Genomic DNA, 269,613 nt, shown 5'->3' with positions numbered 1-269,613 from the left:
ATACTTGAATACAGATTGTTATAGCCTCACAAGTTTGATTTCTAGCTCTTATTGCATTTTGGATTGTCAGAGTGCAATTCATAATGCAACATAAGCACAAGTTGCATTCTTACCACGTTCACAAAGCAGCAGAATACGGTTGTCAGTGCTGTATTTGAGTCCTTAATACGGTTACATTCACACGCAGTACAGTATTTATGGGAGTGACAACCGCATTCTATAACCAAACTCACACCCGTAAATTTTCAGGACTCACAACCGCATTTTCAGAAATTCCGCACTGTGTGAACAGAACAGGACTGGAACAACTAGTTGTCTGTCACGTCATACGGTGCGAGAGAGCCGCTCTTCTAAGGTGTTTTGTAGGGCTGCACGATTATGACAAAAATCATAATTGTTGATTATTCCCTTGAAATTGTAATTGCGATTATTAATTACGATTATCACAATTTACATTGAATGATGTTATGAATAGCTTTATACCATTGTTTGAAACAATAATCATGTTTTGCTTGGCCTGCTCAAAGTCGCACTGGATTTTCTCTTTAGCGTAAGTTTGAGAGGTCCATCTATCATTCTTTTCCATGTTTGTAGAGTTAGTTCGTAGAGTAAATATATAGGCTGTGGCGTTGTCACGATACAGGGACTTCTAACTACGCTACGATACCTTGAAAAGTACCGATATTCGATACCATTTTCGATACCACGGGCTAAACAATGAAAAAAAAAACAATGTATATACTGTCATATAGATATTTTTAATATTATTTCTTTTCTTTCTTTTTTTTTTTTTTTTTTTTTTTGTCCGTCTATTAAAAGTCTAGGCAATCAAAAATTTCTTCTGAAGAGATCACTTTATATGATAAAGCTTTTTAGTTTTTTTCATATATAAATGTTGATCAGTTACCATTACAATTATCTCACAAATATTTGCTAACTCAATGTATTTGATTTTACAATGGGGTAATTTTGTTGCAATATCTTACACAGCACAAGGAAGCTTGATTTCAAATGGAAAATTGAATTTAAAAAAGGACAAGTAAACAGTAATAAAATAAGAACAAATGAACAAATTACTAACAATAGCACAAATAAATACAATAGAATAAAGATAGAAATTAAATAGACTGCTTTCTTTTTTTTCAGTTAGGACTAACAGTAGTAATCAGGTAAGATTACTGAACTGAATAAAGAAACAAAGTAATGACGTAAAATAACATTGGATAATCTTCATTGTAAAAATGAAATACAGTTTAATCAATTAAAGATACAGAAGTTAATCAGTCAAGAGCAGTAAGTGATTTTCTCTTTGTCTTTTGTTGTTTTATTAACATTAACAACATAGAGAGCGGCACATTTATTCAGCTACTGTCCATTTAAGACATGACGAACGCACGGACACATTCTTCCTGAACTGTTTTACGTTAATACTCACCAAGATGGGCATTGTGACATTGTGTATTTGACCATTAATAAGTCGTGAAAGAGAGCTTATGTTAGCACTTGTATGTCAAAGGCGGCTTTATTATGCGTCTGCACTTCGTGTGAGCGCAAAATCTGCGGGAATGGACAGAATTATGCGCAGTCCCGCGCCTAAATTCAGACCCGGTCACACCAACACTATTAAACCAGAGAGCATGAGCCGACTGAATGAGAGGAGGCGCGTGCGTCTCAACTCGCTGTCAGAGAGGAGAGCAAGAACGCGCAGCTGGCATCAGTGTATGGATACTGCAGGAAGGAGTACTGGTATCGTTTCATATATTTCAGTGTCGATACATATCGAAATATCGATATTTTTGACAACACTAGGCTGTGTGCACCGCTTTTTAAAAATGGCGGGTGCTGGCGTTTCGCATGCTTTCGACATATCAGCGTACACCTACCTCACTGGTAGCTCTGTGCTTTTGTGCTGGGTTAGACCTTTTATACTCTGAAGTAGTCCTGATTCGCCTCTCGCAACGTAACATGCTCTAAACACACCTCTTAAACACGCAGAATAATGTAAGTGGATATTTTTCCTTGTAATCGCGCCTTTGAACGATTACGACATCGTGGCATCCGTAATCGCGATTAGAAATTCGATTAATTGTGCAGCCCTAGTGTTTTGTGTGTGTGGTTTCGCTTTCGGTAACTTACTGCGACAGAGATATGAGCTGTGCGTCATCTGAAGGTGTTAGATCCAATCACTGTTCTCCACCGGAGCGGCACCCGTCAGTTTTGTGTTTTTTTTCCCAAATTCAAATGCCATATCATGCGCGAGACGTCGCAGAGGACGTGACACACGAGTGCAACGGTTAAAGACTCCGGCTAGCGTGTTTACGCTGCTGTTGGTTAATGAAGTTTGAATGGATAAATTCGCGGATCAATTGGTCTTTTGTCATGTCGAAAGATGGACGTCGCCATCTTTAATATTACATTGGTCACTGTCGTTATGGTTACTAGTAAGAGAATACGGGCTTAACCCTCGCTGCACGTTCATACAGATATTGCGTTCCATACGCTACTGTAAGTTGCTGTGTGAAAGGGACATTTCGAGACTCACACCTGTAAGTAAATACGGTTGTCAATCCCAAAAACTGACAGTGTGAACGTAGCCTTAAGTTCTTAGTTTTGCCACAAGAGATGGTAGACATTCTTCTACCATCAGTTTTCTTTGTCTTGTCAACATGCTTGTATCTAGTAACCTGAGAAATGTCTTAATGATTGCATAATAATTTCATGTTTAATGGGTTATTTAATTTTTTTTAAAGTAAAAGTATTTTTACAAGCTGTTTAATTCATAAAATATAATTAAATAATTAAAATTGGAACCCCTAAAAGGCTCTATATATTAAGCGCCTGACAGAACCCTTTAAGATTCTATATAGGACCTTTTCTTCTAAGAATATTAATCTGAATTTGAAATTATATTCATGCAGTTTGATTTAAGCTGCTTTTAGAAGTCATTGATGCAGACAGACACAGATCTCTGATCCGCAGGTTGACGACGTAATGTGCTTTTTTTAAAACTATGAAATCACAGGTGCTAATTGAAATAGAGCAGTAAAAGACAGTGTTTCATACATGCAGTCAGCCAGGAATGATGTGTAAAATGAAGTCATAGCACTTCGTGCAAAGTGAAAGTTAACTGCAAAAGACTGAAATCCAGTTCACTCTGTCCCTCAATATGGCTCTCGTTCTGGAAGTTTTTCACTTATTGAAGACTGTTTATAAGAATTTATTGAGACTGTTTAATTAGTTGAGAAACTTTTACAAAGCACATTTTCTCTAAAATGTCCCTTTATCACACAATATAAAGGACTGTTTGGCTTTATTGTTCCGCTTTTCTTGCTCTGAGACAAAATAACTATCGACTTATCACAGCTGCATTGCATTTGTCTCTTTTCCTTTAAAAGATAATTTCATTTTCTGCTTTATGCAAACTCAATAAAACAATACTTTGTATTTTGGACAAAATGATTTTGCTTTAAGTGGATAAATAGGAATTGATTCATAAAAATGCAGCTCAAATTTGAAATTGGAAAAGAATAAAAACCAAAGCTGACTTCTGTCACAAGGAGTATGCAGAATAAATTACAGCGAATTGAGACAAAGTCTTTCACGAAACTTTCACAGAGAGAGTAAATCACGGACCACTATAAACAACAGCTGCAAGAAGCAAAACCAACAGAATATTTCTTCACAAAGAGTTAATAAACAGGTCACCATATTTTTTCCTGTGACATATGTAAGACAAATGTCAATATTTTTGATTGATTTAACAGCAAAATTCAGATCATGTGTAATGTCCGAAGAAAGCAGGCTGAGGCGCGGATCTAAACACAGGGGGTTTTTAATAAAGAAACTAACATACAAACAATAAGACAAGAAACAAAAGCGCAAAGGAAACTGAGACCATCACATTCAACAACTGACAGAGAACAAATGAAACACAAGGCCTATACAGGGGCAAACAAGGTAACTAGATACACCTGGGAAGACTAATCAACACGAAAAACTACAATGAACTACAAACACTAGGACAGGAAATACAACAAAAGTCCAGACAAGACATGGGGAATATGTGACATCATGTCATTACATCACATTAAAATCACATTTCAATCACTAATCACTCTAATTTAATTAAAATTATTCATCCTTATAACAAACATACAATTTACCTGTGGAGTCACATTGTATTGCTTTTATAAAAGGAAATATCATCTGATTACACTTTAGTTTTTATTAATGACACAAGATTGGCAAGATTCACCCATTTTTATCTGTCCCCCTGAATATTTAATTATACAAATATTTGCCTGGTATGTAATTAGTCTCACAGGGAGTCTGTGTACCATGTCTCATACAGAGTTCAACAGCACCTCCTAGTGTTAGACTCAGGAACGACACACAGCCCTTAAAGGGTTAGTTTACCCAAAAATGAAATTTCTGTCATTAATTGCTCTCATGTCGTTCCAAACCCGTAAGACCTTTGTTCATCTTCGGAACACAAATTAAGATATTTTTGATGAAATCCGAGAGGTTTTTGATCTCCCTATACACAGCAATGTCATTCCAAATTTCAAGGTCCAGAAGGTAGGAAAGACATTGTTAAAATAATCCATGTGACTACAGTAGTTCAACCTTAATGTTATGAAGTGACAAGAATACTTTTTGTGCGCGAAAAAAACAAAACAAAAATAACAACTTTATTCAACAATTTCTTCTTTTCCCTGTGATGTGGTAAACACAGTGCAGTAAATCAGTTGAAGTGGACTTCGCTGACAATAATCGCTCATTTGGAACGCCCTGTAAACATCATCAAAAAAAGTCAATGACGGGGTCGCGCAGATTTTGATATAACATAAATAGATATTTTAATTTACTTTAGAATTTAAAATATATAAAATACATATACAAAAACATGTAAAATACATGTACAAAACACACATTATGTATCTAATGTAATACAACCAAAACTTATGTTTATTATATACAGGGTCGGGTCTACATGGTGGCCAGGGGTGGCATCGGCCCCCAGTGAAATCCGGTTGGCCACCCCAGGTGCCCCCCTACCAACTAACTTGTGATTGGCTTGTTTTTATGCTAGTCAATTTCTAACGGTTTCTGCTGAAATTCACAATTCAAAGTTCGGTGGTGGTGCTCAAATCTGGTGACGGTCAGTCATGGACATCGGATGGAATTCATTATCATTATCAAACTTGGAAAGACACCAAAACAAAGTGCAAGAAGGTATCCTCTCTGTGTGGTTTAATATGTAAAATGTAAAGCTCAATCAGCCAGTCAAAAAAAAAAAAAAATTGCACAATAACTCCGACAGGTTGATTCGTTGTGTCTTGTATAATCATTGAGGGGTTTATTTTGCGATAAAACGTACAATACAAATGGCCAAGCAACAAGATGAGCAACAATATCAGAATAATCCTGTCAAATTGCATCCTAGAGTGTTGTTTACATTATTTTCAAGTTACTGCTTGTTTTAATGTAAAATAATGTAATTAACGTGACTGTCATGAACAGAAGAAGACAGACAAGGTGAGTACAAATTAAACAGTCTTTATTTCAGGAAGACAGGATAGAATCAGGATCGGCAGGTAGGTAACAGGTAAGTAGCTGGGTGAGTCTGTGTAGTCGTGCGACGAGACCAGACAAAGTAGTGAAGTGCACAGGGAGCTTTTGAAGGGTGTCTTGATGAGGGCGTGCAGGTGATTGTGAACGAGTGGGCAGATCTGGTGTTGATGGCTGGATTGATGGTGTGACTGAGTCCGTGACAGTAACAAAATATAGGCTAAAATAAAATAAAATATGAGCCTGCATTCATTCTGATAAAAACTCTGTCCTGTACAGTCCCCATTAAAGCGTAAAACCATATACCCTCATTCACTATTCCCTACACTAGATTAGTGATATATAGTCCACTTGACAGAGTGAATCCAAATATTCATGAACACCTGCTGTTAACAAGCAGAATCACTGAAGAAAAGATAAACAACAAGAACAGAAAAAAGAGAAACACAAGAACTACAACTGACTCGAGATAAAAGGCATTAAATCGCTCAAGCTCTCAGCAGAGGGCGATTAAACAAGTGCACAAACAGCATTAACAGCTTCATGTATTACCAATTAGTTTGACTTTATTTCTGTTATACGTCAAAAGAAGTTCTCATTCTCCCAGTTTCACAGACAAGGCTTAAGCCTTGTCCCAGACTAAAATGCATGTTTGAGCTGATTTAACGGAAAGGAACTTGCACTGACATATCTTAAAATATGTCACTGCCATAGTTTTGTCTCAAGATGCACAATAATGTTTTTTTTCTAAGGCACTTTTATAAAAGCTACTTAAATGTCACAGTTTAGCTACAACCCTGATCAAACACACTTGAATGTGTTCAGGATTACTAAAGCTACGTGAAGGAAGTTGGAGTTGAGTTGGGTTGGAGCAAAACTCTTCAGGACAGCAGCACTCAAGAACGAGTCACTCACTGATCTGTTAACGGCTATAATAGTACACATATGAGTCTCCATAAACTCCTGGCATCTGAGCCACTATTGACGCAGTGGTGTAATTTTATTTATGAAGGGAATGTGTCCAAATAAATTAATATACCAGTCTGTGCAAGTCATTTTACACCAGACTGCTTTGCACACGAGGGTCAGTAAAACACAAGATTTGCACAGTAGTTGATTCTCAAAGATGGATCGATACGAACTGTTTTTGATCCAATTTTATATATATTTCATGCTAATGTACTGTTAAATGTGGCTAAAATTACCATTTTTTTCTTACTGTATTCACAGAGACCAGAGCCATGTCATTATTTTCATTTTTAACCCGAAAATGCTTGCAGTCTGTATAATTCATAAACGCATCTTCATTCTTTTTGAGTATCTCCAACAGTGTGTAGCTTTAGCCATGTTAGCCATGCAGTAGTCATTCAGAATCAAATGTTAGCAAACATCCACAAAATACATGCCATACCTACAAGATCTGATATGCTACATCAAGAACAGTTTGTAATGATCGATTTTGAGAGTTATATTAGCTGTGTGAGCTTCTCCATAATTGTTTCTGCAGTGTATTGAAATCGCGAGCTTGGGGCGGGGGCACAGATTTCATTTGCATTTAAAGGTACACACACCGAATCAGCACATTTTTTTTTTCTTACCCAAAAATAGGCAGTTAAAACCTGGTATAATAAAAAATCCATGGGGTATTTTGAGCTGAAACTTCACAGACCTATTCTGGGGACACCTAAGACATCTTGTAAAAAGGAGCATTATAGGTCACCTTTAAGCTGTACTAACTGTCATGCCATATGAAAATAAATTCTGATTTGGTGAACTGTGTAAATGTGTTCTTATTCCATGGTCTGGGTCTCATCTGGTGAGCTTTCTTTTCCACGCGCAGCCGCTTAGTAAACCTGAGGTATGACAGAGCCTCAGCTGCTTCTCAACACTTTTACTTTGTCATGCCTATTCATACAATAGAATATGCAAATGTAACATTCATCGCCATAACTATTCATAAATACTCTAGGTTGTGTAATAATAACAAAATTTATGAATACATCATTTATGGTTGCTCTAATCGATCAAACCACAAGGAGCTTTTATCGTGTACCAAAAGTTGTTGTTCATCAGGGGGAAAAATGCAAGAAATTGACTGAAAAAAGCAAGAAAAAGTGATTTGTAATTCTGCAGTCTGCAGTCAGGAGGAGCCGAGTCGGATAATGCTTGTGTGTGCAGTGAACACTTTGTCAAAAATTAATACAACTTGCAAATGCAATCACTAACAAACAAAAGTAGTATGCCTCCATAGTTTTGTATGCTTTCATTTGTTTATTGAAGTAGAAGGATGTCCATGCCTAGTTGTATAAAGCACCTTAAGTGTAATTTTGCTTAGTATAACATATGTTTTGGAAAACTTCACCTTAAGTGTTACACAGAGCGAGCAGGTTCAATCTAAGTCTTCTAACGAGACATGATCGTCTGCTTTATATGATAAACATTTTAATTTAAGCATTTATTCACATAAACATTGATCAAATTACATACGTAGCATATCTGTATTAACAAATAACATGTCCACGACAACAGTAGAATTTTGTAACGGCAAAACCTGGGTCACTGTCGTGAAACCCTTAGCGGTTTCCCTTAGAGAACTGTTTAAGAGATTATATCAAAGACTTTATATGCAACACCCTTAAGTCATTCCCATAGGTAAGGGAAAATCACGCCTTCAGTCTCATACTGAAGGGAAAAACTTGAGGTGCTTTACGTAACCGGGTACAGAAGTTGCTTACAGTCTCGATGACAGGCAAATATTCTATTTCAGTACAAAAATCGCTCATCTTTATAACATAAGGATAACGTCCAACATATGTTGTGATTTTCTGTTTATACCTCTCTTGTAATAGTGCTAAACCAGTATATTAAGGACTTTCCTCCATCTCGTGCATTCTGCATTACTCATTTGCATTATGTTGTAACGACTGAGACAAATCAGACACAATTATTTGTCATATTTAACAAATAATCTTTAAAACTCACTCTGAGACCTGCAGGACCCTCCCCCACGGGCCAGTCTGTGCAAGGTTACCTCAGTTACCATGGACACAGATAAGGAATTTATTGCCCCAAAGTATGTTTCCACAGTGGAAAAGCAGAGGCAAAGAGACCCATAGCCCTCAAAACAGACTTTCCTGCATGAATTTATAGATGAACTGATCTATAAATGAACATGCATCCCAGGGCATTGTGTTTACGATTATGACTGTTTTGTGTAGTCCCTTTTGGATGATATTTGTTTTATGCATATTTTATGACAATAACAAATGGTTAATGTAAACTAACCTATACCATGTTTAGTGTCTATGGGTTCGTATCGTGAAAATTTAAATGCTTGTGTATATGAGATGGTGATACCTACGCAACATATTAGGATGACAAGAATCTTTAATAGTTTCTTCTTCAACAACCCAATCAGTTACATAGGCAAACGCCCTGCTAGAAACACAAAGGCTCATAAATTCCCCCACAAGAGAAAGTTCCCGCTCATAAGTTCCACTTTCCTCATTGGTCAGATCGACCCTGAGAGGTGTGGCTTCGCCCGGACTTTAAGAGCCCAACACCGCCCTCTCTCTCTCTCCTGCATCTTCGACTGCCCCAAGACAACTCCTGCTGGTGGCTTCTCAGGCCAGGCCAGCAGGCCTTGACCTGCCCCCACCATGTGCTTAACCCGGAGAGAAAGAACTCTTTCCTACTACAAGAGTCAAATTAACAGCTTAAGTTGTTTCATATTTCTTCATCCAAAGCAGAAGATATTGATTACGACTTCGGACCGAACCATCAAGGATTTCTCCTCAGCCTGCAGATCTGATGCTCCTCAACAGCTAAAGGCATTTTGCAAGTATCATACATTTGAACACTAAACAGCGATTTAGTATTAATTTGTGAACCCTTTGTTAGTGAAGGTGCTTTATTACTGAGAAAACTGATGGTCTTTTCCAGCTTGTTTGATTCTTTTCCCTAGCCCCATTTCCTTTTCCCACTTCCGGTTTCACTCATTTTACCCATGTATAGTACGTGTGACTTGTGTGTGTGTGTATGTGTTTTGTTAATTTAGTTATGTGTTACATGTGCACAATACATATTTGGTTCTGACTCACTGTCTGCAATAAATTGCCTCTTAAATGATTTAGATTTGCTACCAGCTCTAAGTGCTGTAAATGCTAAGAAAGAATTATTTTTCTATGGACATGAAAAATACCCTTCTCTTAGAATTAATTAATAATCAATACTGAGTGTTCACAGAATGGAACTGATTGAATGATTGTAATCTTAACGTAGCTAATCTGATTAACTTATTCAAATATTCATAATTAATCATCATAATAAATTGTTAATTATTAATATTTCCCCTTTGAGCTAATTCGCTACAACATCTATGGAATGTCCCCATAAAATATGGAAACCCAACATGTGAGTGTGTGTGTGACAATGAGATTTGTGAACACAGAGCAGGATAGAGTACAAGGGAAAACAGGGAAACAGTCAATGACTGTATAACATCATCAGAAGAAGAGAGACAGATGGCATCAAATACAGCATTTTACATTACAGTATGTATGTATGCCATGTGATACTGTAAACAGATTACCATGGTAGAGACTGCCACATTACTATAATTCACATTGGTATAGTGATAACATTTACTGCACTGGCAGCAAACTCTTATAGCACAAAACTCATAGCCATTTCATAACTTCATCTCACCTTTTGATAACACACTGAATAGATACTATTACAAAAATTATGGATTTTATGCCAATTATGCAATTAAGGTAATGTAAGTGTATTTTCTAATGTGACATCTGTAGCCTGTGTAACTGTATTAATTCAGGAAAAAGGGTGATTTGAAACATGTATCTTGCATTGTTTGCTATTGAATTAAATAATTGTTAAAAGTACTAAACTGAAAGAAGATCATTGCCTACTGTTGTGTTTCGGTGATTAAACCAAATGTTCTTATTACATATCACAATGATCTTGTGTTTTGAAACAGTGATTATGTAGAATGAAAATATGTACAACTAGAATGAGAGCATGAGATCAGGTATTAAAAGAATGACTATCTGTGTTACAAGTGTGATAGTTTGGATTTTTGTACTAAGAGTTTTGATGTACACCTTACATGTGAAAATAGTACCAAAGTGAATAAAAAAACCACAGGATTGGACCAAATTACCAACATTCAGTTGCATCATTTTGCTAATGCAACTTGGATATGGCACTGTAACATATCTTGTTACAGTAACATATCTTGTTACAGTGGAGACAAACAAAGATGTCCATGTTACTTTCGTACTTAGCAAATCAAGAGAAGCACCACTGAACTATGTAACAATTCCACGTCTTGAATTGACAGCTGCTGTACTTGCTGTTCAAGTGGACAAAATGTTGAGGGCAGAGATATAGTTTCCATTGGTGGACTCAGTGTTTTGGACAGATAGTACATCTGTGTTAAAATACATAATGAGGACAAACGCTTTCTGACCTTTGTGGCCAACAGGATCTCTGCTATAAGAGAAATTACAAGACCGAGTGTGATCGAGTGAAGAATGGATCAGTGGACCAGATTATCTGTGGAAAGCACAAGAAGAATGGCCAGCATAAATAGTTGATTCTACTCTTAAAGTCGATGATCCTGAGGTACATGAGTGTAAACATCACTGTTGTAAATGAAGTGTCAAGTGCAACAAATGCCACTTAGACTGATTACACACTTCTCAGACTGGACTATGCTGAAAGTTGCTGTTGCCTGCTTTTTAAAGTTAAAGAAATTCCGATTCAACAGAGTCAAACGCGGAAAGAAATCAAAGCCTCTTTAGATTCTTTGGGTGTATTGCCATCATCCAAGAAGATGGAAAAGGAGCTTCAAAAGCTAACATTCTCAACAATTACACAGAACTTAACTTTGGAGGATCTGACTGAAGCTGAAACAGCTATTGGATCCTGTCTTTCAAGATGGTTTTTTAAGAGTTGAAGGATGACTGAGGAATGCCTCTATGCCTGAGGAAAAGAAGCATCCTACCATTCTTTCTAAGGATCGGCACATTGTCACACTCATCTTTTGGCATAGTCATCAACAATTAGGTCACAGTGGAAGAAATTATATGCTTTCCAAGCTAAGAAAAAGATATTGGATCATTAAAGGTAATGATCCAGGAAGATCATATCTAGCTGTGCCCATTGTAGACATCTTGGAGTTAAGGTGGGTGAGCAGAAGATGGCAGACTTGCCGAAAGAGCGACTCATTCCCGATAATCCTCCATTTACAAATGTAGGAGTGGATTATTTTGGTCCTATAGAGGTCAAAAGAGGATGTTCCATTATGAAACGTTGTGGAGTCATCTTTACTTGCATGATAAGTAGAGCAGTTAATCTGGAAGTTGCTTATTCCTTGGACACTGATGCATGCATTAACGTTCTACGCAGATTTATTTGCAGATGAGGACAAGTTGTTCACATAAGATCAGACAATGTTACCACCTTTTTTGGAGCAGAAAGAGTTAAAAGGAACACTCAGTTCATGGAATAAAAGCAAGATTCAAAAGTTTCAGTCCTCCAGGAGGCTCACATTATGAACGGAGTGTGGGAGCGTGTGATCAGAATGGTCAAGAAAATTTTGAGTTCCATCTTACATCAGCAAACTTCGGATTATGAAGGATTTCATACCATGCTATGTGAAATTAAGGCCATTCTAAATTATCATCCAATAACAAAGCTGTCAGATGATCCTAATGACCTAGCGCGACTTACTCCAAATCACCTTCTTCAAATGAAAGGCAAACCAGTTCTACCACCTGGACTGTTTGACCAATCAGAATTATACAGCAAGAGGAGATGGAAACAGGTCCAATATATGTGTGACTTATTCTGGAAAAGGTGGACAAGTGAATACTTGCCTTTGCTTCAAAAGCGACAGAAATGGAACAAGGAAAAGAGGAGCTTTGTTCCTGGTGACTTTGTTGTCATTGTGGACTCTACAGCCCCACATGGATCCTGGTTGATGGGACGAGTCTTGGAAGATTTTCCTGACAAAAATGGACTTGTACGTCCTGTGCGAGTACAAACTAAAACCAACATACTTGAGAGACCTGTGACAAAGCTTTGTCTATTGCATGACAGCATGGAAATGTAAAGGACTGATTGCAAAGAATATGCTACTAACCAACAGAAGATAATACAGTGTTATACAGTGTTGCTTTGGACTTTAATGTCTCTTTGTATTAATATTGTACTGAATTGTAATGTCTACCTGTCATGTACAATTAGGGGCTGGGGTATAAGAGCTATTATGCTCTATTGAATGTATGTTGTAATTCCATTGTTGGAAACTGGGTGGAGTGTGAGTTTAATTAGTAGGTAGCCAGAGAGTAAGAGAAGTCAGGTGTAATGGAGGGAAGCACAACAATTTTTGTTGGGAAGCACAACAAATTCCGTGGTAGGACATGCAAACTTGTGGGATTACAATGTGTTTTAGCATCGGAACGATGATTTCAAAATGTCAACTGTGAGCTTTGTGATAAATAAATTTGATAAATGCAGTACTGGACTGGAAGCGTCTTGTTTGGATCTAACGCATCAAAACCAATCCTACAAGAACAACTGACGAGATGGTCATTTCAGATTGTCAAATCAGACAGGGTAGAAAGGAAATTGTTGAATAAAGTCATTATTTTTGTTTTGTTTTGTTTTTTCGCGCACAAAAAGTATTCTCGTCGCTTCATAACATTAAGGTTAAACTACTGTAGTCACTTGACTATTTTAATGATGTCTTTACTATCTTTCTGGTCCTTGAATGTGGTAATTCCGTTGCTTTCTATGGGAGATAAAAAAAAAAACTCTGATTTCATCAAAAATATCTTAAATTGTGTTCTGAAGATGAATGAAGGTCCTACGGGTTTGGAACAGCCGAGGCTCATCTGTATGGGCAGGTGGGGCAGAGCCCCACCAAATATTCATCCAAACATAGACCTCTATATACACTGAATTAATAATAAATTATGTGTTCAGCATTCTGCAACAAATATATTTTGGATTTTCTAGACTATTTTAAGTCATAAAGTGAGCAGGATATATTAAAATGTAGCACATTCGGCAGGCATGAATCATGATACTAAGCGGGGCAGCCAAGCCCAAAGCTCTCCCCAGGATCCAACCTCGCCCCTCGATCTCTTGTTCTGCAGTGAGGTCCATCTCCTCCCCAGCTCTACAGTGCCCCACAAATTTCCAATGTAAATCTGTGGTGAAAAATGGAACTGCAGCGCCCTCTCATAGAGAGCCATTTGGGCAGATTTTTGGCTGCCCCGTTTATTTCCACATGACGTTACCTCACGTAAATCTCACTCTGTACCAAAACGATATCAGTCCGCTTCAGATATGTGTCTGCATCAGGTCAGTAACTAATTGGTATGTCTGTTCTTCCTATTTGGAGTATTGATTACATTAATGAGAGCAGAGGTGTAAAGTACTTGAGTAAATGTAATTAGTTACTGTACTTAAGTATCTTTTTGGCTACTTGGTAGCTGTACTGAGTATCAAAGATATTGGCAACATTTACTCCTTACTTGACTACATTTTTGAGCAAGTAAATGTACTTTTTACTCCACTACATTTGTGATGAGTTATACAATTACAAATTACATTTTTCATGGCAGCTAACTTTTTCTGCAGCAGTTTGTTTCTACTATAAAGAAGCGATATCGCCATCTAAGGGCATTGAAGGTACTATATCTTGTGCATTTTGCCTTTATTCACCCAAAACTTGTCAACAAGGATACTTTACGTGAATGTGAGTGCATTAGCAGGTAGTTGCTGATTGCAGATGTTTGATTTATTAGATGAGGAAATGACTGCAGCTGGTGATGAGGCTCAAGCCAGCACATACAGTAGACTCTGACTATTTAATTTTACTTAACATTGTTTTATTTATCCGCTATATTGACAAGACCGTTTTGAAGGATATTGGTTTACTTATGGCCTTTCTGTGCACTTGAGCTCAACTGAGACTTGAGAGTTTGTAGACGTTTAAAAGGTTGTTGTGTCAACCTTGATTTATTGCAACGTTGAGGTGTTCATTTTTATTTTCATTTTAGAAAATAAATTTGATTTCTTATCTTACAAATCAATTGTTTCTTATTTTCACTGGCTTGTCTCTCAGGACTAGTGCATCTCTGAGCCTACATTCAGCTTGAGTAAAATACTTAAGTACTGTTAAAATCAGATACTTTAAGACTTTTACTCAAGTCGTATTGGAATTGGTTACTTGTAACTTGTAGTGGAGTCAGGTACTCTTTACACCTCTGAATGAGAGTATTATCCTTTAGTTTAAACGTGCTCATGTGAATAGCTTTTATACACAGTACTGTAGTTCTGTTGTGATTAGAACATTAGAATTGTGCCAAAAGTGTGTCTGATGTGTTCAGCAATTAGGATATAAAGCTTAGAAAATGTTTATCATAATCTAGCGCTAAGACCCAGAAACTGCCCTACATAAATTTACGGCCAGGAGCTGCTACTGGTTTGGAACAACATGAGGGTGAGTAGCCTACTTAATGACAGAAATTTCATTTTTGGGTGAACTAACCCTAAAATATTGTATAAGTGTATAGTGCGTCGACTTTATTGGAGTCAACGCGAATCGCGATCATCCCTTCCTCTTTACTATTAGTTACAGAATAAACATGAATGAACATCTGAAGGTATGTTGAAAGATGCAACTTACTGAAACATATCATATCTCGTGTAATCTCTCAATCAGTGTTTCAACAGCGGAAAGACGTCAATAAAACAGCTTGTAAGCAATATGTCACATAGCATTACATTTAGGCCTGCCTCAGAAAAGCCATTAAGCGTCCACAACTTGTTAACCTGTTAGTGATATTTTAATTATTTAATGTATGTTTTGAAAACAAGTTATGACAGCCACTGTGCAAATGATTATATTTCAACAACGAATTGGAGAAACATAATTTTATAATTAGATATAGAAGTTATTGCAAAAACTGCCCTATGTGCAGTGTAACCTTTCATTGAAGGAAAATAATTGAAGGTAGGGAGAAAATCACATTATGAAATAAATATTTTTCTCCAAAACACGTTGGCCACAATTATTGGCACCCCTAGAATCTTTTATGAGTAAAATATCTCTGTATATTCCTATTCATATTTAAAAATTTTTAGCACACCAGGGTGATCATGAACATGAAATTGTCCAGCCATGACTTCCTGTTCCACAGGAGTATAAACATGAGGAAACACAAAGGCCAAATTCCCGTAATCATTCATCACAATGAGTAAAACCAATGAATATAGTTCTGATGTGCAGCAAAAGATTGTTGAGCTTCACAAAATAGAAAGTGGCTGTAAGAAAATAGCTAAAGCATTGAAAATCCCAATTTCCACTATCAGGGCAATAATTAAGAAGTTCCAATCAACTAAAGATGTTACAAATCTGCCTGGAAGAGGACGTGTGTCTAAATCGTCCTAATGCGCGGTGAGGAGGAAAGTTTGAGTGGCCAAAGACTCTCCAAGGATCACAGCTGGAGAATTGCAGAGATTAGTTGAGTCTTGAGTCTCAGAAAGTCTACAAAAAATATCAAACAGCACCTACATCCCCACAAGTTGTTCAGGAGGGTTTCACGAAAAATCCTCTGCTCTCATCCAGAAACAATCTCCAGCATATTCAGTTGTCAGACAAGACTAGAACTTCAAATGGGACCGGCCTCTATGGTTAGATGAAACTAAAAAAAGAGCTTTTTGGCAGCAAACCCACCAGATGGGTTTGGTGCACACATGGATTAAAAAGTACCCCATGCCCACGGTTAAATATTCTGCTGGATCTTTAATGTTGTGGGCCTATTTTTCTGCTGGAGGTCCTGGACATCTTGTTCAGATACATGGTATCATGGATTCTATCAAATACCAACAGATAATCAAAACATGACCGCTTCTGCTAGAAATTCAAGTTCAAGTTTTTTATTTGTCAATACCACCATATGTGCAGACATATAGAGAAATCGAAATACCGCTTCTCTTCTCTCTCATCAAGTGTTTACATTTATCAATGCACTATAGAAAATTTGTATAAAAAATCCACAGTCAATGCAATATAAAACAGATGTTTGTACGAAGGTAGCAGCAGTGTACTTATACTAAACAGATATACAGTATCTCACAGAAGTGAGTAAACCCCTCACATTTTTTATTATATCTTTTCATGTGACAACACTGAAGAAATGACACTTTGCTACAATGTAAAGTAGTAAGTGTACAGCTTGTATAACTACCTAAAAATAACTTAACACACAGCCATTAATGTCTAAACCGCTGGCCACAAAACCCCCTAAGTAAAAATGTCCAAATTGGGCCCCATTAGCCATTTTCTCTCCCCAGTGTCATGTGACTCATTAGTGTTACAAGGTCTCAGGTGTGAATTGGGAGCAGGTGTGTTAAATTTGGTGTTATCGCTCTCACTCTCTCATACTGGTCACTGGAAGTTCAACATTGCACCTCATGGCAAAGAACTCTATGAGGATCTGAAAAAAAGAATTGTTGCTCTACATAAAGATGGCGTAGGCTATAAGAAGATTGCCAAGACCCTGAAACTGAGCTGCAGCATGGTGGCCAAGACCATACAGCGGTTTAACAGGACAGGTTCCACTTAGAACAGGCCTCACCATGGTCGACCAAAGAAGTTGAGTGCACATGCTCAGCGTCATATCCCGAGGTTATGTTTGGGAAATAGACGAATGAGTGCTGCCAGCATTGCTGTAGAGGTTGAAGGGGTGGGGGGTCAGCCTGTCAGTGCTCAGACCATACGCCGCACACTGCATCAAATTGGTCTGCATGGCTGTCGCCCCAGAAGGAAGCCTCTTCTAAAGATGATGCACAAGAAAGCCCGCAAACAGTTTGCTGAAGACAAGCAGACTAAGGACATGGATTAATCATGTGTGGCGGCAACCAGGTGAGGAGTACAAAGACAAGTATGTCTTGCCTACAGTCAAGCATGGTGGTGGGAGTGTCATGGTCTGGGGCTGCATGAGTGCTGCCGGCACTGGGGAGCTACAGTTCATTGAGGGAACCATGAATGCCAACATGTACTGTGACATACTGAAGCAGAGTATGATCCCCTCCCTTCGGAGACTGGGCCGCAGGGCAGTATTCCAACATGATAACGACCCCAAACACACCTCCAAGATGACCACTGCCTTGCTAAAGAATGTCTCCAGACCTAAACCCTATTGAGGATCTGTGGGGCATCCTCAAACGGAAGGTGGAGGAGCGCAAGGTCTCTAACATCCACCAGCTCCGTGATGTCGTCATTGAGGAGTGGAAGAGGACTCCAGTGGCAACCTGTGAAGCTCTGGTGAACACCATGCCCAAGAGGGTTAAGGCAGTGCTGGAAAATAATGGTGGCCACACAAAATATTGACACTTTGGGCCCAATTTGGACATTTTTACTTAGGGGTGTACTCACTTTTGTGGTCAGCGGTTTAGACAAATAATGGCTGTGTGTTGAGTTATTTTGAGGGGACAGCAAATTTACACTGTTATACAAGCTGTACACTCACTACTTTACATTGTAGCAAAGTGTCATTTCTTCAGTGTTGTCACATGAAAAGATATAATAAAATATTTACAAAAATGTGAGGGGTGTACTCACTTGTGTGAGATACTGTATATATATATAGACCAAGTAATAGATCTTGTAAAACTTCTGAATAAATATACATAAGTAAATGTAAACAGTGAACTTTGTTAATGTACAAATATACATCCAAATATATATAAACAATTTGTAAAGTGCAGATATACATCCAAAATATGTAAATATTTTGAATTCTGAGTATAAAGGCATTTGTAAGCTACAAGACAGATAGCAGCAGTATGACATCAGTGCAAAAGAGTATAAAGTCTGTAAGTGCAAAAGAGTATAAAGTGTCCTGTGTGAAATGAAAGAAATGTGGGGTGAACTGTAAATCTTTTAAAGTTCAGGAGTATGTGAAAGAGGGGGGAGGTAATGAACAGAATTCAGCTTCCTGACAGCCTGATGAACGAAGCTGTTTGAAAGCCTTGTGGAACGAGCCTGGAGGCTCCGATACCTTCTCCCTGAAGGCAGAAGGCTGAAGTGGAGGTTTAACGGATGTGAGCTATCAGCAGCAATGCTGATGGCTCTGCTAGTAAGGCAGGTGTGGAAAATGTTCATAAGGGAGGGCAGGGAAACACCGATGATCTTGCAGGCTGCATTCACTATGCGTTGCAAAGTCTTTCGACAGGATGCAGTGTTGCTTCCATACCACACTGTGATGCAGCTGGTGATGATGCTTTCAATGGAGCCCCGGTAAAAGGAGCACATGATTGGAGGTGGGACTCGTGCTTTCCTCAGTTACGGAGGAAGTAGAGGCGTGTCTGAGCCTTCTTGCCCAGCGATGTGGTGTTTGTCATCCAGGAGAGGTCCTCAGAGATATGCTCCCCTAGGAACTTGGTGCTGCTCACCCTCTCCACTACAGCACCGTTGATGGTTAGTGGGGGGTGCTGTGGGGGTCTTCTTCTGAAGTTGATGACAAGTTCTTTGGTCTTTCCCACATTGTTGTCATTACACCACCGGACCAGTCGGCTCACTTCACTCTTGTAGTTGGCCTCGTTGTTAGTGATGAGGCCCACTACCGTCGTATCGAACTTGATGATGTGGTTGGTACTGTGACTGGGAACACAATCATGGGTCAACAGGGTGAAAAGCAGCGGGCTGATAGGAAGTCCAGCACCCAGTTACAGAGAGGGGAGTTGAGTACCAAGTGTCTCAGTTTGTATATCAGCTGCTGTGGGATGATTGTGTTAAATGCTGAACTAAAATCCAAGAATAGCATTCGCACATAGGAGTCTCTGGAGTCAAGGTGTGTAAGGGCTGGATGAAGAGCAGCTGAGATGGCATCTTCCGTGGACCTGTTGGTTTTGTATGCAAACTGGAACGGGTCGTGGGAGGGAGGAAGAGTGGATTTTATGTACTGCATGACCAGTTGCTCGAAGCACTTCATAATGATGGGGGTCAGTGCAACAGGCCGGTAGTCATTATGGCTGGATGGGTGCGGCTTCTTTGGAACTGGAATTATTGTGGTGGCCTCGAAACACTTAGGGACGACTGTTTGAATCAGCGAGATGTTAAAAATGTCAGTATTGTGTAGTACATCCTTAAGTTCTTCAGCACAGTCCTTTAGAACCCGACCAGGTATGTTGTCTGGTCCGGCCACCTTGTGTGGTTTGATCCTTAGGAGGGTCTTTTTCACGCTGTCTGAGGTCAGACACACAGCCTGCTCGTGTGGGATCTTCTGTGCCTGTGTGTTATTATGGGTCTCGAATCGGCCAAAGAAATCATTGAGGCAGTTAATCAAAGATATGTCACTGTCACAGGTCCGTGGTAGGGCTTTATAGTTTTTAGAGTTTGGATGCCTTGCCAAAGGCTCTGTGTGTCTCTGGTGTTGCTGAAATGTCCAGATATTTTCTTGCTGTATTGTTGTTTTGCTTCCCTGATTCCACAGGACAAGTTGGCTCTTGCTGTTGCTATGCCTGCAGTGTTTCTGGCTCTAAAGGCTGTGTCCCGAGCCCTTAGAAGCTCGTGCATTTCTCCTGTCAGCCATGGTTTCTGGTTAGCCTGAATAGTGATGGTTTTCCTGTGTGTGACATCATCAATGCACATTGAGGTGTAAGCAGTAACAGCTTCAGTATATTCCTCTATGTCTGTATGGTTATTGTAAGTTGCTGCTTCTTGAAAGATCTCCCAGTTTGTTGTGTCAAAGCAATCTTTAAGGGCAGACTGGGCCCCCTCTGGCCACACACATACCTCCTTCTTAGTTGGTCTGGTGACTTTCACCTTCGGTCTGTACGCAGGTCTGAGCATGATGGTGATATGGTCAGAGACTCCAAGGTGGGGGAGGCTTTGTATGCTCCTTTGCTGTTTGTGTATACCAAGTCCAATGTATTGTTGCCCCTTGTGGGAAAGTCAATGTGCTGATAAAGTTCTGGTAGAAAAGACTTTAAATCTGCATGATTAAAGTCCCCAGCAGTGTTGAAAAATCCATCCGGGTGTGCCGTCTGTTGCTCGCTGATAGCCTGGTAAAGTTCACTGAGCGCCTCGGTTCGGTCGCTGTTGTTAGCGCTGGGGGGGATATAAACAGCGAAGAGTAAAATCGCTGTAAATTCCCTCGGTAGGTAGGGCCGGCACTTGATAATAATAAACTCTACCAGCGGAGAACAGTGTTTACAAACAACAGCAGAATTTTGGCACCAAGCATCGCTGATATAAACACAAACACCCCTGCCGCGAGTCTTACCACCCTCAGCACAGACTCGGTCAGCACGGTAGCATGTTAGGCCAGCTAGCTGGATAACGGAGTCCGGTAAGTTGTCATTTAACCATGTCTCCGTAAAGATGTAAACACAACATTTTCTCACCTCACGCTGTGGAGATCTTACAAGTTGTATGAACATCCAAAACAAACATCAAAACCAACACAAAAATGTGTCACTGAGTACAAAATGAAGCTTCTGCCATGGCCGTCCCAGTCCCCTGACCTGAACCCTAAAGAAAATGAGTGGAGTGAACTGAAGAGAAGAAGCACCAACATGGAGCTGGGAATCTGAAGGATCTGTAGAGATTCTGTATGATGGAATGGTCTCTGATCTCTTGTCAGGTGTTCTCCAAACTCATCAGGCATTATAGAAGAAGACTCAGAGCTGTTATCTTGGCAAAAGGAGGTTGCAAAAAGTATTGAATAAAAGGGCCGATAATTATTGCCAATAATTGTGACCAACGTGTTTTGGAGAAAAACATTTATTTCGTAATGTGATTTTCCCCCCACTTTTAATTCTTTTCCTTCAATGAAAGGTTAGATTTTTGCTAATTTTATGAACTAAAGATCAAAAGGATAAACAATGCATTTTTATTTTTACAGTCATCTTTGATCATATTTGCCAAGGGTGCCAATAATTCTGACCACAATTGTGTGTGTATATATATATATATATATATATATATATATATATATATGTATATGTATATATGTGTGTGTGTGTGTGTGTGTATATATATATATATATATCACATTTAAGCTTGTTTCAAAAATTTGGAATATCAACAAATACTATTTGTGTTAATATTTATATTATATTATACAGTAATATTATAATATTAATATATTTATATTATTAATATTATTTATATTATATTATAAATATTTGAAAATTATATATATAATAGTCAAAAAATGGTTTCATTTAATTTCTTTATCTTTATTTTCAGGTGAAATATGAGTCAGACATGTTCTTGACAGTTTTGTGAGATTCACTCATTCAGAACAAAACTAGCAGACTAATAATGATCTGTCAGACTCAATAACTCCATCTGACAGACTACAAATGGACCGTCCACCTCCGTCCGCTGCACTCGCCCCGCCAGTGACCAACTGACAGCGTTTCCCTCTCCAGGGAGTAAATATAATATTTAATTGAAGGTCTAGCAAGGCCACTTTAGGTAAAGTGATGCTTCCTCCACCAGACAGCACCACAATTAAAACAGAATTTTGAGGAAGATTTGATCACTGGATGTGCCAAAGTTTGTAAGTTTAGTACTATGAAATGTTTGAAATGCATTCAGACTTTTTGAAGCACTTGGTAGCAAGTAATTTATGAGCGGAGCTATATGCTTTATATTCTGACTTTTGTTTTCTGTCTTTGAAACATTATTATATATTGGATGGACAGAAAATCTGCACACATTTTCCATTATATTTCAGAATGCTGCACTATTATTTGAATTATTTTTCCCCATGCTGATATAATGTGCTGTAGCCTAAACATTTCAGATAAAACCCACCTCTAATTTCACATAAAAACAAAAAGAAACAGCAGTTGGTTGCTTTACATACCAGACGTTAATAATCTGCAGTGTGAACCAGACCTATATTCAAAAGTCAGACTGTGCGAGCATTTATTATTATCTTTTCTCATTGAGCTAGTGTTTCTTAAAAATCCCTCAATATGATGCTGTCCCTATAGCAAACACCACCAATATTGACTGCACTAAATAAATGTTCTTTATTGGCATTCATTCGTTCCATCAAGAACCTTTACACCCATGGAACATTTTCAGAGCACAAAAGATTATTCTTTTTTAAAAAAAAAAGAAAAAAAAGAAAAAAGAAATATTTTTAGAACTGTTCACTTTTTTGGTTGAAAGTAAAAAGGTTCTTCTATGGAATCACTGCAAAAACGTGCAAAAAACTTTAAGGGTACTACATAAAAAGATTATAAGGTCCACTGTCCACATGTCAGTGAAATTCACTTTCTATTTGAATCTCGTGGAACGCAGAAACAGGAGTCTGTTGTGAACGTCATCGGGCAGTTTGTTGTGAGTGAACTCAAGGACGATGCGCTGCTTTCCTTCTGCTTTAAATTTGCATGAATCACTCTCAGATCAAAGGAGCTGCGGGGAGCCAGTCACTCACTGATAAAGTGGATAGGGCGGGAGCGCGCGCGGACGCGAACCTGAAATATGATGGAATGTTTATTTCTGGGTCAGTGGGGGTGCTAATGAGAATGTATTCTAAGAACGAAAGCTCGAGAAAAACAGCGCGAGCGAATGCCTGAACAGCGACTCTTGATTGGTTCGATTTGACAGCCGCTCACCGGGTAAGGACATTGACAATGACACGCTTCCTGGCGACCGTGCGAGAGCTACACCTACCGAATATACAGCCAAAATAACAGAGAGAGAGAGAGAGAGAGAGCATTTGGCAATGTTTTATTTATGGGCTTGCTACCTGAGCTAGACTGAAAAAACTGTCGTATATTCACAGCAATGAAACACCAGAAATGTCAAGTTTACTGTCACTCTTCCCATTGCAGGCCAAGTGAGAGAAAAATAATCAAATACAACCTAAAAGTGCACTTCAATGTCTATCCAATGTGCATTTGTGGTTTACTTCGTATGTTAAAAGTACAGATAGGCTAATATAATATTAATGAAATGAAACGCCACTTAAGTGTATACTTTAATGTTTCTTACACTTGTACACTTTTTAAAAAATGCAGTGTAATTTGTAATAATGTAAAATCAAATGTTTTACTTTAAAGTACAATTTTTAATTTTTTGGGCTGTTTTAATGTTTTGTCATGCTTTAAAGTAGTGCACTTAGTGCTGACTAACATACTAAAGTACATGTAAAGTCCTTGATTATAATTAAACTGTATTATTATTAAATATTACATTTAAAGTTAATATATTTTAAATGTATTAAATTCAACTTTCATCATTACAAATCTGTAATTACAAATTTATTTGTGTATCAAGTACTCCTTTTAAAAGTATGCTAAAGAGTATGCTACTGTAATTCTGTCATCCATTAGTAATTGTGTGTAACGAGATGAACAGACCCGTGAAGGAAGGGTGAAGGTTAACCAATCGAAGATGTGTTTCTTTTGAAAACCACACAGTTGAGGTGATCCGTAAGAAAACACGCAACCCCATGAAATCAATGTGCTCCATAAACACAATCATCAGCAATGCAGTTATAGAGTGGAATACTACTGCATACTGCGCAGTATGTCTACTATTTAAAAAACACAGTATAAGAAACATTATACATTATGATTAACGTGTCAAATGCAGTGGTCTGGTCACATGACCTCATCACATAGTTTGTGTTAGTACTTAGCATTTTAAATCCAATTTTAGAAGGTCAAGCGGAGTGCATTGCATTGTGGGATACAGTACATGCTACATACTATTGCATATTATATGCTATTCCACATACAGTGATAATGTGGTTGGTATAGATGTGTGTGGTCAGAGGCAGTGTGCAGGAACCCATGTGTGCAGCGCTTCAGTCCATTTGCTCTTATTGAGTGAAGTGTTCCTCAAACACAGGCTGTCAGTCTCAAGCAGAGCGTGACTGCTGACGGCTGTGAAGGGTTGGATTCCGAAATCCACTGCCGCTTCAATGTATATCCTTTGAGTGATTTGTAATGAGTTATTAACAGGGCTTGACATTAACTTTTTTGCTCACCAGCCACTGTGGCTAGTGGTTTTTCAATTTTGCAAATCAAGACTACATTGTATATCAGCTGGTATGTACAGGTGGGAAAGGGGTGGGCAATATAAGCATAATATGAGAAATTGTATATGTTATTTTTATTAGGCTATATAAAAAGGAAGCAAAGAAAACAAAGAAGCAAATTACAAATAGTAAATTTTAAAAAATCTTTTTTCAGATACAGTAAGTTTATTTAACACGTATACATTTATTTAACATCTTTTGTTTTTTGATTAACATTAATGACAGACAGGTATTTAATTGAATTGTAATTTTATGATACGACAAGCTTGGCTATCTTTAATTTGGCTGTAGGCTGAAATTATATTCAACCCACCAAAGTGGCTACTGGGAGTGGCTGTCTTACCCGCCACAGCTGAAATCTACCCGCATTTGGCGGGTTGGAGGATGTTAATTATAAGCCCTGGTTATTAATCAATGTTTATCTTACAAACAAGGTGGCTAATGCCTACGTATTTTACGAGTTGCAAAATTCGTATGAATTCGTACAAATTACCTACCCCTAACCCCACCCCTAAACCTACCCGTCACTGGAGTTTAGACAAATCGTAGCCTATGAATTCATACGAATGACCTACCCCTAACCCCGCCCCTAAACCTACCCGTCACTGGGGTTTAGACAAATCGTAGCCTAGGAATTCGTACGAGTGAGGTCATACGAATTTGTACGAATTCGCCACCTCGTAAAATACATACGAATTGGTCGTGAGATAGCGTTGAAATATCAAATGATTTGAATGGCTTCTTCAAGCTTATGAGATTTACCTAGTTCATTTACTGGAATGTGCTCTCTCTCCATGTTTTTAAGAGAAGCATACAAACATTTAACAAATGTTAAAACATATATTTACTCTTCTAACTGACCAAGACAGCTGAGGTCAGTGGGGTCACCTCAGCCTGTCACCTACGTGACCACTTTTTAGTTAAAGCATTTACTTTACTTAGCATCTTCAATCACTAATGACGAATATTGTCTGTACCTCCTACTGTGAGAGAGAACATGTTATCAGTAGGTTTTTGGAAAAGGTATCCTGTGTAGAGCCAGAGCTCGACCAACTTTAACCTTGAAGAAGCTGTGTATCTGTGTATGTGTGCTGGTATTTTTTGTTACACATCAGTATTGGTGAGGTGAACAACTGGCACCCTGGGGGGATGGAATGACTTGTTTTCCCAGCAAGCTGGAGACTAGAAACACAGTTCTGAGACCTAGGAGGGTCACTTCGTGTCTAAACCAGGGTCTTGGCATCATCTGGATAATCAATGTAGATATGTCTATGTCGATCAGTCTATATGTGCAGATTTTCTAAGTTTATCTATTTCTTAACCAATCAGAATCATTCAACCTGAAGTAATGACATAGCTTAGTGACCTGTGTACAGTATAATTGCTGTGGTTTTGTGAATGTACAGCAGAGAGGCCTACAAACTCCTTGCTGAGTAATGAAGCTGACTTCTGCTGATGAAACTGTAAACTATTCTTCAGTAAAAAAAATTTAAATTGATTGCATCTCTTGACTACTGGTCTTTATTCATCATATCTGGTCTTTGGTTCTTTAACTGTAAAAATACTCTACAGCTGAGACACTTTCACATCTCACACACATTAACATTCAGATCACTCTCAATCACACACACAAAGGAGGGAATAGCGATTGATTATGTACGCACAAATTACATCAAATCATGTATTAATGATCCATTGGCTCTGGCTTCATCAAAGAGACATTTTCTTTCATCAGTCTGTTTTCAACCTTCAGCTAAACATGTCGGGAGTTTCTGATCTCACAAATGCCGTAACAAGTTTCATGAGTCACAAAACACTTTGAGTTTTCTGTGAAATGAGTGAATGCGCACTGATTCCTGAATGCTGGGATAGAACTCAAAAAAGTTAATGTACCCATGAATTATTTTGGATTAATATTTGTTTTCCTCACTGTTTTCCCCCGTTAACTCATCAAAATAAGTTTTTTTTATATATATATATATATATATATATATATATATATATATAAGTTATACAAGATTCAACTCATTTTTCTAAATCAGTTTAATGCAATTTAAGTTTAAATGACTTAAACATCCAAGTTGTACTTAAAAAATTTCTAAATATCCTAAGCAATTTCTTTATAATTTGTGTGATTGAGTTGATATAGTTGTGACAATTATAAGCATGAAAATAAATACATTTTTCATTCATTAATTTATTTAATAAACAGATAAATAATAGAGTTTGTGTGATGTTGGAAAAAGCACTTTCAGGATGAAGACCATTTTTGATGTTTGTTGATTTTATATATGTCTTCATAAATATATAGTGTATGAAGTACACTGAAGTAGGAACACAGCTGGGAAATCTTATATATATATTCTTTTAAAATTATCATCTTCCTTAAGTAGAATGTAGTATTAGTGTTTCTTTCATATTCTTTCAGGTACATATTTATATTTCTTGTATATTTTAAATTGAAGTTATGTATTTGAATCTACATGAAGTATTGAGTTGGTTTTAGGGGAATGATTGACAATATAATGTCATAATATTGATAAAATAAACAAAATAAAAGTGTTTCAAGGTGTGTGTGTGTGTGTGTGTGTGTGTGTGTGTGTGTGTGTGTGTGTGTGTGTGTGTGTGATTTATGGGGACACAAATTTGTATAATGACATGGGTATTACACTGGTATTACAACGTAAACAAGAAATTTCATGAGTCCTCATATTTAAAATAGCTTTAAAAACATACTAAACAATGTTTTATTAAAAATGTAAAAATGCAGAATGTTTTCTGTGATGGGTAGGTTTAGGGGTAGGGGTAGTGTAGGGGGATAGAATGTACAGTTTTGTACAGTATAAAAACCACTACGCCTATGGAATGTCCTCACTTTGATAGCTAAACAAACCTGTGTGTGTGTGTGTGTTACATAAAAAGACGTAGATGAATAACAGCATCAGTCTTCTGCAGCATCTGTGTGTGTTTAGTCGCTGCTGATAATATTTGTCTCCATCTGAGAAACTCAAATGGAGGAGAATTAGAGAAGAGGTGTGAACAGGAACTAAAGACAGATGTGTGATTAGAGGAGCGGCTGATGAGGTACACGCTGTCATATCTGTTTCCTCTTGTTATTAGAATGGGTCACCATGGTAACAAATGCAGAAGATTCCTCAATGGACATCAGGAGATCAATTTAGGGAAGGAGTGAATGAAGGAGGTGCACATGTTTATCTGGGTTTCTTCATATATGTCAACATGTATATGTCACACATTTTTCATTTGATGCCAGAATTTGTAGCAAGTCAGGAAACAAAAGATAAACATTTGTATCATAAAGTATTATATTAAATATGCAGAAACTGAAATGCAAATTTAGATTTTAGATTCTCAAATGAGCAGAATTTTGACACCAAAGTAACCCATTTCAGCTTATGTTTCTCTGTTGTAGAAATATTTAAAATCAGATTCGTGAAAGCAAATTATAATGAATAACTGACATTTCTTTTTCCAACACTCTGTAGATTTATTGCTTGCAAAGTTTCTAAAACTAATTAGATATACAGTATAATAGATACAGATTTTCCACAATGAACCAGAACACATTTGATGATTCAGTAAGATTGAGTCATTGTTTGCCAAAGAATAGTTCGTCCTCTCTTTGAATCTGTAGTGTGTTGTGAACAAAAGAGGGTACGGCGTTCAATATTAACCCAGTTGATCTGATCTGACAGTGAACTCAAAGTCTTCAGTTGTGAGATGATAACAGTGCTGATGAAGTTCTCTGAGAGACCAGCTTGACATGCTTATCTGCTTTAACACACACTTTAAAACCATCGTTTACAACCTCAGAACTCGGTCAAATCACTGATCATTCATCCGTTCAGCGGCCTTTCTTTAGGCAGAAGATTCATGTATTTAAGTGAACTTCAACAAAGCAAAAGAGATTATTGATTTCTCTCTCTCTCTCTCTCTCTCTCTCTCTCTCTCTCTCTCTCTCTCTCTCTCTCTCTCTCTATCTCTCTCTCAAAAAGAAGCTCAAGTGTAATTTGTTTCATATTTCTGGTCATAGGCTACATATTACTTCCATTTGTGCAGTTTTATTTATTTATTTACTTTACTTTTTTACTTTAGTATTTTCTTTTTTACTTTAGTAAATAGTAATATTTAAGAATAAATAAGTGTGATCTGATTTTGACTGCTCGTACACAAAAATATTGATCTTTAACAAAAGTTCAAGTAGAAGTTACAATAGAAGAAATATATAGCACTGGCGCCATCTTATGGTTAGTTGACATACTATACTAGAAATACAACATAACGCAACTTAACACCAATAACGCAAACTACTACAAAGTCAAACAAAGCGTCTATTAAATAATTTGTTTAGTTTTAAGTAGTGAATTTTATGCAAATCCAATTGTAAATTAGTTGCAGATCTCTGCACAGGTCGCGCTGGTCGCTTCCAGCCACCAGGTGGCGCAATGTGCCTGTATCAAACATTATGAGGCGTCTACAAATACGGCCTGATTGTTTTTACAGGTTTGTCTTTATTAAATAATATTAATAATAGTAAATCATAATACATTATATTTCCATAAATTATCGATGTATTTATTCAGAATTAGAGGTCTACAGAGATTCACATTAAAATCAGTTTTCTGTAATAGCCTTTCCGCGTTTATTTTACTTTATAAATTGTGGATCTTAGCAAGTGAAGAAGATGTGGGTTGATTTTGACTCAGGCGCGTGAGGGTCAGACTCGCGGGGTCTTATGTAAGAGGCGCGCGCGCGGTGGAGCGTCATTCGGCGGCGGCGCGAGATGAACTTGCAATAATGACTGGAGTGATTTTAACCTTATTTATCGTGTTAGTTAATGTCACATCATGATCATGATGTGTTTGTTTTGAGGTTAAGCTTCACTTTAATCATAATCTTCGACTCAGGAAGCAGAAGAGCTCGGAATATCGATCCGTGACCGATTATTGATCATCATGCCGCCCATCGAGAATGACGCGGGTCGCGAGCAGATCCGATTGAAAATCAAGGAGCTGATCGATTCCAATCAAGTGCTGGTGTTCAGTAAGAGCTTCTGTCCTTACTGCGTCAAGGTGAGTGAAGATCAGTCCTAATAAACTTACTTCATAGCTTCTCAAACTGCCCTGTCATGTAAAAAGGTTTGTGAGAAAAAAAAAAAAGATAAATATCGTATGTTTATTTAAATTAAGTCAGTCATTGGAAAGTCCCTATGATTATGTGCTTTAATTGTATGTCTGTGGTCTCAAAAATTTTTATTTTGGGATAGCTTTTTTGATTTTGATTATAATTTTCACTTTCACTAATTTTTTTTTCTTAAGATTATTTCTTAATTTTGTATGTGTTCTGTTTTATTCTGCTGTGTTTTGTCTTTGTTGTAAAGTCATTTGATAACGCAACTTTGACTAAGTTGTTATTATTATTCTGTTTACATGTTTCTTCTAAACTAGTTATAGTTTATGGGGAAATTTGCTCAAAAATATCTCGCAAATTCATATGGTAAGAAATGTCAATGTCAAGTTCATAGTGTTTTTAGGAATCACAGCATTTATAATGTACAGTGAGAAATATAGATAACTATTCGTTTTTGTTTTCTTATAGACATAAGTCCGTTTGAATAAAAAAAAATATATTTAAAGGTCTGAGCTCTAATAAGAAAGCATTCTTCAAGAAATGGAGCTCTTAAAGGGTTAAATCTATGCTCTGTCGCTTTAAGTTAACATTAAAAGGTGTCAAAAGTAATAAAATGGGTGGAAACTAACATTCACAATTAAATATTTTTAACAGAATGAACTACTTGTGGAACCACAATTAAACCTGCAGGTTGTGAATGATTAGGGTACAAAGTAGTTATAGATAAGTTGTTTTTTTATTTTATTTTTTTACCATTTTTACTCATAACATTTGTATTTTTGTACATAACATAAAAGTATTTCACTGATGACCTGAGATTTCATGTTGCTAAATGTTGTCAAGTTTGAATCGTGAGTCTTGTTGAACAACTAACACGTAGGCTTTTTGTAACTTCAGGTGAAGGAACTGTTTAAAGAGCTGAATGTCAAGTGTAATACCATAGAGCTGGACTTGATGGGTAAGAGAACAATCACTATGGATCATTTTGCATATCAGTAATCAAATGACTTTTATAATTCCTGAAAGGAAATGCATGGAGGAAGTGCCAGCCTGTGCCAGTTACTGCCTTTTCTATTCTTCTTCAGTCTATGAACTAATGGCAGATTATTACCATATGTACATCATGTCAGAGCTCATTGTCTGTCAAACATATTTTATTTAATTTTTAAGAAAGATGGGTCTTGAATATCTTTATTTTCTATTCTAAATTGTAATAACTCAAGTAGGGTTGCCCTTTAATATTCGACTAATTATTAGTCGACTAGAAGAGGCTTAGTCGACCAAAAGGTCGGTTGTATTAGTCGGTTAATCACAGAAAAAGAAGAAAAAAACTTGTGGTGAAGTCACAAAGCTTGTGAGGGACAGATCGTTAACGACGGGTCCATGTGGTAATTGCAGTGTGTCGGGCAGGTAATCCAAATATTCACCTATCGTCCATCGACTTCAAATATGGCTTATTTTATATACTTTTATTTGTGTAAACTCACAATAACAAGAAAAGTTGTGCCTTTGTAAAGTAAAGAAAACAAACAGGATGCGCTTTCTGCCGTCTCGGTCTCTGTGAACTGGAGCCTGTCATAAAAATGAATCGAAACTCAGTTTATAGGCTACTTGCCTCACAGACATAAGAAATATATCTATAGAAAGCTAGAAATGTCTACTTCTAGATGAACCAATTCAAATCGGAAATAAAAAAAACTGTCCACTTATGCAATCCTTATGAAAGTTGCCTTTCTCCACACGTTACTGCGGAGATGGCGAGGCAGCATTGTTAACTTCATCTTTGCAGCCAACACTAACTCAGAAAACACTAGTTTATTAATAAGTAATAAATGTCTCCTTGCTTTTTTTTTTTTTTTTTTTTCTGACACATTCATAATTATTACTTTTTCCCATGCTGTGCGGCAAGCTTTGTGTTGCTAGAGTGTAGAATAGGCTATATTATGCCTATACTGTATATATTAAACGCTCATTATGTTTTAGTATTCTCCTCAGTATATATTTAAGTAATTAAATGAATATAAATGTGCGACTAGTCGCTCATTTAAGCTATTAGTCAACTAATAGTCGTCTAGAAAAATAGTCTGGGGCAGCCCTAAATTATGGTTTTCGCCATCAAAATAACCAAAGAAGCTGGCGTGGCATTTAAAACAATGTTGTTTTTTTTAAACATGAAACTAAAAATTAAGAAAAAGTTACTACAAAAAGAACCGTGTTTATTTCACAATGTGTGAAATGCATTTCTGCACCCTACTCTGTATTTATTTGTTTATCAGGGCTATTCAACTTCAACAATTGGGCCAAATTAACAGTTTAAGTCAGAATATTTTTCAGTAATGGCTGCTGTCTGCAGATGCCAGTTCTGAGATTACAGTATACTCTTTGTTCACAATATATTTAAAACAATGTTTACTTTGTTTTGATAAACATGGAATTGCATAACATTTTTACCTGAAGTTCTTCCTGATATGCAAGATTACCGAATATTCATGTTTTCTGCATGCTGCGATTCTTTAATGTCCACGTTTAATGTTACAAAGTTTTACTACCTCGATGACTCGACCCATTGACAGATGTGCTTAAATACTTGTGCATGTGTTCTCTGAACATTGTGCTGATGCTGAACCTCTGAAGTTAATGTTTAAGTGTTCAGAGCAGTGTTGGCTGTGACAGATGACCTGCTGAGTCATTCCAACTGCAGTGTTACAAACTTCTCTTCCCTTTCTTGTTTCATTCACTTAACTGCACCCCACCATGTCTCATTGATATCTCATCATGAGAGTCTCATGCTTCCCTTTATCTCGCTGTACATGCACAGCTGTTCTTATGTTAGTAGCATCACCCTGATAATGGATTCTCTGCTGAATGGCTTTAAACCTGATTAGCTGCTGCTTTTTTCCCTCTGTGCGCTTGGAGCCAAACATTAGTTTCAGAAGCAGGCGTGCTGTGCCAGAATTGAACCCGATTAGATTATCAATCTTGGAGGGCCGCCCATGTGGTTTAGATGTGAAACATGAGTGGCGATATCCTGACTGATCACATCTGATGTGTTTTAGAGGATGGAACCAACTACCAGGACTTACTGCATGAGATGACCGGGCAGAAAACAGTCCCCAACGTCTTCATCAACAAGAAACACATCGGAGGCTGTGACAACACTATGAAGGTACTGATTCTTCTGTCTGATCTCTGCATGTGTACGACAGTGATTCTTACTTTGTGTTGCTGGCCAGGCTTTTGACTGTTTTCAGAATGTCTGCGTATTTTTTTTAATTAGTCCATGTAGACAAAAAGGAACATCTGATTGACATGTGAAGCGACCAACCATAGTTTGATTAGTTTGCTCTGAAACACTGCACAGATGCAGAAATATTTATGAATGTCTGTTCACCAATGGAATTAGTTTGTAGATATTAGGGACAGAATTTACCCCTTTTAATTTACGGACATAAAAATGACATTTCCTCAAATTTTATATTTAGTTTTTTCACTTTAAATATCTTTCAGATATTTATCTTTCAGGTGAACCTTACTAAGTTTATTGAATGATGAATACCCATGTGACCTACTAAATTAGCTAAAAAGTATAAATTCTTGCATACTGTTCCAACACTGTTCCAGTGCAGTGTATAGTATCAGAATCAGAATGCGCTTTATTCGCCAGGTGTGCACAAACACACAAGGAATTGGTTGTGGTTTTCTACAGGAGCTCTTGGTACACACATACATATGACATGAGAACAGAAAGAACATTTAAATAAGTAAACTAAGAAAATAATAATACTAATGTGGTATACATCTGGAACAGAAGATATACAGATTTGTATTATATATACAGCAGAATGAAATTATATATATTTATATATATATATATATATATATATATATATATATATATATATATATAAAAAAATAAATACACAACTAACTTTTATTCTCTCTCAAGTACTAAAAGTATGGAGTACGCTGGTTTTTTGCTTGACTTCTCTGTCATGGGTCAGGTGATGGTCATTAGTAATTGAGCTAGTGGACTTTCTGAAGCCTCACCCACACACACCCTTTCATTTTAGTTATAGAAAAAGATTAAAGAATAATTATAGTTAATTAAAAGGTAGTTGTTAAATTGTCCATTTCACATGTCTGCTAGAAGGTTTTTTTTTTTTTTTTTCTCTCCCCTCCATTTTAAATGACAAAATTGCTGTCATTGATTCAGGGCAGGACTTTAAGTTTCATTCTAAAATGTGTTGGTTTCACTCTGGAACAAACTTCTTAATCATCAAATTATGCAACCACTGTTATTATTAGGCTTGGAATTTCCATAGATCTCCCAATATTATTTATCAATATTATAACAATATCTAGCTGGCGATTTAAATAACAAGTAGTCAAGTATTTTTCCAACTAAATTGCTTCAAAAAATAAAATATAAAATTAGTGGAAAACAAAAACTGGGCTTATTTGCCACGGTCCGTTCCTGTGCGCGATTGTTCCCGGTGCCCCCCGCAGCGTTGGTCTGGTTTCACACTCAAATTGATTTGATCGAACCCTGGTGTGTTTGCGTTCATCTTGCGTCATCACAGATGTGCACGGCGCATGTTAGAAAACAACGCGGGTCAATAAATTGTTTTTTATTAATTTGGTGCTATTATGTGCAGCAGAGTAAATGACACTTGTTTACTGTATGTGCGCCACATGTAGACGGTTTTCCGTTGCTTGCAAGCAGCCTATTTTGAGGAGACTGCTGATTGCCATTAATTTCCTGCTCTGATTGCACTCGCAAAGTGCATATACACTGTAGGCTCACTCCTGCTCGAATCCAAGGTAAATCATCAACACTATTGTCTTTTACATGTTTTGTTGAAGTAAATATATTATAATAGGCGAAAAAGCATGCGCAGGTTACTTTACTTCCTGAACAAGTGTGTGCCCGAGCCGTGCCCCGTTTCGAACTAAACTGCCAGTGTGAAAGCCCTCTCAGACTCATCGGTGGCCTGTTGCACAAAGCCGGTTTCAGTTGCTACCCAGGTAAGTTCAAGATTAGTTTGCGCAAACTCTGGTTTTTCGGGCTTATGAAGGTGGTTTGGTTTTTAGCAGGGTTCATTGCTATGGTAACTTACGCTTCACGGCTAACCTGCTCCAGAGCAGGTTTTATTCTGAGTTGGAGATCGCAAACCCAAACTCGACCAATCAGCTGTGAGTAAAGTGACACGTATCTGATGCAATAAAGCCACTCCCCCTGTATCTCTCGCTCCAAATGAAATCAGTTTATAGTGAAAACATTTTAGAGACAAAATTGCTCAACATGTGCTGTTAATTATTCAGAATATTTATATTAAATAAATTAAAATTATGAATAATTCATGACATATTCATAGGCTTATTATGTTAATTGACAATATTAAACTTTGCTTTTAAATTAAAAAAATATATAATACATGCATAATATATAAAGTTTTTAAACAGATTAAGCTTACATGTATTCTTGAGTTCTTTGTGAAACTATATTAATAATTTGGTCTATATTTTCTTTCAGCTGCCTTCTCAAACATTCAATGCAGCAGTGTTTATTCCTGCTTTGTAAATGAGTTTAATTTCATATTTTTCATAATGATCTCTTAGTCTTTGGAAGAGACATGAATTGCGCGGCTCTCTCGCAAGAAGTGAATCAAACTGACGTTCTCCTTGTTCTGTGTGATTGGCCGTGTGCATGCGCTTTGCAAACTCTGGATTAAACCTGAGTTGACAGAGAAAGTTTATACCGAGCGTTGTGCAACAGTTGATCCTGATCTAAACCAGGTTGGATTTATCTGGATTTGTCAACTCCAAACCTACTCTGAAACTCAGTTTGTTCAACTAGCTTCATGCAACAGGCCACAAGTTACTTTTGCAGTTGTGATTTTCATTTAGAGTTTGTTCCCAATAGGCCTTTAGCCATCTGGATAGCTAACTTGGTAGCTATTAAATTCATTCTTAAAATTGAGAAAATTTTAGCATGTTGGAAGCATCCTTAAGTCCATTTGCTCTAATTGCATTGAAGCGCACCATTCTGTAACCAGGACACACACAAGCCATTTTGTGAAACTTTGTTTTGGAGAATTTTTTTTTTTTGAGGACTTTGATGGTTTTGTATAGGGCTGTGACTGTGGCTGTTTTATACCACTACGGTCAAGTTGACTGGCACAGCCCTAGTTTTGTACTATTAACTGTTGGTTATATGTTGGTTACCACATCAGAGGACTGCTCTTGGCATCTACATATGAAATGTCTGATCATCAGCGCCTGTTTCTATCACTAATGTATCTGTCTGTAGATCTGTCAGCTGTCTATAAAAGCCCTTTCACAATTGTGTAAAGCAGCTCTGTGGGAAAGACCTTTGGTAATAGAGCTAAATAATGCACAAGTGCCTCTTCACAATGGCTCTTATCAGCATCGTTTTTATGCTCCTAATGATTGGTTGGTTGTCTTGGTAACAGGCACACAAAGATGGCATCTTGCAGAAGCTGTTGGGTGAAGAGAGTGAGGTGTACGACTATGATCTCATCGTCATCGGTGGTGGTTCTGGCGGTCTGGCATGTTCAAAGGTGAGTTAAATTTCACAGGCAGAAAGATCCTTTATCTATGATGCTGTTTAAATACTGTATGTGTGTGTAGAGTAAATTCAGGTCAGTCGGGACTTTTTTTTTTTTTTTTTTTAATACATTGTTCAATATTCCTTCAGGGGCTTTTATGTAATTTAATGTGTATGTTCATATTTTATGGGTAAATGTTTCTTGCTTCTGAGAGCTGGCACTCTAAATTTCATTGTACTTGTACAATGACGATAATTTAAAAAAAAAAATATATATATATATATATATATATATATATATATATATATAATAATAAATAAATAAATAAATAAATAAATACATGTTTTGCACATGATTTTGATTTTAACACGTTCCCTTCCTGCCCAAACAGGAAGCAGCTGCCTTTGGCAAGAAGGTCATGGTTCTAGATTATGTTGTTCCCACACCAAAGGGCACAACCTGGGGTAAGACTCCTGGAATCAAACATGGAAGTTTATAATAAGAATCACTTATTATTGGATGATAATACAAGGTTTCTCTCCAGGTCTGGGTGGCACATGTGTGAATGTGGGCTGTATTCCTAAGAAACTGATGCATCAGACGGCCCTGCTGAGCACAGCCATGGAGGATGCACGCAAGTTTGGCTGGGAATTCAGTGATCAAGGTCAGTCATAACATTCCACATGGCTGGGAATATAAAGCTGTACATGGTGGTACATGATACGCTGGTTCTATGATCTGGATTGCAGATAAGAATTGCAAATGCATTGCAGATAGAAATTATTTTTAAAAAGTGCCTGTTTGATATTGTACGAAGAAACACAAGTTCTTCATGTATTAGTTTTCCATGAGTGGTTAAAGTTGTGATGCAATTTCGTGTTTTCTGCTCTGAAGACATTTCAGTTCCAAATTGATTTCCTCTTTAGTAGATTTCCGTTTTAGTAGATTATTCATTTTAAGTGACTGCAACCTTGTGAAATGGTTTGAAAGACTATTATGAGGGTCCAGTTATATCTTTAATGAAAGAATTGTAAATGGGTGATTTAACCCCAGAAAACTTCCTAATACACAGAGCAAGTGATAATTACAACATTCAATGTGTTGTAAAGTTTTTCTACTGTTTTTGCTCAAGCATGTCCCCTTTTGCTCTTGATTAGTTTTTTTTTTTGTTGTTGTTTTTCTGTTCTGGTTCACTTTCTCATCAAATATTGTCTTCTTATTAAAGTGACACACAACTGGGAGACGATGAGGACTGCAGTGAATAACTACATCGGTTCATTGAACTGGGGCTACAGAGTTTCCCTACGAGACAAAAACGTCAATTATGTCAACGCCTACGCTGAGTTTGTGGAGCCGCACAAGATCAAGGTAAGTGTGTTCAGATCCAGCTAGCCAATTGTGCTGAAGCTTTTACTGTATTCACTACAAAATGCATTGTAAATGCAAAGCCGTTTTCCTGGACTGAGCTAACAGTCACAGCTGAAGTGGACCAAAAAGAGAGCTGACTCCACTACAGGTCCAGGTGCAATGTGAATGCAAAGAGAACTGGATTCTTTTTCACTTAATTTACTTTTAGTGGACTGAAAGAAGAGGTTCTTTTAGAGAGAACTTGTGTAAAGGGTAATTCATTCCTACTTTTGACAGCAGATCATGAGGAAAATGTGCCCTAATGACATTGGCAAGCTGATGTTGCTGTGTTTGTTAAAGACTTTTCTTTTAGCTTTTAAATGCCAGTATTATGAGAGATGCTAAAAGCTGCATATAGCAGTTCAAATCACAGTTACAGTATGCCTAAAGCTTACCTCTTTTTTTTTTTTTTTTTTTTTTTTTTTTTGGAATCTTCTCAACAGGCCACAAACAAGCGTGGTAAAGAGACGTTTTACACCGCAGCTAGGTTTGTCCTGGCGACAGGAGAGCGGCCTCGTTACCTGGGTGTCCCAGGAGACAAAGAGTACTGCATAACCAGGTAAGCTGAGACTCTGAGCTCACAGCGGTAAACTTCCTCTGGAGAGCCAGTTAAATGCAGCTGGACCTCTGAGGGTCGTTACAGGAACTGTGCTGACTTATTTACAGGATTTATTGATTTTAAAGCTGATTCATTCTCGGTCACCAAGGGAAGGAAAGCTTCCACTAAATGGTGTCAAATAAGAGGAGGATTTCCTTCTGTAGCTCTGATATGAGTGGCAGAAATGTGGAAAATTATTATGTTGGTTCATGTTGCTGATTTTAAAAATGGCACAATGTACATGTAGGGGTCTATGATTTCTGTGGCACGGAAAACACAGATGGAATTGCAGAATTCAGTCATAAAAATGAAATTGTATAATGTGGAATGTCACAGAATTTGGCAAAGTTTGGAAGAATAAATCAAAAGTAGGACTGTGCACTTAATCAAATCGTGATATGTATAGTGTCTGTAAATATTAAACTGTAAAAAAAAAAAAAAAAAGACTTTAAATATGAAGTCTGTGTTGAATGCCTTTTCGTCAGCTACACATGCTCAAGTTTTTATGCTTGTGGTGTTTTCAGCATTGTTTGCCAAAAAAAGAGGACTAAATAATTAATGTTTTTTATGCCTTCAATTGATTACTAGAGTTTTTGATAATATTGTATAAAATCATAAATACTTCAATTAAAATGCAGATGTTTCTGAAAAACTAGATATTTCTGAAAAAATTAAACCTTTCATAGGCCCAGATTAATGTTTAAAAAAATAATTAAAAAATGTAATTAGTTAAGAGAGATATATATATATATATATATATATATATATATATATATATATATATGTATATGTGTACATATAAAAATACACACTCAATTGGTTACACATACTTTTTAATTTATTAATTTGATTAAATTAAAATAGAATTTGGATTTTTTTTTTTTTTTTTTTTTTTTTTTTTTTTTTTTAATAAATAAACCTTTTAATAAATTGCTATGAAATTCCAAGTTTCATGATTTCAATTAATTATGAACATGCTTTTTGATAACTAACATTTAATTTAACCATTAAATTGGAATCCAGAAAAATTAAAATGGGGGGAAAAAAAACTGAATCCAGAAAAATTAAAAAAAAAATGGAATTTGTAGTCAGTCCGGCATAGTGATGTTCACTTTCAAAATGGCAAGCCTTTAACCTGAATGCATGTGTGCTCTTTTATGACTCGAGGCTGTGATTTCTTAATAGTTCATTCATCTTTTATCTGAAGAGGAAGTGAACTGCAGGTGTTTGGCAAGACTCAAGCCTTTGTGGTTTTGACTTTATTGACTTTTCTCTTTGGCAGATTTCATGATGTTTAACTGTATTTATGAATTTTTGTCTACATTTCGGCAGAAAAGATGATCCATCTATGTTTTGTCCTAATCAGTTTTGTTCGTTCTTCACAGTGATGACCTGTTTTCATTGCCCTACTGTCCCGGGAAGACTCTTGTTGTCGGGGCGTCATATGTCGCTCTGGAGTGTGGGGGTTTTCTGGCCGGTTTGGGGCTGGACGTGACCGTCATGGTTCGCTCCATTCTGCTGCGAGGATTCGACCAGGACATGGCTAACCGTGCAGGAGATTACATGGAGATGCATGGGGTCAAATTCCTCAGGAAGTTTGTTCCGACCAAGGTTGGTGCATGTGTGCTGTTAAACATTACTGAAATCTGAAATGATGCATTATCTATCGCAGCTGTGATTATGTAATGCTCTTTATGAGTATAATAATCATGGCCTCTTTACACACATTATCATGGTGATAAAGCATCACAGTGATTCTTTTTTCCACAGATCGAGGAGCTGGAAGCTGGAACTCCGGGACGACTTAAAGTGACAGCCAAATCAACCGAGAGTGATGAAATCTATGAAGGGGAATACAACACTGTGAGTGTCTGAGCCTTTCTGTTGGCCAAAAACTGGAATTCCCTTCAGATATCTTTACAGCACATCTGTTTTTATCTTGTCTGCTATTTTTGGCGTGCTATTTATTTTAAGTGCAAACATTTTTCAAACATTTTATATTCTCTGCACTGAAATGAACATAGTCACTTTATTGTCAAATGTTAGTGGATCATGTCGGTAGTTAATGTGGTGAACTGCACCTGTAGACACCCATGACATCATTTGCTTAAAAGTGGTTGGGAAATATGAGCAGCTGGAAAAAGATTGTAGTTACAGAGGGTTTAAAAGCAAGTATTTTTGTTAAAGCATTTGCATCAGTTATTCAGTATAAACCTTAATTTGAGCTGTATAGTTGTCTAAGAGTGTGAGGCCTGAATACTGTTAAAGGTAAATGAACTTCTGGTTATGTGTTGATGTAATTCCTGTGGGTGGAGTTTGGTGCATGTAAACAATGCTTTGCCTCATTGTTAATATTTTGTTGTTTTGTAACCGAGGGCGGATTCAGTTGTTTCTGTAGTAATCAGCATTGTCACATTCCTTTCATGTTTGCTAATGTTGATGTGGAACTTCGTGTGTGTGTGTGTGTGTGTGTCTCTCTCTGTCTCTGTCTGTCTCTCTCAGGTGTTGATCGCAGTGGGTCGTGACGCCTGTACAGGAAAGATCGGTCTGGACAAAGTTGGAGTTAAAGTCAATGCCAAGTATGTCTCTTTCTTTTGAATAGCTTATTTTGGTCATCTGTCCTCGTAGTCCCTCCCCCAGCCCATAACAAAGTAATTGTTGTCACGGTAGCATTTGAGCGGGCGGGGCCAGAGTGAGTAGGGCAGGCTGGATCTGGAGTGTCATGGTGAATCAGCAGTATTTCCTCTGGGAACTTGGAAGTGTGTTCAGCGTCTGACCTCAGTGACATGGAGAGTGTTTACAGAACACACTGTGGCATGTAGATGGGCGGGATGAATTAAGCAAAGTATTTCCATTGAAAAGCATGGGAAAATGCATATTAATTCACATACAAACTGAAGTGTGTGTGGTTTGAGTCCATCTGAGAGATTAGATTAGTGCAGCACAGAGGTTTTAGATCCGTTCTCAAGCGGAGTCATATGATTCCATATGACCCACACACATATGAGAGTGATGCATAGCTCTTTTATGGTTCCTCTGTATGAGTGACTCACTGAGCACATACAGATTTACAACTCGTTTCATTTGAACTGCTCATTTCAGTTTTGTAATGTGCATTTTGTATTTCTAACAATTTTAAGGTCATTGTGCTTGTGCATTTGTTACATTTTATTGCTCAGTTCTGAATTTTCCTAAATTGCAAAAGGGAACTAATGATGTAATGTAGCTATGTTATTATGAAGCATTCACTGATGCTTTTTCTGTCCAGAGAGCAAATATCTCAAGGTTTTATTTACCCTTTAGGCAAACTGCTTTTTAGTTTGAGTTTTTTGACATTTAATAAAAATATCGATACAAGGATCTAAAGTTTTGTTAACACTTTAGTTTAGGGTTCAGTTCTCACTATTTACTCACTATCTAACTACTTAATAGTATACATATTACGAGGATATTGGCTGTTTATTAGTACTTTATAAAGCACACATTAATGCCTTATTCTGCATGACCATATTCTACATCCCTTTCCTACCAATACCTAAACTTAACAACTATCTTAACTAATAAGCAGTAATTAGTAAGAATTGGACCCTAAAGTGTGACCAAAGTTTGATACAGTTTGAGGAAAAATGATTGTAAAATATGATCATCTCATTGCAGTCATGCTACTCATGATAATGAGACTAACATTTCCACTAAAAGTAAACCGATGCAGATCAAGCATCAGAACCAAGTGTGAAATGGATTTTTAATGTGACTCCTTCATACTTCACTGTTACCCCTTTTCCACCAACATGATGCTAGTTCAGAGCCAGTGCTATTGCCGGTTCGGAGTTGGTTCGACTGACGAGCCTTCTAAGAACTGGTTTGCCTTTTCATGGGCTAGAGAGCCACCACAGAGCCAGGTCTTACGTCACTGTATATGTGTCATCTTTCACAGCAATGCTAGTATGGTAGCACAAAATACAAACAGACCAGGCTTGTTCGAGATGCATCCGCGCCGCGCAGACCATCTGGCGCATGACACCAAAGCACCGCGAGAGCGATCCAAAGGCACAAGGAGTCGTAAGCTCTACAAACGCTCTCGCGGCACTCCGATGTCACACGCCGATCAGTCCACGCAGCTCTGATGCATCTTGAACAAGCCTTCCATCAACAATGGCTGACGTTGGGTTACTATTGATCCTCATGGCTTTGCGAACTTACATTGGCATCCAAACACGGTGAATCCAACACGTTCATGCAGGTCGCCGTAATTTGTGTAGACTGAAATTGCAATCGAGCTGCTATTATCTTGATTAGCTGCTATTTCAAAAATGGAGGTCACAAGTTTCTGTTCAGCCACGGTAACCCTGCCCCCAGCCCCTGACGCAAGCGGTTCTTACTTCTAGACCAGCAATGTTTTGGTGCTACTTATGAACCACTTTTCCTGGTTCAGAGCTGGTGCTTTGGGTGTCGAAAGACAAAGAACTGATTTGAAAGTAAGCTCTGGCTCTGAACCAGCACTCAAACTGCCTTGGTGGAAAAGAGGTATGTGTGCAGTTCATGTACATACAGTACAGTCTTGAATTACAGTGAGCTTTAGTCCTCAAGACTGAGTCAATATGAACATTGGGTTATTTTCTCCATCCAGGAACGGGAAGATTCCAGTGAATGATGAGGAGCAGACCAACATTCCTCACATCTATGCCATTGGAGACATCTTGGAGGGGAAGTGGGAGCTCACGCCTGTGGCCATTCAGGCCGGGAAACTCCTGGCTCGCCGACTGTACGCTGGATCATCTTTGAAGGTCTGGCATAGTCATAACAATCTGTCATCTCCAGTAGATTTTCCAGGAAGACTAAAGTCTTCTTATAAAGAGAACTTAAGCTGTTTTCTGTGATGTAAACCTTTTAAAAATCCGGTGCCTTTTCCTCACTGTGTTGTGTGTTTGTCACAGTGCGATTACGTGAATGTTCCCACCACTGTCTTCACTCCTATGGAATACGGCAGCTGTGGTCACCCGGAGGAGAAGGCCGTGGAGATCTACGGACAGGAGAACATCGAGGTGTGTGTTCACGAGCAGACCTCAGACTGGAAATATGAATAATCTGTGCTGATGATGAGTGCGGTTTTAATGAGTGCTGGGGATTGCTGTAATGATGTGTGCATGTCTCTGCAGGTCTATCACAGTCTGTTCTGGCCTCTGGAGTTCACTGTTCCTGGCCGAGACAACAACAGGTGCTATGCCAAGATCATCTGCAATAAACTTGACAACGTAAGACATGCATAACAGTCAGCATCTTCTATAAATGATGGCTTTTTTCAAACTATGACTCCAAGTCAAGATTATACACTAGATTATACAATTATACACTTTTACAATAAGGTTTAATTTACCTTAGCTGACAATCTAACAATGAAGTGCTTTTACCAGTGTTATTGTTAACTAAAACTATTAGAAATAAAATTTTCAGTAATTGAAATAAATAAAATACAAAGATTAGATTAAAAACTTTAAACAAAATATACAAATGTTGCCTTGGAAACTAATTGAAATAAGGTCGAGTTGAAGTACTAAAATTATTAAAACTTTAAAAAAACATTAAAGATAAATAAAAAAAAAATGACAAAAGCACATAATAAAATAATTAAAACTAAATTTAAACTCAATATAAAAATAAATGCTAACTAAAAATATTAATAAATTCTGTCCTTATTAAACATTCAGCTAAATTTTTAGGTAATTGACTTATCACATTGCGACTTTATCTTTAATTCAGACTTTTTTTTTTTTCAGTCACAATTCTGAGTTTATCTCGCAATTGCAAGTTATAATTATAAAATCAAATTGTGAGAGAGAAACTTAATGGCAATAGCAAAGGAATAAAGTGAATTAAAGAGAACGCTATTATTATTATTATTTTTTTTTTTTTTTTTTTTTTTTTTTTTTTTTTTTATTCTGTGGTGGAAACAAGCTTCTATAATTAACACTGGCTTCTACAGCATTTTAATTTCAGTATTTCACTAATACATTTTTAAATCAAAAGTTTCATCTGTTAGCAATGTGAACAAACAATGAACAATGCAATATTAACTTACAATAACTAATGTGTGCATTCTCTGGAAAGAAGCCTTTTTACAGGCTTGTTTCCAACAAGCAGTGACCGATTTCTATTAAGAAATGTTTTTTGAATGAAATGCATTTGATTGCATTCTATCGGTAGTGTAAGAGACCCGATCCTGTAACTCCTGTGTGTGTGTGTGTGTGTGTGTGTGTGTGTGTGTGTGTGTGTGTGTGTGTGTGTGTGTGTGTGTGCAGGACCGTGTGATTGGCTTTCACTATCTGGGTCCTAATGCTGGAGAGGTCACACAGGGCTTCGGAGCTGCTATGAAGTGTGGGATTACCAAAGATCAGCTGGACAACACCATCGGGATACACCCCACCTGTGCCGAGGTGTGTTTCCTTTTACTCTACTATTTAAAGGGAACCTATTATCAAGACTTTATAAAAGGGCATGTTGTTTTTGGGATCTACTAGAACAGGTTTTCTTGTTTCAATGTTCAAAAAACACATTATTTTCCCCATATTTGAAATTGTTGCAAGCTCCTCTCTTCCCAGTCTGTCAGTAACACTGTTTAGTTCATGTCTCTATGAAGCCCCTCCCTCTGAAAAGCAAAATGTGCTCTGATTGGTCGTGTTGTGATTGGTCCAGCGCTTAAGGCTGATTTATACTTCTGCGTCGGACCTACGCCGGAGCCTCTGCGCCGTAGGCTATGCGTCTGTTTTCATTTATACTTCTGCGTCGTTGTCCGTGTCGATGTGCATGCAGACAACTAGGAGGCAGTCATGTTGAGGATTAAGGCAAAAGCCGAAGAAGCAGCTTGTCATGTACGTTGTCAGAGAAGCAGCAAATAGGTAACGACTTTTGTTGCAGTTTGACTGAATGTGTCCCCTGAAACAGAGCGTTTTTTCATTCATATGGAAGTTAAAAGTGCTCGCTCTTCTCCGATTGCTCTGCGGCAATTTTTTGACCTGAGGGAGGGGTTCTAGCAGACCAATCACAGCGCTTGCGTAGACTGTAGAATTGACACGTTGCTACATTTTTGAAGAGGTGCACGTCAGGCTACGTCGTACACTCGACGCAGAAGTATAAATCGGCCTTTAGAGCATGTTTTGGAAATGTCCCACCCTTTACCATAACCGCAAGTTTCTTCACACTTCTAACTTAACCCTGCCTCTTTTCTTTTTCTTTTTTCTTTTTTTTTTTTTTCCCATGCTCAAACAGTAACATTACACACTAAAGAAAGATGAACATGGGGAAAGAAACTTAATAGGACCCTTTAATGTTATTTCTCTTTTCATGTTCTTGGCACATGAGCATAACATGTCCTTCCCTTCATTTGTTTCCAGATATTCACCACGATGGAGGTCACCAAAAGCTCTGGCGGTGACATCACTCAGTCGGGCTGCTGAGGTTAAACCCTGCTCGTTTAATAGGCTGTCAGTACTAGTTTAAACTGCTAGTTTATTCTAGTGATTTATCCCTCTCCTCTCCGCTTAAACACACTCGAGTCTCTTTCTAGGAATCTGGAGGTAGAACATCATGATGTTTCACTGCTTACAGAAGGCTTTTGTGTCTCGTTCCCTTTCACCCTTTACAAACCATGTGGTCGTTTCCACGTGTGCTGGAAGGGTCTAGTGGGGGCGGAACAATAAGACATGACAGCTCTTCAGGGGCAGGGCTTCACTTGCAGTAGAGACCAATGATTGGGAGAGGAATGATGATTGACGGCCTGTTAGACAGCGGGGTTACTCTGCTCAAAATCATTGTCCAAGTCAGAAATGCACCAAATGCGTCTGTGATTTATCTTTTCTTTCATACATGCGCACTTGGTGCTCTGTGACGTTTTAGCCCATAACCCACATTCAGTGGTGGACTACGACTGATGTCTTTCTGCACTTGGACTTTAAATAGGTGAACACGTTAACATGCGCACTCTGGACTGGACTGATCTGTAGCATTCAGGCTCACAAGGTCTGCATACTTTTGTTTTATTTGGTTGTAGAAGACTATTTTTCTATATTTAATAGTGGGTTTGTCATCAGTTGCTCGTCAACATTCCACGTCAGGATTCTAGTAAGAGGGATTTTACTTCCCACTTATTTTCTAATTTAGCGGTCGAATAACTAAGAGATGTGATCGAAGCGCAAACCAAACGCAGCATGTAGATGCTTCCTTGTGAAAGTATTTAAAGTAACGGGTGTCACTAAGATGAAATGGCAAACTCATGGTTTGTGATGCCTGTTAAAGCACTTAGAAATATCAATAAAATGTGTATGTTCATATTTTTATAAATATATATATTTACATCACTGGATTCCATGTATCTGTATAGAGGTTTCATTCAAAAATAAATGCATGTCTATTTGTTTGCTGTTTATTTGCTTTCTGGATTATTTGATGTCCTTCAGTCTTAAGTTATTCACTCCCTTCTGCTTTCTAAGGATTGTTTAAGAGTCAAAGATCAATGTCAATATTTCCATAGTATTGCTCTTCTGCTCTGTTCATGATCTTTAATAAAACTATGTACACAACCTGAATTTCTCATAGGTCTGTTTACACTAATTTATCTAAAACGTGCATTAATATGCGTGCTATAATGAACATTCAAGAAGTTGTGCAATTTTTCAGTGTGGTTATGCATTCTACATTCAGTTTGATGTTTAAAGCAGAACGTACTAAGGTTATAGCTATAAAAGTATAATTGTACACTTATAACTATAACCATAGTACGTTCTGCTTGAAAGGGAGAGCAGTAAAATGCATATTTATTTATTGATTTTAAGCAAACACAATGGGCTCATACACATTTATTTTCACATCTATTAACCAGAATATCATAAAGACGTTTTGTTTTATTTCATGTTATTACATCAGCTCTTGCTTGTATATATTATTTCATCTACAGTGGTTTGTTTCCAGGGATTTTAATGAAAAATATCTAAAAGCAGCTTTGAGATTTTACTGGAATTAAAAGATTTTTTTATCTAGTAACATTTAATGTAAGTCAGCAAAAGAAGGATCTGTTTTTCATTTAAGGAAACAACAGCTATTGTCTTTGCTTTCCTTCTTGTTCACCAGTCTCTAATCTGGAGTCCATGAACATTTCTCAAGTTTCTTTCCTGGTAAATTACACTGCAGCTTTGATATTTTTAGATGATTGTATTAATGCAGAAACTTGTATCTGGGTTGAAAGACAACAGCTGATTGGCTGGAAACTCTTTATAAGCAGGAAATGTCTAAAGTTCCATTTCCTTTAACAGGAATCAGTTGTTACGTACAGGATCTGTTTAGGCCACATACGTGACAAGTACATGATGGTCACTTCCTAGTGTTCTCTTGATTCAGATTCAGAGAACTCGTCCTTTTGATGACAGTGTATGAATATTCACACATGCAGTGGCTTAAAACACTCATCCAATTCCTAGACAGCACACCTGTTCCTGTGAAGTGCAGACGTATTCATCTGAGACAATAAACACCAGACACCCGAGAAAAATTATAAAACACCTAATTTTCATGCGTTCCATTCAGTGAGTGAATAATCACAGGCCGACGGATCAAACGCATCTGAGCAGAGATGTGTGTGTGAATCTAAAGGAGAGTTGGTGTCTCATTCTCTTTGGTTTTATATAATGGTGCTCTAGTTAATTAAATCCAGCCTGCTGTGGACTGATATTTTAATGCAGGATGTTTCAGAAACAAGGGAGAGTTGGATCCAAACACAACAAAAGACTATTAACAAACATAAAAGTAAATCCAGGCACAAGGAGACAGGCAAAAACAGTAAATCCAGACACGGGGCAAGGCAGGCAAAAGAACACCAAACACTGAGAGGAACAGGTGAAGGTAATCAATCACTATAGCAACAATAAAAGAGTAACTATAGAAACAGAGTAAAACAGGAACTAAACACAGGACGTGAACAATGGGAACAGAAAACACACTTTAAAATAAAAGTACAAAAACAAGAAACGCAAACCAGGGAACAAGCGTAAGGATTTGAGTGAGTTTGACAAGGGCCAAACTGTGATGGCTGGACGACTGGGTCAGAGCATCTCCAAAACTGCAGCTTTTGTGGGGTGTTCCTGGTCTGCAGTGGTCAGTATCTATCAAAAGTGGTCCAAGGAATGAACAGTGGTGAACTAGTGACAGGGTCATGGGTGGCCAAGGCTCATTGATGCACGTGGGGAGTGAAGGCTGGCCCGTGTGGTCCGATCCAACAGACGAGCTACTATAGCTCAAATTGCTCAAGAAGTTCTGATAGAAAGGTGTTCGAATACATAGTGCATCACAGTTTGTTGTGTATAGGGCTGCATAGCTGCAGACCAGTCAGGGTGCCCATGCTGACCCCTGTCTACCACCGCAGTAAGCATCAGAACTGGACCATGGAGCAATGGAAGAAGGTGGCCTAATCTAATGAATAACGTTTTCTTTTACATCACGTGGATGGCCGGGTGCATGTGCGTCACTTATCTGAGGAACACATGGCACCAGGATGCACTATGGGAAGAAGGCAAGCCGGCGGAGGCAGTGTGATGCTTTGGGCAATGTTCTGCTGGGAAACCTTGGGTCCTGCCATTCATATGGATGTTACTTTGATATGTACCACCTACCTAAGCATTGTTGCAGACCATGTACACCCTTTCATGGAAACAGTATTTTCCTTGGTGGCTGTGGCCTCTTTCAGCAGGATAATGCGCCCTGCCACAAAGCAAAAATGGTTCAGGAATTGTTTGAGTAGCACAACAATGAGTTTGAGGTGTTGACTTTGCCTCCAAATTCCCCAGATCTCAATCCATTCGAGTATCCGTGGGATGGGCTGAACAAACAAGTTCAATCCATGGAGGCCCCACCTCGCAGTTTACAGGACTTAAAGGGTTAGTTCACCCAAAAATGAAAATAATGTAATTTATTACTCACCCTCATGCCGTTCCACACCCGTAAGACCTTCATTAATCTTCAGAATGCAAATTGAGATATTTTTGCTGACATCCGATGGCTCAGTGAGGCCTGCATTCACAGCAATGACATTTCCTCTCTCAAGATCCATAAATGTATTAAGAACATATTTAAATCAGTTCATGTGAGTACAGTGGTTCAATATTAGTATTATAAAGCAACGAGAATATTTTTGGTGCGCCAAAAAAACAAAATAACGACTTATATAGTGATGGCGATTTCAAAACACTGCTTCACGAAGCTTCGGAGCATTATGAATCAGCGTGTCGAATCAGCAGTTCGGAGCACCAAAGTCACGTGATTTCAGCAGTTTGGCAGTTTGACACGCGATCCGAATCATGACACGCTGATTCATAACGCTCCGAATCTTCCTGAAGCAGTGTTTTGAAATCGGCCATCACTATGTAAGTCGTTATTTTGTTTTTTTGGTGCACCAAAAATATTCTCGTCGCTTTATAATATTAATATTAAACCACTGTACTCACATGAACTAATTTAAATATGTTTTTAGTACATTAATGGATCTTGAGAGAGGAAATGTCATTGCTGGCTATGGAGGCCTCACTGAGCCATTGGATTTCAACAAAAATATCTTAATTTGTGTTCCGAAGATTAACGAAGGTCTTACGGGTGTGGAACGGGCAGGAGGGTGAGTAATAAATAACATTATTTTCATTTTTGGGTGAACTAACCCTTTAAAGGATCTGCTGCGAACATCTTGGTGCCAGATACCACAGCACACCTTCAGGAGTCTAGTGGAGTCCATGCCTCGACGGGTCAGGGCTGTTTTGGCAGCAAAAGGGGGGCCAACACAATATTAGGAAGCTGGTCATAATGTTATGCCTGATCTATATACATATATATATATAATGAATCAAGGACGTAGTAAAGGCATTTGATCTGGATTTGTTTGAACTTTAAGCTCTCCAGAATGAGAACAAACTTGGTTTAGTCACAGGACATATAAGTTATATAAGTTAGAATATTCAAAAAATATGTAAATTATAAATGTGAAATAGAAGCTTCTAGATTAGTGGTGTCTGACTTTTAGATGTTACTGTATGTGCTGTAGTTGTGCAATGAAAGTGATTAAACACTGAGTAATTCCTGACATCATGATTCTATTGTAAACGTGTTTCTGGGAAACCTCATAAACGGTGTGATCAATACATACACACTCACAGTGAGTTGGCACTTTAATTCTTTGATTTAAATAGTTGTAAACCTTACTATTAAGAGTTGCCATCCTGGTTTAATTATGGAGGGGGGGAGGGGGGATAAAAGAGAAAATTAAAATATAGGGTAAATTAGGATTTAAAAAAGACTTTTAACAAGCTGTTCGTAATTATGGTAGTAGCCTACTTTTAAAGGTTAATAACCATTTCGAGTATTTAACTATTTGTTAACTGTCAATTTAATTATATTTTCCATCATCGCATAAGTGATAAAGGGGTTGCTTTTACATAATCATTTTTTACTCTGTAAAATTCTTATAAATTAAGGACACTGTACATTGTGTTCATACCATACCAGGAGATGGATTACACATTAACTCATCTGAACATTTTTTAAACATTTCTCAAGCTCTAGAAAAAAAAAAAAAAAAAAAAAAAAAAATCCTCTTGAGCAAAACCAGGCGCTGAATGTCATTAAATAAAATCTCTGCAGGATTGAAAGACAGACGTGATGCACTAGAGCCGCCTGCTGGTCAACAGCGCTATTTACACATTATAATATATTTTTAAATAATTTATTTAATATTTTTTAAATAATTATTTTATTTAATTATTATGCAAGCTAGATGTCAGAAAATTTCTATATGTTCCACAATGGCCTACAATTAAATACCTTTTTTTTAAATGATGAGACGTTTATTAATTGCCGTTATCGCAGATGATAAAACTGCATCAGCCTTTCCTCTGGATTTTGTTCTAAAGTTAAACTGATTTCCGGTTAATGTCCCTTCTAGCGAATCAGTTCTAATATTCCGAGTCACATGACCTGTCTTGTGAGCAAAGCGGAAGAGAATGCGGCGGTGCAGTGGTGAGATGGCGGAGAATCTCACATGACAGAGTTATTAATTATCAAAGTTTAATGAAATGATCAGATTTAATTACTGTCAAGATGCCGCTGTTGACTCAGAATAAGCGAATAGAGCGCGTGAACTCAGTCGCAGAACTCTTCAGCAAATACCCGCATCTGAAGGTACAAAATAATATTCAAAAATAGTAATCCGATAGCCACTTTAATATTCTAAGTAATATAATACGGAAGTATGAATGCACAGACTGTAATACATAGACCCTCTTTCACTTTATATTTAAAAACTCGTGATGTACGAGATAAACAGGTAGAAAATAGAAATCATTCAAATAAAACCTTAAATATCAATGTATTTATTTTTAGTATGTATATATATATATATATATATATATATATATATATATATAATAAACAGGTTTCTTCTAATAATGCTCTTATTTTTTGCATGCAGTGTTCATCATGAACTCATTAATTAGCTCATATACAGACTACATGCAATGTCTGTATAATTTTATACATTTATTTTTCATATTTCAGTTATTGTAACTATTTAAATGAATTGTAAAAATGTATAATAATTTTTAAAAAAAACTAAAAATGTAAACTTGAATTCCTATATGCATCTTAATGTTAAAAACATTCATATCCATCGTTTTTTTTTTTTTTTTTTTTCATTGTTTAAATACAGTACATATAGTCATTTGACAGTAGAGGACGTCTATGTGGTTTTGACACATTGATGTGTCTGTCTCAGGAAAGTGCGAAGCAGTTTGTGTCCAGCAGTCCAGAGTCTGTGGACCCTAAACAGCTCCTGTACATCCAGCAGCGAGAGTTTGCATCCACCACACCAGCGGACAGTGAGTGTGTGCCGATGATCTGATGAGCTCCTGCCATGTGTCAATCAAATGGACACTGATGTTTCTCTTTCCTCAGATTCTGTCTCTATCCTGGGCTCCGATGATGCCACAACATGCCATTTAGTCGTGCTCCGACACACAGGTAACACAAAACCTTCATCAAATCAATATCTGATGCCATTTTACTGTACGTTTGTGTGTCTGATCCTGTATTTATTCTGTTCTGAAGGCAGTGGAGCGACTTGCCTTGCACACTGTGATGGTTCCAGCACATGGACTGAAGTTCCTCTCATAGTCAATGCTGTGACCTCTAAAAGTAACCCTGTTAAAGAGGGCAGGTGCTGTAGATCATCATGCATCACCAACTCCACTGGGTTTATCAAATATAAAGGACTTTAGGAGTGTCTGCATGATTTAATGTGGGTGTTTGTGTCTTCAGACTGGAGCTGCATCTTGCTGGGGGTTTTGATGACGACAGAAAGACCTCTCACTCACTCAGCCTTAGTATTCTGGGTACGTTGTGTACAAATGTGCAATGAAGACGAAACATTCACTGTGAGATCAAAATATGAGATGGAATGTTTTGCTTTACAGCTGCCTTTCAAAAACAGAAGGAAGACATTCACCTGGAGACGTGCTGCATCACAGGTCAGAGGAGCGTTTGTGTCATTTACTGTCAGGACATGCCAAATTCTGAAGTTTCTCTTATGCTGCCTTCACGTTCTTTCTGAATTATCTTTTCCCCCCTGAGTTTCCCAGGGGGAAAAATGCACATGAACGCCCTCTCATGTCGAAACTTGAATGCGATATGCTCATAATCACGACTTCAGAAGTGGGAATTATCAAATTTCCTATAGCACGTGAAGGTAGCATTAGTCAATTCACCTTAAAGGGGCTATATGTAGAATTCAGAAACCCTTGTTATTAACGACACCGTTGGCCATTAAGTGAACTGCAGCCAGCAACTTGCTGCTCGTGCTCACGTAACGTACAAGAGACTGAACGTGATTCAAGGTCCCGATATACTCATGGCGAAGTAAGAAAGTAAAAAACTTTTGCAGTGATATACTGTTAGCAAATATCCTGACGCCGCCCACGCTACTGAGAGCGACGTTTAGATGAATATGTAAATATATGCTGAGCACTTTCTTCTCAATAACAAAGTAAACACACAACAAAAATAACAGCGATGAGAAAACAGCAGTTAAGAAAGCATCTGATCATAGTGATGTGGATATATTTTCAGCAGCTCTGAGATTCATCGGCATCATGTCGACGGATGAGGTCATTAAAATTACATGATAGTTTGATTATAAAGTATATTTGAGATTATAGACTATATATATCTGACCATGTGAGCCTATAGTTTGCAGTAATCCCTTTTCTTTGCATGACACTTGAATAGCTCTTTCTGCATTATTGGCGTAAATGTCATATCCATGATGATATGACGTTTACGTTTTCCCGGCAAAAACTTCCCAAGTCCTTCACGTAAAAATCAGTCGACAGGCTTTCATAGACAACCTAGGAAATCATAGAAGGTCTCGTTTTTTTTAAGGTTCGTTAAAAGTTGTTCAAACATTGGCATTAAAATTTTAAAAACGATTAATACATGAAATTCTCACATGTAGCCCATTTAAAGGGATAGTTCACTCTTAAAATGTAAACCTGTGTAATTTTGTCCTTTCTGTTGACCACAACAGAAAAATTTTCGTATGATGAAAGCTCATAGTGACCACATTCAAAAAAAAAGCACTGGAAAATTTGTCACTACAATTTATGCACTATTTTCCAAATCATCTGAGGTCAAATTATGCTTTATGAGAGGAACAGACACAAATTTAAGTCATTATTCATGGAAAATTGTTCCTTTCTTCAGCAGCTTTGCTAATGTAAGATACTGCAAAAAAGATTTTTGCAGTAAAATATCCAAAAACCACTAAGCCGGTGTTATATATTTTGTTCACTTGAGTACTTACAATATCCCAAATGTTTCCAACTATTTGTAAATCGTGAGAAAATTGCAATTTTAACCAAGGCTCCGGGACGTGTGAGGAGTCGCCTGTCAATTGCGTCATACCCGCGTTAACCCTCGGTCTGCCTCGGTTTCCGGTTTTATTTTGTAGAAACCATGGAAACACCAAAGACGCTTTAATATATTACATGTTTTAATAGACAAGGGAACAACTGTTTGGTTACATTTATAGACAGAAAACTAATTGTTGTTATATAGCTCAACAAGTTTAGTCTTATTGTTTAAATCTGATTTTCTTGATTTTTTTGCGAGTACCATGCTTTTAAAATGCCTCAGAGAAAAACAGTATTTTGTGAAGTAGCTAACATAGCATAATCAGATGCAGCTTTATTTTTAGTAACAGTAATACAGCATTTTCTCCATCATACAATACGTTTTAAAATGAATTTCATGCGATTTATCAACATAAGCCATCCAGTATTTAATATGATATTCTAAAATCGATCTAGCTTACTGCAGTGTGTCTCAAACAAGTGTCTGACATCAGCCGCCGAGCGAACGCACAGAGTAACGTTATAACATCATTTTCAACACGCTCAAATGTATCTAATATGATAAACAGAGCTGCATTACCTCATACTCATGACCGGAAAAACGGAAGCGGTGCCGGCGACTGTGGCATAATAAAAGTTCCGCTGCCCATGAGGCGTGTGTTGCGCAATCGCTCCAGCGGCCTCGTTCAGCTCCCACAACACTCGGTCCTGCTCTGCTTCATACTACAGTAACGTTAATAATCGCATCCATGAACGTGATTTCTTCCTGAGTTCTATCCCGATTGTTTCCACCGGCTATGATGTGAAGACCACATGTCCCAAGATTCCGTGCTCAAACTTGCCGTCATCAAGCTACGCCTTTGTTCTGAATAGGCCTCTAGCGACCTCTAGCGGACAGAAATTTTACATATTGCATCTTAAAATAACGGCTTAAATGTGCCGTTGACACATTGCATTTTATTCAGTTTTTTGGGTCTGTTCTTCACACAGAGCTGTTGTATGACTTCAGAAAACTCTGAAATGTAGTGCATGATAACATACCTGCAATGCATAAATGCATAACATAATTATGTTTCTTCAGACATGAATGATGTCATCACAGAGGGGATTCATCGGCCCGTGGTGTATGGGATAGGTACAGTGTAACTTCTCTGAATATCACCTTCTCTTCATGATGTTATCTAAGTTGTGAATTTGCATTATGAATTGAATGTAATGAAAGAGAAATACAGGGTGTTGCACAATAATGTAAAAAAACACTAAATAGACACATTTTTCGATGTCCTCACCGGTTTCACACAACAATAAACATAAAGTCTGACCAGTGCAGTCAAATTGTGATTTTTCGGAAAAATATTGTGATTGTAATTTAAAATATTTTTTTAAGGTCCAGGTTTTTGCTTGTTTAGCCAAAATTTGTGTGATGAAATTTTTTTGGCTAATAAAATAATAATAATAATTATAATTATATTTATTATTATTTTTTAATGATTATTATTATTACTAAATATATTATTATACATTTCTCTATAAAATAAAAAAGTGTTTGTTAAAAATATTAATTTATTATTAATTATTTAAATGAGTAATTAAGAAAAATAATATAATAACATTATTTTATAGTAAAACTGTTATTAATTTCTTTATTTTCTAGTGTTAATCCAACAAGCTTTTTATTTTGGTGGAAAACCACAGGAGCCTTAAAGCTTCTCTTCTGTTGTGTAAACCGCTAGTTTATAGGCATTTCTTGTTACAAGCCATATCAGTTTTATTTCCATCAATTATGCAGCTTTACACGTGAGTGTTTCTGTCTGAATGCAGGTGTTAACGTTAAAACGGGTCACGTGTTTCCAGCATCGTTTGCATGTCGAGGACCGGCGGAGGAGCTCCGATCTGCACGCACCTTCTCTGGTGGACAGGTACATAGATGAAGCTGTCCTGCAATGGCCAAATGTAGCGAATGTAGCATTATAAACTGCATGACTGCATGATGCTGACCAATCAGAATCTGAGTAGTCAAACTGATGCACCGTAACTAATTGTTATATAAAAATTGGTGTGTGTTATTGACAGATGGTTGAAGTGTATGATTCCAGCAGAGAGCTTGTAAAAATTGGCCCGTGCAGATGGACGCCAAACAATGACATGGGCTTCTGGCTGTCTCAAGATGATAAAACCATCCTACAGGTCTGAAAGCCCATCAAATATATGAAAGTTTGCATATATGCTTTTGTTGAGTATATTTGATACATCAGGTTTTTATTCCTCATATAGTGTGATATAGTGAGAATATGGAGGAAAAAAAACAGTTGTTTTATTCAGAGGAGCAAACTGAGCAAAAATATGCAATTTGGTGCAGATGCTGATATTTTATGGACAAAAAGTAAGTATAATTCTGATGCTTGTATTGTAAATCACTGATTTCTTGATAAAAGTATAGCAGATACTTTCATAAAATGCATATAAATATCAATATCTGCCAATATGTTTCAAAATGTCTTGGTAAAATGATATTTAAATGCTTAGTTTTATGATCAAAGCTCTAGTTTTAAAACATAATGCAATACAATGATGATTGACAGATGAAAGCCTTCCTCAAAAGCCTGATGATCATATTTGAGACTCACATTTGAACATGATTTTTCTATAAATTGATGTCTGGATAGTGGATAAGCAAGTAAACCTCACTTCTTCAGTCCAGTGAGTGTTCACCTTGAAATATAATATAAAAGTTATTCTTAAAGGATTAGTTCACTTTCATATAAAATTTTCCTGATAATTTACTCACCCCCATGTCATCCAAGATGTTCATGTCTTTCTTTCTTCAGTCAAAAAGAAATTAAGGTTTTTGATGAAAACATTACAGGATTATTCTCCTTATAATGGACTTCAATGGCCTCCAAACAGTTGAAGGTCAAAATTACAGTTTCAGTGCAGCTTCAAAGGGCTTTAAATGATACCAGACGAGGAATAAGGGTCTTATCTAGCGAAATGATCGGTCATTTTCAAAAAAAATGTAAATGTATATGCTTTATATAAACAAATGATCGCCTTCCAAGTGCTTCCGCCAAAACCGTACTTTCGAATTCTTCAAAAAGCTTACGCTGTATGTCCTACGCCTTCCCTATTCTACTTACGGTAAAAATGGAACTGGCGCTGCATTCGTTCCATAAGTTGAATAGGGAAGGCATAGGACATACAGCGTAAGCTTTTTGAAGAATACGATTTACGATTTTGAAGATACAGATTTCACTGCAAGAAGACATGTGCATCACAAGCTTAAAGGTGGATGTTCGTACAATTATATTAAAATACTTTTACTTGATAAAAAAAAGAAGCTCTGCTTATTTAACTCATTTCTCGTCTGGTTTGTCCATCAGTTTTTGTCCACGTCCCCGTACGCAGAACCTCCTCACTTTGTCCAGCACATCAAATCCACCATCCAGTTCCTGCTGGATCATCCGAGTGCAGACGTGCTGTTTCCGGGCCGACAGCCGCAGCTCTACCGCCGCTCTGAAGAGGGCCACTGGAAGAGAGTCTAAAACGCTGACCTCTGTGACCCACTGAAAGCCAACCAAAGGCCTTTGACCATCTGCCGGTTAAAGTAGAAGCTCCTTTACTCTGATCTGAAGCCTGCTGTGAAGGTGATTTCTATGCAGAGTGAAATATCTGATGATGGTTTTACTCATGTGTCATTGATAAACTTTTCAAAGACTGCACCTGCCGGCCTTTAAATAGAAACAGGAGCCTATTAACTCTTTTATTTCTATTTTGTTTCATATATGTTATGTATGTCAATGCAAATGTGTATATGCATCATAAGACATGTCTTTTATTTTTAACTAATATGATGTTGTGTTGTTTTCTTCCTAACATCCAGCTGCTTCTCATTTGCTCTTTATGAATTCATTTGAGAAACTGTAAATACTGTATGTTTATGTCCTTTGAGGAGAAATAAGAGAATTAAAATTCTGATACCAGAGGAAACATGATGTTTTATATATTGAGACCTTTATATAATTATTTTTTTTATTTTTTATTTAACCAGGAAAGACTCACTGAGATTAAAAATCTCTTTCACAGGAGTGACCTGGCCAAAATGAGCAGCAATACAATTAGTTTCAACACAGACTTACACAGTACAAACAAAATTAAAAACAATTACATTTCATTGAATCAACTTCCATTTGCCGAATGACTATTTTAAATTGATCCAAAGACAACAAATTTTGTAACTTCAGTCTCGATTGAAGGTGATTCCAGTCAAACGGGGCTGCATACACAAAAGCCTTCTTACCTAATTCAGAGCTAGCAAAAGGAACAGAAAGAATTTAACAGTTTTGAGAACGTAGAAAATATTTCTCAACAGTTATAATAATAACAATGAATTCACCTTTAGGAAGAAATAGAATTATATCTTCTTTTTATTGACAGATTTTAGAAATGTGCCATATGAATTACTAAAGTACAGCATATCTGTATTTAAAATGTATGATAGGCTATTTAACTTTTCGGCAATAATTTGAACAATGAAATGAATCAATTCATTGTTTTGGTCAACAGAAATTATAATTCATGTATTATAAGGTGCTACATATGAATGTAACATTTATAATGGTAACACTTTAGGATCCAATTCTCACTGTTAACTAGTTGCATATTAGCTTGCATATTACTAGTATATTGGCTGTTTATTAGTACTTATAAAGCACATATTAATGCCTTATTCTGCATGACCATATTCGACATCTCTTAATCCTACCAATACCTAAACTTACCTACCTTACTAACTATTAATAAGCAGTAATTAGGAGTTTATTGAGGCAAAAGTCGTAGTTAATAGTTAGTTAATAGTGAGAATTGGACCCTAAACTAAAAATTATTAATTATGTATAAGTTTTTGCCATCTGTTAACTAAAGCATACAGACTGAATCACCAGAATTGCAATGGTTTGTACATTTTGAGAATGGTTTGGGAAGACATAGGCAATATCTTCCTTTGTTGTTTATTTTAAATATTTTGACTGAATTTTCATTTTGAACCACAGAACAAAAATAAAACAAAACTTTGATTAATAATAAAGGTTTCCATACCTTCCACTCGCTTAATTACATTCTCCAGGAAGTGACATCATTTTGAAAGGAAATCAGAAGCACAAACATCAGTAAGTATTAGAAATGTCTCTTTTCCTGCAGCAAGATTTTATTGGTCTTTTTTATTTATGTATATTAAAGAAGTGTCCTACAAAATACTACATAGGATTAAATCAGTTATAGGTTTTGGAAATATTTAAGTAGAATATTTTATACACCTGTCAATTTTGACTGGAAAAGTAAATAATTTAGCATTTCTTTGATCATTGTATTTAAGATTATTTTGGAAGGATACAGATATCTATATTAACAGAAAACTGGGGTGTATGATAGAAATTTGTATTTTTTTTTTTTCAAAATCACTTTTTGGAAAGTAAAGAACAATACATAATGAAATTATTTATTTTATTAGGAAGATTAATCATAAAAAGTGGGCTCTTTACGAACCAGATTTCTTACATTTTATAAATGACTTCCAATTATACATGAACCTTTTGGAACAAACTAAAAACAAAAGTGCTGAAAACATGTAATGTTTTGAAAGCACTGAAATGTATGCAACTTTTTACGTTATTTCATCAGTGTCAATCACCTTTTTGCCTTTGATAGTTAATTGTAAATGGATTTGTGTATGATGTAACCGGCATGATAATTATCCTGCATAACAAAATGCAAAATGGTGTTTAAAATAGTTTATATGGAGTATGACGCCAAGAAGAACATGTCTATTTAATGTCAAGTAACCAGACACACAGAAATCCCAAATTTTGCAATCTTTATGTATTAAAGTTATTTTTCAGTCTGTATGTATTTGCAACCATATAGCTGAGATCTGAGAAAGTATCTGGATTTTTTAAACAAATGACCAACTAAGATCCTATACCTCCAGCGAGCGCATGCGTCTTTATGGCCAATTATTAAATATTAATTTACCTGGGTAAAGTATTGTTCAAAGTTCATAAACAACACCATAAATGGCATGAAAGTATTTTTTATATGGAAGTACAGATACAGAAAAACAGCCAACTAGGCGAGGTAGGCTGATACAATATCAAATTTTGCTTATTGTTTAATATGTTTTCTGTGCTTGCATGTTAGAAAAAGTTTTAAATTGTATTCTGCTGTTGCATTAGCTTTTGTTCAGCATAGTTTCACTTGAAGCTTAAATAAGACAGGACTTGATCTTCAAATGGTAGGGCTAACAAACTAATGAAAACTTATAATTTGCTATGTTAAATTTATCTGAGCAGTTATGAAATTCACCTTCTCTACACATTTGTTCATATTCCTCTGGGGAAAAAAATCATATCACAAATTGGCATACATAAGTGCTATAATGTGATTAGGATTATTGTGATTAGGCAAAATACAATGGCTGTGGGTATTAAGAACCGACTATGCATTTTCTTGTTATCAGTTTCCTTGAAAAGCAAAAACACCTGCACATACTGTGATCATGGGTGCTACACCTTCTAAGGGTAGGTGAATTTTTCTGTGTGATTTTTTTATTTCAACAATATAATAATGTGATTAGACACCATTATGAAATAATAATTAGATGAGAATCATGGTGATTTCTTCATTCCACAAGATAATGAACAGATTGAGAAAAAGGAAAAAACATATTGTGAATGTGAGCTCAGGCAGAGACGTGGATGTTTGCAGAAAAATCCTAACTGTGAGTATTTTTCCAAAAAACCTACAGCTGTTCTCACAATTACTAAAGCACTGATTTATTGTTATTTTATTTTACAGTGAGAAATGACAAAGAAGATTCAGAAGAGAAGACACCAAAAGTATACATAGAACTCCAAAAATTTGTAGTGATATTGATGGCTGTAGTTGCAGCACTTATTGGTTCAGTTGTTGGAGCTCAAAATGGAGTTTCAGGGTCTTGCAAGGGAATAATCTGCGGTGTTCTTGTAGGGATTATACTTTCAAAATTGATATCATTAATTCATGGCAACATATGATTTTACATTACTTTAACTCATAAAAATAAGTTAAGCAATTTTAATTTTTCTTTCGGACTGTTATACGAGATTCAATTAGCTAGTTTTTTTTTTTAGTCGGTTTAATGTAATTTAACTTGAAATGACTTATACAGCTAAGTTGATTGTACTTAAAATTTTAAGGTAGCAAATGAAAAGTTTTTTTTTTTTTTTTTTTTTTTTTTACAGTATAATGTATATTTTGACAGTATAATGATTTTTTTACAGTATAATGTATACATTTACATTTAAATTTATTCACTCTTTTATCCAAAGAAACCTACACATTGTACATCATAAGCACTTGAATCATGAGCTGCAAAGTTTGAAAATTGAACAGATACATGCTAGTACAGATATAAAACTACAAACAGAAAAGTATTTTCTTGTTTTTAAGTAAAAATATATTTGAGAATGTGCAGGGGTAACACAGAGTTACATAATCAGATTTTACAGAGTTAACTTTTTTTCAAGTAACTAGTAAAGTAATGCATTACTTTTAAATTTACAACATATGAGTTACTTTTTCACACAAGCAAGCCCAGATGAGATAAAGTAACACAAATACAATGTAACACATTATTTTCCATTAAAAGTAACTAACGCAACCAGTTACTTTTTAGGGTGTAACACAATATTGTAAATGCATTACTTTTAAAAGTAACTTTCCACAACACTGGCATTATGTATATATTTTCTTGAAAACTGAGGGACAGTTTGTACAAGGTTGACACTGGACATACTGTACTGTAGATCTGAACTGAAAAACAGAAAAAAGGGCAAAAAACAGCTAGTGAGAGTAAGCGATAAAAGACATTTACTACACTAATACTCTCCTGAATGAAACACTGCATAGGACAGTAGGGTGAATACAGGTAAAGTGGGATTTATACTTATGTTCTTGCATCACTAAATACCAGCATTCATCCTAAACTATGCCTCTTTAGTTCTGACATCATTTCTGTGGGCATATACCACATTTAGACAGCTTTGTATGCTTTATATTTTAAAGATGTGCATCTGAGGAAGCTAAAAAGCAGGTGTTTGCTAGATTTTGTGCACTGTTGTGTTGATGGATTTGCCTGAGCAATTGTGTAAAAATGGAAAGTGGAGTCCAAAACTACAGTAAAAACAGGAACATACTCTATAAACATGCTACACTCATAATGTTTTCCTTATGCATTTTTTAAATTGTCTTTGAAGGATCTTACATTGCAGGCGATTTTTTATTTTTTTTTAACACAGCATGTTTCTCATATGTCAAGGGGCTTTAAATGACTGTACAAGCACTATGTAAATAAAATTTATTTGGACTAAAATAATTTTTGTTTGTTTAGGATTTTATGTATAGGTTACTAGTCTAAACTATACCCATGGCCCAGTAAGCAGATAACCTACTGTAAGGTTTTGGAAAATATATTGACATTTAATGTTATTTCACTGCAGTTTAATGGTAAATCATTCATAAAGACACATATGTCAAACAATCTCAGGCCATTTTCCATTTCTGGAGTTTGCACGCACCTACTTGCAACAATTTACTGATAGAAAGAGCTATAGCTCTGGTATAAGGAAGAGTTCATTCATGGAACTACGGAGAGATTAAATTCATTATTCACTGGCAATATTCTCTTTTGTTGACTCCCATTTGTTTGTGCATTCATCCTTTATGCATTTATTAAATGTAAACTATTTACGATATAATATGCTTTCTAGTGAGGTTCAGTTTTGTGGGCCGAAGAGCGCCCTCTGCTGTCAGCGCCTCATATGTCCACCGGAAGGAAATACAACGTGGTGCGTCCCGGAAATACGCGGGGCAGATGGAAACTGCTGGTGGCGCGAAATCTCTGGTCATTCGTAGGTGAGTTTATATACTTTTAATTTGGCAGTTAGAATAATTTAACTGGTTGTTTACTATATATGTGGGCAGTTGCAGCAGCGTCCTGCCATGTGACATAATAAACTTCATCGTAAACTGTTTTAAATTGTGTTTCTAAATCTTGTATAAGTCATGGCTGCACATCCATATACAAGTATAAAGAAGGATGAAATAACTTTTCAGGACAAAGACAATATAAAGTACAACAAAGGCAATAAAAAAGTGTGCAAAAAACAACCCGAGGTGTGCAATGACTAATTATGAGCTCATATTAATTTAGAAGTTAACATGGAATATTATTTAAAATAAAAATCACACTGTCAAAATTCAAGTCAGACTGTAGTACTATTCAAAATAAAATAAGGAAAGGGTATTAAAAAGCAAAAAAAGTTAAATGCTGACCAGTTACAGGGTTTAAAATACCCTGCACATTTATATGCATTTCAACCTAGAACCTTGATGTTGGGGTAAAAGGTTTTTAATAAAAAAAAGTCCATGTTATCTTTCAGATTTATTTGTGCGTTCTGTAACCGTACTGTATATTTATCTACTATGTTTGCTTTATATTTGTCCATCAAATTGTTTTGTGTAATAAATTGATGTATTTGCATTTATTTATAATAGACTGTCAATCAAACATTTGTAAATGTCTTCACATTATTAATTGAGATGATTTGAATGTGTCTGTAGGTGAAGATGAGCAAACGCAGATCAGCCACTCTCACTGAAGCCCAGTGTGTCTCTCTGGTCTGTCAAATGGTTTTTATATAGAGTTTTCTGATGATTCTGCCTCTACACATTTCTACAGTTTGTTGGTTTTTACTGGGTTGATCGTGTCTGCAGGCTCAGAAGCTCCTGCGTGAGAGACTGTGTCACCAGAAGCTGCCAGATCAGCCCGCGGGTCTGGACTCACAGCACAAGTGTGTTACACAATATCTGATCCTGTCTGCTGTAAATGTGTGTGTGTGTGTGTGTGTGTGTGTGTGGATTCTTACGCTATGTGTGTGTGTGTGTTCAGGCACTTGCTGGAGCTGTTGAGACGTACTGCTGTTCATGGAGAAGGCAACTCCGTCCTCATTGTTGGTCCACGAGGATCTGGCAAAACTATGGTACGCAATATCTGAGATTTAAGGCCCATTCACACCAAGGATGATAATTATAACAGCTATAACTATAAAGTTTTAATAATTGTGATGTCCAGACCACAACTGTATTGATAACGACAGAGCAGAACGATATCATTGGAATCACTTTCAGAACAATTTTTTTTTTCAGCTGAATCAGAATCCATCCTGCTTTAAAAAGCTTGAGCATTTAAAGCGGCAGATGACAAAACTGCAGCAAGCTTATAATAAACGGAAAGTTATCGTCCGCTGGTGGACGCTAATATAATTATGGTTATAGTTATCATTCTTGGTGTGAACAAGCCTTTGCTCTCTCACTGATGACTGATTAATTTTTTCACATTGGGTCTCTTAAAGTCTTTTAGAGCAGGGGTTCCCAAACACATTCATGGAGCCTCCCCAACACTGCACATTTTGCATGTCTCCTTTGTCTGACACACCCATTTCAGGTCTTGGAGCAGGGATGGGCAAACTCGGTCCTGGAGGGCCACTCTCCTGCAGAGTTTAGCTGCAACCTGTATCAAAGAATATACACTAACAATCAATAGAAGGTTCCATTGCAACTCCGGTGCCCATCAGCGGCCCTGCGTTTCCGCCATTTTGTGGTGAAAGCGACTCGGCAGTTCACTAGTTTCTATGGCAATATCAGCTGCTTTGTTAAAAAAAAAAGTACATTAAAGCTCAAATCAAACTTGAATGATGACAACACAGAATAAAATACTATCACTAGTGATCATCAAATCCTTTTAACAGTTTATTTTACAGACTTTGTGTAAGCCTTCCACTTTTTTTCACAAAACCTTTTTGCTCTCTCGAAACCCAGTCAGTTTGGGTTAAAATTCTTTAAAAGATCTAGTATTAGCATTAGTCTTATAAACTGAATTAATACCAACATATGAAATTAAATTAAGGACATGCATCAGAAAAATTGGGAATGTTGGACAATAAATATATGAAACTTGATTTTGCAGTGTTGTCTAATGTCCGTTAAAGCAAAAGTGTCCAAAAGTGGGAATTATGCAATAACGGACACAGCAATGCATCATGTATTATAAGATCATTATGTTTGTAGCGTGATCCATTAAAACGTACAATATAGCCTATTTCAATTCAGACCTAGTGGAGTGATACTATTATTACTATTACTCCACTAGGTCTGAAATATATTGTTCGCTGCAAACATGATGATCTTAAATTTATTAATTATTAATTTACTATTAATAAATGTGTAAAGTTGCATAAAATGGAAATACTCAATAAAGTAGGCTAACTACGTTAGGCCTACCTCAGATGGATAAATGGTTGAATTCCACAACTGGTAAAATAAAACATATATAAGACAATACAACATTTACTGTAGGTGCCATAAAATTTACTGATGATTTCATTTGAAAAATGTTCTTTTGCGCTTCTGATTTGGCAGTGAAAATCACTGATTTTGGGTGCGTAAGATGTGATGGATTCTATGGTCCAGTTAGTATTTTCACCCCATAATGGGGCCGCACTACCGAAGCGTCATCTAGTGGCTGTTGCCCAAAAAGTATCAGAGTGTTGCCTCTTGGGTTCTATACTCTTTGCCTGTATGTAATCCTGAATACCTTGATTAGCTGTTTCAGGTGTGTTTGATTAGGGTTGGAGCTAATCTCTGCAGGGACAGCGGCCTTCCAGGGCCAAGTGTGCCCATGCCTGTCTTGGGCTGGTTTTTTTTATGCCCTTCCCTCGCTAACTTCCCTCAGTCTCATTGACTCGGATGTACGTCATTGCTTACGTTGCACGAGTGCCCACTACTAGCAGAACTTGTGCAATGGGCTGAATTGGAACATCCTAAGCCCTTGATCACTTGGAATCTTCTATGGAGTTGATTTATTATTTACATTTTTTTCCCTTACGAAACTGTTTAATACAGCATTCTGTATGTATATAGGTGTGTTTGGGTTGTTTTAGATATTTAAAAAAAATAATTAATATATCATAGAGTTAGTGGTGGGGTAAATTAAACGCGATATGCAGTGACATCACAATCATGTTGCATTGTGGTATATGGAGCCCTCGGTCAAAATCGAGGGAGCGAGGGTCTGTTCATATAAACTTCCCTCGTCCACTTCACAAAGTGGAACGCACTTCAAAATGGCGGCAGGGATTCCCCCGAGGGGAAGTGCTTAGGGAAGTTTGCGAGTGCGTGTCTAAAACTGGAGTGGAACGCAGCCTTGAAGTCTCGACTAATGAGCTGATGATCTGAATCAGGTGTGTTTGATTAAGGAGACATGGAAAACATGCAGTGTTGGGGTGGCTCCAGGAATGTGTTTGGGAACCCCTGTTTTAGAGTAATAGATAAAAAAAAATAATGAAAATTATGTCATTATTTACTCACCCTCTTGTATTTTCAAACATTTTTACATAAAACACAAAAGCAGATTTTTTTTTTTTTTTTTTTTTTTTTATAGAAACATCATGTAGCTCTTTTCAATATAGCAACATTCATGTGTCAAGCTTCATTGAGGACAAAATAATTACTATTGAAATAATATTATAATTATGTAATATAGTAATATTTCATATCTTATTATATAATAATTATAATAAGACTAAAAATATTTCAGTGTCATCCTTACACAAAGCTTAAAAAAATACTTACTATATTATAAAAAAAAAATACCCATGTGCTTACTTATCAAAATATCAAATTTAAACAAGTGTGGATTTTGGGAGAACTGCCCTTTTAAATCAGTCCAGATGTGAGACATTCAGCCGCCACCCCACCACAAATGCTTTAATGGGAAATCACATTTCAGACTTATTGATTATTACTTAATTAACCAAAGTTAATATAAATGAACTCAGTCACTCATGTGTCTGCACTGCAGATAGTGATGTTATTCTTAATTATTTTTGTCTTCCTGTACAAATTATCCAATCATTCTTAAATCACGATACATTTAATGGAGATGCAAAATGAGATGTTTTTAAATGCATCAAAATTAAGAGTTTATGCTTAAAACCAGAAAATTTTTGACTCCATTGGCTGATTTAAAAAAAAAAATCCTTGTCAGGTAAATGTATCTTGACTTAGGATATTTGTACTGGAAAGCATTAAAAATACAGAGAATGAGCATGACATTTTGCAGTGCTATGCGAAAGTTTAGTACAGTTCCTCACTTGTTATGTAATGATTTTTTTATAATAATAAAAAAATTCTGTACTTTGTGTGTGTGTGTGTTGTGCAGCTGCTGGGTTGTGTCCTCAGAGAGCTCATGAGTCTGAAGGAAGTGCAGAAGAATGTCCTTCTGGTGGAGCTGAACGGTGAGTTTATGCACATCATTTTAGTGCCGTTTGTACCCTGTATTAAACCGTGACATGAGATGCTACAGCTGCATTGCATCTCAGAGTTGTTGTTATGGTGACAGCGATGGTTTTCTGAGCACAGGTCTTCTGCAGACAGACGACAAAATTGCTCTGAAAGAAATCACTCGCCAGCTGCACCTGGAGAACGTCGTAGGAGACAAAGTGTTTGTGAGTGTGATGCTGGAATAATTTACCTAAAAATAAACATTCTGTCATCATTTACTGAAATAGTGCAGTTTTTGTACTGAGAGGTTTTCTTGTGTATTAGGGGAGTTTTGCAGAGAATCTGGCTTTTCTTTTGGAAGCGCTCAAGAGAGGTGAGACTTCATCACTGTTAAAATCAATTTTAGTTCTGGAATCGGATACTTGTTATAAAATTAAAATTCAGATTCCGTTTATTGATTCCTATGTGCCCATTTTAATGTGATTTTAAACCATTCAAGCACAAGAAGACACAAAAGAGAACAGAGTTCGGCACGGAAAGCTGCTTCTTAATAATGCACGGATACTCCATAGATACATTTATTTTTAACGATAACTTATAAACCTTTGAAGTCAGCCCTACTGTGAGCTACAAGGTTAATCGAGGGTATTTTCTTCTGTTGAAGCCATCAGCCTGCATTATTTTAACTTGGTTTTAAAATAATCATGTTTAACAGTGGAATTTGTGGGGGAAAACTACATTACCCATAATGCTGTACAGAAAATTCCACCAATTAGAGAGTCAAAACAAGCAAAATGTGCCAAAAGAGCTTATCTCTGCCCACTCCCATGAAGCACCGTGAATGATGTATTCAAGTCGATCTCCTTGTGCTTTTAAAATACTTAAATATTTGAATATATATTCATATTTTGAAATAAACTTAAAATATATTGTTTTATTTATATAATGAGTAGTTTTTCTCCATTTTTAATTCGATTATGCTGTTCGCAATGCTTCATGGGTTTGTAGTTCTGTCCGCAACAGAATGTTTTGCAAAAAGACACAATAAATGTTTATATCTAAATGTTTGACTCAATTATTTTTATCTAATTGGAATCTAAAGTGAAAATTGATAAGAAAAGAATTGAAATTGAAAGGCAGAATTGAAATCTCTAAAATTCAAATACCCAACCCTAATCACAGTGTTATTTTAATATTATTTATATACTGTTCTAATATTTATTCGTATTTTGAATGTTATTATTTTTATATTTTAATTTTAGTTTTAGTAATTTTGTTATTTTTTGTCATTTTTATTTTTATTATTATTTTTAATATTTCAAATTTTAAATTATTTTTATTTCAGTTTTGTTTTCAGTAATTTTAGTACTTCAACTTAAGCCTATTTTATTTCAGTTAGGTGCCAAAGCAACATTTTTACTTTTCCATTTAGTTTACATTTTTCATCCAATATTAATATTTTATTTCAGTTTACATTGTTAAGTAACAAAAATGTTTTTAACAGTTTTATTTTTAGTATAATATTGTTGTAATACACTGCCATAATTTGTTACATCTCAATAAACAAATTGTTCAAAAAAAAAAAAGTTTTATTTTTAGTTAACGATAACAACAATGCTGTGATGTCATCTGATTCTGTCTGTTGTGGTGTCAGGTGACAAGAGCAGCAGTCGCCCTGTGCTGTTCGTGTTGGATGAGTTTGATCTGTTCGCTCATCACAAGAACCAGACGCTGCTCTATAACCTGCTGGATGTGTCTCAGTCTGCGCAGACGCCTGTCGCTGTGGTGGGACTCACCTGCAGACTGGTGCGTCTGCTCTAATAACATCTACAGACATGAGGGCTGCAGTCAAAGACCTACTTACTATAATTTCATCTGTCAACTATTTTACTGTAATGTCATCATTATTTTAATTAAATTTTTAATGCTCTTATTTAATTTAACATTCCAACTCTTGCCCAGTGCTCCCCTTTGAAATAATGATGTACACTGTAAAAAATAATTTTCTTCCTTAGTAATTTTTTGTTTTTCAGTGCAAATATCTAAACATTCCAATATAATGTGGACAATATAAGGTAAAAGGAAAAAAGTTTAACAGAAAACATTTGTAAAACATGGTTTAAAGTTTACTTTAGCCCGATAAAATGAAAGAAAAAATTGAAAGAAATAACGTGGCATTTGCTTTTTCAATAGAAATTGGTTCTCCATGCACAGGACAAAGACCCTATGAAATTTATTGTACACTATTGTTACACTATTTTTATTATTGATTTTTATTGATTGGTTGTTGTAGCCCTCATTATTCTGAACATTGACACATCAGGTGATATAATGAAACCACAGCTGATCATTCTCCTGTCATTTATAGTTGTGTATTTGTGTGCATTACAGGATGTGCTGGAGCTGCTGGAGAAGCGAGTGAAGTCTCGATTCTCTCACAGGCAGATTCATCTGTTCAGCTCGCTCACGTTCAGTCAGTATGTGGATGTGGTTCGCGCTCAGCTCAGTTTGCCAGAGGACTTCCCAGATCCCAAATTCTCCAATGAGTGGAACCACAGCGTCATGGTACGGATTCAACAAGCATCTTTTGTTGTGTTCATTGAAAAAAGGCATACATTCTAGGGCTGGGCAAATTTCCTTCTGATGTTCATTCATGTTTATTTGGTGCTGTAACTAGTAGTGTAGAAGAAAAGATGATCGGTTAATTTATAGTTTGAAATTTATAATAAAATAAAACAATATGAAAGCTGAGACTTTGTTTCATAACAAAATTAACAAGGCTTATTGTTATTATTGGATGGCAGGTGCTACAATAATGATTTGTTCACATCAACTGAAAACAGCACAGAATAAAAGATTGATTCTTGGGATTTAAGAATCAAAGAAATTGACATTTTACCCAGCCCTAATACATACTGTCAGTTTTTCTTACCTCATGTTCTCTGTTTTCCTGTAGAAATTATGTGAAGATAAGTCGGTTGAGGAGGTTTTGAAGAGAAACTTTAACTCCAGTAAAGATTTCCGCTCTCTGCATTTGCTGCTGGTATATTTAAATGAATTTATCTCTAATTCAGTCCACAGTTAGAGATCTTGAATTGTTCACCTGTGCTTGTGTGTAAACGTGTGTTTGTATGTTGTAGTTTCTGGCTGTAAGTCGAGTGTCGGTCTCTCATTCGACTCTACGTGAGGCTGATCTGCTGGAGGCCAGTCGCTTGAGTTCAGCTGATTCCAAAGCAAACGTTCTTCATGGTGAGAAATAGATTTTTACTGCAGTTTCAAGATTGTGATTTTTACATAATTCACCTCACCTCTAAAAGAGCTGCAGTAACACTCATCTCTAACTTTCTCAATTACCGTTTTTCCAGGTCTGTCTATTCTAGAGCTGTGCTTGATTATTGCCATGAAACATCTGAATGACACTTATGATGGAGAACCCTTCAATTTCCAGATGGTTCATAATGGTACAACGTCCTTCAGCACTCATGGAAGATTTTTAAATTGGTGTTTTGCAGGCCTTTTTGTGTTTAAATGTTCATTTTCAGCTCAAATGAATGTAATTCCCTCCCTCCTTCAGAGTTTAAGAAGTTCATTCAGAGGAAGTCTCACTCCATTCATAAGTTTGAGAAGCCCGTGGTGATGAAGGTCAGTTCGGGGGTTTAATCTTACATCAAATTTTCAGATGGTACAGAGGTTTCTGTCACTCTGTTTGCTGCTTTCTAGTGGTCAAACATTAATAACTTAGTGGTACTCTGTTCATACTACGTACATGCAGGGCCTAAAAGTAACACTCGCCAAGCGCAAGCAAAAATTGATGTTGGCAACTACAGTGCCCTCCGTAAGTATTGGGACAGTAAAGACAAAATTGCTCTGTTAGCTGTGGTGTCAAGACATCTATAAATATGATTAAAAGGTTAATATGAGGCAGTACAGAATGTCACATTTTAGAGTATAGCGTTTCATCCCTCTGCCTAATGTAAGCATAAGTATAGGGACAGTTTAACTTAAAGCAAATGTAAAAGTGTAAAAGCTAATATTTAGTTGTAAATCCTTTGCAAGCAATCACAGGAGCAAGTCTGTGACCCATAGACATCACCAGACTCTTGGTTTCACACTTTGAAATGCTTTTCCAGGCCTTTAATACAGCCATTTTCAACGGTTGCTTGTTTTGGGGAGTTTCTGCTTTTAGTCTCCTCTTCAGCTGGTGAAATGCTTGTTCAATAGGATTTAAATCTGGAGACTTGGCCAATCTAAGACCCAAAATTTCTTTACCATGATGATCTCCTTGATTGAGTTTGCAGTACTAGTGTTTTGGGTCATTGTCCTGTTGCCATACGAAGCACTTCCCAGTGAGTCTGGTAGCATTTTCTTGAACACTGGGAGGCAAGATGCTTTTGTACACTTCTGAATTCATTTTTCTGCTGCCATCATTGAATAAGTCATCAATAAAGATGAGTGAGCCTGTTCCAAAGGCAGACATGCATGTCCATGACATGACACTTCCTCCACCATGCTTTCCAGATGAGGTTGTATGCCTTGGATCATTTGCAGTTAGTTTTTTTTCCCCACACTTTTGCTTTCTCACTTTGATAAAGATTAATATTTGTCTCATCTGTCCATAAAACTCTGTTCTAAAACTCTACTGGCTCATTTCTGTGTTTTTCCTAATTCTAATTGGCTTTCCTATTTTTGGTAATTGGTACTGATCAGATGTTTGATCTTGCTGTGTATCCTCTGTAATTCTGTTGGTGAAGTCTCCTGCGAACAGCAGATTGTGAGACCATCACCCCAGCTTTCTGGAAATTACTGGTGATTTTACTGACCGTTATTTTAGAGTTTTTTTCATAGCCCTTGTCATTTGTCTATCATCAACTGCTGTTGATTTTCTCAGCTGACCTTGTCGTTATTGGTTGCTGAAGCTTGCCAGTGGTATCTATCTTTTTCAGGACATTCCAAACTGGACATTCCAAGTCAGTCTCCAGATTTAAATCCTATTGAACAAGCATTTCACTAGCTGAAGAGGAGACTAAAGGCAGAAACTCCTCAAAACAAGCAACTGTTGAAAATGGCTGTATTAAAAGCCTGGAAAAGCATTTCAAAGTGTGAAACCAAGAGTCCGGTGATGTATTAATCTTTTAATCATATTTATAAATGTCTTGACACCACAGCTAACAGAGCAATTTTGTCTTTACTGTCCCAATACTTATGGAGGGCACTGTATATGAAACAGTGTCACTCACCAGTTGGTATTTTAAATTATAACAATGCATGAACCTCTCCCGGAAGGTTCGGGAGTCTTGATAGCAGCTCCCTGACACCGGTAAATTATATGCAACATCCCGGAAATCGAGCAAGCGAGAGAGAAAGCCTGTTTCCACCTTGTTTTTAGATGTGTTTTTGGTCAGCAGAGACGCATTACCGTTACGCCTGGTATTATCACATGTTTCAAATGTGTCTTCTGTGACCACTTGCATTCAGATTTTGTGGAGACCCTCGCCTATTTTTTCATCACACTCGACTACATCACTTTTGCCACACGAAAAGTTGTGCCATCTCCCGGAAATTAGTTTTTGCAGGGTGGGATGTAGAACGTGAACAAACGTGAACAACACTCGGGACAGTTGATGGGCCAGCGCTGCATCGTCACGAAAGTTTATAAATATTCAAGCGCAAGAAGTATCATTTCGATACTCGCGCCCTGTGTGGAAAGTTTTGTGCACGCACATCCGAGGCACACGTCCAGAAAGCTGCGTCTCAGACAGCACGCGAATGCTAAACTGAGCTCTCTTTCATGTCTTCTTGCTCTTGAGCAGACAAATTCACACAAATTATGTAAAAAAAAAAATAGCGAGTACCCTAGTAAACATAGTCTGTTATGTCTCAAGTGAACGTAAACAGTTGAGAAAGTAAATGCATGTGTAACAGTATTAGTTTTTGTTTTTAATGTTAATCAAACAAAGGACAAAAAAAATCACTCAGTGCTCTTGACTGAATAACTTTTGTAACTTTAATAAGGATTAATTAATAAGGATGTTTACTTGTCTTTAATAATGTTTTAAATTTATATCTGTTAGGATAGTAGTTTTAGCAGTGGTATTGAAATTGGAAAAGAGAATTGTGAATTTTCACTAGTATCTAAAATTTTGGTGTCATAACTACCTTTGTGGCTGGCAAAAAATATTTATGGCCGGTAAAGCATTGGCAGGTGTGGTAAAAAGTTAGTTTTAGGCCCTGGGTACATATACTGTATTGCCAAAAGTATTGGGACACCCCTCCAAATCATTGAATTCAGGTGTTCCAATCACTTCCTTGGCCACAGGTGTATAAAATTAAGCACCTAGGCATGCAGACTGCTTCTACAAACATTTGTGAAAGAATGGGTCGCTCTCAGGAGCTCAGTGAATTCAAGCGTGGTACCGTGATAGGTTGCCACCTGTGCAATAAGTCCATTCATGAAATTTCCTCACTCAAATATTCCACGGCCAACTGTTAGTGGTATCATAACAAAGTGGAAGCAATTGGGAACAACAGCAACTCAGCCATGAAGTGGTAGGCCACGTAAAATCAAAGAGTGGGTTCAGCGCATGCTGAGGCGCACAGTGCACAGAAGTCGCCAATAGCTACAGACCTCCAAACTTTGTGTGGCCTTCAAATTAGCTCAAGAACAGTGTGTTGAGAGCTGCATGGAATGGGTTTCCATGGCCGAGCAGCTGCATGCAAGCCAAGTGCAATGCAAAGCATTGGATGCAGTGGTGTAAAGCATGCCGCCATTGGACTCTAGAGCAGTGGAGACGTGTTCTCTGGAGTGACGAATCACGCTTCTCTGTCTGGCAATCCGATGGGCGAGTCTTGGTTTGGCGGTTGCCAGGAGAACGGTACTTGCCTGACTGCATTGTACCAAGTGTAAAGTTTGGTGGAGGCGGGATTATGGTGTGGGGTTGTTTTTCAGGGGTTGGGCTTGGCCGCTAAGTTCCAGTGTAAGGAACTCATAATGCTTCAGCATACCAGGACATTTTGGACAATTTCATGCTCCCAACTTTGTGGGAACAGTTTGGAGATGGCCCCTTCCTTTTCCGACATGGATGAGCGAATTTGGTGTGGAGGAACTTGACTGGCCTGCACAGAGTCCTGACCTCAACCCGATAGAACACCTTTGGGATGAATTAGTGTGGAGACTGCGAGCCAGGCCTTCTCGTCCAACATCAGTGCCTGACCTCACAGATGCGCTTCTAGAAGAATGGTCAAAAATTCCTTTTGGAAAACCTTGTGGAAAGCCTTCCCAGAAAAGTTGAAGCTGTTATAGCTACAAAGGGTGGGCCAACTTCATATTAAACCCTACGGATTAAGAATGGGATGTCATTAAAGTTCATGTGCACGTAAAGGCAGGCGTCCCAAAACTTTTGGCAATATAGTGTATATTCGTCCCGAAAATCTTAGGTATGGGTCTTTTTGTTTGGTGCACATGTGTACGAGAACAGTGTTATTTTAACCTCTATATGTGCAGAACTTTTCTTTGTGCAGAATGTAAAAGATTTTAGAATAAGGTTAGAATTATTCCGCTTCCATTCTAATTCTCTCCATCTATTTGATCTGCAAGTGCGCACTGGCATTTTCCTTTCATTTAATTGCATTTTATTCAGAATACTTTGACCATACTATGTTTGACAGTATCCACACTTTTAAGTGTGCACACCTGTTGTGTGTTTTCAGGCGTTTGAGCATCTGCTGCAGCTGGAGCTGGTTCGTCCGGTGGATGCCGGCGTGTGTAAAGTGCAGCGCGAGTATCAGCTAATGAGACTGATGCTGGAACATGGTCAGGTGATGGAGGCGCTGCAGAGGTACCCACAATGCCCCACAGACGTCAAACAGTGGGCCCTCTCGGCCTTCGGCTGACACTGCCATCTTTAATTGCTAAAATATGCATTTTGTAAAATTTAATGTATTTGTATAGTTTGTATTTGCAATAAAAAATAAGTTAATATAATTGCTAATTTGTAATGTCTTGGTTTCAAAGACTGTTCTAGTTCCATGAATGATGTATAAATATTGTTTTTGTGCTAACGTTTTGAGCACATTATTTAAAGACCAGATAACTTTGATCGAACATTACTGGAGCGATGTTTGTTCATAATTTTCAGAGAACCTTGCCAGAACGTTAGACAAAGTTCTAAGAAAGTTCCCTTTTAGCTGGGATAGTGCGTCACAGATGGTGCTTTTAAATAATTTTGCGTGAAGAACTGAACATCATGTTTGGACATTGCTAAAATGATCTGTCCCTATCAGAACCTGAAGAACCGATCTTTCATATTCCTATATAATTATTGGTTTGTCTATGTCCTAAGTTAGTTCAAGCCTGGATCCTCTTACTCATTTTCTACGGCCTTTGGAAGTGTGGAGAACTCTCTTCAGGAAACTTCAGATTTGACTCCTGATCTTCACTAAACATACTGGTCTCTCTTTACGGGGTCAAACTGTGTTCCCAAACAAATAATGTTTCATGAAGACCTTTCACTGAACTTTTGGAATGTAACAAACACAACAAAATGAAGAGTAAGTAATTATGAAGGTCATTTAATTCATCATCCAAATCATTTCTGATTCATCATTATTAATTGCAGGGTTCCATGATTCTGCGCATGGAGCTGAATCTGAAGTTGAGGCCCATGTCTCTGAAGCTCCTGTACTCTCCAGGTCTCAGGTACATCATCCTGCCTCTGTAGTTTGGCTGCTCATAAAGAAGCCAGTGGCCATCCATCACGTGACAGGACCGCATCTCAGACAAACGGTAACGATCCGTCATGGACTCGCAGTCATCCGTGAGCTCGTGCATCGTACCACCAAAGTTCTCTCTCTCGTAGATCCTCATCCTGAAGGCTCCTCTGTGCTGCTCAATGGTTTTGAAATAAAGACTAGTGAGAGGCACTCTAAAAACCCACTCTTAGAAAAAAAGTTCTATATAGAACCCTAGGGTTCTTGAATCAATTTAAAAAAAAAACCTTTAATGTTCCAAAAGGGGGGTTTCACAGCAATGCCCCAGAAGAACTATATATGGTTCCCCCAAAGAACCTTTCAGCGAACAGTTCTTAAAAGAACCAGTTTTGTTTTAACATTTTAATAATTTAAAGAACCTTTTTCCACTATAAAGAACCTTTTGTGGAATGCAAAGTTTCCATGGATGTTAAAAGTTCTTCATGGAACCATAAATGCCAATAAAAAAACCTTAATTTTTAAGAGTGTATACAAGGAGAACATTATACTTAAATGATTCTTAATATAATAATACTTTCACATTTCACAGGTTATTTACATTTTCTTAATTTAATTTTAATTTAATTTACAATAAAACAAAATTAATTAAAACTAAATCCATAAAATGATCCCATTATGGAACCCCTTAAAGGTTATATATATGAAGCGCCTGATGGAACCCTTTAAGGTTCCGTTACTCTTTCTTCTAAGAGTGTACAGTTCTAATAAAATGCTTCTGCATTCGAAAGCCTGCTCTTGAATTAATGGTTATGCAATCATGTGACAGTATGCACCAATAAGAGTTAGAGTTAAGACTGGAGTGCCATACCTGAGGGACGATACGGCAGGATCTAATGGAGTCGCTCAAGCCCAGTCGCTTGCAGTCAGAATACTCGCCTCTACGCACAAAATACTGGTTTCCTATGAAATTGGAGCGATCGTATACCATGAAGCAGCCGCTCTCCACCCGGCAAGAGCTGCAGCGGCTCAGATATGAGTTGAGCTCAGGGCAGTCATTGCTGGTCTCGTAGGACCGACCCTGGAAGTTTCTGTCCTCGTAGAAAATAATCTAAATGAAGCACAAACATTGTTTATCAGTAAACCACCTAACGTTCAGCCGATGTTATCTCAAAGTTATGAACAAATGTTCTTCCAGTAATGTTAATAGAACGTTCTTTCAGAATTATCTGGGCTTTAACTCTTTCCCTGCCATTGACGGAGTTTTCCGGCTAGCCATGTTTTCACTGTTATATGGTAGAGGGCGCTATTATGCATCTTCTGAAAGAGTACAGAATCTCTGGATCAAAACACAGGTGAAGAAGAAACAAGCAATAGAAGCATTGCTAACCCACATGTAATCTAACGTGATCATCAGACATTTAACAGCATATAAATCAAAACTGCCTAACATTACTGAATGAAATGTTGAACCCATGAAGAGGAAACGACTGTGAAGCTTTGGGGGTGTTGATGGACTCGATCTACTCCATCTGTGTTTTAATCATCGTATTGAATCCCATCCGGATGTAGTCTTTGACAAAAACGCCATTTTCACTTTTTGTTCAAAATTTTGCTTTATGAAACTTACCCATATTCAAGTGTTAATAAAAGAGAATGCATAATCAAGCATAATTATTATTTTTTTGTTTCAGAATGTTCAGAGAACATTCAAAAGTAACGTTCCCAAAATGTTTGCAGAATTATAAAATGCAATGCAAAAAATTAACGTTTAAAAAAACTGGGCATTTTGAACATTCTGAGAACTTAGAGAAATAACATTGTCAGAACTTGATGGGAACATTAACAAAACTTTCTTATAACATATGTTTGTTAGCTTAGAAGCAGCAGTATTTCTGACCCTGAGGAATTCTATAGCATTGTGTTGGTTAATGCAGTAGATGTATGCAGTGCTTACCTTGTTCATGGTTGGTTCTGTGCAGGAATGATCTACCGCTGCCGCTTTTATACTTGATAAGCTCTGCTATAGCTTTTTGTTATTCAAATAGTCAAAGCTGATGAACAAGCAAGAGAACTTTTCTGTTAATTTCTGCATCTATCACAGGCTTCCAACAACAAAAACTTTGCATTGTGCATTGAATGCAGTTTGTGCCTGAATGTTTTTAGAAGTTTAATGATCTATTTAGTCCATTATCAACACAATTAGAAATACAGAGCCTCACACAACCAAATCATTTGTAGCTGTGTGGGATGAAAGAACAATGTAAGCTAGAAAAAATCTGTAAATCCTGATCAGTACTCAAACTTGCATTGTCACAAAAATATTTTTACTAGTAACATTTCGGTCAACCTGAGTAGTGTGTGGGATTTATATATTTTATCTATAACCATTATTAAAGATTAATACCTGTTTGGGGAAAAAATAGGGAAACGTGAGACATTCAAAACATTAAACACTGACTCCCTCATCCATCATTAAACCCACTAATTATTTAGAATTTCAACAAAATGCAAAAAATGTTTTGAAAATTGAGTTGAAGCATTTAAAGCATTTCTATACTCATTCCTGCTAGTTTTCCTGTATTGCAGCAGGATGTTATGAACTGCAAGCACAGTTATCAGAATATTTAAGGGTGTTTAAAAGACTATTATTCAATAATATATTATTATTTAATATTAACTCCACTATCAGATGAGAACAAAACCTGAACTGATTTGAGCTGAATAAGGATACTTCTGCTTATAGCTGAATCAGTTTTGAAGTGAATTGCATCAACTTTGAACTAAATTTAGCTGAATAGTGACACTATTGCCTTTGTACACACATTGAGCTGAATTACAACAGTATTTTGTTCAGTAGATCTGCTCAAAGCTGAAATTCAGTTTGTTTCATAATTAATGAATTTTGTACACTGCAAAAAATGCTTTTCTTACTTGGTGTTTTTGTCTTGTTTCCAGTCAAAATATCTAAAAATTCTTAAATCAAGATGCATTTTCTATACAAGAAAAATAACACAAGATATTTAGTCTTGTTTCCTGGGGGAAAAAATCTAAATTAAGTGCATTTTGCTTAAAACAAGTAAAATTATCTGCCAATGGGGTAAAAAAATAAAAAAATAAAAATCTTGTTTTCCGTTTGCATTAATATTATTTTTCTTACCCCGTTGGCAAATAATTTTACTAGTTTTAAGCAAAATGTACTTTTCTCCCCCAGGAATTAAGACTAAATATCTTCATTTAAGAATTTTTAGATATTTGTACTTGAAATAAGACAAAAATATTTTTTTTGCAGTGTAACACTCGCAGTTATTTTCTTATTACTGTGGAGCTGCTTTGGAACAGTCTGTATTGTATTGTATTGTATAAAGCTATATATGTATATGCATATTATATAAGTATATAAAATATAATTTACCGTAAGAAATGTGATATAATACTGAATATCGTGACTCCTTTCTATGACCATAGGTTGAGATCAGTGATACTCATTCAAATGAGAAATAAATGTTAATGCGTTTGTGGATCTGAGGCCTCGGACAAAAGGTGTCTGTGCTGTGCTGATGATTCAGGAAGATTTTCCCATGATGGTGAACCGTGTGCCAGCAGAGTGTACAGGAGCGCTGAGAGCGCTGAAATAGTTTGATTCATCTGAGTGAACACACACAAATAGCTGATCCCACAACAACCTGAGCTAAAGGCTGCCGCTCGCACTGTAGACTAATACAACTGAACATAGTGTTACAGCCTAGAGGGTGCACTGCTGAGGAAAGGGTTCTCTTGGAAATCAGCTTCTCTTTGGTCCCGGGAATTATTAATTTCACAGGCGTGAGTGAATAATACAAAATTAGTCATAACTAATACTACACATATCCAGATTTATTTTTTTTATCTCTTCTGAGTCAAAAAGGACCCGTAAGAGTATGCACAGAAATGACAGGACTATAAAAACATTTTGCACATTTGCAGAGAAACATAAGCTTCTTCAGGCTGGACACTTCAAATCAGTCCATTTCAAATTTGTGTTTTGAGCCTATGAAAAAATAACGTTTTGTTAAAGGGCTTGTTGAAAAGATCAAATTAGTTCTCATTCATCAGGGTGTATCTGTACATTTTTTGGGAATACCAGTCTGTGTGGCTTCTTAACATGGGTGTGTACAGTATTACACAAGCAAAGAAAATGTGTTGGTAAAACTTGATTATCTGCTGGATTACTACCTGTTTCCTGGTTACAGAGTGTGTGGCATGCCTGTACTAATTCATCGTTCTTTTCTCTTTCCGTCATCCAACGTCTACCTGATCTGACGAGGTACAAGATCTAAGTCTGCAGGCGTTGCCTAACCTGCAACAGAGCATTTCTAAACTTAAGAGCTCAGAATGAGAAAGACTTTAAATTTGATTAAGACCAATATCTTACCAGTTATTCAACTTGGAAGGCTTCCTCAAATGTTCAGGCAATGAACATTTAAATAGATTCAGATTTTAATTATATAAATCCATCAGTAAGGATTCAAAAATACGTTTAAAAAAGTTAGAGGAAGATTTTTGTTTTTATTTGGCATATTGCATAAGTGATTCATCCTTTGTCACTTTACCTACTTGGGCAGAAGTGGGCGGGTCAAGGAGGTGATGATGTAAAATTAGCCAGTGATGTGTTGCTCTCTGACGACAAGAGTGACAGAGTGACGTCGCAATGAAATGAAAATACAGAACGAGTCATCCTTGCAGTTTAGTTTCAAACTGTAGTTATTATAGTACAATACACTACAAATCAAAAAGCATCAAGAAAAATATTTCTTTGTGTCATGAGCCCAAAAGTCTCTGTATCGGAAATACAAATACTAAAAAATAAATAAAAATCATTGTTCCGCAACCCTTGAATATCATAAACATCTTAAAATAATCACAAAAATAGTGCATCTGGTATTCAAGTTTCAAGACTTCTAGTTATATTTAAATGAATATAACAATGGTGTCACTATAAAGCAGTTTTTAAAGCAGAAATAAAGCCTGCAAGTACATGTCAATGAAGGCTTTAGACCACTGAAAATCAAAAGTGCAGGAAATATACTATTTGATACAATATTGGTTTTATTAACATATCACAAAAACTGTTAAAAGGTCCTCTAACCATCAGATCTGTCTGGTGGATCAAAAACTATTTCTTGTGAAAAACAATATATATATTTTACAAATCACTTGTTGGGAAATGGAACCCCCCTGCCCCCGCCCATACACAAATACATATAGATAGAATATATCACAATTTTACATTAAAGGTGCAGTAAGCGACTTCTGAGAAACAATGCTTATATTTGAAATCACCAAAACAAATATGCCCCTACCCAAAAGGGTCACACCACTGTCTTGATAGCTCCACCCCCAAATTCACAAACATGCTATGCAACACAGGCACCTCCCCTCTCATGAATGTATGGGTGCTTCTCAATACTAAAATTGATGCTTCCTTGTTTCCTTGCTCCTCTGTACTCCAGCCCGTGACCAGGAAACCGACCGTACTCCGCCATCTTGAAGGACATCTCAATTCACTAATTGTACCGTGAGAAATGAGGAGCGAGGAAGCTTCCTAAGGAACCATGAGCAAGGACACACAGGTGTATCCTTCTCTCGCATCCTAAGGGGGTGGAGCTAAGACACGAGGAAAGGAAACGAGGATGCACAAATTAGAAATGAGACTCACCCTCTATGTCCCTTACTGCTAACTGGCTACAAGTGTGTTTTAGTGCTCGGTCCAATCCTCTTTAAACAGCGTTTCTCAGAAATTGCTTACTGCACCTTTAACTGTTCAGGACACTCAACAGTTGTGCTACTCTTCTAATGCAGGTGGGAGCTTTAAAAAATGAAAATGAAAAAAAAAAATGAAAGCCTGTAATAAGGACAAAAATGTTACATTGTATCCCCCGCTTAACACTTAATAAATCAGACCATCATAATGCTTTGGAAGACCATTTAAAAATTCAGTATAACAATACATACTGTGTAAAACAGGAGATAAAAAAAGCCCCCCAGTGAGCAAAGGCGGTTCAGTGTGGTTCTATATAGAACTCATGATGGGAACCCCTAAAAGGTTCTATGTGAAGCGCCTGACGGAACCCTTTAAAGTTCCATATAGAACCTTTTCTTAGTGTCACCCAAAAAGGTTTGATTTGGGTCTTAAGAGGTTTGGAGGCTCTTCTGTAGTATCTTTCTCAAATCTATCTAGGAGAGAAGTGCTGTGCACTATCTGCGACCTGAAGCGGATTTTATTTAGACTGGGTCTCATTTTAGTAAAGGAAGATTTCCTGCGGAGAGATCTCTGCCTGGTCACGCCGCTGCCGTCGCGTGCGTCCTCTTCGCTGCTGTTGTGATTTAGTGGTTTCAGAGGTCTGAAATTGGACTGAATGACCCTCGACAGTCTCCAGCGACTCGAATCTCCAACATCCACGTTGTCCACGTCAGATACCACGCACGCGCCGACGATGTCTAGAATGTTTTGCGCAATGTCAGTCTTCAGATACTGACACGCTTTTCTTCCGTTGTAATCTCGAGCCTCCACATCGGCGTCAAACGCTCCGACTAACAATTTGACGACCTCGAGGTGATTATGCATCGCCGCTAAATGGAGAGGCGTGTAGCCCGCGCTGGAACGCACGTTGACGTTCAGAGCGATCTGATGTTCTGTGGCGAAGTTGACAAGCATTACAATCAGTTCGTGTTTCCCGAGCTTTGCAGCCCAGTGCAAACAGGTGAATCCCGTAACGAAGTCTTTTCTAGTTATGAGGCTGGGATCTCTGACGAGCAGCCTGTGGAGACTCTCCCAGTGTCCGTCAGACGCGCACATCATCCAGTCGTGTTCCAGCGGCTCCAGCGTCACCGACGCGGGCTCATAGTCGCCGTCGGGCCGCGGGCAGTCTCTACACTTGCCCGAGAGATAAACGGAGTTTCTCAGAACTCCGCTGCGACGAACCTGCGGTGAACTGTTCATTAAAGACTGGGCGAAATGCTTGCGGTTGTTGCTGATGGAGTCATCTGTCAAATTATTGACTTGCCCAGGTGTGTTTTCTTTTCCAGCCTCATCCTTTGATTCGCCTTTCACTTCACATACCGAAATACACGCAGTTCCCTCATTCTCTGATATCTCGGGTTTTGGGTTTTTATCTGTCGCCTGTGATTGGTTTATTGTAAGACTTAAACCAGTTTTCACCTCCGCCGTGCTGCTGCTTAAATTCCCCATGTCAGATTCTGTCCTGCCGTTCACACCCTCTGAAAACTTGACAGAAATATCCGGCTGTGATTTTGCACCTCCCGCATTAGTAGTTCCGTAACCTGAGCCAGGTAACATGCCTTCATTTACTCCACTTTTGCTGGCAGAGGCCTCATATTCTTCATGGGATTTGAGCTCATCGGCTGGACCATTTCTGCCACTCTTCTCGTTTGAACGCCTAAATTTCTTTTTAAGGCAAACGTATTTCTCGCCATTTTCCTCTTTAACGTAAGCCACACTGTCTACATACCGTTTAAAGGCTTCCTTTGCCACTTGTTTTAACGCAGGATCTTTGGGGATTGTCGCTCGAAAATGATCCGTTAAATCCACGTTCTTCACGCGCCCTCCCTTCTCCTTTATGAAATATAAAACCGCTTCTTGGTCGCATTCGGTCGCCATCGTGTGTATTCATTAAGCTTACGAAATACTGCCTATGTAAATCAACTATCACGCAATAGTTAACAGTAATCTACATAAATGATATCGATGAAAACAGACAATGCTGCGTCTGTCCTTTTCCCCCAGTTAATCTGCTTGATGCTCTTCCATCCCCCGCCCGCACTCACTCCAGATTGGCAGTTCTCGGTTTAACCTGCAGGTGGAGCGCTGCTCAAAAGCATCCTCCTCTGCTCTGTAATGAAACGAATGGATTTACGAATGTTCTGTTATTGTTTCGTGGAAGATCAGATGCCCAATTTGTTTAAAGTATGGGAAGCTTGTTTCAGTCACAGAATAAAAATTAAGAAAGGTAACTGTGACTTATTTCACAATTCTGACCTTTTTTTCCCCTCGCAATTCCGAGGTTATCTCACAGTTCTAAAGAAAAAAGTAATTGACTGTGATGACGCGTTTTTTTTTTTTTAAATGTATGTACATTTATAACACTATACTTCGTATTATATTTGCGTGAAAGTTGTGAAAACACTATTGTGGAGTTTTTCTTGCTATTTAAGCAAATGGAAACACATTTAATGTAGTCTTTCATTCTGTTTCTGAAAAACTTGGAAATGTGAAAAGGGTCCAAAAAGGGAATAGCTAGCTAAATAAATAAATAAATAAAGTTAGAATAGCGAGATATAAACTAGCAGTCGCGAGAAAGTCCGAATTTCGAGATATATAGTCGGAATTCTGACGAAAAAAGTCCAAATTGAGATAAAAAAGCAATTAGACGATTTTTTTTTTTTATTCAGTGGCAGAAACAAGCCTCCATATTAGGAAAGCTTGTTTCCGCCACAGAATAAAAACAACTTTCTTCTTGTAATTGTGAGAAATAAATTCAAAATTGCATGATAAAAGGTCAAAATTGTGAGAACAAAAATGTCTGACATTTTCTAGCAATTTCAAGTTTATATACATTAACCAGACAAAGCATTTTAGTGCAATTTTTACAAATGTGTGTGTGTGTGTGTGGCCAAAAATTAAAGGTATTTAACTGCTGAACCATTGCGTTACTACCTAGAATTAAACAGAAGTCCAGAGTAAATTTGAAAATGGTATTAAAACATGAATTTGAAAAGACAAAAGAAATACACTTTCAATTATTTCTGAAGATCCATCATATAAAGACACCAGTTTAGTGACCAAGATTTAGTGACCAGGTTTTAATTGAAACATTGGTGCAACATTATTTCAATGTCACATCACAGCATGACCTGTAATGTTCACAATATTTACAAAACTGCTGTTTAGGACATCTTAAAAAAAATCAAATGAAACAATAAGAAATTATGGACTTTAACAAACTAAACCTAACAGCCACATCAAAGCTATCAGAAACAAACATAATCAAGTGCACAACATACTTTACAAAGTCGACTGCTGTAAAGTACATACTGGTGAGAAAATATATACTCAGATACGTATTGAAAAAAAATATTGACATCAGAAAGGTTTGTAATACCAGTCAGATACCAATCATAAAATAGCAAGCAAAGACAACAAAATAAAAAATGTTCACATACATGCGCACACACACTCGCACGCGCGCACACACACACACACACACACACACACACACACACACACACACACACAGAAAGAAAATGAAAGAATATGACTCAAGAATAGAAATGGAAAGGTTTTGGGCAACACTGACCACATAAACACAAAATGTATTTTGACCTTGAACAGTAAGACTTTGAACACAGAGCCGCAGCATTGCACTGACAACAGAGCCGACTTCACCAGCAGAGATGCGCACAAGCTCAACACCATTCGTCTGTTTGAGTCTGTTAATGGGGCTTGAATGTTTTCACTTCTGGAACATGATTAGAAACAATATTTGCGTTGATATAGTTTTCAGATCCACTGCATGGAAATATTGCACTTAAATTTTGTAGTGAAATTTCTGTAAAGACCGATGACAATGAGAGAAAACGGCCAATACCTGGAATTTAATCTGTCCTAGATTAGAGTTCAAAATGGATGCAAACTGTTGAGACACAGCAATGTGCTGTAAAATCCTACACATATATATAGAGTTTACACACAAAAAAAATAATTTAATCAGCTCTTCATATTGAGTTAGTGTTAATGGCAGATGTCCATGTAGCATCATGTGCTACAGTAATTATGTACAACCTGTCCTGACCCCAACGCTGACCTCTGACCTCCAGGGTGAGGCTCATTCCAAATCCTTGTCTATGACCCCTAAACCACAATTACCCCTCAAAAAAACCCTTCTGATCATGATTCCTTAAAGTACCACAGACAGAATGACACAAACTCCTCTCACTGAAGAGACATTTCCCATGAACTCCTTTTAGAACTTGAATCTGAATGATAACAGGACTTTCCTGAGTCTGTATGAGATTCAGTACATCTACAGTTCATCTGTGTCTTTCAATAATGCAGCACTCAAACACAATAACACATTATTACAACAGGATTGGGCCACGTTAAAGATAAACTCATTTTGGATGTTGGTTGGCCGATATGTACACGGTCTCGGACTGATACTTACGGAAGCTTGTTTCCGCCACGGAATAAAAAAAGTAATTGCAAATTTTTAATCTCACAATTCTGACTTTTTTTCCCCTCACAATTGTGAAATATAAACCCACAATTGCGAGAAAAAAGTCAGAATTGCGACTTTCTCAGAATTACGACTATCTCACAATTCAGACTTCATAACTCATGACTGATATAAACTCACAATTACGAGAAAAAAGTCAAAATTGAGAGTTTATATTATAATTACGACTATCTCGCAATTCTGACTTTATAAGTCACAACTGAAATAAATTCAGAATCATGAGATGTATACTCAATTTCAAGAAAAAAAAATGTCATAATTGCAAATTTATATCAGAATTACGACTATTTCTCAGAATTGCAACTATTTATCTCACAATTCGGACTTTATGACTCATGATTGAAATAAAGTCAGAAGATATAAACTCAATAGTGAGAAAAAAAAAGTCTGAATTGCAAATGTACATCTCAAATATGACTCAGATTTTGGACTTTATAAATCGCAATTGAAATAAATTCAGAACTCTGAGATATAAACATGCAATTACGAGAAAAAATTAAGAATTGCGAGTTTATATCTCACAAAAAAACAAAACAAAACAAAAATCTGAGAAAGAAAAAAAGTCGCAATTGTGAGATTGTCGCAACTCGCAATTACCATTTTTATTCAGTGGCAGAAGCAAGCTTCCATAGACACTGATCCCGGTTATGTTGATACACCAAAAGCCAAAGATTTCAGTTACTGACAGCGTTTTCTCTTTTCAAAGTTACTGAGATAAAGTGATTGGTGTTCAGCTGGTCTTGTGATCTTAGCATGAGATGACCGTCTCCATGTAGAGTAAATTGGCTTTCATTACACTATTGATAAGACTTTAGGCTGAGTGGACAATGAAATTAAGATTTCCCAAAAGTACTGTTCATTTCTTGACGAGTGAAACTTCAAGGAGAGAGAAAATACTGAGTGCATCATGAAAGGCAAAACAAACAGAGTAATACTGAAGGGTACATGTGTCTGTGTGTGTGTACACACACACACACACTTATAAGGCTTTACCGAGCATGCGCGCAGGGCCGTATTATTGCCAAGTTTTACTAAACATGTCAGGGAGTTTCATACATCATTTTTAACACACATTATAAGGCCCCAGTTTTCCTCAATGTTGGCCATTACAGTATGAAACCAGAGTGTTTCATCAATGTGGTCTAACTAACAAATATGACAAAAGAAAGACCAAAATAAACGTATAAAGATAGAAAATGTCACAGGACAATTCTAAACATATTTATGTATTAGTGTTTAGTGCTGGAAGACCTGAACTATATATAGAAGCCCACAAGTTCGAGTCAAAATCGCAACTAGCCCATTCAGCTGGTGAAGTCCACTCCGACACACTCACACACATACACACTCAAAATACAACTCAAACTGAAGCTTACAAAAGTCTCAGATTGACTCTTATTCATTGTAATGTCACAGGGCCTTATGGGCCGATGAGACATTTCTGCTTTGTGTTTTGTACAGCTGAAGATAAAGTGTGCATTGAGTTGGCTTGTACATGTCATTATCCTACAGTATTTACACTTCTTCCCATGTTTTTACCATGAAATTTCTGTATTGTCTATATACACATTGAAAACATATCAGAAATATTTGGACTGTGTTCTTAAATGCAGTATTTTTTTTTTTTTTTTTTTGCTTTTTTTTGCTTTTTTGATATTTTTCCTTGTACACTAGAAAAAAATAGTTCTTCAGCAAGTTGTATTTGCTGCCTTTTCTAATTGGCTGATCCAGCACCTGTCAGTCACTGGGTGAGGGCGGGGCCACGATGAGCCATCTGCTAGAATGTAGCACCACGATCAAAAAGAGAAAGAGAGAGAAAGAAAGAGACACTGACGCCTGATCGCTGCTGTTATCTGGAGATTTTCCTCCTCTTGGGTTTGGGCAGTTTGACTTGACGATCCTGGTGAACCTGCAGATTGAAAGACAACAGATTCACTGCATCATCCCTTCAGCCGATCAGGCCTATGAGAAGCTCCGTGTGATGTTTGTGTGTGACACTCACAGTTCCAGACATCTTGTCCAACTCACTCATGGCCTCATGAATCGCAGCTTCTAAATGATGATTCAGCTTTCCCGCCCTGTGAGAGAGATCGACACGAGACGCCTCAGTACAAGTTGAGGCATTTATAAAGTACCTTTTAAAAAAACAAAAAACAACAACAACAAAACATTGACCCAAACTAAAGGCCCAAATATACTTAAAGCAAAATTGAAGAACAAACTGGTTTGACATCATTTCGAACAAAATCATGTTCAAAACGTTTGTTACTGCAGTTTGAAACAGCTTGCCAAAGCGAACTCCCTGGAAAAGTTCACACCGGCTTGTAAACACCTTCAAACTATGATTGGTCCATGGCGATTATTTAATAGATAGGCGTGGCTCTCAAGCTCTGACTTCTTTGAGGTGTAAATCTTCTTCGGTTCATTTTTTCTATTCAGTCCGTCGAGGTCAGACGCGAGTAAAAACACAGTGAGAGATGCTTTATTAGTACAAACTGAAGTCGTAATTCTAATTTAAAGAGAAAATGGCATTTTTTTTTTCATGTTTAATACTGTAAAGCTGCTGTTTTAAAGCAATCTATTGTATAAAGAGCTATATAAATAAATGTGACGTGAGTGACTGCCATTTTGTTGTTTATTTTGTTATTGAGAGGAAAATGCAGCACATATTTAGATATTCATTTAAATGTCACTCTCAGCAGTGTGGGCAACGTGGCTAATATTGTATATTGCTGATTTCAAACTTCTTTTTACCCCTAAGCGAAGAGCGAAAAAGAACTTCACTGTGAGTATATTGGGGCTTTAACAGGAACGCTCAGTAAGTAAAATTAAAAAAAGAACATTTAATAAAATAAATGAGCATTAAAAGTGCTGATAGAAAAATGAAAACAATAATAAAATTATGAAGCAATAATGATGATAAAAAAATAAACAAGGAATTGGAACTTATTAATCCTAAATTGGAATCAACCTCTTCACAAACTCAAAGGTGCAGATGACGCCAAAAATAGATGGACTTACAACACTGCCATAATATTATCCTTATACTGCAATCGTTATTGTATTTGCTGTAAGCTGTATTTATACAACTTGTACTATCTTAGAGCTATATATTATTGTTATATCACATTTTTTGTTTCTAGACAAGGCTGGGTCCTAGATAAGTATGGTTCCTCTCATGGTTTTTTTTCCAACACCTCACCATTGATGGATTTTTTCCTTGACAGTCACCTGTTATTGCTCTCTGGAGTTTAAAGAGAGAGCAATTTCTTAATTTAGCGCAAGACTTCCTGTTCCCTGGCAAATGACTGTATCATTGAAACATACATTTTCTGTAAAGATGCTTTGTACCGATATGCATTATGAAAAGCACTACAAATAAACGTGAATTGAACTTAAAAATGTGAACCTGTCACTAGAAATCAGATGGGAGGAAGGTCACTTTAAGGTATAATTTAACAAAATACAGAGTATTGAAGTTTAAAAAAAAAAAATGTGACTGCACTATTATCCCATTTAAAGGGAGAATTTGTGAGTATTTTAAACATGAGCTTGAGTGAGTCTGCCGGACCACAGATCTCAGAGGGATGGTTGATGGTTGTTGGTCGTTTTACACAACCATTGGAAACACCATTAATCATTCTCACTTGTAGATGTTTACCAGCGTATGAGGGTTTTCATATCCCTACATTAGAGAGACAAGACACTTACTTCCTGTTTTTTTTACTGGCTCTGTCCAGCACCTGAAGGTCTTGTGTTAGTGTTTTCAGCTGCTCTGGTTCCACCTAAAAAGAGTTTAAACAGCAGGAGATTTGTCACTGCAACACCAGGTACAGCAGAATCCAGAGAACTTATCTGCAAAATGTACTACTGCTGTTGAAGATTTGAAACTTAAATCTTGTATCTAAAAGTGCACCGAGATCTGATATGTAAGACAATCTCTAGCTATGTTTCCATCCAAAGCTGTGAATTTAACTTATGTGCACAATTGGAATATCACCGTTTCCATCCCATGTGTTCAAGAGAACAAAATCGCCACTTCCTGGGAAACTGGTGCAAAATATCTGTGATAAAAATGGAAGTTGCTGCAATCGGGAAAGAAACTATGGCTCTTTTTTCCTCCATCATAAATGGCAGACGAAATGCAATAAACGCTGTCATGTTCTCTTGCGTTCGGATGCTGGTGTTTGGGAACGCAATCGTGTGATACTTCTGGGAGGGTATTAAACCAATTCATTCTGATGACAGACTTTGGCTCAGACATTTCAGAACCACCAAACCAACATTTGAGATGCTGCGGTGCGACTGGTCCGCTGGTTAGTCTAGTTTTCCAATGACATCGTCTGTTGAGTCACATGAGTTTTTTGTTGCACATCAGGGTTTATTCAGTAAATGTGTTTCCATCGTAGTTTATGAGCATGTCTTCTTATCGAATAAAAAATAATCCACCTTAATTGAGCACATACATTAATTTATCTATGTGCATCTTGCCATTTTAATCCTGCATTTTTATACGATATCCCAAAATTCTCATTAAAATAGGTGGATGAAAACGTAGCTACTGACAGGATTGAGTTCACAGATCATCACTGAAATGTTCAATGAAACAGGACACGCTGCTCTATAGCAAAAGTGGCATATGATGTTTCCTTAACATTTTGTATAATAACAAATTGACTTTCGCATTATGCACCTTCAAGGAGATATAGATAGGACAAGGCAGTCTTTCTTACCTTGGCCTGTTCAGACAGTTGCATGCTGGGATTGTGTCCATGCTCTTCTCCCATCAGTTTGTTAGGCCAGGGAGGGAAGCCTTTTATTGGCCAGACCAGTTCGCCTACGTTGAAGGCCCTGGGCCTGTAGTGCAGCAGGTCAGCTGAAGGTGAGTCGGGGTGCCGCAGCTCCTCCTCACTGCTGAGACTCTTTGTGTCAGAGGGGCTGGGCGCACAGTGTCCGTTAAAGTGCCCATTGAAGTGAGTGTAGTCTTTGAGCAGCGGCCCTTCCAAGCTTGTGGAGGAGCCAGGCGACTGGTCATCGCCGGTGAGCGGCTCCCCGTACCCGCCACGAGGCAGCGTGCCGTTCAGCTGAGCGCATCGCTCCATGGGCTCCAGCCGCTCTCTTATGCCACTGGCAGTGCGGTGGTTAAACCGCAGGCTTGCGCTGTCATCGTTGTGAGAGTCAGAGGGCTCGTGGGTCTCTGGCTGACAGTCCATGATGCTTTTTCTCTCTCCTTTGCTACCGCATGGGCTGCTGTGCACCTGGGTGGAACATTCCAGAAACTCCTCGCCCCTCCAGTGAGCGTGGTTGGACTCATCCCACTGCGGACGGGGCGTGGCAGCGCTGGGCGAGCGGAAATACTCATGCGCGTCCGTGCCATCCGGCGTGTTCTTCCCATGCTCGGAGCTTCTGCGCGTGTGGTTGGGCAGCTGCGGCCGGTTGCGCTGAGGCTGGGAAAGCTGCTCTGTCCCCTCGGAGCTGCGCGGCGCATGTATGACTGCGTTAACGGCGTGAGGTAGGCTGAGCGGCTGGCCGATGGAGGCAGTGAAGGCACTCATGGCACTGAGCGCGGGGACGGGGCTCGCCTGCGTGCTGCCGCTCATGCCGGTGGTGATGGTCACATGCATGCCTTTGCCGGCGGCGTCCACCACCGCTCTGTAGATCGCATCCACTGACTCCACCGAACTCTGACCTCCTCCCATTGAAGCATCACCCTGACCCTGTAGCTTCTGTTGACCCTCTCGGTACATGCCTGCATCTCCAGAATGAGATGTCATTCCAGGCTGGCTGCTGTCAGGCATGCACCCCTAAACAAATGGCAAAACATGTCATTTAGATCACATTAGCTATAGCAAAAGAAAGGACTTATTTTACTTGACTGAGTGAGTCACCTGATAATCCTGGTACAGGCAAGGCAAGTTGTTGGAGTTGGGCACGTTATTGTCCGTAAAAGGAGCGGTTGCAAAGGAATGCCCCTGGCTCGGATATGTGGAGACCCCATGCATGCCCTGCAGTGAAGGGTGCAGCTGCTGCTGCTGGTGGTGGTGGTGTTGGTGTTGGTGGTGGTATATGTGCCCTGCGGCAGCCATGACACCACCCATCTGAGGAGTGTTTCCTATGCTGCAGCTCAGCGATGCAGGGTCACCTGTGGCCAAAGGAAGTGTTAGAAACAGCACAAAAGTGTCACCAATCTTGACACCACATATTTCTATACTGCCTGGACTGGTTAGTACATAAATAAATAAAATATGCAAAAGCAGGAGGAACTAAAAATATAATCTGGAAAATCAAAAAATGAATTCTAATTAATCAATTGATTGGCAGCCCTAGTTATGCATGCACAAAATGCACAATGTTTGAAAAGTACAACCAACAAGATGTAAAACAAGATTATACTTGTTAGCTTAAGACTAGAGAGAAAGAATCAGTTACTAATCTTACTTTTACTATTCTTAATTTTACTATTCATTTACTGTAAGTTACGATTAGTAACTTACAGTTACTAATCGTTTACTATTCTAAACTTTAATTGTCAAAATTTACGTCATTCTAGTAAAGCCACTAAAACTCAAAAGTACCCACATATTAGCATCACATAAATAGCAAAAATGTAATTATATAATTCCTTGAAGGCTCTTAAGTGTTAAATGCTTATTTCTTAATATTACATAGCCCTGCTGTCTTTGACATTGTAGCTCATAAACAGGAAGTATAGTCATTAGTGAAGGGTTTGAAACTTTGTGGTGTCATCAGTCAATCAGTGTTGCAATGACATAAATTTCCTGTGACTTAAGGCCCGTTCACACTAAGAACAACTATAACGATAAAGATATAGTTCTAAAAATCAAAGAAAAGCAGAGTCCACATCAGAACTATAAAGAAAATGGCACAGAAACAATATAGTTGGAATCACTTTCAGAATGATTTTTTTCCAGCTGATGAACTATTAAAAAAAAAAAAAAAAAAAAAAAAAAAACCATTGACAAGAGCACGAGCAATTAAGCAGCAGACAAAATAACTGCAGCACTTAGAAAAAACAGAACAATATTGTCTGCTGGTCTGGATGGTAATATAGTTATCTGTATAGTTATCTAAGTGTGAACAGGCCTTTAGAGTAATTTGTAACATAAAATAAAAATAAAAAGTCTCCAGAACTGAGCGCTCATGAGCAAAGATACCAGTAAGCAATGTACTTGCAGTATTGCCAAGCTACTGTCAATGGGAACATTTACGGATAGTCGCTGTAGATATTACAGACCTCCATGTGCTAAAACTGGTGTATATTCAGCATGATACACCCACAGAAATTGTCAGAAACATACTAGAAATTTATCCACTGGTCATCAAACACTTCACAGCACTCAATTAATAAACAGGTATTCACTGAATAATTCACATGCTCTATCTAATAGAAATACAAGCATCACGTTTCTGCTTTTAAACTAGGGCTGGGCAATTCTAGCCCTTAAGATCCACTTTACTTTCCAGTTCAGCTCCAACCCTTATCAAACACACCTGAACAAGCTAATCAAGGTCTTCAGGATTACTAGAGAGCTACAGGCAGGTGAGTTTGATCAGGGTTGAAGCTAAACTCTGCATGAAAGTGGATCTCGAGTTGCCAAACCTGGGAATGCAATGTTTGTCTTTAAAAAAAAAAAACAGAGATGAGTAGTTGACGTTTATAAAAATAATCATGTTTAATTGTTAGTGTATGCATAGTTTGAGGTGCTGCAGATCAGTGTATAAAATCCTGTCCTCACTGGCTGATGTGGCACAATGAATGGCAGCACCTGATGTGCGTTTAGTGTGCTGGTTTTAAAGGTTGTATGTTTAATCACGCTTGAACTACACATTGAACTCCTGCAAATACATTGACTGCACATCAAGTGAAATTAAATGCATGTGCTAAATAACAGTCGTGTCGTGTTGCATAATGAATGCTGTGTGTGGTGTCACAGAATGACGGCCCTGTGCGGACAGTGTGTATGATCTACTGTTGCCAGTGGCTGCTGGGGAGGTTGCCATGGAGACAGCAGTGCGATGATTGGTAGTGCTTTCCAAGGTATGATTCACACACACATACACAACTGAACAGGTCAGGAAAGAAGATGTGTGCATTATAACAGGAGCATTTTTAAGTATGTAAGTACAGGTGCTCAGGACAACAAAACGCAAACAGACCTGAAACAGAACACTCATGTCATGCTAACACTGGATCTGTGCTTGTTTAAAAAAATATATACTTACATGCATGCAATACAACTTTGTTTTTAGTTCTTTCAATCTAACAAATTTTTGAATTTGGACTGCAAGTGTGATGATTTTGACAACGATTATCATTATGGCACATTATAGTGACCGTTTATGAAACATAACCTCATCTGCCTGACAGCAAGTAATCTTTCCTCCAATGTAATTTACGTGGATAGATTGATTTAATAAACCACATTTGATCAAAAGATTCTGCATCATATCAAAAGAAACAGCTTACATGATCCACGACAGGAAAAGGTGACAATATGACTCATCACTTTTTTGATCAGATCATAAAGAAGCTGGGATTTATCTCCAAAAATATTCCAACAGAATATCCTGCTTACGATTTAAGCGAAATTAAACAAATAATGGAAAAGCAGTTTTTGCAAAGCAATTTCTTTTCCTTCATTTAGTGCAATTTAAACAGGCATTAAGCAGATGGTTTTAATCAATAGCAACAAATGTTATATTGTAGTGAATATAGTCACTTCTAAAATGTGCTTGTTAGAGACAACACACTGTATTCTCTATATAAACAACTCCAGCAAATCACTGATACTACATTATAAAAAAGGAGGACACATATTCATTATAACATCATAACATATTTCATAATGTAGGGTGTTAATTACAATATTGAATTCAGCAGAACTCAACGCATTTTTCCCCCGATTTCTATATATATAAGTCTCTGATGTCCCCAGAGTGTGTATGTGAAGTATTAGCTCAAAATACCCCACAGATAATTTTTTATAGCAAGTTAAATTTGTCACTTTTTGAGGGTGAGCAAAAACGCTCCATGTGTCCCTTTAAATGCAAATGAGCTGCTGCTCCTACGAAGAGGGCAGAGTTTCAAGAGCTCGTGTTAGCAGTGCTGATTACCTCAGACTCACTGAAAATGTCAGAAACTGTTTATGTTCAAACCGAAGTCGGACAATGATGGAGAGGCTCAAGAAGAAGTGCAGAATGTAACAGGACATTTCTGAATGGTTAGTTGATGAATTTATGTAGCTGATGTGGAGTTAACTATATTAAAGTTATTGATTGCATATTCTGTCATGATAATCTATAAATTGCTCGTGTGGGAACTGTTGTAAGATGCCTACAGAGCCAGAGAATATATGCTGCATGAAGATAGAACAGGTATAGTTTAGTTTAATTTAATTACGGTTATAATTTGTCATGTTGTCATCTTGCTTTTATGACATGCTATTGCATTTGTGTTACGTACTGTATTGCAATAGCATGGCCTCACCCCTTTGTTGCGTGTTCTCGGGTGCAGGAATTATGTAAATTCTAGGGTTAGTGATGTCCCCAACCCGGGAAGAAGCTCGTTGTAGTCCCTACCAGACGTTTGTTGTAGTCCTTAAACAGAGAATTCTTTAAAAGAAAATATCTTCCTTTGCATTGAACTTTGAGTGTTGTAACTTTGCAGATGTTTTTTATGCTCTATCACAAACTCTATCACAATGCTCTATCAGCAGCATCACAAACTAACTAAAGTTAAAAAAGTTAAAAATGAAAAAATCCCTTTAAGTGATGTGAACAACTGCTTCCAAATCATTACAAACATTATTATTATTTTTGTTTTTTAGCCTCTTTAGTAATTAGGAGTTGCCACAATGGAAGAAACTTCACTACTGTTTTTACCAAGGCAAGGTATTTAAAACATCCAATAAGGTAAAAGAAACCAAAAAGCATGCAACTTAGGGGCAGGTGAGATAACCAAAATCTTGCATTACCATATGAGATTTCTCAATACCAATTTAGTGTAACAAAATATCACTACAGAACCAAGTACTCAATATTCTCCTTACCTGTGTCAGTCATGGGTTGTGAGCAGCAGGCATCACTGCTGCTGGGCAGCATGCAGCTGACGTTTGGCTGGACACGCTGCTGAAAGTGAGAGCTTGTGTGTCCCATCACATGGTTTCCGAGAGGAACTTGTCCGCCTTGGTTCACAGGTCCACAGTTTCCCATCGCTGTAGCCTGCATCTGGTTCATCATGCCTGAATACTGGCTCTGGGACTCCACACCGGGGCAGAGCATGGCTTCCGTCTGGCCATGCAGCCGCTGCTGTACTTGTGCGCTCTGAGGCGCCGCACCAGAGGCCACGGCCCCCTCGCCAAAGTGCACACGACCTGGGACTTACAAGGCCTGGGTTTCTGCCCCTGGCCATGTGGGAGCTGTGGTTGCTCAGAGATTGGAGTAATTGAGCCATTGATGTGTTCGAGGGCAGTCGAGAGGTTTTTCTCATCTGCTCGGTGGAAGAGCAGGGCGTCCTCATGCCAGCCATGTTGAAGAAATTGTTCTCGTGGTTAGCAGCATTTGGAGGATGCTTGCGCTTGCGGAGAGGGTCACGCTGCTGTGCCATGAGCTTGTCCCGAAGGGCCGCACGTCCACTCTGGCCCTCACTGCTGGGCATAATCATGGCAGGGTTGGGTGGCAACATAGGATTTAAAGTATTGTGGGTTTCAACAGCCCTGTTGGTATCAGTCGCACCGAGAGGACAAGAGAGCCCTGCAGACGCCCCTGCACTGCCTGCGCAAGTGCCGCCACCGCTGCAGCCACCTCCTCCTCCAAGCTTGTTTTGATTTGCTAGCTGTGCTTTGGCGGCAGCTGAGAGGAGACTGCTGGCAGGGAAAGAGGCAGCGTTGTGTTGGTTAAGGATCTGGTTCAGTGGCATTCCCAAAAGGCCCGGGTGCTCCTTCTGCGACGTGGTGCCGCCTGAGGCGGGGGGATACATTGGATTGTGCTGACTGCTCATGCTGCTACTCATCCCTGCCAGCAGCTGGGTGGGCATTTCTTTGTACTGGTGGAGAACGTCCGGCTTGCCAGATGGGCTGGAAGGCAAAGCAGGTCGGGGCGAACTCATGGAGGATCTGGGCGAGCGTGGCGGGACCTTCATAGTGCCGCACGGGGGAACGGCAAAGCTGCCTTGCTCGGAGGAGGTGGACGAGGAGCGGGATCGTTGTGGAGACACTTCCATCCGGCCCAGGGAGGGCCCAGACATGTGAACAGGAGAGGTGACGGGTGACGGGGAGATGGATGTGGCTGTGCCGTGCTGAGTCCTCTGCATGTGACCAACCGGCCCCGGCTTCACCGTGGGCAAAGGCAGGTTGCTCGGCAATGGGACGATGGCAGGAGGGATGTTTACATTCACCATTGGTACCTGAGAGTGGGCATTGGGCTGGAAAGTAGATGGATTCGGTTTACTGGGAATGGGATCCAGGATGCCAAGAGGGTCCTTTTCGGAGCTCACCTGTTTATTCTGCAGGGCACAGGGAGGTGGCAGAGGGGGTGCGGGAGCAGATGGAGCCTTGTGGTGAAACACAGTTCTGCTCGAGTCCATGCTGGGCGGGTAGTTGCACAGGGGCTTTTTCATGACGGGGCTCTTGTTGGGGACTGGGGGGGACAGAGGCATGTTAGTCCTTCCAGCCATGACACAGGATGACTGGGTGGCGGGTGAGCCGTGGATCATGACCCCAGGAGAAGACAAAGGGATGCGGCTGTTGCTGTGGATGGTGCTGGGACTGCCGGTCCCCTGGAAGCCACAGGGGTTGTTGCGTACAAACCCGTCGGGACTGCCAATAGCGTCTGTTCTTGGGGACAGAGAACCATCCCCGAAGGCTTGCGAGGGAGGGCTCAACATGCCTCCGTGCCCACTGCGGTACGGAGACTTGGGCCCTGGCTCACCGCTGGCCAGTCTCTGCCTGGAGTATGCAGGAAAAACATCCTGTTGCTGCGGGCCGCACAGATCCGGAGAGAAGTGCCGTTGCCCCGTCGCCATCATCACCTTAAATGGGTTCTTACATTCTGGCTGGCCCTCGTGGGTTTTATTCCTTATTGCTCGAGGCTGTGCGTTAGGGGTCATGGAGGTCACACCTACAGGAAAACAGAGAGTCACTGTCAGTCATTTGCTGTGTGATTGTTTCTTTACTACAGGGTTTCCCAGTGAGGGTATATGAACCCTAGGGGTTTGTGCTAGAATTGGGGTGGGTTTGTGAGATTGTCATTGGTTGTCATTTGTGATAAACTGTGATATCTTGTGACATTTATTATATTTATCAAAAGGTTAGCATTACTTAATTTACATCATAGGAACCCCTCCTACAATTCACAGTAAAATAACCAAATACTGAGGAAAAAAACATGCACAAAAAGGGGGAAGTTCATTAAAAAGGTTTTTGTTCATAAACATTCATATTAAAGTGCCTCTATTATGCTTTTTTTAAAGGTTCCTAATTTTGTTTTGGAGTCTCCTACAATAAGTTAACATGCATCCAAGGTCAAAAAACACAAATTTTCTCATAATATAAATTGCAGCATCAGATCTTTTCTCACAGTGTCTGAAACGGTTTAATAAAAGATTCAGTCTCTCTAACCCCCTCCTTTCTGAGAGCTTTCTCTGCTCTGACTATTCAAATGTCTAGTCTGTTGTGATTGGTCGACTTCTTACAGTGCGTGTCAGAAACGGAACACTAAATTTGTTGCAAACCTTCTTGGGTTCGAGCAGGAAGTAAGGATGGAATTACTGACGACTCGTTTCAGGCAGTTCAGAATCCCTTCTTTCTTTTGGGAGACAATAACACCATTTATCTGCACTTTGATCTTTGAAATTTTGCAGACCTTTTACATTCACAAACACACTACATGAAAGGTAATATCTGAAGAAGCATAATGGGGCACTTTAAATTTACAAAAACGACTCATTCCGTTGTCAGATAAGATGTCATACTTGTGCCTCCACCTGGACTGGTGAGTGTTAGGGAAGGAGGTGGCAGCTCCATGCTTTTATGCAGCGTCGCCACAGCAATAAGCTTCCTCTTGTGGATGCAAAGCTTCGTAACATCCTCATCAGCCTTCACATCCTCTGCAGTCCTCTGCTTCACCACCGCACCAGGATCAAAATTGAAAACCTAAGAAAACAGAATTGTCAGAGCAAGACTTGTACTTCGACAAAGTCACAGTTAGCTTTGTTTATTTGATGTAATATTTAGGGGTGAGTAAATCTCAAAGTCAATGATACCATACTAATTACTATCCCTATAAGTTAACCCAACATCGAAATTTCCCTACAAATATAGTATGTATGAAATGAGTAATATGTTGGTATAAGCAATATTTATGAAGCAAATGGCAGGGAAAATTAACATTGTAGGTCATGTGACAATGCCAACATGGTATGTCCAAGTATAACTAACTATTTGCATAACAGACACCGGAGCAGAATAAAGGTGTCTCAAGACACTTTTTTAACTTGACACAGGGTTCAATACAGGACTTTAAAGCACTTTTTTCCAGCACCATTTTTTTAAGGACTTACAATACAATCGACAGTTCATTCATCCGTACGATTCTCCTTTTATTTCTAACATTCTTTTCATCCTTTGTAGAATATAAACAGAATATAATATCCTAAAAGAATACAGACTGAGGACGGAAAGTTATCCCCCGGTTTCACAAACAAGGCTTAAGCTAGACCTAGGCTAAAATGCATGTTTGAGCCGTTTTAACTGAAAGCAGCTTGCACTGACAGATCTTAAAATATGCCAGTGTTATTGTTTTGTCTCAAAATGCACACCAGTAATGTTTTTTTCTAGGGTACAACTAAGGCATGATCCTGGCTTAATCTAAACCCTGTCTGTGAAACCGGGCCTATTTTATATATTTTATATAATTCCTATTATACAAATTAAATAAATACAGCTGCATAAACCTCTTTGTAATGATAATTCAGTATGCTGAAGTACCTACTTTTCAGACAGTACCGTATAGTGAATAATTCTTCCTTCAGAGACTGTTAATTTCCTGTGTTTTAGACACTAGTGTCATTACACATTATAGTGTAACATTCACAATGAGAATTTACAGTGCATTCTTAGTTGCTGGATAATTAAAATCAGCGCAAAAAGACTCATTCATTTTAATTAATGGGTTTTATCTTGTTTCATTACTGATCTTGTATGCAACTCAACTGACTCGGACCAGAGCATGAGCCCTGATGTGTAGACCTAAAATACTAAATTACATGGAGCAATCTGTGACACGCTGGCTGCAAAATTGCATACTTCCCTACTAGTAAAAAAAAAAAAAAAAAACAGTGACAAGAGTATTATGCTTGAATTCACAGTACTCATTGCCTACTCTTTTATAAGTACCCGGGTGACCTACTACTTCCGGCGAGATTCTGATGTGTGCATACGATGGACACTTTACTATCACATGAGGCCACGGGAGAGGATTTGTGAATGGCAGTGTAGCGATGCAACTGAATCTGGAATGTCACATGACAGTGACAAAATGGCAAATGTAGTACGTCCAGATTACATTCATACTATATAGAACACACTTTTTTTAGCAGTCGCAAAGTAATTCTTCAAAATAAGTACCTAGTCAGAGAGTATGTGATTTCGGACACAGCAACTATGACCTGATCTGAATCATTCATCACTCATCATGCCATCCCGGATATAAACTGCCCGGCGAAAAAAAAAAAAAAAAAAAAAGTCGCTGTTTGGATTTAAATATGGATAATTATTGCAGTGATTATTATGTTTCTAGCATGTTATATGTTTGGCAACAGTTCTCAAGAAGAGGGCGGATCTTCAAGAGCTCATGCTCCAGCATACCAGCAACAACAAAACAGGACAATCTCATGCACTGAAAATGTCAGAAACTGTCAGTAGTGGTGTTCAACCTTATATGTTCAGTCATCTGTCTGTACTGTGCATAATAAATGCGCATTTATGAATTACGCAGATGGTGAGTATGGTTGGATAAAAATAACGACATAGCTCTGGTCTCCTGGTGCTATCAGAAATTTCATAATTCCCACTTATGAAGTCGTCATTACGAGCTCATTGCATTCAAATGGGCGACTTCAAAGGGCGTTTATGTACAATTTTTAACTAGGAAAGTTAACATGCAAGTTAACAATTTTTAACATGCATTTACAATAATTCTGCATGTGATAGCAGCATCAGTGAAAACAGGCAGAGACAATGGTAGCTTTAGCAACATTAGCCGTACAGAGTGCGGCTCAGAAACGGCTCAGCTCTTTCAGAAAGGCAATTTGGAAGGACTCAACAACATCTGACATGTGATACTTTGTCTGGATCTGAAGTTTGCACGCAAAGCTTTGGTATTAACCCATCTTTCTGAATCAACTTTTTTGAAAATCCAGCACTGAAACGCCCCCTTATTTGTGAAGCAGTCCGGCACAAAATAATTGGCACAAATGGACTTGAGATTTTCTTCGGGACATTTCCTTCTAAAATGAAATTTAACCACGATGTCCTCAGTGACTCAGATGGCAGGAGTCTATGGAGACTCTTATGTGCATAGGTACATCCCAAAACAACACTTGTAATGCCTTTTTGGGGCAGACATTGTACAACTCCAGCTGCTACAGTGAGGATACAGAAATGGCTGACTCTGTGCTTCTCACTCAGGGCTGTGTCTATGCTAATGGGGCAGATCGTCACCAGTTGTGGGCGGGGCTTCTCCCCACAATGATGTCACTGTAGGGGGAATCTGAATCAGCACGTTTGAAGAGACTGTTTTTGATTTATGAGAACTATAAAAAAAAAAAAAAAAAAAAAAATAAGGCTGGTTGTTCTCACAGTAAATTGTAATAGGTCCCCTTTAAATTCATTGATAGTCTTTGGGATGTGCTGGATTAGACTTAACAGACTGCTTGACTCTTGCATTGTCAAAAATTGACCAAAAATTGATGCACCTCTTGATGTAAATAACATCACAACATTTATTTCCATCAATAGGTGCATCAATTTTTGTTCAAGATCTTGTATTGACGATGCAAGAGTCGAGCACTCTGTAAAGTCTACTCCAGCACATCCCAAAGACTTTTAATGACGTGTGAAGACTTTTTTTCACGTGTGAAAAAAATTCTTCATGCTCCTTTCCAACCATTCTTTCACAATTTGAGCCTGATGAATCTTGGCTTTGTCATCCTGGAATGTGGCAATGATACATCGTCCTACATGGTTGTGAAAAGCTACACACTCCATCAGTTAGGGTTAAAAGAACAGTTCCCAAACATATAACATGCTAGAAACATAATCATCACTGCAATAATGATCCAATCACAGACTCTTAAGTATTAGCCTATTTAAATTCTTTCTTTCTTCAGACAAACACAAACAAAGATTTTTATGAAAATAATCCATCTCTGTGAGTCCATATAATGCCACTGAATGGCTGCCGCTCGTTTGATGCTTGAACCAAAAAAAAAAACAAACAGCGACTGTCAAAAGAGCGCTCATGAGTTGGACATTGTGATGCAAGCAAGTTGTAAAGCTTGTGTGAGAAGTGATGGTCCTCTGTGCTTCCCCATTACTTCACAACATACTAGCATTTGTCAAGCTGAATTTGAGAATGAGCCTAGGACAGTAGACTAGATAAAAACACTTTTAGCCTGAACAGCCCCGTATTTTCATGACTAAAGTTTCTTAAATTTACTTTTCAAAAAAGTTAACTTTTGTTCTATTTTGACTGTTCTTTTTGCTCTCTTTGTCTGATACCATTTTACTGACTAAACTCCAAATGATTCAGTGAGAGAGCATCTGAACAAATCAAAATGAATCGTAAATCAATGAATTTCTTTCTCTGATGGGCCCCCGATGGGAAAACAAACATACTATGGTAGTCAATAGGGCCCATCCACTGTTTTGTTACCTATATTCTTCAAAATATCTTCTTTTGTGTTCAGCAGAAGCAAGAAATTCATACAGGTTTGGAACAACTTGAGGATGTTAAGTAATTGAAATTAGATAAGTAATTTTTCGGTGAACTATCCCTTTAAAAGAGTGATTTATTGCCATCGCTAGTTCTGATTTTAAATGGGTAACAAAAAAACTGGATGTGCATAGAGAAATATTCTCAGACATAATGTTTCTCAGGTCAGTTGGAGAATGCGTGGTTCGCAAGGGTTACAACTGAACAGTGAATGAATACATGAAATACTCATGCAGGTTGAGGAATGGAGTGGAGTATTTATACTGATCTTGCAATAAAAAAAATAAAAAAAAACAGGACAGTGATTTATTCTCCGCATCAAGACTATTACCAGTGACAATGTAAAAATGTGGCTTTTGGAAACATGTCTAGATTGTATGCATCGTGTTTGTGAAATGGGCAGTTGTGCATCTGCCTTACAACATCAGTACTGACCTTGGGTAGGATGAGAGGACACTCCAGACCACATTTACAGGTGCCATCAGTCAGCAAGTAAGACTTAACCTGCTCGAGGCAGGACAGCACTGATCCACTTGGACTGCACACACACACACACACACACACACAGCAATTACACAATTGCTTTACAGAAGAATTTTGAATTTGTCTCATATTTAATGAAATTAGATTGTTATTTTCCTGTTTATCATGGTGAAGCTGCTTTGAAACAATCTGCATTGTATAAAGTGGTGTAGAAATAAAGGTGACTTGACTATTACAGGAAAGACATCAATCTATAAAAGTAAAAATAGACACTTTAGTTTTGACAAATACTTGCTTGTGTCTGGAGGACTATATGAAATTACGTTTCATACAGGGTCCAAACTGGAACACAACAAATGAGAGTAGCTGACTTTGGGCGAGTCACAATCATGAATTTTGAGCTGACGAATAATTGTCATACAAATAATTGCTATTAACTTTTTAATTCTGTTTTGTTCATGTCACTTACAGTGTTAGCCTAATATTTTATCTCTTGGCACTGTATATAATATAATAAAAATTATATATTTAAAAAATAAGATTCAAATGATTATAAAATAAATAAAATAGACCCATATTATTTACTTTATTGCTGTTAAAATTAATCATATTTATAGTATTATTTATAATATAATATAATTTTGTATGAAGTTAGACCTTTCACTATCTTTGTGTACTTTATAACAGTGTTTATATTTTTAATTCCCTGCTAGATTATGAATCTACTGTTTCTCTCTACCACACCGGAAAAGGAGACACGATATCATGTATTTAATGGCATTTTCTTGAGCGCTTAAATGTCCTTTATTTGGATGGCAAAATTGTGGTTGGAATTTAAACTGCACAATTACTACGGTTATCTCAAACAATTGCAATTAAAACAAATAATCGCAATCAGACGATTAATCAATAATCACGACAGGCCTATTTGGCTGGTAACTTATCAGTTATATTTCCCTCTACTTTATGTAGTGTTGCACACGTAAAATTCTCCCCCCCAACTTCAATAGATGAAGTTTCACTGAAATGCACAGCAGCTCTCATAATAAATGATGCACCAAGTGACAAAATCTACTGTTTGTTGCTAATATGCAATAGACAAATAGCTAAACAATGCCACTGTTGCATTGACAAAAATATATTTTTGATAAAAATAACTAGAGCTGTGTGATTAATCTGAATCGTAATAAAAATCACGAGCATGCATGATTTCTAAACCACAGAAAGCAAGATTTTTCCGCCAGCCCCCTCAGCGTGCAATCTGAATGCTGCGCGCTTAAATCTAGCGCGAGAAAACAGAACAGAGCGGGTTTACTGTTATGACATGGAAGAAAGCACAGAAACAGGGAAGATCAATTCAGGGCAGGATAAGTACTTTAAAAAAAAAAAAAAAAAACCTGTCAAACTATCGTTGCAGCAAAACTAGGTAGGTCTATCACACAGAACGTGTTTTTGTGACATTGGTCTAGAGACATGTTATTTAAAAGTTGAACTTTGTTAACCTTGAGCGCTATGTAGAATGCCGTGTCATGCGCTAGATGCTGCAAAAGACGTGAGATGCAAGTGCAACGGTTAAAGACATCCATCTAGCGAGTGTTTACATAGAAAAACAATGGCACATTCCGAACCCTAACCATTCCGAATACAGACATTTGCGAACTGCACACCATACGAAAAGAGTTAAAAAAAAGCACAAAGAAATAACAAACGCCGTCACGCATCTTTTATGCAAAGAAATGGTGCCCGCAAATATCGTCAATATGACTAGTAAAATTTGGCAGGTGATGAAAAATTCATTTGGACCCTGCTAATGCAACAGTCAAACATCTTAAACACAAAAAGAAAGTGCATTAAGAACTACTGTCCATACCTGATATAAACGACACCCGAGGACTCCACCTTTCGCTGCCAGCCGATGGGCACCTGGGCGAGCTGCCCTCTGCCATCCCCACCCTCCCTATCTTTACCTCCATTCATTTTTATGGACCAGTGCAAAACTCCTCGTGAGAGATCACACGCTCTTCTCTGTCCCGACACAATGTCTCATTCTGACGTTCAGAAGAGGGAAGACGGAGCACAACTTTCCTGAAAGCGGGGCGAAGTTGCAGGCCAGACCGCAGTGAGACGGGCTCACAGCGCAGACCGGCCGCGGAAGGGCCTCATTACTTTGCCACTCAACGCAGACAGGGACTCCGCTGCTAGAGTCTGACCAATCAAAGCCATGAGAAAGAAGTCTGAAAGCGCTTCTGATCTTGACATAAAAGCACCTCAAATGACTAGACACATGGAAACAGTTGCAGCTCCCGGCAGGCAGTGGGACCCGCGGGCTCAGCACCGGAGGCGTCCGTCCAGGTCAGGTGACGCGTCTTTACAGTGGACAGCACATGTCACGTTCCTGCGGCAGGTCTTTAGATGTGCTGCTCATCATGGACCATTTAGGTGCAGCTCGCGTAAATTCATGGTTCCTAAATGAGAGAAAGAAAATATCATAAACCAAACACTTCTGGAAATATCTGAAGAACAGTTTTTTAAACAGTCAAGATCAGAGCTTTCGTCTAAATGCTCTTCTCAAACCTTTATTACACAAAAAAAATACAATGGGTTTCTGCTCAATATATAATATAATAAATACTGTAATGATCTATAAATGGAAGATTTCACCCAAATGCTGCAATAAGTCTCATTAATGAAGTCAGTGAATCTGTGATTGTGATCACATTCTCAAAACTTCAAAAACCAACTGAAAGGAACAAAATGTAATTTGGTCAAATATTTAAATTCTTTCTTTCCTTTTTAACACCATGACAGATTCTATGGCGCTCATTCACAACAAGGATGATATCGATAAAGATATAGTTCTAAAAACAGTTCTAAATGTAAAAGAATAGTCCACACCACCACTATAAGATAACGGCACAGAGAAATTACACCATTGGAATCGCTTTCAGAATGATCTTTCCCAGCTGATGAAGGATAAAAACATTGACAGCCAATCAGAATCCATCCTGCTTTATAGAGATCGAGCATTTAAAGAGATAGACCTGGTGAAAAAACTGCAGCGCTCTTAAAATAATCAGAATGTCATCGCCTTTTGGTGTGGAAGGTTTACACTAAAATCTGAAGCAGCACAACTGTTTTCAACATTAATAATAATCAGAAATGTTTCTTGAGTAGCAAATCAGCATATTAGAATGATTTCTCAAGGATCATGTGACACTAAAGACAAGAGTAATGTTGCTGAAAATTCAGCTTTGATCACAGGAATAAATTACATTTTACCGACCCTAATCTTTTGAACTGTAGAGTATCTATTGAACAATATACGTGTTGAGAAGCGAGCTCTGATTGGTCAGGACTGCAAGTGACAGATTAGCATCACCTATATGAAAGATGAAACAATAATAAAAAATAAAAAAAACATATGCAGATATCGCAGACCAGCAAGGGTAAAAAACGCTCTGTTGATTTCAGAACGACATTTGAACGCAGCTCACAAAGTGATATTTCAAGAAGATCATGTTGAAATCATGGATGAATGTCAGGTCATCTTATAAACAGTAAGTTTTTCTATTCTGAAGCACAAACGACAGACAGAATGAATCAAGAACTGAGACATGGGGCATTCTGAGTTGGCTTCTGGTGTTCGGATCTGAATTCACTCCTGAACATTAGCAGTGTGAACAGGTCTGAGTCCAGATCACACAAACGCTGGACACATGCACGCACGCGACAATGACAATCACACATCTCACCTGCAGAAGCTGCATGTGTGCTGTCAGAGAAGATTCTGACAAGAATGAAACCCTTTACCCAAGCAATCAGGAGCAAATCTGCACAAACTACACTGCAACTTAATGACAACAACACCAGAGATGACACAATGCGATCATACACACAAGCTGTGTCCCAAATGATGCACCATACACTATACTATGCACTCAACTGTGTAGTGTATGAATTTTAAAATATTTTTGTCATTTAACATCTATCAACATCTATCTAGTAAATAAAGCTGCGACAGTTGAGTGCATGAACCATCCAAAATTCCACACTTCGTGCATCGCTTTTTCACTACTCACACTATACTACGAAATGGCATCGAATAGTACACAAGTACGCAAACTGAGATGGACCTACAGAGTCTAGCTGTTATGCTCTGAAGTGACCTTAAAAAGGTCGGAGGTCATTTTCTGCAATGTGTGCTGCTAAAACAACAATCAAAAAAGACAATGTAATCAGCTCACCAACCACAGAAAAATATTCACAAGTTAAACGACAACAGGACATGCGACAACATACATGACAGAGACACAGAACGTCTTGACCACTACATGAGTGTAGTATGAGACACATCAGATCAGTGTGTGTGGTATGTGTGTGTGTGTGTGTCACACTCCAGGTGCTGCCTACCTGTCATTAACATGACATAAGGCCATTCCCATCTCGCCTGTCAGATTTATCCACCGATTAATAGCTGCAAATACTGTGTTAATCACTGTATTCACACTGATAAATGAGTGACAGTTGTACTGACAGTAAAATAATGTGAGTTTCAGATGTGACCAGACAGATTCTCTCTTGAAGATTATTCAAACTGACAGAGATGAAACCGTAATGTCCCGCTCAAACACTTGTGTGTTTGTATAACGACAAACATCACATTTACAATCACTTATTTCTGTATTTAATAATGACAACACTAACCCAGTGCAGATAAATGAGCTTCTGGCCCACAGCTAAAGCTAAAGCTAGCCAGAGATGAAGGCGAAGCACATCAGACTCGCACACAGAGGTCGGATCACAGCTCAGCACAGGCGCTTCGGTTCGGTTCGGGATAAAGCTCTGGGCTCATTATGGCTGCGGGTGAATCCGAGCGCACGCGCGCACACGCGCACACACATACAGACATACACACACACACACACAGCTAACTGCTAACCTAAACAGTACACGCGCAACAAACATACAATCACACGTACAAAAACTCACTAGCTGCACGCACGTACCTGCTCGCGTGCGGGCCGGAAACACTCTTGCAGCGGATTTACACTCAAATGTGTCGCCGCGGCCGAAGCGCAGCAGCAGCGGCTCAATCTACCTCATAACACCCGCCACACGCCGCATTTCTGTCGGCTGGAAGCTCCCAGGAGGATAATAACGGAGGAAGAATCCGCTCGGGTTTGTTTCACATCGACTCTGGGCGTTTAAAAATAAAAACAAAACGGCCAAAAGCATCAACACATCCGCTGCTCTTCTGCGCTCGGGATGGAAAGATGGAGCTCCGCTGTGCGCATGCGCCCCTGACAAGCAACCACAATGCACCGGGGCATGACGGGACACACAGAGGATGTTATTAAATGTTTCATCAGAACATTGATGCTTCGTGAATATGATTTATACCTGTATTTACTGAATAAAAAAGGCTAAATATAAAAACTTTATGCTCAGCTGTATCAGTGTCCTTTTCATTTGCATATCCTACTTAATAAAATATGTATAGTAAAATCCAAATAAATGAATAGTTAGTAGCTAATAATACTATTAATGGCTTAAGGAAGGTAGAACACACTGTTACATGATGTGTGGATCTTAGTTACTGACATATTATAACAGTTCATGGTTATTATTACATGAATACACCATTATTACACCAATATAAAATTAATTCTAATTCAAATCACTCAAAAACTCAGTTATCATGTTATACTTTCTACTTATTTATTTGTTTTTCAAAAACATAAATTTCAATGTAAAGTATTTTAATATAGCAATCGATTTAGTGTTAAGTTCGAAATAGAACTTAGTCTATTTCAAAAAGAATTAAGGAACAAGTGGTTGATGGTAAAGTCCACCCTTTCTGAAATGGTAGTGTTCATTCGTGTATTTATAAAAAAAAAAAAAAAATAGAAGGTCCCAAACTTTATGTTCCTCTTTGTTTTAATAGTGTATTGTCTTTGTCAGCTAATCGTTTGTCTTGATTCTTGCTCCTTGCTATTTAGTTAGTTAGTTAGTTAGTGTTCATCCTGGTGCTTGTGCTTTACGTTGCTGTTTGTTCCCGGTCTTGTTTTGTACAATAAACAATTAAAAAAGAACGCTTGGAGCCCGATTTACTCCCTTTCGGTTCAGTGGGCGGGGCGATAGGGTGGTTCTGCGCATGCGCTCTCGGTTCGGTAGGTTGCCCTACCCACCGAGGACTGTCAAACAGCCACTGTACAATAGAGTTTTTAGATAGTATATATCTATATACTATATAGAACTTACTTATATAGATAGTATATAAGATCAATCCACATTTCATCTCAACTGTTCTTGGATCATTGTTGTTATTAATGAAAGGACGTAGCTGAGATGCGCGACGCGCTGTTAAAGCCCGTCAGACGCTTCCCGTGGGCGACCAATGTAACCCTGTACGGGTGCCTGTTCGCAGGCGGAGATTTCGTCCACCAACTCTTCTCGCGTAAAGAACAAGTGGACTGGTATCACACGAGAAACGTCGCCGTGGTTGCGTTCAGTTTTCATGGCAACTTCAATTTCTTTTGGATGCGCTTTCTGGAGCGACGCTTTCCCGGCAACGCGCTGCGAATGGTGCTGCGAAAGCTGCTGCTGGACCAGACGCTTGCCGCGCCGCTCGCCATCAGCGCCTTTTACACAGGTGAGCACAGGTGACTTTCAGACTTGATGACGCACGCGCGCGGCAGGTTTACATGAGATGTGTGGTGATGTCATTGAGCAGGTGTGAGCTTTATGGAGGGCAGAGATGAGATCCTAAAGGACTGGAAGGAGAAATTCCTCAACACATACAAGGTGAGTCTGAACCGATTGTGAACGTCATTTCATACAGATCTGAGCAGTCAGTCACTGCAGGTGTCATTATGGATCTATAGGTTTACTGAAACATGTTAGATTTACAAGGAAGCTTGACAAAGTCATATACTTCAGATTTCAGTCTTGTGTTTGTTTCTTTGTGCAGACCGGGCTAACCTACTGGCCGTTCATGCAGGTAAATCACAAAAGGATCACACCTCTATTTTGATCCCCGCCCCCAAATCCACCAACACTATGCAACACAGGCACCTCCCCCCTGATCCACTTTCAATAGCTTTTCTCAGAATTCGCTTACTGCACTTTTGAGGAAATAAAGAAAAATAAATAATTCTAAGTCTAATTGTAGTTGTGAAGTAATCAATTTAAACTATTTGCAAATAATACTTTATTTAAAAATATGCACACATTCACTCAATTAGTTATATTATTCAGATATCATATTAGTCAACACAATTAGTATATCTAATTAGTACGCTCTCATCTTCTGTGAACAGTAAGCGCCGTCTTCTTTGATTTGATTGGCCATTTCAATCATTTTGACATTGACAACCGCTGATGCAAAGCAGCCTAAAAATTTAACTTTTAAAACTTTTTGTCATCCTAACCACAAACAGAGCGCTGCATCTTAATGGAGAGCAGCATCAAGAATGTCAAATATTGGGGGGCATTTCTAATTAGTGGGGCCAAAACCACCATACCAATGAATGTTTTCAGCCCTGCTTATACATTCACCCTTTAGCAGAAAATAAGGTACAAAAGTGTAAGGGAACTGCCCTGGTGACAGCTTTTGTACCCTTTTCTCTGAGAGTAGGGACAGTTTGTGTGTGTTCTTCTCACATGTCAGTGCTCTTCATGGCTTATAGTTCCTGAATTTCATCCTGGTTCCGCCACTGATCCGCACTGCGTTCACCGGCTGCTGTGGATTCATCTGGGCTACGTTCCTCTGCTTTTCCCACCAGAGCGGAGACGGAACCATGACGGCAGCTCTGGACTGGATTCGTGGCGTAGAGCGCAAACCAGAGCAACGGATCTCAGGAAAGAAGAGGGTTGAATGAAGCTCAGTGAGGAAAGGATTTTGAGATGTTCCTACAGTTCATATTTGTATTTTTATTCATCCATTCTGTTTCTGTTTCTGCAGTGTTTAAAACATTAGCAGAAACACTGTCACATTTGGAAAATCAATGGAGATTATTTGTGACCAGTCCAAATTTGCTGCAGATCCACTTTTCCTCTTTTTTTGAGGTTGGCTTTTTAAGTTAAAGCAGTTATTTTTAATTCATCCTGTTATGTTGGTTTTGTTTGTCTCCATTTTTGATTCTGTTGTTCACACACTGTTCCTGGAACATTTAGTTATTTTACTAATATTTATTTGTATATGTTTGACTGGGGTTTAATTAGTATTTTGCACATTTTTCTTTGTGGAAATTAATTTATTTCAGAATTTATTTAGGGCCTGCTGGACCCGGTTGCATTAAAGGTTACAAATGAATGATCATTGAGATTTTTCCTAACTTTTGGGTTTTGTTGCAACCGGCTGCTGAAATCTGGTCACATATTTCTGTTAGACTTTCTTGTGTATTTGATGCTTTGTATATACCTAAGGTACCTACTAAAATGATCTTTAATTTTATGAAAACTTGTTTTTAATGCTTGTATATATTAATATTATTATTTCTGTAATAAGCAGCTAATTCCTTTGATACAACATACATTTTCTTTATGCTACTTTTAGCCTTTGCTTTCATCCACCTTAAGGCACTTTTTTGTTTTGCACACCAATTGTCAGTCTACAGCAAGTTAAGTGGAATGAAATTATTAAACTATATTTAATAGGTTTTACATATTGCTGTATTGGTGCTTGTTTAGCAAACTGTAAATATTTTCAACATAATGTTTTTTATTAAAATAAATGATTCATATATGGTGAATATATATGATGAAGTATTCTATGTTTAATGTAATTTCTATGTTAACAGAATAAAATAATGTGTTCTAAAATAACAGACATTTTTTTAAATAAATCATTTGTATACTGTTCAACACAGTGGGTTGGTGTTTGAGTATAACTTTACACTAAGGTTTTATATATTAACATTAGTTAAATATTAACAAACAGTACTAAATAACTTATTTGTATTTTAACTTAGATCAATAAATGCACAGAAGTATTCTTTACTGTAATGTTCATGATTGATACTCACAGCATTAATGAATGCTATAGAAATGTAGTGTGATCTAGTTTTGCTAGATTGTCAAATAAATGTATTCTGTAGTGCTGAAATTGACTAATTTTCCCAACTTTGTGACTAAGAAAACATCCATAAACTTTCTCAGCTTATGTAAAGGAGCTGTTCACGTTCAAAGCAAATGGATGCTACAGAACGGAACCACAGCTAATAAAAATATGTTTTAAGAACATTTTGCTGAAATGAAAATGTTATTTCTTCATGTTCTCTGGACGTTCAAATTATTCAGTTTTAAAAACGTTTTTTCTTAGTTATGCAAACATCATTCCATTTTATCATTCTTCAAACATTATGGGAATGTTACTTTCTCTGAACATTCTGAAACGAGTAGTAACATTTAAAAAAAAAAATGTTAGACGAACGTCCAACTAAAACATTTCTAAAAAAAAAAAAAAAAAACCGATGTAAAAATAACGTTTTTGTGCTAACGTTACATTAATAAAGACCAGATAACTTTGAACGAACGAACGTTCTATTGTTGTTACTGGAAGAACGTTTGTTCAACCATGCCAAAACTTAAGCTAAAGTTTAGAACGTTCCCTGTTAGATAGAACGAACAGAACGCGGGGCCCAAAACGAGTTTTAAATGCAGAACTTCTTTTAAGAACATGTTGACAAAAAGAGCAATCAAAAACAGTGCGGGCCAAGGAAAAAAATTGTCTTAATACTCTTACTATAGGATATTTGGTATGATTATTTAAATAATGCCATTGGTATCTATGTTAGTGCAGAGAAAACGTTATTTGTCCAGTTTTTCGTGTTAGGCTGTCATCCCTTGTGCGCATGCGCTCTGCATCCCTCATCATGGTGACGTCACGGAGCTTCATTCTGTCAAGATGTTGTTCGGTTCCGCGGATGAGCGCAGATCAGCGTGATTGCAGCGACGACAGAGCGACAAAATAAAATAAATCCAAAATCTGTGACATCAGCATTTACTATGGAATTAAAGAAAGCAATTTCTGAGAGCGACGGGATGATGAAAACATACGGCGCGATGCACGAGACAAACCGGAGTAGAGACAAAGGTGACAGTCACTTCAGATTTCCACGTTATTATTATCAGATATCATATTAGCCTACTCTTATAATCAGATATGGTTTCGCTGTCATTACCAGACGTGACAGTGTTATTGTCCATGTGATAGTAGGCTTATTATTTATTAGATAGAAATGTGATTTCAATATTATTATCAGACGTGCATTAGTGTTTCAGGTATTATTTCAGTCAGAAATGATACTAGTGTTATTGATAGTGCGATATTAGGTTTATTATTAGATATGATTGCAGTGTTGTTAACAGATGCGATATTGGTGTTGATGTTATCAGTTATGGTTTTAGTGTCATTCATAACAAATCAGAAAGAAAAAAAACACCAATGACCTCGTGTTTTTAAGGGTCACCAGTTTGTTTGTTTGTTGTTTGTTTATATGTAACCCTTTAATTTCATAGTCTGTCATAATTATGACAGTTAAGTAAAACTAAAAAAAAACATTTTTTTTTTTTTTTTTTTACTTTAAATAAAATAAACGTTAACAAAATAAAATATTAAAAACTTTAACTTATTTCAGCTATTTGCCAAAGCAGCATTTCTTATTTTAATTTAGTTTAACTTGTAATGTAGTCTACTAAAAAACTAAAACTGAAATAAAAATGAATAAAAATTGTATAGACAAAATTTCTCAATGATATTAAAAGATCACAAATGTTGTGTTTAATAACATCTTGTGTTGGAAATAACAAATAGAGTTCTAAATGGAAGATTTAATTGAATAATATTTCTGTTCTTTTGTTACTCATTTTAGTAATTATTATTTAGCTAAGTCAAGCTAAATTGGTTTACCTTTATTACACCCGAGAATTATATGAGCAGGTGATAAGAAATTCACCAAAAGATGACAACTTTGGGGCACTATTCATACTAAAATTCAGCCGCTAAAAAGATTTTAAAGTACCATTTCCGTGGTAACGCATTGGCCAATTTCAAAACACACAATGTTTTCACACGATGAGAGCATGAAGAAAAGCGTTAGTGAAGAGAAAAGATTTGCAATATAATTGATATTTTGTATCTACTGCTGTGACATTAAAGTGCCCCTATTATGCTATTTTTAAAGGTTCCTAATTTTGTTTTGGAGTCTCCTACAACAAACAGGTTTAAATGCATCCAAGGTCAAAAAACATTTTAATTTTCTTATAATATACATTGCAGCATCAGCTCTTTTCTCAGTGTCTGAAATAGTTTGATCAAGGATTCAGCCTCTCTAAACCCCTCCTTTCTGAGAGCTACTCTGCTGTGATTGGTCAGATAGCCTAGTCTGTTGTGATTGGTCGGAAACCAAACGCTCATTAACATATCTGAATTTCAGTTCATCCTCAATCCACAGCACTTGATACACAGTGATACGAACAGTAATGATGGCCTCAGTTTTACCATATCAGTCTTATCAAAGTGGATTTGCTTTGGCAGCGGAAAACAACGTCTTCTCGACATGAACAACACAAACCAAACTCTTCCAGTCTCAGCTACAACTACAGTGTTTGAGGGCAGGGCAAAGTAGATGCTGTTCACCGGCAGCCAATGAAGACCATATTCTGGCATTATGCAAATATTGTTACACTGTTACGTAGGAATGTATGTAACAGGCAGTTTCGGTAGTTTAGAATCTATCTTTTCTTTTATAGGAGACAATAACTTTATTTGTCGTATAATTTGATCTTTGCAGACCTTTTACATTCACAAACAGCTATAACACGCTACATGAAAGGTAATATTAAAAAAAAGCATAATGGGGTACTTTAAGACATTTTTAAGATGTTTTGGGGAGGCTACTGTATCAACAGCACTACAGCAGTGATATATGGCACAGATTTTTCAATGCAATAGTCCTGAGAAAGCTTTCACACACACTCACACACACACTTACTCGCCGTCTGTTTGCACCCAAGGCCAGATGGACGTGTCCATGGCAGAAAGCTCCATGTCTCCAGACGAGATCGAGGCGGAAATGGCTCGGATTCAGCGCCTGCGGGAGGTGCTAGTGAGACGTGAGTCCGAACTGAGATTCATGTGAGTTGCTGCTGCATTTACAGCACGTGTCCATGACAAAACACTGAGATTCTCCTTAACTTTTCTCTTTGAAAGTCATAGTTCTGGAAGGACAGAATCTGAGCAACTGGTTTTCTCTCATGTTTTTCTCAGGATGGACGATATTCAGCTCTGCAAAGACATTATGAACCTGAAACAGGAACTGAGGAAGATAGTGACAATGCCAGGTGACTGACGCACACATGAAAGAGAATGCATTTCCATCAACTTCATAAATACGAAACTCCAGAAAATCCCCCTTAGCATAAACTTTTATGAGTTAATTCTGATGATTTTTGCGCACATTTCCATTCTGCAATTAAGCACAAATTCAAATTTACATATATATATGTAGTTGAGTGGAAACCCAGCAAATGAGACCCAGCTAACAAGGAACGTTCCGGCAAGGTTCTCTCAATGTTATGAACAAACGTTCTTCCAGTAATGTTAATAAAACATTAGTTCAAAGTTATCTGGTCTTTAAAAGTGCAATATGTGTTTTGGGAAAATGCTAACTTTAGCCTGTTAGCATTGAAAGCATACGTCCCCTCCCTGCAAATCGGCGTCCAAAGCCACGCCTCCTCCAAAACACATGAACGCGCACAGATCAGAAGCGAGATGACCAGAGACGATGTTATTGGATTACATCATGTGTCATTCACCGGTGAGAAAACTTTACAGTACTTTTTAAAAACGAACACATCAAAATCGAATCATACCATGCACCTACCTGTCCAAAAGAATTACTGCAACCATGGCATCACCTTTCAGACCCTTTGACTCCCGCAGTCGTCACCAGTGTGGAAAAGCAACACCGATATTAATTTGGGGTTTTAGCTGTGTTATGATCCAGCCTTTTTTTTTTGTTGTTGTAGCCCTTTCTTTTTCTTTTGATCGATACTTTCCAGTGCCACTTGTTGTCGGTCCAGCTGTTCACAGGCTGCGCAATGATATGCACACACACGTTAACCGACAGGGAACACATGCTATCGGACCGTTCGGGCCGAACATAATGACTGAATGAATATTTTATGGTTCTACGCCTTCCACAGTCGATATATATTTATAAAAATACATTTAGACCGCTTAACATAGTGATTGCTATCAGGATATGAGCAGACTTTCAATCAGCATAACAAAAAATGTTTCTGAAGAGAATCACCTATTGCACTTTTAATAATGTTCTCAAAATATATGTTATTTAAACATTTGGAACATTTCAGTTGGACATTCATCTAACATTTTTTTAAATGTTACTACTTGTTTCAGAATGTTGAGAGAACATTCAAAAGTAACATTCCCATAATGTTTGCAAAATGAAACAATGGAATGTTTTTTTTTAAATCTGGACGTTTTGAACGTTCAGAAAACATTCAGAAGTAACATTTTTATAACGTAAGGAAAATTTCTTATATTTTTGCCAGTGAAACAGTGAACAGATAAATGATGGAGCAGCACTAAACCACAGCTGCTATTTAGACTCAAATCTGACATTTCAGATTGGATTTCTGTAAGTGATCCATATATTTTCATCTAACTCACACTCACTCAAACACACAGACGCAGAGAAGACTAAGAAACATCGTCAGAGAGAAGAAAAATTAATCCAGGAGATTCATCAGCTGGTGCAGAAGAGAGATTTCCTGGTGGATGATGCTGAAGTTGAGCGTCTGAGGTGAGAAAAGCTTCTGTATAGAAGCTTAAAAGGTTCCATCAGATGCTTCATATATAGAACCTTTTAGGTGTTCCATCATGGGATCATTTTATGAATATAGTTTGAATTAATTTTGTTTTATTGCATTTTTATTTTTTAATTTTATGAATTAAACACATCGTAAACACTTTAACTGCAAAAAAAACTGAAATAACATGTGTTAAATGTGAAAATATTATTCAGTCTTTTAAGACATTTCTCCTTATATAGAACCTTTTTGGCATAAAGCATTCTTTAAAATTGAGTCAAGAACCCTAAAGTTCTATATAGAACTTCACTTTTTTTTCCAAGAGTGTACAAGTGACTAGTCTACATCCCAAAACAAAAATTATTAGGGCTGTCGATTTAATGCATTCATTTAATTAATTAGTTATGGGAAAAAATAACTCATTAAAATTATTAACGCATTTAATACACCCATTGTTTCTGAATGAATCTGCGTTTTTAAGAATCAGTCGGGTGAACTAATGATTCAATGACTCATTCATGAAGAGAATGAATGAATGACTTAATGACTTACTCATTTTTAGACATTTACCGCCATCTACTGGCAGGTTTGGTTTCTTATTTAGAGTATCATTTTATAAAAAAAAAAAAATAATTTCATTTTTCCATATTAATATAAAACCCATTAAAGGGATAGTTCACCCCAAAAAATGAAAATTCTGTCATTATTTACTCACCCTCATGGTCTTTGAAGCCTAAAAGTTTGTGTGTAATAAATTCTATGTTGAATCAAATAAAAAATAAAAAATCTACTTTTTTTAAATGTCTATTTTTCTCATTTAACACAATAATGACTTTAAATGATCTTTTGGGGGTAATTTCTCAGCCAAATATGATGTGTGATTAATTAATCACCACATTGCGTAAAAAAATTATTTAAATTAACATTTTTAATCGCTTGACAGCCCTATTATAACAGGTGCTGGTCATATAATTAGAATATCATCAAAAAGTTGGTTTATTTCACTAATTCCATTCAAAAAGTGAAACTTGTATATTATATTCATTCATTACACACAGACTGATATATTTCAAATGTTTATTTCTTTTAATTTTGATGATTATAACTGACAACTAAGGAAAATCCCAAATTCAGTATCTCAGAAAATTAGAATATTGTGAAAAGGTTCAATATTGAAGACACCCGTGGCCTGTTGTACAAAGCCAGTTTCAGTTGCTACCCAGGTAAGTTCAAGATTAGTTTGAGCAAACTCTGTTTTTTCGGGCTTATGAAGGTGGATTGGTTTTTAGCGGGGTTCATTGCTATGGTAACTTACGCTTCACGGCTAATCTGCTCCGGAGCAGGTTTTATTCTGGGTTAGAGATCACAAACCCAAACTCGACCAATCAGCTGTGAGTAAAGTGACACGTATCTGATGCAATAAAGCCACTCCCCCTGTATCTCGCTCCAAATTAAATCAGTTTATAGTGAAAACATTTTAGAGACAAAATTGCTCAGCATTTGCTGTTAATTATTCATTACATTTATATTAAATAAATTAAAATTATGAATAATTCATGACATTCATATAATTAGGCCTATTATATTAATTAACAATATTAAACTTTACTTTTAAAATAAAATAAATACATGCATAATATAAAACTTTTAAACAGATTAAGCTTACATTTATTCTTTTGAACTCTTTGTGAAACTATATTAATTATTTGGTCTATTTGTTTGATTCACATGCATTGATATAGTCAGATATTTTCTTTCAGCTGCCTTCTCAAACTTTCACTGCATCAGTGTTTATTCCTGTTTTGTAAATGCGTTTAATTTCATATTTTTCATAACGATCTCTTAATCTTCAGAAGAGACATGAATTGCGCAGCTCTCACGCGAGAAGTGAATCAAACTGACGTTCTCCTTGTTCCGTGTGATTGGCTGTGTGCCGCATGCACTTTCAGGTGCACACTCTTTGCAAACTCTGGATTGAACCTGAGTTGACAGAGAAAGTTTATACCGAGCGTTGTGCAACAGTTGACCCTGATCTAAACCAGGTTGGATTTATCTGGACTCCAAACCTACTCTGAAACTCAGAGTTTGTTCAACTAGCTTCATGCAACAGGCCACCGGTGCCACACTCTAATCAGCTAATTAACTCAAAACATCTGCAAAGGCCTTTAAATGGTCTCTCAGTCTAGTTCTGTAGGCTACACAATCATGGGGAAGACTGCTGACTTGATAGTTGTCCAAAAGACGACCATTGACACCTTGCACAAGGAGGGCAAGACACAAAAGGTCATTGCAAAAGAGGCTGGCTGTTCACAGAGCTCTGTGTCCAAGCACATTAATAGAGAGGCGAAGGGAAGGAAAAGATGTGGTAGAAAAAAGTGTACAAGCAATAGGGATAACCGCACCCTGGAGAGGATTGTGAAACAAAACCCATTCAAAAATGTGGGGGAGATTCACAAAGAGTGGACTGCAGCTGGAGTCAGTGCTTCAAGAACCACTACGCACAGACGTATGCAAGACATGGGTTTCAGCTGTCGCATTCCTTGTGTCAAGCCACTCTTGAACAACAGACAGCGTCAGAAGCGTCTCGCCTGGGCTAAAGACAAAAAGGACTAGACTGCTGCTGAGTGGTCCAAAGTTATGTTCTCCGATGAAAGTAAATTTTGCATTTCCTTTGGAAATCAGGGTCCCAGAGTCTGGAGGAAGAGAGGAGAGGCACACAATCCATGTTGCTTGAGGTCCAGTGTAAAGTTTCCACAGTCAGTGATGGTTTGGGGTGCCATGTCATCTGCTGGTGTTGGTCCACTGTGTTTTCTGAGGTCCAAGGTCAACGCAGCCATATACCAGGAAGTTTTAGAGCACTTCATGCTTCCTGCTGCTGACTAACTTTATGGAGATGCAGATTTCATTTTCCAACAGGACTTGGCACCTGCACACAGTGCCAAAGCTACCAGTACCTGGTTTAAGGACCACGGTATCCCTGTTCTTAATTGGCCAGCAAACTCGCCTGACCTTAACCCCATAGAAAATCTATGGGGTATTGTGAAGAGGAAGATGCGATATGCCAGACCCAACAATGCAGAAGAGCTGAAGGCCACTATCAGAGCAACCTGGGCTCTTATAACACCTGAGCAGTGCCACAGACTGATCGACTCCATGTCACGCCGCATTGCTGCAGTAATTCAGGCAAAAGGAGCCCCAACTAAGTATTGAGTGCTGTACATGCTCATACTTTTCAGTTGGCCAAGATTTCTAAAAATCCTTTCTTTGTATTGGTCTTAAGTAATATTCTAATTTTCTGAGATACTGAATTTGGGATTTTCCTTAGTTGTCAGTTATAATCATCAAAATTAAAAGAAATAAACATTTGAAATATATCAGTCTGTGTGTAATGAATGAATATAATATACAAGTTTCACTTTTTGAATGGAATTAGTGAAATAAATCAACTTTTTGATGATATTCTAATTATATGACCAGCACCTGTAAATATTAATTTAAGTACATCACATCTTTTATTGGCGACATATTTGTGGTCAAATGTACTTATTCAGAAACTTTTTGTGAGTTTTCCCTGATCTTAGGTTTGTCTCTATCTAACAGGGAGCAGGAGGAAGATAAAGAGATGGCCGAGTTCCTCAGACAGAAGCTCAGTGTTATACAGAGTAAGAGTTCTTTCATGAGATTTGATGTTTTCACAGCCACTTTCTTTTACTTTAATCTCTCATAAATGTTTATTTCACTATGAGAGAAATCTGTGACCTGAAAACATTTCGGCATGAAATGGAAGTTGCGCTACTCTTTTCTTTCCTATTATGATGTATATGTGAGTGAAACGGCTTCTGGAACAAGAATAAATGTAGGGCGGGGCTAGATTTTGTTCGTGGGGAATTGACTAGATGATTGTGGTTTGCTATTGGTGGATCTCATGTGAGTGAGAGGTTGCCCCTCCCTTGTCATCAGAGAAGTTGTTCTGATTCAAAATTACGAGGCACATGAATTTAAAACAATAATGATGTGTTAGGATAAATCATTTATAATAAACGCTGCAATATTCCATCAAAAAAATAAGAATTGTCCCTTTTGATTTCACGGGACTTGCACTGGGCATCAACACACACTCCACTCAACTCTGACCTTGACATGACAAGCATTGCACATAGCGTGACAGAAGGCAGTTGCTAGGTAACAAGTTGAAGTTGAAATTATTTGGACAGTTTTCATGGCATCTGTTTGTATATAGTTCATCTAATTTTTGATTTATGATCATGTTTGAATTTTGTAATAAAAATTGATAAAAAAAATTTTTTTAAAAACTTGTTACAACGCAGTGGCGGAGAATAATGGTGCATTCAAGTCATGTCGGAAAGATCGTTTGTGCAAGCTGAATGCACATGAATGCTTCCACAAAGTCGTAATTATGAGTAGGAAACTCAGGATTTTCTTTGAGCTCTGAATCCCTGTCATCGTGCTCCGACAAAAGTGACTTGAACGCACCTGACATCGTAATTATGACTTCCCAACTTGTAATTCCAAACTTCCCAGGAGAAGTTTGGAATTACGATGCTTTGTTTGAGACAATACGTGCAGCGGTCAGAGCTCTCCGAAAATCGTAAGTTGTAATTACGAGTTTACAAGGATGTAAACACTTTTTACAAGTTGTAATCTTGTACAGTAATTCTGACATGGCGTGAACGCACCTAAATACTAAAGAGATCACATGTGAGTCATGTGACAGCCCTAAACCCATCTTTGTTCAGCGGATTTGCTCTTCTTTCCACCGCAGGAGCTCCAAAGCCAAGAATGACTGAACCTCCACCCAACAAACCCTCCATCACCAAGAGCAGCGCGGCCATCATTAAAGACTGCTGCGGAGCCACCCAGTGCGTCATCATGTGAAAATCTCCCACCAATGTCACACCTTACCGTCTGACAGTTAATTGTGATCTCCCAAAGCAAATCTTATTAAGTGAATTTGATGAATATGTTAATGAGTTTGGATTTGTTCACTGGAGCAGTAAAAAGACTTTTTAGTGTGATTCTGCAGCATGTCAAAGTCAACAGAAACTCCATCGCAAGCGATTCGTTGCAGACAGGAGGAACAGAAGAGGAGCACGTCGATGTCCCATATAATTCACCTGAAACAAAACTGAGCTCAAACACAATCTTAACCCTAACCATAAAGGTCCATTCACACCAAGAACGATAACACCAACGCACAATATCATTCAGTTTATTATAAGCACGCTGCAGTTGTCATCTGTCCCTTTAAATGCTCGAGCCCGTTAAAGCAGGATGGATTCTGATTAGCTCAATGTTCGTGTCGTTCATCAGTTGGGAAAAAAAAAAAAAAAAATCATTCTGAAAGTGAATCCAAGAATATCGTTTCTCTGTGTCATTATCGTTATAGTTGTGGAGTGGACTTTGCTATTCTTTTATATTTAGAATGATTTTTATCGTAATAGTTGTCCTTGGTGTGAACAAACCTTAAAGGCCCGTTCACACCAAGGACGATAACGATAAACATAGTTCTAAAAATCGTTCTCAAAATTAAAGAATAGCACAGTCCACTCGACAACAACGGCACAGAGAAACAATATAGTTGCAATCACTTTCAGAACGATTTTATCCAGCTAATGAACGATAAAAACATTGACAGCCAATCAGAATCAATCCTGTTAGAATAAGCTTGAGCATTTAAAGTGACAGACAAGCATGCGCTTAGAATAAACAGAACATTATCCTCGCTGGTGTGGATGCTAATATAATTATCGTTGTTGGTGTGAATGAGCCTTAAGAGCTACGAAGAATCAGTCACAAGCACAACAGAACCACCAAAAAAAACAAAAACAAAAAAACAAAAAAAAAAAACACCACACACAATCACAATAATTATAACTTAATTCATCATTGTTTGAAAATGATTCTGAAGTTTAGGGGATTTGTACAAGTCTGTTTCTTTGAACAGGAACAAGTTTTCTTGCACACAGAACTGAATCAACACACCACCATGTCATATACGTGCACAAATATGAAAACCAAGCATTCCTTTGCCTTTTGGAACGTGCTGATATTTAAGCAGGCCCAATAATCAGAAGTAAACAGACTACCTGAATAAAGCAGGATATCAGCGGTGCTTGTGAATATTCTGCAAATAAAGTATCTTCCAGCAGTCTGTGTTGCTCCTTTATTCAACATCTTCTGATATTCAAGCTTTGTTCAGAGTGCTCAGTTATCCAGTACAGTTGCATCATTTACTACAGTGCTCTGAAAAAGTGTTTTGATTTTCTGTATTTTTCATTGACTGAATGTCATATGTATAAAAGCTTGTATCCACCAAGGAATAAAAAAAAAATAAAGTAATTCAGCTAAAATCAGAAGATGTTTATGAACAGTGTTGGGGAAAGTAACTTTTAAAAGTAATGTGTTACAATATTGCACTACTCCCTAAAAATGTTACTTAGTTACTTTTTATGGAAAGTAATGCAATAGATTACTTTTATGTTACTTTTTCTCCACTGGGCTGGACTTGCTTGTTTTTTAATAACAGTAACAAAAAAAAGTTTTATTTTTGGCAAAGGTAAAGGCACTTTCAGACCAAAAGTGAAATGAATAAGCCTCAGGCTGAAGGAAATGCAAGTTCATGCCTGTACAGTAGATGGCGCAACTCAAACAAACCTTTTAGCTGTGCTGCCATTCTGGTTCACAGAAGCAACAAAGAAAAAGAAAAAAACAAACGTCATTTTTGCTTATATGGTTGAATTGGATCATGAAAAGTCAGCAGCAAAGACATTGCTTGATAAAGTGATTAAATACATAAAGTATATTTGTGTTATTTAATTAATTATTGGAGGTGTGTAATATTCTGAGTTTGCATTTCACTGTTTTTATTCAGGAATACTGAAGTTGTTTTTGTGCAGGTGAGATGAGTAAATGCATGCTCAAATTTAGTCTAGAACTACAATAGCCATCATGTTTATGCACAACCCCTCTGCATTTACTCCTAGTTTCTCTCAACAAGAGGTGTCAGACAATAAATGGTTTCAAAGTACAAGTTTTTGAAAACGATACCGTTACCTTCTCTGTGTAAAATACAAAAATGTGAATGTGAAAAATGTCATGCGCATGCGTATTACATGTTCGGTCTATAGGCACGGAGTGTTTCTTTACAAAGTGACATTGCCATCTTCTGGCCTGGCAGCAGAATACATCGTTTTTAATCGTTTTCACGGATCCCTGTGAACAGGGATTGTTTTGACAACATTGTCGTCTGTACACAAAACTTTTCAAAAACACAGGAAAAACGTATGTTTTTAGTACATTGTTGTCGTGTAAACATGCCCTACCTTGACATTAGAGCTTTTACTGTTATATGCATCACATGCCACTAAACTTTGTATTTACCTCACACAGGTAATGATATATGATGAATATGTATTTCTGTCTGCATGTCATGTGCAGGACTCCAAAGAAAATAAACATTAACTGAAATAAAATAAAATATACAAAATCTTAAGCTTATTTTATTTTCTAGGCCAAGGAAACATTTACCATTTTCATTTAGTTTAACCAAGTACTAAACAAACTTAAAATTTAAATAAATTAAAAACTATTTATACATTAAAAAAAATGAAACACGCACACACACACACACAACAAAATTACTAAAACTTAAACAAAAAAAAAAAAAAACAAAAAAAAAAATCTAATTCAAAAAATTAATAAAACTGTAAGAGTATCTCAATGATACTAAAAGAACACTGGTTTGAGGCAAAAATTCTTCCTTACATGAGATGCATTTCATACTGACTACAACTGTATGTGACAAACCCATCAGAAAGGCAGCAAACCTCAACAGAAGAAACACGACTGAAAGCAGGACACCAAATGATGCTTGTGATATTTATTATACATGACAGAAAATATTTGGTCATTACATAAAAAAACCCAAAAAAAAACAAAAAAAACAAAACAAAAAAACAACAGGACTTTCTGGTGGAGACTAAAATCATACCTAAGACCTCCAGCGTCTTGAGCCTGAACTTCAATGTCATTTCACATGAACCGAACGGATGTTCAGCTGACATAGCAACCTGAGAGGCTTCTAGATTCATTGTGGTCGTCGGATGGACGCGAGAGGATAAACAAATATTAAAACTGCACTTGACGAATGGGAGACGCGCACACACACAGATCCACCTGTACGGACACACACCACATTTCTGCATAAATCAAATATCTATCTATCTATCCAACAGCACGAGAGGCGAACGTTATGCAAACATGCATAAAAACACTGAGAGCTTCTCTTCTGAAGACACACGTACTTCACCTCAGAGTTTCAGCTGCTGCCATTTAGAAAGGCTTCCAAAAACATTCTCAACTGAAAGGAGAGATGTCAGGACCAAAGAGAGCCACCCTTAAAAGAAACGGAAAACAGGATGTGCCATCGAACATCAACAAATCAATGTGTTCAACAGGCATGATACAGAACACTTGAGCGTCAGACGTTAGCTTCTCGAGACGAAAGCATGCATGACGCGCACAAAGACACAGTTACACAAATCAACCTCATCGTGACCGAAGCACCACGTTGGCGTCTCTCACTCTTATAGTGCCACGGCTGATACAAACCATTGTAAAAGCCCGGCTCAGGCCACAGAGCCTCCAGAGAGCCGGCGTCTCAAATCACGAAGTGCATCTGCAGAGAGCGAAGACACAAACTCAAGGTTCACGAAAACAACCTTGGCATTTCCAGAGGAGCAGGTGATTAACATCATCTGATTAGCACGATTTTGCCAAAACACATAAAAGAGGAAACTGCAGCTACTCATCATAAACAAGGGCTTATGCACAATGTGCATATAACTTTCAAAGCAACTTCTGGACCAAAATTAACATCCATACAAAGACAAATGGCAGGATATGAGGGTGCTGCTCTTTGGTCTGCTGTAATTCATCTGGACGCCAGTGAAACCGTAAGATGAGTGTGAATATCCTCCGATAAGCAGCTGAGGCGGTTTAAACTAAACATTCCTTTAAGAATTTCAATAAATACGGACTTCATTCACAATATGAACTTAAGCTATTCGGCTTCCGTAAGTCATGTGACGAGGGCGGCTTTAACTAACGAATGCGTTAAAAGAGAGGAAGGCCCTTCAATAACAGGCTCCTGCTCTGAAACGGACTTAACAAAAAGTGTTCTGAAAAGAATCAAGTGAATTCCACCTTCCATTTCATTCGACGGAGCCCATGTGCTTCAAACAACACAAATAACGTCTCAAAACAAAGGCACAACTGCACATCTCAGCAGAAGCACACAGAGGACAGATTCACCGTAATGAAGGAACAAAAGCATCATGATTTCACAGTTCCAATCAGCTGCTGTCTGCACATTTCAGGCTCAACCTAGCCATTGATAACTAGCAAGTGTAGTAAAGAAAAAAACAATCCCATAGGCAGGAGCAGCGCTGGTTGGTTTGGTGCTCATACTGAGAGAAACACGAATGAAGAACATGATCTCCTGCAGTCTGGAGCCAAATCAAAGTTTTGAAAACAGAAATTCACCACACAGAATGTCTGTTTCCTCTTACAGAATAACATCTGTCTCACATGATGTTTCTGTACAGACACACATACACAGTCAGAGGGAAGGACACACAGAGCGTCTCATTGCCGCTAACATGAACTCACGCTCATCATGACAACAGAGGTCATGTTATCTCGGACTCATGTAGCTTTAGACTGACAGGGTAGAGGTGAAGGAGAAGTTAGCCGCAAGTTTAACCTTGTTACGTGCCGTCCGGCGGCCAGGGCTGTCCATAATGCATGCTTTCGAGGGCTCTGCTGGTTCAGTCGCTCCGGTTTCAGAAGCCGAAGCTGTGAGGTGACTGTTGACTGGCCGAGGCTGCCGATCATGAACCGGCTCTCGTTCAGACGGACCGTGCGGATGTGGCTCGAAGTGGATCAGATCTCCAGGCTGCAGCTGCACGGGGTCGGGCCGCAGCTGAGGAGATGGCAAGCAAGACGGCACAGGAGCGCACAAGAGATCCACGGGAGATCCCGAACCCAGACAGAGCAGCTCCATCTCTCCTGATGGACAGAGACACAGAATCATCAACTCACATGTATGACCGAAGCGCAGGTTAATGGACGCATGTTTGTCAGGGTCTTTACCGCTGGCGGGGCTGTCGGCGGCTCGGGGCTCTTCATCGGCATGAGGCCCATCCACAGTGACCACAGGACTGCCTCGAGCTAGAGAGACAAAAACACACATTCAGCTTGATTTTTAAAGGATTAGTTCAATTCAGAATTAAAATTTCCTGATAATTTACTCACCCCCATATCATCCAAGATGTTCACATCTTTCTTTCTTCAGTCGAAAAGGAATTAAGGTTTTTGAGGAAAACATTCCAGGATTTTTCCTCCATATAGTGGACTTCACTAGGGTACACCGGGAGGAAGGTTCAAATTGCAGTTTCAGTGCAGCTTCAAAGCACTCTACACAATCCCAGACAAGGAATAAGGGTCCTTATCTAACGAAATGATCGGTCATTTTATATTTAAAAAAAAAATAAAATAAAATAAAATTAATAATAATAATAATATATATATATATATATATATATATATATATATTTTATTTTTATTTTTTTTTAACCACAAATGCTCGTTTCACACTAGCTCTGCAATGGGCCATGCATTAAGTAATCACATTGGAAAGGTCACGCGTGACGTAGGTGGAAGTACTGTGGTGGGGTGGAAAAACTCATCTTATTTTCTTCTCCTCCTCCCCCCCTGCATGACCTTTCCAACGTGATTATGTAATGCGTGGTACATCGCAGAGCTAGTGCAAGATGAGCATTTGCGGATATATATATATTTTTTTATAAAATGACTGGTTGTTTCGCTAGGCAAGACCCTTATTCCTCGGCTAGAATCATGTAGAACCCTTTGAAGCTGCACTGAAACTACAATTTGGACCTTCAACCCGTTGGTTGCCATTGAAGTCCACTATATAGAAAAATCCTGGAATGTTTTCCTCAAAAACATTAATTTCTTTTCGATTGAAGAAAGACAGACATGAACATCTTGGATGACATGGGGGTGAGTAAATTATCAGGAAATTTTAATGCACAATGTTGAGGGAAAAAAAACCCCACCCGACATTCAAATGCTATCCCACTTATTGGTCATTTACCAGTATTAAGTTAAAGCCGTCATTGATGTTTGCAGTGCAATATTTGAACGGAAGGGTAAAAATGATGGTTATTTTCATTAGTTATGGCTCGTTAGATCTAGCATTCTGCCCACTTTAAATCAGACAAAGAGATAAAGCAGTGAGTTAAGATTACATTTATTTGAATTAATTATCGAGAGAAAGATGATGACAATGATAATTTTTGGCTGAACCATTACTATTAAAACAATTATGGTAATTCTGCTACAGGAAGAGGAAAGAGATGCTTTGAGCTCTTTCACTGAGCCCAGGCATCACATTTGTATTGCGCATTTTTTTTTTTAGTAATAATTATTTGGTCAACTGATGCAGAATGATGCAACACAAACAGTCAAAGACGCCCATCTGGCATGAGTATAAACAAACCGTTCATAAAAATAATCCATATGAATTGAGTGATTTGGTCCAAATTTTCTGAAGAGACTTGATCGCTTTAAATGATGAACAGATTTAATGTAGGCTTTTACTTGCATATAAACATTGATCAGCGAAGATAAACAGAAGCTCAACCTAACCTGAATGACTCACAAGAACAAACCTCTTCCAGAAGCTCAAACGTGCTGCGCAACACACAAGAATGAACATCATTGGTTACGCAGCACGTTTGAGCTTCTGAGAGTTTGGAACGACATGAGGGTGAGTAATTAATGACAGAATTTTGGGGTGAACTATCCCTTTAACGTCTTCTGTTCTGACAAACATGAACACATGATTCAAAAAGCTACATCAGGGGCGTCAAACCGACATGGAGGGAAAAATAAAGGATTCAGATACCTCTCATATCATTTTTCAGGACTATGATCTTTTTGTGACCGTGACCTTTAATCCAGACAACCTGTTCAAAATACAGAAAAGAGAGATTTGGTTCATCCAGAGGCATTTGTGTGCGTCAAAGCAGACATTAAGAAGTGTGTTTAGGGAACCTGCGGTATGGCAGCCAGCAGCTCGTCCAGCGTCTTATAGCCGTAAGTCTGCGGCTGAAACTCTTGGCCAGTGTATTTGCTGAAAGCGCCACAGAACTCTGACAAGAAGATCTGGTTATAATGATAGGTGTGCAGCAACGCACGGACACTGCGGGCAAACTGGTAGAGTCTCGTCAACCTCACACGCTCCTCAGCGTCACCATCATCATCTTCATCTTCAGAGAGCTGGGGAGGAAGATAAAAATGTAACTAACAGACTAACATAACGTGCTACTACATTTCTCCATCACGGTAGGAAATGAAATGTGGTGGATGTTAACTGTGGCAAGATAATTGACTGGGCAGTTTAAACGGTGAAAGCATGCACACAACTATGTTAAAGAAGCAATTGACCCTTCACCAGGAGTTTGATTGACAGGTGATCTAACCAATCATAACGCCGAATCTGCCATTTTGTCCGACAAAGCAGTCAGGGGAGTTAGCAGATTAACGTACGTGGACTTGAATTTGAAAAATGGTGTGCACTGATGTCTTTCCGCAATTGAAACAACATTCCTTATGATGCTCATTCATGTTTATTTGATGCTATAAATGAACTAGTTGGAAGAGATGATCGGTTCACGAGCCGCCTGAACCCTTACAGTGATCTGTCAGGACCACAACACATTAAAGAGCCACAAAACAGTATATATTGTTTAAATTTCTTTGAAAATGACAACATTTGAAATTTGAGTCTTTGTTTCATATCAAAAGTAACTTGCTCTGTCTTGTCTGTCGACGCGCTGTCAGTGTCCTCTTTGCTCCGCAATGTATTTTTCACTGCGTGAGAACTGTGTGGCGTGAGATCGGCATGGCTTGTTGGACATAGCAACAGTAACTAAAGGGGGCGGGTCTTTGCGAACGGTCAATTATGACAAAGTAGTATGTCCCAAAGCTTGCCTACTCTTCTGCTAGACGCTCAAATGTATCTACACAAAAAGAGTACATAATTTTAGGGTTTAGTGTATGCAGGTGAGGACTAAATCTCTTGACCCGTGCCGTAGTGGCGCTCATACCTGCAGCAGGTACGGCAGACTCTTGAGGAGCTCAGTGAGAGAGATAAAGCCATACTCGCAGGGGTTGAGCGGCGTGGAGTAGGCGAGCTCATACTGCTTCCTCAGCTCTTCCACTCCGAGATGATCACGATCCTCAGGAAGGGACATCATCAGTGCCAGCAGCTGAGATGTCAAGGCACGCAGGGACTTCCTGTTAATCAGCTGTACCTCCTTCTCTTTGGGAGCATCTACCACCTAGAGAGAAAGACAGAAAGAGATCATTTTCAAGAACTGTTAGTCATCAGTGCTGCTGCATCCTCTACAGTTTTCTAAGAGGACATTAGGTTTCAGAGCAGCTCATCTGGTGATATACTCCAAGCGGTATCAAAGCATGAACTGGTGTGATGTCAGTTCGAACAAAATCAGACCAAAAAGAAGTTTGTTTCTGGAGTTCGAAACCAAAGAAAACTTCCTGGAAAAGTTTGTTCTGGCTGGTAAGCACCTTCGAATTGTCATTGCCCTGTGTGGTGATGATGTAATAGGTCGGTGTGGTTCTGAGGCTCCACCAGCTTTAGGCCAATTCACACTGAACCGTCAGTGCAGACCAACGGCAGCAGACATTTTGTTGGTTTTTACGGATCAGTGTGTTACTTTGTCAGCGTCTGTTGACGTTGGTTGGCACTTGTTTTTGCCGACTGAACATGTTGAATCAGCATTTGTTGGGTTGTCGAATGTCTCAGAAGTAAAAATACTGTAATCTGGTGATTTTCCGTGTTGGTTGACATCTGTTGGTGCAGTGTGAATTGGCCTGTTGACATGGAAATCATCTCAAGTTCATTTCGTCAAGGTCAGAAAGCATGAACACACTGGAGAGCAGCTTTATAGCAGAAACTGAAGATAATATTCTAATTGAAAGAGACACTGATACTTTTTTTTTTTTAAATGTTTAATACTATAAAGATATCTATTGTATAAAGTGCTAAATGAATGTGACTAGAGAGCTGAACTGCAGAACTGGTGCAAACATATCCACAGATCAAATGCTTTCTTAACCGTTTTCTCACCACTGTCATTTTTGCTGCGTTTATTTTGTTATGGAGAGGAAAGCACACAGCACATATTTACATACTCATCTAAACGTCACTCATCAGTGTGGGCAGCGTTGGGATGTTTGCTAACAGTATAGCACTGAAAATGTATTACAAACTTCTTTACTTCTAAGCAAAGAACTTCACCGTGAATATATCGAGGCCTTGCCATTCTACCTTCACAACATGGCAAAGTTTGTTGAGCAGGGCGGGCAGCGTGCTGGCGTCATAGTCCTGCAGACGGAGGCTGTAGCCAAACGTCTTGCTGTATTCGCCCAGCAGCTGACTGACAGGAAGTCCTGAGTCTCTCTGGGCCCGAAGGAGCTTCACCAGCTGAGCCGCTAATGCTTTCACACGCTCCACCTCCGTCAGTGCCAGGAGCCGCTCCTCTCCACACTCCAACACCTGAGAGAGAAAGAGAGAGAAACAAAGCACATCAAAGACTCCTGCCTACTGTTCTAGAACCTTCACATCTGCGGGCGTGTACCGACCAGAAGAACGTCTGGAATGGCCTCGAAAAGCTCCATGAGTTTTGTGAAGCCGTAGTAGGAGAGTTTGCACTGGCGTCCGAAGTGGTGGTGATACGTGGGGATGAACTTGCTAAAGGGCATCCGGAAATGAGGCTGATGTCTCAGAAGGTCTACAACCTCCTTCCCAAACTGTCGTGTGCGTTCCACTTCCTCTGCCGTCCGTTCTGAAGGGAAACCAGATGAAAGCACTACATTTACATGCACCTCAAAATACAATTATAATGAGATTTAGGTAATATTGTGATTAAATTTTACCTCATGTAAACAATACTTTGATCAAATTGATGAGATTAAGCTCATAATCGTAGTGTATTCACCGCAATATCATTGCGCCTGCTGCATCCATGGTACGGCAGCAAAGTTCCTTGATTATTACGCCGGAATGAGAGTACAGTTCCTAGCCATATCGGCCTAGAAAAATCGCAACTTTTCATTTTCCGTCGGTCTTAGTACCGTTAAAAGGCCAACTTGATGGAAACAGCCTTGAGACAGCAAATTTAACAAATATTTTTTTTTCCCCCCGCATATTTGCTTTATCGATAACAAAACATCACAAAAACTGGATGGAAACTTGGCTTATATTATGATGCGAAAAAAAAAAAAAAAAAAAAAAAGAGCCAAAGTTTCATCCCCGATTGAAGAAACTTCCATTTTTCTTACAGATATTTTGGGCCTATTTCCCAGGAAGTAACGATTTTGACCTTTTGAACACGTGATAGAAACGGTGCTTTATTCGCAAAAGTTTTATGCAATATTCCAATTCTGACTTTGGAATATTGGAAACATAGCTACTGTAATTTTGCAGTGTTGCGTCATGCCTGGTTAAGCCATGGTGTCAGGGATTCATGCATTTGCAGCAGTGTTTCACCTCTTTTGGGAACAGAGATGAGTGTGTCACAGTCCTGCTGAGTGACTGTGATGGTCGTGTCTGGAATCTCGGCCAACAGGTCCATCAGATCACACATCCCATAATCCACCACCTGCCAGTTCCTGGAGAAACACCTGACATACACACAGATCAGGAGGAAGAGGTTACACCTAATGCTTCAGAAGCAGAGAGAGAGACGGCCGTACTGAGATTCTCACCAGTGATACGCCTGTGCGAAGTCCCTGATCACCACCTGTTTACTGGCCTGAAACTTCAGCAGCTTCAGCAGGTCTTGAGTGAAGCGTTTGATCTGAGCACGATGAGTCAACGTCAACAAACGCTTGGAGCCTAAACCCAGGATCTACACACACAAAAGAATTAAAGTGACCATGAAATCAAAATGGACAATTCTTTAAGAATTCTAAGTGCAAATAGCAATAGATGCTGTTGAAGGGGGGTGGATTCTGGAAACCCCTGCCACTTAAATATATATCTTTTAAGTTATTAATCAACATTTAGCTTTCTGTTAAATTATTTGAATGACTTCTTCAACGTATGCTGAAGCATTTATTTTCCTTTTCAAACAAATATTTTCTGTACCTCTCACTGAGAGAAAAGAACATGTTATCAGTATGTTTTGGGAACGTTTCCTGCTCAGAGCAGAGCTCAGATCAACTTCAACCTTAAAGAAGCTGTGAATCATTTGTATCTGTGTATGTGCGCTAAGTGTTCTGTGCAGGTCCTTTGTACTGGTGGACAAATGGCACTCTGCTGGAGAACAGACAGACACCATGTCATGACCCCAAAGGACATCCAGTACCTAAATCCATAGTCCCCTCTTCAGCATCCTGACGAATGGAAATATGCTTCTGACTATCTCTCCATGTGTAGAAGATTACCAAATTTGTCTATTTTTCTTAGCCAATCAGAATCATTCAACCTGAAGTAATGATGTAGTTAGTTGACTCTGTTAGGGTATAATTGTTGTGGAAATGTGAATGTACACAGAGCAGCCTACAAACTCTGTGTGAGACTTGAAGCTGGCTTCTGCTGATGAAACTGCGAACTATTCTACTCTGACTCTGGGTCTTCATTCATCATATCTGGTCTTTTGGGTCTTTAACTGTAAAATTCCCCTACACTGTTTACACCAAGTGAAAATAGCATATTTTCTGAGCGATAGATGCCATTTACACCAAGTGAAAATAGCAATATATTCTATTTACGCTAAGTGACAATAGCAGCATTTTCTTAGAATCTATCGCTATTTACACCATGTAAAAGTATCAGTTCTTTGCAATAAGAGTAAATAGTAATTGGATGCTATCTAAAATATATATTGGCAAACTATTTGCACCTCAGTATTTTTGTACATTAACAGGATGCAATAATAGAGTGTAAATGACTATATTTATTAAAAATTATTAAATGGATGCTGCCTTATTGGGAGAATAAAAACCCTCCCTACACCTTCCCCTAACCCTACCCAATAAACATTTAATAGGCTGCGCCACTGAAGACGTTGAATTCTGTGTGTCTTTGGCCCAACCAGACATTGGTGGGCGGAGCTAGTGTAAACAGCATTTGCCAACATGGGACGTATATTTGCACTTAGTGTAAACAGAAACTCCGTTATTATAAATGACTCATCCGTGTACATCATTTTTTTTTAAATTCACATGGCTCGTAATCTTTAATCAAAGTAACTTCCCTTCCCTTTTACAGTGACATCTCTTCTCTGATGATGTGTTTACTGGCGTGAGGGCGGGGCAACCTGTCACTCACATGAGATCCACCAATAGCAAACTACAACCATCCAATCAATTCCCCATGGCCAAAATAAAGCACCACCCTACATTTGTTCTTGTTCCAGAAGCGTTTCACTGGGATACAAGTCACAATAGGGAAGAAAATATGAGCACAACTTCAGTTTCACGCGGGAAGCATGGAGAACGTCAAATTGTGAATTGAATGAAAATCTGAGCTTGTGTTCACAGGTGCATCCAGACCTGCAGCACATGAGGAACAGCCTCCAGCAGCTCCAGCAGTTTGGAGTACCCGTAGTCAGACACACGGCACTGCTTGGCAAAATGGTGGTGATACGCTGGAATGAACTTTGTGATGGGCATCAAACAGGATGGCTGGTTCTTCATGAGATCCACCATCTCTCGGCTGAACTGGATCAGCTGTGGGTTCCCAACTGGACTCTTACTGCGCTGCAGCCATGGATCTGAGCACAAACACCGAGAAACAAACATGGGCTTTCACTTTTGCACTTCATTAGCTCCAGATAAGCATGTGACTAATGCTACGACAAGATGAGCACTGTGCAATAAATTAGGATCGACCAGTTTGTGGATTGTCTGAACTAGTGGTTCTTGAAGTCACCATGAAATCAAAATTGACCACTTTTTTTATGCAATATTGCAGTGTTTATTATAAATTATTTATCTGTGCTCATCATTTTTTTAAATTCATGTGCCTCATAATCTTGAATCAAAATAACTTCCCCTTCCTCTTGCAGCGACATCTCTGGACGTAAACTCAACATCACTTGCACCTCATGTTTGAATGTTGTACTGGCTTTTATTCAGGTGCCACACACACACACACACACACACACACACACACACACACACACACACACACACCTGCATTGGGCGGTGGGGGTTTGTTGTGAATCCACTTGATGATTTTGAAGCCGTTCTGGGCCGTTACTATAGTGACTCCAGGGATGCAGGTGATGAGGTGCTCTAACGGGACGCTTCCCTCCAGCTTCCCCTCCTCTGCAACAGTTAAAGGACTGAACTCTGCTGCATAGCATTCTGGGAAACTGTACAGAAAGGAAACAGTCACACATACAATAGAGATTAGCAGACCTATTAAATAACAGCAAGAGTGTGTGTTACCTGAGCAGTGGTACAGTTCCCTCGTGACTCTGCAGTAAACTGTGGACATGTGCAGCCAGAACTTTCAGAGACACCATAACAAACGGGATCATGTAAGAATCTGGATCAAAGTCAGATTCACTGAAACCAGAAGACAAACAGTCATGTTCGTCACTGCTAAAATGACTAAAACTTGATGAATATGTGAGCACACGCCTGTCCACATTTACCTGAAGTCCTGCTGAGTGCAGTGCCGTTTGCAGACGGGCTCATGGTACTCCAGCTCCTCAAACAGAACCGGACTGGCTGTATTGGAGCTGTCGTGAGAGTGTGCAGATCCTAACGGACTCTGCCGTGCCTGAGTGCTGGACAGCAGACACACGAGCCGCCCGCCGCCCTGCTCACGCACACACACCACCTCCGGCAATCGGTACAAGTCACTCACCACCAGCTTATGACCAAACCTGCAGTACAGACACGGCGGTCAAGATACCACTCAAACACACGGGCATGTGGGTTAGTGTTGTCAAAAGTATCGACTTGGTACCAGATCTGCTGATAGACGCCTGCTTTCAAATGCTCCCATGTGTATCTGTGTAAGCGCTTGGTTAAAGATGTCTATTTACAACATGTTTTTGAAGTGTTGATCATTGTAGCCTATCACAGACATATCTGTTGAGCACGTGAACAACGGCCAATCAGAGGCGTTTACGAACCCGCTCAACAGACCTCAAAATGCTAGAGGGGGAAATGCTGGTGGTGTCACATTTTTAAAATTTCAGTACCGACTTGGTACCGAAGTCAGTACTTTTGACAACACTAATGTGTGTCCAACTTTGTGCGTCACTCACTTCCTCTCGTAGGTCTCAGTGAACTTGTAGAGAGGCAGGCAGTTGGCTGGTGCGTCCTGCAGGATGCTGCTGATCTCAGAGCTGAGAAACAAACACAATCACATCTACAACAGGAAGAGACTGAGCACTGAGGCTAGACATGTGCCAATATATGGTAATAATATGATACATCACAATATTGAACATCCACTGAATTGTTATTGTGGACTTAAATGTGACTAATTCTTTATTATGAATTATTTCGATTTATAGAATGCATTTTTAAAATACTTTTCCATTAACCAGTTAAAATTTCCAACACTGCGTCAAAGAGGCATGTGCACTCTGATGTAAACAACCCAAAAACGGATGAGAAGCATGTTTTGTATTCGCTACGGTGTATGCATCATAGCACCAAATACTTTAAAAGGCTATTTTCAAACATTTGTTTACATTTTTAAACATTATTCTGGACTAAAAAAAAAAAAAAAAAAAAAAGCCCTAGATAGTGACAACTGTGTTTTTTTTTTTTTATATATAGTTCTTTTGAACTTTAATCTGTTTGAAACATTTGTTTACATTCTTTTTGTTTTAAGAAAAAAGTTACTAAAAAGGACCTATTATGCCCTTTTTCAAAATCTTGATTTTGTTTTTGGGCTCTACTAGAACAGGTTTTCATGCTTGAAACATTCATTATTTTCCCCATATTTGACTTTGTTGCAGCTCCTCTCTTCCCAGTCTGTCAGGAACGCTCTGTTTAATTTCTGTCTCTATGAAGCCCCTTCTTCTGAAAAGCACAGTATGCTCTGACAGTGAGTTGTAATTGGTCAAGCACTCTGAACGTGTTTGGGAAATGTGCCGCCCCTTACCATAACCTCTACTAACTCAACCAGGCCCCGCCCCTTCATTCTGCGTTTGCCTTGGGCAGGAATTATTTAAATGAGGATATTGTGACGTGTTCATTCCCAGAAGAAAACTCATACACATACACAAGCACACACACATATACAGTGTTAGGACCTGTTAGGAGGACAACACTTAATTCATTGCAGTGATAATACCATATACTAGGGCTGGGACAATATATCAATGCATTATGATTCGTGGATCTTTCTGAGCTTAGTTTTTAAACAGCAGATGGCGCTCTAGGCTAGTTCTTAATGCTTTTATTACGTGAGATCAATGTAAACAGCCCACTGCAAACACCCTTGTAATTCTCTCCAACCTTTTCGAATTTTATGAATGATTATTTTATAGAAGGTTCAAGTGGTATGTAAGGAATTGGAAGGAAGCAGAGTACGGCTGTTTCTAAACACGCAGGGCCATCTGCTTTTTAAAACTAAGCTCAGAATTGATTCGAGAGAGAATTGCGATACATACAGAAAATATCAGAATCGATCCAGAATAATTGCTCGATTAGTGATACATTGATGATTCAGCTTCAGCAATTATTGTGATATGAAAACTTGATACGGTCGATCACATCATGCCTACCTTAGGCAGGCGAGAGATTTGTTACTGGCTCCAGTGACGAGTGACACGTGAATCCTCTTGCTGCCGATTTTATAACGATGCAGCAGACTGACGGCACCGATGGCCTGCTGGAGTGAACTCATGTGCACCCGTGCCTTCAGCTGATAGTCAGTATGAGGACTCAGATCAACGCTCTTCACCTACACACACAAACACATGTCATTATGAAGCTCGCTTTCAACAAGCTCTGGTATTGAATTTCTGTGAGACGCAACTCACTCTGCCGTGTTTAGCAAAAGCGTCTCGCAGTATTTGCTGCAGGTCCTTGCGTGACATTCTGTAGTCCAGATTAGTGACCTGAACATCGGCTCCATCAGAGAAGGGCTCGGATAGGCCGTCGGTGCAGCTGCTGGGGGACGGAGCGCTCAGCGGAGATGAACGGTTTGACAGGCAGGGGGACGCACTCCTGAAGAGATCAGAGACCAACCGACACATGACGAGAACTTAAGAGAGTTTTATGAAGCCTTTGATGACATTGCAATTCGCTTACCGTGATGACCATGAACTCTGAGAGAGTATCACAGGACTGAAGCTCCGCTGTAAACTTAGTTTACTGAATGCTGAAGGAGTGCTAATCTGAAACGGCTGCCCAGGAGAGTCTCGCCTTCACACACACACACAAAATCATTACCTTCACAATCTTGGGAACACATGATGAACACTACTTGTGATGTGATTTCTGTGTGTATGTGTGAATAATAAAATTATATATATATATATATATTATATATTATATATATATATATATATATATATATATATATATACACACACACACTATTATATTATATTATATTATATTATATATGTGTGTGTGTGTTACCTCCGGCTGCGCTGTTGTGGCTGCTCCACAGGTTTTCCGGCTGCAGGCAGGAGGGTGTGACTCTGGGGCGAGGCACTCACAGGTCGGGTCGCACTGCACACAGCCTGCAGCAAACAAATACAGGCACACAGTGCTAATTCACAACACACATAATCACACAGCCGATTCCCAATGAGGCGAAAGACAGGAATGTGACGGGGAGGACAGATGAAGACAGAGGAAGATGGAGTCTCAGCAGCGGCACGTAAAAGCATCCCTGGGCGCAGCCACACATCACAGAGAGCAGCGGGACACGAGCAGCGCAAGCAGGGTCAAGCGGCAGCACACAGGCACAATGAGAATGGCATGAGAAGAGGAAGCGTGCGATTGGAGGATGATGGGGAGGAGGCGGGCAGAGGCGGGTACACAGCTGACCTGGGGGAGGGGTTTCATCACAGGGCTGCATGAGGAGGCGTGGCCTGCTTTCCTGGGGGTATATGGGCGCTCGGTGGCATGGCTTCCCGCCTGGCACGACCGAGACGCCCGGCGCAGGCGACGGGGTGAGCGTGGCTTCTCTACGGGGAGGAAGACCGAAGAGGAGGCGGCTGGCAGCCGGCGCTCCTCTTCCTCCTCCGGGCCGTCGGGAGAGAAGGACACCACGATGCGGTGGCCTAGGACGTCTTCGTTCTCCATGCGCTTGCGGGCGCGCTCAGCTGCGCTGGCACTGGCGAACCGGAGCACGGCGCAGCCGCCGGATACGCCCAACACTTTCCCTCCACAGTTATTGGAGAGGCGCTGCAGCCGGTTCGCCACAGCTTTGGCGTCACGGTGCGTGGGAAGGTGGTGCACAAACAGAAGACTGAAACTGGGCTGAGGAGCAGAGACACAAACAGCACTCTGGGAGATCTGAGATGAAGCTGGAGTTCAGCTTCTGCCGCTGGGAGCTTTAATTAATGGGACTGTAACTCTATGAACCTCAGAGCATGGAGTCACACACTGAATGACTTTATGATCACATGATTAAAAAAGCAGCCTGACTAAGCAGCGTCTGTCTACAAACAGAAACACCAGCCAGCGGTTTTCTGCCTTCATCAAATCAGTGCTCAAATGCAGAACCAAATGCAGTCAGGAATACAGAGAAAGTGAGGTGTGGTGGCTGACCTGTGATTTGACGACCATCCCAGGCGGAAGGTCCGAGACGAACTCCTCAAAAGGGACGTGCAGGTGTGCATGTTGCAGCAGAGCAGATGAGGCCTGGCTCTTGTGTACCAGAAACACCTGGAAACCGTGACGATGCCTCAGGTCACTCAGCTCACTGGCGAAGTTTACATCCGCTGCAGGAAGGACAGATAGAAATTTAATTTCGCTTTTGTACATGAAGCTGCACGATTAATTGTTAAAAGATCAAAGTATCGATCCAAACACCCACGCAATCTTATTCCTAAATGACAATGATCTGTCTGTCTATTAAACCAGTACAATCACAGCAAACATTCAGATCTGCGTTGGTGGTGCTGCTGCTGACCCAGAGAGAGCAGTTGTCATGCATAGGTACAAAAACAGCTTTATAAAGTCTTTTCAACCACACAGTATCATTATTTCTGTTACAATAATTCAAATTTTCACAGAAGAACAGGGATAAAAATTTCATATATAAACACTGAGGTTTACGGTAGCGATCAAAACAATGTTAATGCTTCAAAAAAAAAAAAAATCATTTGTATCAATTACATCAATACAAAACCTCTAGTAAATTGTTTAGTTTTATTTTAATTTTGTTACTATTCAGAATTGTGGGAGAATCATGATCTTCATTTTTAACAAAAAAAAAAAAAAAAAAAAAAAAAAAATGTGATTCTCAATTTATCCAGAAATGTGCAGTTCAAGCCACATTCTAAAGCAACTTGTTTGTGTCTAAAACAATCAATGTTTTTCATGTCTAACTCTTTAACCCTCATTAGATGAGCCCCTTTTGCTGCTGTGTGTCTTCTATGTTAAACGCCTGTTCACATGTGAAGTGGGGGGAGGGAGGTGAGCTTGACAAAATAAAAAATAAAAAATAAATAAACAAATAAAATAAAAAAGCTCTTTTGATATTTTCAGTAATTTTGTCATTAACAATAATTAGTCTCACGCAACCAGACCTTAAGACTGATGGCAGAACAATAACAGACCGGCGTGCATCTAATAATATTAATTTAAGAACATTGTGTAAATTCACTGCAACAATGGAGCCAAACTTTACATTTTGAAAATCCAGTGTGTAGTTGATCCTGGTAAGCGCTTATTGTCACAGTTGTAAACATGACGGCATTCTTCTTTCACTAGAGGGTTTGGAGTCGCGGCATTTGTTTCCAGGCAGACCATTAAAGAACGCGGCACACGTCTCCTGGACATCCTTTAGAATTCAACCAACCAGATGACGACTTAGAAAATCCTGAAGTGTTTCCAGTTAAGTGTTTAATATGCATCAGATGTTCAGCCAACGGTCCGTGGGCAAGACATCTGAGGCTAAGACTAACGATAATTAGACTTTGTGCTGAGTATGTTATTGTGCTAGTACCTTGACAGGTTTAGGACTTTATGAATTTGTCATTGAATCACTAGCTATTTTTCCATCTAAAGTTGTGAATTTAACTTGTGCGCAAAAATGGAATATCGCAAAAACATTTGCGAATAAAGCATCGTTTTCATTCCAAGTGTTCAAGAGAACAAAATAGTCACTTCCTGTGAAATTGCCGCAAATTATCTGTAGTAAATAATGGAATAACGGAAGTTGCTGCAATCGGGAAAGAAACTGTGGCTCTTTTTTCCTCCATAATAAATGAGTTGCATCTCAGAGCAGCAGATGAAATGCAATAAACGCTGTTCTCTTGTATGTGTTTGGGAACACAGTAGTGTGAGATACTTCCGGGAGGGAATTGAACCAAATGATTCTGATGACAGACTTTGATTTAGGCATTTCAGAACCACCAGACCAACATTTGAGATGCTGTGATGTGATTGGTCTGCTGGATAGTCCAGTTACCCAATCACATCCTTTGCTGAGGCAAAGTCATGTGAGGTTTTTGTTGCACATTTAGGGATTTATTCAGATGCATTTCCATCGCAGTTTATGTGGATGTCTTCTCATCGGATATAAAAAAAAAAAAAATAAAATAAAAAAAAATCTGCGTCAATTGAGTGCTTACATATTTTTAGAATTTATTCACATCTTGGTGTTTTGCATTAAAAACAGCTACTGGCTCATCCGATTCATTCAAAAAAAAAATGCGCATTCATTCAGTAACAAAACACCGCTCTGTGTTGCTTGGAGACACAACAGCAAAGAATTGGTTTGGAACTATTTTCATTGGCAAAATAGAACAAAAATTGTGGCAATACTGTGTGTAAATTGTTACTCAACTTGTTTGTTGAACTGTTGTATAAAATCAATACCATATTTGGCAATCATGCTGATATTGGGGAAAAAACAGCAATCTTGCTTATGTGCTAATGTTTAACTATCATACGATATAAATATAACAGACAAAATCTCATACAGGGGCATTTTTTGCCCACGTAATTCAAGATATGGAACAAAAACGGCATTTTAATAAACTACATCAAGCACTGTATGCGTGGACTCGAGGTGTTTTTTTTTTTTGTCAGATCACACATCGTTAAAACAACAATTACGATAATATCATATACGTATCGAACACCCCTAGTATCACACTTCACTGTGTTTTCTCTGTCAGTTCAGTCTACTTTTGACACTATTCCACATTTATCGTTGGTGGTTCTGCTGTTCAGAAATAATAGTATACGTCCTATTATATCAAGCACTTTTATCTCAAGAGATAAATCAGATTTTTCATGATTTAAGCCCCTTAAATATTTTAAACACAGAGTTTTACGTTTGTGGACACGTACAGGAAACAACGATGACCGTTGCGGGTGCAGCATGTGTGTCTGCAAATCGCCGGAGACTCTGACGCAGTTTGTCATCGGCTGCATTTTTGGCTGTAGCGTTAATGTGGGCAACAGTCACCTGAACAGGAAGAAATCAAGCCATCAATAAACAAATGCACATAGATCAATCAAATGTCAATGAAACGCTCTGGATGAGCCGTGATGCTCATGCGCACCTGGCAGTTGTTGAGCTCCTGGATGACGGCTTTGTTCTCTTTGTTGATGTCACATACACAGATGAACTCTGCCTCGCGATGTCCCTGAAAGAAGCGCTCTCGGAGTCTCTGCACCACTGTAGCAGCAGAGCGCCCGCTGGGAACCGCGCAGTTCTCGATGTCCCAGAACACCCCGATGGGGGGCAGTGTTTCCTGCGCGCCGCTCTCTGAAGAACCTGCAGACACAGATTCAGTGAGCGACACTCGTCCGCTTTCTCCAGGGTTGCACCAGCCATCCGTACGTTTGTGCTACAAAGTCTACACTAGAGGCTTAGCTACTAACTACTAGCTAGTTTGTAGAACTGTACTTTATTCGGTTGCACTATTTGTTCTTAAGGCAGAATGTAAGCGAGTGTAAATGTAACAGGGCCTCTGCAGGTTTTATGACGGTACATGACTTTATCAAGACTTTAAGACCAAGTAATTTAGTAATCCAAGGAATAAATTGAAGGGAATGTCAATATGATCTCTAAATGTAAATGTCTAGGGAGAAACACAATGTATTAGCAACACTTCAGAGTTTGAAAATACAACTTCCAAGATATCCATTACTTTTTAATTCAGAAAAAAAGTAGCTTGAATACCTCTGCTCTCAACCAAAAGAATAGATTTAACTTTTACTGTTTCTTCTGATCACACTGCAAAAAAAATGAAGTTCTTCCTCCATATATTTGTCTTGTTTTCCAGTGCAATTGTCTAAAGATTCTTACCTCAAGATTTACTGGTGATACAAAACAACAAAATTTGATTGCTTCTTTGATTGCCGTTTCTTTAGATAAAAGCGTCTGCTAAATGATTAAATGTAATTTAAATGGAAAATATGAAGTCTTGTTTTCTGTGAAACTGAAAACAAAATGAAGTGAGTTTATGCTTAAAACAAGAACAAATCTGCCAATGGTGTCAGAAAAATCAACTTAATTCAAAGGGAAGTTTTCATAACTCATTGAGAGATTTTTGTTCTTGTTTATAGGAAAAACTTGCTTCATTTTGTTCAATTTTTCAAGACTTCATTTTACATTTGCATCTCAAGTAAGTGTATCAAAGATACACAAAGAACAGGACAAAAATACTGAGGAAGATATCAATTTTTTGCAATGAATGCAATATTTAATGCCATAACTTTATGAATTTAAGTCTTTCTGTTCTGATTTAAGACCTTTTTAAGGCCTTAAATTGTGTAAGAGTGAATTAAGACTTTTTAAGACACACAGAAATTCTGATGTAAGCATTATCATATATGTATAAAGAATTGAAGTCTGTTGGGTAAAATTGATGCAATTTAGTCTGTCCACTATTTTAATTCCAACCATTACTCCTGGTTGTAGGCTTCCAAAAATATTTTGTTTATATATAGTTACGTTTCAACTAAGTTTAATGGCGCAACAAAAAATATTTAGTAGTGGGCAAGTTGTAACTTAGTTCCTCTAGGTTTCCAAACTAGGTTATAACTTACGAAAAGGTGGTGCAACCAGCCTCAGCTCACTAACAACAGCACTAAGTAAAACAATGTGTGCTTGGTGTGTGTATAGACCATATTTCTGTGGGGTTTTGTTGAGGTGGACACCCAGCAGACTGTCAGACGAAACGCCCGTCACGCCGCAGCCATTGCACACAGGGACGGGTGGAGGAATGTTCGGCCAAACCTTCTCCGATTCGACATGTAAACTCTGAAAGCAGAAGAGACTGATGTCAGACTTCACTGCAGACTCCACACGAGTGCCGCTTTACCACATTCCTGCCTCGCCTTCTCTTTGTATTTTATTGAAGAATGAAGGATGTGCTCGAATCAATGGTGAGAGAGCGATCCACCAACCTTTCTCCAGCAGTCCTGCAAACAGTGAGCACCCTTCACACACAGCGGCGTATGCTCGACACTGAGGTGGAGTGAGTTAGAGCAGAGGTGAGAGGGTGAGGACGGATCACCGTGTGAAAAAGGGTGCGACTGCACCCGACGACAGTGACAGAGTTTACACAGAGAGGAACAGACGTGCAGCTGCCTCAGACTTGCACAGCAGGACGCATGGCAGTGGCTCGCCGCGGCAGAGGGCGTCCCGAAGCTTCCAGGGGTCTGCGGCGGCGCTCCAGGGCCACCATGAGTGAGTGCCGAGGGGTGAGGTGGGGTGCGATTGTGTGTCTGTGAGCGGGAGAGATACAGAGGAAAACCTCCACCGGTGGTGCCGCTGGCCTCGCTAGAACTCTGCTGCAGGCGGACGCTTGCTTCACAGCAGGAACACACGCTTACACTGAGGCCGCCCGGCTGTGTCTGCGGTGGGCCAAGACATGTGTGCGCCTGCGGGCCAGCGCTGTGGAGAGGAGGCGGCGGCACGTCTTTCAGCTCCAGGACTGGCTTACGGACCTCCATGGAATCGCTCTGGAGAAACACAGAAGCCTTGTGAACTTGACTAGAACAGAACTGGAAGATTAATACTCTCTTTGTGGCAAAATCATGTAAAAAATGAGGGCTTTACACAATGTGCTTGCAACTCGCGCTGACAGTTACAGGGCACTTTATTGCTGCATCATGATAGTTTCAAAACAAAAACATTAACAGCAGCGCGTATAAATCCTCATAAACATCTCACCTGTGAGTGCAAGCAGTCGGTGAGTTTGCAGAAGCGTCACAATAGCTGAACATCCCACCTGTCTGACATCATCACCACCTGCAAAAGAAACAACACACCTGACCTCTGATCAGTGTTGAACTACAGCAACTCAACAATCGCTAACTGACTAGAAAACATCAACAAAGCCAGTTTAAAGATCGAGAACAAACGCAACCGGCCGCCAATCAGTCAAATTAAAGCTAATGACGATCACATGAGACTGAGATTTTTAAACACGCTGCTAGTGTTCACGAGTTTTTGTGTTAGTGTTTGTTTTGTTTGCACACCAACCGTGCTCCGCTTCTGTCCTTGGCCTTCAATCGCTGTTTACAGTTTCGTGGAAACATTAGAAGACGCATATCTGACTAATAAAACTGACTGTTTGCATTTAATGAGGGATTTTCGATTAATTGCAGCTCACCATCTCGCGCTGGCCGCAGTCCCGCCAGCCGTTTCCCTGGTTACGACTTCCGACTGATCAGTGCCGTAAAGCCAACGCAGATGTCGTAAAACGAATGTCGCTTCCACGAGAAAGCGGAAATAGTTTGCAGTGTTTACTTCTAATGTTTATATCATTTGAATTAAAAAATATAAACATATCTATAAAGGCTACGTGCGAGTACTATGACAGATGATTTTATGATCCTTCCGTTCAGCACCATACAAACATTAAACAATTCTTTATCACTCGATTCAGCTGAAGTTACATCATTTATTAATGATTTAATGAGTCAATCTATTGTGGAAATGTAAAATGTTACACAAGACCCTTAAATGAATATTCGTGTGCTGGCATTAATACAGGTGACGTGTTTATTAAGAGACGATGACACACATTATGAAGAAAACATTCATGCACATGAAGAAGCAAAAGTTATAATTCAAACCCTCTTATTGTAAAAGCCTTTCTGATCGCATTAAAGCCTTTCAAACTTAACACACAGGCTACAAATGGTTAAATACACACATATATAGAGAAAGTAAAAATTAGACTTTTCAAAACAATAAATGTAAAGAGCTCAAAACAAACAAACAAACAAAAAACTTAAAAGCTAAATCTAATGTGATTTATGAGAAGCTCAGATTGCTATACAACTCACCTGGTGCTCAAAATCGAATTAGTCAGATCACATCTATACTTTGTAACTTATTTCATGATAGGTGTGACAAAGTGTTTTAGTTAACAAACAATAACTCATTTACAGCAGCTGGTAAAACACGGCCACCATTAAGAGACTGATACAAACCATATGATCACATCAAAATGAGATTCAGAAATGTTGCAGTGGCATCACCTCATGTTGACAGCTTCTGCACTATGACAATAAAACAGTATTCAGGTTTATATTTAAAAAAAAAAAAAAAAACAATTTGAGTGGGATTCATTAAATACAGGGAATGTAACCATACACAACAATAATATCCTCCTGTACAATATACATTTCTAATGAGTCACTTGACTATATATCTTGCAACAACATACAGACAGTGTGATGAATGACCTGATCACATGATCAGCTCCACGCTGAGTCTGACAGGAACGGAGGGTGAAATCTGGGGCTAAAGGTGTGCAGAGGTAGCAGTTCATAACGGTCTACGGCAATGAACAACTGGTGCATTTATTTATAACGATGCTAGAGTACAGCATATGCTGATTTCTAATGGGGAAATAGAGGAAAAGTCAGTGAGAATCAGTCCTCTACAGTATTACAGGTACAGTAGAGTAACGTGAACGGCCTTCCATTCGCCTTCACATACACACCCCTCTTCAATGAAGAGGCACATGAATCAGGACACGTCTGCAGCACAGAGCGAACTCGAACTGCCCTCCAGAACACCAGCTCATGCTCGTTCCCCATTGTGAATCCTCTGATGCCGCTTCAGCTCTCCAGAGCGAAAGAAATTCTTGCCGCACTGCGTGCAGTGGAACGGCCTCTCGCCCGTGTGGATGCTCTGGTGACCCTTCAGCCGCTCCAGCCTGGAAAAGCTCTTGTCGCATTGGTTGCAGTGGTACGGCTTCTCTCCGGTGTGGATCCTCCGGTGTTCCTTCAGGTGTCCTGACTCGGAAAAGCTCTTCCCGCACTGGAAGCACTGGTAGGGCCTCTCGCCCGTGTGGGTTCTGTGATGGCGCTTCAGGTCGCCCGATCTGAAGAAGCTCTTCTCACACAGGGTGCACCGGTGGGGTCTCTCTCCTGTGTGAATGCGCTGGTGGCCCCTCAAGTGTCCGGAATCCGAGAATGTTTTGCCACACTGGAGGCATTTGTACGGCCGCTCGCCGCTGTGGATCCTCAGGTGGCGTTTAAGGTCTCCCGATCTGTAGAAGCGCTTGGCGCACTGCGAACACTGGTACGGCCTCTCGCCCGTGTGCATCCTTTCGTGCTGCTTAAGGTGTCCTGAATCAGAGAAATTCTTGCCGCACTGCAGACAGTGGTAGGGCCGCTCTCCTGTGTGGATTCTCTCGTGCCTCTTCAGGTCCCCGGATGTAGGGAAATTCTTACCGCACTGGAAGCAAGGGAACGGCCGCTCTCCGCTGTGTATTCTCTGATGCCTCTTGATGTCGTTAATTCTGAAGTACTTTCCGCAGTCCTGGCAGTGGTATGGCCGGTCCGCAGAGGGCCGATTGTTCGGCTTGGGTGAATCCGTGAGAGACAGGCTTTTAGGGTTCGCGCCGCCGCAACAAGCCGTGAGACACTCTCCTGTCTGCTGCTGCAGATGCTGAGCTGGTCATGAAAGAACAACATGATTCCACACAGAATTACCCACAATTCATTGCAATTTCAGAAATGCATGTACATAATAGACAAAACCATTTTCAATGTCAAAAACTATTGGATTCATTCCCATGAAAACTATTATCAGGCGTGGATGTTTCGCAGCCCTGGGAGCGGAGTGTGTTCTTTATTCAATTAAACGGATAGTTCACCCAAAACTGAAAATTCTGTCATTTACTCACCCTCAGATTTTATTAAAAATATCTTCAGTTGTGTTTTGAAGATGAATGGAAGTCTAATGGGTTTGAAACGACATGAAGGTGAGGTGAATTTTATTTTTTGGGTGAACTAACGCTTTAAAAGTAGCTGAATAAATGGGCTATGAGTGACTCGATATATATGGAGATTATTACCGAATTTTATAGATGTTAAAGGGTTAGTTCACCCAAACAACATTGACTTTCATTTCAAAGTAAGTCAGTCTTTGAATGCTGACAGAATGATCATGTTTGGGTGAACAGTCTCTTTAACCATTCTACCACACTGCAGTTTTTTATATTCTGGTCAATTATGACTTAATAGACTTTTTTTTTTATTTCTCCCCATTTTAATTAATGTACAACTGAAAAGGTGCCTGTGTTTGTGAATAAAATGTATAAATCTTTTACTAACACACTCAGGTTTAATGTCACAACAAGTTTTGATATTGAAAATGACTCATTAAGACAATTACTCATCTTCCGGTAAAGTTCAAAAATTAAACATCTTAAGGTGTGCTGATAAACATGGTAATGACGAAATCATGGAAAATGTGAGAAGAGTCATGAGAATAACACATTTAATATACGAATATGAAATGCGTCTGTGACGTCACTCACCGAAATGAAAGAAATCTTCCACACTCTCGTCTTCCTCTTTGACTTTGACTCCCACAGGCCGCCCGTAGTGCTCAAACGGGCCTGAGGGCAGAAATTTAGCGCTAGAGGAGAGAGACTGGGGCAGTTTAGTGTTTGTCGACAGAGCCTGGGGCAGTTTGTTCCCGAAGTCCTAAAACAGAGTGAATAACATCACACACCCCGCGGGCCGCGTCAACCGGGACTGACAGAGGACAATATGCTACACAATAAACATGTCTGAGGGCAACTGAATACGAATATACTTCGAGATCGAGACACGTTCTCCACATCAGATTAAATTCATTTAAGTAAACGCAGCAGCGCGTGAGAGCGCTCGACACAAACAACACATCGAACAGCCTTTAAATCGTCTCTATTCCCCGTTAATCGAACAGGCTGTACTATTAGAACCACTAAACACTCACCAGATCCATCCTACTCGTCCATTTGTGTAAATTATCAACGAAATTCATCGGTGAGCAGGAACACAAGCAGAAATTTGATATTCACCGGAACTCGCTCCTGATTATCATGAACGTCAAACAGCAGCGCCTCCTACAGCAGCGGAGGACAAACACAAGCGCACGGACACGCATAGTATACACAACTGTTCAATATAACGTTACATACAGAAGCAGCAGAACGGATGAGCAGACGTCCCCGAAATGTCCCTGTTTTGTCATTGTGAGTTAAAATTTACAGAGAAAATACTGAAAAAAAAAAAAAAAACCACTGTGAAAACGATCAAAATCAGCATGAAACTGAAGTTGTGCTAGACTTTTCTTCCCTGTAGTGACGTACATCTGAGTGAAACGCTTCTTGAAGAAGAACAAATGTACAATTTTTGACTGATTCTGAATCCATATGGAACACTATTCCCAACTATATTTTTTTCTAAAGTCGGTGGTCTCCCCTTTCTGTTAGTAACTACAATATTTCTAAATTGCCCATCAAATTATCAAATTTCCATAAGCAGATGCTTTTGGCCTGGCATTTAATTTATTAACATAATTTTAGTCCCCACAGGTATTTTATTTGGAATAACCATGATATCTGATATAAAAATAGATTGGTTTACTAATAATATTCTTTTGGTTTCTCAACTTGTAAATTCCAATGGTCTTTTGTTTTCTTATTCTGAATTCTTAACTAAATATTGTATTCCTGTCACCCCACGAGATTTTGCCATAGTGATGGATGCCATCCCCAGAGGAGCTACTGCTCTTTTAAAAAACTCTTAACCTCTTTCTACCTCTTGGGCTCATCCTTGTGAGACAATAATAGGGAAGATTTGTTTTTTGTCCAGTCCTTCTCTCAGGAATAGAAGGATCAGACAACTCAGAACGATATCATTACTGTCCCTTCTGTAATATTTTATTGGAGTAATTGTTTTAATAATATTCCTTGGAAGAAAGTGGTCTTTACCCAACAAATATTTAATCACTAATAAGGTTAAAGAGGTATCCTTTAAGTTGTTACACCTATTTTACCCTGTCAATTTTTATATCAAAAAAATGTTTCCTGAGAAGGATTCTCTATGCTCTTTTTGTGGGGTGGAAGATAAGTCTATCCCTCACCTTTTCTTGGAGTGTGTTCATGTAGCTATTTTTTGGAAGAAATTTTGTTTATTTGTATGTGCTTCTTTTTTTGAAATTTTTTTCTTTGGTGTTTAAGGATGTATTTGGATTATATAACTTTGACAAAAATCTAAAAGACAAGTATTTTCTTATAAATCTATTTATTTTTCTAGCCAAGTTTTTTATACATAAGTGTAAATTCCTCTTCCAGCAATGTCAAAGCCCTAAAGTCCTTTTCGTTGTACACAAAGTATAACATTTATGCCTTTTTATGATGTACAAGTAAGAAAAAAAAGGGACCTTTCTCTCCTTCTTTCAATATTAATCTACGTTAAGTTATATTACCTCTGGCTCATTTAATTATTTATTTTTTGTTTGTTTCTTTGCTGTTTTTGTGTATACTGTTTATAATTCTATTATTGTTGTTAAATTCTTTAACTTGTAACATTTGCTTTTATTAAAATTATTTTTTTTAAAAAAAGAACAAATGTAGGGCAGGGCTTGATTTTGTTCATGGGGAATTGATCGGATAGTTGTGGTTTGCTATTGGTAGATCTCATGTGAGTGACAGGTTGCCCCGCTGTCGCGCCAGTAAACATGTCATCAATGAAGAGAAGAGATGTTGCCGCAAGAGGGAGAGGAAGTTATTCTGATTCAAGATTCAAGATCATTTATAATAAACCCTCCAATATTAAATAAAAATGAATGTGTGAAATTAAATGAAAATAAATTGTCAATTTTGATTTCATGGTGATTTTAAGAGCATAAAGTCAAAGAAATTCTGAACTGATATGTATAGCCTACATAGACATTAAAATGATTTGTAATTATACAATTTTCAGTATATTACTCTTAACCCTCTATAGTACAGAGCTGCCATATGGCAACAATTAATTTCTACTTGTTTCCTTGTTATTCAGAAGAAAATACAATATATTGCACTATGGAAATTAAAAGGGTAGGCCTTAAGGGTGCCAATGATGTGCTGTTTTTAATTCACATGACATTTGAATGTCCCACAAAAGCTCTCTCCTCACAGGGAAGACACCTGTTGAAGTGCTCCAGAAATTGCTCTATTTAGGCTACCTCATTTCTAAAAATCTCTTCTCAAGGGGGATTTTTTTTGCTGCATTTTTTGATAAGTAAATTAGAAAGTTTTATTCACAAATCAACTTTGTCTATAGTTTTACTGTAAATTGAGAAAATATCAATGTTGCCATATGGCAACGCTGTACCACAGTGGAATTGCAGTAATGTATTTCCCCATTGGGATTTTTTTATAGATAGTAGCATCAACAATATGATTGCTGTTATTTATTTATTTTGAAGTGTTTTTTGTAGTATAGTTGCATTTATGTATGAATATAAAAATTATTTCTTCTTTTCAGAAAATGAATACAGCAATATTTTACGAAAAGGGCAATAGGAAGAGTGCAGAGTTAGCTCTTCCATGTGATGAGAGTGAGGATGAGTTAGACAAATGATAGGGAATGATAAGGATTAAATGATATGGATCTACTTATTTTTGCATGAGTTCCAAGTATAAATCTATCAATTTCTAAAAGAAATGATATAGTATAGTATAGTATAGTATTACAGTACCTGGCATGAAAAATAGGAATTTATACATGTTATATAGGTCATCTATGTTTTTGACGTTTATTTTGTTGGTGGACTTATAAAAGCATCTCATGAGTTGAAAACATAGAAAACAAGGTTCAGTGGAGATCTATATAGAACCCTAGGGTTCTTGAATTTTAAAGAACCCTTTATGCTTTTATGTGCAACGAGTTATTTTTATTTATTTATTTTTCTAGTGATTAAGTATGTTTACGAGCTGTTTAATTCATACAATTTAATTGACATTAAATCAATATTAATTAATTAATGGAAACTAAACCCACAAAATGATCCCATGATGGGAACCCATATGAAGCGCCTGACAGAATGTTACAGAACAGCAAAACGCAAATAAAGAAAACAGACAACATATAAAACATATAACTTAATATATATTTTTTATAATTTAAAACGTATTCTCGCTCGGCCTCTCTCTCGCTTGCTCTCTCTCTCGAGCGTTTGATGCTCTGTGTCCGCAGCGGCGCTCCGTACATGAACATCAACCGAATGAACGGAACGGATGTCGGGCGGCGCTGCTCGGTTAATTAAACACACCGTGGGCTCCGTCATCACCTCGAGCGCGTCCGCCTCATTTATTATACTAAGGGTAAGTCTAATTAAATAGGCAAGGAATTATTATCGGACTGATCTCATTAGTGTGAACGCGACCACATCAGACTGTCTGGCCACTTGACGTCATTATTTCTATCGCAGTGTTTCAATATGACTCAGTATTTCATGTGAGTTTGATAGCAGCGGATGATCGGGGGATGTGCAGATGTTCGGCGGAGGATCATCCAGCAGCACGAGCTGGACGACATTTTATTTCCCTGTTAAATGTTTATGCTTTGCTTATTTTCCTATAATGAGCCGCAGTTTGATGTTTCCAGAGGCAGGAATGAGTTCATCATGCAGAATCATCTACTCATGTCTGTAATAAAGCCTCATCATTATTAGTATCATCATAGACCTGTACAATACAGTGCATTTAGAAAATGTGGTTTCCAGGCCCTGTAAAGTCATTGATACTAATACAATCTCAAAAAGCCTTGGGAATTTCCATAATGATTTGTTCCTGGTGTAAAATAAATCTCAACTACATTGGATAGAAATTATTATTTGTGTGGGTCATCTCTATAAATTATATGAAATTCATTGGTCAAAAGTGCAGAAGGGTGGTGTACACTTTACAATAAGGTTCATTTAACATTATTTAACTACATTAGTTAACATGAATTAAGAATGAACAATACTTCTACAGCATTTATTAATCTTTGTTTATGTTAGTTTCAATATTTACTAATACGTTATTAAAATAAAGAGTTGTATTTGTTAACATTAATTAATGCACTGTGAATTAACATGAACAAACATTGAACTGCTGTATTTTTATTAACTAACGTTAACAAATACAGTAACAAATGTATTGCTCATGGTTAGTTCATGTTAGTTAATACATTAACTAATGTTAACAAATGAACCTTATTATAAAGTGTTACCGGTGTAATGCATTACTAAGTAATTAATAATTACTAAAATTGAATTACTTTTCCCTTGAAAAGTAAAGTAAGGGATTACTCTTATTTTTCAGTAATTTAATTACAGTTACTTCTGATGTACTTGCATTAAATACTTAGAACAGACTTAGACTATAGAACAATTCTATATAAAACAATATTGGATTTAACATTAAAATTTAATGTCGTCTAATGTATGTTTTTAATGTAAGCTCCTTTTAAATACTTCAGTTCAATAACTGTTTCATGTCTATCCTTGTATTGTTCAGTTGGCCGAGGCTGATATGGGATTTAGAAAGTAATAAGTAATGCAATACTTTTTATACAGAGTAATTAGTAAAGTAATCTAATTACATTGTTGAAGATGTAATTAGTAGCTAGTAGTGAGTAACTTACCCAACACTGATTGTTTGAATGAGTTTATTTGAATGTCCCTGTTGAGAAAAGAAAAATACATAAACAGCTAAAACCAGCCTAAGCTGGTTGGCTAGCCTTAGCTGGCTTAAGCTGGTCTCCCAGCCTGAGCAGCTAAGACAGCTAAAGAAGTTGTCAAAAATCCTCGAAAGCCGGCCTGCTAAACCAGCTATGACCAGACTGGAAGACCATCTAAAACCAGCCAACCATCTTAGGCTGGTTTAGCTGCTTTTTCAGCAGAGTTTACTGTCTCTGTAATTAACTGCATTTAGAAAGTCTTCATATAGATCCCAGAGGGAGAAAATCAGATTCTGGATCATTCTGAAAGCCATATTACTAAGAAAATGTCTCTTGAGAAAAAAAAAGTCATGTCATGTAAATAAATTGTGCTTGGATGAGTATATTTCATATGAGTATTACGTCAAATTTTAAAGGTTTTTCCTTATGTCAAGGTGCAGGGTGAGTCTGAGGCATGTCCACCCCAGAGCCCCCGTTAGGAGGGACGCCCTGTCCGGGGCCTTCGCCTGGTCCAGGCCCGTCTCCAGGGGCCGTGCTGGGTTCAGGACTGTCCCCTGGATCCTCACACAGCATGATGGGCCCCAGTCCTGGACCGGCTACTTCGACAGGACACTCCTTTCCTCAGCAAACATCTGCGGGATACAGCCAGGAGAGTTTGCACCAGATGCACAAGGTGAAAATTTCAATCAATCTAAATGTTTTTAATGGTAAAAAAGGTCAGAGGGTTAATGTTTGTGTTTGTCCTAAAGCCTGTGGAGGAGAGTCTTTCAGAAGACACTCGTTTCAGTCAGATGAAGGTCGTTCCAATGAGGGCCAGTCACAGCGGGATGACGCGTCCAGGGAGCCCGATGGACCAGCACTCTCAAGGTTCCTGTATCGCATTCATGAACCTCAGCCGAAAGGCCATTTGACCAATAGAGACTGACTGACACCAATAAGTAATGTTTTCACCTCCCTTGCATCAGGGTTATTATAGTTATAATTATAATAAACATGAAATAACATAAAAAAACTTAAACTTATTTCATTTCAGTTAGTTGCCAAGGCAACATTTCTCATTTTAATTTAGTTTAACTTGATGTACTAAAACTAAAATAAAATTAATAAAAACTATATAGACATATTTTAAAAAACTTTGAAATATAACAAAAACACACAAAATTACAAAAACTTTAACTAAAATTTAAATAAAATGGAAAATATAAAACTGATTCAAATATTAAAGGGGTCATGACATTGATTTTTTATTTTAATATGTTCCTTGAGGTTCACTTACTGTATAATGTTAATACATTTTTTTGCACAAAAAAACCCCAAATATATATTTGGAAAAATTATTGTTTTCAACCCTCATTCTGAGCCTCTGTCTGAAATGATCCGTTTTTAAGGCGCGGCTCCTTTAAGACTTGACAGTAGCCACTGTTATGACTGGCTAGGAAACAGTATCAACGCACACTCGCTATTGCATGTGAGTAAGTGTTTTGAAAACCTTATCCGTAACATTAGTTAACATTAGTTAACTACATTAGTTAACATGAACTAATAATGAACTGCACTTCTACAGCATTTATTAATCTTTGTTAATGTTAATTTCAACATTTACTAATACATTATTAAAATCTTGTTAACATTAGTTAATGCACTATGAACTAACATGAACAAACAATAAACAAGTGTATTTTCATTAACTAACGTTAACAAAGATTAGTAAATACAGTAACAAATGTATTGCTCATGGTTAGTTCATGTTAGTTAATACATTAACTAATGTTTAAATAATGAACCTTATTGTAAAATGTTACCACTTTATCCATATAAAACCGTCATTTACATACAAATAATTTTTAAATAATTTACTTACAGTTTGTGATGCAGCTGCTGTCAGATTCAATACAGGCTGCTTCGTCTTGTCAGAACAAAAGGTTCTTTGCGAAACTGTGCCTCGGTTACAAACAAAACAATCTGCAGACAAATGCTCCGAACAAACATATAATCCTCCGACATGACTAAAAATAAACCATCCCCTTGTTAAGCAGGATGCATCAAAGCAAACGTCCTTTCACTCTTCCATTTGTATCTGTATATTGTATCCAGTGTAGACAGTGTCAGTGATTATAATGGCTTTTATTTGCTTTTGATGCAATGCTCACATCCGGTGTAGACAAATGAAAGCCGTTAAACGACGACTGAACGCCAGTGGGCGGGGCCTATGGTGCGATGATGTAAAACCATTTGTCAATGTCTTGCTCTGGAGGCAGTCATATGCAAATGTATTTGCCATTGTGACATCACAGATCCCGCAATATCAAAATGAGCCATTTTTGGAGCTTGATTAAAAATGAAACTTGCAGGATGTTTTGATGGTACAAAGACCATTTATGCCAAAAGATCAAGGCGAATTTGATTTCTCATGTCATGACCCCTTTAATAAAAGCTATAATAGTCTCTCAATGATGCTAAAATAACACTGCCTTTTGTTTTGTTGCTTTATTCTTCTGTACAAGACCCAGCAGTTGAGAAGCGTTGCTCTCTGTTACGTCTCCTCATAGTTACTAGTTACATTTTATCGTCCATTTCTGTCACCTGATGAGTTTAGGTTTCTTGCCATTGTTGCTATTGGCTTGCTTATTTGGGGTTTAAAAGACACTTAATATTCAATAATATTATCGATTTGATTGCACTGACACTATGCAGGATATGCACAACAATTATGAGGGATATGGTTCTACATCAGAACGGCGACTCAGTATTGGCCGACGCTGTTCATTTGAGTAGCACAATACCGAGCCGGCGTTCTGACGTAGAACCTGAAAGTGCTGAACGTAAATAGCATAGGATAATGACAGGGGAATGAGGAGAGAGACGAATTTGTTGAATAAAGTAGTTATTTTTGTTTTGTTTTTGCTCACAAAAAGTATTCTTGTCGCTTCATAACATTAAGGTTGAACCACTGTAGTCACGTTGACTATTTTAACAATGTCTTAACTACTTTTCTGGACCTTGAATGAATGTAATTACATTGCTTTCTATGGGGGATAAAAAAAACTTGGATTTCATAAAAAATATCTTAATTTGTGTTCCGAAGGTCTTACAGGTTTGGAACGACATGAGGGTGAGTACTTAATGACAGAAATTTCATTTTTGGGTGAACTAACCCTTTAAAGCCTATTGGATGAAAGCAAAACTTGAATTTTGTTGATTTGTAGGATGATACCACAGCAGAGCTGCTTCATAGCTGATTCAGCTTTGTTTCATATTTGACAAATTTTGCAACATTGACACTGTTATTGAACTGAACTGAATCAACATTGAACTGACTTCTGCTGAGTAATGACACTATTGTCTTTTTAGAGCTAATTGAATTCTGTTTGCTATAAAGCGCTATAGAAATTAAGGTGTTTATGGAAATAAACAGTGTTTTGCCGTTTGATTGACTTGCGACCATTCTGTCTCTTCCCGCAGGATACCCGTCACCGCTGGGCGCTTCAGAGCACGTGTCCAGTCCCGTGTCTGCCAGCGGGCCTCCATCCGGTCCCCTCCTGTCCACCTCCGGCTCTAGTTCAGCCTCGTTGGAGGGTGTGGATGGCCAAACGCTGCCGCAGCAAAACCGCCCGGGAAGCCAAAGTGCCGCCTCTGTCTCCGGCAGCAGCGCCTCAGGCTCTTCCGCCACCCCAACACCCTTCAACCAGAGCCAGCTTCACCAGTTGCGTGCTCAGATCATGGCCTATAAGATGTTGGCGCGCGGGCAGCCTCTACCAGATCACCTGCAGATGGCAGTGCAGGGTAAGCGGCCCATGCCAGGCATGCCACAGGGACCATCCTTGTCCAGTTTGCCACCGGGTGGTGGAGGAAGTGCCGGTTTCAGCCGAGGACATGGTGAGCAGAGATTTTACACAGTTAAACTACCACACATGTATCTGACGGCACAAGTTATTTGGGTTGTTCTGTAACTGATAATGGGATTCATTATTTGGCCAGATTTACTAACAGCTTGTGCCAGCGCAAACCCTTAAATTCAAAATTGTCTTCTGTGTGCTACCTCGTTTCTAATTCAGTTCAAGTTCAGGAGCTGTATTTTTCTCAGTTCTCTTCTGAATGATGGAGTGGTTCTTAAGAACATTCAGTCATCTGTGGTGACTTTAGTAAAGGGTTAGTTTGTGCCGGTTGCTCTGCAGGGATGGTGGGACCTAACATGCCTCCTCCTGGACCTTCTGGAGTTCCAGCTGGTGTTCAGGGCCAGAACCACAACGGACCCCCCAAACCATGGCCTGAAGGTGAGAACGCATCCGTGCAGCATGTAACGATTGAGCTTCTTGAATGGAAATGCAGCCTGTGATGATGTATGTCCTATGCGACAGGTCCTATGGTCAATGCAGCAACCCCCTCCAACGCTCCTCAGAAGCTGATGCCACCGCAGCCCACTGGACGTCCCTCACCTGCTCCGCCGTCGGTGCCACCGGCCGCCTCACCGGTCATGCCGCCACAAACCCAATCACCAGGACACCTGGCCCACCCGTCTCAGTCCACCACCATGGTGCCGCTGCACCAGAAGCAGAACCGCATCACGCCAGTTCAGAAGCCCTGCGGTCTGGACCCGGTTGAGATTCTGCAGGAAAGAGAGTACAGGTGAGACACAGCAGAACCGCATCCAGAGTGACACTCTGACGGCCTTCAAACAGCAACGGCTTTGATAGCAACGCCAAGGTCATGGGTTCAATTCCCAGGATAAAATGTGTACCTTGAATGCAATGTAAGTCTGCCAAATGCATAAATGCAAATGTTCTGTGAGAAAAAACAAACTATGTTTTTGTTGTTACTTGGTACTGGTACTTTAAAAGGCTGAGAGCAAGTATTCAGGATTGTGGGTAATAGTTCAAGATTCAGCCATTATCTATGTTTCCATCCAATATTTCATATTTAACTTGTGTGCAAAATTGGAATGTCGCATAAAACATAGCACCAATTCCATCCCATGTCTTCAAATCGTCACTTCCTGGGAAATTGGTGCAAAATATCTGTGATAAAAATGGAAGTTGCTGCAATCGGGGCAGAAGCTGTGTCTCTCTTTTCCTCCATCATAAGTGACTTGTGTCTCAGAGCAGCAGACGAAGCGCAATAAACGCTGTCATGTTCTCTTGTGTTCGGATGCTGGTGTTTGGGAACGCAATCATGTGAGATGCTTCTGGGAATTAAACTAAATCATTCTGATGACAGACTTTGACTCAGGCGTTTCAGAACCACCAAACCAACATTTGAGATGCTGTGATGCGATTGGTCTGCTGGTTAGTCCAGTTATCCAATCACATCCACTGTTCAGGCAAAGTCATGTTAGTTTGTTGCACATCTTGGGATTTATTCAGTAAATGTGTTTCCATCGTAGTTTTCTTATCGGATAAAAATTATCTGCCTCAATTGAGCGCATACATATTTTGTACACATTTTTAGAATTTGTGCGCATCTTTGTTGTTTCCATCCAGCTTTTTTTATCTGATATCCCAAAATTTGCAACAAAAAAAAAATAAATGAAAAAAATAAAATAGGTGGATCGATGCATAGTGATTTGACCACTAATTTGAATATTAGTTTTGTACCTGTCCGTCTGCAATGGTTCTGTCTCTAATACTTTGAGCCTGAGGTTCAGCAGTTCAGCAAATGTCAAATGTCTGATTTTTTTTGAATGATTGCGCTGATGACATCACGGATGTGATAGCTCTTGTGTGACTCTATTGTACCAAGGACCAGCTGAGACAGGAGCTCTTCTGATGCTTTGTTTTATGATGTGTCTGCAGGCTTGAAGCTCGTATCGCACACCGTATTCAGGAGCTGGAGAATCTTCCGGGGTCTCTGGCTGGAGATTTGCGCACCAAAGCAACTATTGAGCTCAAAGCTCTCAGACTGCTCAACTTCCAGAGACAGGTGACAGCTGTCTGGACCTTTCAAACATTCACTCAAATACAGTGATCCATGTCAGGCTGTTGGCATATTCCTAGTGGCCACTGCATCAGTTCATCTGGTTTAGGTCCTTTGCCAAAACTGCCCTGACAGATTGTGTGTTTGCTTCCACAGTTGCGTCAGGAGGTGGTGGTTTGCATGAGACGAGACACGGCCTTAGAAACATCACTGGACTCCAAGGCCTATAAGCGCAGCAAGAGACAGTCGTTACGTGAGGCGCGAATCACAGAGAAACTAGAGAAACAGCAGAAGATCGAACAGGAACGCAAACGCAGACAGAAACACCAGGCAAGCGTCTCTACCTCATTCACACTGGCTCATTGTTTCCCTGATACCTCTAAATATCTGAGACTACACTGGAAATCTGGGACAGAAAACCTGCAAATAAACGGACCATTTTAGGATTTAAAGGAAAAGTTATGATGCAAAACAAATCACAAATTTTTGCTCAAAGATTTTGAGCTCTATTTCTGTGTGACTAGACAATAGACAGATGGAGATAGATAGATAGACAGACAAACAGATGGATATTGACAGACAGACAGATGGAGATATATAGACAGAGAGACAAGGCAGTCTTCAGACAAAAACATACAGTACCAAAATACATGATTACTTACACTTATGTAGCCCCGCCCCTTTTCAGCGCTGCTCTCGTTGTCTTTTGTCTTCCGGTTTGTATTTCCACAGCGAACTTACGTATTTATGAATGAACTGCTCATTTTAAAATCTTCCCGGTCGACTGACATTTGTTAAGACATCTGCTTTAAACATTACAATGCTCATGATAACTTTCTTTAACTCTACAAGAAGTAAATCCACTTCACCAGCTAATTATTCTTTGACAGCGATGCCATAGAAATGTACAGAGCTACCGCGAAAACGGAAGTTGAAAGACAATATTGTAAAGATGGCGGCGTGCTTGTTTCTCTGGCGCATAAGGTCTATACAAATATAGTATACATAAAGTGCACATTTACACATGGATGAATGGATATAGATAGATAGACAGACGGACGGACGGACAGACAGATAGATAGATAGACAGACAGACGGATACTAACAGACAGACAGATGGAGAGAGATAGACAGACAGACAGACAAGGCAGTCTTCAGACAAAAAACATATAGTACTAAAATACACGATAACTTACACATATAGAGTATACATAAAGTGCACATTTACACATAGAGAGATTAGATATAGTAAATTCACACATATGTAATACACATGTATTACAGTAAATACATGATTTTCAAATAGCCTCTATATATATATAAACATGCAATAAATACACTCAATAAAAATGAATGTGGCAATTTAGACAGGCAGATTATTAATAATATAGAACTATATGTCAAATGTTGTTGATCAATTGACTCAGTACAACCAGTCAGATGTTGTTCTGAAGCTTAAGATGTTCTTTGGATCATCTCAAATCTCATGATCATCAGGTTTAGTTTGTGTAGCTCTGATAGACTTTCTCAGCTGCTCACTCATATCGTTATGCTAATCGTATGATTAGTAATGAAATATTTAGTATTAAATTAGTGTGTACTCTAATTTCACTTCAACTAGTGTTCTGAGACTTTTGAAGCCCACTTCAGTCATTGCTGTAATTCCCATGATTCTTTGTGCTCTGGTGCAGGAGTATCTCAACAGCATCCTGCAGCATGCCAAGGACTTCAAGGAATATCATCGCTCCATTACAGCAAAGATCCAGAAACTGACCAAAGCCGTGGCCACGTACCATGCCAACACTGAGCGCGAGCAGAAGAAGGAGAATGAGCGCATCGAGAAAGAGCGAATGAGACGCCTGATGGTGCGTCTCACACACACACACACACAAACACACACACACAGGTCGGAGGTGTAGCTCATGATGTGTGTTTGTGCGTTTTTCGATAACACTTTACAATAAGGTCTCATTTATTAACATTAGTTTATGCATTAAATGCATTAAGTAAGATTAGTAAATGCTGTAGAAGTATTGTTTATTGTTAGTTCAAGTTAATTAATGTAGTTAACAACTGAAATCTTGTTGTAAATTGCTACCCATTTTTCTTCAGGCTGAGGATGAGGAGGGTTACAGGAAGCTCATCGACCAAAAGAAGGACAAGCGTCTGGCGTATCTGCTCCAGCAGACGGACGAGTACGTGGCCAATCTGACGGAGCTTGTCCGCGCCCATAAAGCTGTCCAGGCCCTGAAAGAGAAGAAGAAGAAGAAGAAGAAGAAGAAAAAGAAGCTGGAGAATGCAGAGGGACAGACGGGGACTCTGGGACCAGATGGAGAGGTGGGTTGATGAGTGCGTTTACTGTGTCTGTGCGTCCAGATGAGCTCACTGCACTGAATGCTGTTTCCCACAATGCAATGCACTCAAACTAGAAGCGAATATCAACCTTGACTGTAAAGGGCCAGTCATACTAGATTTTGAGCATGCAAAATTTCTTCGGACTTCGGAACAAACCTCTTCCGGAAGCTGAAACGTGCTGCGTAACCAATGAGGTTCATTCTCATGTGTTACACAGCACATTTGAGCTTCCGGAAAAGGTTTGTTCTTGTGCGTAATTCATGTTCGGGTGAGCTTCATCTTTGCTTCGCTGAGAAAAGTTTACATGTGAGAAGACGCCTAAATTAAATCTTTTCGTCAAAAAAAGCGATCGAGTCTCTTCAGAAAATTTGGACTAAACTGCTTGATTCATAGGGATTCGTTTTCTGATCTGTTTATGAACTTTTTGAAGCATCAAAGTGGTAGTTGCAAAGGCAGTCAACGGAGGGACAGGCATATCTCAGATTTCATCAAAAGATCTTCATTTTTGTTCCAAAGATGAACGAAAGTCTTATGAGTTTGGAACGACATGAGGGTGAGTAATGAATGGCAGAATTTTCATTTTGGGGTGAACTAACCCTTTAAGAAAGCATCTGATCATAGCAATAGGAATATGTTTGCACCAACTCTGCAATTCAGCTCTCCAGTCACGTCACGTTTATTAATAGTACTTTATACAATAGATTGCTTTAAAGCAGGTATCTCCAACCCTGCTCCTGGAGGGCTACCGTCCTGCAGATTTCAGTTCCAACCCTGCTCCAACACACCTGTCTGTAATTATCAAGCAACCCTAAACACCTTGATTAGCTGGTTCAGGTGTGTTTGATTCGGGTTGGAGCTAAAATTTGCAGGGCGGTAGCCCTCCAGGAGCAGGGTTGGAGACCCCTGCTTTAAAGTATTCAGCTTTACAGTATTAAACATTAAAAAAGTGTCAGTCTCTTTTAATTAGAATTGTAACTTCAGTTTCTACTATAAAACAGCTCTCCAGTGTGTTCATGTTTTTACTTGTGTCTGACCTCGAAGGACTGAAACAGAAGAAATAAACCGGAGAAGAGTCACACCTCAAAGAAGGCGGAGCCCCAGAGCCACACCCACCTATTACACAACCACCACGGACATTGTTTACCAGCTAGAATGAACTTTTCCAAAAAGTTTGCTTTGGCAAGCTGTTTCAAACACCAAATGAACTTTGTTTTGGCCTGATTCTGTTTGAAATTACGTAACACCAGTTAGTTCTTCGATTTCACTTAAAGTATAAGGTCACATGGTGACTTATCATTCTTCTATTCGTCACACATCTTAAAACGATACGAATTTGCAGATCAGAGTTCTCCTAGTCTCGCGTAACCAGACCTTCAGTCTGACGGCAGAAGGTCTGGACTCTATGGCAGCTTTCATTGGCCAAAGACCGCCCAAGAGGACATTTGACTGACATGTCACGCAACCAATCACAGTTCGCATTGTACCGCATCATGTTTAGGGGTGTGAAAATGTAAAGTCGATGTCCTTACAATAACAGACCGGCGTGCATCTAATAAATTATTCATTCAAGAACGTTGTGCAAGTTTACTGGATCAATGGAGCCGTGAACTCCACATACTTTTGAAAATCCAGCGTATAGTTGATTCTGGTAAGCGCTCATTGTCACGGTTGTAAACACGACGGCATTCTTCTTCCACGAAGGGGTTTGGCGTCACAGCATTTGTTTCCAGGCGGAACATTAAAGAACGCGACACACACGTCTCCTGGACATCCTGTAGAATTCAACCAACCAGATTACGACTTTGAAAATCCTAAAGTGTTTCCAGTTAAGCCAGTGTTGCCATATGCATCAGACGTTCAGCCAACAGTCTGTGGGCGTGACGTCTGAGGGTGAGACTAGAGTTCACTAAACCTGATCTTTGGAAAACCAGGAAAAGCAAAACTTCTTCGTATGAGCTTGCATTTTCAGCATTCGTATATGTATGAATGGAAGTGGATGGAATGAAAAGGTGTAGTGTGATCAGCCCTTAACATCTCCTTTATTTGATCAGGCTAATAGCATTTAAGACATTTTAAAGGGTTAGTTCACCCAAAAATAAAATTTAATTACTCACCCTCATGTCGTTCCACACCCGTAAGACCTTCGTTCATCTTCAGAACACAAATTAAGATATTTTTGATGAAATCTGAGAGGTTTCTGATCCCCAAGAGAAAGCAACGTCATTACTACATTCAAGGTCCAGAAAAGTAGTAAAGACATTGTTAAAATAGTCCATGTGACTACAGTGGTTCAACCTTAATGTTATGAAGCGATGAGAATACTTTTTGTGTGCAAAAACAAAACAAAAATAACGACTTTATTCAACAATTTCTTCTCTTCCCTGTCAGTCTCCAATGCTGTTTATGTTGTATAGACAGTGCAACGCTTCCAGGTTCTTCCTGGAAGAACGGCGACTCTGTATTGGCCGATGCTGTTCACGTGAGCAGCATGACGCATGCGTGTGATGCTGACGCATTAGCCGGCCATAGAACCAGGCATAGAACCAGGAAGCGCTGCACTATCAATACAACGTAAACAGCGTAGGAAAGCCACTTATCTAAAGGTGGTTTTGATGCTGCTGCTGTTGATAATGATGTTTAAAGCCCCTAGATGAGACAAGTCAGATGAGTGATCTCCCAGTGAAGGTGATCCACGTGGACAGTGGGAAAATTCTGACCGGAGTGGACGCTCCTAAAGCTGGACAGCTGGACACATGGTTGGAGATGAACCCTGGGTAAGATCACCATCACAATCTGTACATCTGCTGTCCAACATGATGAATGGATCATCTCCACTGACGGACGCTCTTTCTCTCTCTCTTCAGTTACGAGGTCGCGCCACGCTCGGACAGCGAGGATTCTGGGTCAGAGGAGGACGAGGTGCCTTCAGCTGCTTTCTGATAGTGCAAGATTGATTAAACTGACAGCAGAAGATTTATTAAAGATGTTCTTCCTGACAGGAAGAGGAAGAGGAACCTCCTCAGCTTCTGCCCTCTCAAACTCCTGGGGAGGAGAAGAAGAAAATTCCCGACCCAGACAGTGAGGACGTGTCAGAGGTGGACGCGCGTCACATCATAGAGTAGGACAAACTCTCACATCTGATGCAGCTTGAGCGTTACTGTTAGGGATGCACAATATATCAACGGCCATATCGGTATCGGCCGATAAATGTTAATTTCTCTGTAATCATTAACGGTTCATTAAAAAAAGGGTTGATATATTAAAGCTGATAAATTAGCTGATAAATTGCAGTTTCTGCAGTTAAAGGGTTAGTTCATCCAAAAATGAAAATAATGTCATTTATTACTCACCCTCATGTCGTTCTACACCTGTAAGACCTTCGTTCATCTTCGGAACACAAATTAAGATATTTCTGATGAAGTCCGATGGCTCAGTGAGGCCTCTATTGAGAGCAAAGCCACTGAACCTCTCAAGATCCATAAAAGTACTAAAAACATATCTAAAACAGTTCATGTGAGTTCAGTGGTTCTACCTTAATATTATAAAGTGACGGGAATACTTTTTTGTGTGCCAAAAAAACAAAATAAGGACTTTTCAACAATATCTAGTGATGGCCGATTTCAAAACACTGCTTCAGAGCTTTACGAATTTCAGCAATTTAGCCGTTTGATAGGAGATCTGAATCACTAATTCGAAACAAAAGATTTGTAAAGTTCAGAAGCTTCATGAAGCAGTGTTTTGAAATCGGCCATCACAAGATATTGTTGAAAAGTCATTATTTTGGGTTTTTTTGGCACACAAAAAGTATTTTTGTCGCTTTATAATATTAAGGTACAACCACTGTACTCAAATGAACTGTTTTAAATATAATTATGTTTTAAGTATTCTTATCACTTTACAATCTTTAAAACCACTGAAGTCACATGAACTGTTTCAAATATGCTTTTAGTACCTTTATGGATCTTGAGAGGTTCAGTGGCTTTGCTCTCTATAGTGGCCTCACTGAGCCATCGGATTTCATCAAAACTATCTTAATTTGTGTTCCGAAGATGAAGGCCTTACGGGTGTAGAACGACATGAGGGTGAGTAATAAATTACATTATTTTCATTTTTGGGTGAACTAACCCTTTAAGGTTTTAAAATGAAAGCAGTTGTCCACTGTATTTGTTTCACTTTTGTTTTTGTAATCAGACTCAGAAAAATGTATATCAAGATTTAAATTTATCAGCCAATATATCGGTTATCGGCTTCCAAATATAAAGAATTATTGGTTATCGCTATCGGCCGATAAAGTTCATATTTATTGTTATCGTTATTGGTCCGATGAGAAAATTAGGTTGATATATTAATGCTAATAAATTAGCTGATAAATTCAGTTTCCTTGTATTCTGCAGTTAAGGTTTTAAACTGTCCACTGTATTTGTTTCCATTTTGTAATCAGACTCAGATATATCAAGATTTACATTTATCAGCCAATATATCGGTAATCGGCTTCCAAATATAAAGTGTTATCGCTATCAGCTGATAAATGTTAATCTTTAATGTTATCGCTAACAGTCCAATTAGAACATTAGGTCGATATATTAAAGACAATGAATTATGGATTATTTCCTCCTGTTGAACCACTTCAGATGGACGCTGCTGCCCATGAGGGTTTTGATTGGTGTTTTCCGCATGACGCGACATGTCAGCACGCAGCAAAATATGCACACTTTAAAAGAGTTTATGCACAATATGTGTGGAAGTTTTTCACAGTGAAAAAGAGGACATCAGAATTGCAATTTGCCATAGGAATGTAAAATTATTTTTACAATTTAAGGAGTCTTTAACTGGCATAAAGTAGGCAACTTTTAGTAAATGATTTTGGGAAAAAGGTTTCTTTGTTTTCTGCAGTTAAGTTTTTAAAATAAAAACAGTTGACCACTGTATTTGTTTGCCTTTTGTTTTTGTAATCAGGCTCAGAAAAATTTACATCAAGATGTAGATTTATCGGGCAATGTATTGGTTATCGGCTTTCAAATATAAAGAATTATCAGCCAAAATATAGGTGCATCCCTAGTTACTGTGATCTTCAGTGTTTACAGGCCAATTATAAGCTATCAGTGCTGCAGTCTCAATCTGTGTGTGTGTTTATTTATTTTTTTGCAGACATGCTAAACAGGACGTGGATGATGAGTACGGTAGCGCTGCGTTCGCGCGTGGGTTGCAGTCATATTACGCTGTGGCTCATGCGGTTACTGAGCGGGTGGACAAACAGTCGTCTCTGCTGATCAACGGTCAACTCAAGCAATACCAGGTCATTCAGCACTATTACCAAACATTTAACATCAAATCTTTCAATATTAGCGGTCGACTGATGTGGGTCTTTTAGTCGCCGATATCTTAGAGCAGCTGATCGATACATACACAAAAGATATTATCGATGCTCTGATTGTTTGTGTGCAGATCAAGGGCTTGGAGTGGCTGGTGTCTCTGTATAACAATAATCTGAACGGGATCTTGGCGGATGAGATGGGTTTGGGCAAAACCATCCAAACCATCGCGCTTATCACATACCTCATGGAGTACAAGCGTCTAAACGGACCCTACCTCATCATCGTGCCGCTCTCGTCAGTCAATATTTAGATTAGCTTTCATACTTAGATTTGTTCACACAGAGTGTCTGTTTTTATGAACACTGTGTTTCTCTGACAGAACTCTGTCTAACTGGGTCTATGAGTTTGATAAATGGGCTCCTTCTGTTGTCAAAGTCTCGTACAAAGTAAGTGACTCTTTCCATCTGGACACACAAGAACATTTGTGTTGAATGCTGCTGGATGCAGATGTACTGATATACTGTAATAAACAGAGAGAATATGAATCAGTGTTGGGGAGTAACTAAACTACTAACTACTTTTTCTACTTGGTTGCATTTCGCTTCTGCTTTAGCTTATCAAGTCAAGTAATGCTTTTAAAGCTACTACTTAACTAAAACCAAACTTATTTCAATCTTAAAACATTCAAACTTCAAGATTTTAAAACTACTTCAAACTTTCAGGTCAGGCTTTCTCAAGCCAACATAAAGTTTGTCTTCTTGACAAACTTTTTTATCTAGTTTGAAGTTAAAATCACAAAAATTGAGCCCGCTGACAGGTTTTAAAGTACCGTTTTCATGGAAATGCAATGTCCAATTTCAAAATGGTTTTCACAGGATGAATTTTAAGTGTTTCAGTTGATACCTAATTTATGATGATTACTAAAATATGTGATGGGGAAAAAAAGGCAATAAAAAAGACACTGACAGTTAACAGTCTGTCACTTTGAATAAATGTTAATGTATTAAGGACATAAATAATCAATTTCATGGTTACTTTTAGCAGCTTCAATATAGTGAGCCACTGTTTATTAGTAGCTTATTGTGTAGTTAACCACTTTATGAAACGGGTAGCTCCTCTGATGTGGCTCATTGCCTCCCCAACACTGATGAGATTCTCTTGGCTCATTGATGGACTTGAGATCATGTGATATGTGTTCAGGGATCTCCTGCTGCTAGAAGAGCCTTCGTACCGCAGCTGCGCAGCGGCAAGTTCAACGTGCTGCTCACTACTTACGAATACATCATCAAAGACAAGCAGGTGCTGGCCAAGGTAAATCTCGCAGGGTTCTTGTGTGTTCAGACGGATGTATGTTTGACCCTCTCAGCTCTCAGCCCTCTCTTGTAGGTGGGATAAATGTGAGCCATGCTTGTGCGCCACGGTTCATGTGACCTTTGGCCTCGATCAAAGACGCGCTGATGAGCTCATGTCACCTGATACAGATTCGCTGGAAGTACATGATAGTGGACGAAGGTCATCGGATGAAGAACCATCACTGTAAGCTGACGCAGGTGTTGAACACGCATTATCTGGCACCGCGGCGGGTGCTGCTGACGGGGACGCCGCTGCAGAACAAGCTCCCGGAGCTCTGGGCGCTGCTCAACTTCCTGCTGCCCACCATCTTCAAGAGCTGCAGCACGTTCGAGCAGTGGTTCAACGCTCCCTTCGCCATGACCGGAGAGAAGGTACGCCATTCTGCCTGTTTAAAGTGCCCATATTATGCTATTTTAAAGGTTGTTCATTTTGTTTTGGAGTCTCTTACAATAGGTTTAAATGCATCCAAGGTCAAAAAACACTTTAATTTTCTCATAATATCCATTGCAGCATCAGCTCTTTTCTCACAGTGTCGGTCTCTCTAAACCCCTTTCTGAGAGCTACACTGCTCTGATTGGTCACATGGCCCTGTCTGCTGTAATTGGTCCACCACTTACAGAGTGTGTCGGAAACCAAACGTCCATTAGCATATCTGAATTTCAGCTCAGTCGGTTTTACCTTATCAATTCCAGCATGATTCAAAACAAAATCATGAAATGAATTTAAATGTACTGTAGCACTATGTTGTGATAAAGGAAACTAATATGATTCCCATCTTTTAAAAATTAATATTTTATTCTACATATGAAGGGACATAAAGAGTAGTAGATCACTGATCGGAATCGGACGATTTTCCGCATGATTGGCCTGGACCGGTAATCGGCCGGTCAGTCTCACATTATTTCCGATTCCGAGCCAGTCCGTTTTGTTGCCAGCGGCACAGGAAATAACGTCACCTGCTTCTCACTTACTCGTCTCTTCGCTTCAGTTAAATATGGCTTGTATTGTGCATAATTTTACTAATTCCCAAAGGTTTTGCGCTCACACCCATCAGTTTTGGAATCGCGTTAGTTGAGAAAGATAACGCAAGTTGTGTAACAGTATATTGGGTCCATGCATAAACTCTTAAAGTGACAGCAGTCTAATATTTGTGCTGTTGTCTGTCATGTTAATCAAAGAGCATATTCTGTCAACTATAGTTCTTTGAAAGAAAATCGACAGGTCACGCTTACAAAAAATTGGAAATCGTAATCGGCCAAGAAAATTGCATTTGGAGCATCTCTAGTAGTAGACATGGCTCACAATAGTGTTCGATGATGTCTCTTCCAGGTGGACCTGAATGAGGAGGAGACCATCCTGATCATTCGCCGCCTGCATAAGGTGCTCCGCCCCTTCCTGTTGCGCAGGCTGAAGAAGGAAGTCGAGGCGCAGCTGCCTGAGAAGGTGAGTTTGCCGTGTGATGCAGACTTCAGTCAATATGTGTGTGTCAAGATGTTTCCATCCACCTATTTTTAGGCAAATTTTGGGTTATCACATAAAAAAATGCTGCATGGAAACACCAAGATGTGCATAAATTGTGGATAAAATACATGTGCGCTCAATTGAGCTGAATAAATTTTTATCCAATAAGAAGACATGCGCATAAACTACAATGGAAACACATTTACCGAATAAATCCCTCGATGTTCTGAAATGCCTGAACCAAAGTCTGTCTTCAGAATGATTTGGTTTAATTCCCTCTCAGAAGTATCTCGCACGATTGCATTCCCAAACACCAGCATCCAAATGCAATTTCGTCTGCAGCTCTGACACGCAAGTCATTGGCTTCCCCGATTGCACAACTTCCATTTTTATTACAGATAGTTTGCACCAATTTCTCAGGAAGTGAAAGTTTTGTTCTCTTGAACACATGGGATGGAAACGCTGCTTTATTCGCAGATGTTTAATGCGATATTCCAATTTTGCACACAAGTTAAATTCACAACTTTGGAGTCTCAGACAGATGAAACATTTGTGCTATTTTATGTCCATGTGCAGGTGGAATATGTGATAAAGTGTGACATGTCGGCCCTTCAGAGGGTTCTGTACCGACACATGCAGGCCAAAGGAGTGCTGCTAACCGACGGCTCCGAGAAAGACAAGAAGGTGAGGAAGAGCAGCATGAATCTTTGTGTTTGTAACCTCAGACCTGGCGGAAACGCCTCTCATCCTCAGTGCTGGAAATCAAGAAATAGTTCTGCATCCCAGCTGCTCTTTATCCTCATCTTGATGCAATAAAGCAGACCAGTTGTGTGTTGTTGAACATTGTGTGTTACAGGGTAAAGGCGGCACTAAGACTTTAATGAACACCATTATGCAGCTGAGGAAGATCTGTAATCACCCCTACATGTTCCAGCAAATCGAGGTGTGGTAATGTGTCTGTCGTAGTGTGTTGATCATCCGATTAACATGTTTGTGAGGCCTTTATTGCAGTGCTGAATGTGCTGCTTTTGCAGGAGTCATTTTCTGAGCATCTGGGTTTCTCGGGCGGTATAGTTCAAGGGTGAGCGCAAATGCAGTGTGACACATTAGACGTCGCCAGGACTAAGCCTTTTTATGACCTTTATTTAATGTCTGACCTGCAGGGCTGACCTGTATCGAGCCTCAGGAAAGTTTGAGGTGCTGGATCGTATTTTGCCCAAATTACGGGCGAGCAATCATAAAGTGCTGCTCTTCTGCCAAATGACCTCACTGATGACCATAATGGAGGATTATTTTGCTTACCGCAACTTTAAATATCTTCGTTTGGATGGTGAGTTTGTGTTTCTCTTTTTCTTTAGTTTGTGGTGTTTGCAAAGTAGAGCATGATTATTATTATTATTATAGCTTATGCTGATCTGGATAAACCCGACCAAATTGCATAATTGTGGAATCCAGTCATAAAAAATGGAATTTACTGTTTAACACGGAATGTCATGAATGTCAATTTAAAAGTAGTGCTGTGCATTAAATCAAATCACGATATGAATCGTGTCTGTAAATATTAAACGGCCAAAAACATTTTAAATATGAAGTCTGCATGTTCTGCGAATCTATGTGAATGAGCGGTGCAGTTTACTCAAGCACACATGATGCTTGTGGTGTTTTCAGCGTCTGCCGCTTCACTATATGAGGACAGGAACACATGAACTTCATCTCCAGAGCTGCTCTGAGAGTCACTTCACCAGCATTTCACCATTTCATTTAACAAAACTATCATCATATCACATACAGAAGCTCAAATGTCTTCATGACAACTCACCAAAATAAAAGTTCGGTTTAACTTTATGATGATGATGACGATACATTTTTATGATGATGATGATACATTTATATATTTTTATGATGATGATACATTGCGCTTTTCTCAAACCCGAAGCACTACACAAAACAATATACAAGTACAAAAATATGAAAAACAGAAGAAAAAATAAAACAAAACAGAAGACTTCAATTTAAATGTAGGCTGCTGAAGAGGAGAGGAGTCAGAAGAGTGGAGAGAGCGAGTAGGAGCAACTAGAATACAGAGATATACTGGAGCTCATAGAGTTCATAAAGAACAGGGGAAATATGCTGGCGAGCGGTTGTGTATGTTAATACACATGCGACCGAGTTTTGAATATACTGCAGTTTCTTGATATACTTATCAGGGAGAACCGAGTAAAGTGCTTACAATAATCTATTCTCGACGTAATAAAAGCATGGATAAGCCTTTCCGCGTCAGGCAAGGATAAAGAAGGTCGAAGTCTGGCAATGTTTCTGAGATGGAAAAATGCAGATTTCGAAACCATTTTAATATATGCATCGAATGACAATCAAATAACACTTAGATTTCGCACCTGTGATGCTGGAGACAGTAAGTCAGAATCAGTGAACAGATCGAGTTATATTTGTGCAAAGCTGCCAGCATACCAACAAGTGACAGTTAAGTTTTTGATTTGTTAAGTTTAAGATAATTGTCATGCATCCACACCTTTATTTCTTCCAGGCAGGTGGTAAGAGCTGTGAAAACGTGATTAGGGTCCAGGAGTGTTCTGACATTGATCTGTGTATCATCAGCATAACCGTGAAACCCCAGACCATAGTGGCAACATATAGATGTGAAACAAAGTGAGACCAAGTACTGACCCCTGCAGGACGATCTGCTGAACTAAAGTTGCCTCCGATTTGTTTTTTCCCCAGACAAACACGCTGAAACGATAAGTTAGATAGGACTTGAACCATTCGAACACAACACCAGAGATGCCTAACAAAACACGCAACCTATCAAGGAGGATGATATGACACATAGTGTCAAAAGCAGCACTAATGTCTAGCAGGACTAAATTGCTGCATGCACCCATATCTGCAGGAGAAGGTCATTTGTGACCTGTACAAGTCTCTGTGCTGTGCTTGAAGAAATTGTGACAGAAGTATTTCACTACTGTAATACTGTATATGTATCCTCTAATAATAATAATAATACAATTATAAAACTTTATTTTTTTAAGGAGTAATCACACTTTTTCTTCCATAAAAATAAAACATTCCATAGGACCCTATTATTGTAAATATATTTATATACATTTATTATAATTAAAATTGAATTTAACCTTAAAAGTGGAATCCAGAAAAATTAAAACGGAAGAAATAAAAAAGAATTTGAGAAAAAATAAAATGTAGTTAACTAACATTTTTGTTAAATGTTTAATAAATTGCTGATTGTAGTGATTTCAATTAATTAGACATGCTTTTTGATTACTAAAATGTAATGTAACCATTAAAACGAAATCCAGAAAAATTAAAACTTGAACAAAATAAAAACAAATTTCACATGACCCTAATAACATGAAACATTCGGACTCATGGGAAATGGTCAAGCCAACTCTGCTATCATGTCAAGCAAGCATCGCTTACATTTTCTTCAGAACTGACAGACAGAAATTATTAGGGATGCTGTATCGGGCCCGATACCAAGCTCATGTACTTGTACTTGTACTTGTAAAAATACTCCCGATACCAAAGACCGATACTTCGCGTGACGTAACTGACAGAATTTTCCGTGCACAGAGACAACCACGGCGACAGCAGAAACAATGTCAGCCTCAGAGGTGTGGAATACTTCAAAATTAATGATGACAACACATACATTGCGAACTGCATGCTTTCAATCACAATTCGTTATCGATTAGTAAAGGCGGGTTAGGCGGAATGGCGCTGAATGACACAGACCAGAAGCGCTCCCTCTCTCGCGCGCTCTCTCTCTTTCTTGCGCGCGATCCCAGTTCTGACAGTGCGCGATCAGTTCTCCTTGCGCCTGAATGGTCAAATGCACACATAGTTGTCAAAATGTCCATCGTGTGGAGTGTCTCACGTAAATACAGTCGGTTATGGCTTAAGTCGACGTAAACATTTGGGTGAAAAGAGGATATGTGTCAGTATCCATGGATTCAGTTTTAAAGGGACCGTAGCCTATATTTGTCATTAATGTTAATAAAACAACAAAAGATGTTAAATAAATGTATACATGGTAAATAAACCTACTGTATCTGAAAAACAAGTTTATTTAATTTGTATCTCTATAGTATTTGTTGTATTGTTTGTAATTTGTTTGTAAATTTCTTTTTATATAACAATTATTAGTAATTATGCCCTTTTGAAGGTTATTGGACACTGTGAAATTTTTGTTCTTTAAGTTTGTGACAAGCACATAAAAATTATTACTTTTTTCATTAGAGTAATATTAAAGAAGCTGTCCTACATTCATTAGTCTCACTGTGTTGTGCTTGGAAAACTGCAACATCAAAAAAAAAAAAAAAAAAAAAGAGAGAGAGAAATTAATAAATGTATAGGCATCGGTATCGGCGAGTCCTAGAAAAAAAGTATCGGTACTCATACTCAGTCCTTAAAAAATGGTATCGGTGCATCCGTAGAAATTATATTTGCCTTCTCAGAATATGAGTTTGTGTTTTAGGCACAACCAAAGCAGAGGATCGTGGGATGCTGCTAAAGACCTTCAATGATCCGGCCTCTCAGTACTTTATATTCCTGTTGAGCACCAGGGCAGGTGGACTGGGCCTCAATCTACAGAGCGCAGATACCGTCATCATATTTGACAGCGACTGGAACCCTCATCAGGTAGCACATTCACACTGCATCATCATCATCAACATGACGATGTGTCTCATTTGTGCTGTTCAGAACTCATGTTTGTTCTGTGTGTAGGACCTCCAGGCGCAGGATCGAGCCCACCGGATCGGACAGCAGAACGAGGTGCGGGTTTTGCGTCTCTGTACCGTGAACAGTGTAGAAGAGAAGATCCTGGCAGCCGCTAAATACAAGCTGAATGTCGACCAGAAGGTGATCCAGGCCGGCATGTTCGACCAGAAGTCGTCGAGTCATGAGCGCCGAGCGTTTCTGCAGGCCATTCTGGAACACGAGGAGCAGGACGAGGTCAGGAGTATCACTCTCCCTGCGTATAGTAGGCGACAAACAGTATGTGAGCTGAGTAGTATGTCCGAATTCATAGTATTTATAAAACAGTAGGCGAAATGTATTCGGATGACCTAATACTTCTGAAGTGCGCATATGATGGACACTTTACAATCCCATGAGGCCATGAGGATTTATGAATGGCAGTGAAGTGATGCAACTGATGCCGTAGGTCACATGACAGTGACATCATGGCAAATTTAATACGTCCAAATTACAAAATACTATATAGAACATATTCTTTTAACAGTTGCGAAGCAAGTTTCAAACCAAATGTATTACCTTACTTTACAGTATGCAATTTCAGATGCATCTTCTGTCTCATTTTAGAATAAATTATAATATTCCAATATTAAACGGAATTTGCTCGCTTCATTAATGAATGCTTCATGAAAACTCTACTGCCATAAAGTCAATAATCCGAATAAGGCTGCCTGTATTAACCTGAATATTGGGTCATGCAAACACCTTGTTCAGAATATCAGCTGTAACAGAGTTTTTTGACATCTGCATGATTCTAGGTGTTACGAGGAAAAAGATTTTTTTAGTCATTATTAAGGAGATTAATCTTACAAACATTAGAAGTGAACGTGGATCACTATAAAGATGGGCAAATGTTTAGAAGTGTTTGTGATGCATTCAAAGAGGCCGGCTGTGTGTGTACATACAGTAACATATTTTTATAATGTTAAAGTGCCCCTATTATGCTATTTTAAAGGTTCCTAGTTTTGTTTTGGATTCTCCTACAATAGGTTTACATGCATTAAAAAACACTTTAATTTTCTCATAATATCTATTGTAGCATCAGCTCTTTTCTCACAGTGTCTGAAACGGTTTGATCAAGGATTCAGCCTCTCTAAACCTCTCCTTTCTGAGAGTCTGCTCTGCTCAGATGGCCCAGCCTGCTGTGATTGGTCGTAAACCAAACGCTCATCATCATATCTAAATTTCAGCTTTTCCTCAGCACTTGATACACAGTGATACGAACAGTAACAATGATGTCGGTTTTACCTTACAAATCTCATCAAATCTTTGGCAGCAGAAAACAGCGTCTTCTTGATATGAACAACATGAACCAAACTCTTCCAGTCTCTCCTACAACTACAGTGTTTGAGGGCAGGGCAAAGTAGACGCTGTTTGCCGGCAGCCAATGAAGACCATAGGCTGGCATTATGCAAATTAGTTACAAACCTACGAAGGTTCAGCAGGAAGTAAGACTGGAATTACTGACAACTCGTTTCAGGCAGTTCAGAATCACTTCTTTCTTTTGAGAGACAATAACTCAATTTATCTGCACTTTGATCTTTGAAAATTTGCAGATCTTTTACATTCACAAACAGCAATAACACACTACATGTAAGGTCATATCCAAAAAAGCATAATAGCGGCACTTTAATTTGATCTGATAATAAGAGCAAGCATCTACAGGATTCAGTGAGATAATGTTGTTTAATGAGAATATGCAGATTAATATGAATATCCCAGTAGATGTGAAGCATCTAAATCCTTATTTTTGGTGTCCATGGTCATGGATCTTTTCTCTATTTTCTGTATTTTCTGTAATTTCTGAAGCTCTGTTCCCTTGGTGTTTTTTTTTCTGTCAGGAAGAAGACGAAGTGCCGGACGATGAGACCGTAAATCAGATGATCGCCAGGAGTGAAGACGAGTTTGACCAGTTCATGGTCTCGTTTCATTTTTTCTCACTTACATTAACAAGTCGATGTCAATCACCAAATCACTAAATCCTGATTGAATCCAAATGAACTTTCATTGTCTGTTTCTGTGTAGCGTATGGATTTGGATCGACGCCGCGAGGAAGCTCGCAATCCGAAGCGAAAGCCCCGTCTCATGGAGGAGGACGAGCTGCCCACGTGGATTATGAAAGATGATGCCGAGGTGGAAAGACTCACCTGTGAGGAAGAAGAGGAGAAGATGTTTGGCCGTGGCTCCCGGCAGAGAAAAGAGGTCGATTACAGCGATTCGCTCACAGAGAAACAGTGGCTAAAGGTCAGATATACGGTTCGTTTTCTTCTCTTCTTTTGTCGGACATTTCTGATCGCTGCCTCTTTTCTCAGGCTATTGAGGATGGAACTCTGGAGGAGATCGAGGAGGAGGTGCGACACAAGAAAACGGCTCGGAAGAGGAGGCGCGATCGGGATCCGGATGCCATTCCGTCCACTTCAGGTGCTCGTGGAGGGAGAGACAGAGACGACGACAGCAAAAGACAGAAAAAACGAGGTCGTCCGCCATCCGAGAAGCTTTCGCCGAACCCTCCATCACTCACCAAGAAGATGAAGAAGATTGTGGATGCTGTTATTAAATACAAGGAGAAGTGAGTGTCAACGTTGTTTCCAAAAAGGACGGGTTATTACAAACAGGGTTCATACGGTCATGAAAATCCTGAAAAAATCATGGAATTTTAAATAGCAATTTCCAGGCCTGGAAAAGTTTCAGAAAAATAAATAAAATAAATAAACCCAGAAGGTTTTGGAAAAGTCATGGAAATTTGTTTCAAAATATTTATATAATAAGAGTGTATGTGTAAGTGATAATATTGGTTAAACAAACTACAATACTTAACGTTCATTTGATCCATCCAACTGCGGCATTCCATCAGATTTTGTTTTGCAGCGTTGAGCATAATCACACACATTTCTGTTGAGCTTATGAATGTGATGGCCAATCAGAGGCGTTCAGATTAGTCGTCGCTGAAATGAAGAGTTTTGTTCAGTGCACACGCTCTCTGACTAAATTCTGACTGAAGCTCACCAATACTCCCATCATAAACAACAAAGTGCAGATTCGATGTTAGAGATTCATGTCGCAGTGTAGTCAGCTTTCGTGATTTTAACTGGAGTGTTTGTGAGAGTGCTTAAACTCACTCTAGACCCAAGTTATGGACAGCTTCACAATCGGTCACATTCTCTGCTCTCTTTCTGTATGCAGTTTATTCCAGTTAAAATAATTTATTCATCTTGCTGATAAGATTATGTGAAGTCTTCATTTTCTAATGTATAAAAAACATTAAAATAATTCATAAATGGTTCTTAGATTGTTTTATCTGTGTAGCCAGAATATGACGTGCAGTTTCCCCAAAAATATTTTTGTGTATTCTATTAATCGGCATCTTACTGGTGTGTCAGCGTTATTTAAATAAATGTTTATTTTGTATTAAGTCAAGTCAAGTTAAGCTTTATTGTCATTCCGCTACATGTGGACATACAGTGGAACGAAATGTCATGCCTCGCAGGACCAAAAACCACATAGCTTGTCGTTAATTAGTTTAGATATGCTGTGATTTCAAATTTGAACATGGATTTTTATTCTTATTTTACATGTATACACAGGCGTTTCATGGAACGCTAGGTCATGAATATTTGCCTCAAACGTCATGGAAAAGTCATGGAAAATTATTGGTATAAATGTGTACGAACCCTGTACAAAGCGACAGTGTCAGTCGCGTTCAGTAAGTGTGCTGATAGTTACGGATCTCTGGGACGGATTCTTGTGTCTTCTAATGATTCTTGTGAAGTTGTGGAAAGCGATTTTGTGCCTCATAGTGTCGTATCTCATAGACATAGCAGATCTCAGAGAAGTGATGACACCTCATCACTGGACCACGGAGATGTCTCCATTATATTATAATTTTCTGCATGACTTGCACATCGACAACAGCACAACCTTGATTCGGCAATGATGTCTGAAGTGTTTACACTTAATGTGGCGTGAGAAAGTGACATATATGCAGAGCGGTCAGACTGAAACGGATTTCCAGAAATTAAATTTGAATAGGATTTTAAACCACACATGAATGAAGCTTGATTGGAGTTTTTGGCCGTTCACACTTGCTAAATATGATCAGACTGAGGTGTGTACAAAATCTGATTTGGACTGACAGTCTGAACAAGTCTTCGAAGACATCAAGTGTATGAAATATTCCTCACTAAGCATCCATGACTGATGTCCAACTGTTCTGAATGTTGCAGTAACGGTCGTCAGTTGAGTGAGGTGTTCATCCAGCTGCCATCACGGAAGGAGCTGCCCGAGTACTATGAGCTGATCCGCAAACCTGTGGACTTCAGGAAGATCAAGGTCAGTGTGTCCATGCCAACAGTCAGTGATTTCAGGTTTTATTCACATGTCATTTGGTTAAACAAATGTTTGTGTCTGTGCAGGAGCGCATCCGGAGTCATCGGTACCGCAGCCTCAATGATCTGGAGAGAGACGTGATGTTGCTGTGTCAAAACGCTCAAACCTTCAACCTCGAGGGCTCACTGGTTAGACACACACACACACACACACGTTTCCATGTTTAATGGGGACTTTCCATAGACGTAATGATTTTTAAACTGTACAAACTGTGTATTCTGTCCCCCTACACTAACCCTACCCCTAAACCTTCCCATCACAGAAAACTTTCTGCATTTTTTTGATTTTCAAAACATTTAATTTATTATGTTTTCTAAGCTGTTTCCTTAATTTACTGGTATTACTATCTTTGTGGGGACATTTTGTCCCCATAAAGTAGGGAATACCAGGTACACACACAGTTCCTATAGACCTACAGGCTGTTGTTGTAAAATAAGCTCAAATATCCTACCTAGTTATTTACTTTATTTGTAAAGCACTTCTTCAGCTAAACTCACTGCTTCTTCAGCACGCTGAAGACTATAGAAGCTTGTTTCCACCACAAAATAAAAAATAAAATAAAAATTGCAACTTTTTATCTCACTATTCTGACATTTTTCTCACAGTTGTGAGTTTACATCTCACAATTCGGACTTTATACCTCGCAATTGTAGGAAAAAGGGCAAAATTATGAGATAAAAAGTCACAATTACCTTTTTAATTTTTGTATTTCTTGGCAGAAACAAACTTCCATAGAAAATACATGCACAAATCTACAAATGTATTTACTTTTGCGTGCGTGTGTGTGTGTGTGTGTGTGTGTGTCAGATCTACGAGGACTCTATCGTGCTGCAGTCGGTGTTCACCAGCCTGCGCCAGAAGATTGAAAGAGAGGAAGAGAGTGATGGAGAGGAGAGTGAGGAAGATGAAGAGGATGAAGGCTCTGATTCAGAGAGTCAGTCAAACTTAAAGTTATTTATTTAAGGTGCCATCTTACTACTCAGCTAACAGGGAAAATTCTCAGAACTTTGGCTAACATTCTGGCAAGGTTCTCTCGATTAACAAATATTCTCTGTTAATAATGTCCTTAAAACGTTAGCACAAAAACATTATTAATACATCATTCATGGAGCATTTTTTCTGAAACATTTTAGTTGGATGTTCATCTAACATTTTTTAAATGTCACTACTTGTTTCAAAATGTTCAGAGAACATTCAAAACTAATGTTCCAATAATGTTTGCAGAATGATAAAATGGAATTTTCCATTAACATTTACATAACCAAGAAAAAACCTTTTAAAACTAGACTTTTTAAACATTCAGAAATAACATTCTCATAGCTTAATATGAACATTAGCAGAATGTTCTTAGAACAAATTTTTGTTAGCTGGGTAACTGAAACCAACTAGATGTTGGTCGGTGAAGTATACTTTGGTTTCTCTGTGTTCAGTACATGTGATGTGAAATTCATCATCAGCAGAAACAAAAAAGCATAAATGTATATGTGAACTAACTAGTTGGATGCCACATGTAGAGAGGGACACTACTGACCATGTGTGTTTCTCTAACGTGTGTGTGTGTGTTTGTAGCTCGGTCTGTGAAGGTGAAGATTAAACTGAGCCGTAAGGACAGAAGCGCAGAGCGCGGCAGAGGACGCAGGAGAACCGCGAGAACCCGTGCGAAACCCGTCGTTAGTGATGATGACACTGATGAGGAGCAGGAGGAGGTGATGCGCACACACACAGCACGCAAAACATTTAGTTTCATCAAACTATATGAATGATGGCATGTGTGTGACTCTCTCGTGTTTTTTTAGGATCGATCCAACAGCGCCAGCGAGGAGGAGCAGGGATGAAGATCCACATCAAACCAATAAAGAAATAAACTCATCATACAGTAAATGAACACCAACAATCCCCGTCACCTCACAATGCTTTACGCCCAGAATAATCGTACATTTACACATTCATTATGCGTTCGTGAAGAAAGAAAGAATCTCTGTGCCTGTATTGAGATGTTGTGGCTGTCAACGCGTTTGCTTTTTAAAATCTCACAGTGAAGCTGAGACTTCAGACCTATGCGAGATGCTGTTTAGACATCGTCATGTTTCTGTGACACTGAATATTAGACATTGCCATTATAGAAGAGCAACATTTGTGATCATCTGTCAAATAATTTAGTATGAACCAGTAACCTGTCAATTAATTGCACTAGTGTGTTATTTGCATGTACAGTAGATGTAATAGTATAGAAGCAGCCTGTTATTATATGATCATTATTTTGCTGTAAAAGCTGTTTATGTGTGTTATGTGATGAGTTTTAGGGCCGTTCACACTGACCCTGTTTACAGGCACTTGAGGGTTCTTGCAGACACTCTGAAACCTCATGTAAACATGAACAAGAAGCGGTTTAAGGGGCTGTTCGCACAGAACGTGTTTTCGCATTCCATTTTGCTGCTTTTCCATTGTTTTTCTATGTAAACGTGTTTGACCCCTGCACTCATGTCTCGCTTCTTTTGCAGCGTCTCGCGCATGACACGGCATTCTAAAAACGCGTTTCACGTGAAGTATTTTCCCATAGAAAACAATTATGAAGAAAACTCTTGGCTTAATGTACTAAGACAGTGACATTAAAAGACCAAACTCACTATACACCTTATTGATGATGAATAGCCTACTATATACAGACACACTGATGGGAACAGAATATGAACACAATGCGCTAAATTGCACATTAAGCGTTTTCTTTATAATGGTTTTCTATGGGAGGAAAATGTGAAACTTTGCTTGTTGCGTTCATATTCTGGACTCACGTGATTGCCTGTACAAAGTATGTTTTATTAATAAGCTATATACTGAATTTGGTATTTTAATATAACTGTCTTGAGGCATTAAGCCATGCTTCGTGGGCAATTTAACGCATTGCGTTCATATTCTGTGCTCATCTGTTTGTATATATATGAGTTATGTGTTAATGGGACCATCAAAATAAAGGTAAACCTCACTTTGTAAAGAAACACTATGCGCCTATTGACTGAACACGTAATAAGCATGTGCATTACATGTTTACACGGAGATGATAACGGTATCATTTTCAAAAACTTGTACTTTAGAAACCCGTTTTCAAAAGTTTGAGTTTTCAGGCCTCCAAAATGCGGTTGACGTGTAAATGAATGGCCAAAATGCATAAAAAGTTTTCAGTTTTTAGTTGAAAACTGTCATGTAAATGGCCCCTCGGTTTAGTCTTTTTATATCACTGTATTATTCCATTAAGCCACATTAAGCGTTTTTCATGTTAAGTGTTCTATTCCACTCTGCTGCTTTTCCGTTGTTTTTTTTCTATGTAAACATGGACTAGATCGTAGCGCTCACATAGGGCCGGTTCACCCAACACGTGTTAAAAACGCGAGACACAGGTCAGTGGAACGAAAAAAGCGCAAGGTTTTGAGACCCATTTTTTTTTTTAAATGAATATGTTTTTTTCTGTTAAAGGTCAGTCAAGTGAAAAAGGTCGCAAGTTAAACCACTTTTAGCTTGAGTGTTACGTTTTTAGAATGCTACGTCATATGCACGAGATGCTGCTAAAGATGCGAGTTTACATTGAAAAATAATGGAAAAGTAGTGCAATGGAATGGAAAAATGTGTTCTCTGTGACCTGGCCCTTGAACTTCTTTTAACTTGAGCGCCGCTTCATGCACAAGATGCTGCAAAAGGCAGGAGACGCAAGCACAATGTTAAAGACATCAGTCTGGCACGTGTTTACATTGAAAAACATTGGAAAAGTAGTGCAGTGGAATGGAAAAACACATTCTGTGTGAACGTTTAAAACAAACTGCGTCACTATACCTTGCATTTTTTCCCATTCCCACTGACTTGTGTGAACGGCCCCTTTTATTAGAATGTCCCCGTGGGATCCTGAATGAAGAAGCGGAGTTTGTCTGCACTTTCATCGGTTGTCACTGAATCGCTGCTCATTTATGTAACGGTGAAATGTGCTGAACTCTGCCATCGCTGGAAATCGTCAGCTGTCATTGAATGATGATGTCCGATTGAGTCGAATCGCTCTCCATGTGAACGGCCATTCAGTCAGACGTTTCCGTGGATTACGTGCCGTTTGAAGAGTCTGAGCGTTTCTGTTTATTCATGTTAAAGACTGTCTGTTGCTGCTCACTGATTTTTAACTCTGTATCTGGTGTTTTGTTGGCTGATTTGCTCTGTGACTGTAGATGAATCATATTATTCCTGATGTTTCTAGCAGCTCTTTAATGGCATGTGCACTTACTGTAGTGAATGTATGTTTGTGCGTGTAGATTTTCATTCACTAGATGATACCCAATAAATATTAAATCCTTATGCCTGTTTGTCCTGTAGTTTTGTTTTCCATTGAAGATGCTGACTTTGGTTGATGTGGTCTCTGGAATCTCAGGTGGTTTTCTCTATCCCAGGGGGAAAGTTTAAACAAAGTAATATATATTAGATTAGTTTAAAATAAATTAATAAAAAGGGATAAATTAATTATAAATTAATTATTAATCTATTAAATTACATTAAAATAGAAAATGATTAATATTAACAAAAATTAAACTAAAAATAAAAAATATATTTAACAGTACTTTGCTATAGTGAGTAGAAAAAATATAATGTAACTATTTTTAGATTTATAATATTTTTTAATGTATAAATTGGGTGTTTTATAAAAGATAGATGCCTTTTAAATTTAAAGATTGAAAACCCTGCTCTATATTGTGATGCTGGAACAGAGAACAGACTCTCCACAAACTACTATATTAAACTCTGAAGCACAGAATCCTCTAGAATGGCATTGTATGTTTAGAATTAAATTTTGTCCTCACAGGAATGACTGAAACAAACACTCCTCAGAAGGAGGGGACGCATACTTTTGAGTGCATCTGACAGGCAAATGGTGATTTTGTGTGTAATAAGTCAAAATAACCACTAGGTGGCATTAATGTTCATGAACAGCTTCAGTTGTGGATGTAGTTTTAACTGTTCACTGCAGATTTCGATGAACAGTAAGAATGTTTTGGATTCTGACTGTTTACATCTAAAACAAACAGTGGTGATCATGTTGCTCTCACAAAAACACTAAAGAGTAAAACTTGAAGAACCCACAGAAATCTGTTGCAGTTTTTTGTCTTCTTGTGTCACTAATGTTCTGTAGAGATGAAGGTGATGATGAAGGAGAGCACATTCTTCATGAATCTCATTTGTGTAAAAGTAGGATGTCATAAAGGTCAAGCTGAAACAACACCTCAAGAGTTCCTGCTGAACTAGGGAGAAGTTCACTCGTTTCTGCTGTAATCATTAACAGAGTCGTCAGGCGAGTCAGAGGTCGATTCACAAACGCTCTTTGTGAGTGTCGCTCTTCCGAGGCGAGGTTTTAGCTCATTCCTGATGTCATCCAACTAATATTTCAACATTCCTCTCATAGTCTCTCTCATACACCTGTCTGTCATGAGACATTCCCTCTCTGCTTCACAAATCTCATTCTTCATCATTTTGGATGACAGCACTAAGATTGAATTAATTATACAATGCATATATTTACCTTTCAAGTTTGGTTTTCTGGGCTTTAAGTAAAATAACCACAGGTGACATTCAGTCTGAGCTTCTGACGTCTACCTGATATTCAGAGAGTAACTTAATCTGTTACAGAGGCTTGGAAACATAATTTCCCTGCATCTACAAATACAATGCAAATCGTGTTCCTTCCTGGACAGCGAGACTTTTTCACCTTAATATTCTAGGATTTTGTTGTATTTGTGATTTTATATACACCGAAGGGAAGATCTGAGATTCTGTATTTGCAGTGCAATATGATTCAGCTTGAAGCAAATTAATTTTTGGGAAATATAAAGTACAATGAATCTTTATTTCATAGGTTTTAGAGCCAGACGTGCTGAGGCTTTGTGAAGTGGTTTCACAGTAAGGGCCCCGTGGGGAGTTTTGGCCCCTGAGGGTCCGATTAATGGGTTTCAAGTGACACTCACTGCCCTGGATGCATGTGTTTATACTGTACTGTTGTAAATTATATTAGCCAACTGTTCATGTTAGATTTAAAGGAATAGTTCGCCCAAAAATTAAAATACTGTCATAAATTACTCACCTTCAAGTTTTTACAAACCTGTATATATTTTTTTGTTCTGCTGAACACAAAGGAAGATATTTTGAAGAATGTTTGTAACAAAAGCAGTTGTGGGGAACCATACTATGGAAGTCAATGGTGCCCCCACAACTTGAGGGTGAGTAAATGATGACAGAATTTTCTCTTTTGGGTGAACTATTCCATTAAGAACCCTGATTTTTGTGTATTTTCAACACGTGTACTGCACATCTAACACACAGCACCCGCTTCTCACAGTTAAAGATAGATACTTCTGTCTCATACATTCTCTTATCTCAATGTGGAAGCGCCCCATGTGTAAACTAGCATAACGATAAGAGTCAATCAACAACAATGTGTGTTGCGCGAGGCCCCGCCCACCGCGCTGACGTTCCTCATTTCGAATATCACACCACTGCTAGAGCCACGCCCCCCGCGTGCTTCGTTGAAATGGTTGGATTTTCCTTGTGAGGGCAGAATTGCCCTGTCACTGTTCACGGGAGTGCGGTACCGGTCCAGACGAGCCTCAAAAGTTATTCACGGAGCTCTGTTACCCGCCTTTAACGATTCAGGTGATGGAGATTCGGATCAGCGCTCGGCTCGGTTTCATCTGCTCCGTTTTTCTGCTTCACTGTGTCTACGGAACCCGTAAGTGTCAGTTTATGATGAAGATCTGCTTCTGTAAGAGTGACTGTTGCTATGTCATGAGCCCATCTGAGGACCGTTTCCCGTTTCAGCCATTTTTTTTTTAATTTCTTCTTTCTTGGGATTTTCTGATGTTATGTTCAAACTCTGTTTTTGGTTTATTCTGTGACTAAACTGTTTGGGGTTTTTTTAAAACAAGTGTATAAAAATGCTTCTTATATCCGGTGTCGGTGTTTTTTTTCTCCTTTAACCGCGTCAGACGTTACTGTCATTCCGAACAAGCGGCAGTGGAATAAACGCGTTTTCTGATTGGCTGCGGATGAGGCACATGCGTGCTGTTGTGGCTAATTGGTTGGACACGCTAATTAGGTACTTTAAATTCTGCTTATGATTGGTCGGTTTCGACGAAATGACACTCATCATTGATCAGAGATTGTCCTGATGCAGTTCATCAGCAAGCTTCGCTGATCACATGCCATAAAGTGTGTTTATGACCTGCATCACTTTAATGTTTCATCAAGTTTGTATAAGCGTGCATCTGCAGGTTAGTTTGATGTGTCAGGGGCCACAAGGGAGGTCCATGGAAAAGTCTAAAAAAAAAAAAAAGTTATAATAATTTTCAGTATATAATTTGAGTGTTTATAAAAGATAGTTTAGGATGGGTGTCCCTCACACCAGTATGGTCATATTTAGGTGTCCATGGCATCTAAAAGATTGAAACCCCCTGCTGTAGATCAGTCATGTTCTGTTGTGGAAACGCTTGTCTCAGGAGAAGTTTCACAGGAAGTGGTTTATCCAGTTCTTCACAGTTCTTCTTGGCCGACACACACCTAATCAAATCACATCAGTCATTGTTTATGCAATGAGACACAAACACTGAGATTCAGGAGCAGATTTATTTTCATGTGTTTGAGATTCAAAGGTGTTGAGTGATTCTGATCCTCGGCTCTGATGTTTTGCATCTGCTTCTCATTCAGTGAGTGTGTTTGGAGTTTCACTCACTGCTGCAAAACATTGGGAAACACAGAGGGCGTGTGACTGAGACACGTTTGCTCATTTACTGGAATAGAAGAGAGGGAAGGAAAGTGTGATCTGTATCTCTCTTTCACACACACACACACACGGTCGGTTCGTGTCGCACTGTGTGTATTTGTGGAATTTTGAGGAAAACCAGTTACTAGTTACTTTAGTTATTCGAGTTGGTTAATTTGGTTTATATAAAGGACAAAAATAATTTTTACTGCTATTGTAATACATAAACACTGCAGCTGAGAATAATCATTCAGTTTCTCCTTCAAACATCCGCCCCCTTCATCTCTACTATATCTTGATTATGCAAATGTTTCCATAGAGACCAGTGAGCAACTGGTGGTGTGATTATTGACTCCGCCTCTGTCCATTGTCTTAAAGAGACACTACACGCCTGTCATCAGTCACACACTGAATATTTATGATCAACAAATGCTTTGTGCAACGATCAGCTCTCTTTCTTCTCTTTCTGTTGTATAAGGACACACAGCTAGAATACAACTCATAACAAACAATATGTCAAACATCATCAGATGCATTCATGTGACGCTGGAATTGAGACGAGTGTGTGTGTGTGTGTGTGTGTCAGGTGCAGCGGTCTGCAGTCAGGACCAGTTCAGGTGTGGAAACGGGAAATGCATCACCAGCCGTTGGGTTTGTGACAATGCAGACGACTGTGGAGATGGAAGTGATGAGCTGCCCGAGTCCTGCCGTGAGTCAAACACACTCCTCCATCACTGTCAAAACCATTACAGCTCTTAACAGGGATTTTATTTAATTTTTATTTAATAAAAGTGCCACTATTATGCTATTTAAAGGCTCTTAATTTTGTTTTGGAGTTTTCTACATCAGGTTTACATCAAAACACTTTAACTTTCTCATAATATCCACTGCAGCATCAGCTCTATTTTTTCACAGTGTCTGAAATGGTTCATTCCAAGATTCAGTCTCTCTAAACCCTGGGCATGTTCAAGCTCAAACCGGTGCGCAATGTTTTGCTATGGTTTCCGGGTTGAACGACATTTTCCTGGAAACGGTGTGCAACGGGTTTGAGATACGTTTTCTCTTGTTTGGTGGGTGTGTCAAAAATGTCAGCCTAATCAGCAACAACATGTATATAAACCACGCGATATTAAAGAGACAGCTCGCACAATGGGTATGAATGTAACATTAAAGTACTATACATATTTATATATTTTGCTATTGTATTTTGGAGTGACACTTTCATAAACTTTTCTATTCTCCTCTGATTACATAATGGTAAATATTACAATATCATAGTACAACAACGGTGATCAGCAATAATGATAAGCCTAATACTCACAATAAAAATAAGGTCATAGATCATAACACAGTCTCAGAGGTAAGAAGTGGATTATCCTTCATCTGAAATGTTTGTCTTTTCATCCTGAAATGCGAGGCAAATGTTGGACCACAATAATTAGGAACCACAGTTTCCACAAATCCCTTCACTCAATTGGGATGTTCTCTTTTATTCTGGATGGCAAGGGCAGTGACTGTAACATTGAGCGTATTTTGCAGTATTAAACACGTATTTATACCGATTTCATCAGGCTCCGAAAATTCTTCAAAAAGAACACAAAGAATGGCCTTCTCAGCTGCCATAGTTGCAACTCTTGCGTCATCAGAACAGGGTGTTCAACGCACCACTGTTTCCGTTTAAAAAAAAGGTTTTGCAACGTTTTGTCGGGGCTGAACGCAGCCCAGGTCTTTCTGAGAGCTGCTCTGCTCTGATTGGTCAGTCGGCTGTGATTGGTCGGAAACCAAACGCTCATTATCATATCTGAATTTCAGCTCTTGATACACAGTGACACGAACAGTACAGTGTTTAAGGGCGGGGCAAAGGAGACGCTGTTCAGCCAATGAAAATTAGTTACAAACCTATGTAGGTTCAGCAGGAAGTGAGGCTGGAATTACTGATGACTCGTTTCAGAATCACTTCTTTCTTTTAGGAGTCAATAGCTGCATCCAAAATCGAATACTTCTCTACTATATAGTACGCGAAAAACAGTATGTGAACAAAGTAGTATGTCCGAATTCACAGTATTCGAAAAACAGTAGGTGAAAAGTACCTGGACGACTTACTACTTCCGGCGAGATTCTGAAGTGTGCATACAATGGACACTTTACTATCCCGTGAGGCCACGGGAGAGGATTTGTGAATGGAGTTGAAGGGACACTGGTAGGTCATGTGGTAGTAACAACATGTCTAGTGCAGTGCGTCCGAATTCATTCATACTACACGCATTCGTATTATATAGAACATACTTTTTTAATGGTCGTGAAGTAAATTTTAATTCAAATGTAGTACCTACTCAACAGTATGCGATTTCGGACGCAGCTAATAACTAAAATCTGCACTTTGACCTTTGGAACTTGGCAGACCTTTTACTTTCACAAACAGCTGCATTACCGACTACATGAAAGGGAATAAAAGCATAATAGGGGCACTTTAAAGTTGTGTTTGCATAATGAGTTGAGTTAACTGAGTGTACGTGTAACGATCATCTCATTAAAGTTCAGAAATCTCATTATACCACAGGAGAGAAGACGTGTTTGAAAAGCCAGTTCAGCTGCGGCGGGCGTCTGAATGAGTGCGTGTCCGCCAGTTGGCACTGCGATGGGAAGTCTGACTGCGAGAATGGCGCAGATGAGCAGGGCTGCGGTAAATACGACTGAAACTCAAGCTCACATTTACTAGACGACAAGTCACATGTTCAGTTGTGTTTACGCCAGTTTTATTTCTATTTTAGCCCTGAAGAACTGCACGAAGGAGGAGTTCCGCTGCAGCAGCGGTCAGTGCGTGTCGCAGTCGTTCGTCTGCGACAAGGATTCCGACTGCGACGACGGCAGCGATGAATCGTCCTGTCCTGTCCCCACCTGCAGCCCCGGCACTTTCCAGTGCAATAACTCTGTGTGCGTGCCGCGGCTCTGGGCCTGCGACGGGGATGCCGACTGCGCAGACGGCTCTGACGAGTGGCCGCAGAACTGCCCTTCCGGGACGGGTCAGAAACAGCAGACGGTCTGCAGGAATCACGAGGTCCTGTGCGGCAGCGGCGAGTGCATCCACAGCAACTGGAGGTGCGATGGAGATTTCGACTGCAATGACCGGTCAGACGAGGACAACTGCAGTGAGTTCAATGTTGCTGAATGTCTTTCAGGTTCATGTGCGTGTCCTAGAGATCATTCGCTTATATTCTGTTTGTTGCAGCTGCGCCCACCTGCCGTCCAGATGAGTTCCTCTGTAAAGACGGCAGCTGCATCGCAGGAATGCGTCAGTGTGATGGGAGTCCTGACTGCCGGGATCACAGCGATGAGGTGGACTGCGTAACTGGTGAGCGTTGCACACGCATTCCACCACGTGTGAATGTGTTAAACGTGCTGTCTTTAACTGTCTGTCTCTCTGTAGTTAAAACTTGCAACGAGCCAAACTGGTTTAAATGTAGCAGTGGCGAGTGCATCAGCGCAGACCGCGTGTGTGATGATACGAGGGACTGCCTCGACTGGTCAGATGAGCCTCTCAAAGACTGCAGTGAGTTTCACCCTCAGTGTTCCTGTAATTTGTGATCAGTGTACGAACAACAAACTGTATGAAATTAACCCTTCTGTGGGTAAAAGTTGTTTATTTTCAGCAATCATCAGATCATACATACACAATTCCGAATAAGATATTCCAGAATCACACACAAGTTCTTATCAAATGAAGATCCACCACTGTGATCCTCACGCTAGAGTCCAGTATCTCTTAAACATATTTTATTAACCCTTGTGTGTTAATTTAAAAAAGTTACAAAGAGGTCCTTAGAGGACAAAAATGTCAGTGCATATATAATTTTTATATAATCTATTTTCCACTTTCACTGACTGATTTATTTATTTTTTTACCAATATCAGGATTTTAACTCTTTAAATGTCTAAAAATGTCTGTCAAAAAACTCTCATTGATACAGTTATTATAAATTCATATTTTTTTTCTATTTTCACTGACCTTTTTTTTTTTTTTTACCAACACCTTTAAATGCCTAAAATGTCTGTCAAAAAACTGTCACACAATTATTATATATTTAATATTTTTTCCACTTTCACTGACTTACGTTTTTTTTTTTTTACCAACATCAGGATTTTAACCCTTTAAATGCCTAAAATGTCTGTCAAAATACTCTCATAAAATTATTATAAATTAATTTTTTTTTTTCCACTTTCACTGACCTAGTTTTGTTTTACCAACATCAGAGTTTTAACCCTGTAAATGCCTAAAAATACCAGTCAAAATCTGTCGTACAATTATTATATATTAATAATTATATCCACTTTCACTGACTTATTCTGATGTTGGTAAAAAATGTTTTTTGACACTGTAATTTTTTGGCATTTAAAGGTTAAAACTCTGATGTTGGTAAAACAAAACTAGGTCAGTGAAAGTGGAAAAAAAAAAAATTATAATAATTGTATGAGGGTTTTTTTTGACACAGACATTTTGGGGCATTTAAAGGGTTAAAATCCTGATGTTAGTATAAAAAAATCTAAGCCAGTTAAAGTGGAAAAAAGTATTAATATGTAATAATTATGTGACAGATTTTTTTTTTTTTTTGCCATTGACATTTTTAGGAATTCAAAGGGTTAAAATTTTGATGTTGGTAAAAAATCTAAGTCAGTGGAAGTGGAAATAATTATTAATATAGAATAGTTGTATAACAGTTATTTGACACTGACATTTTTAGACATTTAAACAGTTAAAATTCTGATGTTGGTAAAAATCTTTTATCTCTTTAAATGCCTAAAAATGCCAGTGTCAAAAAACTGTCATACAATTATTCTATATTAATAATTATTTCCACTTCCACTGACTTAGATTTTTTTTACCAACATCAAAATTTTAACCCTTTAAATTCCTAAAAATGTCAATGGAAAAAAAAAAAAACCTCATACAATTATTATAAATTAATATTATTAATATTAATTCTATAAATTATTTCCACTTTCACTGACTTAGAATTTTTACCAACATCAGAACTTTAACCCTTTAAATGCCTAAAAATGTCAGTGTAAAAAAAAAACTGTCATACAATTATTCTATATTAATAATTATTTCCACTTTCACTGGCTTAGATTTTTATTTTTTTTTACCAACACCAGGATTTTAACCCTTTAAATACCTAAAAATGTCAGCATCAAAAAACTGTCACACAATTATTTTTTCCACTTTCACTGACTAACCCTTTTTAACCCTTTAAATGCCAGTTTGTTTAAATAATGTCACTATTGACATAAAGATGATCATGTGACGGTGTGTGTTTCCTCTGTGCAGACACTAACGAGTGCCTAGTTAACAACGGTGGCTGTTCTCACACATGCAAAGACCTGAAAATCGGATACGAATGTTTGTGTCCAGCAGGATTTCACCTGATTAACCACACAAACTGTGAAGGTGAGCGCTTGTCTAGATGAGCCCAGTGCATGATGGTCTGTGAGGGTGTGTTTGGTCTCATGACGTCATGTGTTTGTGTGCAGACGTGGACGAGTGTGCGGACGCAGACACCTGCTCTCAGATCTGTGTAAACCTGCCAGGCAGCTTCAAGTGTGATTGTAATGAAGGATTTGAGCTGAATCACATGACCAAAGAATGCAAAGCGATTACAGGTACACGTGTGATGAATGACTCTAATGATCAGAGAGAATTATGTGAATGTATGGGGAAATCAGCATCATGAAATTGTGTCCCCTCAGGATCTGGAGCGTTCCTCTTCTTCAGCACCCGTCACGAGGTGAGGAAGATGGCGCTGGGCAGCAGAGAGTACACGTCACTGATCCGCCAGCTGAATAACGTGGTGGCGTTAGACGTGGACATTCCCAACGACAGAATCTTCTGGTCTGATGCGAGCCAGAAAAAGATCTACAGGTGAGAGACGCTGACGTGGAATACTTGACTGATTGGTCTATGGTGTCTAATGACTCTAAACTTCCTGTAGCACTTGCAACACCAAGGTAATGGTTTCAATTCCCAGGAAAAGCAAGAGCTGATAAAATTTAATTTTTTCCATTCAATCAAATCATTCTGATGACAGACTTTGACTCAGGTGTTTCAGAACCACCAAACCAACATTTGAGATGCTGCGATGCGACTGGTCTACTGCTTAGTCCAGTTATCCAATCACAGCCTCTGCTGAGGCAAAGTTATGTGATTTTATGCATCAAGGGATTTATTCAGTAAATGTGTTTCCATCGTAGTTTATACGCATCTTATCAGATAAAAAGATTATCCACCTCAACTGAGCACGTGAGGATTTTTATGTGCCTTTTTAGAATTAATGCTTTTCCATCCAGTATTTTTTCTTTTTTTGCGATATCCCATAATTTGCATAAAATAGGCGGATGGAAACATAGCTATGATGTGCTAGTTTCACGTCTATTCTATCTCAACAATTTTGTTTTTTTTACTCTAGTAATGCTCAATCCGTCATCTGCGTTTTGTGTATCTCTGTGTATATGTTTATAGTTTTCCTCATAATCACGAGCGTGTGTTTGTGTTGTGCAGTGCAGCAGCTGCTGACCCCGCCCACCACAGCACTGTGATTGACAAACAGATCTCCAGGCCCGAGGGTCTGGCTGTGGACTGGATCCACGGTAACATCTACTGGACGGACGGCGAGCTGCAAACCATCTCCGTAGCGACTGCAGATGGCAGCAAACGCAAGACGCTCATCAGCGACAACTTACAGAATCCTCGCGCGATTGCCATCGATCCTCAGCACAAGTGAGTGTCTGTGACTAAACCCGCTTGCTTACAGGAAGAAGTGTTCGTGCTGATTATTGATCCTTTGTTGTTTTGTTTCCTTTAGTTTCATGTTCTGGACAGACTGGGGCGAGTCAGCCCGGATTGAGAAAAGCGGACTGAACGGCGCCGATCGGACAGGCTCTCGTCACGGAAAACATTGTCTGGCCAAACGGCATCACGCTTGGTGAGTTGGACCTACAGACGATGAGTGTAAACACATGCGCCGTGTGTGATGTATGCTGACATGTGACCGCTTTGTGTTCAGATGTGTTGAATCACCGTCTGTACTGGGTTGACTCAAAGCTGCACACGCTGTCCAGCATCGGCGTGAATGGAGACAGGCGGCACACGCTGATCTATGGCCAAATGAAGCTCCCGCATCCGCTGGCGCTGGCCGTGTTTGAGGTGCGTGGTGCTGACCAATGACGCGTCTGCTGACGGGCTGATAGGTTTGTCAGGTTCTCACAAGCGCTGTGTCTCTGTGTATCCAACAGGAGAAAGTTTTCTGGACCGACGTGTCCAATAACGGCATCTGGAGCGCAAACCGCATGACGGGCCAAGACATCACTGCTGTGGCTGAACATCTGCAGTCTCCTGAAGACATTGTGCTATATCACAGTCTGAAACAACCTACAGGTGAACACACACATCATGTGTCTTTTGATGACGTTCAGGGCTTGACATTAACACCTGCCTGATCTGCTGATGGCAGCTGATTCTGGACTCTTAACTACGTTTATCCTACTTGATCTAAGTGCGGCCTTTGATACTATTTCCCATCAAGTTCTTTTAGATAGATTATTCTCTATAGCTATCACTGGTGTCCCTCTCACCTGGTTTAGGTAATTTGTCCAGCTTAAAAATTTCAGATCATCAGATTTCTTCAGTTACCACAGGTGTTCCTCAAAGCTCTGTTTTGGGCCCTCTTTTATTTATTTTATTTATTACCTCTTGGTTATATTTTTAGGAAATATAGCTTTAGTTTTTATTGCTATGCAGACAACACCCAGCTCTATTTGTTCTGTAAGCCAAATTCTATCTACTGTAAGAGATTAAATCCTGGTTTTCGTGCAACTTTCTCAAGCTAAATACTGATAAAACAGAGGTTCTTCTTGTTAGCACTAAATCCAATTTGTCAAAATCCAATAGCTCTCGTCTCTGGAATTCTCTTCCACAATCTATACGAGAAAGTGATTGTCTGACTACTTTTAAATCACGTCTCAAAACGTATCTATTTAAATTAGCTTTCTCTGATCAATTTTAAATTATCTAATGTTAAACAGCTGTTGTTTTGTTGTATTGCTGTCTTGATTTTTTTGACTATTACTCAGCTGTACGGTATCCTTGAGTAAACAATGAAAGGTGCCTTTAAATAAAATGTATTATTATTTACTAATTTTACTCATTCCCACAGATTTTGTTCTCACACTCAAAGTGCGCACACATAAAGCCACCTCTCAGTACTAAACTGAGTTCTTTTTCGCTGCTTATTGCACTTAAACAGTCAAATACACACAAAATAATGTCAAAATGCCAGTCTTGGCGTAAACACAGTCAGTTATGTTTTAAGTGAATGTAAACAGTTGAGAAAGAAAACGCATGTGTAACAGTATAATGGATTCGCGTGTCAGCTCTTAAAGTGACAGCAGCCTAATATATCTGCTACCAAATTATAAGATAAGATAATAAAAATATCTATATGGCAGTTTTTCCCCATGGTATCGATGTCATAATTGTGGCCAGTGAAAATGCTGAGTGACTAGTATCTTTGGAAATCCATTAGCCACAGTGGATGGTGAGCAAAAAAGTTAATGTCAAGCCCTGATGACGTTATTATAAATAAATGCACTTGATAACAGTCGATGATCTGCATGTTTGTCCTGCTCATGAGGAAGTGATGTCATTGGCAGGAAAGGACTGGTGCAAAGAAACGGCTCTGGTCAACGGCGGTTGTGAGTTTCTGTGTCTGCCGGCGCCGCTGATTAACTCACACTCACCCAAATACACGTGTGCATGTCCTGATCACATGACCCTGGGCGCGGACATGAGGACATGTGTGTCAGGTGCGTTCCGACCCACTCTGTTTCACAGCAGACGCTTTCATTATGATGCTCACTGATGTCTGTTTCTCTGTGTAGGTCCGAACGCCACAGTGCCACCACAGGCAACCAGCAGAACTGCACCCGGCCCGTCGCACACTGCAACCAGAGCAGCTCTGCCGTCTCAGGATCAGAGCGGAGACGCCACACAGACGGGCTCTAACAGGGGTCAGTTCCTGTCCTGCTGTCTGTCTATCTGTTCATTCACTCATGTTCACACACTCACCATCTGTCTGCCTCTTTGCAGGAATTGATGCAGAACATGAGCCGGTTTCCAGCCCGTCCCAGCATCCCACGGTCCTGTATGTCACCCTTCCAATAGGTCAGTAAATCCACAGTCATGAAACACACGTCACTCACTGACCGATCGGCAGTGTGAATGAACCGTCTGTCTGTCTCACAGTTGCCGTGTGTCTGCTGGCGTTTGGCGGGATGTTGATTTGGAGACACTGGCGGGTGAAGAACACCAACACCATCCACTTCTCCAACCCAGTCTATCAGAAGACAACAGATGACACGGTCCACATCTTCAGGAGCCCCAGTCTGGAAGGATACTCGCATCCATCGGTACGACACCAAACACACTGGAGCTTGATATCAGATGTTTTACGTACTCTCATTCCTGTAACACATATTGAGATATTTTTATTTAAATCTGCATGAAATAAAGACACTACTCTATAACAAGTGATTCAAACACACGTGATTCATCCTGATGAGACTGAAACATGAAAAGAGTCGCCATACAAAGTTACAGATTGATTAGAGTAGAACAGAGATAAAAGAGGAAAAGTGAAAGGGTAATTTAAGACACTTTTGATTGATGGATTGATTGACTTTTGAGGGAAAGTGTTTGAAAAACCTTTACCTGATTTGCTGTGATCGGGTCAAAAATGACCGGCATTTTAAGTTGTTTATAAATCTCTTGTTATGCAATATAATGAGAGATGCACCAATATTAACATTTTGACCGATGCCGATAATTCTTTATACTTGAAAGCCGATAAATTTAAATCCTTTTTTTTTATATAATTTTTGAGAGCCTGATTACAAAAACAAGTCTCACCATTAAAAGCCATCACACAATTATAATGTTCTCATCATAATATTATGTAGTCTATAGGACAGCCTTGCGCTGCACATGTTGCTCTAAACCGTATTTTCCTTTTTGAAGTGATTTCAGTCATATTTCAAGTAATTCAAAACCATCAAGGTGTATAGTGGGCATCTGAAGTGTCTCAGCTGAAGGAAATAATCCATTATTTATCGGCTTTAATATATCGGCCAATGCCGATATGGTGGCCTATATATCGTCCATCCCTATATATTATCACCAAATATTGGATTCAATCTTGTTTCCTTTCAGTTAGCACAGGTTTTGCAATTCTTTTTGAAACTGACTGATCATAGTCTTCATCGATCTGAGCTCATGCACCTCAGTTTTTTTTTTTTTTTTTTTTTTCTTTTTTGTGGTAAATAAGCTTGTAACCTTTTTTTTTTTTTTTTTTTTTTTTCAAAAATCAATTTCAAAAACTGAGGTGCATGAGCTCAGATCACTAGCTATTGTTTCCATCCAAAGTTATGAATTTAACAAAATTGGAATATCGCATAAAACATTTCAATCCCATGTGTTCAAGAGAACAAAATCTTCAAAATTTTCTGCAGTCTGGGAAGAAACTGTTGCTCTTTTTTCCTCCATCATAAATGAGTTGCATCTCAGAGTGGCAGACGAAACACAATAAATGCTGTCATGTTCTCTTGCTTTCGGGTAATGGTGTTTGGGAACACAATCGTGTGAGACGCTTCTGGATGGAATTAAACCAAATCATTTGACTCCGGCGTTTCAGAACCACCAAACCAACATTTGAGATGCTGCGATGTGATTGGTCCACTGGTTAGTCCAGTTATCCAATCACAGCCTCTGCTGAGCCAAAGTCACATGAGTTTATTTGTTGCGCATCAAGGGATTTATTCAGTAAATGTCTTCTTATCTGATAAATAAATTATCTGCCTCAATTGAGCACATTTTTATAATTTATGCATATCTTGGCGTTTCAATCCATAATTTTTTTTTTATGCAGTACCCCAAAATTTGCATTAAAATATGTAAATGGAAACAGCTAATAAGGCCTATGATCAATCAGTTCCAAACAGAAATACAAAACCTGTGGTAATTGAAAGAATCCAAGTTGACAAAAAGATTGAATGCAATATTCAGTGATGATATAGCATAATGAGGGATTTATAAGCAATTTTAAAGGTGGTCATTTTTGACTGGAAACATCACAAGTTCAACAAGGTGGGGAAAAAACACAAACATTTGGAATATCACATAAAACATTTCCATCCCATGTGTTCAAGAGAACAAAATCATCACTTTCTGTGACATTTGCCTCAATCTGGAAAGAAACTGTGGCTCTTTTTTCCTCCATCCTTTTTTCTTCCATCCAAAAAGTACAACCCTCTCCAGGTCAAAATCACTGGATCACAAGCAGAGAGTTAAATGGCGATAATGTCACAAGATTCAGCTTTAAACGACCTTAGACAGGAGTCTGTTTGTTGGATTCTGTGACAGACTGTGTTTTAATGTGTGTGTGTTTGTGTCTCAGTGTCAGATGATCAGCATGGATGAAGACGCAGCCTGATGCTCCTCCTGAAACTCCACTTTAAATGCTGCTCTGAACTGAAGGACACTCTCATCCTGACGTGCGAAAGGAAGCCAGGATCAATCCTTTTTGTTTTTTAATATCATGTAAGGAATGAAGACAGACACACACACACACACTCGTATCTAATGAACGCAGCTGCTTCACGTCAGAAGAGCATAAGGTCTGAATCTCTTCAGGCATCTGTAGGATCCCGTGGCTTTGCACACTATAAACACACAGCTGTTTCCATTTGTGATGTGTGAGCTTTTAAGATCCAGTTATTGAAGGTATTACCACTTTTAATATTTAAAATGATCCTTGTAAATATTCCTGATTATGTTAATGTGGAGGACAGACAGGTGTCTCTCTTCTTGCACTATATATGTTCACTGTCACATAGGTTTTATTTATTTCTCCTTCACAGACACACTTGAACGATCTTTTTGTCTTTGTTTTTGTAAATGCACAGGGCTGCTTTAGTAATAATGAGCGATTCGCAGTAGTTTCTTACTGTTGGTTTGCTCATGCGTGTGAAGTTCTCTTCTGTAGATTGAACTCTGAGCCTTAAAACCAGCGAATGTGCCTGATGTACAGCATGATGATGTGTCATATTGTTTGAACGCACAGAATATTCCACGATGCCTTCGACACGTAAGAGTGAATCGGTCCTCAGGGTCGCATGTCTGCGCTGTGATTCAGGTGACCTCACCTGTCCGTTAGAAGAATCATGCTTTTATGTTCTGTTATTGATGTGCACACAGTTTGTTTATTTTGAGGCATGTGCAGTATGTTATCTGAAGGGTTGGAGCATTTTCATTGTTATCGGATGAATGAAGAATCACAAACGCTCCTCAGACATCTGCAGTAAACGTAAATAGTCGCCTTTATCACACAGACTTTGTACGAAGAAAACTCTTTTATTTATTGTGTAAATGTGATTTTTTTTTTTTTTTTTGTTGTGTGTTGAATTTATTGATGTTCTCTCTTAAATACATTGTGTATCTGATGTGATATCGAAATGCCATCCAGAAATCTTCCTGCACTACAAAAGAAATAAACCTGTGCATCATTAGACGATATTCAGGGACTTTTATAGTTTTATGAAGGATATTTGAAGAAGATTTGTGAAGTTTTCAGTCATCAGCTGGTCTTGAATTGATTCTGTTACTGTTGATGGGTCATTTGTGATGTTTTACTTTTGAAGGTTTTATGAAGCTGTTTGAGTTTTAATTCTTTATCTCAGGACTCATGGTCCAGTGATCTGAATGTTCTACAGGTTTAAAGAAACAAATTACACCCAAAGAAACAACTGAACTGTTTTTTGACATTGTTTAATAAATTTATGTTTTGAAACAAGAAATCTGCTGTTGTTCTGTTATTATTCCCGCTGACTTTTTAATTCAAGTGTTGGTCTGATAATCTGCTAACAGATTCACTTTCATCAACACAAACAAACACAGCTAACAGGGAACGTTAGAATGTTCTGGCAAGGCTCTCTCAGGCCCCGTTTACACTAGTGCATTTTCGTTTTAAAACGCAAACGATCCTCGTCTACACTGGCGTTTCCACAGAGTTTCAGAAACAATTTCCGTCTACATTACACGCAGGGTTGCCAGGTTTTCACAACAAAACCCGCCCAAGTTCAGGGGGGTCCCACGATAAAAATCGCGTTCCGGGGGGTAAAATTTGCGTTTTTGGCAGGACTCCCTTGGTAAAATTCGCATTCCAAAGGCTAAATATGATGTTATTTGGGTCGATTCAACCCGCGGCAACAGTGTAAAAGTAGCCGAATTCCACGGGAAAACAGCGGACTTCGCAAACGGCACACTTCTAAGCACTTTCGGCTGCCGCGTGCGCGTGTGCGTTAAGTCCGTAGGGTGTCCCATTTGTCAATTTTAGACTTCAGAAGGGTGCTCGCGAGCGCCCCCTTTGCGGCCGATATGCGCCCCCTCGACGCGCACTTTTGCTGGAGATAGAACTGCAGAACCATAAGTCATGACAGTCTGAGAACGACAGCGCCAGACTAACCATAGACATTATTATATGTCTATGAGACTAACAGCCTGAGGCCGGAAGTAGGCGGAGCAAATTTATCTTCGTAGGCATTGCTCCATTTGGAGCTTTTTAAAGTTTAAAACCATGTTAATGTCAAATATTTTATTAAAACAATCTAATTGAAATGATTAGATAAATAGATAGTCATATTGTATAGCTTAATCATATACACACAAACACATACAATTTACGATATATATATATATATATATATATATATATATATATATATATATATATAGCCTATGTGTGTGTATTAAAACCCCCTTGTAACCTTTTAAATATTTTCAAAGTTAAAAGTTCATCAATTTGTTTTGTCTTAAATGATTAACTGAATATAAATTGAACACAAAGCTTAAACACTAAAAACATTTATTAATTTGTCATAAAATGTATATTTTACTCAAGCATTTCAGAATGAACCATTGTTTTCATAATATATAATACACATTACACAGTTGTACACTAGATTGCATGAATTAAGCAAATTCAGATCCATCAAACCCAAAAACAAAATAAAATGTACTTTTCCCCTAAGTAGCAAAAGCAGTATATAGCTACTAGCTGTGCTTTGCTCTAAAAAATTACAAAATCAAACCAAAGAGTGTAAATTGAACAGCAGGTACATAATGACAAATTAAATCTTAAAAAAAAAAAATCAAAAAATCAAAAAATCAAATCTCCATAAACATGCAATTAATTTCAAGACTCTTTTTGTCCATAAAATGTCCATATCATCCTTAATTTGTAAGCAAAACACTACAGGCTCTTTGGCCAGTTGTCTGTCATCATCTGTTTCAGCCTGTGAAAGTTGAAGAAGGGCTTTTCCCTGGTCTTCCTCTTTCAATATCAGAAAGCACAGCTCTTCCACTAAACACTTGAAGACTTTTGGTTGTTATGAAGCCATTCAAGTGCAGCGCAGAGGTCTTCTGTGATCCGTGGCTCCTTCATGAGAGAAGGGTACAAACAAATGGGATGAAATGTTAGAAGTGTATTTACCAGTACTTTGTGCTGTAGTCAGGATGCAGCACAGCATGTATAATAAAGTTTTGACATTCTGTTTTTCTCATGTTTATATATTGAAGACATAAATCATACCCCGTTACTAATGAAATTAATCAATTATGTTCAGTTTTAAGTTTTTTTTTTTTTTTAAAAAGGCAAGCAATTCACATGGCCCTTCACGCTGCACTTAACCCCGCGTTATCGTCCTCCTAAACACCACTTTTAACCGTGGGTAAAGTAATGCTCCACATATTGCTTGTATATTTACATGCTTTTGACAGTCACAGAAACACTGTGCATTGTATATAAATAGAAAATTCAGCATTGGAAAGAAAAAAACAACAAATGCTGACAGAAAATGCAACAATTGCAGTGCAGAAAATACTGTTTAATTCTTTTATAGTCTGAAATGTCCATTCAGGATAAACTTGATAGTGAAGCTGACTATATGTAATGAGGATGTGCAATGCCTGAGCATTTATGTAAACATATTGTGTGCTTTGTTCATCCAATCAGTGACACTGACACTGCAAATATGCAAATAAGGACGTTATCCCAGGGTTTAGTAATGTACAGTGTGAAATGCTGCGTATGAATGCTCACAATTAATTGTTAACCTCAGGTAAATGATGATCAGTGTAAAACGTGAATCAAGATGACCCAGGATTCTGTTAACCTGGGGTTAACAATCACCCAGGGTTAACTATTTCAAGTATGAAAAGCCCTGATATTTGTTTTTCATTCTAATGAAAAGAGAAGTTCATATATTTTTAAAAACTTTTAACTTTCCCTTCTTTTTCTTACCATTAACATGAAGATCCCACAGTCAATAGAGCCGGTCAACGGAACATTCTAAAACAATACATTACTATTAAGTTATTCCTGAAAAGATTTGACGGATATAACATATGATCTGTATAAGTAGCTTATGTGTTTATGAAAGTCTTATGAAACTAACCTTGTTTTTGATCAGCTTCCACTGTCCTGGGGTGATTCTGCTTGTCAATTTACTGCATTGCAAAATCAAAACAGGAAAACTTAAATATATAACCATAAAGATTGCATAAAAGAGACAAGTTTCATTGTTCTAAAGTCAAAATTACTACTTACTGCATTGCAAAAACAACATTTTAAATTCAGAATACAAAAGAAACGCCTTTTTGAAGTGAATTTGAAGGTGTGCATTCAACTTGTGCCGTCCGGTCGGTTTAAGAACACTGGGCAGTGGAAATTGTTGCAGTACATCTTGCATCGCTGTAAATGAAGTAAAGCAGAGCATCTCCCAATACTAATATGCCTCTAAAAATCCACAAAAACATTGGTCAGTATTGTAAAATGTAACCAATGAAATAAAATACAGCACCAACAACAAAGTAAAATCACAAACCATGAATATATAACCAACCAGGTGAAAAAATACTACTGTATATATTATAGTATTTACAACACTTTGTTAATGAATGCTACAGAATACTGTAGTATTAACTAGAGTGAACTGATAAACTGTTATAAATACTGTAGTATACTTTAGTTTTTACTACAGTAAACTGTAGTGTATATTGTAGTATAATATACCCTAAAGTTGTAGAAAACTTAGTACAATATTGGGTAATTTGTTTATATTACTATAGTTGTTATATTATCACAGCAACTATAGAATTACCACAATAAATTAATTCAAGTACTTATAGTACTATAGTATGGTTCAAAAACACTATAGTATTTACTATAAATTACTATAGTATTTTTTCACCTGGGCGCAAGCAATGTGAGACGATTTGTAAAATATCAAAAGACGCGATAAAGTGACTTTGAAGCCCATTTACAAAATATTTGAGTCATGTTAAGTGTTAACGATCGATTAAATACACAACAAATAAACGTGATCGATTAAAAGCACAACACAAAGAAACTTTTTTACCGTGTTCTCTTCTTCCGCCATTGTTTGTTTGTTTGTCGCTAACTCCGCCCACATCCGGCATGAGACTGTTACTCCGCCCACTTCCGGCCTCAGGCTGTTAGTCTGGCGCTGTCGTCCTCAGACTGTCATGACGTATGGTTCTGCGGTTCTGCAGTTGGTTATTGTTGGCCCTTGATGCGCACTTTTGCTGAGCCCGCACTGGTGCGAGCTCCGCAGCAGACTTCTTCCCGACAGTCAAAGCGACGTTACGTCACGAAAGTGCGGACTCGTAGGAAGGCCGTGAGTGTTTAGGGTGCCATTTGGGACAAGGCCTTTGATGCTAGATTTAGCGACTTCCCTGCCCCTTTTGAGACTTTTTTTTTTTTTTTTTCCAAAAGCCTAGCGACAAATCTAGCAACTTCTTGGACAAACCTTATCTAGATTCCGTGACTCTGATAACACTGATTATCTCTTCACCTGTCAGTGGTCATAATGTTATGCCTGATCGGTGTTGTCAGACCATAATGATTGGCACTAGAGCCACAACCCATTACCAGTCCTGAACTTTAACCCTCTCCATTCATTCATTATTAAGCGCTGATAGTGGCTTTTGTTCTGTCCAGCCAATCACATTTACTCATCTTTGCATATTTCATGAGGTGATATCACGTGACTGAGCTTTCACTCTCATTCTACAGTATTTAATCATCAATTCCATCAGTTTCAGATGCTTTTAACATGAATGTGAACACAGGTGATGATGATGGGATATGAAGTCATAGTGAATATCTTGTTCCATCACAGTATCTGCTCACTAATGTCTGGCATGCTGTTCAACCGGACATGAGACAAACAAAACGACAGCCTGGGCTGCGTTCAGCTCTGACAAAACGTTGCAAAACCTTTTTTAAACGGAAACGGTGGTGCGTTGAACACCCTGTTCTGATGATGCATGAGTTGCAACTATGGCAGCTGAAAAGGCCATTCTTTGTGTTCTTTTTGAAGAATTTTCGGAGCCTGATGAAATCGGTATAAATACAGGTGCTGGTCATATAATTAGAATATCATCAAAAAGTTGATTTATTTCACTAATTCCATTCAAAAAGTGAAACTTGTATATTATATTCATTCATTACACACAGACTGATATATTTCAAATGTTTATTTCTTTTAATTTTAATGATTATAACTGACAACTAAGGAAAATCCCAAATTCAGTATCTCAGAAAATTTGAATATTGTGAAAAGGTTCAATATTGAAGACACTTAGTGCCACACTCTAATCAGCTAATTAACTCAAAACACCTGCAAAGGCCTTTAAATGGTCTCTCAGTCTAGTTCTGTAGGCTACACAATCATGGGGAAGACTGCTGACTTGACAGTTGTCCAAAAGACGACCATTGACACCTTGCACAAGGAGGGCAAGACACAAAAGATCATTGCAAAAGAGGCTGGCTGTTCACAGAGCTCTGTGTCCAAGCACATTAATAGAGAGGCGAAGGGAAGGAAAAGATGTGGTAGAAAAAAGTGTACAAGCAATAGGGATAACCGCACCCTGGAGAGGATTGTGAAACAAAACCCATTCAAAAATGTGGGGGAGATTCACAAAGAGTGGACTGCAGCTGGAGTCAGTGCTTCAAGAACCACTACGCACAGACGTATGCAAGACATGGCTTTCAGCTGTCGCATTCCTTGTGTCAAGCCACTCTTGAACAACAGACAGTGTCAGAAGTGTCTCGCCTGGGCTTAAGACAAAAAGGACTGGACTGCTGCTGAGTGGTCCAAAGTTATGTTCTCTGATGAAAGTAAATTTTGCATTTCCTTTGGAAATCAGGGTCCCAGAGTCTGGAGGAAGAGAGGAGAGGCACACAATCCACGTTACTTGAGGTCCAGTGTAAAGTTTCCACAGTCAGTGATGGTTTGGGGTGCCATGTCATCTGCTGGTGTTGGTCCACTGTGTTTTCTGAGGTCCAAGGTCAACGCAGCCATATACCAAGAAGTTTTAGAGCACTTCATGCTTCTTGCTGCTGACCAACTTTATGGAGATGCAGATTTCATTTTCCAACAGGACTTGGCACCTGCACACAGTGCCAAAGCTACCAGTACCTGGTTTAAGGACCATGGTATCCCTGTTCTTAATTGGCCAGGAAACTCGCCTGACCTTAACCCCATAGAAAATCTATGGGGTATTGTGAAGAGGAAGATGCGATATGCCAGACCCAACAATGCAGAAGAGCTGAAGGCAATTATCAGAACAACCTGGGCTCTTATAACACCTGAGCAGTGCCACAGACTGATCGACTCCATGCCACGCCGCATTGCTGCAGTAATTCAGGCAAAAGGAGCCCCAACTAAGTATCGAGTGCTGTACATGCTCATACTTTTCATGTTCATACTTTTCAGTTGGCCAAGATTTCTAAAAACTTGTGAATTTGTGAAAACTGTGGTTTCTAATTATTGTGATCCAACATTTGCCTAGCATTTCAGGATGAAAAGACAAACATTTCAGATGAAGGATAATCCACTTCTTACCTCCGAGACTGTGTTATGATCTATGACCTTATTATTTTTATTGTGAGTATTAGGCTTATCATTATTGATGATCACTATTGTTGTGCTATGATATTGTAATATTTACCATTATATAATCAGAGGAGAATAGAAAAGTTTATAAAAAGTGTCACTCCAAAGTACATTAGCAAAATATATAAATATGTATAGTACTTTTATGTTACATTCATACCCATTGTGCGAGCTGTCTCTTTAATACTGCGTGGTTTATATACATGCTGTTGCTGATTGGGCTGACATTTTTGACACACCCACCAAACAAGAGAAAACGTATCTCAAACCCGTTGCACACTGTTGCACACCGTTTCCAGGAAACATGTCGTTCAACCCGGAAACCGTAGCAAAACGTTGGGCACCGGTTTGAGCTTGAACATGCCCCTGTTGTGTTCGTTGTGTAGAAATGTTTGTCCTACCAATATAGTGATACATATGTGACTGTCAAAAGAATTAGGTGGAAGAACGTTTGTTCATAACTCTGAAAGAACCTTGCCAGAACGTTAATTAGCCAAAGATCTGAGAACATAGCTGGGTTATACTCTTAAAATTCAGGATTGCAGTTCTGCTAATATTGTTGCTCATTTATAATAAATCGCTTGTGTTTTTCCTAATTTGTAGGCTGTTTTGGATAAAAGTGCAGGACCTGCTCCAGGGCCCGAGTCCTGAGTTTGATTCACACTTGCAAACCCATTACATCTAATAGCTAAAGCTGCTGTGGAGAGGAAAAATGCTTTTGTTGTCTGTCAAATGACCAATTTGTATCCATGTAAAACATTTTACAGAAACGCAGAAGTTCAGTCATCATGTAGGCCTATTTTCCATCAACAGTTCTTCTGAGGAACTCGATGTGCAGGTGAGTAATGATACCACGTCCAATCAGCAGCTCGGAACTTTAGAATATTCTCATTCTGAAGATCTCATTGGTCAGTGTCATCGTGTAGGGAGGAGTTCACATCTCACACCACAACTGTGATGCGGCAGGAGGGCGTGTCTTGTGTGTTGTCATGATGATGATGATAAACTAGGATGTAATTGCAGATTTTGAGTCACTAGATTTTTTTTTTTTTTTTTTTAAATGACGTGCTCCAGTGTTTTCTAATATGCTCTTCTTGTCCAGTTTTGTATGAGTATTGTTTTTATTTTTAATAAGAAAACATGTACAAAACAATGTAATATTATCTAATTAAAATAGAACTAGTTTCCTGGAGCGGATGGTGTAATAAGTAGCACAGCGATCAATATTTTCACTGGGTCACTGTATGTGTGATGAATGTTTGGAGTTGCTGTTGGACACGAGACAATGAGGACATTTCATGTGCTTGTTACTGAATCCCATGAGATCAGATCATATTTCCTTCCCAAAGGCAAAGTCTAACAGGAACATTTAGGTTGTGTAGAAACACATTTATTCACACTTTACACATCAATTCTACAGTTTGCTGCGTGCATACACATTAAAAATCCTCATTTACATTTATATTCTTAATGTTTTCCTCACAATAAATGTCCATGTGCATTTTTTACACAGCGTGACAAACAGGATGATATTGTAAGGGATTAAATAGGACTGGTATTTTGTTGCCACTGAATAAATAAATAAAGTGTTTCTCTGTCAGTATAATTGGGAGAGAGAGTTAGAAAGTGTAATGATGAGATATCAGTGATAAAGTATCAATGGTAAATCACGACAAAAAATATTAAAACATAGCCTAACAATAATAAAAAATTATAACAAAATAATTATACAAAATATATGCTTTAGAAGTTTTTGTATACCTTAAAAGTTTCAAGTAAAAGTCTTAACGTCTATTTGAAAAGGTCTTAAGAACACTCTCTAATGTATGTGGTTTGATGTTGCCCTCTATCGGGGCTTCTCTGCACTCACGTGATCTCTGGCAATGTTTTACCTGGCGTTATGTGACGTCATCGCGCACCGTGCAGGAAAAGGAACTGAGGAGATCGTGATGAGTTCATAACTCTCCGCTTAATACTGGAATGTAACTAAACCTATTTTAAACAGGTTTAACCTTGTTTGACACTGATCCAAGTGATTTTATAAGCTTTCGAGGATGTCTGCGTCAGCTGTGTTCGTGCTGGATCTGAAGGGGAAGGTAATTATGAATTATAATCAACGACTTTGTTAGCAGATAAAAATTCACTTCATTTAAAAAAGTGTTAAACATCCGCGAGTCGCTGTTTATAATAATCTGAGCATTTATACAGCTGTTTGCTTCAAACGACTATAATAATATATCAGTCTTTAATGGAGACATAGTGGTTATGTAAAGTAATATGATAGTATTTAACCTCATTTGAAGATGTGCCCTACTCGAACTGCTTTAGAAAGAGTGAATGAGGTGTTACAGTACATGACATGAGCAGATGCAATTTCCTTCCCAAACAGGAAGGAGTATTAGTATTACAAATGAAAGAGTCTCTCTGCATTTGTCTTGTTGTGGATATGCAGATGACACTGCTCACTCAAGAAATGGGAAGATCATAAATGATTAAATTAAATGGTTGTACTTTGATGCAAATGTCACATTTCCCAATATGTCTTCCCATCAGGTGCTGATATGCCGCAACTACAAAGGCGATGTTGACATGTCCGAGATTGACCACTTCTTCAACCTGCTAATGCAACAGGAAGAGGAGGGGCTTGTTTGCCCTGTAATGTCACATGGCAGCGTCCACTTCCTCTGGATCAAGCACAGCAATCTGTACTGTATCCTTTACATGTGAAAGATAGTTATTCCAAATAACCAGTTCCATTTATATTGTGTTTTGTTGATATCTGTTGAATGTTCAATGCTGTTCAATTGTGTATCAGTTTCCAATGTTCCTGTTAAACTTAACCTGCTAATAAAATCAGTGGTGGCAACTACCAACAAGAACTCTAATGCGTCATTGGTGTACGCCTTTCTGTACAAGCTAGTGGAGGTGAGTCGATTGGGATCGCTGTTAGTGGTCGTTCATTAACTACCATGGTTAATTCTTCAGATTTTAAGTGAATGCACTGAATTTCATGCTAAGAAACAAACACTTCTCATGGTCTGTTCAGGTGTTCACTGAGTATTTCAAGGAGTTGGAGGAAGAGAGCATTCAGGATAACTTTGTTGTCGTGTACGAGCTGCTTGATGAGCTCATGGACTTTGGATTCCCACAGACAACGGACAGCAAGATTCTTCAAGAGTAAGACATATTTGCTTCATTCGATCATTGTTCATTTCCTGCAGATCTGTGACCCCCTGATGGTCTTCCTCTTAGGTACATCACACAGCAGGGTAACAAACTTGAGGTGGCCAAGACCAAAGTGCCCACTACGGTCACCAACGCCGTGTCCTGGAGATCAGAGGGCATTAAATACAAGAAGAACGAAGTTTTCATCGACGTAATTGAATCCATTAATGTGCTAGTGAGTTATATCATCTTCCTTGTATAGTACACTGCCCGGCCAAAAACAAAAGTCGCTGTCTGTATTTAAATAGGCAAATGCTTAAGAGTCTATGATTGGATCATTATTGCTGTGATTATTATGTTTCTAGCATGTTATATGTTTGGGAACAGTTCTTCTAACCCTAATTGATGGATTGTGTGGCTAATTTCTTAAACAATCATATAGGAAGATACATCATGGCCATATTCCAGGATGAAAAAGCCAAGATTTATTATCTCATATTGTGAAAGAATGGTTGGGAGGGAGCATGAAGAATCATTTTCACACATGAATGGGCACCTCTGTATGGAAGTTTGTTTCTGCCACTGAATAAAAAATTAAAAAGGTAATTGCAACTTTTTATCTCACAATTTTATATAAAGTCGCAGTTGTGTTATAAAGTCAGAATTGCAAGATATAAAGTCGCAATTGCATGTTATAAAGTCAGAATTGCGAGATATAAAGTCACAATTGCTTGTTATAAAGTAGGAATTGTGAGATATAAAGTCAAAATTGCGATATATATAAAGTCGCAATTGTGAGATATAAAGTCACAATTGCGTGTTATGAAGTCGCATTTGTGTGTTATAAAGTTGCAATTGCTTGTTATAAAGTAAGAATTGCAAGATATAAAGTCTCAATTGCATGTTATAAAGTCACAATTGTGTTATAAAGGCAGAAGTGTAAGATAAAGTCAGAATTGCAAGATATAAAGTCACAATTGCTTGTTATAAAGTCGCAATTACGTATTACAAAGTCAGAATTGCGAGATATAAAGTCACAATTGTTTGTTATAAAGTCAGAATTGTGAGATATAGGCCTAGTCCACATGTACATGAGTATTTTTTATAAACTGAGTTTTTCCTCCTTTCTTTTAAAAAAAAAAATCGTGTCCACACAAGCACGGTTTAAATATAATCACCATCCACATGAAAACGCAAAACACGCTATGAAGCGCTGTCATAAACCATGTTGGTCAATCAGAAGCCTGAAAAAGGTTTATTACCAGTTCTGTAGGCTAGCAACTTTGTCATAAGCATTTTATTATAATTATTATTATTATTATTATTATCAATGTCATAAACCAGAACAATGCAATGAGACATATTCATTCAAAGTAAAAAAAAAACATTGTCATAAGCAGTGACCTGCGTAATATTGCATTCTGATGCCTCTGTTCCGCAATATAATGGGAGAACTGTGCATGTATCTGTATACTTTATAAGCCCTGTTAGCACAGTTATTAGCAGCAATATTTTAGCTACGTCCGTCATTGCACAGACTCACCTTATGTAAAAAAAAAAAAAGGAGATAGCAGCACACAATCTGACGTCAAACAAAGAAGATAACAGCACGCACTCCGACATCTCTGGCCAAGAGATATGAGACCGGTGCAGCGCAGCTGATGCTCATTATCACTCGCACCGTTCTCTCACGGCTCTCGCCCCGCCCTGCTTGTCACATCGCAATTCTGTTATAAAGTCACAATTGCTTGTTATAAAGTAAGAATTGCGAGATATAAAGTCAGAATTGCGTGTGTTATAAGTCACATTTGTGTGTTATAAAGTTGTAATTGCATGTTATAAAATCAGAATTGTGAGATATAGTCGCAATTGCATGTTATAAAATTACAATTGCGTGTTATAAAGTTGCAATTGCAATTCTTACTTTATAACAAGTGAGATATAAAGTCGCAATTGCATGTTATGAAGTCACAATTGTGTGTTATAAAGGCAGAAGTGTAAGATAAAGTCAGAATTGCAAGATATAAAGTCGCAATTGCTTGTTATAAAGTTGCAACTGCATGTTATAACGTCAGATTTGCGAGATATAGTCGCAATTGCATGTTTTAAAGTCACAATTGTGTGCTATAAAGTCAGAAGTGTGAGATAAAGTTAGAATTGCAAGATATAAAGTCACAATTGCTTGTTATAAAGTTGCAACTGCATGTTATAACGTCAGAATTGCAAGATATAGTCGTAATTCCTTGTTATAAAGTCGCAATTGCTTGTTATAAAGTTGCAATTGCATGTTATAAAGTCAAAATTGCGTGTTATATAGTCGCAATTGCGTGTTATAAAGTTAGAATTGCGATTCTGAGAAAAAAGTCAGTATTTTTTCCCCCTCAGAATCACACAACTGAAAGAGAAAAAGTCAGAATTGCGAGGAAAAAAAGTCAGAATTGTGTGATATAAATTTGCAATTGCATGTTATAAAGTCACAATTGTGTGTTATAAAGGCAGAAGTGTAAGATAAAGTCAGAATTGCAAGATATAAAGTCGCAATTGCTTGTTATAAAGTCGCAATTACATATTATAAAGTCACAATACGTAATTGGTTTAATTGCGATTAATTGTGCAGCCCTACGCGACTGCGTGTTATAAAGTCACAGTTGTGTGTTATAAAGTCGCAATTGCGTGTTATAAAGTCAGAAGTGCGAGATATAGTCAGAATTGCAAGATATAAAGTCGCAATTGCTTGTTATAAAGTTGCAATTACGTGTTATAAAGTCAGAATTGCAAGATATAAAGTCAGAATTGTGAGATAAAATGTCGCAATTGCGTGTTATAAAGTCAGAATTGGAAGATATAAAGTCGCAATTGCAAGTTATAAAGTCAGAATTGCGAGATATAAAGTTGCAATCGCGTGTTATAAAGTCGCAATTGCGTGTTATAAAGTCAGAAATGCGAGACATAAAGTCAAAACTGCGAGATATAAATTCGCAATTCTGAGAAAAAAGTCTGCATTTTTTCCCCCTCAGAATCATGCAACTGAGAGAAAAAGTCAGAATTGCAAGATATAAAGTCGCAATTACGTGTTATAAAGTCAGAATTGCGAGATATAAAGTCGCAATTACTTGTTATAAAGTTGCAACTGCATGTTATAACGTCAGAATTGCGAGATATAGTCGCAATTGCTTGTTATAAAGTCACAATTGCTTGTTATAAAGTTGCAATTGCGTGTTATAAAGTCAGAATTGCGAGAGGTAAAGTTGCAACTGCATGTTATAAAGTCAGAAGTGCGAGATATAAAGTCGCAATTCTGAGAAAAAAGTCAGCATTTTTTCCCCCTCAGAATCACTCAACTGAGAGAGAAAAAGTCAGAATTGCAAGATATAAAGTCGCAATTGCGTGTTATAAAGTCACAATTGTGTGTTACAGTCAGAAGTGTGAGATATAAAGTCGCAATTCTGAGAAAAAAGTCATTATTTTTCCCCCTCAGAATCACACAACTGAGAGAAAAAAGTCAGAATTGCGAGAAAAAAAAGTCAGAATTGTGAGATATAAACTCGCAATTGCAACAGAATTACGAGATACAAACTCGCAATTGAAAGAAAAAAGTCAGAATGCCAAGAAAAAAAATAATTGTGAGATATAAACTCACAATTGCGAGCAAAAAATCAGAATTGCGAGTATATATGTTGCAATTCTTTCTTTATTTTAGAATAAAATTGTAGAATTGTAAGATAAAATTATCTTTTAAATTGTTTTAACAAGCTTCCATACCTCTTGAGTCCAGACCTTAAATTCATTGAAAGTCTTTGGGATGTGCTGGAGGAGACTTTACAGAGTGCTCACCTCTTGCATTGTCAATACAAGATCTTGGCCAAAAATGTATGCACCTCTTGATGGAAATAAATGTTGTGATGTTATTTCCATCAAGAGGTGCATCAATTTTTGGTGCCAATTCATATGTGAAAATGATTCTTCATGCTCCCTCCCAACCATTCTTTCACAATTTAATCCTGATGAATCTTGACATTGTCATCCTGGAATATGGCCATGATGTGTTTTCCTACATGGTTGTTTAAGAAATGAAAAGCTACACACTCCATCAATTAGGGTTAGAAGAACTGTTCCCAAACATATAACATGCTCGAAACATAAAAATTACTGCAATTATGATCCAATCATAGACTCTTAAGCAGTTGCCTATTTAAATCCAAACAGTGTATTTCAGCAGGTGTTTCACAGAGGAAGGTGTTTCATAATAACTGCTCCGTAGTGTTTAAAGATGTTTGTGTGTGTTTAGGTGAATGCTAACGGCAGTGTTATGAGCAGTGATATTGTGGGCAGCATCAAGCTGAAGACGATGCTCTCAGGAATGCCAGAGCTCAGGTTGGGCCTCAACGACCGCGTGCTGTTCGCCCTTACCGGCCGTAAGTATCAACCGTTTTTAAACACGCTGTTTGAATTTATTAGGAGTGTTGTGCAGGATGAGGTCAGTCCGGGAAATAACATGTTGTGTGTGTGCAGGAGACAAAGGGAAGACTGTTACCATGGAGGATGTGAAGTTTCATCAGTGTGTCCGTCTGTCGCGTTTCGAGAGTGACCGAACCATCTCCTTCATCCCACCTGACGGAGAGTCCGAGCTCATGTCATATCGTATCAACACACATGTAAGGCTCCTGCACCAGCCCATCAGTGTTTGGGATGGACAACTATATTGACTGACATGTTTGACTTAAATTGTCCTCTACGTACAATAGCAGCAAATTGAATAGGGTCTGAAGTCAATTCCCTTTTTTATTTTCTAGTTGTTCATGAGTAAAACCATAGTAACAATGAAGACTTAGCATCTGTAATTATTTCATTTTTATACTGTGCAACATTTTTGGACATTTCCGCCGCTTTTAACCTCTTAGATTTGGGTCTGTTTTTTGGTTTCAGTCGCCCACACACCTATTTCATCTTCCTTTATGGCTATGCAGTTTACCTATATTCTGCTATTTTTCATAAAGTGACTGAGAGAGTTTGATTGATAGAATAACCATTGTGCTTATGTTGTTGACTGTGGTTCTGTTCATACAGCACACACTTCCACCAAACTCACTCTCAAATTCTGTGTGACTCATAAAAATTTTAGGTAGACAGTTTATTAAAAGAGGCAATGCTGCAATATGTATTATGAAAAAGTGTTTTGACCTTGGATGCATGTAAAAATTTTGTAGTAGACCTTCAAAAAAAAATTAGAAACCTTTAAAATAGCATAATAGGGGAACTTTATACAATCCAACTTCTGGAGAACATCCATTACGCCATCTGGAGCACAATCATCATAGATGATCACATTTGCTGTGTGTAGTGTTACAAAAGTCTCTTTATTAATCTTATCAGTCTTTCGTCTGCAGGTAAAGCCACTCATTTGGATCGAGTCAGTTATCGAGAAGTTCTCTCACAGTCGGGTGGAGATCATGGTTAAGGTTTGTCAGCAAGACTTTCTTCATTGCACCACACTGGAGACATTTCAAGTCTAAATTTACAGAGCCACTTTTACAGCATTGTTCAGCATGTGTACACTGACTTTCCATGTGTCAATCCATTCTTTCTCTCTCTGTGTGTGTATTTCAGGCTAAAGGACAATTTAAAAAGCAGTCTGTAGCCAATAACGTTGAGATTCGTGTGCCTGTGCCGAGTGATGCAGACTCTCCCAAGTTTAAAACCAGCACAGGTCACGCTAAATACGTTCCTGAAAAGAACTGGGTGGTGTGGAGCATTAAATCCTTCCCAGTAAGGAACCAATTACTGATGTCTAGCTCTTCTGTCATAAGATGTTGTTTTATGAAGACCATTGTCATTTATTTACTTCAGACTCTCATACACTTTAAGATCTTTATTGAATCTGTAAAACTGAGCTCTTGTCTCTGTGTCCATTGGCAGGGTGGAAAGGAGTTTCTCATGCGAGCCCACTTCGGCCTGCCAAGTGTGGAAAATGATGAGAAAGAGGGAAAACCTCCGATCACCGTCAAGTTTGAGATCCCATATTTCACAGTGTCAGGCATACAGGTGTGTACATGACTTTACATGGGCATTTGCATATGTGTGTTTGCATTTTCTATCACTCTATTTACACTTGTATCAAGTGTTACATGTGCAGACATCCCACTTCTCCTGGAAGTTCTGGGAGTCTCCAGCATATTGATAGCAGCTCCCTGACATCCGCAAATTATATACAATATTCCGGAAATCGAGTGTGTCTGACAGAAGCCCTGTTTCCACCTGGTATTAAGATGTGTTTTCTTAAATATAATATAATATAATATAATATAATATAAAAATATTCTTTTGTAATGCAGTGTCTTTTAAGGAGGTGGGGTGGTGTCTGGTAAAGAGTTCTTGCAGGATGGGATGTCTGCTGTAAGATCCAATGTAAGACTTTGTGGTCAGTTATGGAACTCCTGTCTCAGCAAATGAAAAATTGGATTTTATTTGAAAGGTCTGATACATAAAGATCTTTGAGAAGAGCTCTAGATTCTCATTGGTCGCTGGCGCAGTTACCACAGCGATACTCTAGCAATGCCTAGCAATCAGCACTACTCCCTTTTGACCAATTATGGCAGCTGTGTTGGCAAGTGGTCTCTGATTGGTGGAGGTGTGCTCGTCATCATGCAACCCACGAATAATATAATATAATGTAATGTAATGTAATGTGCCGGTATACAGTAAAACGATATATCACGAATCCATGTGTATGTGTATTGCTTTATTGTATTTATATGTTCAGTTCTTTTTGTTACAAAAAGAAAGTTAAAAGTTATTGAACCTGTTATAGTATGACAAACTTTTTTTGCAACTTATTTCAATATTAAGCTTTTATTACGGTATAAGGTATTATCATAAGCAATTATCGCAACATGAAAATTTGATACCGTCACATACTATAATATAATATCATATAATATTCTGCTGTAATGCAATGTCCTTTAGGGTGGTGGGTTGGTGGTGGGTTTGTGCCATCTCCCAGAAAAGAGTTTTAGCAGGATGGGATGTCGGCATGTGTTCTTTAAACACGGTCTGTTTAAGATCTAATGTAAGACTTTATGATCAGTTATGGAACTCATGTCTCAGCAAATGAAAAATTGGATTTTATTTGACAGGTACGATACATGAAGATCATTGAGAAGAGTGGCTATCAGGCTCTGCCGTGGGTTCGCTACATCACACAGAGCGGAGGTGAGCAAGTGGTTTTGCATATTTTTAACAAAGAAGTTTTTTTTTTTATGATTTATTTATTATTTTAGTAGGCTTTCTTATTCACGCAAACAAGCAACAATATAAAACATACATAAGCTCAAGCATTTGTACAAAAAACATTAACAGACATGCACAAAACAAAATTAAATGAATAAACATAATATTAATATATTAATAATATTATATTATATATTATATAATATATATTATATAATATTATATAAACATGCATAGAAAAGGGGCTATATCCATCAGGTTCCGCTAAAAAACCCTGTTATTGTTTCTGTGACCATTTGTGTAATTATTTTCCTGCCTTGCCAAATAATTGCACTAAAAAAATAAATAAATAAAAAATAACTGAAAATTCTTACACTTAGAATACTTTATATTTATCATCCTATAAAGCAGGTTTTTAAAAAGAGTGTGTGTTTGGTAATGGAGCAGATGTCAAAAGGATTATTGATGTATTATCATGTATTTATATTTGTTTATGCTTTCAGATTACCAGCTCAGGACAAACAACTAATGGACACTGCAGACACATGACTCGGACTAAGAATTGCACATCAAATTATTATTTTTCTGGAAGAAAAAGACGTTTATGTAATGTTTATGTCTGTTATTAGTCGATTTTGTCCTGTCAGAATTTCATTAGAAAAAAGATTTGACGCTGAATGTAAACATACCAAACATTTCAGTCACAATGTATTTTCACAAGTGCTTTTTGCACCAAATCATGGAATATGTTGTCAATCATTTTTATTTGCCCTGATATTGCAATAAATTTAATATATTTGTCTTGAAATCACTGATGTATACCTAAATGTGGTGACCGTTCTTGATGACATGCTATTACTGGGTCTTGTGTACTGTCACGAAGGCCCGCTCTTTTCCATACACCCTCACTCAGTGTGAATGAACGCAACAGTTTACAAATAAACCTTCTCAAATTGCCCGCCTTCTGCGCTCTAGGTTCTCATTGGTCGCTGGCGCAGTTACCACGGCGATACTGTAGCAACGCCTATCAGCACTCCTCCCTTTTGTCCAATTATGGCAGCCGTGTTGGCGTGTGTGGCTTTTGATTGGTGGAAGTGTGTTCGTCGTCATGCAGCACTGTTGCCGATCAAGCGCGCAATGTAAAGGCGCAACCGCGAACAGAGCATATATATATATGTGATTGTTTTGACGTATTTGTGTAAACAGATAAACAGCCAACGGTCACTCATCTACAAACAGCAACGGAGAGGTAAGCGCTTTAAAAGCTGTTCATACGTTCATGTTAATGTTTCTTGGTGCCGTTTAACCAGTTCTTCTGAGAGACTCGCGTTAATGTTCCGCACCACTGAATTATTTTCTCGCATTTATATCACATCGGATCTTATGTGATTGGTTCATGTCTGTCCAGGTGTTTCAGATGATGGTTCTTGACGGGTTCGGCTGCGGAAAGAGTCTCAGCGCGGCGGCGGCTCAGGGGAATGTGGCCGCGGTTCGGCGGATTCTTCAGGATCACCGGGTCGAACCGGACACGCTCAATGAGTTCGGGAAAACCGCACTGCAGGTGAATTGATCATTTACAGCATTAAAATACACATTCTTTTTAAAGTGCTATTTCTTTCGCTTTCCTTTCCGCCGTCATCATCTGACTGCGATGATGTCATGATACCGCTGTCATTCATTATCTGCAGCTACATTTTTATGTTTATTTACTTTTCTGCTGAGCAATACTATAATCGAATTAATTCAGAAAATACATCAAAAAGTAAAACTACACATAAAAGTATAAAAAATAGCTAATAATGTAACAAAAATTCTAAATATCTGCCTTATTTCAACAGTCCAATATCAAAAGGAAAGGTAGAACTGGCATATCGTTTTGTCTTTACTTTAACTGAGGTCAGATTATTTTGCTTCCTAAGAAGCCGTCCAGTTTTTTTCACCACTCGTTATCAGCTATAAAGCACACGGTTGCACTTTATTTTACAGTATGTGCACTTTCAATGTACTTACAGTGTACTTACCCACAAAAGTAGTAGAGTAGTGTAAGGTACATGGGTTAAGTTAAGGTTTAGGATAGGTTCAGGGCTAGTACCTAGTTATTACCCAGTTAGTGTCATTACCACAATAAGTACATAGTATGTTCATGCAAAACAGAACTGTAAAATAAAGTGCTACCAAGCACACAATGAGATGTTTGGTGTGCTGTAGGTGATGATGATGGGCTCCACCAATGTGGCGTGCGTGTTGCTGGACCACGGCGCTGACCCCAACGTCCAGGACCGCTGCGGTGTGACCCCCACACATGATGCAGCCCGCACGGGTTTCCTGGACACAGTGCGAGTTCTGGTGGACTACGGCGCCTCTGTCAATGTCCCTGACCACAGCGGCGCTTTGCCCATCCACATCGCCATCCGCGAGGGCAACTGGGACGTGGTGGAGTACCTGGCCCCGCTGTCAAACCTGGGGCACCAGGACAACCAAGGGGCCAACGCATTAGATGTGGCCCGGGACGCATGCGCTCTGGAGATGGTGGAGCTGTTAGAGCGCCTGATGGCAAGCAGTTCGAACTGAAGAACTATACGGTTTGATTCACGTGTGTGGGAGCCCGCCCTCAGTGCTCATTAGCAGGTTGTAATTTATATTAATATGTTGGATGTTGAGATATATGTTTCCATAGTTGGTAGTTGAACTCATAATATTAGCTGGAATATGTAGCACCAGTTTTGCACAAAGCAAATCCCTGCACTGGATTCAAGAGAACTGCTCTCCTTCAGTCACGTGTGGGTTTGCCACGCACACATGTAAATAACTTTCTTTGGTATTTTGCAAAATATTTCTGTGCAGAAACTTGAACTGTTAATATTTTTTATTCTTGTGAAATTATTTCCTGCCATCCGTGCACTGATGAATTCTCGTTTTGTGTGTAAGTTTGGTTGGTGTTAACATCTGTAAATAACATTGTATGAATTTATTTGACTTATTTATTGAAGAATTGTATATTAACGTTATGTTTACTGTGGTATTTCAAATGTTATTTATTAAGGTGTTTAATAAACTTAAAACTCACTTTGTCTGAATTGTGATCATATTTTTCCAACAGATTTTTTTCCAAGAACATGAACAAAAAACAAATATAAATACATTAAAACAAACACTGGGCAAGTGCTAGGTCATGTTATGTATCTTTATTTTACATTAATATCTTTATTAATGAGGTGACTTATTGGAGCAGTTCAAGAACATACTCAAACAATCATTTGTATATTATCACTGACTACAGATATACTGTAAAATGTGATGAATTCATGTGACGAGTTTCACTATGTTCCTGCATGAGTTTAGTGTTAACTTCATATCATCTCCGAAGGTGTGTCTAGTGTCTGTATGTGCTCAAGGTGACCCTGTACGGGCACAATTACCCAACACAGGAATGTGTGTGACTGTACAAGGCAAACATTGTGCTTTCACAGAGCTTTGCTTTGAACAGACAGTCCGTTTTTCTGGGGGGTTTACAACTCAGAGAGGACGCAGACACAATGGCGGTTTTGTCTGCTCACTGCATTCAAGCCAAAATCTCAGGACACCTCTTACATCCAGCAGAAAAGCTTTCACTGTATCTGCTGCATAATATAAAGGGGCAGTTTGGGTAGTTTGTCATTTTAATGAGCAATTCTCTGTAATGCAATTACTGCTTGAAGTCTGATAAGGAAAAGAACAATAGTTGATTAAACAAACAATTGTTGCTTATGCTTAACTTCATCAATCATGGCAAAAGGAGAGCTGTCAGTCATAAAGCAGTAAGTGTTTGAGATCATTGAACAAAGTCCATATTCTAGCGTACGTGAGTAAATCATCTTCAGGAATAACTGTGGGGATTGAAGCCTTTAACTTTAACTAATGGGTTTTAAATCAACTGGTTCTCAGCAGTGGTTGACTTGTGCCGTCCCCTTAAATCACAGTTTATTTTTCTCTAACACTGGAGGCCTGATGACCTGAAGCTTCAACTTTATTTTCTTGTAGATTAAATTAACTTACAATTTTAGGGGGGCTTTTATTCACTTCAGGTTTTTGGAGGCAGTGTCAAAGACATTGTACAGTACAAAGACATTGACCTGCAGCACAATAAATATTACATTTTAGCATCACTAGTTCCTCAACCCATACACAAACCCACTTTTCTTGATACTGAGTGCACTTATTCCAAACTCAGTTGTCTTTTGTATCATGCAGTTTGACGCATCAGTTCATCTTTCTTCTAAAGTACACTACATAGACGTCTCAAAATCAACACGTTCTACCACAACATAAACATTCATCATACACAACAAAAACACTTTATTATTTATACACAATAACCTTTTAAGACACCAAATTCTGGCAGCTTGTGATTTTTAAATTATATTTATATTTTTTGGCAAAAGAAATTCTTTGCAAAACAAGAATGACAACTCTTTATTGTAATAGAGAAAGTCCAATGTACACAAAAATAAAACCTTACAATCTAATACTGTACAATAAAAACAAGTGTTTACATATCCATAGAACATATTCATCTGTAAACATACTGAAGAGATTGGCATATATATGAAAATCTACTCCGTATACCGTATGTCCATTTGTCCAGACATCCACCATTTTGCTATTAAGAAAAGTAATGCAGCTTTTCAGTAGTGAAATTATTTTGCTGATTTCATGAATGTTGCTGAATACGGTCATCGAATGAATTTGTATCGAAGAATAGACTAAATGATCCACAGTAATACTGCCTATCTGAAGATTTTTGAAAACGTGTAAATAACCCTAACTGATGAATAGAGACTTCTTTTGATTCTCTCCATTCCAGAATGAGAAAAAAACCCAAGGTAAATGAAGTCAGTGCAGTTCTTTCTTCACACCCTCACATACTGATTACAACTAATCTGCCAGTAGAGGGAGCCACTGACACATCAGCTAATTGGCTCAAAGTTTGGCTGGTTAGTTTAAAATTATTTGCTTATTCTGACAATTTTTTGCAAGTAACATTCATTTACAACTATTACATTATATTGCTTTGGAGGCTCTTAAATGTGCTGACATCGATGTTACTAGTGAAATGTTTGGGACTGTGTGCGCGTTCTTGTGGTGTCATCAGCCAATCAGTGTTGTCATGACATAATTTCCTTGTCACATGACATTTACAGCTCAGGTGGTTGGCTGAACTGAATGCGAATGAGCAGCGATTTCTAATCGTGTACTTCATGAAATGAAAAGGAATGTTAACACAGCTTTGTCCAGATATACAGATAAAGCTCAACACACACCTGTGGAAATTTCCACTTGCTCAGCCACACCTACCATCAGGAAACAACACACAGAAGCTTTATTGTTAACAATTGCACTGTGTTGTTATGAAGAAAAGCTGCATTTATTTCTAATCAGATCTATTCAGGTGTTACTGTTTAAACACCTGAGTGAACTTATTTCAATAGATAACCTTGAGCTTAAATAGTATTGAAAAAACAAAAACTAGAAATACAGAAACAACTCAGGTTAAAGGGACACACAGCACTGGGATCATGTGCATCTCCATATGAACAATGATTCTCTTCTGTAGCAGCTGTAGATCAGTGACCTCTAGTGCGTTCATGGCCTCCTCAAGTACATTCCCTCTATGGGAAAGAGGCCACAGCTGCTCAAAACATCAGGAGTAATCAACTACGACTAATCTCATTTACATCACATCTATTCTCCTTGCCAGAGTACCATATTAGTAAAGTACTTGAAAATTGGACAAAAATTATTGATTTAAAAATGTTGATTGTGCGTATAGAAACATATTTTATGTTTATCACAAAATATGCATATACATACAAATATTTACGTAGTTCGAGAGCATAGGGAGACTGACTACATTACATCATTTCATGGGAGTGGGCGGCACAATTTGCTTGTCGTGATACACTAATTGGTGAAAATTTCTTTGTGGAATCATGCGTAATGTAATGGGTAAAAAATAGCTCTATTATTGTTAACACTGTGTCTGCACATGAACATACTAATAATTTTTGAGAGATTTTCATGTTAGATCAGGGGTGCTCAATTTTGGAGAACTTTCCTGCAAAGTTCAGCTACAACCCTAATCAAACACACGTGAACCAGCTAATTAAAATATTCATAAACTTCATAGGTGTGTTGGAACTCTGAAGTCTCCAGGGTAAAGGACTTAGGCTGCATCCGAAATTGCATACTTCCCTACTATATATTAGGAAAAACAGTATGTGATAAAAGAAATATTCCTGAATTTATAGTATAAAGAGTAGTCAAAAGTACCCAGATGACCTACTACTTCCACGGGCCATGGGGATTTGTGAATGGCAGTGAAGAGACGTAACTGACACTGGTAGGTCACATGATAATGACATAATGGCGAATGTAGTACATCCGAATTACATTCATACTACACACATTCATACTATATAGAACATATGTTGAATGAATAACCTTTATAAAATTCATACACTACATGGTTGAGTACATAGTGCATAATTACATAGTGTATAAGTGCATAGTGTATAGTGCATAATTTGGCACACAACTCCAGTCTATTGAGTCTGTCAGATGAAAGTTCATTGCTTCACGCCATAAACACAGTGACTATCACAGGACCCAACTTATGTGTGTACTTCGAATTGTGCTTGTATAACTCACGAAAAGGAACGTAATATCTGTAATCAGTGAACATCGAGTTTTGATCATTGCTCATATCATCGATGTCAAAGAACTCAGTCAATCAGTTGCCTCAAATTTAAGTAAACAATCTCCAAAATTAAGTAAGCATAACTTAAAATTATCATTTTTTTTTCTACATAAACATGTTAATTGCAATTTAATTAAATTGTTGACTAACCTAACTTACAATTTGATTTCATAAACAAAATTTTAACTCATATCTTTTACAAGCTAGCAATAGCACAGTTGCATGTGCTAATATAACTAGCAAAGAGACTATCACTATACATTTGCATGTACAATATACATAGTCTTAAAAAAAATGCAATCCATCCTCGACCACAGGCTCTACTGTTCACCACAATGGTAACATTTAAAACTGCAACATAACATAAACCCTACAAGTCCCAACATAACAGAAGATTAAATACTGACACATCTTGCCTTATATTAATGCAAAACACACAAAATAACACTATTTCAACATTTATTCTCCTTATGCAGTCTGACGCAAGGCATGCCGGGAACTAAAAACTCATTCAGTTTAAGATCAGCTTAATATAATCAGTTATTGAGTTCACTTTTTTCTATTAAGTACAAGGAACTTTCAGTCGTTTTTGAGTGAAATTAACTAATTTAATTTGGTTAATTTCTCTGAAATTAAATTCGGGTTCACAGTGTATGATTTATTCAAAGCATACTGCATTAAAATGTGAATGGCATGTGAATGTCTGAATAGCAGTGATTATCTGTGCTTCAATCTGTCTTTCACGTCTGGAGGTAGCAGGTCCATCAGACTGTCTTCCGCTATCAGAGCAGTCAGTTTCAGCGAGGGACAGTCGGCGATTTCTGCAGGCAGAGAATCCAGCCTGTTTCCCTTCAGCTCAAGCCGAACCAGCTGAGCCAGATTCCCAATCCGTGGAGACAAGGTGGAAATGCTGTTATTTCCCAACGCTAGGACTTTCAGCCTCTTGCAAGAGAACAGCTCTTCAGGGAGACTCTCCAGAGAATTAAAGGCCACCGAGAGGAACTGCAGACACTGTAGGACGCCGATCTCAGAGGGCAGGGATGTCAGCTGGTTGTGGGAGAGGTCCAGATGTCGGAGTTTGGTACAGTAACACAGGCGCAGTGGAAGCGTGCGGATCTTGTTCCAACTGGCGTCCAGCATCTCCAGGGCGCGGAGTTTGCTGACGTGCTCTGGGATGTAGGAAATGTCATTGTGCCAGAGTTTGAGGGTCGTCAAACGGCGGCAGTGTTGCAAACTCAAGATTTCTTCTACGGTGGTAAGCCGGTTCTCTCTAAGGTCCAGCTCCTGCAGGTGGGAAAGGCTGAAGACTGCGCTGGGGATTCGCTCAAGACCACAGCCTGTCAGATCCAGAGCGGCCAGGTTAACCAGCTTCTTCAGGCTGTTGAAAACCTGAAGCCTGGTCCCCTCGTTGTGAACGCACAGTCGCAAGAGCTGATTCGAAACGTCCACAATACTGGGCGGTATCTTGGTCAGTTTACTACGTAACGTCAGCACACGCAGATTTTTAAGCTCACGTAAAGTGTCCAGGGACGGATTGCGAGAGAGCTCGTTGTTTAGAGGGCCGCTCAGGTGAAGCTCTTCCAGGTTCTGTAAGGTGTACATCCACAGAGGCACTTGGTCCGGTCCCTCAAAGGTCAGACGTAGAACTTTCAGGTTCTCGCGCAGATGATTGAGAGCCGCTAGCTGGAGCTTGGCCGGACTGTGGATCAACGCGATCTCCTGTAAGGCTGTGAGCTGCGTTACGCTTCCAGTGACCGTGACATTGCTTATCAGTTCCAGTTTGAGTGACTCCACTTCCGAAACCTCAAAGACAGTGTCCGGTAACCCTGGCAGCATGAACAAGTGGAGCTCCAACCTCTCGCTCGCATTGCGCGCCAGCCGAGCGCGGAGTTTATTGGCCGTCCACTCGTTGTTGAGGTTCATCTGCCTCAAGCGGCATTCGCTCACCTCAGAAAGGAAGACGGCAAAGCGTTTGGAGTACAAAGCATCGTACTGGTCACTGAGGTGCAGGAGAAATGCAAAATCATTTTTAACATCCGGGATGTCGTTAATTCCGGTCTCCAAGCGGACCGCCTCAAAGGAATACTCTTTAAGTGGTCGATGAAACAGCCAATAAAGTGAATAGATACACAGCAGTCCATACACCCCGACGAAGCATATGTAACAATATGCTAATTTGGAGAACAGATGTGCTTTATTGTAGTTACAGCAGAACGCCCCAAACCCCGTCAAATCTGGAGGCACCGAGCACATCACGACAATCTGGATATTTGGAACCAACACAATGCTATAAACAGTGATGAGAACAAATTTGAAGACTTTCAGCACCGTCTGTAGCACGTACATGAGGTAAAGAAGATCTGCTTCCTCAACATGTGTCCGAAACTTCTTGACTTTTTCAAACAGTGCCTTGGCTTGCTCGCCTTCTTTTTTATCCAAGAGTGACGCAGCTGACTCTGCCGATTTCTGGTCCTTCACGGAAGATCGGATCAGAGACACCATGTCGTCGTCGTTGTCTGTGGCTGATTTGGTCATTGTATTCTTTCTCCAAATGACCATTCTCTCTTCTCGCCTTTCCTCGGACACTTCGCTGATGGCTCTTGTGGTCCAGGGTGAGTCGAAGCATTTCCCCAGTATGATTACAAACAGCTCGATCTTGGACGACGTCCCTGGGAACTTGAACCAGAAGCTGCTGGCCACCATAAAAATCATGCTGTGGATGACCACAAGGTAAGGGAAGTACTTGCCATACCAGTGCACGGCACGTTCGTAGCAGAAGTGGTTGACAAACTCATACTGGTGGATATCGAGGCCGTTCTTCCTTCCGAACACCTCCACGATGTTCGGACTGAGATGTTTGGTGATGGCGAATTCCCACAGACTCTCATTCTCTTTGTGCTGCCTTAGGTGACTGCAGTCCCTGTCTCCACCAGAGAGATCTGTGAATCGGTTTGGCAGGCAAGATATCTTGTCTTGTGTCAGCTGAGGAGAGATGAAGATTGTCTAAGCTTCAATGATGATAAATGAAACACTAAAATCATGAACATTTAAACATGTTTGTGGTGAATACAGTTGGCGGCAAATTAAAGGAACAATGAAAGATCAGTATCAACAGGAGCTTGATGGTAAACACACCACACAGGCATTTTATCTAATCAGCTAACGCTCTTGCCTAATCACTTCTCTTTATTGCACACACTCCTGATAAGAAGCTTCGTGCCCATTCACGTGCCACCTCTGATTTTTGAGCCAAGTGGATTTTTAATGCAGCTTCACAAAAGCAGAACAACTGAATATATTTATCCTATGATAATGAAGTTCCACCACTTTTGCAGGTAAAAATATCAGTGCTACCAACAGTGTCCATCCAAAATTTTACAAAAGATTAATCTGTCAACAACACCACTGAAGTGTAAACATAACACATAAAAAAATTTTTACTTTTCAAAGGAATAGTTCACCCCAAAATAAGCCATATGCCTTCATGCAGCATTTGAGAGTATAATCGAAAATAATATTAAGTTAAAAACTAACTAAATTTCAGTCTGTTCCTCATGATTCACATGGGTGAATGTTATTATTCTTTTATGATACCATGATGGTGTTTGTTTTGGAGTCTGGCAGTAAAAATCACTGTTCACTATCAATGAATGAAAAAAGGAGCTCAAAGATTCTTCAAAACAGTTATTTTTGTATTTAAGGCAAGGGAGAAAATCATACAGAAAATGACATGAAGGTGAGTAAATGATGACAATTTTCATTTTGATGTGAACTTTCTTTTCAGACAGTGAATAATGGTATAAATACACGGAAAGTTTGAATCATATCTGAACTCTTAGTAAGTCTGACATAACTATATCACATGGAAGCTTGCTTCAGCTACGGAATAAAAATAAAAAAGTAATTGCGACATTTTTTCAGAATTGTGAAAATATTTTCAGAACTCCTATTGCAAGAAAAAAGTTGCGAGATAAAATGTCGCAATTACTATTTTTTTTTTATTCCGTGGAGGATTAAGCTTCCATGGTATTATGATGACACATGGGGAGAGCTGAAGATGTCCTACCTGAACCGTGCAGCCAAACACTCCTATCATGAGCATAGCGATACCCAGATACTCAGACAGGACGTCCCACCAGGGCTTCAGAACCCTGAACTGCGGGTTCTGTTCTGACGTAATGTTCCGGAACTCATTCACAGGAATCATTTTCACACCTGGCACAGGTGAAAAAGGGATTAAGTCCTGGTTGTTAGGAAAAATAATTATAATACTGTTAAAATAATGAAGTTGAGCAAACATGATTAGTCACATATAATGAACGTTTACACTAGTTTATCAGTCTTTAAAGGATTCTCAGCTTTGTTACTGAATTTAGGACCAGTTTTAAAGCTTCTGCACTACACTTCTCTAACAGTTTCTATCAGTCATCATCTCAGAAAACAAGCTGTAAACTATGCAATTGCCTCTCAATTTTGATTGTGACTTTACCATTTCAATCACAGTCTGAGTTTGACAATGACGTTAGTAATAAAAACTGCCGATCTCAGGTGAGGACACATGTTCGCCTTCCAGTAGGCTACTATAGGTAGTTTCGTTTGCCAATTTAAAATGAAAACAACTCACCTGCGCTTACGAAGCGAAAAGCGTAAATTTCTCAGCACAAGCACGAGCGTGTTTCCATCTCTAGAGGTTCAAATCTGAAATCAGACTCTGTCCTCCAACTAAATGACTTTCAACAGCACAAGTTTCAGAGGGTTTGACGGCGGCCGAGTCCACTCCAAGCGCCTCCCAGAGCAAGTTTAATCATGAGAACCAAATGAGTCAGAGATGAGACAGCCTGTCAACAGCAACAGTCATTATACTTTATATTAACAACCCTACAATAGATTAATATTCAGCATTCATATTTCATTGTCACTTTTTGATTGACATTCCGTTGTGAAATGTATACAGCGCGCGCGAACAGTGATCAAATTAAACTAGCAACTTAAAACGGCGCTAAACTCAAATCTACCCACATACAAGTTTGGCACCAAATGTACTCACTAATATATTGAAATGTCACGACAACCGACTCGTAAAAACCTTTAAATCGGCTAAATCATGTTATCTGAGTATGTACACAGGTTTCTGTGAGGGTAAAAACAAAAATATTATAACAGTACATCTCCACTCGAAACATTTTAGTTTGAATCGTAAAATGCTGTTTGTACCCTGCAGCAGGACCTCACAGGGCAGCCTTCAGTTCTTTTGATTTAAAGCTGCTTAAAATTAAGGTCAGCAGTTTTTTTTTAACCATATTCATCTCTGTTTAACGCGTTTGCGCGTCATTCAGTGTTTTGTCGCCACCGCGCGGCTGAAACAAATCAAGACAAACTACTGCAAGAAACATACGCCTTTAATATACAATATTTTGTACAAGGTATTCGATGCTGTAAAATTTACAAAGCAGACTTTAAATAATCCTTTATATTTAATTTTGAGTGATTTAAAGGAAAAAGCATCCCTTTTCAAACAAAGATTTTAATTTGTAAAAATAAGCCCCAGTTCAGTCCATTGAGAAGCCAACATCAACCAATATAGCAAAGGGACAATATTTCAAATAAATAAAAAAAAAAAAGAAAAAACAAGACTTCATGCAATATACCAATGTACAAATTCCCTGGAAAAGCAGCTTAAATTGGTTTTTACAAATACATTGTTTTATCAGCCTGTGAAAATCAGCTTTCATTTGAGCATAAACGACGTTGGCATCTAATGCCTTTGTAGGCTGGAATACAGTTAGATAAATCTGGAAACGTTTCACATCTCATTTCATTAGTAAAAATTTTCTTGTATGTTTGTACATACTGAATACAAAATCATCCAAACAGCTTAATCAGAAACTGATTTTAAACTGAAGTGTCTGTTAGGTCAGGGTTTGTTTTGGCCATCTCCGTTCACACAGCTCAAACCTCTGTGACGTATTATTGAGCAAACGGGCATCACTGGCACTGTGAGCGGTTCGAGCCCTCAGACATACTGTGGCGGCGGGTCATGGCACTTTATTCGGCTCAGGAAGGAGGTAGACATCCACACGACTGAATAGAAGAGGCTGCTGCATGATTAACCTTCACATTTGCTCGAATGGCAATGCAAACTAAACAGGCAGGAACCTCAAAGTGCATGATGTTCAGAGATCTCCTGGTGCACTGACACTGAAGTTCATCCAGAACAACAGATTTACTGTGCGCTAATGACACTGGCTGGGAGAGAGAGAGAGAGAGAGAGAGAGAGAGAGAGAGAGAGAGAGAGAGAGAGAGAGAGAGAGAGAGAGAGAGAGAGAGAGATCTTTAATGAGCAGAGACGGAGGCGGCGCTAGTGTTTCTGACACGGGCTCAGGCCCTTTTGGCACGGCTCCATGGTTACGGCCACTCCGACCCCGCTGCGGCCGGACGTCATGTTGGTGACCTCAGTCCATGTGTCTGTTTCAGGGTTAAAACACTCCACGCTGTCCAGGAATGTGTTCCCATCATACCCACCTGCAGACAGACAGAGAGACGGTTACAGAACGGATGAATCAATGTCTCTGAATACTTTGCTTCAGTAATCATCACTAGATCAGCCAAACATCTTAGCATTTCTAGTCCTTTTCCTCCCACTAATGACTGTTTTACACAGTTAATGTGTTCCAGGTCAAGAGTAACATGTGACTCAACAATGACTGTTTCAGGCAATATTGCAATAAAACTCATGTAAACACAATACTTTGATCAAATTGATGCGATTAAGCTCGTAATTGTATTAACCATAATCGTAATAAAATTTGTGGTAATAAAATGTGTAATAAAATGCTGATTTTAATTGCAATAAACAGCATGTAAACACTTTAATGGCATCTATTCCGCTCTGACTGAAGTGTGCATATGTGACAAACATGGATGACGTTTTCGTGCGCAGATTCGCAAATATAAGCGGTAAAGAAGGCGTCACATTTTTAGGTGCTGAAGAAACAGTTCATGTTGACAATGTTGTGCGACATGAATATAATCAGTGTTGGGGAGTAACTAGTTACATGTAACAGAGTTACGTAATTTAATTACAAAATAAATGGGTTACACTTTATTTTACAGTGTTTTTGTTACACGTTACATATAGTTATTGAAGTAATAACAGTAAATTATGCATAATTACATGCAATTAACCCTAAACCAAACCCTCATCCTTACCCTAACCCTATAGTAAGTACATGTAGTTTATTATTATTACTCAGTACTTAAATGTATAATTACACTGTAACACGGACACCTTAAAATAAAGTGTAGTCACACTGTAATTATACATTTAAGTACTGAGTAATAGAGTAAACTACATGTATTTACTATAGGGTTAGGATTATGGTTTGGTTGGGTTAAGGTTAGTTGCATGTAATTATGCATAATGTATAGTTATTACTATAGTAACTACATGTAACATATGTGACACTACACACTGTTACAGTTACTGAGTAATGTGCAATTAAAAAATGTGTAATTACAGTTACTTATGAAAATGTTAATGATTACAAAGGGGATTACATCTTAAAGGAACACTCCACTTTTTTTGAAAATAGGCTCATTTTCCAACTCCCCTAGAGTTAAACAGTTGAGTTTTACTGTTTTCGAATCCATTCAGCCGATCTCCGGGTCTGGCGGTACCACTTTTAGCATAGCTTAGCATAGTTAATTGAATCTGATTAGACCGTTAGCATCTCGCTCAAAAATGACCAAAGAGTTTTGATATTTTTCCTATTTAAAACTTGACTCTTCTGTAGTTACATCGTGTACTAAGACTGACAGAAAATGAAAAGTTGCGATTTTCTAGGCCGATATGGCTAGGAACTATACTCTTATTCCGGCGTAATAATCAAGGAACTTTGCTGCCGTAACATGGGTGCAGCAGGCGCAATGATATTACGCAGCAGCTGTGACCCCCTTCTTGCACAGGGAGCATGCCTTGCAACCATGGAGACATTTGTGAGAGACACTGCGTAATATCATTGTGCCTGCTGCACCCATGGTACGGCAGCAAAGTTGATTATTCCTTGATTATTACGCCGGAATGAGAGTATAGTTCCTATCCATATCGGCCTAGAAAATCGCAACTTTTCATTTTCCGTCAGTCTTAGTACACGATGTAACTACAGAAGAGTCAAGTTTTAAATAGGAAAAATATCGAAACTCTTTGGTCATTTTTGAGCGAGATGCTAACGGTCTAATCAGATTCAATGAACTATGCTAAGCTATGCTAAAAGTGGTACCGCCAGACCCGGAGATCGGCTGAATGGATTCGAAAACAGTAAAACTCAACTGTTTAACTCTAGGGGAGTTTTCAAAAAAAGTGGAGTGTTCCTTTAATATTTTCTGTAAAAAGCTAGGATATGTTGAATAATATTAATTTAATTGATTTCTTTCCCAAATTGCATTGACTGCTCTAATATATGAGACACCAATGTTTCAGGAGTTTTGGACAGAATAGGACACATGCTTATTCAGTAACTGTTTTATTTCCTATTTGGGTTTATGTATGTGCTGTATTTTATAAGATTAACTGTTTTTTTCCATGGCATTGTTAGATGCCAGTGTTTCCTGTCATAGCTTTGCAAAGCTTTGACTTCAAAAACAGTATCATAGCTATTAAACTATTTCTTGTTATTATTTTAAATCTGTATTTAACCTCAGAACAGTAAAGAGAGGTGCTAAAGTCTGTTTTTGGTGGCTGTGCTTTAAACTTAAATTATTATATTCTGAGTTCAACTGATGAAGGATTTTGAAAGTCTGACAGTAATAAGTGTTGAGTACTACTGTAAGGTTAACCCTGCCTGGTTTAAATGTTTGAAAATGACTAACAGTTGTAAACATTCGTTAGAAATTTAGAAAAGTGATCAAAAAGTAATCAAATGTAATCAGTTACATTACTTTAATAAAGTAATTGAAATAGTTACACTACTTGTTACATTTTAAATAGGGTAACTTGTAATCTGCAACCTATTACCTTTCCAAAGTAACCTTCCCAACGCTGAATATAATGCAGTATACTGATGGACGAATGAATGAAGAAATGTGTTTTGCATTCGACAGAAGTAGATTAAAACAGTGTCCAGTAACACCGACTGTATGAGAGTTCATTTGTGCTGTGCATGTGTGAATAATGCAGTATAAAAATAACCACAATCCTTAGCGAATATTCATGAAATAAATGCATGCAAATGGGAGTGAAAAGGTTTGTTGTGTCATGTAAACATCTTATTGTGATTAATTCCTTACTCTGATTAGTGGAAATAATCCCATTATTGGTGCACATGTAACTCAGTGTCAAAATTTAAAACTAGATAAATAATATATTTTAAAATGTAGAACGAGACTTGATTCTCTCCATGATGAATTGATGTGATGGTGAAAGTGTCTCTATATGAAGGTGGTTGATGAACAGGAGGGACTGATGACATCAGTTGAAGGAAAGTTTCAGAGATGGAGTAAGATTATAAAGACAAACTTTTTTTCATTCTACAACAGACACAAGTGGAGTGTCGCTGCGAAAGCCAATAAAACCCATTAAAATAACCAATGCTGTTCACAGTGGATGTGTAAAACTGACAGCAGACAGTCAGGGATGAATTATGAACCGATTTAAACGACAAACCAGTAGAAACTGATCAACTTTTAAAGTAATGTTCTATCATGGTTAAACCAGTGTTTCAAAAAACCAAAATAAATCATATTGACCAGAGCAGTGAGTTTGAAGTCTGTACTGAATGTAATGAGATGAAGATCGCACACATACTTCTACTGAATTATCCCGTTCAAACACACTTAAGTAACACTTACATTTAGCAGACACTTTTATCCAAAGCGACTAAAATTAGCAGTACAACAAGTGATTTGTCTTAGAGGCAATAAACACAAGAAGTGCTAGTGATACAAAGTTTGCTCAGAATAGTACAGTACTGTCTGACGAATCCTTACCTGAATTACTCAGTTACTGAATCAACATCTGACTGACTGCAATGCGATATGTGATATATCTGCCATTACACTGGAAACTGGACCATTAACTGTTCAGTTTTTTTTACTCATGTTTCCTTAAGAATGTGTATATTGTGATATATTGACATCAGCCAAAGTTTTACAAACTGTCTCGAGCCTGTAGACAGTGTTACGTGTGCTGATGAATCGTTCATAATGTCTTTTGATTCTAAATGTGAGTGAGTTCATTGAGCTCATACCCAGCACATAAATGCGCCCGTGGTGCGCCGTCACTCCCAGTGCGCTGCGTCTGTGTCTCATGGATGATGTGAAACTCCAGCTGTCCGTCTCCACGTCGTATCTCTCCACCGTGTTCAGCTGATTCGTCCCATCGTATCCGCCCATCACGTAGATGTAGTTCCCCAGCGCGCACACACCTGAACACAGATCACATGACTCACAGCACACGTCCCTCATCACATGGACGAATCAAAGAACAGATGTTTTTGTTCACTACAACTTCATTTAGGACGTGCTGTTTAAGCAATCAGGATTAATGATCCATGTTCGATCACTAATGTTTAACCCCATGGTGTCAGCAAAACCAAGAAAGTTCTTCAGAAATTAAAGTTGCTGCAGCTCTTTTCCAGCAGTTCATAGTGACCAACATCTGTTGGGCTCCAAAGAGGACAAATACAGCCATATAAGAGTAAATTATTTGTCCATTTGACTCGTGCACTATATTCCAAGTCTCATCTGACGCTCTGTGTGAGAAACAGACTGAAACTGGCTTCAGAGTCATATGGAGGAATCTTATGATGCTTTTTGTCATGTTTGGAGCTCGCAGGCTTAATCCACCCAAAATGAAAATTGCCAGTGCCATCTGCTGTTAAAAACTAAGCTCAGAATCTATTCGAGAGAGAATCGCAATGCATTCAGAAAATCTCAGAATCGATCCAGAATCATTTCTCGATTTATTGCAACGATTTATTGCCCCAATATAAACACTGATCAGTGAACATAGTGAACAGAAACTTGACCGTACTTGCTTGACGTGTGAGAACAAACCTCATTGGCTCTTGCAGAATCTCAAATGTGCCACATGACACGCGAGAATGAACCTCATTGGTTCTTCCTTTTGTGCCACGTGGACATGTGCCGGTATATAGAAATACAATATATCACGATAATGAACATGCACGATATTGTTACCTTAGGCACTTCAAAATACTGTGAATAATTATTATGAATTATTCCAATTTTTAGAATGCATTTTAAGAAAACTTTACAAGGACAAGGACAAAATATTTTCAATTTTTTCAACTTCGAATCTCTTGTCGTCAATTTCTGACCTCCTAGTGATGTAAAATATGAGCAGGAGTCTACACAGGGTGATTGTTTTGACTTTATTTTGTATTTGAGCAGCGCGGCTTGGACGCGGCATCCGTCAAAAATAGACTTGGCGCCTACATTCAGCGAAGCGGTGCGGCGAGCCGCTTCTGAAACGTGACATGTCATGGCGTGTGAACACAAAAGCATTGACTAGGGTGGCCGCGTCAGAGCCGTAACGCGCCGTAGACGCGTGCAGTGTAAATAAGGGGTGAGAAGCGCATGGCAGAACGAGTGAAGGAGACGCGCTGAATGAAAATGCACATTCACTCTGACAGCAGATAGCGCTGATGGAACAGCAGAAATGCAGCAGTTACCCCAGTAACCCCCATAAACAAAGCAGCTGCCTACTACAGTATTTAAATGTTTCAAACAGTCATTCAGATTTTTGTATTCGCTGTGGTGTTCATCACAGCTGACAATGAAAAATACTTCTAAAGCATTTATTAATCTTAGTAAATGTTAATTTCAACATTTAATAACACTATTAAAAACCAAAAATTTTAAGTGTATTATTTAATGGACCTGAGCTAACATGAACTAACAGTTGTATTTTTCGACTAACTTTAACAAAGAACAATAACTTCTGTAACAGCTAATGCTTATTGTTAATGTTAGTTAATGCATTAATTAAAATTAATTAATGAGACCTTATTGTAAAGAGCTTATGTTCCTTATAATTCTTTTGCACTTTAATCTGTTTGAAACATTTGTTTACTTCATACATTTTTGTGTATTGCTTTATTGTATTTAAATGTTCAGTTCTTTTTGTTACTAGACAAAGTTAGTAAACCTGTAATAGTACGTCACTTTTTTTGCAACGTATTTCAATATCGTGATAAAACCGTACACCGTGATAAAAGCTTCAGCAAAATTTGATACCGTCACGTCACATGGAAGAATGAACTGGTTTGGAATGACATAAGGGAAAGTAAATAATTTTAAAATTTAAAATTTAGATTTTTAGATAAGTCGCAGGGCACAATAACATTTGGAGCTTTATGCAAACTGTCTCTGTTGGATCTCACCTGCACCGCTGCGGACTGTGTTCATGGACGCCACACTCCTCCATTCATCTTTCTCGGGGTTGTAGCATTCGGCCGAGCTCAGCCGGTGAGTCCCATCAAAGCCGCCCACCGCATACAGCAGACGGTTGATCACAGCCACACCTACACCGATACGTCGCGTCAGCATAGGCGCCACTAGCTGCCAGCAGTCTCGCTCCGGATCATACCTGAAACACACAACATGAACAAACATGCTTTCATACGGACTAGGGATGGGTTAAAAATATCCATTTCTCAGGATGCTTGGCGCTGTTTTTATTTATTGCCTTTTTTTTGTATCAAATATTTTATTAATCATCATAAATTAGGTATCATTTCGAAAGCTTAAAAACTCAAGAATTCATCCTGTGAAAACCATTTTGAAATTGTGTTACCATGGAAATAGTACTTTAAATTCTTTTAGCGGGCTCCTCCCCCTAGTGGGCATAGACATGTTTCATATTAAAACATTTATTTTAACTTATTGATAGTCAAAACTTTACTAATCTTGACAAAACACATATCGTCAGAGAGGTCTGAATCTCAAGCTTCCATATTTGATGTCTGTTTTGTGATAGAAGTGATATTTGGACAGAAATGTCTTAATTTTCTACAATGATAATGCCTTAAAAAAAAATCAATGGAATGTGGATGACACCTGGTGGCTATATGAAATCCCTAAATGAAATCTCATGGGAACTTTAATTTTTGAGATAACTTCAAATAGACATATGGCTTTTATTTTATATCAATTTTAGAGTAAAATCATTTTTGTAAAATATATTTATATAAAATACTTAGTACAGTACATTTGATTAACAGTACATTTAAACTTCTATAAACTTTTATATTTTCATTTTTTTGAAGTGCTTTCTTACATAACTGTTGTTTAAAAATGTTATTTTAATGTTAATATTATAAAATCTCCTTTATGAGTAATGTAAACTTTTGTATACAAATTAGTTAATTTTAACCAGTAATATTTTAGTAATGTACAGACTGATAGGGTTCCCTGTATAGTTTACAGCATTAGTTGAGATATTTTTTCTTTGAGATGTACTGTATCTGATATATATCCAAATGAATCAATATTAAATCCAACTGACATGAAGTTAGACATGACAAACACGTACTAACACATGACATTATCACTCCATGTCACTAGAGCTCATTAAATATAATAAGTGAGTATGTTTGTTATTATTTTAGCTGTGGTTATTTATGGCAGTCATCACATCTTGAGGAAGTAAAACACAACAGACCCATAACTGATTTACATGTAACACACCTGACAGACAGTCAGACAGACAGACAGATGTGTCTTTCATAACTACAGTAACTCACTCAAAAATTCATAGTGTTTAAATATCTATTAATAGCTGGTTCCACTTCCTTACAGAATAATGTTTGTCATCTATTATTCATCACTAATCTCCACAAACATCACAAAGGAAGTGTGATAACAGACCATTGTTATGTGGATGCATAAGGGGTTTTAGGTGTTTTCTTCCTCACTGGCGTGAAAAGAGCATTAGAAAACCAAGCATACAAGTAACCACCAATAGAAGATGAATAAATTATACCAGCTCCCACCGCGGTGTACAGAGCTGAAGTGTGGACTCATTTTGGCTTTCATTATAAAAAGATACTTAAGGGGGATCAACAAGATTGCTGTTGTTTGCAAAATAATCCATACCAAAATCCAATACTCGGTGAGTGACATTGTTTCTAAATCCATCGACATGCAGCAGCAAAGTGACATGATCCCATTCATTTCAATGGAGAGCTGGCAATTTCAGGCAATGTGAACAACAGTGACCATTGGCGACAGTACGGCGGCAAAATGGAGAAGTTGATTTTAAATTTATATTTAGTCTTTCCCCTCCAAAATGTTTGTTTTTAGCAGCAAGGAAACTGATTCGTTGTCTACAACATGGAATGAAATCTGTGAACCAGATGTGGGGACGCCCACTAATGACATGCAACGACAAAGTTTCTGGCAGTGTGAACGGGGTTTAAGAGCACACTTAAGGTACAGATATACTAATGGTGAAGTTCTTTTTTTCATTCGTTTCATTCTTAGGGGAAAAAAGAAGTTTGAAATACCTTTGCAGCGACATACTGTTAGCGAACATCCCAACGTTGCCCAAGCTGCTGAGAGCGACGTCAAAGACTTTAGATATACAAAGATGGTGCACTCACATTGCAAATGAATGGGAGAAAGTACAACACGCAATATGGAGGAATAAGTCCCGCATTCTAAATAAAAGAGCCAATTGCTGATTGGTAAAGTCATTGCGTCACTGTAGCTGCTGTTAGGTGCTCCAGTTGGATATGCACATTGGCTGGTCCAGCCTGAAATAGAAGCTTTTTAAAAGCTATTTGAGCCTAAGATACAACATTTATGAGACAGTCATGTCAGATTTTGTTGCTGATTTGAAATATGTAATTTAAATGTGAGTGTTTCAAACAATTTTTTGTAATTTCAAGTAGACGGAACACACAATAGCTGTCAGGCGGCACTGCAAATATGGCCGGTGGCGAGTGAACAGACTTTCCTTGAAAGGGACTTTGGCAATGTTTAGATGAATATGTAAATATATGCTGTGAGCTTTCCTCTTAATTCAAAAACACAACAGTGGTGAGAAAACAGCAGTTAAGAAAGGATCTGTTCATATATTTAATTTGTTTACCTAAAGAATCCTGCAGGCACTTTTTTTCCGTTTACTCAGATTGCCCTAAAAGCAATGGTGCAAAACTTAATGTTAGACAGGGTTCGTACAGATAATGTAATATGAATTACTTTCAAGGACTACATTTTTGGTTTTCATGGACTATAATCAGAGATCTCACTTCTCAAACAATCTCTTTATTATCTTTCAAATTCTAAAAAAGGTAAAACGATAAAAATAAACTAATGAAACAAAATGGTACAAATAAAGTGTAGCACTGTGGTAACTTTAACCAATGAAAGGATACTATGACCAAGATTCCTTATTCGAACTGATTTTTTTTTCTCATGAATATATAATTGACCTGAAAAATGAAAGCTGTATCATATACTTGGATATTTATATGAGCAATATCACGCTCATAACCATGCGAAATGGCTCTAGATCTATATCAGATGGGCTGTAGAGTTAATTTTCGCATTCAAAGATTGTTTAATCAATAAAATGAAACAATAATTTCACATAATTACACGTCTTTCAATAATTCAAGCGCATAAATATGGCTGTTATCAAGGGTTTTCCAGGACTTAAATTTCGTCAAATTCAAGTACTTCAAGCACCTTGTACAAACTCCGTTTAGAGATATTTTATGTTATAATGAGAAGTGTAAAAATATTTTCAGTTCATAATGAAACTGTGCCGGGACATTATAAATGGGAAACTGCATGATTACTGGAAACAATGTGATCTGACCCGCTGCAAAGAGATGTTGGTTTAGTGCTGAAGAGATAAAAGATAAAACACATCAACAACACAAGCTCAAGAAGATAACAGGCACTGCAGGTGAAATCTGCCCCATCTCACCTCTCCACACTGTTGTGATGGATGCATCCATGCGAGCCGCCCACTGCGTAGATCATGCCGTCGATGACGCCCACACCAATGCGGTTGCGCGGGACGCTCATGGGCGCGCAGGGCAGCCAGCAGTTATTCATGGGGTTGTAACAGTCCAGCGTGTTGGAGTCCATGTTGCCATCCGGAGCATTATTCCTCCCGCCCACCGCGTACAGCAGACCGCTGATGACGCACGCTGCCAGCCCGCTGCGGGGTGTCTGCAGATCGGCCAATCGCAGCCACGCACCCGTGCAGGGGTTAAATGCCTCCAGGTAGCTGAGCGACTGGCGGAAATATCCGCCAGCCGTGTAGATGAGCTGCGGGACTTTGGGCGTCCGGCAGGGAATGACTTTGGTGGGCTTGTGCAGCGTGAGATCCTGGAAGATCTGGGACAGGTAATCTTTACTCTGAGCGTCCCACTCGAAGTGCTCGAGCTGCCGGCGCAGGAAGTTAGGTGTGAGTGAGTGGCAGCGGATGGCCTGCAGCAGCGCCTGCACATAAGGCCGGCGGTTCTCGCGGTCGTACTGAACCCACTCCACGCATGCACGAAACACCTCGGACTCACAGCGCACATTCAGCTCATCGCGGCTGATCAGCGTCACCAGCTCACACTGAGTAAGGTTGAAGAACTCCTCCTGCGTAGCCACCTGAGAGAGATTGAGAGAATGTTTTGATACTGATCCGATGAGATGAATTCACATGATTCATCTCATCGGATCAGTATCAAAACATTTACTTCCCTTAAAGAATTAGTTCACTTCAGAATTAAAATTTCCTGATAATTTACTCACCCCCATGTCATCCAAGATGTTCATGTCTTTCTTTCTTCAGTTGAAAAGAAATTAAGGTTTTTGAGGTAAACATTCCAGGATTTTTCTCCATACAGTGGACTTCACTGTGGTTCAACAGGTTGAAGGTCCAAATTGCAGTTTCAGTGCAGCTTCAAAGGGCTCTACACGATCCCAGTCGAGGAATAAGGGTCTCATCTAGCGAAACGATCACTCATTTTCTAAAAAATAAAATTGATATACTTTTTAAGCACAAATGCTTGTCTTGCACTGCTCTGCGATGCGGCAGGCATTACGTAATCATGTTGGAAAGATCATGCGTGACGTAGGCCGAAGTACCACGGTAGAGTGAAAAACTCCATCTAATTTTCTCCTCCAACTTCAAAATCATCCAATAATGTTGTTTTACCTTTTTTTTGTAAAGACCGTTTGGCTTAATCTTTGCATGTTCGCTTTGTAGACACTGGATCAGTACTTTCACTTACTTCACACGTGACCTTTCCAACATGATTACGTAATGTGTGCCGCATCGCAGAGCAGTGCAAGATGAGCATTTGTGCTTAAAAAGTATATAAATATACCAATCGTTTCACTAGATAAGACCCTTATTCCTCGTCTGGGATCCCTTTGAAGCTGCATTGAAACTGCAATTTGGACGTTCAACCTGTTGAACCCCAGTGAAGTCCACTATATGGAGAAAAATCCTGGAATTTTTTTCCTCAAAAACCTTAATTTCTTTTCGACTGAAGAAAGAAAGACATAAACATCTTGGATGACATGGGGATTGGTAAATGATCAGGAAATTTTAATTCTGAAGTGAACTAATCCTTTAAGGCCTGTTCAAACAAAAGCATGCTAAATATAACAATAACGATACAGATACAGTTCTAAAAGTTGCTCTAAAATATTAGGAGAGTCCACACCACAACTATATTGATAACGGCACAGAGAAATTAATTGTTGGAATCACTTTTGGAGTGAATTTTTTTTATCTGACGAATGATATTGAAGCCAATCAGAATCCATCCTGCTAATTTAGTTACCGTTCTTGGTGTGAACGGGCCTTTAAATAGACAGTTCACTTACATAACAACATGAGTGTGAGTGAATGGTGACAGAATGTTCACTACTGTGTAAACATCATGATGAGGAATCAAGTTATCTTTGATAATTTGAAATTAGAGTTCATTGTACTATGAAACATCCTGTGAGAACTCAAAACTTCCTCTTCCTAAAATGAGCAATTACTGAAACTAAACTGCATAAATGACTTGATCCAATATCTGGAACTTGATGAAAAATGAAACATGACCATCCACAATAACACATCAGAGATCAGAAACTTGGTCCACAGTGATGTTATGAAGAAGCAGGACAGATATTATTGTTCCTGAACAGCAAACGTACGAGAAGAATGGAAAAGCATGTGAAAGCGTGAGCTGTTCCTGTCAAAACTAGACTGAACCGATAGAAAAAAACTCACTAAAATATGAAGAGGTTAGCCAGCCATTATAGAGGTCATTTAGATGTAGAAATCTTAAAGGCACTATAGCAAAAAACACCCAGTTTAATTATAATAAGATTGGGGCTGCCCCCTAATAGTTGACTAAATGTTAATTGATCGAGAAGAGGCTTAGTCAGTTGCAGAAAAAGAAAAAGAAAACTCCACAGGAAGTGGCAAATTCACGCAGTCCGTGAGGGACAGATCATTAACGGCAGGTTCTTTTGGTAATTACAGTCGGCCAGGAAATCCAAACATTCGCCTATCATCCATCGACCTCAAATATGGCTTATTATTTAAAACATTTAAGTAGTAGCAACTTTACATGGCTGCTTGCTCTAACATTAACCTAGATAAATGTGCGATATTATTAGGCACATATCCAAGTGTTTGTGTGGAGTGTGGAAGGCAGCTAAATTATAGCGCGCTTTACTGCACGACGAGGAGGCGTCGATGTGCGCATGAGCGCAGACTAGGCATATATATATATCCGCCCCAGTATATATTTAAGTAATTAAATTAATATAAACGTGTGATTAACATGTGAAACGTGTGACTAATGGCTTAAATAAAGGACTACTAGTCGACTAGAAAAATCTTTAGTTGAAGGCAGCCCTAAATAGGATCAGAAAGTGCTTGTGCTTGTGTGTAGGGTTGTGCAATTTGTGGTTATATTTCAATATGGCTATAAAATAATAATAATAATAATAATTATTATTATTATTATTGTTATTATTATTACTAAATAATTTCTAAATAAAAACGTAATGAAGAAATACTAGCATTGCAATATTATTTACTATAAAAAGATTTAGTATTGAAGAAAAAAATTATAACAAAAATTATATTAAATTATTTATTTATGGCTGCTTAATTTCTTCATTTTCAAACATTAAACCATCAAACGTATTTTGACAGAAAACCACATTAAGGCTGACTGTTTTTTTTTTGTCAAAATACGTTTGATGATTTAATGTTTGAAAATGAAGAAATTAAGACAGCCATAAATAAATAAAGCTTCTCTTTTGTTGAGTTTGTGAAGATGGCTGGAGCATGTGACATCTTAAATCGACTCAAACTCAGAGCAGATGCAGATGGAGTTGGTGTGGAGCATTTACTGTGAACTCTGAGACGCTGAAAACACCGGCAGATCATGAGCTGTTCATATGTAAATTAACACACTGCCGCGCTTCCCTCTGAAACACACAGCGCATGTATTTATTTAAATAAGTCACAATGTTTGCGATTTGACAATTGCACTAAGCCGTATCACGATTTTGGTTTTATTCTAATTAATCGTGCAGCCCTACTGTTGGCAGACTGCAACACGGGTTCTTGAACAGGTGATTCAGTGTCCTATGCTGCAGAAAAGGTGAACACTCCCATCGTACAGGTTTACTCAGAGGTGTGTGTCACTGACCTGACTGAAGTTCATGTAGATGTATTCTCTGGCCTTCTGATGAAGCTCCGTGCAGCCGATCTGCTCGGCAAAGTTGGCGATGCCGATAGCGTTGCTTGGGTCGAGCTGCTGCACGAGGAAATCGCAACAGGCCTTCACCACGCTGTCGATCTGGTACATGACGGCCCCGTTCATCACGTGAATCACACACTTCTCACCAACAGAGATGCTCGCCGTGTACGCAAACTCAATGAGCCGCCCCATGACCTGAGAACAACAACCAGCCACATTTACAAAAGACGCAGCTCAGATACAAGAGCATCACGTAGGCCTGTCACGATTACTGATTAATCGCCTGATGATCATGGTTATTTGATCTAATCACAATTATAACTTCATTAAATTCAATTAATTAGAGCTGGATGATTCTGGATAAATTGAGAATTTTTGTTTGAAAACAGAGATCACGATACTATGGAAGCTTGTTTCCACCACTAAATAAAAAAAAAAAAAAAACAGGCAATTGACTTTATCTCACAATTCAGACCTTTCTTTTCGCAATTGTGAGTTATAAAGTCGCAATTCTGACTTTTTTCTCTCAGAATTGAGTTTATATCATGCAATTCTGACTTTATAACTCACAATTCTGACTTAATATCACAAAATTCTCACTTTATAACTTGCAATTTTGAGTTTATATCTCGCAATTCTGAGAAAAAAGTCAGAATTGTGAGATAAAAAGTCGCAATTACCTTTTTTATTTTTTATTTCATGGCAGAAACAAGCTTCCATTCGATACTCCCATGATTCTGAAAAGACAACTAAACAAAATAACATGTAATTTACTAGAAGTTCTGACAAAATGTTAATTGCTGTAGTCTACTTAAAACATTTAATTAATTTGAATTATTTATTTTTAAAATCAGTTTGAATGAATGATTCAATGACTCAATAATAATCTCACTTGTTTCATTACTGAATGAATCAGCATTTTTGAACAACTCTCTTGAATGAATGATTCAATGACAAAGACAAAAATATTTTTTAACAGTCACTTGTCGCCACCTACTGGTGTAACAAAGTAATTGATAAAATCTTCATTTGAAGTGTCAAGTTACTTTCAAAAGGTGATTTACTCTATTTTGATCACTACCGCAGACATCAGTGTTTATATCCAAAATATTAACTTTTATCCCAGTACTTCTGTGATAATCTGAATTATTGTAAGACTGAAATAAAGATACTGTGTGGTTGAAAAGACTGTTTGTGAAGCCGTTTCATACCTATACATGACAACGGCTCTCTCTGGATCAGAACGCAGATCTGAATGTGATCGGACTTGTCAAAGGTTTAATAGACATAGGCAAATCATTGTCATTTAGGAATAACATCGCGTAGGTGTTTGAATCGAGATCGCAATCTTTTAACGTTTAATCGTCGGGCTCTATTGTTAATCTCAATGATTTTTATGACAATTAATCGTCAGCACACAATTCATGATCGTGACAGGCTTAGCAGCATCGACATCAATCGTAGACGCTCATACCTTGGGGTGAATCCCCTCGATGGGCACCACCTCCATCCCACACTCCTTCAGCCCATTGGTGAACATGGCGCGAAACACCGGCGACGAAGACGCCAAAACCACCTTATGAGCCACGAAGTCCACGGCCTCTAGCTCGTTGTATTTGACCCTTAGCGTGACGTCGCACAGCTGCCGCTCCAGCCGCAGCTCATTCATGATGGTGAAGGCGGCCGCCGTGTGGCTCTCCAGCGTGTAGCTGAACACGCGGTGCCCGTTACGCTCCGACGGCGTGACCTCCGCCTTGCACTCCGTCATCCCGGACGCCGCGTACATCCTCACCGGCCGCGGCCCGGCACTCGCATCCTTGCTCGCCAGCGCAGGTTGAACGGCGTCGGATGGGAGACGGGCGAGTTTCACAGTCTTACGGGTCACTCAGGTGAAACGTGTGGTTATAGAGGTCTATAATCTCCTGATGGTTTGGGTCTGTCACACTTCTCCATTTCATACATAATCTGTTTGATTTGACAGGGGAATTTATGAACCAGGAAGAGCTCCTGTCAGCTGAGAAGAATCCAACCGGTCTGTCGCTCACATATTTGTGTCTCTTCCTCAAGTGGAAGAGAAACTTCTAGAGCATGTGAAGTGAAACCGTCTTTCTGTGCAGGTTTGACTTTAAGGTGTAGACAAATGAGTCTAAAGGCAGCATCTGAAACTGAGGGCCGGATGTCCCTTGACTGTGAAGTATCTTACAGTCTTACAGTGTCAGAACGAGACCTGTCAGAATGCAGTACAATGGGAAACCTGTCACATGTGTGTCATTCAGACTCCTTTCATGAGTTTAATGGTGTTGATCTGTTTTCCATGGTGACTGGAAGTCCTGAGAAGGAAAAAAAACAGATTTAAAGGTGCGGTATGTAAGAATGACAGCTAGTGGTTGAAATGGGTACTGCAGTCCAAATTCAAAATATGGTTTGCCCCACCCCCTCCTCCTCAGAATCCACGCTCGTGCGGGTTGCCAGTTTGAGGACACGCAACAGGAGCTAGCTCGATTGACACTAGAAGGCGAGGAGACCTACACACTGTAAGTTGATTTACTGATTTATGATGAGCAGATATCGCGTTTTAATATACTTCCGTTCATAGAGATTTTTAGATGGATGCTGAGGCTTTTTAGGTCGGGTAGAATCTGTGATCTCTGACCCAGTTTGTTCGCTGGCTTCCATGGCTGCAATTCGCTGCATGTGTTTTCCTCCAACTGGCAACCCAGGGTGGCAAAATACTATTGGGTAAATTGGCAATGAGCGGTCTTGCAAAGACCAAAACAAAAACAGACATTCAGATACGGAACACACATTTCAAAGTAAATAACTGGCTGTAGCAATGGTTTTCAGAGAAACGAGTATGTGAACTCAGCATGTTTCCTAAATATCTGCAAACATATTATGGTATTTTTATGCTTTAGTACAGTCAAAAACTTACATACAGCACCTTTAAAGCAAACATCTGAAAAAATAAGAAACACAGCACAATCATAATCACAACCTTAGCAGTAAAACAAATTCCTCTCAACATACTGAGGTACAAAAAAACAAACAACTGAAGAGAATGTGTCCTTAAATCAAACAATAACTGATTCAAGTAGATGAGGGCATCACACAACCTGTCCATATTGACATCCGTTTAATTTGACAAGCTTTTACCAGGCATCAGACCAATTTGATCCAACCCACCGCAGTTTGATTGGATGTACAACCTCTGACATGAACAGCTAAAGATATGGGGTGGGTTTTCTTTTCCTGTTTATAAGTTAACAAGTCTATTCATATTGCTATACTACTGACGCACAATTACACTATATAAATGGTTATCAGCACAGTTTGTCTCTGCTGTCAGTGACCCATCCCAGTGACCCAAGAGACTTACTGATCCAGAATGAATCACTGAGTTGAAGAGCAAGCAATCAAGATTTGGTTAAGACTTGGTTTTAGGGAGGCTAGGGACTGCATTATATCAATGAATTTCCTCACAGAGATAGTCACAGAAACCTGCATAACAGATCTGCTGCATGAATGGCAAACAGCAGAGAATGTTTAAGAAACCAGGACAGATTTAAACGTTTTATGATTATTTAGTGAGACTGTTCACGGTGAAAGCGTTTAATCTCAGTTTTAATCCACAGTCAACACATTCAAACTTAAACTCAAATGACCACTTAAATAAAGGCTCTAAATTCATATATTTACTGATAACCTCTTTTACATAATTTCAGTAATACTAAAATCCCAAAGCGCCACTTTAAGTCTGAAATTTCAACATGTAAACAGTGAGAGGCCTGAAATCCCCGGACTGGAGTTTAAATTCTATCCGTCGTCCAGCAGCTCAAAGCCGATCACACACAGCAGCAGCAGCAGCGCCGCGACTGCGCTGAAATGTACATTGACATTAGAAGTATATTTTCAAACGATTCGTGCAAAACGTCCCGTATGCTTAAATTATTAATCAAAACACTGTAGTTTCCACACGATAACAAACCTCAACACTTGATAAATATGCTACGAAAAAAATCTAAGGTGACAAACTATTGTACTGTAAAAGTGTTATTATTACTGTTCAAGCTTTTTAACATCACAATGCGAAAGCCTGCAAATATATCTCAAGATTATTAAACTTCATAATTATTTGATCCTTATTTATAACGAAACATACAATTATCATCATAAACACTATCAATCAGCAAATTGAATAAATCAACACGCAAATGCTGTTAACAGTGACACAAAATAAAAATCGTGTGAATCATTTCGTTTAAATCTCAGCAGAAAGACAAACAGTAAACAAAGTCTCTCATTAAAAAAACTTACAGCTCATCGGAAACGGCTCTCGGTGACAGTGTGTGTGTGTGTGTGTTACTGTGTGCTATTGTGTACTTCAGCGTGTGTGTGTGTTTCATACAGAAAGCAGAAACTCAGCGTGACTAAGCACAGCTGAGGAACGCGCGCTCCCGAATCTCAGTGCACGAGCAAACAGGTTCAGACGCCAATCAATCGTGTGATCGATCAACTGTACAGAATCTTCTGTACTAGTGAATAAGACCAATTAGGGTTAACTAAAATGTTATTTGTATTATATAAAAAATATGATTTAAAACCCACACACAGTTAGCTGAAATTTGTTATCTGCTATTGATTTTGAAACATCATCAGATCATCATCATCATTATGCAAGTGGATAGAAAGATGGTTGAAGCGTTCGTGGGTGTGTGTGTGTGTGCGCGCGCGCGCGCTTTTGTGATTTATGAGCACACAAATTTGTATAATGACATGGGTATTACACTGGTATTACGACGTAAACATGAAATATGAGGACATTTAATGAGTCCTCATATTTAAAATAGCTTTAAAAACATACTAAATGTTTTATTAAAATTGTAAAAATGCAGAATGTTTTCTGTGATGGGTAGGTTTAGGGGTAGGGGTAGTGTAGGGGGATAGAAAATACAGTTTGTACAGTATAAAAACCATTACGCCTATGGAATGTCCTCACTTTCATTGCAAAACAAACCTGTGTGTGTGTATGAAGTTGCTCATCAACTTATGTAGATGAAGCAGTACAGAGCGCGAGCACTAGATGACGCTGCAATCAAGCTGTTAAGTCTATTCTTTTGAATATATACAGGCCTGGTTTCACAGACAGGGCTTAGATTAAGCCAGAAGTGGGCCTTAATTAAATTTAGACGTTTAAGTAGGTTTGATAAACGTGCCTTAGAAAAACAAGGAATCTGCTACTGCAGATTCCTATAGATAAAACATGCAAATGAAAACGAACAGCAAATAACTAAATTGTGCAATTGTTTACCCTTTATCAGTTGTGACAGGAACAGGACAGAAATACATTTATGAGCTGATTTTGAGCAGAACAAAAAACCTGTAGACAAACATGAAATTCACAATATCTCTTGTAATACTGACATTTGGATGATTTTGTGTTCACAAAAACACCTCTGGAGCTTTATTCATCTTTCATCTTTTTACTTATTTATTACAGTTTTTTCACAATTTCTAAGACACTAAAACCCATTCTCTAAACCAAATTCTCAAAAGCCTAAACCAATTTGTCGAATAAATTACTCTTTTTTTGCAAAACCTTAAAGGGATAGTTCACCCCAAAAATGAAAATTTGATGTTTATCTGCTTACCCCCAGGGCATCCAAGATGTAGGTGACTTTGTTTCTTCAGTAGAACACAACCGTTGCTGTCTGTCAATCATATAATGCGTGTCAATGGGAACTCCATCTATGAGAGTAAAAAAAAACATGCACAGACAAATCCAAATTAAACCCTGCGGCTCGTGACGACACATTGATGTCCTAAGACACGAAACGATCGGTTTGTGCGAGAAACTGAACAATATTTATATCATTTTTTACCTCTAATACACCACTATGTCCAACTGCCTTGAGCATCCGGTTTGTGAGGTCTGAAAACTATGGGATTACGTTTCTGCCACAATTCTGCACGTGCAAGATCATATTTTGACCACGCAAAAGGGCATTTCGCATGCGCGTGAACTGAGTTTTGCGGAGAAATGTTCGTCTTGCAAATAAAAAAGGATTTCGAGCGAAGGAAAATCAATTTTGCATTTAAAAGAAGTTTGTTTGGATGTGCGCGGACGTTCTCTTTCGCGTGTGCAACGTTTCACTTGCTTGCTCTCCTGATACCCATGCTGAGTGCTCTCTAATCGCCGACGGCTCGCTTGCTCAACACAACTGAGCGTTACAGTATGCCATAATTCCAGCCAATCAGAGATGAGGCTGCTAAATTCTGATTAGTTGGCTTGACAACCAATCACAAGACTCCCTGCTTTACCGACAGAGGAAGAGGAAAAATACATGGTGGAAGAGATGGCTTGAACACTATCAAAGTCCCTTTAAGACAATATAAAGTCTTTGACACTATTTATTTTCAAGTTCAAATGTCTACCACTCGAAGTAGCTTATTTTTAATCAAAATCATATCGAATTATTACATAATGGCATGTCCCAGTGTTTCCTACACCTCAATTGACTATATGCAACGGAGCGTTCTTTAGAACTTCCGCAATAATATAAGCCAGCTCGAAAACTTCTGGTGAGATGTCATTTTCTGGTGTGTTGAGCATCAGTAGTGTGATACTTAGTTTATAATCAGAATATAGTCGCTTAAATAGTCGGGCATAGCATTAATTTAGTTATTCAAACGTAAAACAGCATAAAAAATAAATAAAGACGTACCTCAGTGTTCATCCACTTTCGTATGAAAAAAAAGCATCAAAAATGAAATATTTATTATGCACTTTAGTTAGATTAATTGAATAAAATGTGTGTTTTTACAAGTGTGCTGAAATCATTGATCTTGCGCTGCACTGACTGACAGCTGCTGTGTAATTCATTCACAAGAAAAGTTATTGTTTTTCATAAGATTTTGTAAGTAGCCTACTTCATACTTCACATTGACAAAATTTATTTTTAAACTTAGTCATTTTATAATATTTAATATTTAGTCAAAAAGAAAATAAGTGAAAAACAATTAGAGGAAATGGCTCATATATGCGCAAATAACTGCTACATGCCGCCAACTGGTTATAGTGAAAATTATTGTCTTTTTTATTTTTAAATAAGTTTTCTATCAAATGTTGAATTTTCTACATTTTTAAACGTTCGGTTTTACAATGGGGACAATCAGAAGGATGAACAAGTAATGTTTGTGGTCATCACATTAAAAATAAGAAGTGCTGGAAAAAAAAAGGCGTGTGCATGTGTAATTACAGATATGTCATTTTTAAACGGTCCCAATAGCTTTGTCTTTATTGCAATCAATAAAACTGGTTTACTGGCAAATTAGGTAAATGTAATAACTGCATTAAAATATGAACACAACATTAAAAAGTCAACCACTGATGGTTTTGTGTCGATGTACAGCGAGTACAGAACGAACAGCTAACAGTTCACCGGAAATGCCGAGCTGGCTTAACTACAACCAGGAAGTAGCCTATTAACTGGTAAGTTAGTTCTAACTTCTTACTGAACTGCAGGTTTTGTAATTAGTGGAATTTAAAAGTGACTGAGATGGGGTCTCTAATGTTACATGTTTTCAGAAATGAAGATGGACAGACTTTTCCCCTTTTAATTAGTTAAGTGTGTAAGCAAAATCAAATTATGTGGGTAACAATAACATATATGCAAATATAACAGTGAAGATCTTGGGTGTGTGAGCCCACAAAGTAGTCATATTGGGTCACACCCAAGATCTTCACTTACTGTTATACATTAACATTGTTAACATCTCGGTTGTGAATGTTTTTGTTTAAATAATTTCAAGAATATGAAGTATTTTGATGATTACTTTACTGTTATTACATTGCATTTCTGCGTTTATCTGATATGTTTTATTTTTAAATATCCAGACAGAGGCAAGTTTTGTACCTTGCTTACACACTTAACTAATTAAAAGGGGAAAAGTCTGACCATCTTCATTTCTGAAAACATGTAACATTAGAGACCAGCTCAGTCACTTTTAAATTAGACTAATTACATAACCTGCAGTTCAGTAAGAAGTTAGAACTAACTTACCAGTTAACTGAGGTGTAGGAAACGATGGGACATGCCATTATGTAATAATACGATATGATTTTGATTAAAAATAAGCTACTTCGAGTGGTAGACATTTGAACTTGAAAATAAATAGTGTCAAAGACTTTAAATAGTCTTAAAGGGACTTTGATAGTGTTCAAGCCATTGAACAAACGTCTCTTCCACCATGTATTTTTACTCTTCCTCTGTCGGTAAAGCAGGGAGTCTTGTGATTGGTTGTCAAGCCAGCCAATCAGAATTTAGCAGCCTCATCTCTGATTGGCTGGAATTATGGCATATTGTAACACTCGGCTGTGTTACAAGCGAGCCGTCGGTGATTAGAGAGAATTCAGCATGGGTATCAGGAGAGCAAGCAAGTGAAACGTTGCACACGCAAAAGAGAATGTCCGCGCACATCCAAATAAACTTCTTTTAAATGCAAAATTGATTTTCCTTCGCTCGAAATTCTTTTTTATTTGCGAGACGAACATTTCTCCGCAAAACTCAGTTCACGCGCGTGCGAAATGCCCTTTTGTGCACTCAAAATATGATCTTGTACGCGCAGAATTGTGGCAGAAACGTAATCCCATAGAAAACGCGCTCTGATGACGGAATCTCTCGCACGTATACGTCAATGAGTGCGAGAGATCACTTTCGTTGTCAGAGCGCGTTAAGAACTCAGCAACCGGATGCTCAAGGCAGTTGGACATAGTGGTGTATTTAGAGGTAAAAAATTATATAAATACTGTTCGGTTTCTCGCACAAACCGATCGTTTCGTGTCTTAGGACATCAATGTGTCGTCACGAGCCGCAGGGTTTAATTTGGATTTGTCTGTGCATGTTTTTTTTACTCTCATAGATGGAGTTCCCATTGACACGCATTATATGATTGACAGACAGCAACGGTTGGAGTTAAAAATCATCATTTGTGTTCTACTGAAGAAACAAAGTCACCTACATCTTAGATGCCCTGGGGGTAAGCAGATAAACATCAAATTTTCATTTTTGGGTAAACTATCCCTTTAAACAAGTTCAAGCAGTTAGACGCTGTTTGCAAATCTCATGCACTCTTTTTGCAAAACTCTAGGCACATTCTTACTCACTAAAACACATTTCGCACTGTGATGCGCTTGTGTTGCAAAATGGTAAACACGAGGCAAAAGTTAAGCACAACTGCAACACAGTTGTCATCGTTTACACACAACGACTCAAAATTATCCACACTTGTTTCTAACGATGTGATCAAACCAACTGTATGAAATACAGGCCAGTTCAGAGTGCACAGGTGACACAGGTGCTGAATGATGATACCAACAAAAGATGGAGACAATCTGAAAAGTATAGGAGGGAGAGTACGAGTAAGAGGTGGAGGACGAGAGGGAAGAGGATGAGGACGAGGAAGAGCAAGGTGTGGAGACAGTTGTCAAGGCTGGATCCGGCACACCAGAGAGTTTTTCCCTTTGCCTGTCGAGAAACAACATCGCCTATGGACAAAGTCCTCAACAATATACAATAATTTTCAACAATATTATTGATCTGACTACACTGACACTATAAATTGAGAACTGAACTGAGCTGGACGATGACATCACTGTTTCCTGCAGAACTGCTTCATAGATGAAATGAACTAATTTAATAATTAATGATCTTTACAATGCAAGTGATTCAACACTGAACTGACTTCAGCTGAACAATGACACTATTTTCTTTTAGAGCTGCAAAATGAACTCTGTTTGCATCATTGAATCATTTTCCTGTTATCACTGTAAAGCTGCTGAGACCATCTGTAATGTATAAAGCACTGTAGAAATAAAGCTGAGCTGATTTGACTCAGGGCGGACCCAACATAAAGACGTAATGGTGAGGTGGAATGAATCTCTCATTGACTTTGGTTTTGCAGTTGCACAACTCTCTTGAGTGTACCATAACATGCTCTTCATTTAGAGTTTTCTTTGACCTTTAAGGCTTTTGCATTTAGACTACTGTATTTTTACAGTATGCAAGTGCTGACTATACAGACATTCAATACTATAATATTCAATATAATGCAGTACATACAGTATATATTCACCTTACCTAGTTGTGATTATACTTTTTATGTAATTGGAAAATTTGTTTACTGTGTTACAATATGCTTTTTTTTCTGGATGCTGTGTTTTCCATTTTTTGATGTAGTGTCTAATGAATGATCTGTAGTGTTTATACATTACCTAATGTGTGTATGATCTGAAAGCATTGTTTGATTTTGAGTAGGCCTACCGGTGAAATGGTTTTGAAGCAATTTGATTTTGCCATAAGAGTCAGAGGTTTTGTGAATTTAGTTTGAATATTTGGATTTGTGTTTAATGTTTTGAGAAAATGAGCGATGGTTTCAAGAATGTTTTAGCAATTCAGAAAAACTGTAATCTTTCAACTCAGTATTACACCAACAGGCATCTGCCCTGATGGCCATAGTTTCAGTTTTGGCAAATGACTGACAGAAGTGTGTGTGCGTGTGTGTGTGTGTGTGTGTGAGACTGATGTGGATGATGTGTGAGTGTGTGTGTGCGTGTGTGTGAGACTGGATGATGTGTGTTGTGTGTGTGTGCATGTGTGATACACACGTCTGCCTCGTGGCTTTGTAAGCGGAGCTCAAGGCTTGTGGTTTTGGTGCGTACGGCTCTCTGAAGCGCGTGTGTGTGTTTGTGTGAGAGTATGTGTTTACGGTAAAGAGGGCAAAACTGAGCTGAGTAGTGTTTCCATGTTAGTGCGCAAATACCAGCCCCTCTGCAAACTCCCACAGATCGGAACCCACAGCCAGCCTACATGCATCACTCACCAGCAGCGTGTTGTGTGCCATCCAGTGCGGTTAACATCACAATGCTGACAGGAAGCTCGCTGGACGCGCTAAACATGTAAATCCATATGAAAGGTGTTGGATGATTACACAATATACCATCTGACACTTTTCATACACTATAAGCATTAAATTATATAGTGACCCTAAAGCATCTTCAATGTGAAAAGCTCAATCAGCTCTTCTTGGAAAATGCGTCAGAACAGAAACAAATTAGAAATCAACTAGAGATTAAATCACTGTAAGTTTACTCATTTAATGCAGAATTATAGCTGTATCGTATCGCACAGTGACTGAAGAACAGGTTCTATATGTAACAAAAACCTGACAAATGTCTTGAAATACAACATCTGAACAGTGTCTTGAGGTGTGGTAACTGTAGTATCAGTGGAATAATTGACAAAGGGCCATTGAATTATTAGAAAATTATATACCCCCTAGGCGTAACTCCATTTCGCATTGTGGCCACATTTCCACCTCGGTTGTGCGTAATTTTCTAATAATTCAACAGCCTGACGTCAATTATTCCACTTATATGGTTAACACACCTCAAGACACTGTTCAGATGTTGTATTTCAAGACATCTGTCAGGTTTTTGACATTAAAACACTCTTGTGTGTAGGACTAATTTCTTACGCCATTCATCCCAAGCCTCCGTTGCTAATTCCAACACGTCATTTCAGAACTAGTAATGGAGGATTGAGCCATTGATAGCAGGCTAATACAGTATTAATGCAGTTGAGAGAGAGAGAGAGAGAGAGAGAGAGAGAGAGAAAATATATACATGTGAATTAGCCTGAGTCTGTGCGTCTCTCATGGCAGTGTCTTTGCTAATAGCGAAACTATTAGTTTATCTACCTCAAGAACCACAGTTATTACCTCACTGGTGAGAAATGTCATGTAGCTTTTAAGTTGCTAAACTATTTGACCGATTAGTTCGTCAGAGCAGCGCTGACAACACGTTTCTGTGCGAGTGTGTGTCTATACTGTGTGTGTACGTTTGAGTGAGAGAGAGAGAGCAGGAAAGAGTATGAGCTTTCAGGACATAATAAAACATATTTTGTGGCAAAAACCAATTTGTCGTTTCTATCCTATTGTTTACTATATTTATTTGCTTGGTCGATGTCATTGTGGCTTTTGTTTCTTTTGCGGTTGTAGGCTGTAGGACCTTGTGAAATAATATGAAATCATTTGGCAAAGTGATATGGAACAATGCGGTCAAGACCAGCCTAGAACTACTTTAGCCATGTGTTTCCCTAAAAAATAACTGCACACCTTAAAACGTTCCACAACCAATCAAATTTGAGCATTTCAGTGCTTCCCACAGATTTGAAATATACTTGCGGTGGTAGCCGGGTGGAAAATTTCCCACAGCACAAAAATTATCTACATGTGACAAACAACAAATGTGTGACTTTAAAAAAAAAAAAATATATTTTGAAATTCATTTTGATACAGATTTTGGGGGGATATGAAGTAGGCTACTTTTTTATCCATTTACCGCAAAATTCCTCAACTACACCATTTGTATGCATATGAAATATTACATTTTTATGAAAAAAACACTTTAATGATGATCAAAATTAAATAGGAGTTGTTTCTGGATATTGATCTAGGTTTTAGAGGCAGAATTCTGTCATCTGCTGGTTAGAGAAATCTGTAGGAAATACATTTTTAGTGTAATTACCATATACATCCAGCAGAGGACCGATTAATTTTTCTGGATGTTGCCAACTGCTCTTATAAATGCAATGTGGAACAAACATGATCACGTATGTACCAGGTTTTTGTCTGTGAAATATCCACCGCGTCTCTGAGGGTCTTTGCAGCACATGTGGAATTGAGCACACTGAACTAGCAGGTACGAAACGCGTAGAGCGAAGGGAGACTTTACAATAGTTAGGGGCCATTCACATGTCGCGTCTTTTGCGCGCTCAAGTTCGTTATTTTAAATGTAGAAGCGGGATGAACGCGCTCAAATAGAGATCGAAAGCTCTGCCAAGATGGACGAACCACCCCTCCAAGATGGAAAGGAACCATGCAGATGGTCATACCTGTACAGGGCGGGTTTTTTATTTCTCATCTCCATAAGTAGTAGTATAATCTAGTATTAGAGCTAATGCAAGGTCTGGAAATCCATTTATCCTTTGCTGAAACTTCTTCGTCTTCATGGAGAACGCGGCTCATGATTGCTTAGCAACGAGCGTTTTCGAAAAGAGGAGAAAGTGGCGCGGCTGGCGTTTTCCACGCGACATGTGAACGGCCTCTAAATCGAACGCGGATGGTTTCATTATCTCGGGCGGAAATTTTTTTTATAAGAGGATAAAAACAATAAAGCAAAAATGTGCCACCAAATATACTTGGGCGGCACGCCCATAGTCTATGTGGGAAGCACTGCATTCAACAGCCCCGTAGTATAAAGAACCTTAAAGGGTTCTGTCAGGCGTTTCATACTGAACCTTTTAAGAGTTCCCAGCATAATGGGATAATTTTATGGATTTAGTTTTAATTAATTAATTTTATGGATTAAACGGCTCATAAACATACTTTATCACTAAAAAATGCAATCATTTAAAGATGCTATATGTAAGAATTTTCATGTATTAATTGCTTTTTTTTATTGCCAGTGTTTGAACAGCTGGTAACGCAACTTAAAAAATGAGACTTCCTAGGTTATCCCTAAAAGTCTGTAGACTGATTTTTTTTGAAGGACTCAGGACTTTTTTCCCAGGAAAATCAAAAGGGTTATTTTACAGTGTAAATTAAAAAGTGGGTAACACTTTAGAATAATGGTCCGTCATTAATAAGTAACTGTGCAGGAAGTAATGCAGAACTAATGAGTATAGTAGCCTACTACACTAACCCTTCAGCTTCTACTAACAAATATAAAAACAAGCTAATCAGTAAGTAATATCGAATTTAGGAGATAGTTCCTTATTAGGTAATCAATAATTACTTAATAAGATTATCCTTATTAATAACTATTAACTAACTGACAAATTATAAAGAACATTAGTGTGTCTGAGACGTAATCAGTCATCAATTATACTCAGAACATGATCATAAAATGCATCACTAATTATTCAAGTGTTACCTAATGACTCTGGAGGATCTACTAGTGATCTGGACCATTATTTTATATTGAAAAAGATGTTTTAGATAACGCTTGAGTAATTAGTGATGCATTTTATGACCACGTTGAGAGTAAAAAAGAGACTGCACACATCTCAGACACATTTATGTTGTGATTAGTAATTAATTATTAATTCTTTATAATTTGTCATAGTTACCTATAATAATGCCAATCTCATTCAGTAATTATTGATTACCTAATAAGGAACTAAGTCCTAAATTTGATATTACTTACAGATTAGTTAAGCTTGTTTCTATATTAATTAGTAGCTGAAGTGTTAATGCAGTAGCCTACTACTCATTTGTCCTGTATTACTTCCTTCATAGTTACTTATTAATGATGGACCATTATTCTAAAGTGTTACCAAAAAGTTTATTTTACATTTTATTAGGCCTATATTTGATTTCTTGAACTTTGTTCAGTTGCATTTATTTGTGCTACTGCTAATTTGTTTATTTGTTCGCAATTTATTACTGACTGTATAATTGTCTTTAATAATGTTTGAAGTATATAGCCTATTAGTAAGTTATTTTTGCTGATATTTTGTTCAAACCTATAGGAAAAGTTCCTCGTGTAAGTGATCTTTAAGCTGCTGATTTGTGTTCATGGTATTCAGCTCTAACAAAATGTTTTGCAAAAAGACTCAGTATAAATATGTTTGATCTCTAAATGTTTGACTTTTAATGTTTGAATTTATTTATTCTTACCTTATTGAAATTGAAACTTGGAAGCGATAGGAATTGGAATCACTTAAATTCAAACAATACCCAACCATAACAGCAGTAGTGATTAAAACGTGTGTATGCGGCCTGTAATGTGTCAGCTTCTGTTGTAAGCTCTTTGAAAGGTGAATCATATTTTCACTTAGTGGTAAATCCAGTCACTTAAAAGCAAAGGCAAATCACATTGCAAAAATATGCAAACCAGGAGACAAATTAGAAGACAGATTGCAATGATTTGAAAAAGAAGTCTTTTGCGCAAGCTTATAGCTAAAAGGATTCTGTATAATTTCGAATATGAAAGACAATGGACAAAATTAAGGCTTCTGATGAGTTCAAGAAGGTGTATATATCTTATAGCTGAAATGAATATTAAGCCTGAGCCTATATTGTCACCAGAACATTTCAAGTTTCACTATGCAACCTCTTTCATGTAAATGTCAAACTTCATAATTTTAGGACTGTATGTGAAATGCATGAACAGGCTATATTGTATCTAGGTTATCTTAAAAAATATTTAATGTCAGATAAGAAAAAACATAATTTAGTAGCAATGGTTTTTAAAAAAAAAAGCTTGTGAAAACAGCATATCAAACATTTACACTGTACAAAAGAACCTGTACAAACAAATCTTAAATGCTTTTGTGTTAAGAGATGCTTACAGTTCATCATTCAATCAAGAGTGCTTAGGAAGCGTTTCTGTTGAAGTGGAATATTTACAGTGCTTTTCCTCATATTGCTGTGAAGGGTTTGTATATTTTACAGTACCAGAATCTACAGACATATATGGTCTTATATCACGGTCCCTCTGCTGTTCACTGCCGTCTGCAGAAAACTGCATGTTTGTTTGAAGTCTTTGCATGCGCTGCAGATCTCAAACTGATAGCTACTGGTTGATGCACTGATAGAGTATTTCTGCATATGTTTGCAAATGTAATTGTGAATTCAAATGTAAAAGGCCATGTGGCTGTTTGTTGAAATGCTGGAAAACACCTACGTAAATACCACTTTCTGCCCACGACAGCTTCAGGTCCATGTTGCGAGCAAAAGGGAATTTTGCCAAAGTGCAATTGTTGTTTTTTTTTCCAGCTGTGCTTTGCGACTGTGGTTTATTATGTGCCTTTAATTCGGTTTGGTTCATCATGATTCAGTCCAGAGCCTGAATGTGCTTGGGCTTGTATGTGTAACAAAGTTGGAGTCCTCAGGATCATTTTCACATGTTCAGCGCTGAAGATGTCACGGCCAAGAACACTTTTTACATTATGTACTAACAAGACAAGTCAAGACAAAATTCCAGTGACAAGCATTTTGTCTGAGCACACGAGACGTGACACAGAATCACACAAAAATCATAGCCAATTAGAAAGGCGTGCGGGTGGAGTCTCTCTGCAAGCGCACTGCACTCACAGCTAATGGTGCATTCAAGTCATGTTGGAAAGTTGTCGTAAATACGAGTGGCTCCAATCTTTACAATTTGGGTGCGTGTCAGTGAGAAACATGGCGGAATACCACAATATTAGGTATTCAACAGTGACATTGTCAGGCTTTTCTATTTACAGCGAAGTAAGTTATTTGCATGCCCAAAATATGATAGCATTGTAATATAACAATATAATATGTAACAATAAAGTTTACAATGGCTTCATAAAATAATTAAAAACAAAAAGCAAAACACACCTAATACACATTCTTTGTTCTTCATTTTTTAGATGTAGGCTACAGTTAAAAACCTTGCTTTTTTTTGTAGTTCATTAAAAGAAGGTACACTGCCATCTTATTTCCAACGAAAGTGACTTGAACGCACCTGACATCGCAAACACAACTTCCCACAATGTAAGTACAAACTTCCCAGGAGGACTTTCAACGCTCCACAAATAAAGTCAAAATCACAGCCAATCAGAAAAGCGCATTGCACTTGCAACCAAATCGATCTGAAATCACAGCTAATCAGAAGAGCGTGTGGGCGGAGTGTCTCTGCAAGCACACTGCAGTCACAACAAAATGGATAAGTACATCAAATTCATAAATATTACACAATTTTAACATTATTAAAAATACATACTGAGTGACAAACAGTCTTTATCATAGAATACTCTTGTTTGTTCACATTGAGTTGACAGTTCGAACACTCTTGTTTCCTTTAATTTTGGTGAATTATCCATTGTCGCTCAATACGGCTATAAAGGATATATTAAATAAAGCATATAATTAGTACCTGTGATTATCATTGTCATACTTTGTATGCTGTTCCAGCCGCAACGTCGCAGAAATAGAAACCGTGTCTAAAACAGAATTGTTGCGTATTGCTGTCGCAACTGGAAAGGACAAACCTCTGATTATGTGTAACATGGCGTTAGGCGATGACGGAAAATTTGAGCTTTGGGTAGATGGATTTGACATGCATGGTCGTGGCATTGCCCGATGAAACAGTCGTCTCCAGCCCCTGGCGGTTTACGTCCGTCTTAGTGAAGCTAATCTTAATGCCAATATTCCTCACTTGCCCATCTTTGGTCGTCAGGCAGCGTTTGCAGAGCAGCTTCAGGATGGCTCGCCGTATGTCTTTGCTCGTCATTGTGTAAATAATGGGATTAATGAAGGAATTAATCATGGCCACACCCAGGAAGTAATCAGCCTTGAAGAGGACCGGACACGCCTTCGTGGGACACACAAAGTCCATCAGCAGGAGCACAAACAGCGGCATCCAGCACAGGATAAACACTCCCACCACAATGGTGACCGTCTTCAGCAACGCCATGTACTTCCGCGAGCGAAGGCCATAGGCTTTGCGCGGCATGGAACTTGGGTTCTGCGTGTTGGACTTTACGAAGTGAAAAATCCGTCCGTACAGAACAGCGATGGCGAACAGGATGGCCATGAACACGAATACACAAAAAAAGATGTAGCTTTTGGCGTAGAGCGGTAGCACTGTGGAGCACGATTTCAGGTCATGCAAACAGTTCCAGCCCATAATAGGCAGGGTGCCTAGCAACAGCGACAACGCCCAGCTCACCCCGATCAGAGCGAACATGCGGTTGCGCTTGGCGCGGTAATAAGGCTTTGTGTTGAGCATGGTGAAGTAACGCTCAATGGCGATGGCCAGTAAGCTAACTATGGACGCCATCAGCGTAATAAACACGCCACCTTCTCTTAGAAACCAGAGCAGTGGTGTCAAACTCAGCGTCTTCGGCCCTGACAGGACGATATTCAGCATGTAAGTGAATCCGGCTAGCAGGTCTGAGAACGTCAGGTTGCCCAGCAGATAATACATGGGCATGTGGAACTTCTTGTTTTTCCAGATGGCCATGAGGACGATGAAGTTCTCCACAACAATGATGAGGCAGATGAAAAGTAAGGCAATGGCTTCTGGTTTGAGTCCTTTTCGGTTCTGATCCAGTTTGCCTGTATAGTTATAGTGCCGCTGAAGGACTTCATTGTCCCGGTAGCTCTGGAAGGCACTCACGCGAGCGAATGAGGACACGTTGGACAACCCTGCGCTGGGTGAAGGGTGAATCGCATCCATGGGTCCCCAGCAGTAAAAAAAAAATGTCTTCTTGCTGTTAGTCTTCCTCAGTGATGAGACACCATGGAATTCAGCTCATCAAATTCATCACTGCAGTGCTGTTGAACACTGAGTGACCAGAGGATGGCACAGGTGAGCAGAGCTGCTTCATTTGGGTCCATCACTTCATTCCTGACCCTAAAACACAAGAGCATAAAAACATCATCAGCTTACTAAACAAAGTGAGCAGAAACAAACCAAACACCCACCGTCTCTCTTTCTGCTTGCTGCTGTTTGGTCATCAAAACTTTAAAGGGACCTATTATGCCCCTTTTCACAAGATGTAATATAAGTCTCTGGTGTCCCCAGAATGTTTCCGTGAAGTTTCAGCTCAAAATACCCCACAGATCATTTATTATAGCTTGTCAAATTTGCCCCTATTTGGGTGTGATCAAGAACACGCCGTTTTTGTGTGTGTCCCTTTAAATGCAAATGAGCTGCTGCTTCCAGCCCCCTTTCCAGAAGAAGGCGGAGCTTTAACAGCTCAACAGCAACAAAGCTGTAGAATCTCACGCAGCCAAAATGACGATTGTCAGTAATGGTGTTCAGCCTTACATTTGTTCAAACCGGAGCCGGACACTGGTGGAGAAACTCTGGAAGTAGTTACAACTTTTAGAAACACCTGGACGTTTCTGAATGGTTAGTGGATAAATGTATGTAGTTTCTGTGGAGTTGATTCAACTCATCGACTAGCATGTGCCATCATGTTAATCTTCTGTGCAAATCCAGCATTGAATTGAGCCTCGTTTGTGAAGCAGTCTGGCATAAAATGACGGTATGGCAACAACACTCTACTATAACAACTCTTTCTCTTTTCTAAAGCAGCCCAACATGGTCTCACCCCCGTTGTTGTGTGTTCTCGGGGGCAGGGTCTTTGTAAATCACTAACCTGGGAAGAAGCTCATTGTAGTCCCTACCAGCTGTTTGTTGTAGTCCTTAAACAGAGAATTCTGAAAATATCTCCCTTTACATTCATAATCAACCACCCCTTTAAAGTACTTACTTTAAAGGGATAGTTCACCCAAAAACTCACCTCAAGTTGTTCCAAACCTGAGTTTCTTTCTTCTGTTGAACATAAATGAAGATATTTTGAAGAATGTCAGTAACCAGACAGTTGACGGTAGCCATTGACTTCCAAAGTAGGAAAAAATAAATACTATGGAAGTCAATGGGGCACATCAACTGTTTGGTTACAGACACTATTCAAATTATCTTCTTTTGTGTTCAGCAAAACAAAGAAATTCATACAGGTTTGGAACAACTTGAGGGTGAGTAAATGATGACAGAATTTTCACTTTTGGGTGAACTATCCCTTTAAGTCATTTGAGTAACTTCACATTCTGTCAAACACTACTCTTCTTATTTTATGGTGTTTAGAGAAATTAATTTAAAGGATTAGTTCACCCAGAAATGAAAATTCTGTCATCATTTACTTACCTTCAAGTTGTTCTAAGCCTGCATGAATTTCTATCTTATGCTGAACACAGAAGAAGATATTTTCAATAGTGTCAGTAACCGAACAGTTGATGGACCCCATTGACTTCTATAGTATGGAAAAAAAATATTATGGAAGTCAATGGGGACAAAAAAAAAAAAAAAAAAAAAAAAACCTTGGTTACCAGCATTCTTCAAAATATGTTCTTTTGTGTTTAGCATAAGAAAGAAATTCATGTGGGTTTAGAACAACTCGAGGGTGAGTAAATAATGAGAGAATTTTATTTTTGGGTGAACTATCCCTTTAAGACAGTCTGATTAATTTCATGACCAGAAATGTTTAGTCTTTTATAGATGTTCAGTTTCACAAACGTGAGTGATGTTAAGCCAAGGAATTCTGGGGCTCCATTCAGACACATGCTAACGTTTAACTGTATCATGTTACATTAGAGGACTGCGTATGTAAAAGATTGATGCTTGTTTGCCACAGGAAAACAACTCAACTGATCATACGTTCTTCCATCAAATGAAAAAGCTCTCGCAAATTCTGTTGATTAACATTTATATAATGATAAGGTCCCATCAAATTAAAGAAATATGCAGATATATTTGATTCAGCAACACTTTAGAATAAAATTAATGGGTAACATTTTATTTTGATGGTCCAATTTAGACATTCTACTAACTATAAGTCACTTTGAAACTACATGCTCTCATTAGAGTATTAGTAGATAGGGTTCAGGTTAGTAGAATAAGTTAATATGTAGTTGCAAAGTTACTTATAGACAGTAGAATGGCTAAACATTCTACTGGACCATAAAATGTTACCAGTTAATGTTAGTTAACATTAACAACGAGCAATACATTTGTATTGTATACAGTATTTATTAATTTTAAATGTTAGTTAATAAAAAATAGCTACAGCTTTTCATAGTTCATAGCTCAGGTCCATCAAATAATAATAACAGATACAACATTTGATTTTAATAATATATTAGCAATCGTTGAATTGAATATGATCTAAGATAAATATATTCTTTAGAAGTAATTTTAGGTCATGTTAACTGATGTTATCAAATAAAAATCTTTAAGCTTTCACTTTCTTCTTAGAAATTCTTAGAAATTCTTCTAATTTGGCTATATGCTATTGGTTATTTTCTTTGCGTGTATTTAATTTTCTGTGCGTACATTTTTTTTTTTTTTTTACAGTGTTTTAAATTTTAGATTCTTTGTTGGATGTCAGATGTCTTTGGTTCTTATAGTACAAGCTTTACCAGAGACACATGGTAGAATTATTAATCAGCTAGAAGCATATATAGAGAGCATCTGCTTCTCAAAATAGTGCAGCGATGTTATTCTGTATTGTCCCTGTTAAATAAAACAATAAAATAATAATAAAAATCAACCAAACAGAAACTTTCTCTCACACACACATACACACACACACACACACACACACACACACACACACACACACACACACACAAGCACAGCTTATACTCATTTATCTCCTCTCACAGAGTTCCTGACCCTAATTATTCATAGTAATAACTTGTCAGAATGGCTAGAAATCTCTTACCGTTTCTAGTAATGTGTGTCAGTGAAGCTTCTACTTTGGCATGAAGAACTTCAGTGGCAGAAAGAAACACGACTCAACATGAAACTACAGAGGAGCTGCCCTTTTACTGGAGACTCACTCGCTCGCTCTCTCTCTATATCTCTCTCTCCTCCTGCAGTCCTTCAGTGGTTGAGGGTTTAACACTTTTTATGTTTGTTGGTTTCTTTGAGTCATAATATGATTTTGACATGGTTCTTGCTGTAGGAGTAATAATAATGTAATATAATAATAATGTAGGAGACAATAATGTCCACTGAAAAACACGTAAATTAGCTGAAAATGTCATTATCGGTCTCAACAATTTAACCAGGTTAATTAACTTATCTACATTTAAAAAGAAAGGTTTTTGTTGGCATCGATGGTTCCATAAAGAATCTATAACATTCCATTCCACAAAAGGTTCTTTATAGTGGAAAAAGGTTCTTTAGATTTTTAAAATTGTTCTTCTATGGCACTGCTGCGTAAAATTCTTTTTGGAGCCTTTATTTTTAAGAGTGTACTGGATGACTTTAATCATGTAACTGAAAGCCTGACCGCCGTGACAAGATAACACGACTGAGCCAAATGAAGGTTCAGTCAAATGAAGTGAACGTGACTCTGTTGTTGGATCAGGCTCGAGCTCAGACTTGTCTTCTCATGTTCTGCCTCGGGTATCAGAGTTACTGTTACTGCCCACCGACTTGCCCGACTGCATCTCTGAGCTTCCTGTTCACACACCTGCGCGTTTATATTTGTCTTTGAACTGTGTCACTGTGTCGTGCGGGAACCTCCCGTGAGCTTCTGACACACATCAGGACTCGAGTGGTGAGGAATGCTCGAATAAAACAAACACTGAGCATCTTTGTTTAGCTGACAGACGTTAACAGGCCAAACAGACGAGTCTAGAGAAAATCTGATCCGGTTTCTATCTGGGCAGATCCTGCAGAACATCTTCAGTAAAACCGGCTTAAGATGTAGTTCTCACGGGTGCACTGGGGAATGAAATATAAGTGAGCGTGTTTGTTTGTTTCTGTAGTTTCGTTTTTAGAATGAATGTTCATAGTTTTGTCTAAAGGTCATGTGCATCACTGAGAGTTATATATAAGGTTCAGAGGTCAGACAGGGCATCCAGTTTGACATTTGAGGTCACATTGTGCATGGTTAAACAGTGCAACGTGAAAATAATGCAAAATAACACACTTTAAGAAATGAAGAAAAAAAAAAGATATCTTTTATAAAAATTCTTTATAAAAGAATATATTAAAATTTATATTAAAATTCTTTTTTGCTAGTTTCAGCCCGACGCAGTTATCGTTTTCATGTCCTGCACTCAGGCGTTCAGGCGTATTGTTGGTGCGTTGCTATTTTGAGGCAACTGAAATAGACTGTGCCATTGACCAACTGAAACCTGGTTTAAATGGCGCAATTTTTTTTTTTTTTGTTATTTTTGTTTTGCTCTGTGGAGATCCCTCTCTGCATGCCAAAGGACAAGCTTTTTCTACAAAGACTCATTTTTGAGGTATAAAAGTAATTTTTTTCATCTACAGTATTTTCCTCATACTGTCTTAACCATTAATGTCTATGAAATTAATCTGTCTTGTTTTGATGACCATTCTGTTGTCTAACATTTGATATCTTTGTCAAACATTAGCTTTGTTGTTTCTAGGGTAGCTTGTCACGGGGTGGTACAGTCGGGTGCAATTGTAACACTGCATTACAGTTGCCCCAGACACCATCAAAATAGTGTCCAGCTTAGTAAGGACATCAAAATAGATTGATAGATTCCAATAATTTAAGAAAAGTGTTTTTGCCTCTCAGTCTGGTTCACAGCATGCCTAGGTTGCCTTTGTTCACAGCATGCCTAGGTTCAGACCGAGGAAAACAGCAAGGGGAGTTAATTAATTGTTCTGGATAATATGGATGTAATGGATATTGAATAGTTTTAACTATATCTATATTCTCTGGAGCTTATTGTGGTCATTGGTATTTATATGAAGGTATTACATGTGTTGTTACAATTGCCCCCATATGCTGTTACAATCACCCCTGCATGTGGAGGCAGATGTAACATTTGACTTCTAATGTTTCAATCAATATTGTGACTCTAACATTGCTTGTAAAAACATTTAGTGACTGTTAACAAGTAGAACACAGATACAGGTTACTGACATAAAAATTGTATCCAAATATTTCAAAAGGTTTTTGAGTAATGATGACATGACCAAAATTTTTTACAATTGCCCCCGGTCTCCCCCTACACACACAGGGATGTGCAGCAGCACACAAAACATGCCAAATATTAAAAATAAAAGGATTAAAATGTAAAAGATTATTACTGTGTGCATAAAGTTAAAAATGCTTTGGTGGAATCCGGATTGTCCCGTAGATGGTCTGTTTGCGCGCTTAAACCTCGCGCACCAGCAGATCCGTTTACTTGCTAGAGAAGCGTTCAGTTTTTCCACTTGCAAATTCCACCATGTAAATAGCGAATCCGCCATGGCGCGAGCGCAACTGGCTTTTAAAGGGAATGGGAGATGAGACTCTGATTGGTTTATTGCACGTTATGCCCAAAACACACCCATTACTCATTAAGAGAATAGGGACAACCTTTTTAGACCATTTTTCCCATCGTTAAACTACCAAAAGTGGATTCGGACACTCCCTAAGTGCACTTGGGCCATGCGCTTTAGACCATGCACTTAGATTGTTAAAATAGGGCCCAATGTCAGAATTGCATGAAATAAAATCAGAATTGTGCGAAATAATATCAGAATTGTGAGAAATAAAGTCAGAATTGCGTGAAATAAAGTCTGAATTGCGTGAAATGAAGTCAGAATTGTGTGAAATAAAGTCAGAATTATGAGATAAAGTCAGAATTGCGATAAAGTCAGAACTGCAAGAAATGAAGTCAGAATTGCAAAAAATAAAGTCAGAATTGCGAGAAATAAAGTCTTAAAGTTTTAATTGCAAGAAATAAAGTCAGAATTGTGCAAAATAAAGTCAGAATTGCGAGAAATAAAGTCAGAAATAAAGTCGGAATTACAAGAAATAAAGTCAAAATTGCGAGAAATAAAGTCAGAATTGCGAAATAAAGTCAGAATTGCAAGATATACGTAACGTGCCCTGGGTCTGTGTTCATCAATTTTGTTATATGGACTCCATTTCCCACAATTCTCCATCTAGGAACTAATTACACACTCACACCTGCTTCCCATCAGTGACACTTTATAAGCTGCACTCAAACACACACACATTGCTGAGTATTGTTGAGCCAATGTTTGAATTCTGTGTTATTCCTGTTTTTTCTTGTTTTGCCTAGCCTAGCCTAGCCTAGCCTAGCCTGTGTTGTTGACCCTGGACTGATTCCTTGTTTTATGATCGTTCGCTCCTTGCCTTGACCATTGCCTGTGTTTTTGGATTACTCTTTTGCCTTGCCTTCCTGTTACTGTTTGCTGGTGATCGACCTACTGCCTGTTTGACTACGCTCTTCTTATGAATAAAGCCTGCATGTGGATCCATACCTATGCTGTCACATTCCCATTCGTTACTATATGAAGTCAGAAAAGCAAAATAAAGACAGAATTGTGAGAAATAAAGTCAGATTTGTGAAATAAAGTAAGATTTGTGAGATAAAAAGTTGCAATTAGCTTATATATTTTTTATTCTG

The 269,613-nt window shown here is 38.5% G+C and overlaps 17 protein-coding genes and 1 long non-coding RNA gene across 31 annotated transcripts; 9 read left to right on the top strand and 9 right to left on the bottom strand.

Moving 5' to 3' along the window:
* The first annotated feature begins 29,443 nt into the window (after window positions 1–29,443).
* On the top strand, window positions 29,444–46,987 carry txnrd3 (thioredoxin reductase 3). The gene is made up of 16 exons (XM_051896866.1): window positions 29,444–29,773; window positions 30,729–30,789; window positions 32,888–32,997; window positions 36,305–36,412; window positions 36,792–36,864; window positions 36,945–37,064; window positions 37,626–37,768; window positions 38,251–38,366; window positions 39,791–40,016; window positions 40,176–40,268; window positions 40,908–40,984; window positions 43,036–43,192; window positions 43,343–43,450; window positions 43,565–43,660; window positions 44,705–44,839; window positions 45,797–46,987. The coding sequence occupies exons 1-16, from the start codon at window positions 29,657–29,659 to the stop codon at window positions 45,857–45,859; spliced, it is 1,803 nt and encodes a 600-aa protein (XP_051752826.1). The 5' UTR covers window positions 29,444–29,656; the 3' UTR covers window positions 45,860–46,987.
* Window positions 46,988–51,390: 4,403 nt separating this feature from the next.
* On the top strand, window positions 51,391–58,324 carry ntan1 (N-terminal asparagine amidase). Of its 3 annotated transcripts, none has more exons than XM_051897598.1 (11): window positions 51,391–51,614; window positions 52,207–52,309; window positions 52,386–52,451; window positions 52,539–52,647; window positions 52,749–52,822; window positions 52,904–52,957; window positions 55,419–55,472; window positions 56,159–56,256; window positions 56,411–56,524; window positions 56,612–56,720; window positions 56,920–57,766. In XM_051897598.1, exons 1-11 carry the CDS (start codon window positions 51,534–51,536, stop codon window positions 56,955–56,957), a joined length of 900 nt encoding a protein of 299 aa, XP_051753558.1. In that variant the 5' UTR covers window positions 51,391–51,533; the 3' UTR covers window positions 56,958–57,766. The 3 variants fall into 3 exon arrangements, with proteins under 3 accessions (XP_051753558.1, XP_051753556.1, XP_051753557.1); XM_051897596.1 differs by having other exon boundaries at window positions 51,392–51,614; window positions 57,718–58,324; XM_051897597.1 differs by lacking the exon at window positions 56,612–56,720 and having other exon boundaries at window positions 51,398–51,614; window positions 57,718–58,324.
* A 2,067-nt stretch (window positions 58,325–60,391) lies between these two features.
* Window positions 60,392–75,692, top strand: orc4 (origin recognition complex, subunit 4). Its single transcript, XM_051897803.1, has 17 exons — window positions 60,392–60,466; window positions 60,849–60,909; window positions 61,023–61,109; window positions 61,187–63,283; window positions 63,992–64,048; window positions 64,145–64,221; window positions 64,320–64,410; window positions 67,650–67,725; window positions 67,850–67,935; window positions 68,036–68,084; window positions 69,366–69,517; window positions 70,103–70,276; window positions 70,668–70,754; window positions 70,852–70,960; window positions 71,077–71,172; window positions 71,286–71,353; window positions 75,419–75,692. Exons 5-17 carry the CDS (start codon window positions 63,998–64,000, stop codon window positions 75,599–75,601), a joined length of 1,299 nt encoding a protein of 432 aa, XP_051753763.1. The 5' UTR covers window positions 60,392–60,466; window positions 60,849–60,909; window positions 61,023–61,109; window positions 61,187–63,283; window positions 63,992–63,997; the 3' UTR covers window positions 75,602–75,692.
* Window positions 75,693–75,845: 153 nt separating this feature from the next.
* On the bottom strand, window positions 75,846–78,380 carry crygm4 (crystallin, gamma M4). Its single transcript, XM_051898074.1, has 3 exons — window positions 78,372–78,380; window positions 77,286–77,525; window positions 75,846–76,592 (listed from the first exon to the last, which is right to left on the bottom strand). Exons 1-3 carry the CDS (start codon window positions 78,378–78,380, stop codon window positions 76,317–76,319), a joined length of 525 nt encoding a protein of 174 aa, XP_051754034.1. The 3' UTR covers window positions 75,846–76,316.
* Window positions 78,381–80,942: 2,562 nt separating this feature from the next.
* sowahcb (sosondowah ankyrin repeat domain family Cb) lies at window positions 80,943–85,125 on the bottom strand. The gene has a single exon (XM_051898044.1). It carries the CDS (start codon window positions 84,072–84,074, stop codon window positions 82,560–82,562), a length of 1,515 nt encoding a protein of 504 aa, XP_051754004.1. The 5' UTR covers window positions 84,075–85,125; the 3' UTR covers window positions 80,943–82,559.
* A 136-nt stretch (window positions 85,126–85,261) lies between these two features.
* LOC127514826 (methyl-CpG-binding domain protein 5-like) lies at window positions 85,262–109,508 on the bottom strand. Its single transcript, XM_051898043.1, is given in 11 exon segments — window positions 85,262–88,618; window positions 88,712–88,787; window positions 90,421–90,494; window positions 91,443–92,513; window positions 92,598–92,851; window positions 96,780–97,107; window positions 97,109–98,847; window positions 99,701–99,881; window positions 104,158–104,260; window positions 106,076–106,670; window positions 109,212–109,508. Coding segments are annotated over 10 exon segments (3,993 nt in total). The 5' UTR covers window positions 106,183–106,670; window positions 109,212–109,508; the 3' UTR covers window positions 85,262–88,558.
* Window positions 109,509–110,345: 837 nt separating this feature from the next.
* On the top strand, window positions 110,346–113,028 carry LOC127514829 (mpv17-like protein). Of its 2 annotated transcripts, none has more exons than XM_051898048.1 (4): window positions 110,346–110,857; window positions 110,939–111,009; window positions 111,176–111,205; window positions 111,990–113,028. In XM_051898048.1, exons 1-4 carry the CDS (start codon window positions 110,554–110,556, stop codon window positions 112,083–112,085), a joined length of 501 nt encoding a protein of 166 aa, XP_051754008.1. In that variant the 5' UTR covers window positions 110,346–110,553; the 3' UTR covers window positions 112,086–113,028. The 2 variants fall into 2 exon arrangements, with proteins under 2 accessions (XP_051754008.1, XP_051754007.1); XM_051898047.1 differs by having other exon boundaries at window positions 110,360–110,857; window positions 111,894–113,028.
* Window positions 113,029–114,072: 1,044 nt separating this feature from the next.
* On the top strand, window positions 114,073–124,213 carry bmerb1 (bMERB domain containing 1). Its single transcript, XM_051898049.1, has 6 exons — window positions 114,073–114,301; window positions 116,224–116,344; window positions 116,477–116,550; window positions 117,923–118,037; window positions 121,645–121,706; window positions 122,828–124,213. Exons 1-6 carry the CDS (start codon window positions 114,214–114,216, stop codon window positions 122,938–122,940), a joined length of 573 nt encoding a protein of 190 aa, XP_051754009.1. The 5' UTR covers window positions 114,073–114,213; the 3' UTR covers window positions 122,941–124,213.
* A 1,711-nt stretch (window positions 124,214–125,924) lies between these two features.
* On the bottom strand, window positions 125,925–147,058 carry LOC127514824 (meiosis regulator and mRNA stability factor 1). Of its 7 annotated transcripts, none has more exons than XM_051898036.1 (26): window positions 146,970–147,058; window positions 146,528–146,605; window positions 145,759–146,316; window positions 145,477–145,612; window positions 143,907–144,121; window positions 143,692–143,809; window positions 140,938–141,110; window positions 140,212–140,646; window positions 139,798–139,901; window positions 139,465–139,578; window positions 139,194–139,380; window positions 138,936–139,114; window positions 137,463–137,543; window positions 136,842–137,075; window positions 136,633–136,752; window positions 136,375–136,556; window positions 135,733–135,953; window positions 133,942–134,084; window positions 133,724–133,857; window positions 132,817–133,019; window positions 132,473–132,730; window positions 131,259–131,492; window positions 130,204–130,428; window positions 130,055–130,115; window positions 128,218–128,295; window positions 125,925–128,133 (listed from the first exon to the last, which is right to left on the bottom strand). In XM_051898036.1, the coding sequence occupies exons 3-26, from the start codon at window positions 146,305–146,307 to the stop codon at window positions 127,781–127,783; spliced, it is 4,737 nt and encodes a 1,578-aa protein (XP_051753996.1). In that variant the 5' UTR covers window positions 146,308–146,316; window positions 146,528–146,605; window positions 146,970–147,058; the 3' UTR covers window positions 125,925–127,780. The 7 variants fall into 7 exon arrangements, with proteins under 7 accessions (XP_051753996.1, XP_051754000.1, XP_051753997.1 ...); XM_051898040.1 differs by having other exon boundaries at window positions 132,503–132,730; window positions 146,970–147,057; XM_051898037.1 differs by having other exon boundaries at window positions 146,840–147,030.
* A 289-nt stretch (window positions 147,059–147,347) lies between these two features.
* LOC127514828 (zinc finger protein 239) lies at window positions 147,348–150,745 on the bottom strand. The gene is made up of 3 exons (XM_051898046.1): window positions 150,581–150,745; window positions 150,138–150,306; window positions 147,348–149,268 (listed from the first exon to the last, which is right to left on the bottom strand). Exons 1-3 carry the CDS (start codon window positions 150,626–150,628, stop codon window positions 148,391–148,393), a joined length of 1,095 nt encoding a protein of 364 aa, XP_051754006.1. The 5' UTR covers window positions 150,629–150,745; the 3' UTR covers window positions 147,348–148,390.
* Window positions 150,746–153,815: 3,070 nt separating this feature from the next.
* Window positions 153,816–185,204, top strand: LOC127514823 (transcription activator BRG1). Of its 2 annotated transcripts, none has more exons than XM_051898035.1 (34): window positions 153,816–153,960; window positions 155,736–155,974; window positions 156,051–156,168; window positions 158,387–158,413; window positions 158,764–159,177; window positions 159,477–159,575; window positions 159,660–159,927; window positions 161,091–161,217; window positions 161,368–161,541; window positions 162,903–163,076; window positions 163,324–163,548; window positions 166,210–166,340; window positions 166,431–166,485; window positions 166,566–166,684; window positions 168,715–168,862; window positions 169,012–169,175; window positions 169,261–169,327; window positions 170,082–170,192; window positions 170,363–170,605; window positions 171,564–171,677; window positions 172,272–172,379; window positions 172,552–172,638; window positions 172,730–172,776; window positions 172,859–173,025; window positions 176,206–176,369; window positions 176,457–176,684; window positions 178,328–178,405; window positions 178,512–178,730; window positions 178,799–179,055; window positions 180,710–180,815; window positions 180,899–181,000; window positions 181,680–181,806; window positions 182,442–182,578; window positions 182,669–185,204. In XM_051898035.1, the coding sequence occupies exons 2-34, from the start codon at window positions 155,756–155,758 to the stop codon at window positions 182,705–182,707; spliced, it is 4,863 nt and encodes a 1,620-aa protein (XP_051753995.1). In that variant the 5' UTR covers window positions 153,816–153,960; window positions 155,736–155,755; the 3' UTR covers window positions 182,708–185,204. The 2 variants fall into 2 exon arrangements, with proteins under 2 accessions (XP_051753995.1, XP_051753994.1); XM_051898034.1 differs by having other exon boundaries at window positions 153,817–153,959; window positions 155,742–155,974; window positions 176,457–176,726.
* A 2,173-nt stretch (window positions 185,205–187,377) lies between these two features.
* On the top strand, window positions 187,378–201,552 carry ldlrb (low density lipoprotein receptor b). Its single transcript, XM_051897086.1, is given in 19 exon segments — window positions 187,378–187,623; window positions 189,239–189,361; window positions 191,213–191,335; window positions 191,424–191,801; window positions 191,882–192,004; window positions 192,080–192,202; window positions 193,979–194,098; window positions 194,182–194,310; window positions 194,398–194,569; window positions 195,206–195,424; window positions 195,510–195,582; window positions 195,584–195,629; window positions 195,711–195,850; window positions 195,940–196,081; window positions 197,356–197,508; window positions 197,584–197,712; window positions 197,792–197,866; window positions 197,948–198,111; window positions 200,154–201,552. Coding segments are annotated over 19 exon segments (2,541 nt in total). The 5' UTR covers window positions 187,378–187,550; the 3' UTR covers window positions 200,190–201,552.
* Window positions 201,553–202,540: 988 nt separating this feature from the next.
* On the bottom strand, window positions 202,541–205,871 carry LOC127514449 (uncharacterized). 2 transcript variants are annotated; one of them, XR_007930638.1, is made up of 5 exons: window positions 205,174–205,871; window positions 204,363–204,551; window positions 204,211–204,262; window positions 204,057–204,104; window positions 202,541–203,192 (listed from the first exon to the last, which is right to left on the bottom strand). It is a non-coding gene; the product is annotated as an uncharacterized LOC127514449 (long non-coding RNA). The 2 variants fall into 2 exon arrangements; XR_007930637.1 differs by having other exon boundaries at window positions 202,542–203,192; window positions 204,363–205,871.
* A 3,770-nt stretch (window positions 205,872–209,641) lies between these two features.
* On the top strand, window positions 209,642–218,935 carry ap1m2 (adaptor related protein complex 1 subunit mu 2). The gene is made up of 12 exons (XM_051897950.1): window positions 209,642–209,831; window positions 210,289–210,445; window positions 210,593–210,660; window positions 210,782–210,912; window positions 210,988–211,135; window positions 215,189–215,315; window positions 215,413–215,555; window positions 216,288–216,359; window positions 216,508–216,666; window positions 216,817–216,942; window positions 218,034–218,109; window positions 218,631–218,935. The coding sequence occupies exons 1-12, from the start codon at window positions 209,790–209,792 to the stop codon at window positions 218,654–218,656; spliced, it is 1,275 nt and encodes a 424-aa protein (XP_051753910.1). The 5' UTR covers window positions 209,642–209,789; the 3' UTR covers window positions 218,657–218,935.
* Window positions 218,936–219,071: 136 nt separating this feature from the next.
* On the top strand, window positions 219,072–221,204 carry cdkn2d (cyclin-dependent kinase inhibitor 2D (p19, inhibits CDK4)). The gene is made up of 3 exons (XM_051897951.1): window positions 219,072–219,376; window positions 219,536–219,688; window positions 220,336–221,204. Exons 2-3 carry the CDS (start codon window positions 219,545–219,547, stop codon window positions 220,696–220,698), a joined length of 507 nt encoding a protein of 168 aa, XP_051753911.1. The 5' UTR covers window positions 219,072–219,376; window positions 219,536–219,544; the 3' UTR covers window positions 220,699–221,204.
* Window positions 221,205–224,590: 3,386 nt separating this feature from the next.
* si:zfos-323e3.4 (volume-regulated anion channel subunit LRRC8E) lies at window positions 224,591–229,731 on the bottom strand. 2 transcript variants are annotated; one of them, XM_051896875.1, is made up of 3 exons: window positions 229,488–229,731; window positions 228,930–229,106; window positions 224,591–227,845 (listed from the first exon to the last, which is right to left on the bottom strand). In XM_051896875.1, exons 2-3 carry the CDS (start codon window positions 229,068–229,070, stop codon window positions 225,581–225,583), a joined length of 2,406 nt encoding a protein of 801 aa, XP_051752835.1. In that variant the 5' UTR covers window positions 229,071–229,106; window positions 229,488–229,731; the 3' UTR covers window positions 224,591–225,580. The 2 variants fall into 2 exon arrangements, with proteins under 2 accessions (XP_051752835.1, XP_051752834.1); XM_051896874.1 differs by having other exon boundaries at window positions 228,930–229,078.
* A 513-nt stretch (window positions 229,732–230,244) lies between these two features.
* On the bottom strand, window positions 230,245–249,075 carry keap1b (kelch-like ECH-associated protein 1b). Of its 2 annotated transcripts, XM_051896877.1 has the most exons (8): window positions 248,923–249,075; window positions 246,083–246,938; window positions 244,558–244,803; window positions 240,819–241,495; window positions 237,265–237,470; window positions 235,108–235,284; window positions 231,176–231,385; window positions 230,245–231,138 (listed from the first exon to the last, which is right to left on the bottom strand). In XM_051896877.1, the coding sequence occupies exons 2-7, from the start codon at window positions 246,392–246,394 to the stop codon at window positions 231,222–231,224; spliced, it is 1,782 nt and encodes a 593-aa protein (XP_051752837.1). In that variant the 5' UTR covers window positions 246,395–246,938; window positions 248,923–249,075; the 3' UTR covers window positions 230,245–231,138; window positions 231,176–231,221. The 2 variants fall into 2 exon arrangements, with proteins under 2 accessions (XP_051752837.1, XP_051752836.1); XM_051896876.1 differs by having other exon boundaries at window positions 230,245–231,385.
* A 10,782-nt stretch (window positions 249,076–259,857) lies between these two features.
* Window positions 259,858–266,071, bottom strand: s1pr5b (sphingosine-1-phosphate receptor 5b). The gene is made up of 2 exons (XM_051898246.1): window positions 265,929–266,071; window positions 259,858–263,053 (listed from the first exon to the last, which is right to left on the bottom strand). Exon 2 carries the CDS (start codon window positions 262,874–262,876, stop codon window positions 261,710–261,712), a length of 1,167 nt encoding a protein of 388 aa, XP_051754206.1. The 5' UTR covers window positions 262,877–263,053; window positions 265,929–266,071; the 3' UTR covers window positions 259,858–261,709.
* Between the last annotated feature and the right edge of the window lie 3,542 nt (window positions 266,072–269,613).

Source organism: Ctenopharyngodon idella, chromosome 6 (assembly GCF_019924925.1).
Source record: "Ctenopharyngodon idella isolate HZGC_01 chromosome 6, HZGC01, whole genome shotgun sequence".
NCBI classification, from domain to species: domain Eukaryota; kingdom Metazoa; phylum Chordata; class Actinopteri; order Cypriniformes; family Xenocyprididae; genus Ctenopharyngodon; species Ctenopharyngodon idella.
The sequence above is the reverse complement of the archived record's forward strand: the minus strand, read 5'-3'. Positions and strand labels throughout refer to the sequence as shown.

Coding starts and splice junctions, on each gene's coding strand:
- ntan1 (XM_051897596.1), top strand. CDS start 51,534: ATGCCGCTGTTGACTCAGAATAAGCGAATAGAGCGCGTGAACTCAGTC. Junction 51,615..52,206: donor GCAAATACCCGCATCTGAAG/GTACAAAATAAT, acceptor TGTCTGTCTCAG/GAAAGTGCGAAGCAGTTTGT. Junction 56,721..57,717: donor TGATATTTTATGGACAAAAA/GTAAGTATAATT, acceptor TTTGTCCATCAG/TTTTTGTCCACGTCCCCGTA.
- crygm4 (XM_051898074.1), bottom strand. Junction 76,593..77,285: donor CCTGCCGTATCGTCCCTCAG/GTATGGCACTCC, acceptor ACCATTGAGCAG/CACAGAGGAGCCTTCAGGAT.
- orc4 (XM_051897803.1), top strand. CDS start 63,998: ATGAGCAAACGCAGATCAGCCACTCTCACTGAAGCCCAGTGTGTCTCT. Junction 69,518..70,102: donor TGGGACTCACCTGCAGACTG/GTGCGTCTGCTC, acceptor TGTGCATTACAG/GATGTGCTGGAGCTGCTGGA. Junction 71,354..75,418: donor AGAAGCCCGTGGTGATGAAG/GTCAGTTCGGGG, acceptor GTGTGTTTTCAG/GCGTTTGAGCATCTGCTGCA.
- bmerb1 (XM_051898049.1), top strand. CDS start 114,214: ATGGAATTAAAGAAAGCAATTTCTGAGAGCGACGGGATGATGAAAACA. Junction 114,302..116,223: donor AAACCGGAGTAGAGACAAAG/GTGACAGTCACT, acceptor TTTGCACCCAAG/GCCAGATGGACGTGTCCATG. Junction 116,551..117,922: donor GAAGATAGTGACAATGCCAG/GTGACTGACGCA, acceptor TCAAACACACAG/ACGCAGAGAAGACTAAGAAA.
- LOC127514828 (XM_051898046.1), bottom strand. CDS start 150,628: ATGAATTTCGTTGATAATTTACACAAATGGACGAGTAGGATGGATCTG. Junction 150,307..150,580: donor GGACGAGTAGGATGGATCTG/GTGAGTGTTTAG, acceptor ACTCTGTTTTAG/GACTTCGGGAACAAACTGCC. Junction 149,269..150,137: donor GGAAGATTTCTTTCATTTCG/GTGAGTGACGTC, acceptor TTTCATGACCAG/CTCAGCATCTGCAGCAGCAG.
- si:zfos-323e3.4 (XM_051896875.1), bottom strand. CDS start 229,070: ATGATTCCTGTGAATGAGTTCCGGAACATTACGTCAGAACAGAACCCG. Junction 227,846..228,929: donor TGTTTGGCTGCACGGTTCAG/GTAGGACATCTT, acceptor ATCTCTCCTCAG/CTGACACAAGACAAGATATC.
- s1pr5b (XM_051898246.1), bottom strand. CDS start 262,876: ATGGATGCGATTCACCCTTCACCCAGCGCAGGGTTGTCCAACGTGTCC.
- LOC127514824 (XM_051898036.1), bottom strand. CDS start 146,307: ATGGAGGTCCGTAAGCCAGTCCTGGAGCTGAAAGACGTGCCGCCGCCT. Junction 134,085..135,732: donor CTGTTCCTCATGTGCTGCAG/GTCTGGATGCAC, acceptor TTGTGTGTGTAG/ATCCTGGGTTTAGGCTCCAA. Junction 130,116..130,203: donor TGCTGGCTGCCATACCGCAG/GTTCCCTAAACA, acceptor TATTTTGAACAG/GTTGTCTGGATTAAAGGTCA.
- LOC127514829 (XM_051898047.1), top strand. CDS start 110,554: ATGCGCGACGCGCTGTTAAAGCCCGTCAGACGCTTCCCGTGGGCGACC. Junction 110,858..110,938: donor CATCAGCGCCTTTTACACAG/GTGAGCACAGGT, acceptor GTCATTGAGCAG/GTGTGAGCTTTATGGAGGGC. Junction 111,010..111,175: donor AATTCCTCAACACATACAAG/GTGAGTCTGAAC, acceptor TTCTTTGTGCAG/ACCGGGCTAACCTACTGGCC.
- cdkn2d (XM_051897951.1), top strand. CDS start 219,545: ATGATGGTTCTTGACGGGTTCGGCTGCGGAAAGAGTCTCAGCGCGGCG. Junction 219,689..220,335: donor TCGGGAAAACCGCACTGCAG/GTGAATTGATCA, acceptor GGTGTGCTGTAG/GTGATGATGATGGGCTCCAC.
- txnrd3 (XM_051896866.1), top strand. CDS start 29,657: ATGCCGCCCATCGAGAATGACGCGGGTCGCGAGCAGATCCGATTGAAA. Junction 36,413..36,791: donor GCGGTCTGGCATGTTCAAAG/GTGAGTTAAATT, acceptor CTGCCCAAACAG/GAAGCAGCTGCCTTTGGCAA. Junction 37,769..38,250: donor TGGAGCCGCACAAGATCAAG/GTAAGTGTGTTC, acceptor TCTTCTCAACAG/GCCACAAACAAGCGTGGTAA.
- keap1b (XM_051896876.1), bottom strand. CDS start 246,394: ATGTACGCGGCGTCCGGGATGACGGAGTGCAAGGCGGAGGTCACGCCG. Junction 244,804..246,082: donor TCGAGGGGATTCACCCCAAG/GTATGAGCGTCT, acceptor TGTTGTTCTCAG/GTCATGGGGCGGCTCATTGA. Junction 231,386..235,107: donor CGGGCGCATTTATGTGCTGG/GTATGAGCTCAA, acceptor GTCTGTCTGCAG/GTGGGTATGATGGGAACACA.
- LOC127514823 (XM_051898034.1), top strand. CDS start 155,756: ATGTCCACCCCAGAGCCCCCGTTAGGAGGGACGCCCTGTCCGGGGCCT. Junction 159,576..159,659: donor CCCCAAACCATGGCCTGAAG/GTGAGAACGCAT, acceptor CCTATGCGACAG/GTCCTATGGTCAATGCAGCA. Junction 182,579..182,668: donor CTGATGAGGAGCAGGAGGAG/GTGATGCGCACA, acceptor GTGTTTTTTTAG/GATCGATCCAACAGCGCCAG.
- ap1m2 (XM_051897950.1), top strand. CDS start 209,790: ATGTCTGCGTCAGCTGTGTTCGTGCTGGATCTGAAGGGGAAG. Junction 210,913..210,987: donor GACAGCAAGATTCTTCAAGA/GTAAGACATATT, acceptor TCTTCCTCTTAG/GTACATCACACAGCAGGGTA. Junction 216,943..218,033: donor TCACAGTGTCAGGCATACAG/GTGTGTACATGA, acceptor TTTATTTGACAG/GTACGATACATGAAGATCAT.
- sowahcb (XM_051898044.1), bottom strand. CDS start 84,074: ATGGCGACCGAATGCGACCAAGAAGCGGTTTTATATTTCATAAAGGAG.